Below are 223,532 nucleotides of genomic sequence, written 5' to 3' on the forward strand. Positions count from 1 at the left end.
TTTACATTTTAGGTCTGCAAGAGAAATCTTAATGTTTGTATTGAAGATGTCCTGACACTATTTTATTTTTTAAAGCAACTTGAACATTTTCTGCATAAGAGAAAACCTTCCACACACATCAAGATTTCTCGTACCCACTCCCATGAGTGGACCAAACGAGTTCAATTAAAAAATGTATTTAAGGCCAACATGCTGCCCAGTCTTACAACATTCCCTATGGACTCACTTTATTCAATGTTAATCCCCATTATTTTTCATATCTTCTGAAATGATCCATGAAAATGGAGACCAGCGGAAGTGACAATGTGATAATGTGACAACGCGCAGCCAAACTGATGATGAATAGGAGGCCACTCAGAAATCCGCCAACAGGAAGCGGAGGAAGCGCAACTCATCACGGAAATTGGAGAGAGCGGTGGGGAGGCCAACCACACAAGGCGGGGAGTGTCTGCATTTTAAAAACCAAACCTCTTGAACCTCCAATGAAGCCGCCTTTTAACAAACCTCCGTGTACTTAGGCATCATCAGGCTCCCGTTTGAAACCAAACCATCTCCACCACCGGCGGCGTTGCCGGCCGACTTCCCGCCGTTAGAGCACACTCTCGCAAACCGCCTGCCTGGTTAATTCGGCCTGATGCACGAGGCCACACTGCAAAGGAATCCCGCGGGATGGTTTTCAAATGGGAGGAACTACATTAAGAGCTTTTTGTGATGGAGGAAAGGGCATCGCAAGATGTCAATTATCAGGGTGCACCATTTAATGTGGGTTATCATTTAAGAGCTGCTCTCGGAAAAAGTGAAGAATATCGGGAAGGAGGGCGGGAGTCCCAAATGTGGCAGAAAAGCCCAAATGGGTTTGTGTTAACTTTGGAAAGAATGCAAAATGACCGCCAGTCATCCATTTTCGAAAGCGCTTTGTACGCATTGGGGTCACGGCTGAGACTGAGCATACTTCGGCTGGCTTGGGAAAAAGGCTGTATTGAGAGTTGTTTGGAATATTTTGGTCATTTAGCGAAATGAAATTGAAAATGAAACGTTCACATTCTCATACGGTAGCAGAAAATTGAATATGGGCTGACAAGTGAAGATGTTTACGTTCTTATGTTGCCTTGTACAACAGGAACGTGCACGTGACCAAAGCCATCATGCTTACAGTACAAGCCCACATGGTACGAAAGCAGTTCATTTAGCCTCACAGAGCATGCGTGTTGACTGATTTGTAAGTTAAAGAGATTAGCTGTCATTTCCCACCATGCATCTAATTGACTTGAATTGAATTACACGCAACCACAAAACTACAATTCATCCTCAGAAAATTGATGATGGATGTACAGCTGCGGCTTACAACAAAATGTTTTTATGAAAAATTGTTTGTTTTTATTCAAGCCTGGAACTATGACAATGAAAATTGAACTAAAACTGCACCGTTAAGTGCTGCAAAACTACAATAAGCATCCACATGGAACGACAAAGCGAGGGGAAAAAAAAAAAAAAAAAAAAAAATCAACCCCAAAAATGCCAACACTTTTCTTTGAGGAAAAATCTGCAAGGTGGGGAATCGGGCACATTGAAAGCAAAACTTACAACTCTGCTGATTTGGTTTGTTTTCAGTCCGGTTGTGAGAAACGAACATAAAGAGTGTAAACGACGTTTGGTCCTTTGAGTGAGTGATATTTTTGTGTAAGTTTAGTCGGATTCTTGCTCTGAGCTTGCAGGTGTGGACGCAGCCTCCTCTTCCTCCTCTTCTGATTCCTGGTTCAAAAACAAATGTTAACGAATGTCAGCGGCATTGAAAGCAGAAAGCACCAGTATGTTTTATAATGAAAAAAGTGCTTATGCATATTAACAGGCCAAGTTGCGGTCTGCTTTCCCGGATTTTGTTGTTTTCATGGACGGTAACATTCGCCAGAAGCGATTTGGAATTTGAGATGGCGAAGATGTTGTGCAGTGATTTGGTTTTCGACCGCAGATGTTGCCGTGAAAGAAAGCCACAGATGAAGCGGGTAAGATAATGCATGTCGTCATTGACGCTCATATATATCCACCTTCTTCTTCTTCTTCTTCTTCTTGGACTTGCTCTTGCGGTCCGAGTCGGACGAGCTCTCGCTGGTCTCGATGAACTCTTTGCTCTTGAAGCTCTCGTTGCCGCCGCCGCGTTCCCTCTCCTTGTCTCCGGACGACTTCCGCTTCTTGTCGTCCTTTTTGCCTCCAGACTTCTTGGAATCCCTGAAGGGAGCGAGGCGGTTTCAGATGAGGAGACATTAAAGAGAGTAGCTTGACCGACGTAAGTCTTGTGAGGTTATGAGTATTACCTCTTGGATATGGAAGAATCTCCTCCACCTCTTTCCTTGTATTCTTTCTTTGCAATGTCGTATTCTCTCTTGGCTTCTCCCGCCTTCGATTCCCACTCCTGAAGAAAGGAAAACATCGTTACTAGAGGTCAAAAAAAAAAAAAAAAAAAAGGAGAATGTGATGTCAATATAGTTCAACATGATAGGGCTGCAGCTATCAAGTATTTCAAGAATACTCTACCTCTGATCTCACTGATTAGTAAGTTTTTTCAGAGATTAATTAATTGATTGTGTTCCCCTCTACTGATATTACGAATTCTTTGTTGTGGCCCGACTTTATTTATCTTCATATTAGTAATAGTAACCTATAATGCATAATACTTATTTGTTGAAAAATATATATATATATATATATATAAAAAGAAGGGAAAAGTAATTAAAAAAAAAATTTATCACAACTTTGAAGGGGAAAAATACAATTAGATTTTCCAAAATGATTCAGCCCTAAATAATACTATTAAAAAAAGAAAATTACTTAAAACCTCCAACCACCTTTGTTCAGTCCATATTTATTATTAAGATTTGTTTTTGTGTTTTATTGTCATTAACAGCTGCAGTGTGAGCCGGCAAGATCGGCAAATAAAGCTTTCTGACTTGAATTATATGAACCACAACAATGTTTTGCTTGGTATTATTAATTAAGAGGGGTTACAGTATTTTGTGAGCAACCCCAGTTTGGCTTTGACTTTCCTAGATTGAAACAGAAAATAAAGGAAAAAAAAAAAAAAAAAAAAAAGTTGTCCTATCTTTTGTCCTCCTCATCCCTCACCTCTTTCTCATCCTTGCCCAGCTGCCTCCACATTTCTCCGGCCTTCTTGGAGATCTCTGTGACGGAGATTCCGGGGTTCTCCGACTTGATTCTCTCCCGGCTGGAATTGAGCCACAGCATGTAGGCGCTCATCGGCCTCTTGGGGCCACCTTTGTCTTTCTGCTTCTTCTGTGGTTGGACCAAAAAAAAAAAAAAGGTTACCGTTGCCGTTAAATGAGCGCCAACACATTTTGCAGCATTCCAACTTCCTGCTTCCCACCTCTTTGCGTGGCTTCCTTTCTTTTTTCTCCTTCACCACTTTGGGCTTTGAGACTTTTTGCTTCTTCTTTGAACTGTCCTCCTCACTCTCGTCATCTTCCTCATTGCTGTCGCTGGCCGACGCCTTGCTGTCGTACCTGATGGAGGAGGGCAAAGTGTTATGTCCGCGTGGTGAACGGCGAAATGTGCTTCCAGGAGTCGAGGTTTCCCTTACTCCTCTGCAATGTCGTCATCCTCCTCGCCAGGGTTGAAAGACTCATCTAAAGAAAGAAAAGGGAAACAAAAGCCAAAGTCTAACAATGTTCGAAAATAAAAAGGTCAAACTCAAGGCCTGGGTCATTTCATAATGACAAACCAAATGCAGGGGAATTGACCTAATATGACAGAGTGCTTATTGACTCATTCATTCCCAGCCATTTTCTCTGAAGCAACCCCCTTCACTCCCAATGTTTTACTGGATTTTGAGTGATTTTGCAAGGCCCACAGAATATTGTGTTCTAGTGCTATAACAACATGGAACCTACCAAAAGAAAGATTAAAGTCTTGTCTTTCATCAGGAAAAAAAGTATATTTATATCAGTTTCTGTTTTGCAGCAATTAGCATTAGAATATAGCTAAGTTTCATCATTATTATTTATTATTAAAACAATGGGTAAAAGAGCTTTTTGCAACATGGCCATGGCCTCTTATACTCTGCTGCCACCTGCTGGCCGTTTGTGTAATAACTACCATACCGAATATGAACCAAAATGTACAACTTACAACCAAGGTACCCACTAAATCTCGATCTTCGGCATACAATTACACCCCACCCACCAGTATACATTTGTGTTGTCACTGTTGACCGCATGGCCTGTAATGAAAACAAATCCTCCGCCGGCGCTCGTCAGCTCACCGCTGCCGCTGTCGGAATCGTCGCTGTCGTTGCCCTCCTCTCTGATTTTGCCCTCGGCCTTCATGCGCTCCAAGTAGGCGTCGTGCTTGTCCTCGTCAGAGTCGCTGTACTCGTCGATCTTGCCTTTCATGCCCTGCAAGCACGGTACTTGGTGAGAAAATGTCTACAAGAGTTTAAAAAAAAATAAAAAATAAAAATAAAAAAAAATAGGACTTCCTACACAATCCACCATTCTCAGGTAGATGTTTCTGTGCCCAACGGTTCGAGTTCCAAAGAGGCATGTGCGTTCAATGAGCTTAATTCTGTTACAATTATGTTCTTCAGCAAAAACGTCAAATTATTTTTGAACTTGCTACCATTTATGAATAAAAACAGTAACAATGTTTGTGTCTGTATGTGTTAGTGCTGCCCCCGACCACAGTTGTGTTATTGCACACCAAAAGCCCCGCCAGGCCACAAATCTACACAATGCAAACACACACAGTTATCTGTCATGTCACACACCTGCACCCGCCACGTTCCCGTCAATGTTAGCCAAAAATCACTGCTTGAAATATTGCCAATCCAAAACAAACGCTCACATCACACCCAACCCAAATGTAAATCAACAATACGGGGCTGGATATTGGGCAGCACGCCATGCAAGCGCAAATCACGGCAACCACGAGACGAACATACGCACCTTCTTCTACACAGGTACAAGCACACGCGCACAAGTACAAGGAGAAGGGAGGGCAACAAATGTCATTAAGTGGGATGGATTATGGCTGACAAAAATGGCGTCTTGACTGAGCGAGGGCGACCGTGTTACCTCTTTGAAACCTCTGTTCTTGATGTTGAGCTTCTTGGCGTTGACAAAGTCAAACAGTTTGCCGTACTCTTCCCTGCAGGGGGGATGGAAGAATATGGTGGAACATGAACATCAGGTTAGGATTGATGTTAAGTTAGGAATATTTGGCTTTAAGGTGACATTTTAGGATGAACCACTTTTATGTCCAATTTTAAAGGTTGAAGTGGATTTCAGGTCTTGCCTGAAATTTCACTCAAAAGCTCAGGTGCGTAGTGTATCTTATTGAAAGTGTTTGCTATTTTTGAATGACTGAAATCCATGAATAACCCATAAAGGACGAGACTGTGTCACCTCTCAATGTTGCTGAAGGTGTACTGGTTGCCCTGCTTGGTCTCGATCTCAAAATCGAAGGAACGAGTCGTGGTGGTGCCTCGGGCGAAGTTGACGCAGGAGATCTCCTCGAAGCGCAGGTGCACGGGGGGCTTGTGGACGTAGATGAAGCCCCGCTCCAGCGGATAGAGGAGGCCCGAGGTTGCCTTGTAGGAGCACGTGATGCACTGAGCACCCGAGTGGCTGAGCAGGAGGTGGCAAAAGGGAACATTATTAACTTAAGATCCCAAAAAAAGATGTGACCATATGAGTGCGTGTTTCGGGGCGTACCCCTGGAAGTTTCCGGGCACTGTGATCTTCCTGTTAACCAGGGCCTTCATCACCCTACTGACCAGCTCATAGAGAGATCCCGACATGTTCTTACTCAGTTTGCCGTCAAAGCGGTGCTCCACATCATCCCTGAAGAAAAAATAGTGTCAACCATGAGAATTGTGCTGCCCCCTAGTGGAAAAAAGTCTTTACAACAGTTATGTGCACTGAGAGCCAAAAAGTAGCCTCATATAGCAAACGTGTCACTTGAAATGTAAATAGAAATAGATTAGAATTTCAAAAAAAAAAAGAAACGTGTAATTGGCACTTGGGCCTGCAGTGTAAATCAAGCAATACAGGATTTGTAATTTCCAGTAGTACAAGACAGTTACTTGCAGCAAATAAACTCACTCGCTCATGTTGAGGGAGAGGCTGATGTTCTCCTCTTTGGAGAAGAGAAGAATCAGGAAGTGGTATCGCGTCTGGCCCTGCTTGATGGGAGGATCCAGACTAATCTACGCAAGAAAAAAAAAAAAAAAGAAAAAAGAAAGAGGCGGCAGGTGAGCATACGTGACATTCACACACAAATGTAAAAAAATATTCCAGTGGGGGCACAATTAGGTTAGGACATGAAAGCTTTAGGCTCACTCACCACAAAGAACATCTGCCTCTGGTCCTTGTGTGGCAGCAGGAACAGGCGAAGGACGGTAGTGTAGGGAATCTTGTAGTCAAAGGTTTTACCGTGGAGGTGAAGGAAGGTTGGGTAGATGCGGATGTCGTATCTGATAAATACAAAATGTGTTCAATAGAGATTAGAAGCCTCAGTGCAGGCATTAAAAGCCACATTATATTTTTTTGTATGACAAATGAAGAGTCAAGTCATTTGTAGAATGAAGAACAGACCGGGCCAAATGTTCCCTTCTGATGTGGGTAGTTTACCTTCCTCTGGGCGTAAGACACTGTAGCTCCTTGAAAATACACACGGCATCTCCCGTGGCCTGGATCACATCCGCCTTTGATAAAATATTCTGGGCGAAGGCCTGAAGAGAGGAAAACGTGAGATTGCGGCACTGTCCTTACCGAGGAAGCGGCGGAGGAAACGCCGTCTCACCTCCACGGGGTCTTGCCGCTCGTCTGCCTGGCCGGGAGGGACGTAGAAGCGGACCTCCATGAGCGAGACTTCGGCGTCGTCGTTCTGGTGGAACTCCAGGGTGACTTCATTCTTGCCCGTGGCGCATTGTGAGACGTTGGATAGCGGGACCTCGAAGGCTGTGGTGTCGTTCACGTCAAACGATAACAGCGGCCCTGCGGTGGAGGGAAAACGTGGTAAACATAAGACAATCGGCCTCTTTTCATGCGTCAAAAAGGGATAATAGATATATATATTTTTTTTCTTTTCTTAATTCTGGGGTACCCCTACTGTGATGTTAAATGCACAAAAGGCAAAGTACAAGTTTGATGGCATTAAACAACCTATAATGTAAACATTTCCTGAAAATGTAATATAATTTGCATTTAACAAAAAATGCAATAAAACCCAATAATGTCATCATCTCAACAATCGTGTAAACATTTTTACAGATAATGTAATATTTTATACCATTATTGGGGAATTATTACATTTTCAGGTGGGTCTTGGACTGATAATATAATACTCGACAGCTAATGTAATATACAGTATATGTTAATTTACAATCAAAAGTTCTAAATTTTGTGTTTTGAGACTCTGTTATATTCATTTATAGCAAAAATTGGAGCGTTAAAGTTTTGGTGTTGAATGTTTTAAAGTTGATTTCAACCCCCGAAATGTATTTTATAACACTGTCAGATATAAATGGGGGGTCAGTGTTGGAGTTATTTGATAGAGTTGATTTATTTGATCCAAGCAAGCTTTGCCCACTTGATTAGAACTGCTGCCGCAAAGACTTCTGGGATATATGACATAACGTAATAAGGTATTACGGTATTGGTGAAGGTATAAGTGAAGTTATTGGTGAACTTATTACATTTTTGATCGAGTTAAATGAAAATTTTTATTACATTACATTATCAGGGGTTACATGTCAACTTCACTTACTTGCATGTCCACACAAATTAAACATGATTCAATTTAGACTGTGACCTGTGTTATGAGACTCAAAACACTGCAAAATCTATGAGAGCTGATTAGCATGTTGTGTTTTTACCAGAGAACTTGGCCGTTCCCCAGTTCCAGCCCTTCACACACATGTCCTTCTCCGTTAGCTCCACGCTGTAGTTTGCTTTGAAGAACTCCGAGATCTTCTCAAAGTCCTGATGCAAACAAACATAAAGAATTTGTAGTTAGAAAAACCCTGTAGTGATGCATGGGTCAAAGCTGACGGGTGGGGGGTAATGGAAGAAGGCTCAGGGGGCTAATTAAATTGACGCCGTTAAAACGCCGCCTATCGTTCAGGCCTCCCAGGACCACAGGAGGTGAACATAATCCATCTAACTACTTTTTCGTCCTCCTCTCAACACTGCCGCTGACAGACATCGTTTATTTAGATTGCAGGCTGGTTTACCACCACACAACACACACACACACACACACACACACACACACCCAGGCACTGTCCTCGTCACATGTGGAAGTGATTGTGGCACGCACGGAAGAACAGAATGAGACTCTGTGGGAAAGAGAGTTTACACACCTGGATATGTGCCTGTCTGCGTGCCCATTACTGCTAATTAGAGCTCACATAATCAGTGTGTATATATGCGTGTGCGCGAGTCTCATCAGTCCGTCTGTTAACGGCGATCAAGATATTGTTTAAAAGGACAGCACGTGTTTTAGCGGCGAGCGTTTTCTTCGACTGTAACGCCACCGTGTCGTCACCGTTGTTGTTGTCTAGACACGTCTTACAACAAACACACACAGCTCAGTCCAGAGTAGCCATGTCGTCTACTGATACAATTATGATCTTCAAACAACCAACATTTACCAATTCACCAATGCAGGTTAGCGCCGCCAAACAGTGCGTTACCATGACCTGAGTCTTATTTAACTCTCCAAGTAGTAAGTACCACTTCATGACCAACATTAAATTAAAGTAGCATCATAGGACATACATTGTACCTAAATAAACGAGTTTAACAACACAACAGCTTTTAAATATTAAACCAAAAAATGTTCTTTACAATAATACGTTGTCTATTCCCCTGTAGTCTGAACACGACATTATGATTAATATTGCATTTGTGGAATATGAACTAAGCAGCAAAATCCAACCGCTTATTATCCATCTCAGGGGCGGCGGCCATTTTACCACTTGCCGTTACCTGAAATGACTTCACAGTTGCTCAGGTAACAACCGATCACGGCTCACCTGTTTTCTGAGTTTAGGCATGACATTCTCAAGCTGAGCCGTGATTGGTCATTACCTGAGCTCTGAGCAACTGTGACATCATTTTCAGTCGCCAGCAAGTGGCAAAATGGCCTCCACCGAGATGGATAAAAATGGGTGGATTTCTCTACTTTATTATTCATATTTCATATTAATAAGAATAGTGCTTAGACTAGTGGGGCTGCACAGTACATAATTGTAATGAACATTTTTGGTTTGACTTCCCCTATAAATGCAAATGTACTAACAAGTTAAATATAATGAGACTTGTACAAACATTTAATTCCTTAATGCAAACAAAGTGCCAACTCTTGGGATTAAAAAAACGTAAATGTTAAAAAACGTGAACATTTTTGACTATTTCAATGCGAGCTTGGTCCTCAAGAGAGCCGCTCCCAGGCACACATTCAACATCTCGCTAAGGTTACGACACATGAGTGTCGACACAGCCGGAGGCTAAACTAGCAGTCATTGACCAATTACCGACATCGGCTGAGGGATACTAAACAATGACATCACACTCCGCTGCTCAGCGACGCGAGGATTTATCTCCCGAAAAGTGGTCTGATTAACCCCAGGAGACGCCGCTCACGCCACCTCGGGTTATACCAGAATCTTCTTTCCACTCGTTTCCTGGCAACCTGACAATCTCCGTGCACGCACGGCAGCGAGGGAGAGGGAAAAGAAAAACACACAGGAAGATAAAAACAAAACTTTTTTCCCCTCCTCGGCAGTCTCAGCCAAATTGTTTCAGTGAACTGATATAAACACTGACTTACATGAGCCCATGATTACACTGTTTATGCAGCACATGTGTGAACGCTGCGTTCGCTCATTAATCCTATTAGGGCCTGACACACACACGCACACACGCACACACGCAGACTTTTCAACAACTAGTTCACATGGGGGCAGCACAGTGGCGCTTTGGTTTGCACTGCTGCCTTAAAACAAGAATTCTAGGCTGGAATCTCAGCAAGGTGTTACCTGCTAATTTGCTGTTCATAGCTGTTTGCTCTCCACTTTAACGAGGCTACAGCCGAACTTATGTGAAGTGTGCTGTACATCGAAGCACTTTTTCTGCTGTTTGGTGACAACATTAGCTTAGCGATTAGCATTGGCTTTGGCTCTCTCTTGCTCAATGTTGCATGCTTTGCTGCTCCTCTTCCATCTTTCATGAAAATGATGATTACAATCAGTGTAGCTTATTTGCCACTATTGAGGCAAGGAGCATTCACTTTTTAAGGAGAGGATCCGTACCATAGGAGGGTAATGTTTAGTTGCGTCAGCGAGCAAACGAAGCGTGTAGCTTGTGCTTTAGTGTGGCGCGTTCCACGCAATTCGCGAGCAGCAGTTACTAGTTCTGATTGGTAAGCTTGGCGAGAGAGGAGGGAGACGGTGTTTATGTGTGAGATAGTTAAAACAGATCTGGGTGGAGCGCTGAAAAAAAAAAAAAAAAGCTTTGGTGATGATGCTGCCTGGAACTGTGATTTCAATCAGAAAATGATCAATTGTTCTGCCCTACTTAGTATCGGTATGTTGCGCAACCCCAATTACGAGCAAGCTTCAGATATGCCGCTGCTCGAGGGAAGTACAAAAAAAAATAGCAACAGTTGCTGATGCACTTCCACCTGCTTATTGAATGGGATGAAATTTGAATACTTAAAAAAAAAATACAAAATGAAAGCTTTCACAGAGCATGGATGAGACTACCATTGAACTAACTGCACGGTAAACGACTGACTCCAGGCTCCTTAAACATAAAGCATGACTTTCAGCTTACACGATTAAACTAGTTTATTGCTTTTGTAAATTATAGCTGATAGTTTTCTTTTAATATTCATAATATAAAATACAGTGTTATTTAAATTCTTGAAAAGTAAAAAAGTATAGCAGTCTTTTTGGGGCTTGTATGTGCCAGACCTGTGACTAACAGGTTCCCCAGAATCACCCCAAAAAGATGAGAGGTATGAAATTAATGGATGGCTTTTGATTATTTACAGAGAACCTATCTAAATATAGTACTTTTAAATAATGCCCCTCTCTGGTTTTTCATCCCAGATTCATTAACACTGCACTAGACAAGCACGCCTGGGTCTCTTGCCAAAGTAAGGTAACATTTATTTCTTGGAAACATTTTCCAAGAGAGGAAACTATGCCAAGCATTAACACAAAACCAGCTGTCGGCCCAATCCTGTATGTAGATGATGTGCATGCGTAATTGGACCCTCACCGTGTCCCTGAAGCCGTCGTATTTGTAGATGTGTCCGGCGCTGGTGCTCAGCTTGATTCCGTGACCTAAACACACGCGTCGCCACTGAGCCAGGCTAAGTTCCCCCGCGGGAATGCTGTCCACCTTCCCCGTCTTGCTGCTCTTGTACACCACATTCTGCTTGCTGAAGCGCAGCCGACCATCATTCTGCAGGGAAAACAAAAAGCGCAGGGCTGCTTTGAAAAATTATTCACCAATGTTGAAAAACATGTACGTGACTCATTGAGCCAATTTTAGCAGTAAAAAGTTAATATTTTGTCCATAATGAATTTGATAACTTCATAATTTTACCTGTACAATTAATAACGTTAAAAAAAATATATATATCCACTTGCTGTCGACTTAAGATGACATCACCTGTGCTGAGGAAGTAGGTAACGACCAATCATGGCTCACCTCTTTTCTGGGTTTGGACAGCAAATTGAGCCGATTGATCGTTACCCACTTCCTCAGCACAGGTTATGTCATCTTCAGTTGTCACCAAGTGAAAATGTTCGTATTTTAAGGTATTAAATTGTTCATGAAAAGTAATTAAGTTACCAAATTCATTCTGGGCAAAATATTAACTTTATTGCTGCTTTTCTATTAGACGGATCTTTGGTGCAATGTTCAAATCAGTTCTGGTATTCTTCCATTGCTGCACAGAATATGTCCGTCCATTCGAATGAGAAGAGACTTTTAATAGGGGACTTACCCAGGAGCCTTTGATTTCCTGGTAAATCTCGTTGAACTCCAGTGTGTCCCCCATCTCGGCTACAGCCTGCTGATGCTCTCTGCAGACATACAAATGGAAAATGAGTAACCACACAAAACGTTGTTTTCAGAGTTCAGACATGTTCAGAGTTAGATAACACTAAAACAGACTGCAATAGTAACGAGGGAGGTAGAATATTGTCCACAAAACACTCGGTAGTATCGACTCTGTAAATATCCTTGTTTCTTACCAGTTTTGGCCACCGCACCCTCTTACTCCGCGAATAGTTTCACGTGAAGCTCTGTTTCCGAGCAACGTTATAGTATCGCTGCGACATTAACAATATAGCTAAGCTAACTTGAATGCCACGAGGTGGGCTTGTTTTACTTCACATCGTTGCCTTGCGATGAGACAGCAGGCGGCCGCATGTTGATTCAAACAAAACAGGATTCAGCACCGCCCATCTATGCACGTTATGTTTAACATCGAGCGCTCCAACCGAGCCAGGCCGGCGTGTAAGGAAACAAAGTGATGTTATGCTGAATTAAATTTAAAATGTAAGCGGAATAAAGAGATATACAAAACGCGCCTTGTTGCTTACAGATATTATAGGCTTCTCTACAGTTGACCATTCACGGAAAGTGTAAAAACGTAAGTCCTACTGTCAATGTGATGAGAAGGTCCGCCTGTTTCCCGCGTGTAGCATCTGGCGCTAACCCTCCATCACAGGAAGAACTTAGAGGACGTTCTCTATTACTTCCGGTAGTACGATGGAACGTGCTGTGAAACTATACATTAGATTGCGATACAAATACCTATTGTTTTTAGAGTAAATGACCATATTTGACCGAGAAATATGATTACGTAAATTATTTTAAAGTCTTTTTTTGTTTTTAAATTGACTTATGGTCTAGTTATGCAGTTGTGATTATGTACCACTAGATGTCACTAAACTAAATCTAATGTAAATAGATCATTGCCACGTTCAGGTAGTTGAAGACGTTCCACATACTAAACAATTAAAAAGTATTATTATTATTATTATTATTATTATTATTATTATTATTATTATTATTATTATTATTATTATAATTATTATTATTAATTTTGTTTAACAAATCACGAAATTCTGCATCTCGAATAGTGATGGAGAAATTAAGTCAAAGAAGTGTGCAAATTCGAGCTAGTTATACAGCGGAGTATCAAATAAAAGACATTTTAACTCAGGATTTACATCATGCCGGTATTTGGGATATTTACACATTAAATACAGGGAGGACATTCAAACACCATAACTTTATAAAAAAATATAAGCAGGAAACAAGGAAAACCAGAGGACGTCATATGCACCAAAAACAATTAATTTTTTTGTTGTACCAAAAACATGCATCTTCTCAAGTTGTTTCCTTCCTAATATTTGCATAAACTCCCTGACACATTAAGTATGTTGCTTTTTGGGAGGTCTGCGTAGGGGCTGGATTGTTTTCCAGCATGATTATAATCAGTGCGCATAATTTGTCCATTTAGCTACGCGCTGCAATACAAACCGGGCAGCGCTTGAACGCACTTTGGGAATATATATCCTTGAGTTTACTGCATGGGATGGGAGTATTTGAGGCCTCACCGGGGGCACAGTTTGCATTTCATTGAGATTTAGATGAATAAGACCTACAAAAACACTCGTGTAAAAAAAATAAATAATAATTATATTATAAGGGCCTAAGGACTAGAGGCATCGAAGAAAAGAACCTTAGAAATGTAAAAATATTTAAAACAAAACAAAACAAAAAATAAACAAAAAACCGTGTTATTTCCCCACATTCACTTTTTACTGCATTGATTTCCAACCATTCATGTGCTGCTATGATCAAATTGCACTTAACTGGCCCGAAAGTTCTTATTTATACAATATACTATATTTGTTTATTGATGTTGGCTAACTATCTTCCATTACACGTAAAAAGAAGCAGAAGGCCTATCTGCTTTTGTGACATGTTTGTGGTTTTCTTTGAGAATTAACATATGTGCTTTGGATCGGTAAAGGTTTGGAAAACAGCTGTTTTAGAGTATCTTAATTAAGTGTTGTTGTTTATGTTCTCTGTAATGTTTATTTGCTATTTCATAATTTATTGTGGTTTTTTTTTAATGTGCCTTTTAATGATAGATTGATAGAACTGAAAATTAATGACTATGGTTGTGCTCTTGCTCCAATGTGATCTGAAGTTCCGATCGTGCGTAAAAGTCTTCATCTCATTGGATTAATGCTCCCAAATATTTTAAAGCAGATTAAATAAGTGGAGGATGTAATAAAAGGGCGCGGAGACATCAAACGGCCACAAGTCAGCGTGCGTGGAGGCTGATGATGACGAGTGCGTGCGTGGAGACGGAGATGAGTTGAGACAAGTCCCGTGGTTCCGAGACGAGCAGTGATGCGTCAAGCCGGTGAATCAGCCGTAAGGATTACAAAGGAAGAAGAAGTAGAAGAAAGTCGGGATTCATGGATGGAAAAGAGGGGAAGAAAGGAGGAGAAGAACGAGGAGGGAGGAGGAGGAGGAAGAAGAAGAAGAGGAGGATACAAAAAGCCCTCGTCGCCTCGGAAAGTGTCACACGGATCACAGAAGTCCAAGCAGAGGCTCCATCCTGAAGCGCAGCTTCTTCAGGGCATCTAACATCACCTGTTTATGGACACCGTCGCCGTTTGCAAACTTTGCTCCAGAAGAGAGGAATTAAAAAAAGAGAGAGAGAGAGAGAGGGGAAGAGCACACCTTGAACGGCTCCACAGATGATTGATGAACTTCTGAGCACTGAAGGAAAATAAAAGGATTTGGAGAAAGGAAAATGACGTTTTGCACAGGTAAGTACAGAACTGAAACCATTATTTAAAAATTGTTTTTTTGAAAAATGTCTTTCTTATTTTAAATATATAATATTAGATCAATAAGAACTTGCTCCATACAAAAATAAGTGTTCATTTTGTTGTGTTCTCTAGCGTTTGCGTAATAATTGAGTATAAGTCATTTTTGAAAGTTTTCCCAAAACAATAAAAAACATAACAAATTCACCAAAGAAGAAGTACTCCAGCCATCACCATTAAACCTTTGTGGAAAAAAATGACCATGGAGGAATAAGAATCTACACAGACATAAAGAAAATCACACAATTTTTAGCAAGCAAATTGGTATTTTAATTGCTATTGTAAACGAGATTTACAGGCAATTATGTTGTTGGGCAAACAATAGTTGTGAAATATTAAATTTAAAGTGTTATATAGATTACAGTGATAAATATTTCTTTGTGTATAAAAGCTAACTGTACCACATACTAAATAATCTAAAAATTAAAACTACAAAAAGGAAAATGGTCAAAATTTGTTCAACGTTGTCAACAAATTAATTTTCTCTTGGAATTAAAATTTTAAATATATAATTAAGTAAACATACACCAGACAATGAGCAATAATTTATCGTATGCATATCAAGGAGAAGATAAGGTTAATTTATTACTTGTGAATAATCATTAAAATGATACATAGTAAAAGAAACCCAAAGGTTTCGGGTTCACAGCACACTTTAAGCGCCTGTCTCGTTAGCTGTCACTTATATGTGCAAGTGCATGATTCATGTTAGTCACACACACACATGTGCGCGCGCACACACCAAAACACACTGATTCCCATTCCCTTTTAAACAAGAAGTCTGTCCTCCGGCGATTAAACAAACACAACGGGCATAAACACAAAATGTATTATTGTGATGGTTGAGCGGTTGACACACACGCACACACATGCGCACACGAAACAAAGAACAATTGAAAGATTGTGGAGAGAGGTGGGGATCATGATGCTATTTGATTGGCCTGCATAGATTTCAAGCAGCATCAGAGGGGTTAATTCCAAGCAGACTCCCCACTGACACAAGTTCACAGCACCCACAGGGGAAGAGAACAGCGGGAAGAAGTGGGGGGATCATATAAAATGAGTCGGTCACGCTTTGAACAGTTACACATGCTGTTTACATTTTTGCCAAATTAACATGGCCCCTCGGCGTAGAAAAAAAAAAAAAAAAAAAACTCACCACAGCCCCCCCTTTCAAATCCTCTCCTTCCCCTCTGTCTGTCCTGCAACACTGCTGCAAATCAACATAGAGTATACTACAAATGCTAAGTAGTCGTCACATGCGAACATGCGTCGAAACTGTGAATTTATTACGACAATACAGAAGGAGGATTTTACTGAACAGCTATAGGAGTCAACTGCTTTCGCAATTTGATAGACGTATGACACATTAAAGTGACTATAACTCAGTTGGTAGTAAAAATGTCAAAGGAAGACATTCTTGCGGATGATGTTCTCAATTAACAAATTCATTGTTTTCCTTTAGAATGCAGCAAAAGGGCACAAACAGGGAAAAACATACTGAATTCTTTCTTCCAAAACATTGTAGTTACGTTTCAAAAAACAACATGAAGAAATTGAGCTTTACATTCTAAATGTGTGTAATTACTTCTCCTTTAAATCCATAGTCACAACAATTTGCACATACAGTGGTACCTCTACTTACAAAATTAATTGGTTCTGGAAGAAAGTTCTTAAGTAGAAAAATTTGTAAGTAGAGACGCATTTTCCATGTAAATGCCCTAATCCGTTCCAAGCTTCCCAAAATTCAGACATAAATGTTTTATAAAGCATGAAAATGCATCAAAACATGTAACAAATAAATGTTACAATTAGGTTATTGCACAATAAATGAGAGTTGTGCATAACGTAAAAACAAAAACAAAGAATAGAGTAAAGAATAAAAATTATGGTCATTTACCTTTTTAACTGCTGTCCTCATCGTTTTTTTGCCCTCTTTGGTTCATGTTCTCGCTCAGAAGTGTTTTGTTTGCCTGGTGTTTTGTAAAGAACGGATCCAAGATTTTTTTTTTTTTTTTTTTTTTTTAAATGTCCAAGGCAAACATCATCATAGTGAACGATCGCCCGACTGGTGAACACTTTTTTGGGTGATTCTTTCCAACAAATTCCCAGACTTGATGGCAACTTCAGGTACGGCGAGGCATCTTTTTCCAAAAAAGGCCCGTCTCGTTGTAATTAAAAACTTACTGTGCAACGTAGCCTTTATCAATCACCAATTGTATGAATTTTTGCACAAATGCGTCGGCCGTTAGTTAATACATTTACGTAAAACAATCTGAACACCTCATGGCCCGAGTGGCGAATGACGAGGATGCTACATAGATAGAGCTAAGTATGCTAAGTTAATAACCATTGGCAGAGCAGCTGTAAGTATGTTGTATTCGGGGAAACTCTGGGAGCTGCGAGTAGCAGCCCATACTGTATTTTTACCTTTCTTCTCCTGAAACTTCTTTTGCAACAAGAGGCAATATTTTCCTGTTGAGGAGTTTCGCAACTTGAAAATTTCGTATGAAGGGACGTTCGTAAGTAGAGGTACCACTGTATTCAGACAGTCTCACAAAGCAGGGGTGGTGAACTATGGGACAATTGTCCAATTATAAAAACAAATGCACCTCAGACGGGCTGTTATAAAAACTCCAAAACCATGTAACCCACAAATGCGCATAATAAAATATGCTTGATGTCTGCATCATTTCTCTACTAAATTTAGGACGTTATAAAAAAAAGGTACGAGAAAAGTTGCCCACCCGTAATTTAAAAAAGGTGGTTGGTGATGGGGGGTGTCTGAAAAAGAGGAAGCAAGGAATGAAAGATGAGGATGAAGGCAACAAGTGGAGCCAATTAGTGAAAGGAAAACAGAGTGAAGGCAATTAGACCGAAGCTTTAGCCAAGTTTCACTTTCCACTTGAGATTTTGGAACAAATCCGGAGGAGGGAAATGCAGAAACTGACAGGTTGTATGAATAAAAGTGACTCGCATAGATTAGGGTGGGCGGCGCAGTCAAAAGTACAAAACAACACAGATGCTCATGTTTGACAGCACGTTTTAAAACGTACTGATGTTCAGACCCTGGTTGGGAATCCAGTGTGGGAGCGTGGACCAAAATGTATGTGACGACACACTGGTTTGGTTATACGGATTATTCAGCCTGTGTGTGTGCGTGTGCGTGCGCGGATTTGCACTGCCCTGGATGCATATGTGTGTGTCTATGCCTGCTCGTTTGTGTGTGTTGAGTTAGTGAAGGAATGCGCGTTTGATTGGCTACAGGCTGCACATAAATCTGGCCTCTAACTGTACACATACACACAGCACTGACCCTGACCCCTAACTGTCACCCGCACTAACCCTTCCGATGGCCTCATGTGTGATGTTAAATTAGCCTTTGAAACAACAACAACACACTCAGGTGCCATGGCACGACCTTAGAATTGTTCTCGTAACCATGACAACCAGCCTATGACATCGCACTGAAGTATAACCAAGTTCTAAAAACGAGTCCTCGTGGGATTTGTGTGGCTGAATTTGTGTTTTGACGTTGCAGATATGAATACGGTGCGAACTCAAAGAAAAACGAGCTCGAGGTTGTTTTCTCACAGGTGTTTTTTCATGCTACAGTTTCAGATGAAGTGTGACCGGCGAGGTTAAATGCGGAGCCAAGTCACATGCGAGGTGAATTTGAGACGTTGTTCTGTCTGGAGAACTCGTGGGTGTTCAATTCAAACCGCAATGGCACACATGTTATCTTTTCATTCAATGTATCACCACCCATTTGCATGTTTTATTTCTACTCTAAAAGAATATAAACCATCAGAGAAGATTATTTATAATGTCATTTATAATTACATCAGTAATTCCCAAACACCGCTATTATCCTATCTATACCTGCAACATATGCAGAACTATTAAATGATCTTTCTCTAGATGGCAGCAGGTAAAATTAGCCTGTGTATCCACTATCCATCCTTATTTAAGTATATTTTGTGTCATTTTATTTGGTTTAATCTGCTTTAAAAATAAAACACATACACCTAAAAAAAATATTATTATTATTTTTTTAGTTTATATATAGTGATATTTTTATTTTTTTGAACAATTGGCTGTGTGCTGCCCGAGCACCTGAATTTCCACTCTGTGGATCATTAAAGTGTTGACTTATTTACTTATACATTTTTGTATGCAGGTGTACCGTGACATTTTTTCTAATGTAGCATATAAAATATGTGCCTTGGCTCAGTAAGGTTTGGGAAACTCTGAACTCTATGCTAAAATTCCTCAAGAAGTTAAATGTGACTGCCAAAACAAAGAAATGAACAGAGGACGATAAAAAAACGGTTAAAACATCAATAAAATAAAATAAAATAAAATAAAATAAAATAAAATAAAATAAAATAAAATAAAATAAAATAAAATGAATAAAATGAATAAAAACAGCAATCTCGGCAATGTAGCTCGAGTTGTCACTTGCATGTCGTTAATTTGAAAATCTATTTTTTTAATGACACAAATATGTAATAATATTTACTTTTTAAATCGCTACAATGTTATTTTATACCAGTAGTGTCCAAACTATGGCTCGTGGGCCATTTGTGGCCCGTCATCCATGTTTTAGCGGCGCACAGCATATTCTAAAAATGGCATCTGCTAATAAATGAGTTGTTTACAATTACACACATCACATTTCTGTTCATAACACTGTGGTGAATAAAGATGATTATTTTTTATAAGCAAATATCTGCTCTGCGTCAAGGTCAAAATTGCAAAAATATATAAATGATTCCCGAGTACCTGCTTTAAAAGTGGTCATTTTACAACAGAATGCTCCTGTTTTTGTTCTGATTTAACTTTGTAGATCTTTTTTTTTCATGTGGCAGTTTAAAAAAATAAATAAATAAAAAAAACACTTGCTTGATCGACTGATTTTGATGTGCTATATAAATTAAAGTGGAAACATTTGAAAGTGGCCGTTGCATCCTTCGATTTTCTGGATGTGAACATTCCTGATAGCTGTCATCCAACGTATGAAACAGAAATATAGACACAAACATACAGTATGGTACAATGTTACAGTAAACAGCATTGAAGTGAGTGAAAGTTACCCATATTTGCCTTTTAATAGTGATGTTTATTACCTTTCGGTGGAGGTATGATATCATTTCATCGCCTTTGATCAAACTGAGGAAAACTTTTATAGAAATGATGCGAGAGAACAATCTCAGATGTCCTTAAAAAGGGGCCACACATTTTCTTCTTGAACATGTTGAGTGATGGCCCTGCTTCAATGGGGGTGCTTCAAATGAGGTCAAGGATGATAAAAGTCCAAAGATAATCACTGGTGATGTGCGCTAGCATTAGTCGGTTTGATTGTTTGCCGTTCAGCATTCGCATGATCACGACTTCAAACGCGGCTTCCTCTTTCACTAATGGTTTCTTTCATTTGGAGAAATCAACACGACAAGTCTGGAAGAAATTATTTAAAGACGTGTCTGCTGTCAATGGTGGAATCAGTCAACGTTAGCTCACACTGGGTTAGTAACTATTTACACATAATCCGGTGAAGGGAGATCATTTTGAAAAGACTGAAATATGTTGTTGCTCCTTCTGTTTCTATTTCTAAACATTTAGTACATGTACAAAGTTCAACATCATGAGCTAGAAGACGATGATTCTCGTGTTTCACATTTAATACAGAGTCGGGATTCAGTAGCGGAATGAATGTGGGTGACCTGCTTCAAAAGGCTGTTAGCGCTCTTATGGAGCAATTTCCGTGTCTCCCTAACTTCATGTCCCTGCCAGCTCTCTTCTTCTTGCATTCCACCAAATGGGGAATGTCTGAAGTTTGCCACCTCCGACGATGATGACATCCAAACTAGTAAGTTTTAAAACACTCTATGGATGACATAGAGTATTATTATTATTTAAGACCACTGGATTGAATGCAGTAAATGGCAACATCCTTTATACATTCTCAAACAAAACACTACTTATCAATGATTTTTATTTTATTTATTTTTTAAACGCATGGATGTCATGTGAGGTTGCACACTGTAATATTTCTGACTAATATGAAGCATGTAATGCAACATATGCCAAGATTTTATAAGAAACTATTTACATCTGTGGAGCAGTTATTCAAGAAGTGTTGCAGAAGTACCATGAGTTGCAAGCGGGCCCATTGTAATATTCTTTAGGAATAAAATCTTTTTTTTTCCTTAACACTTTTAGGCCTACTACTAGCATGTAGAGTAGTTTTCCTGGTATGTTGCCTACTCAAGTGGTCATATTTTTTCCCCCCATATTTTTCAGTTCAGTTTGTTTATTGAACATATAAACCAGCAACAGACCTCCTGAAATTAAAATTAAAATATTTAAAAGAAAAGTATATTTTATACATACAAGTTTATTATTAAGCACAGCTTACATGTTCAAAATATGAAAAAAAAAGACCACTGAAAATAGTCCGGTCATGTGCGAACAATGTGGGGACGCTCGTGTGTTGCTGTAATGCAGCCGTCCCACAGAGAATGTTTTGGTCTCAACGGTGCCCTGAAACGAAGGTGCTCCCACTCTACACCAGGTACATGCATGCAGCCTCAAGCCTGCGGCGCTCACCTTGAAGTCTGGTCCAACGCCAGCTCTAATGAAGTCACTCATTATAACATTATATAACAACAACACGGAGGTGGGTTTTACGGTATGTCAGTTATGTCGCTCACACAAAAACAATTTAACCGCAGCGGAGAAGGATACGCCGTAAAATCAAAAATCATCATAATGATGATGGATGGAACACTTTGTGTACCTTCCTCTGTATGGGACCGTTTCCAAGCTAGTTTTTTCCTCTGTGAAAGTGCCCCATTTTGTGCCATCATGTGTGGATGCTAATGGATGTTCCACAGGAGGAAGCTCCACGTGCCCTGATGGCCTTCACATGTGGCACAAAGATGCTTATTGCTCCAAACAGGTGATAAGGTGTTGTGGCATGAGGCCATCTGAACAGGTTCTGCTGGCTGACAGGGGTTGTTGCAGTTGACTAAATTTAAGGTGCGTGTGCGTGTGGGAGCGGCCCGGGACTACAGAAGAGTTTTCCAAAATACTCCATGGAGACGCTTTGATGTGGGCGACCGGAGGCTTGACGGGTACTGTTACAAGTCATCAGCCCTCATTAGAAATGTTGCCGCGTGTAGTTCTTCAGCAGGCTAATTGCAAGATTTTCATATCCATCACTCAATTTGTCGAAAGCAGCGGTTGTCAAAGTTTTTTCCACCTCGAAAAAAAAAAGAGCTTAACTCTCCGAATAGGTTACCATGAACAAGAGTAAAATCCAGTTGGCCTAATTGTTCATCAAAAACAATATATGATGGACTCTTAAAAAAAATATATATTTATAATAATAATAATAATAATAATAATAATAATAATAATAATAATAATAATAATAATAATAATAATAATAATAATAATAATAATTGTACTTTTGTAAGTAAATGTAACATTATGCACGGTTGGAACCTTAACACTACGATTAAATATGGTAAAATGCAAAAAAAAAAAAATAATTAATTAAAATGTTTTGTATTGGACATGAAAAGTTATGAAAATGTATGAGAAAAATGTTTAAAACAAACATTTCTAAGAGTAAATATATTGAACTTAAAAGTTAAATACAACTGAACGGTACCTTTTGTGCTATGCGTCAACTAGTCGTTTCACAAAGTTGTCGCTATGTGTCATTTGACAACATCAAGCTATGCGTCATTACTATGTGATGGAAATGTGTGTTGTTTGACAATGTCGTTGCTATCCGTCGCAACTATGTGTCGTTTGGCAACGTCATTGCCATAAGTCATGACTATGTGTCATTTGACAGTTTCAGCTATGTGTCATGACTCTGTTTCGTTTGGCAATGTCGTAGCTATCCATACTTAAGTACTGTGTGTCGTTTGACAATGTCGTTGCTATACGTCTTAAGTATGTGTTGTTTCACAATGCTGTTGCTAGACGTCGTATCTATGTGTTATTTGACAATGTCATAGCTATGCGTCGTAGCTATGTGTTGTTATAATGTGCTGTTTGACAATGTCGTAGCTATCCGTCGCCACTATGTGTCGTTTGAGAACGTTGTTTCTATACTTCTGTACTACAATGTCATTGCTATGCGTTGCCACGTGTCATTTGTAAATATCGTCGTTACGATGTGTCATTTTACACGTCAAAGCTATGTGTCGTTACTTTGTGTCATCTGGATGTGCTGCTTGACAACATCGTTATGCTTTGCTACATGGTGGCACGGGGCGCCCATGTCCCATAGCAAACATGACAATGTTAAAAATAGTACGACATATTTTCGGCACAAATGGAATCTTATCATATGAAGTTCCATTTATGCCACGCACAAGTTTATTTACGGAATAGACACGTGAACGTTGTCTTATTAAATAATTACTTTCACAGATGTGACTACCGGCATTTACTGGCTCTTATAGTTAATCGATTGCTCATTTAATCATCGATTTAATTGTTCTTTACGTAAATGATTTAGATTTCAATTTGGCTCACTCACAAATGAAGCTAGAATCCTTTTGAAAGGACACATTATTGAATATTGTGTGTTACATTGAATTGTACACATTGTATTGGACGTTTTTAACATTTCTAAGGAAAATTAAACATGAACATTCAGTCATATTTTCTTGTCAGATTGTTCCCTGCAACTATTTTTGTTAGCTAGCCACAATTACATCATATATCAAATTAATATGACAAAACAATTATGTGGAAACTGGTTGACAAGAAAATGTGTTCCACAGTATTGTGTAATTAAACACAGTGCAAACTACAACTGGAATAAACATTCTGCTTGTCAATGAAATATGAGAATTATTATTATCTTTTTAATTGTTGCTATTTCCCCGTTATTGGTGTAGTTATTTAATATGCTTAATTTTCCTAACATAATAAAATGGGCTTATAGCCCCGAAATAAATAAATGAATAATTAAATAAATTTGTGTATATAATACATTGATAATTCTTATTATTGTATGGTGTAATACAACTGTTAATTTGTGTGCTCAAGAATAAAAATTTAATTAAAAAAAAAATGTAACATAAAACTGCAATAAAAAAAAAAACTGAACTTGAGTGTTGTAAAGCTTTCCAATGGAGTGACTGCGAATTTGTCAACATTATTAAAGCTGTCTTGCACAGAAGAACATGTTTGTTGATAAAATCATAGCTGACATTGAAAGAATGAAACATGGACTATTTTGCTTTGCATAAACAATTTACTTCAATTTGCTTTTTGACCTTGCGAGGCCGCCATGACAGCGCCACGAAGGCTGGGAGGAAAAAAGGCCATAGAAGCGCGAGTAGGCGGGCTAATCGGGGTTAATCGTTCGCTGTTGTTTTGACCCGAGGTGTCGACGAGATAAGCGTTTGAAGGGAGAGCATGCAGGGGGAGGTAACGGGGCGGAACAACAGCGGACGAGTACCGTGACGCAAACGGGAGGCCCGAGGTGTGTCAGTCAGAGAAAAACTGGCAGGGCCGCGAAAAATGGTTGCGCAATCTATAATTCACACCGGTTAAACAGCGGCATGTTTCGTCCATAATTACACACATGAATCACCCACCGCCTGCTGTCTGGGTGTCATGCGGCGTGAGACAGGCAGTTTGCAGAAGGATGACGGGGAGAATATGTTCGTGTGTGTGTGTGAGTGAAACTAGGATGATGAGAGGCGGGCGAACATGCGGTTCTTTTTGTTGAAAACCACCTTTCAGCTTCAATTTTCTCTGTTTGAAACCAGAGTTAGAAGACATTTCAGTGTCTCACTCTCACACATGCTCATGCGCTCATACACACAAGTTACATTACACAGTGGTATACCTTGATTTAAAAGTACGGGTGTTCAATACCGCTTTTTTTTTCAGAGAAATACAAGTACAAGTACTCAACTCTTAAGTAGTCATGATACCACTAGTAGTTTTTGAAAACTAAATAAATAAAGATATATATACATATATATATATATATATTTTTTTTTTTTTCTAGGTCATACTCCTAAAACGGTCACATGTTGCAAGGACCGATACCTTGAAAATAAGGCTTGGTCTGATACCGATACATGGTATCGTTACTTGCCCATCCCTACTTACAAGTTTATTTTGTTATTTCCAAGGCTAAGCTCATAACTCAATTTACTAGGGATGTTCGACACCACTTTTTTTCAGACCAATACCGATACTCAACTCTTGAGTAGTCACCAATACTGATACCAGTACCTAAAATCCCCCCCCCCCCCCCCCCCAGGCCAAAAAAAGCAAATAAATCCCAATAAAATATTTTTCCTTAAAATTGCATGAAATTAATGGCAATTTTCTATTCCTCTAATTTCTAATTTCTAGTTCCTGTTTGTAAAACGGCCACTAGAGGGAAGCCGATACTGGTATTAGCCATGTCACCAGTACCCTTATAAACAAGGCTGGTATCGATACCGATACCTGGTATCGATACCCGCCCATCCGTACAATTTATTGATCCTTTACTAGTACTATTAAATTGACTGTGATTGGCTGGCAACCAGTTCAGGGTGTACCCCGCCTACTGCCCAAACCCAGCTGGGATAGGCTCCAGCACCCCCCGCAACACTTGTGAGGAGCAAGCGGTTAAGAAAATGGATGGATGGATATTAAAATGAATTAAAATGACACTTATCCATTCCAGCCCCCCCCGCCCCCCCAAAAAAAAAACAAAATACCAAAAGGACAATAAACAACATAACATGACAAAACATAACAAAAGTGAATGTCACGAAATGTACTGTATGTACTGTAATATTTGTATGTTGGATGTATGCCTTTAGGGGGCGTGGCCTAGTGAGTAATATGGGTGTTTTGAGTCAGGTTGGCGGGTCAGTTGAGTATGAGCGTCTGGATGTAAGTGGTGGCCTGCAGCCTGTATTTACGTATCATAGTTTCTCCCATTCAATTGCTCTCCTTGCCCACATGCGAGGGCATTACAGTGGCTTTATTCGACAATTTTCTCGCTTCGCTCAATTGGCTGCAAATAGAATCAACCAAGCGACACTCAGAAGTCAAGTACTGTTGATAAAGTAGGCCAACACAAGACAATGTGAGGCACATTCACGTTATTAAAAAAAAGTACCACAAGACTAAAAGTTCTACAAACTACACATGACCTCCAAACATCCAACTAATGCAACATTTACAGCTATAACACATTTTCTTGAAACATACACACGTGCGTGCGCGTGTGAACATGGAAGTCATTCATCCGAGGGTCCCGAGCTATTAAGTGAGGTTTTATTTGAGGCCAGTGTAAACCTTCGACAGCCAGAGAGCCCTAAAATAAGAGTGGAAACGGAAAAAGCTTTATTGGCAGTGCTAGATGAGTGCGCTGGCAGTGTGTAAACAGACGAGGCCATCGCCATAGAGACAAAGAAATACACCGGAATATTGTAAGAGAAAAAAAATATTTTAAACAATGACGGCGCAGCAACTGAAGCAACGTTTGGAATTAATCGCCGGGGGGCATTTCTGGGACTGTGAAATCATAACAACGATCTTGTGATTATTCAAACCTCTGAAATATGTCAATTATTGACTACCAAAAGTTACAGTAGAAAGGTTTTGAATAATAATTGTGTGTTCCGTCTTCACAGTTCATCAAATCCACCTCGTGTTCTTGTTGGCTGCTGCCGCGCTCGCCGCCGCGGGTTCGTCCCACAGCTTGGCCAGCGAGAGGAGTTCGATCGAGAGCACGTACGAGCTCACCAAATTTCTGGAATACCAGCTCAAGGAAATCAAAGATGTCTATGTGAGTTTTCTTTGGGTTATTTTATCAACGTGACTTTGTTTATTTGTGTGCTGTCGACTTCCTGGCTTTCGCTTTTGACATATGAAGATTACAGGTGTCCAAACTATTTCCTCCAAGGGCCACTTACAGAGAAATAGAAAGATGCAAGGGCCACACTCTGACAAATTTAGCATTTTGTCACATCCTATCGACTAAGAATATAACATCCATCCATCCATCCATTTTCTTGACCGCTTATTCCTCACAAGGGTCGCGGGGGGTGCTGGCGCCTATCTCAGCTGGCTCTGGGCAGTAGGCGGGGGACACCCTGGACTGGTTGCCAGCCAATCACAGGGCAAGAATATAACATAATAAAAAATAAATATAAAAAAATATAACATCACAGTTGCGCAGAGCTCAGGTGACAACAAATCACATGACCAAACTCAGAAAACAGGTGAGCCGTAATTAGTTGTTGCCTGAGCAACTGTGATGTGAATTTTCAATGGACAGCAAGTTTCAAAATGGCCGCTCCCTGAGAAGGATAAAAACAGGTAGCTTTTTTTTAATTCTTATTAATCAGAATGCCATGTTTAGACCATAACAGACTATAATATATTATTTAAACATTATATTACATATTTTAGAAGTCATCACCAACCCCCAGTTTCTATGCTTTATAATGGACAAAAAAAAATGTTGAAAAAGCACACTGCATCGCTCTCAATTGTAGTTTGAACAATATTTGTAATATGCATGCATGTAAGCGAATGTCAAATAAGGTTTCAATACGATTGGATCCAGAATGCACAGTTCAACTGAACAAGAAAAATCCCATTCAGCATGTTCAGACTCAGTCAAATCTGAGCAGATGAGGTTGTCCGGAAATTTCTTTCCACGTAAGATTTTTATCTCCCCTAAGAAATTCTGTATTGCGATGAAACTGTACCTCCTTTTAAACTGATTTGGTCAAAGTCTATTAATGTGCAAGAAGTGCAAGACAGAGAATCACATTTAATCATTTTACCACATGAGTGCTCGAGACCAATGTTACTTCTGGGGAATTACTCGTGGGAATTATGTGAGTTCAAAAGAGATTTATTGACATTAAATACCTTTGTGCCATTTCTGTGTCAGTTTGTATTATTTCTAATCGTTTAAGCAGATATGTCAAGGTTGTGATATTTCAAACATCCACTGCACATATGTGTTTCTCAGACAATGGACGCATTTTGTTTTTGGCGACCCTCCTGTGATCACAACTTGCCTGCACATCTGTTTGCTTCTGCTTAAACGTGCTTGACAAGATCTGAAATTCTTGACCTGAACCTTCTTGTGCGTGTTTGTGCGTCTGCCCCCTTAGCTGACATACCTCGGCCCCCCGTTCAACGACAAAGACTTTTCGCCGCCGAGGCCCAACAGCACGGCTCTCTCCCTGCCCAGCGCCGCCACCCGCCTGGAGCTGTGGCACGGCCTGGAGAACCAAGCCCGCCTGGCTCAGAACCAGAGGGCCTACTCTGTCCTGTTGGCGGCTGTGCGGGAGCTGGCTCGCTCCACCCTCTGCCCCTCCCTCAAGACCTCCCTGCTGCACTTCTGCACGGGCCTGGACGGCCTTTTGGGCTCCATATCGGCGCTGATGACCACCCTGGGCTACGCCCTTCCTGAGAAGAAACCTGGTGACCTTCAGAGGGGCGCGGGGGGAGACGGCCCGGCGCCTCTGATCAGCAGAACCCGGACGAGGACTGGGAGGCGGGGCCGAGGGGAGACGGAGGGCGTGAAGAGAGGGAAAGCGAGGAGGCGACTGGAAGATGATGGCGGCAGATTGAGGGAGAAGGTGAGAGGGGAGAGGAGGCGAGGGAGGCGGGAAGAACCGGAAGCCTGGAGGTGGGATTGGGAAGAGGAGCGGGAAGTAGGGACGAGGAGATGGGGGAGGAGCTTGCTGAGAGATGACGACGAGGCTGGGGAAGGATACAGCTACAACCTGCAAATCCTTCACACGCTCAGGAAGGAGGACGGCGTCATTGCGGATGGAGGCAAGAGCTTCTTCGTGGACTTCTCCTCGTCGTATCATCAACGCCGACCTCCTCGCTCACTCCTCCCCCCTACGCTGCATCCCCCTCCATCCACCCTCTCCCTTCTCTACCAGCCCGGGCCGGGTGAGGAGCACGGCCTCGTCCCCACGGCCCCGACGCTGGCATTACACGGAGGCCCCTCGCTCCTCTCCTCCTCCTCCTCCTCGTCATCCGTGCTACTCTCCGTGCGGCCAGCCATGAGCGACTTCGCCAGGAAGGTGGAAGGCTTTTGGATACTGCGCGAGCTGCAGAGCTGGTTGTGGCGTTCGGCGAAGGACTTTAATCGCCTCAAGAGGAGATTGAGAGGTTGAGGAGACGCAACACAACACAACAAAGGCACACAATGTACAGTGTGAACCTTGACAGTATTTGCACTAAGGATGGGTGATTGACTCCATTTCCTTGATCGACTATGGGGGAAATTAGCGATCAATTAATCGATTATTTGTTATTTAAAAAAAAAAAAAAAACTATTAAGGTGGGCAGCAATGTGGAAGAGTTGTGAGGACATCCATTCAGTTCTGATGTTCAAATCTTGGCTGCCTTATGCTCTTCACCTCTCCCACCCGCATTCCAATAGGATCACTGAAGACTAGAGTTTTGAAAAATAACCACATTTTGGTCAAAAATTGGATTGACATGCGAATTTGACCCAACTTTGGCCCATGTTTTTTTTTTTTTTTTTTTTTTTGGTGTGGGGTGGCATTTCCACATTAAAACAACGCAGAAAGTTGGGTCAAACTTTGGCTCATTTTTTTTGTTTTGTTTGTTACACATCAAAAGAACCCAGAAAGTTGGGTCAAATTGACCCAAATAGTCAGTCCAGTTTTTGACCTAGTAGTTTTTCGAATGAATTGTCCGTAGGTATGAATGGCTGCATGGTCTCTGTGCCTTGCCATTGACTGGGAACCAGTCCAGGGTTTGCACCACCTTGTACCAAAAGTCAGCTGTGATGACACTTGGAAAACTTTTGGATCAAAAATAGCCCAATTTTGGTCGAAAATTGGACTAACCCGCTAGTTGGATCAATTTGACCCAAAAACAACATTTTTTTTATTTGGGTTGTTTTTGACCCTTCAGTTTTAACACTCTTAAAAATAAATTATATCTCAAAATAATGGAATTGTAGTAAAATAAAAAAAAATTAAAGAGTACGAGAACTGCTGGGTCAAAAATAACCCAGTTTTGTTCAAAATTAGACCAACCCGCTATTGGCTCAATTTGGCCCAACTTTTTGGGTTGATTTGTACAAACAACCCATTTATATGTACAAAAGAAATAAAGAAATGGTTATTTTGATACAAAACAAAGCAAAGATGGGTCAAATTTACCTCGTCCATTTTTTTTTTTACACAAGTTGCTTCTTTTCTTTTTCTTTTTGTTTAAAAAAAATAACCACTTTTTGATAAAAAAAAAAAAAAAAAAAATTGACTAACCAACTATTTCACCCAACTTTCTGAGTTTTTTTTTCTACAAACAACTAATTCTTTTTGTCCAAAACAACCCAGAAAATTGGGTTATTTTGATACTAATTACGAAACAACCTGAAGTTGTGTCAAATTGAATCAGGAGGCAGGTCAACATATATTTTTTACTAAAATTGCTTTATTTTTTTGGCCCAGCAGTTTTAGGGGTGTCATGAAGAGAAGCATTATAGAAAAGACAGTACATGAACAGGAGAACTCCCATTTCCACTCCTGCTTTGTATTACGCAAGACTTGTATAGCTCAACTTTGATGACGCTCATGTTGGTCTTCTTTATACTGAAAACTATTCAAAATCCACATTTAGATTCATGTACTAGTTCACCCTTTGTCCTCACTAGTAAGACTAATGAGCGCACTAGAAGAATGACGTCTGACAAGTAATGTATGCAATTAAACCTTACTAGTAAAGTGTTGCACTAGTTACAGTACTTTTCTCAACTAGTAGACATGTGACACAAACTAGTAGCCTGCTGGAACCTGCTAGTTGCACCATATGATTTTGCCTCCATAAGAACATGCAGTTGTCCTACTTGTAGGCCAAAGTTGTACCACTCTTGAGCAGAACAGTCAAACAGTAGTGGAAGGTAGGACTGGAAAAAAATCATTTGTCATTTTTCTTGTGTGCCCTAGTTTTCTACGAGCGCAGCAATTTGTCTTAATAAAGGGCGGCAAAAAGAGTACTAGTACACGGAGCTTAAGTTGGGTATCAAGGATATCGAAAATGCTCGGATGGCTTTCCATAAACGCATTTGTGCATTTCATACGGGAACGGGAGAATGAGGGTCATTCGGCAGGTCGCCACAGAGACTAACACACACACATACACACAATTACTTGCACCATCGCACACACTCATGAGGCTGGCCCGAATTACCGGACTTCATGGCTCGTAGATCACCAGAAATACTGCTGCAGGTGGTTTACGCACACACACGCGGGCGCACGAGCGCACACATGAGGGTCAGCTGAGTGACAGAGCAGCCATTGAGCAAAAACAGATTCAGTGACACAATTCGTGTGAATCAGCAAACATTCATCAGAAATGTTATGAATGGAGAGTAGACAAAAGGAGTGTGGCGGAAGGGAAGGAGGAGGAAACCGCCGGATGGGTGAATAAGTCGCAGACGAAGGGGCAGAAGAGGGGACGATAACGGGATGAATCAGCGGACGAGCGCTGGAAAGAATGGCCGGAGGGGGGAAAGCAATGCTGAGTAAGCACAAGTCAGCTGGTCAGTTACAGTAACCGTACAACAGCACTATACACTGTAAGCAGACAGTGGTGGTGGTGCACACAAATAGCAGAACCTCCGAGGTCAAACACAGTACATTCTGGAATGCTTCGTGAATTTAGAATCCGATTTTGGCATAGATTTCTGATTAATTAATATTGTGTTTATGGAATATTACTTAAGTAGCAAAATCCATTCGTTTTTATCCATCTCCCGGGGTGGCCATTTTACCACTTGCTGCCGACTGAAAATGACATCACAGTTGCTCGGGCTCAGGTAACGACCAATCACGGTTCAGCTTGTGAACATCACATGACCAAACCCGGAAAACAGGTGAGGTTCACACCTCAGTTGTTACCTCAGCCTTTAGGCACTGTGATATCATTTTCAATCAAGAGCCAGTGGCAAAATGGCCGCCCCCATGAGATGGGTAAGAACATGTGGATTTTTCTGCTTAATTCATATTCCACAATATCTCAATGCTGTGTTTAGACTAGCGGGCGCACATAGAACATATCCTCCTGACTACCAGGAAGAAAAATATTGTCCAATCAGGTTTATTTTGATATTCCCCAATCTTTGTGAAGTAACGGGAATACTGGAAAAAGACATTAAAAAAAATAAATAAAAAAAGTTTATTTTTTAGCTATGATGTGTCCACTACAGAGGACATTTTTTAAAAAAACTTAAATGCTAAGCTCAAATACAGTTAAAGTCTTATAGAAAGCATGCTAACAACATTTAAAGCCTAAAGTTGTTCAATAAAAAGTGTTATACGCTTACTTTTCCTCTTCCCTAAAAAGAGCTTGCACTGAGAGAAGCCATTTTCATTTATGATGCAATCAAAGGTAGCAAAGCCACACCCCTACACATTTGGTATCATTGGAAAGCTCTGAATGTCCTCTATATAGCACAAATGGAGTTAATTCAATCGTATGCACTGGGTGGGAGATATTCAGGTTTAAAAAGGTCCACTACAGAGGACAAATTTGAATTGTTGGTAGTCAGGAGGATACCATCTGAAAGAAATATTTTGACTAGACTTCCCCTATAACTGTAAAAAGAAGTACTATACTACAAAAGTTCTCAACCTTAACTTCTACGACAAGTGATAGACAAAGTGACACCAAGGCAGAAGGAGATTATTACTTGTGCCGACTCTTTTATTACTATCGTCAACTTAGCCATATTTTATTGAGCAGGCAAAACAGAGATGTTTGTTTGATCCTCTGTTACAAAATGTTCCGTTCCCATGTCCTCAGACTTTTTTTCCCCTTTGCCATCAATGGTATCCTTCTGTGGTGGTATCACAAAAAATAAAAATAAAAATAAATAATAATAAAAAAAAATACAATAAGTTTTTGACTTTAGAAGTTGCACTGAACTTTAATTTGCCACAACACAGACCATGCAGTCTCAACTCAAGAAAATAAGACCAAAACAAATACGAAGCCATCCAAAAATGTTCTCATGAGAATTAAGAAAGAAATCATAAACAAGTGTCCATTTTACTTTCAACGTGTATAGACAATTTTCCCCCTCCTGCAGTGACGGCACATACAATACTTTCCCTGGCTTTTCGCAATCGCCTGCTCTAGGAGTTCAGTGTTTTAATAAGTGAATAGTAGTAGCAGGTATGGAAAAAAATAGGAGACAAAAAAAAACAAAAACACTGGCCTTTTTGGATATATTTTTCATTTGCTGCAAATAAATGGTGTCAATATTTATATTTTGAATTTGAGGGTTGTGTTATCATTTTATAGAATACAACAAAAAATATTGTTTTGTAGTAAAATCAGATGAGAAACTAATTATTTTGCAGTGGTCTGAGTTTGTTTGTTTTTTCTCCCCAGAGCTGTATATTATTTAAAGGTACATTTTGGGATCATTTTGATCACATTTTATAAGTAAAAAGAACAAAATAAATTCTAATAAACAAGAAAATATATCAGCTACCTACAAATTCCCCTACGTGCCGGTTCCACCAAGGATAGGACACGGTGCAAACATACCACTAAGTTATTTCTTGGATCATTTTACGGTCATCAAATGAGAAGTTTTCATTGGCTGTCAAGTTTATGGCTCAGCAAGCATGTGTGATCCAGAAGAAGTAAAACATGATGCAGCCTGATGGAGGTTGTATCTAATACGTGAGCAGGAGAAACTCGACGCTCCACTATAAATCTTTACCACAGCTATCTTTGATGGGGTTATTGATAACCCCGATCGCGTCTCAACCGTAAATCCTCTTTGACTCTCTGTGCACAGCTGAGAGTTATGCATGTGTGTGTTTGGGCTTCACCTCGTGTTGTTTTGGGCCTCCTCAGTACATTCTAGCGTAGGGGACAGTTGACAAGACAAGCAGGTTGCACTCACATCTACAGGAAGGAAAAAGGACACGAGTTGGGTTTGGGAGACGGTTGCTGCCAGCGTTTAGTGTGCAGAAAAAGACAAAAAAAAAAAAAAAAGATCTTGCCCTCAGGAGCTGGCATGGTATCATGCGCTTCTGTGTATAATTGTGACTCACATGTGAAAGTGGTTATTTATGGCTTTTTAAAAACTCACAAGTGTCTTGATGTTTTGTTGTTTTTGTTTGTTTTTTTACGCCAGAAAGAATCTATGCTTTTTACAATGTGCCTTTATAATGTGCTTAAAGGTTATGAGACAGTCTTGGGCCATCATTAGATTTGCTGTTTTAGTAATGTTCATCATTTTTAAACTATTTTCAGTCTTGTTATTAGGATACAGTCACAAATCATAGCAAAAAAAAAATAAAAATATGGCATGTCCCGAAGTAAACTGTATGTCATTCCTAATAATGCCAATGATAAAAAATTTAAAAAAAAAAAATCCTAAAAATTATAACAAATTGCAAACGTATGCAATCTAATTGGACCAACTAATTAATAGACGCTAATTTTATTTATTAATTTTAATGTATTTTTTAATTTTACTTATTTTTATTTTCATATTTTATTGACTGTTTTGTATTCTTTATAGTTGTTTTTGCTAGATTTTATTTGTATGATAGTGTGTGGATTTTAATGTGCAGCACTTTGAAAACGCTTGTTGATAAAATAGAAATAAAGTGGATTGGATTGATTGGATAATGTCACATTTTCCACTATTGAGGTTGCATTACAAAATCACTGCTACTGCTACACATTAAAACAAGAACGCTAGTGGTGGCCTAAGATATTTGAATAGTACTTTATTGTATTTATTAAGAGATGTTTATTTATTTTTATCCAGTGTGGAAAATACTGTATCAAAATCTCAACAGAGAATAAATATTAGCTTTTGTACACAATGTGCTGATTTTGGTCATTGGGATCCAATTTTATATATGAATTTCAGGTGATGTGCAGAGTTTCAGAACGGAGCTGTGTGTCTGGAAACAAAAAGCAGTTTATATTCGTTTAAAAAAAACAAAAAGGCAGAGAAAGGTGTGGCTATGCAAAACGTTTTTGTCATTTGCTCAGGTGAAAATTTACGATCTTTCCCTTTTCATCTTTCCCACCGCACTTTTTTCTCATCCCACTATCTCACGAAGCTCCTCTTCCCGCTAAACATCTCTGTGACCAGGGATTGACATTTGCGCAGGTACGAACACACCCCTCGTAATCCCCCTGCATCATGTTGTGTCCCGTGCGTCCTCTCACACCCGTTTTGTTTGGCCTTCTCTCTCCCCTTTTTATTGCTCTTACCTGAGCATTTTTCCCATGTGCTCTCTTGCGTCTTCTCTTTGGCCCCCCAGGCTGGATATTAAAGGATCAATGAGGATATCCCAGCTGCCACCTCCAAGCTTCACACCTGCAAAACAACTGCACACCCTGACACGCACGTGACTGAAGTGAAATGTTTGTGCGTGGACGCTGGTGCTGCTTTTCCACCGTCCACAAATTCTGGATTTCTTTTTTTTTTTCTTTCTTTTTTTTAACCATTTTGATTGAACATCTCATCTCAAGGAGTTATTCACCTTGGTTAACGATTGAAAACATGTATTCATGTGTGAAAACACATTATTGTTTACACCTCAAATTGACACATTTTTTCCCCAATAGTCTTTTATTATTATTATTATTATTATTATTATTATTATTATTATTATTATTATTATTATTATTATTATTATTATTATTATTATTTTTTTTTTTTTTTTTTTTTATTTATTTTTTTTTCCAATCTGATTTCAGCCTCTGTGTTTCCATGTCAATCTAATCTGTAGCCCAGGGGCCATTAGCAATGGTGTTCTTTGACCTATTTTTGGTGGGCTCAAGCTTAACCTAGACCTCAATCATAAACATGGGGAAAAGCATAGTTTTTAAGAAAAAAAAATATCACACTTTAATATTCTTGATTATTTAATTTAGAAGTTATTGAGTACTATTTTCCTTCAACCAATAGTCACATATGCACCAAAATGTAATCTCTTCGGAAGTATTTCGGCGCAAACAGTAATAATAATAATAATAATAATAATAATAATAATAATAATAATAATAATAATAATAATAATAATAATGATGATGATAATAATAATAATAATAATAATAATAATAATAATAATAATAATAATAATAATAATAATAATACATTTTATTTCTAAAGCGCTTTTCAAAAGAGCTCAAAGACACTTTAGAGTTCAAAAGTCAGCAGACGGACGTATAAACTCAAACAAAGCAATGAAAAGATGAACTTAAAAGGCAATAAAAGTCCATAAGCCAAATATGGATATAGAGAGAAGTGTAAGCTTTAGATGAGTGTGTGAAAGGTTACAGTTTTATGGTGCTGAGCGTTGGCTGGTGTTGAGTGGCGTTGCCTCCGTTTCCATTCATTTAGATGGATTTAGATGTTGAAGGCAGTGCGGAATAGATGTGATTTTAGTTTTAATTAAAAACTGTTCATCCATGTGAGAGTACATCACATTTACTACACTATTACTGCAAGCAACACATTATGTACAAATGTCAAATCCTAAACTCACATTAAGTGTATCCTGAGAATAGTTTGAGGAAACTTTCCCAAAACACAAAAACATAACTTGTCGAAGTGCAAAGTCGCCATTAAAAGCAGCATTAGCTGAGCAGGAAGTGACTTCTATCCATGCTGTCACTGCTGACACATTAGCACACATTACTCAGAGTGAAAGTTGAGGCTGCCTGGGGGGGGGGTGCAGCGCTGACTGGGACATGACACATGTACACGAAAACACGCTCAAGACATACGCTGTGTGTTTTTTACATTTAGTTCGCAATGAGTGAGTGGCTGCCACCAGTCAACAAAGACTGCTTTGTACGCTCCCGCGTGTAAGTGTGCGAGCATGTGTGTGAATCATTGTCATTGTGTCAGAGCTCCTTCATGCAAAGCCAACTGGATCTTAATTGCCTCACCACGTTCGCAGTGATACGTAATCTAGTAGCACATGCGAGTATGAAGTGCCGTACAGGCCAAAAATAACATTTACCGCCTCACATACACACAAAATAAAACAACTCACATATACAAAACAACCTCTCACGTTCACCAAAACAATTAACACATGAAAAAAACTTCTCATACTAAAAAAACTCTCACACTCACCCAAAACAAAAAACTCACATAAACCAAATAACCTCTTACATTCACCCAAGAACTCTCACATATAAGAACAAAAACTCTACACTAACCCCAAAAACCTCTCACACATACAGAAAAGTATTTCACTCACCCTATACCAGTTGACTTTGGACAATAGATAATTTATAAAAATAAATAAAAAGTGTGCACACCCCTGTTCAAATGTCAGGTTTTAGTTAAATTAGAAAATAAATCATTACATTTCCCAACACCATTAATGTAACCTACAAGCTGTATAAACCAATTCAAAACTATGCATATATAATGCAAACGACTGGAATAATGTGGTTGCACAAGTCTGCACACCCACTTATAACTGGGGTTGTATGAAATGTGCTATATAAATGAATTTTGATTGATTGATTGATTCCTGTGACTGTGTTCTGAATTAACCAATCACATTTAAACTTGTCATAAGTGAGTCAATGTACACCCGCCAGCATGTAAAGATTAACCTTGAATACATTTGTGATGTTCTAGTAGGCTTTTCCTTACATTATTTGCTCTCTAACAACGGCTTGAAGGTTTTGTGCTGTGTTTTGTCCATAATTCCCTCCACTAGATTACACAATTTATCATCATCACTCATTTAGGTCAACAGTGGATCATTCACTAGATTCATCAGGAAACTTCTGGAATTAGTTGGCTGCACTGAGAGAAAAGGGGTGAATAATTTTGCACACCCTACTTTTCAGTTTTTTATTTGTAAAATAAAAAAAAAGTTTAAACTGTTGTATAATTTTCATTCTACTTCATGATTGTGTCCCAATTGGTTTTGATTCTTCACAGTTCACACACACACACACACACAAATCTAATTTTACATCTTTATGTTTGAAGCCTGAAATGTAGCAAAAGGTCTAAAAGTTCCAGGGGGGGTCTAATACTTTTGCAAGGCACTCACTGTATATTCAATTATGTTGCTTAATCATCCCATTCATATTAATGTGGCCTGATTCTGATTCCAGGATAAGTGATTCAATTTTAGAAAAGGGAGCAACAAATTAAAATTGTGTCACTTGAACCATATGTAAATCCAGTTTTAGATTCAGATGTCATTCACACAAGTGTCCGTTGTCCTGATACACCCCTCAATTGATATCCAATTAAAACTGGTAGGAAACTGCAAAGATTGTTGCCGACTTCTTTTTACGCTTTCGAAGGTCTGCTCACGCTACCTCTCAAATGCTTTTCCATGTGTGTGTCTTCCTTGCGCCATGTCCTGTAGCATCCCATCAAACTGAATAATTCCCCATTTTGTCTCATTTGGTGTCTTTTTTTTTTGTCTCCCCCACCATTTGCACCCCATGTGTCCCCTTATGGTCTGCTACAATCAAAAAAGCTTTTCACGCTTCCTTTCAATTCCCTCGGCCACCCCCGTGTTTCTCCCTCTTTTTCCATCTGTCCGGCGCCTTCTCTCTTTCTTGTCCTTTCCCTCCCTATCTGTTCTGCTCACCTGCAGCACATAAAAATTCCTCTTTTCCTTCTCCAGAGGATTGTCGGGTCGCTCTGGGATTTAACGCATTCCTCCATGCTGTCTCTGTGTGTCTGTCTCCCCCTTTTTTCTCGGGCTTTGGCAGCACTACACAGCTCGTGATCCAGCCCATCTTCTCCTTTGTCTTTTTAGCACATTTATATCCCCCATCTGGGCTTCTTTTTTTTTTTCTTTCCTCACCTCTCTCCATCTCGGTCTTTATTCTAGCACGCACTAATCCTACGAGCTGTCAGTTTGGTGACCTCACCCGAGTCACCATACCTGCCCCACCTGGCCTCTCCCTCCAGCTGCCATGAGCTGGAACATCCCGCCTACGCTGTCTTCGCTGGAGGGCGCTGGGTTGGGCTGCGGCCGAGGTTTAGGGGGTGCCGCTCCAGGGCTCGGGGAGCCCGGGATGAAGTTGATTTATGCGTCCATCTATTGTTCGCCGGGTGTCGGGGGAGGCTAAACGTTTCATGTCACAGTCTGAGACCTCCAATGGGCGAAACACGGCGACCTGTCGTTACCCCTTGTTGTTCTTTTCAACATGTTCTCAAAGGCAATTAGGGGGGAAATTGCTTCATCTGACGGTTGAATGGCGCTGTGTGTGAAATTGAAAGACGGAGGACTCTCAAGCCATGACAGGAGAAGAATTATCTGATGCTGAGAAGCGGCAACAATACATTCAACTTTTAACCTACCTCACACAACTACCAACTGTATTTGGTCATTTCAAATTGCATCATATTGCTACCTCACTTCCAGTCAATACACATATGATGTCATTTGTTCCAGCCGATCAACAATGAAAGGTCAAAATACATATACGTAATCAGGAAAGTATTGTAACCAAATACAATGAAAGAAAGATAATTCATTCCTGTGTATCAATACTGTATTATGAATACAGTCAACTCCCTCTGTTGGCAATAAGACGTATAGGACAGTATATGACAAGACATGTCTGCCAACTAGGGGTGATTGGTGATATTACAGCTTAAAGCTACAGTTGTACCCTGCATATTATTTACAGATTTTTTTTTCTTTCGTTTTAATGATTTTTCCACAGCTGTTGTTCAAGATAATGAAATTGTCCGAGCGACGGCTCATAAAAAAAAATAATAATAATTAGTCGAGGTGCCACTGTACTGTTTTGGGTGATGATAAGAAATTGGTCAAATCATTTGGTAAAAGTCTTTTTTCCACTTGGTGACTGCTGTCTGGCAGATTGTGAAAACTTGTGAGCAGGATGTGTTTTTTTGAAAGTCTTTCAGTGTGCTTTAGGGGGGATTCAACCCAGAGACAACCATGATTTTAAGCCTTGCTGTGGGCTACAGTAAGGCAAGTGTGAGGTTTAGGATTGGTTAGAATTTCTGTTAGATGAGTATTAGAGTTGGTTATGCAAGCTCAAATTGGAGATTTTGATGTGTTCAGGAGTTGATATGATGCTAAAGTTGTAACTCTGATGTCAAACCTGTTGAATGTTTCTACCGTCTACCTCAAAACATCCATCCATCCATCCATTTTCTTGACCGCTTATTCCTCACAAGGGTCGCGGGGGCTGCTGGCGCCTATCTCAGCTGGCTCTGGGCAGTAGGCGGGGGACACCCTGGACTGGTTGCCAGCCAATCGCAGGGCACACAGAGACGAACAACCATCCACACTCACAAGCACACCTAGGGACAATTCGGAGCACCCAATTAACCTGTCATGCATGTCTTTGGAATGTGGGAGGAGACCGGAGTACCCGGAGAAGACCCACGCGGGCACGGGGAGAACATGCAAACTCCACCCAGGAAGGTCCGAGCCTGGACTCGAACCGGAGACTACCTCAAAACAGAAAACGTGAATATTCATTCAATGCTAATTGTCGCTATTGTCAGTGTAGTGGCTCCAAAATAGAGTACAGTATATCCCACTTCAGAATGCATTGGGAGCAAAAAGAGTTCCTCCTCTCATTCAAACGTAGCATGTGTTTCCTGCTTCTCCTAAAATATTTGATGCGAACTTTTGTGTGCCTCGCCGTCACCCGTCTCTTGCTCGTGCGTCTGTGTGCGCTTTTGTGGAAGACGTGATGAAAAGAGACAAGCGGGAACCGTTTTTGAAGACAGGAAACTGCAAGCGAGCCGGGCCAGATGACACTCGGAAGATGTCCATACGAGCTCCGTTGAGCGTGATTACGCTGATGAATGACCCGCAAACATAAAAGTCAGCTAGAGGAAAAGAAACATTTTGATGTGCGCCCAAATTTGGGGGACATGTCAACACTGTGCTTTCAAGGCACAAACTAGGCTAACATCATAGAAGTTGTCATGTCATAAATTTCTCATCACATTTGTTCTGATCATTTTACTGCAATTAGACATATTCCTCCACCACACTCATTTGTGTATGATTAATGGCGTCTTCCCTCCAGGCTTCCACTGAGTCAATGAAGCGTTTAATACGTGGTCGACGGTACACGTTTGACGCGTCACGCTTTGTCAGAGTCGGAAAAAAAATAAAAAATCTTGTTGCGGCCCAGCTGTCGAGCCGCGCCAACATGACATACGTTGCGGTCTCTCGTGTGTGCTGCGTACGTACAGGAAGAATGGTGCGAAAGGTAAATAAAAAGCTTTTAAACTGTCTTATGTGACACACAAAGACTGGAGAGGATAGACGAGGCAGACGCTAACAGTGGTGGCGGCCACACGCGCTTGTTTGGTTGGCCTTTCGACACACCAAACTGAACTACGTGTAGTATTTGGGCTAACACTCTTCGGGATAAACACATTCAATCCTGACTTTAAAAACCTTACAAGTCAGGCATTATTATATTCTTCAAAACTACGTTTTTTTCCACCTGTAACTTCATAGAAATATTCCTATAAGAATTGAGCAGGGTTATAACAAGAAAATTAATAAACTGCAATAATAATAATAATAATAATAATAATAATAATAATAATAATAATAATAATAATAATAATAATAATAATAATAATAATAATAATAATAATAATAATAATAATAATAGTCTTCCTGTAGGCACGGTAGTCGAGTGGTTAGCACGTCCGCTTCCCAGTTCTGAGGTCTCCGGTTCGAGTCCAGGCTCGGACCTTCCTGGGTGGAGTTTGCATGTTCTCCCCGTGCCCGCGTGGGTCTTCTCCGGGTACTCCGGTCTCCTCCCACATTCCAAAAACATGCATGGCAGGTTAATTGGGCGCTCCGAATTGTCCCTAGGTGTGCGTGTGAGTGTGGATGGTTGTTCGTCTCTGTGTGCCCTGCGATTGGTTGGCAACCGGTCCAGGGTGTCCCCCGCCTGCTGCCCAGAGCCAGCTGAGATAGGCGCCAGCAGCCCCCGCGACCCTTGTGAGGAATAAGCGGTCAAGAAAATGGATGGATGGATGGATAGTCTTCCTGTAAAAAAATATAATAATAATAGTAATAATAATAATAATAATAATATTAAGCAGAAGAAGAAGAAGAAGAAGAAAAAGAAGAAACCGAGGGCCTCCCTCCCTCCATTATGTTTACATTTGCTTGCAAATGCCGCACGATGGTGTCAAAGCACCACTTTTGTCTAAATGAAAGCCTTCAACTTGCTTTAACTTACAGTGATGGCTTTAGAGTTTCGATATTGCTACAAATTCAGCGTAAGAGTTTAATTTGTCTCATCTTTCCCCTTAAAATGAGTAGAAATTCTGTTAATCTCTTCCAGCCCCCTGCAAAAAAGGAATGTTTTTTTTAATATAGGAAATTAGTACTCTATAATTTTGTAATTTATAAAATCATGTAGTAATAACTCATAACATAATTAAACAGACTGCAGAAATTAAACAACTTATGTGTCATGATTCATGATTTGCGGCTTCTTCTTTGATATGGCCACAGGAGGCGGTATAACACAGACATACACACAGAAACAAAGAGGAGTTTTACAACTACTGTAAGTGACGTTTTTGGTGTTTGTTTTTTTTGTTTACAAATATCTGTTGCTTGAAGCATTATAACACCACCATACATAGTTTTAGTCCATCTTGGGATTTTGAATCGTATTTTGCCTTTTTTTGTTTTTGTTTAGTGTGGCAGTAAACTGCAACTGGGAGTAGCATTAAACAGTTTGAAGCATCTTTTTGAAGCATTTGTTTGAATTGAGTTCACTGTGATCACTCAACACAAAAAGCCCCCCAAAAAAAGAAGTATCTGAAATTTTTGCTCACAAGTCAAAGTGACGAAAAAAAAAAAATAAATCAGCTGAATGAGAGCCTGTATAAAATAACTTGTAAGTTGAGCAAATCATAACTCACGGCACCAAATCATTTTGGTGGCAAAGTTATTATTCAGAGGTTGCGCATCTATGCGAACAACACATATGCAGGTGAAGCGATGCTCTTTTTGCTGAAAATAGTCTAATCCAAGCATTAGTATCGTGCTGCAATTTGTGTACGATTCCTTCTAAATTCTCGTGGGAACATATTACTGGAGTCTGGTTCTCACAAAAATGAATCTGTTGACAAAATTCTCTGTGGTGGACCAATCCGAAAATAAAAACAGTTGCCAACAACAACAAAAAAAAACAGGTTTATTCCACTTGGAGTTATGCGCACTCACACGCACGCACGCACTGTGTAAGAATAAGTTATGTTTACTACTAAAAGAAAAAGCAGGAATGTTCAAGCAGCACCAGCACAAGTTGTTTCCAATAAATGTCATCAAGTTGCATGTAGTTCGCGCGACAGAGCAGAGATGACACGCACAGGTCACTTGGCCGTCCCGCTCGCGTGCGCGTGACAGTCAACATGAATCCGCATCAAAGGGCCGGGCGGGCCAGCTAATAAAAAGTGACGAGAATGTGATTTGCTGTTACGTGCCCCGACTTGATTGACACATTCTCGAATCAAATCAAAGCAAAGACAGCTGGGAGTGATTTCCCACAACTATTGTGGTTTCGGCACACAGAAGGAAGGAATGGGGAAGTTCCAGGGGGATGGAGACGCTTTCTTCAATGTCACCGCAGGACCTCATTTGAAGCTTATTTGTTTCGTTTGTTGATTGCAGGAACATTGTAAACTGGAACACATGAGCAGTGCATGCTGCTAAACACATGACAGATAGTTTCCAATGAATTCATGAATGTATACTCTGTTAATGTTAGTCAAGTCATCTAAAGTACAGTGTTAGCAAAATATTTAAAGACTGTTAAATTAATTCAGAGATTTGTTTTATGCGAATGTTCATGTACAAAATGGTGGCTAGTAACACACTTCGGTTCGAGCACGAGTCCGCTCTCCTCCACTCCGGCAAGAATGTGATTTGCAGTTAGCTTGCTAGCTATGCCGAGTCAATTGTGTCACTTTAGAGCGCCTCGTTGTCATCTGTCACACTGACAGTGGTTGAAGAGGTAGGAGTGTTTTTTGCTTTTTTTTTTTTTTTTTGCTTTTTTTTTTTTTTTTTTTAAGTCTGACTTGACAGCCAGTGTGTGGACCGATGATTCGGGCTGGTGTGGCTGCTTTAGAGCGCCTCGTTGTCATCTGTCACACTGACAGTGGTTGAAGAGGTAGGAGTGTTTTTTTCTTCTTTTTTTTCATCTTTTTTTTTCTTTTTTTTTTTTAAGTCTGACTTGACAGCCAGTGTGTGGACCGATGATTCGGGCTGGTGTGGCTGCTTTAGAGCGCCTCGTTGTCACGTCAAGGAAAAGCCCTGCTACAACCCAAATAGATATAATCCAGCCACCGGAGACTTTAAGATGATATATTTGCTAAAACAAAAAAATGCTAGATGAAGTAGCATCCATTTTCAAGGTCGCAGAAGTGGTGTTTGATTGACAGTTGAGCGGGGTGTGGTTTCAGGGCCTTCAGTGGACACGCCCACATTTGAGAGCGGAGGGAACGGCTTGATGTCTTGTGATTTTGTGATTCTCATTTTATATATTAAGTGATTTATTTGTAATCATTCAAATTTATCAGCATCATCATCAGCACTCTTTGTGGTGTGGTAAATTTATAGGACTTTTATTTGAACTTTAAAAGGACTTTAATCATCTAAAATAATCTAGTAAAAAAAAATTATTTATATATTCCCCCCCCAAAAAAAAACATGACGGCCATGTGCAGGTCCATCTGCATTTGTTCCATTGAGTCAAATTCGGAGTCAGAAGCTGCTGAAAAAAAATAAAATAATAGAACATATAAACGTTTGAATAATAATGAATATTTTTCATGAATATTGCCTCACCTAGAACAACTTCAGCATTCTTTTGACACTTTCTTGTATCATTTCCAGCCAGCCAACACCCAGCAAACCAATGACAACTCTCTTTAATGCCAAACCTGTCATATGTATGAAACATTGTGTGCCGTAAATGCTGAATCATATTGTTCTTGCAAGGTTATACATCATTCTTTGAAATGCTACCTCAGTGCTAAAATGTCAAAGAAATTCAAATCAAATTGAGAGTAAAGTTGCTTTTATCCATTATTTTCTTTGGACTCAGGGGCCTGCAGGCATGCTAGCAGGGATGATGTGTCGGGATGTACTCCAAGCGAACGAACCTTCAGTCACAATTGAAAGAAGATGTGAGAGTGCAGTTTAATGTGGGCTGCGTTATGCTTTCAAGGCCCATTTGGACCTTCGGGCCAGTGACTGATTAGCATCCCTACTGCTCCTACGCACGCTCCCGCTCTGCAGCGCGGTGAGTTGGATGGCACCAACCGGGTTGTGGTCACGGGTTCGACTCCCGCTGCGACTCCCTGACATTGAAATTTTATGCTTGGACTGTCTGGCGGAAAAGAGGTGCATACAAATTCATCAGCACATTCGATGCTGCAATCTGACAATGACAGCTACAACTAAGTAGGGGGTACAATCAAAGAGATCCAAGATTGCTGGTGGGCCCGCTGGCTTGAATTATGACATCGAGGCTCACGAGTTGCCTGAGTGTCCATTGAGAATTGGAAAAGCATATTTGGATAAATATGAGATAATTACAAGACTGGGTGACAACCGGCGGCGACAGGACATGATGGATGAGGCAGGGAAAGACAAAAGGATCGAGCTACCGCTGTAACACAAACTGTGGATGCAGGGTTGGGAGTGGAAGGCCAAACAAAAGATGAATGGAGGGGGTGGGGGGGTGGGGGGTGGGGGCATGACGGAGGTCTTCATGTCTCAGACCTCCAGTATCGGTCTTTTCCCAGGGCAGCCCCAAATCTCCATGCATGGGCTCGACATGCAAAATGTAATTGCTGAATTTTCCTTTGAGGGATTATCGTGAGTATTATAAATAAATAAATACACTACAAGAGCGGACTTGGGTTTATTGACACAGCATGCCAAGCAATAAAGCACTGAGCGGGATATGCAGATTCTAGGGTTAAGAAAACAGCAACAGCAAAATAAACAAATCATTCATTCGTTCACTCACCTAGATCTAAACGAGTAACTTAACAAAACAAAGTAGGCTAATATGTAACTAAGTGAGTAAGCAATTAGCTAAGGCAAGTAGCATAAATATTGCATTAAGTAATTTAAGTAGCACATTGCTTGCGGCAGGTCAGAACATCCTATTTGACAATTTGGCAAATCTCACCCCCGACCCCCCCCCCCCCCCCCCCCCCCAAACATTGTGGGTGGGATTTATTATTATGATTATGATTAGGATTATGATAAAGATTATGATTATGATGATGATGATGATGATGATGAGGATGATGATGATGATGATGATGATGATGATGATTATTATTATTATTATTATTATTATTATTATTATTATTATTATTATTATTATTATTATTATTGACCCATCTAAAGTGTCAAAAGATAACTTGCTCTCTGATGAAAAAAAAAATGTAAATGCTGTTCAACAAACATCGTGTTTGGACTCTCCTAAAAAATGATTATTTTGGAGGATTCTGCTCAGTGGCAACAATAAGTAACTAAGCAAGCAGAAGGAATTGGGATAAATAGCCTAAGTAGATATGTAAGTATTATAAGTAGGGCTGTCATTATTAATGATTTTTAAGAATCAATTATTGTGTTGCTTATTCCATGACGGGGTCAAGTAATGAGATACATTTTTATTTTTGGATTAAAGTGTAATACAAAACACTTTTTTTCTGATTACTGCAAAATAATCAATTATTGTTGTTTGGTATTGTTTAGTGATATTTAAAAAACACAAACTAAACAATAATTAAGCAACATCACACAGCAGAGGTTTATGTTATACTCACCAACTCTTTGAGACTACACTAGAGGTTTGTTACAATTTTATTTGGATTAAAGATAATCATTCCGTTTTCATGATGGACTACAGAAAGCAAAGAATAATAACCGTTGAGAGGCTGGAATCAGAAGATTTGGTCAATTTTAACTTAAACAACGACCCTAAATGATTTATAGTTGTCAGTTAATTCAACAATTAGTTGTTGATGAATTGACTTATTTTGACACCTTTATAAGTATCATATGTAGCATAAATAAGGGCATTAATTACGTAGTGTAAGCAAATAAGTATCGTAAATAGCATAAGTAGCATTAGTATGTCATTTACATAAGTGACTTATGCAAGTGACTTATGCAAGTGACTTATGTAAATAGCTTATGTAACGAAAGTAAGTAGTGTAAGTAAGTAATCAAGTAACTACGTAAGTAGCTTAGGCAAAAATCTTATCTACGTAACTTACGTAAGTAAGGAGAATGAGTAGCTTAGATAAGTAGCATAACTAAGTGGTGTAAGTATCTAAAGTAATTAGAGTACCAGCATAAGTAAGTTTAATGCCAAAAAATATCAAGCTAATATTTGTATTATTATAAATGAACAGAAGTGCCTGACACAACATTATATAAACATTGTAAAAAAAAAAAAAAGTTTAATTAGATCCTCAAATTATGTGAAAATTGCCAAAAGCTTTCTATTTAAATAAATCGAAAAATAAACTAACCAAACATTCCATGATAGTCTTTTTCTTCCCCCGCAATACTACGAAAATTAATAAGAATACAAAATAGTACATCTGGCTCTCGTGACTGTTACTGCCCCCTATTGGCCTTAGGGCCCTAAACAGGTGCTTAGTGCGCTTCTGCCTTGGGCTGCCTCTGCCCTTTCCCCTCAACTCCTTCTCTATTTCTGCCTTTTAAGGCGTTGCATCATATTGTGGAGTGAGGCGGCAGGAAAAGGTGAGCGTGGAAGACTGTGGGATACACTGGAAGGAAGATTAGGAGGAATAACAAAAGAAGAAAAGAGGGAGCAGTGCAGGGAGACGAGATGCGTGATAAGATCATGCATCAAGTTAAAAGCATACTTTAATGAAACTCCGACCACAGATGGCTTCCATGCAGGTTATGAAAATAGATCATCATGATAAGGATTTTTTTTTTTTTTAGCTCTGTTTATCCCCCGAGTTGCTTTCTCAACAATCTTTTTCCAGCTGGTTGCTTCTATTTGCATACCATGTTGTGACTCTAAAGAACCTTAAGAGTTTAGAAATCACAATAAAAGCAGGATTCAAGGAGAGTGAGACTTGTTGTGAGTTCAACTCTGTGGTTTGGTTTCTTATTTCAATCATATGCGAAAGAGTAAAGGGAAAAAAAAGCCTCACTCTACTTCAAATACGTAAACTGGCCACAGCATTCGGTACACCTGCACAATATGATGACATGCAGCAAGAAGATGTAAAGATTTTGAATGTTAATTTTCATCATCAACTAAAAAGTGTGAATTTGAGAAAAATTCTCCCGTTCTTCACATTTAGCGAACGTCTTGGGATAACTCTGCTTCGGTTTCCTCACAACAGGCCAACAAGTTCGCTTTCTTAAATGAAAACTTTGTTTTGGTTTTTAGTGATTATTATTCCGTTTTAATGAGACATTTTGGGCACATCGCTAATGCTAAATGTTATATTGGTTGAGAGTTCAAAAGCGCTAAACAACATTGCACTCACGCTAAAAAGCTCAGGTTGCGTTTTCGGACTGGCGAGTGGCAAACGCAGTGGATAGTAAAACTACATTTCCCATGATTCTTGGATGCGAAAGAAGGAAGTAGTTCTAGATCTGGTCAACGTCTGCTACTGATTAGATGTGAACGTGAATGAGAACACAAACGTGAATTTAGAATTAAATAGGAAGGAATTTAACAGTTAAATTCCCACTATGACAACTTTGTGGTTGACATACACTTAGCAAAAGACCTCGATAATATCTGGACAAAACAATGAGGTTGTCGAAATCTGCCGGGATTCGCAACAGTAGCAGCTTGGCTTTATTATTAAAACACGCACTGGACATACGCTAGCTTCTCCCATTCCAATTCAAACAGAGGATCATAGCGCTGACTCTGACCACCTGAAATATTTCCTTGCTAGGAAAAATGTCAGCTAACTCCTACATAATTATGTACTGTAATTTTGTAATTTTTGTAATTTTGTTAAAATGTGTTTCAGCAAAGAACTGTATGTTAACACACATCTTGTTTAAAAAGGACATACCGGTACACAAAAAATAATGAGAACAATCTCTTACATTTTAAGGATGCTGAAATTAAAATATAATAATAATAATAATAATAATAATAATAATAATAATAATAATAATAATAATAATAATAATATTTTAGTGCTTGAACACCCCAAAAATGGGCTACAAACTGCCGTTTGTAATGATTTGTGTTAGCATGCTACTGTGAACATCCATGACATTTGTACAGTACATACTGTCAAAAGACTTCAGTTTCCAGACTTATTTCTATTAGAAAGACAAAAGAACTCGACAGAAATGATGGATACCGTTCATGTATCACAGCATGTGTTGCAGCCTTCAGTTGGGTTTGCACATGAGCTGCATTTGATTAAAAGTCAATATTAATGTTAAATGCAAAGGATTCCAGCTGCAAATGAGGATCCACACATGCTGATGGATGAGGCAAATTAAGGCTGTGTGTCTGGGAACTTGATGTTTTTTTCACATATAAAGTCTCGTAGAGGCCTGGACCACTTGTCAACACATTGTTGTAGGGCAATTATAACAATAAAGCAAAATGGCGACCACATGTATCACTTGGTACTAAGATTTAGCAACCGAGAGAATCTGCATGCATAATCATCGTATTTACAATCACCAGAGACAAAAAAAAAAAAAAAAAAAAAAAACAAATCCCCTTGTATTGTGAATAACACATTGCTGTTAGAGGGCTTGTATTTGTTTTAGCATGTAAATGAATTGAACCTGTTTTACGGTGCACTTAAAAGTGAACACACAATTATTACCAAAATGTGGGTGGCACTGTCACTGAAGCCAATTAATATATCATTTTTTAAAAATTGTTCTCATTATGTTTTAGTAAATAAATATCCATTTGTTTGTTGTTTATATAACTTGTTGACTATGACTAAGTGTCGAGTCTGATTTTCTCTTTAGCATTAGCCAATAGTGACACCCCCCCCCCCCCCCAAAAAAAAAAAAACAGGCACTATACGAGTTTTTAGTGTAACAAGATTTTAATATTTAAAAAAAAATAAAAAATTATATATATTTTGCACTTGTTTTGTAGTAAAAAAATTACTGAAAATTTTCCAATCAACTCTCAGTCTGCTGCAGTGCAAGTCTAATAATTCCTAATTAAATTAATAATATTGTTCATGAATAACTTTGACAGTTTCAGAGCAAAGTGCAAACCTAAGCAAAATTTGCGTTGTAAAAAAAAAAAAAAAAGAAATTGGTGGGAATACAACTTTTCCTCTTGGCTGATTTTGCTGTAAAGGATGTTCCAAGTTAAAGTTACACAATAGGAGCGAGACATAGCAGAATTTAACAACAAACTAGAACAAAAAGGAAGCAGTGAAAAGAGACAGACTTTTTTTTTTTTTTTTTTTTAATACATCAAGGACAGTAGGTATTTGTTCCAAATATTTGCATGGGGTGAATCACACCAATGGAGGCTGTTCTATTTCAACTCACACATCTGCTAACTAGGCAGATTTGGCCACAGACTTTTAAGGACACGTTCCTGGGAAAAGTAGATTTTTTTTTTTTTTTTTTTTTTTTTTAAACAGGCCTCTACTGCCCTGCTGTGGTGAAAGGTGGGAGCTTATTTTTCATTGTGAACCACCTGTGTGTAGTTTTCACAATGGAAAAAATGATGTGTGTGTTTATCTTCTGCTCATGTGAATAGATAGTGTATGTTTGTATGTTTCAGGTACCCTGAGACTTGGCCGGACCCCTGCCAAGCCGCACAATGTACTCACATTAATGAAAATTAAGACCACATTGGCTTTGCGTTTGTGTGTGTTTGTGCACTGATTGGATCTTATTTAAGTAGAAACAGATTCAAGAATGATAATTGCGTCTAATAGGATGGAATTTCTTGAACTGTGTCAAACAGCAGCATTGCAGAGCAGCTGCTAAATGGGCTTCAGGTCAATTGAAAACACGTACACATACACACACAAAGTAATCTGCTCTGCTTTGACTCTTACTACATTAGAAGAAAATGCTCCTGAATGTACTTTTTCTTATATCTACTATCACTAATCTGATGTGTTCTCATATGTTGATAACAACATTATCACCAACAAGACTAAAACGTTATAAAAAGCATTAAGAAGCAAAAATTCAATCATGTGATCCATTCAAACATATAACTGAATTAAATATTTCCATAACGTCACTTTGTTCACATTTGTTGGATATATGAGGGTGTGGTTCAACTTGCCCCAAATGCAACATCACATCTAAATGTATGAGACAATTTGTTGAATTATGCAGGTGACATTACTCTACATGTATGACTTATATTGAGAATTGCTGCGGGCCATGTCGAAGCACAACGTAACATGGCGCACGAGGACGTTGGAGGCCTCGCGGTGTGATTGGGACCAGACCTCACACATCTGACAGAGATGGACTATACGTCATGTCCTGATCAATCCCCGTTTTCCTCCAGAGGGACAACGTTGCCGCCCGTCAGTCTGGACGCGCAGCCAAGGTCATGCGGAAAGCGCGCCGGCTTCGCTCAAGCCTGTCCGTTCACATGCAAAAGAATTGAACCATGACAACGTTGAATCTTCCAACTGAGCGTGTGCCGAGCCAAAGAGCTTCACAAGCAAAGTCCACAAATCCCAACAACTGTTTCATCATCTGCGGATGTGCAGGCTTCAATCAAGATCATGAGGCCTCTATTAAGAAGACTATGATGAAGGATGAGGCCTTTGGAATCATCCCAAGACAGCTCAAGATGAAGAAGGATGAACGTCTGAGAGGATGCCAAAAAGTAGTAGACACATCTAGCCTTGACATCTCATATCTATCCATAGACAATGGGGATGTTTTTATAAATTGTGGGCTGGCACCTACTTACACTGATGAGGAGTCGAAAAATTTGCGCTCTTTAAATAAAGTTAAATATATCTGGATATCATATTAAACACAAGACATTTTTAGACCTCTGTTTCATCAGTATATTTTGTCCCATTAAAGCCTGACGTATTGCATATGATCTGACACATGCATTGCATTGATAATCCATTAGAGGGCAGTATCACCCAGTTGATGGCTTTTCCAGTGAAACCAAACCTTATTACAGTAATAGTGGGAAATGTACTTTCTGATTTTTGGAAATACAAAATTAAAAAAACAAGTTAGATTTATTATTATATTTTTGAAAGTTATAAATTACAAATGTAAATCATTGTGACCGAATGTATCAAATATGACACAAATCAAAAGTCATATGTGGAAATTGATTTTTTTTTTTTAAAGAAAAAAAAAGAAAGAAAACATTTTTGATTGAAAAAAAAACAAACTTTTTTTTTTTTGTTCAAAAGGATCAATAAATGCTCTGTTTACAAAGAATCCGAATTTCCTCTCATATATTTCATGGTACATGCTTTATATGGGTAAAATTGTATTTTAGGTTTTTAAAGAAAATGCAGTAATGAGAGATACCATGACAGAGCCTGAGAAAACTAAGGAAAACCAAAAACATAAATGTCAATTTCGGACAAATCCAGGACATACTGTTAACATTGCCTAACCAGACGCTTTAAGCCACCTCATCTATGCAGCCAAGACCATGAGTCCGTCACGGCCACCGTCGAGCCCCCACCCTCAGTAATGGATACAGTGGGAGGCCGTGATGATCACGTTAATATCTCTCTTGAGCATAATAGGTAGGAGCATGGCTGTGCCGTAACTCGATGCGCTCTGTAATAAGCCAATAGCAATAATCGCAGCCTCTGCTGACTCTATTAGCTGCAGGATGTTTGTGATGATAGGTAGCAAGTTAGCAACCAAAACAGGAAACAACTCTGCACAATAAAACACAGCACAAGTGTTTACAATCAAGCCGTTGTTAGAGAACAAGCACACCCACTGAGATCACTCACTGCATGTTCTCGGAGTAGAGTGAACACACGCTGGGAATAAATGAACACCATTCGCCTGCAAATGTTATTTGTAAATTTGCTAACTGCTTTTTGGGGAACTGTTTGGGTAAAGGCCCCCTTTTTTTTTTTTTTTTGTTCCAGTAGGGCTGTGCCCCAAATGTGCAAAGAACAGTCCATAAAGGAATGCTTGGATGAATTAGGTGTGAAAGAACTCGACCCCACAGAACACCATGAATCGGAATGGTGATTGTGAGGGAGGTCGACATCAGTGAAAATACGCCACAAAATAGTGGAAGTCTTCCACCTTGTGGTTGTTCAAGGGAAAGAAAAAAACGAGTAAACTCACAAGCACATGCAGACTAGACACAGAAAAGACCAGAGCCTGGATTTGAAGCACCACCTCAGAACCATAACATAGAGACATGCTAACCACTATTATGCATCAACAAACAAACAAAACATTTTTTATTGTTGCTTTATACGTAATGCCTGTTCTTAAAGCGCTTTATAAATAAAGTTGAGTTGAGTTGAGTAATATATATCACATAGTACTTTTATCTCGTGCTAGCTCTAAAAATCCAAAAATCAAAATGGCACAAACATCTTTTCATTCTTCACAATTCTAAATGTTGCTTTTTACTTAGATTTGCGCCGTGCTTCTGTTAGGAGTGTGTTGGGCAAGACATGGTGTATATGTGTGCATTTTATTTCATGAAACGGTGACTGTGTATGGTAGATAAACAATTAATTCTTGGCTGGTGTTTCTTGAAATAGTGTAAAAGTCATGATTGGGTCGTTGCTGTTGACTGCAAGAATCAAATGTTCTTTACTGAGGTCATATTATTGTAAAGTTTGCATTCGTATCAGTTGTAGGTCTACTCTTTAAATATACAGTAGTCCAAATGAATTGTGGCAGAGTATCATTATTGATGTGTTATTGATTATTATTTCAGCCAATGAAGTTGAAACGGTGCACTGTTGCTTCTTTTACAGAAGATGGCGCCATTTTAAGGCACTTGGAACTTGGAACGTGCTGCAACCTCCACCCAAATGATCGCCAACATGACAAATTTAAACAGAGGCAGGAGGAAATCATTATAGTTATTATCATTAAAATTATAATAAATATAAACAAGTTTAACATACTTTCCCCCTCCTGCATTTGCACTTGCAACCGTTCCTGTGGCCCTTACCCACTACCACAAATGTCAATACAATATTGATACTTTTATATATTGGATGTGATAATTTGATGTTTGTAGCATAATAATAACACTGTCATGCTTTTTGACAGTGTGAAGTTGGATGAAAAAAATGGTTCCTTTGCTGATGGGACTCGCCGGAAGTCGCAAAAACAGCTCATGGAGTCACTGAACAAATACATTTGAGATCAGGAGTTACCAAGATGGTGCACATAGGCATCAGTCAAGACGTTTTTTTGTTTTTTTTTGTTTTGTTTTTTAATATCACCCTGAACACAAAACAGCCTCAAAGAGCTTCTGAGGCCCACAGTCCCTGGTCGAGAACAAACCCCCCCAAAGAAATGTGACTGAAACTGGTAGCCTTTGAATGAATCAGTACCCAAGAAGTGGCTCTCGGTTTAAAAAAGGTTGTTGACCCCTCTTTGGAGTGGCACAGTGAGTTTGAGTGTAAATTGAGCTGACTTTTCCTGACTCAAGTGGGAATTGCAGAATGTAGGTGAGTTCAAATGAGACGTTTCCAGGTGTCCACAGCTGGAGAGGGCTCACACAAATTCCGACCGGATTATTTGATTAAAAAATTTGGGGCCCCTGAGTTCCTATGTCGAGCCTGGAACTAGGAAAAAAGATGACATGACTAACTTGGGCAAATTGCTATAGGTTGAAAAAGTGCAAGGTGGACACATCCCAGCAGGGCCCAGCAGGGCCCAGCAGGGTGCAGATTTCCAAGGCAGCAATTGGTAAGACCTTTCCATGAGCATTAGGCTTCCATCTCAGCAGTCAATCCAGGACAGTAATAACGTGTGATTAGAGGAACTGGGGAGCTGATGGTGCACACTTGCAAATCCATGACCTCTCTGACACCGGAGTGTTGTCACATGACAGAGAAGAAGGCTTCAAATAGCAGTGAAACCGGAGAAACGTGAATAATTTATGACACCACAAATCTGCATAACTGTCGAATCATGTAAATGTGTCCGTAATGTTAACAATGGAATTAATTTCACCAAAAGCCTTTGTGTAAGTGTTACTCAGCAGCTAAATGAGATTAGTGCTGAAAATTAAACACGGTGAAGAGCAAAGTATGGTTCAGTCAAAAGATTGTGCAACAGGCCTTCTGCAGAACGTGTGACTAAACATATTGACTTTGGTGGGCTGCAGCCTGTCATGTGTTTCCCAACATTATTCCCATGCAAGAGACACACACACATATACTTGTAGTATCTTCAAGCTCTGCCATTATCAATTATAATACCCCTTGTCTGACCTTTGAAGGAATTTATTATTCATTTTATTAAGAAGTAAGGTATGAGTTCATATTTATGATAACATTCTGAGTTCTAACACCCCAAAGATAAAGTGATTGGAAAGGGACTTTAAAACTGAAATGAATTAATTAAAAAATTCCAGTCCCTTTTTTTTTTTTTAAATAATAGTTTCAAAGAGATGTAAATATAGGACGCTTCACAGACAACGCATCTAATCCGAAACAAAATTGATCCCAACAGTTCCCTTGCAAAGTAGACATGACATCCATGTGCGCCCTGCAATTGGTTGGTGACCAGAGTGTGGACCCCGCTTCTCGCCCAAAGACAATTGGATAGACTCCAGCATGCCCGTGCCCCTCGTGAGGATGAGCGGGTTCAGAGGATGGATGGATGGATGGATGGATGGATGGATGGATGGATGGATGGATGGATGGATGGATGGATGGATGGATGGTGTCATTTTTTCATTTTTGCTGAGCCATGTAGCTCGCCTTTTTCTCTTCCTCTAGATTAGTCATTCTCAAAGGGTGGTATGTGGGCTCCCTCTGGTGGTAAACCAAATAATCACAGTTATACAGCTCAGTTTTATTTAACTTTTTAGTATGATAATTTGCATTTAAATATTTAAGACCGGTTGTTCACCAAACTATTATGTGCAATATTTTATTGAATCATTGTTTTAGTACATATCACCCCCCTTATATTTAGACCCAGTTTTAGGTCAAAACTACATCATGGTGCTTACTGCTTACAGTGGCTTATGTACTGTACTATGAAATATACATGTGAGGAATAAAATTAATCTGACTCATTTTTGATTAACATGCAAGCCTTTTCAGATACTGTATTTTAATGTCATTATGGTAGTACAGTACTTGGAGAGTTGTTTTAATGCCACTTGGTAAAAAAAAAAAAAAAAAAAAAAACATGAGAAAACCGCTTTATAAAATGATCGCAAATTTGTTGATAAACACAATTTTAGAGCATAATTACTGCTATTTAAAAGGTGTCTGATATGAAACAAAATGTTTTAACAATTATAAGGAACAGATTTTAACAAATTCATAACAACATGGTTTATTTCAAACGGATTTTACCTGTTAGATAGATTTGTTATGTCATTTGAATGAGAGGGACAGAGGAGAGAGGCAAAAGGCCATTTTAGGGGGTGCTCGAGAGCCATTTGCCATTTTAAATAATGTTTAGAAATGTATTTTATTACAGCTACAATGACATTTATCTCAGTATAACTATAATTCAACTAAGTGTTTCAAGTTTCTGTATATTTTGAGAGTGGGTTATTTGAAATTGAAAGAGTGTTTCTGTTACAGAAACTATTCCACTTAAATGGTGCATGTGTGTGTGTATTGATATTGATTATGATTGTCAGAAAGAGTTCTATAACGTATGCAAACAGTCACCCTGGTTTGTTGGATGAATGGTTGCTTTTCAGCTCACTTTGCAGACATTCGCCCCGAGCAGAGTTAAAAAAAAAAAAAAAAAAAAAAAAAAAGAAGGAAAAAGTAAGTGACGCCTGAAGGGTGGTGACTTCTCTCCACCCCTTTAACGGTGGTAAAGCCTCGAAGAGAGGGAGGGGATTAGAAGTCAAATTAGGCAAAATAGGGGGCGCTAGAAATGTAACCAACGAGACAAAAGAGCTCTCTGGAATTAAAACAGGAAAGAAAGGAGGCAGATGCGGAGGAAACTTTTTGATGTAACTTTTTTTTTTTTACTTGCTGGGAGTCAGACATTCTTAATAAGTATATTATTTTATAAGAAAAGTCTTACACGACTCAACTTCATAAACATTTTCCTCAGGGACAAGCTACACAACTAAAGTAAGTCGTTTTTTCCTCTATCTGTGAGCCGCTGTGTGTTCAGTGGCGCCATGAACGCAACTGGCTGCATTTCACCACACGTGGCATTTACAACACTAACTTTACCCAAAATTGGTGTTCAATAATTCACATACTTGTTGGAATATAGGGGAAGAATAGACTTGGGGAGAAAGAAGGAAAAACAAAGAGGATCAAGTTGCTTGTTATGTTTAGGAAGTGACCATGAGGGAGGGGGAAAATGTCATTGGAAAAAACTCGACTCTACTTTTATAATAGGCTACATTTTAAACATTTGTATTCACTATGGAAATGAATTATAAACATTACTACTATACACTTTTTTATAGTACCCACATAGCCTATAGCCTACTGGTTACTTGATGGTGGTCGCAGACGCGTTTATCTTATAGATAAAAAATAAATAAAAAATGTTGCATTCACTGACTTCGCGTAAAGTGTAGTATCCTGAAATTTAGCTTGGGGAATAACATTCCTGAAATGGCTAAACGTAAAATTTGCACGATGCTCCATAAACCCAAATTATTTTTGATCGAATTTAAATGAATGAAGGCGTTGCAGACGCATTCAAATTCCATATTCACGCTAAGGTAGCGCAAGTTTTCAGTTGACACTTTTACTTTGTTCTTGAAATGACTCACCAGTGGTTCTCCCATGTGTATTTTTGGGAGGAAATTAGTAAGTCAAGGTTTTCTATATATATATAGCGCCAGGGTGGCTTCGCGTGTCGCATAAATTATGAGCCCGGTGCCTGCACGTGAACGTGGCAGCAGACTGGTCCCGGAATGAGTCCTATAGGGCCGCCTCGCCGGACTCGGTAACCGGACCCACGGAGGCCGGACCCGCGGAGAAACAGCTGTTAGCTCAGCATCGGGTTATCCTTTGTGTCGCGGGCGCTGAACGCCCATAGGGCCGAGTTTATTTTCTCGGAAACTAGCGAGGGGGGGGGGGGGGGAAAGTTGCCCCTGCTGTTTTGGGTGACCCGCAGTGGTCCACACGAGTGGTCGTGGTGAAGAAACATCCCCGAGTAATCCGAATGGGAGCATCAACAAAACGACTTGAAAGGGAGAGTTACTAGTGCCATCTTTGTATAGTAATAGATTAATCATAACAGAGAATAACATCAGTGAATGACTCAAACATTGTACACTAAGTAACCCTTATAGGAAACTACCCGACTCTCCATGTACCAGCATCATGACCAACATTAAACCATGCCAAAAACAAAACCATGAGAATTACTGATGTACACAACATTTGTATAGCATCAAGTGAGTCCTCACATATTAAAATCAAAACCAGTTGTGGAAGCTATGGCTCCTGGGCAGTGATGCAAAGTAACAAAGTACTGTTATATTATTCAGGTGCATTTCTGTACTTTACAAAAGTCTTTATTTCCGGACAACTTTGTGCTTTTACGGCATACATTTGAAAACAGATAAAGTGAATCCCCTAACTCTAACCCTATTCGTGTTTTGGTATTCGCAAATTCACCTATTCACCGGTTTTTCTTTTGTTTTATTTTGTTTTAGTAGTATTGCTTTGGTGTTTCTGCGATTGGTTGGCAACCAGTCCAGGGTGTCCCCCGCCTACTGCCCAGAGCCAGCTGAGATAGGCGCCAGCAGCCCCCGCGACCCTTGTGAGGAATAAGCGGTCAAGAAAATGGATGGATGGATGCTTTGGTGTCTCTTGTAGAATCTTGGTTTCAAATAACGAGCAAATTTTGGAGTTTCGTTCAGACAAAAGTAGTGCTTTGCCATCATCCTGTGGCATCTTAGTGAACTGTATGTTGAAATGAGTTAAGGAACTTCATTCAGATAAATGTAGTGCATCGCCGCTAACTTGAGGCATCTATGGGAAATTCCAAACCTTTTTATGGGGGTGGGGGAGCATCAATTATCTTATCTATCTATCTATCTATCTATCTATCTATCTATCTATCTATCTATCTATCTATCTATCTATCTATCTATCTATCTATCTATCTATCTATCTATCTATCTATCTATCTATCTATCTATCTATCTATCTATCTATCTATCCGTCCATGTAACGTTGCATCATTCAGTTGGTTGGCTTTCAGGAAGCAGATTCCTAATATGGCGTGCCTCTCTCCCGCTCACACACGCACACTTCACAGCGCTGTGAAAACAGTATGTCAACCTTTTTTTTTTTTTGCTGTTTTGAACTATGTGTTGATCCTAAATGCATCACAAGAGGGCCCTATGGTAGCCGCTCCCCACCACACACACATCTACCCCTTTCGTTCATACCAGGAAGTTGAGGGAAGTGTGCAGAACTCCAATCCAGGTGTGTGGATGTTAGCTCAAGTGCTACACAACATAGTACATTGCAACACTTTTGTTGTAATTCCCATTTAAATGGGGTAAAAAAAAAATCTAAAGCTTTCATACTGAATCAAAGTGCTTTAGAAATACCCATGGAACACTATAACTAACATTTGACTCTGCTTTTTATTCCTCCATTTTTGCTTACTAACTTGAAGTTAGAAGATCAAGCGTCACATGCACAAGGAGAGGTTTCATCACGTTGCCATATGTTACAAATAACGTACACAGCAATACAACATTAGTATGACCAGGTGACTCTTTCATTCAATGGTTACGATGGCTACTACACGATACATATGCATGAACTACGCATTCCCAATTTAGCAATGCGTAACATACAGTTGGGGTCTGGAATTTCATTCAATCTAATGTACAGTATCTATCACTTTACAACTCAATTATACATAGCTGTTTGGTGTTACTGTAAACAATTTTGTCTGGGGTCCCAAATTAGGCATTTGGCTCCTCATAAAACATACAACTTGGAGCCTTGGGACATGTTGGAGTTGAGGAGCTTCATTTAGACAGAAGTAAAGCTTTGCTTTATTCATTAAGTTTAGAACAATTACGGAGGAAATACTCCTATCCTATTAAAAACAACTTTTAAAATATAGAAATTCATAAATTAATTTATTGTTATCATTTTCCATAGTGGATCTGAAGAAATGTCAAATGGCCATGCTCAAGTTAAAAAGCATTATTTGACATATGAAGCAGGATTTGAAAATAAACACGTCATTACAGTTACCAGTAGGCTAATTAACGTTTTGTGTGTACATCATTGACCGTTCATTATTAACTCATTTGCTCCCAAAAACGTATAAATACGTTCTATTTTAAAAGTTTTAAGTGTCCCAAAGACATATTTAAATGTGTATTTATTTATTTTTTATGCTAGAGCATACAGGTTTTGATGCAGCCTCTGAACAGCAGAGAACGGTTGAAGTAATGGTAGTTATTACAAAAACGGCCAGCAGGTGGCAGCAGAGTATAAAAGATCAACCAGGGCCATGTTGCAAAGGTGCTGATTTCCTCACAGTTCTAAACAGATTTGTGACTAATGAAACTTAGCTATATTCTAATGCTAACTGCTGCAAAACGGAAACAGATAGAAATGTACTTTTTTTTCCTGATGAAAGAAGAGACTCTAATCTTTCCTTTGGTAGGTTCCATGTTTTTATAGCAATAGAACACACTATTCTGTGGGCCTTGCAAAATCAGTCAAAATCAAGTAAAACAGCCCGGAGCGAAACGGTTTGCTTCAATAAAAATGTGTGGGCAGGAATGAGTTAATTATCAGAATCATCTGGAGTGACACATGATCAATTCCCGGTAATTTATCAATGACATTAATAGAGATGGGCAATTTCCAATAGCAGGTATCGGGCCAATACCATACCAGGCCTTATTTCAAGATGTCAGTATTCGCGACATTTTACGATCAGGAATTAGACATTTTGTCATGACTGAGTCACGCCAGGGTTAAGTTTGGGTCATGACCGTGAGGTCAAGTGTCTTGTTTTGAACTGATGATTTGAACTGAGGTAATCGGCATCTTATTTCAACTGGTTTTAAGCTTTGTGATGTCAGGATCTATGTGATATCAAGAATCTTTAATCTCTTTACTTGGTCAACAGCCAATCAGATAACTCCACGGCACTCCTGTTACCCACGTCTAGCAACAGCCAATTCGACCAATTCACTGTCTATTTAAGCCAAACTGAGAAGTGTGTGTGTTTGTCGGATTATTACCGCTGTTCCTCTGTGCATCGCCACAGCCCAAGGGGGCCTGGCATCTCATGATTCTCGATGCGTTCTTGTTGTTTTTTGTTCAGTCAAGTTGTGTGAATAAAGAGTTAAATCCTATTTGTGTCTGCACCTTGGGATCCAACCTCAGCACATAACAAATTCGAATTTAGAAAAATAGACAACTGCCATTAATTTCATGCAATTTTAAGGAAAATACTATATTGACATAGATAGGTCTTTCTTTAAAAATATCTGTCATTGCTTTTTTTTTTTTTTTTTTAGCACAGTAATTAAAAAGCAGTGATTCTCTTATGCTGATTGAGAATTCATAGGTGGATTTAAGATAATGTCAGCTGCTGTGTGTGTGTAGAGGATAATAGTAGCACGGCGGTGTCACTTACAAAACAACCACTCCCCCTTTTGGAACTCTCTTTTCAGCACAATCGCAGCCTGCTGGACTGTGAATAATCACATTACACACTCGTCTCATGATCGCTTATGGTGGCACACGCACATCCAATCTGTACTATTCGTGCCTGCGTGGGGAACCAACAGCATGGGACACCACTTGATCCGCTCCCAACGGCTTGAACAAAATCCTAAATTTGGCCACTTGTATTTCAATTAATCACTGTACCCATTAGAATTGATTGATTAAAATTTGTGATATACTGTAGCGAGGGAGACGTGTAGTTTGGTCAATAGAGGACTTCATGAAACTCAAATTCCAGCACTCTATGTAAAAAGTTGAAGGAGCCCTGCTCACATTTGTCCCTCACTAGAATTCTTTCCCTGTGTTCCCATCCACGTCATCTTGATCAACACCTGGTTATATTTGGACTCATGTTCCCACTTGAAATGTTTTCCAGCCTTGTGTGTGTAACAGAGAGCGAGTTTGTCAGGGTGGTCATGACTGTATTGGTCATTTACTGTATGTTCCAGGTTGGGGTGACCTGTCCTGTGTGTGCAGAAATGTGCGCGTGTTCTCTCTCAGGCACCTGATATTGTTTGTTCCGCAACGTCATCTGTCGGGGTGCGTGTGTTTATGTTTATGTGTGTGTCTGTGCAACACTTCTCAATTATGGCTCGTCCCGTGCTGTGGTAAGGCGATGCTGGGTAGACGTCACCCGTCCTCGCGACGGCGCTTTCACATGCAAACGTCGCCCTTGTGACTTCCCTGCATTAGAAAAGAGACACTGCTGGTGTCAAACTGTGACAAAACAATCACTTAGCATGTGGGGCCTCGTTAGGGAATGGGGGAGAAAATGTTGTCGATATATGTAAAGTTGTACTTCGAATAATAAATGGTCGCCTTTTTTATTTGTATTGGAACAAGATTACATTTAAAATACATTTGAAGACAGTGGAATGTCAAACTGTTGCAATGTCTACATAATCATATGCATAAAACTGAAGGAATAAAATAAAATAACTTAAAGCTAAATTAATACTGTATATCACAAAAAGAAATACACCAACAGTTTTACTAACCACATAAGACAAGCTGCTGAGGCAAGTGAGTCATACATCTGCATCTGTATAATTCTCATCTGCTTTTGGAATGTTAATAATGTATTTTTAGAAATAAAGGGTAACAAGATTGTTCATTTTCACTCATGTCTTCCTCTCTAAATGAAATGAATTCAGAGAGAAATAATTTAAAGACTCTGTAAAGTGAATTGAGAGATTTGTTTCCAAATACTTTATACAGTAGCCTACTGCACATGGCATTCGGCCTGTTAGCTTGCAAGCTAGCTGGTGGCTAGTAGCACCTCTTGTCATTCCGGATATGTAAACAAAATAAATTCATTATTCTTCTGGCTGCCTTTTAAAGCAACTCCTGTTGAAATGTATCTTTTGGCGGGTTAATAATATGCCATTATTTTTTTCTTCTTCTCTGCCGCAGATCAGCGATGGCACCCTCTCTCCTCCAGGCCTACAGGAGGCGCTGGTGGATGGCGGTGACAGCGGTGATCGAGAATCTGCTGTGCTCGGCCGTGCTCTTGGGCTGGGGCTCGCTGCTCATCATGCTGAAGCGAGAGGGATTCTACTCGCACCTTTGCTCAGGTGGGCCCCACTGATGGACTTTGTGTCACTATTTACAATACTGAGCACTAAAGTTGGGTGTAAAAAACAAATCAGTCAGACTTAATTGCGATGTCAATAATCATGCACAACTGGTTTAATACTTTGACTGAGGCAATTCTATAAAATTACTTATTATATTGCATTTTTTTTTTAAATAGAAGTCTTTAAGTATTGTAACTCGTGTTGGTGTATAGAGTAACCACACAAGATGAATTCTCATCTAAGAATAGAATGGCATCATAATTACATATCATTCTAACGAACCCTAGTCATACCGGTATTTCATTCATACGTAATACTTCAGATGTTGAACATATGCAGAGGTGTCAAAATTAATCCACAATTAGTCGATTATCGAATTACTCAACAGCTATTCTACTACGGTAACCATTTAAGAGCCATTATATGAGTAAAATCCTCTGATTTCAGCATCTCAACTTGTGTAGTACTTCATGAAAGCAGGCACCATAGATTGTCTTTTGTGTTGAATCAAAATATGACATTTGCAAGCATCTGCTTTTACTTGAAAGGTTGGCGAGTACATCCATCCTTCTTGTTTGATGTCGCTTAATTTTTGCTTTTTTAATCACTAAATAATAAATAGTAAACAACAATAATTGGCTAATAATGTTATGTTCTGGAATTGGATCTAAAAAATGCAGACACAAATAAGAGTTTTAACTCTTTATTCGCATAACATCGAGAGGCGTGGAACAAACTTGACTAGACGAGAAACAACAAGAATGTATCAAGAATCACGAGAAGCTAAGTTAACTTGGGCGGTGGAGTTGCACAGAGGAACAGAGGGAATAATCTGACAAAAACACACACTTCTCAGACAGGCTTATATAGACAGCGAATCGATCTGATTGGTTGTGGCTAGACATGTGTGTTACAGGACTGACATGGAATTATCTGATTGGCTGTTGACCAGATAAAGATATTAAAGATTCTTGACATCACGTAGCGTCTTACCAGTTGAAACTAGATGCTGGTTACATCAGTTCAAAACAGACACTTGACCACACGGTCATGACCCAGACATAAACCTGGCATGACCCAGCCATGACAAATAAACAGTAATCAGGGTTAGAGTTTGTGTTATTTTGTAAAACACACAACAAAATTGTATCTGATTTTTTTTTTTTTTTTTAATTTTGTCACCTTCCAAAAAAATAAAACTTTAGAACGATTATAAGTAATAATGTAGCAGAAAAAATCAGAAAAAAAGTCTACACACACCTATTCTGACGTCAGTTTTTGTGATGTAAAAAAAAACTACAAGAAAATAAACTTTTTCCACCATTAATGTGGCCTCTACATTTACAATTCATTAAGAAAAAACTTTTAAGTAGTAAGTAATAGTAGCGAAGTAAAAACAAACAACTGAGATGATGTGGTTGCACAAGTGTGCACACCCTCTTATAACTGGGATCCTGACTTCATACCGCCAAGTCACATTCAAACTAATGTTAAATGGGATTCAGCACACACCAGCCGGCATTTAAAGTGCATCTGATTGTTTATGTTTTCTTCACAAAGTGATTGATTCGGGGGTAGAATTTTAAGTTGCTATTGATTTAATATCCAAGTGATGATGATGTTTATTTCTTGCGATTTGTTGACATGCGTTTCAATTGCGTGACATCCGCAGAGAACGATTCAGTGGTGGTGTCTTTGGGCAACTCGTCCGACGGCGAGGTGGAGGAGTGGCTCAGCTGTGTGGACCAAGAAGAGATGCTGAATCTCGGCTTCACTATCGGCTCCTTCCTGCTGAGCGCAACCACCTTGCCCCTCGGGATCCTGATGGACAAGTTTGGGCCGCGCCCCATTCGCCTGGTGGGCAGGTAATGCGTTGGAAGTCATCACTTTTTTTTTGGGGGGGGGGGGGGGGGGGGGGGGGGGGGGGGGCTCGCTCAAAAACTGCTAAAGCCATTTTTGCAAAACTGTGTGTAAGGGCAGGTCCTAGGGATCCTGATGCAAATTCATTTATTCCATGGCCTAAAAGTGGAAAAAAACTGCAGTGAAAAAGCAGGATGCTTTTGATATTCACCAGCTAATGTGCACTGCTTCCGCTAAAAATATGGCTGCCAACAGAGAGAAGCTAGCTAACGAAAGCAGTGTTTCCAACTTAGCCCTTTGGTTGATACTGTATATTTAACGACTTCTGTGACCGCTCTAGCAACTATTTTTCAAAACAGCGACTAGTGAGTTCAATTCCCACTACGAAACAGACTGAATGAATAACTTTTAATTAAAAAAAAAATAATAATAAAAAAAAAGAAGATTACTATGGTGGTTGGCCATCATCCCTCTCAGTGTGGATGAACTCCTCCTGGGTGCCTTTCCTCACAGGGTTCTTCTGTGCCCCGCCATGTTGTGGTTTGCGCGTGTGTCTGTGTTTTTATTTTATTTTATTTTTTTATTGTATTATGGATGTTTTAATTGTTCAGCACTTTTGAGTTGCATTTGAATGTATGAAAGGTGCTATATAAATAACGTTTGATTTGATTTGAACTTTTAATTACGAAAGATCATTGGTTTAGTATTTTTAAATGAAGCACCGATCCCCACAAGTAGGTATGCACCTTTGAAAAAAAAAAAAAAAAAAATGCTACTGATTTTGCGAACCTTGGAGGTGTTGCTGGCACAAATTTGAGAAACACTGGTCTAAACAATCAACTAATCACCAAAGTACATAAATATAAAGATAATGAAATGATAATAATAATGTAGGGTGAAGGAAACACCGAGTGAAAATATTTCATTCTTTACCTGAAGTAGTAAAAAGCAGACTGATTGCATTCCCCAAGTGGGAGGAAGGACTCTTTTGTGAGTCAATGAGTTGAGTGTAGGTGGGGCACGAGTGTGTGACTTGGGTGTGTGTTTAGCAAAATGTTGCCGACAGCCTGTCAATTGAGTACATAAAAAAAATCAATTCTACAATAAATACATAAAAGATAGAAAAGGTTTGAGAAATGCACAAACATCTACTTTTCCTTATTCACGTGAGTGCTGGCAATGTTGCACAATAGCTACGTTAGCGTCACACGCGGATGAGTCAGATGTCCCCGACACACATTTGAAACTGTTGAATGAACGTCCAGTGATGAGATGATGTCACATGCTGGAGGTTTCAATGTACTTTCTCTGGTTACAGCTCGTGCTTTGCTTTGTCCTGCATCATGATGGCCGTTTCGGCCTACGACCCACCAAGTGAGTGCACAAACACACGCAACTACACACGCATGCACACGGAAGATATGAATCCATCAGCTACGATAACCTTCAGCACTGTCACATGTTGCTTTCACAATTGGGTTGGGCGAAAGTATCAAATGGAAAAGTGATCACATGCGGATCGCTAATGCGTCCGCTGGCAAGAACATAACAAAAAGACGGGCGTGTGATGTGATGATGTCATCGCAAGCCAGCCATAGTTTTTCTGCCACCAACACATTGTCACTTGCTTTTAAGTATGCAGAACTTGGAATCAGAACGATCACAGGACACTTCATTAGGAACACCTGCACATTCCAATGAGACCAAACATAAGAGTTGCATAAAAAATGATGCCTTCACCATTGGATAACGATGCTCATTTACTGTATTCATTCCTGTGGGTTTAGTTTGTAATATTTTGCCTCACCCATAATCGGAATTCACAACAGTTAGAGTACTAAGAAAACCTTTCAATGTGATGTAAACTGCAAACTAAAACCAAAATAATCCACATAATAGGCATACATTTTGATACAGCTCTGGTATGAAGTTCATTATGCAGGATATGTCCTTTTGAATGTATTCCCTCCTATGTATGAGAAGCAGCTTACTATGAGGGTAGTCACGGTGTTACATGGTGTTTTGGCACAGAAGCGTGGGACTCGAGTTGCACATAAACACACACACATACTAAAAACACAGTGAAATGTGAGACTTCTGTGGGCATCCCAGTAGCATCTGCCAACAAACGTGATGACAGTTTTGGCCTTTAACTCTTTCCTTACAGCACTGTCGGCCCTCATCTTCCTGGCTCTGTCCATGAACGGCTTCGGGGGCATCTGCCTGACCTTCACATCGCTCACGGTAAGGCGCACAACTGACAAATCAAAAGAATAAAAGCCAATGTTGCGTTTACACATACAGTATATCCTTGAGGACAGCCTAAATTTAGAGTAGAACCTTGATGACAAATATACACAGGAAGTAGTGATGTAAGCAGATTTAAAGGGGAAGTCAACCTCAAAAGCTTTCTTTCGAATAATATTTTGACCCCACTAGTCCAAACATGGCATTATGATTAATATTGTGCTTATGGACGATGAACTACTGGTAAGCAGCAAAATCCACCCGTTTTATCCATCTCAGGGGGCGGCCATTTTGCCACTTGCTTTCAACTGAAAATGACATCACAGTTGCTCAGAGCTCAGGTCATTACCTGACCAATCATAGTTCAGCTTGCCAACGTCACATGACCAAACTCAGAAAACAGGTGAGCCGTGATTGGTCATTAACTGAGCCCTGAGCAACTGCGATGTCATTTTCAGTGACGTGGCAAAAAGGCCGCCCCATAAGATGGATAAAAACGGGTGGATTGTGCTGCTTAATTCATATTCCACAAACACAATATTAATCAGAATACCGTGTTTAGACTATAGAGCATATTGTCAAGAAAATTTGGGGGTTAAATTCCTTAAAAGCACTACGTTATCACTTGTTATAAAAAGTTTGGTTAGACTTACAAATATTGGGTAACTTTGAAATGCTGGAATATCTGTGACATGATTCACCTTTGTGTGTGTGTGTTTTTTTTTTTTTTTTTAATGCAAGAAGTCTTGGACGATTTTTTTGCTCTGTGCTGTGAGCCAAAATTTTTATCACGAACAAGCTCGAAATACTGCCACTGCTTGAGTGATATGCAAGAGATGGGACAGTCTCCTTTGATATTTGTTTTATAATACTGTACTATTTTCTTGATTAATAATGTAATGGAAAAAAATGGGGGCCTGTGGTGGGCTGGAATTGTTTACAACACAGCAGAGGATGCCATGTAAAGCACACTGCAGCTTTTATTTAACTTCCGCATGTTTGAGGTCACTTTGGTGAATTATAAATAATCTTACATCGGTCCACAGTTATGTCATAGAATATATATTTGCCTTTTTTTTTTATGATAAAGTTGTGCTGCTGCTCAGTGCCCACCATGCACTGCATTCCAAATATTTAGTGTTATGTTTAGAGGTGCCAAAGTCAACACGAGTGTCCTAAAAGACACAAACGCACCCAAACAAAAATCATGTTACGCTTCCAACGGCACACGTGTTCTAGTCAAGCGACTGCCTATCTTCGCCACAAGGCGCTAAAATGTGCGTTTTGACAGCTGCTTGTGTTAAAGCCGCCACAGCCTCAAGTGTCCGCGTTGCATAAGAGCTGCAGTGAGAAAATCAGTCTCGTGTTCTTTTATCAGGAAAGTTTTTGTAGCTAGCGTGGCCGCAGCCTCTGTTTGCCTCAGCTGAGGCAACAGTGTGTTGTGTTTACATTTACATCAAACACGTGTTCTCGCGTGTGATGCGTCAGCTTCTAAGAACAGTCACCGAGCGCATTTTATTGCTGCTGCGCCTCCCGTGACCTGGCAAGTATTTTGGTTTGTACTGTCCCCGCAGCAGCGTACGTTTCCATCCCCTCCCCTCCACCAATAGCGGCCATCGCTCAGCCACACACCCTCTGCCCGCCAGCTCTCGGCCCACTCACCTCTATTTCAAACGGTCAAGGCCACATTTTGTCTTCTCTTAGCCCCGTGACGCTCACCCTTCCTCTTTCTCTCTGTTTTGCGCATCAGTCTGCAACTAATCAATTCGGTCTTAATACATGTGGCTGTGTAATGTGGCCACGTGTTTCAGTACACAGAAAATGGACGCTAACCAAATAAATATATTCAAAGCTGAATATTGGTAGATAAGACTTGAATGGGCGGCCGCCTACTCCAGCCAGGAGCTAGTTACACTGCAAACCACTGAAACTGCTTGAATATTCATACCAGTCCAAAAGCTGGTGATGTCAATTACACCCTCGTACGATGTACATTTTGAATTTAGCCTGTGCCCGAGTTCTATGCTCATCTATTTGCGACACGTGATGCGATTGTCTAGTTATACAAACGTCTGTTGTCAGTGTTAAGTCATAACATCCACTCAAAATATTCCACTGAAACATGTTTTGAAGTATTTGCCTTTTCAGGCTTCCACAATATTATCATGTTAGCAAACACATACTGATAACCTGACACTGGCTAGTGAACACATGCCTTGTGATGTTTGCCATTCTTTCCAGCTATATTCAAGGATGCTCCATCCAGAGGGCACAGCTTTTTAAATGGTATATTTGTGTGCCATTTATTAATTATTCACTTTGTGGACAAAGTGGTGAGCAAATAATGGCTAACAATATCTTCTAGTTCAAGGAAATAGAATCACAGTTAGAAGTTAAAAACATGCTAGCGTCTATTATTATCAAATCATAATTATGTGTTGAAATAAAGGTTTTCTGGATATTTTAGGGTGTTTATACACAAGTGGCCACTACACTGAATGATAATGTTAGCGCAGATGCTAACACTAACATGATAGGAACAGCCCTGGCTGTTTCACCAATATCAAAGTGATTGCTATGGTAACCATGGATACATTACACTCCATAGGTACTATCAACATGATAAGATCGATTAATATTTTATACTTTTATGTATATATATTTTGTTTACACATTTCTGACATGGCCGCACTTCAGTGCGTAACATGCATTAATCGTAAAATTGTCTTTTAAAGCTTTAAGGTCAAGAAATAACAAAATATTCTCCAGTTTTAACACTTTTAGTGAGAATTAAAGGCCTTTAAAACTTATGCTAACATTTTGGCACGACATATACTGTAGATCAAGATGTTGTCAAGGCGTTCACACTTTCTAGTATTGCTTTTGTTTTTGCCATTTTCATTTTTAAATTTTTCTTATTTTCGTTCACCTGTTTTCTGAGTTTGGTCATATGACATTCACAAGCTGAGCCATGATTGGTGATTACCTGCGCCTTGAGCAACTGTGATGTCATTTTCAATTAGGTAAAATGGCCACCCCCTGACATGGATAAAAACAGGTGGATTTTTTGCTGCTTAATTCATATTGCACAAACCCCAATTAATCAGATTACAATGTACAGACTAGTAGCATAGGAAAAAAATCATATATTACTTCCTAACGCTTCATTTTGTTAGTTGCTTGTTGCTACAATACGTGACTCTAACGACCATAGACACATACCTTGTGTTTTGAACACATTTGGCCAATAAAGATGATTCTAATTCCGACTACACACACCCGAACAGAGTTGTCCCTATTTGACCTCTGATTGAGTCTTCCCCTCCCCACCGTCCAGAACTGAATGACATCCACAGTGTTGTTATTGTTTTTCGGAGGAGTTGGAGGCTCACGTCACATCCTGATTGGAGGCATCTCGCCCAAATACCAAGTTTGCTTTCCCTGAAAGAGATCTTTCAGTTCCCGTTGGCAGGAAAATTCCTTCTCACCGCCTTGAACAAACTGATTCTTTGCTTCATTTTGTCACATGGTAGCTGCATATTATATCAAAATTAGATATTATGACCCAACATAGCCTGTTAGTATGCACGTAGAGCAAAAAGCTTATGTTAGTAGTGAAGATAAAACATTCTGGGTCGAATCCACAAAGAATGAGCGGCATCCGCTCGTAGCGCCATTAATTGTATTTCATTTGCACCTGAAGTTTGCGCCACCTTAATGTCCTATTCACAAAGGATAAAAAAAAACGTTAATGATATACCAGCACAAACACTCCCATGAAGTTTGACAGCTGAGTGAGTATTAATGCTGGCTTTGCGCCAAGATCACGTGTCAGAACAATGGCAGGAAGAGACGTTCACTCAGTTCAAATCACAACTTAAAACGCACCTGTTTGCCATAAATCTACTAACACACTAGCCAGTCATCTTGCATGTAGCATTTGCGGCTAACATGGCGCTGAAACTCTCCTTCTAGCTTCTACAGACATTTTATATAATCAATATCTGGTGGGCATAAGTAGTTAATGTTAGCAGTGGCGCTAAAACACATGCAAAGTGGTACCAGTTGGGCTGGATGATATAAAATATTAAAATTGATTAAAATAAAATCTCATTTTTTTCTACATAAAATAGGATTTTACAATTTTAATCAATGTTTTCCCCTTCACAAAATGAAAAAGCAAATGACAATCAAAATGTTTTGTGTTTTGTTATTTTCCATTCTGGGATTCGCTAATTGTTTGAACTCTCCTGATATCAAACAAGCTTTGAAACAACTGTTTTACCAGTATTAAATTTGCATGAGTTTATTTACCAGAGTGGTTAAAGAAGAAATAAAGTGTCAAAGTCACTCATTTGGTAATTCTGACTTTGCTTTTGTTAAAAGGCAGCTGTTTGCAATTAGGTTATTTGTGCAATCGATGGTATGCGCAAGCCACAAAAAATAAAATAAAATAACAAAGCATTCGTCCCAATAAATTTGAATTAATTGATGGCATTGTTTCCATTAATCTTGCTAATAATATATATATATATATATATATATATATATATATATATATATATATATATATATATATATATATATATATATATATATATATATATATATATATATATATATATATATATATATATATATATATATATAACAGCCCGCAGACATATTTTTTAAAGTTCAAACAAGGTCAAGGTTGCTTCGCTCAGAGACATCACTTTCCCGCCAAACCATTATCAGAAGCACACACCCATTGACCCAGCATACCTTTCAGGTGTGCCCTCCCGTCTTAATAATGATCACTCTTGGCTTGGCTTTTACGCTTCACATCGGTACTCCAGGAATGAAGACAGGCCTCTCGTGCGCCGAGTCTTAACAGCCGTGGAATTCCCTCCAGGGGCTTGTTGGATCACACACCAGTGGAAAGAAAAAAAACCCAAAACGTGTTCTTCCACTGTATTACGAGACATGTCGCTATTCCCAGCGCTCAGCAAATATTAAGTAAAGAGCACCACGGGGGAGCATGGAGAAGCCTCTGTATAGTCACACGGGGTCAACTCCAAAGGAAGTTGAAAAGACTCCGTTTGTTATTAGAAGGCGACGTGATCATCTCAGCTTTTTAATACACATGTGGAGCAGCTGGAGGAGGTCGAGGTTCGAGTGATAGTTGTTCAACATGGTCAGCACTGTCAGCTGTCATTTGGTGTTTCCCCGCTGAGAGCTCTCGGAGACGGGCTGCAGCTGTCATAGCAAAAAAAAGTCCCACTATGATTCTTTGCTTTTATTAACCGAGAAACTGATTAAGAAATTTAAGAAATGGATTTGGGATTAGTAACCTCTGTATGAACCAAAGGCCAAATGATTAACTTTAATACCACATCCACAATTGTTGATCCATATTAGGATTGTTGATCCTTAACGGGAGTCTCCGCTTTATGGGGTTATTTCCGTCCTTACTCATTTACACTCCTTTCATCCTTAATTATCACTAATACGACCCCCCATTTTTTCCACTAAATTCCACTTCCCCTTACAATCCAGTGTTACATAATTAAACCTCAAATTTGGCCTGATGTCATGAGTGATTAATGGTGATTAAAGCCACTGCAAGGGGCCTCAGGTGAGTGAGCCCACCAGGAGCAAAACCTGAGATGATTTTAGGTGACAAGTGAGCAGCCAAACTCTCCATTTGGGACTGACTTCTTTTCCCCGGCTGACCCTTGTGAGCCTCACTACGTGTCAGCTCTCACTCTGGCTCCCAATGTCATCGTCGGACAGAGTACTGTAGACTGTGGTTGGCGAGCTATTACCGGTCCAGGGTGTACCCCGCCATGTTCTAACTCACCTTTGACACTAATGAGGACTATAGGAATTGGATGTAGCACTTCTAGACCCCACTTTTATAAAGAAGGGAGTTTGCTGATGCTAGCGTTGGGAAACCCCACTCAAGGAAGTAGTTGGGTTTTCATGGTTGTAATTAGTTAGGGAGAATAGTGGGCTTGTGGGGCAGCATACCGACAACCCGTCACATGTGATCTCATAAGCGTCACTGGCGTACTGAAAACTTGTAATTACAGTAACCTACACTGAGTGTGCCCGTGCTACAATGGAGGCTTTGTCATGTGGGCTAAGGTGCTTATTATGTAAACAGGTCAACCTGATGTGTGAGGAGGTCTCAGTGCCTGGTGCCAGCCCTTCTCTCCCGCCCAAGTTCGTCAGCGTTTTTAATACGCAGTTGCTGCGAATGTGTAGAAACGGCAACATGAGTGGAGGTATATGGAGGATGAAAACTGCCTACATTTAAAATAAATAAATAAATAAATTACTAAAATTAGAATTAAAATTGTTTTGTTTTTTTGCAAAATTAAATGCAAAAATAAACGGAATATCTCTCCCTCTCTAAAATAAAAAATACATATAAAAAATAAATGTTGCAATAAATACAAAAATAAATATATAAATACAATTAAATATCAATCAATAAATAAAAACGCTCTGCTCGCTCTCACATTTATTTATTTCATGCTGCAGACGCTCTGTCAGGTCGAAATGTTAGTCAAATGAGCAGAGCGTTTTTATTTATTGTTTGATATTTAATTCTATTTTCGTTTGTATTTATTTGTACTTTTATTTATCTGTTTATGAATATATATTTTGTTGTTTTTATTTCCATTTCCATTTAATTTTTGAATTATATTTTTTACATCTGTTTTTATTTCCACTTTTAGTCATTTATTTATTTATTCATTCATTTTTAATTTTTAATTTTACTCATGATACAGAATGTAGTGTTAACATTAACATGACATAACATTAACATACTCACAGTTGTGTCAATGAGTGCACACCGACTGTACTGTAATGGAAAGACAGAAGATGCCTGCCCCCTGCTGGTCAAAATTGCGCAATGATGGACAGAAAAAGAAAGAACAAAAGAATGAAAGAGACGTAGAAATAAAAACTATATATATTTTATTTTTTAAAATGGTCATTTATTTATTTCTTTTTTAGGACAACATCATGTAATTCAGGTGACTTTCATTTAGATGACCCCCCCCCCAAATGAGAACATTTTGTTCGATCATTTATTCCATGTTATTAGATTTTGACATCCAGGTTAAGATCCATTTACTAGTACATGCTTTGTCCTCACTAGTACTTTTAAATGGGAGATAGAACTTCCCTCATTCATATTTGATGTATTGTCGATTCTAGAAGATATATAAAATACGTAAGAACGAAGTATTTATGAAACAGTTAGCTAACTGGCTAGGTATTAAGTTAAGATGGATGGATGGATCAAGGGGAAAGTTGTGTTGATCTAGAATCTGTTTCTTGTTTATTAAACGATATGACAGAGCATTTGTTTGATCCGTCCTTCTTTTGTGTTACCAGCTGCCTAATATGTTTGGTGCCCTGAGCTCTACTGTCATGTCTCTAATGATCGGCTCGTATGCCTCATCTGCTGTCACCTTCCCTGGAGTCAAGGTAACTTTTTAATATCTAACATCCAAGTAAAGGTGATGGTGTCACTTAATTTTGTTATCGATGCAACTGTGTAAAAAGAGTTTTAAAATGCATGTACTTGATTAAATCATTTCTGATTATGATGTAAACAAAATGTTTTTACCCTCCAGCTGATCTATGATGCAGGCGTGTCCTTCGAGGTGATCATGTGGTCCTGGGCGGGCCTCGCTGGGTTTGTCTTTGTTAACTGCTTCATCAACTGGCCCACGGAAGGTTTCCCGACGCCCGAAGAAGTTGATTACAGGTTAGCGTGTGTGGTGTACTGCAATATGTGATGCTACAAATATGTTAAGTTAATCACAACATTTTTTTGTTTTTATGGGTGACAGTAAGATCCTCACACTGCAAGTGTTGCCATCATCGGATGAGAAAGTTGGAGAGAGCCTGAGGGAAAAAAATGGCGACATCAGACACTCCACGGAGAAACTTCCCAATGGAGGCAACGTTGGGCCCAGTAGGTCAAAAACGTGACGCAAAGTAGCGACTTGTGATTTCACTTGATCCGCTGTTTAAAATAAAACGCGTCCTTCTCCTTCTCTAAAGACGCGATTCCCTTCCGCCGCTCTGTCTTCTCCCCCATCTTCCTGTGGAGTCTGGTCACAATGGGGATGTCCCAGCTGAGAATCATCTTCTTCATGGGCGCCATGAACAAGATGCTTGAGTTCATGGTGACGCACGGCGAAGAACATCGTGAGTGTCGCCGCGCCTATTTACACTCTCAGAAGATAAGTTCACTTTACTGACTGACTTTTCCCCGCCCACATTACAGCAGCGGAAGACTTGGTGAAAGAGAGTGCGGAGAAAGGTGAGCAGTTGGCCCATCAAGACACGCCACATAGATCCCTCATTTTGTTACTGATATGACTTTATACGTTCTCTTTCAGTGAGCTTCTACTCATCCATCTTCGGCACCCTGCAGCTGCTGTGCCTCGTCACGTGTCCTTTGATTGGTTACATCATGGACTGGAAGATGAAGGAGTGTGAAGAGGACAAGCCAGGAAGTGAAAAGAGGTAGTGGATCTTGGTGATATGTTCAGCAGTACCAAATGGGCAGCTGGATAACGACCACATTGGTGGTTCTAACACGACTGACCGCGTCCCCTCAGTCAGACCAGCGGGACCAAGCGAGACCGCACGATCCAGAAGGTGACCAACGTGATGAGGGCCTTCATCTTCACCAACCTGCTGCTCATCGCTTTCGGCTGCTGCTCCCTCATCGACTCCCTGCCGCTACAGGTGGCGCACACGTGTCAAGCAAATACAACAACGCTCACACTTGCGTGTTTACGCTTTTTCTGGTGTGTCTGCTAGATCCTGACCTTCATCCTTCACACGATGGTCCGAGGCTTCATCCATTCCTGCTGCGGAGGCCTCTACGCGGCTGTGTGAGTTACTTCTTCCTAACCCTTTGTTAAACGTACTTCCTTTTTTCTTTAGCTTTTGGTAACCATCCATTATTTCTGCCACCATTAGCTACCCGTCCAACCATTTCGGCACACTGACAGGCCTCCAGTCCATGATTAGCGCTGTGGTCGCCTTGCTCCAGCAGCCGCTCTTCATCGCCATGGTTGGCCCTCTTAAAGGAAACCCCAAATGGGTGAGGACACGTTTAACTATCCTGACTAAGGATTATGGATTTTTTTTTTTTTTTTTAACTGACAAAATGCAATTTCCCTTGGTGGTAAAAAGAAAAGAAAAAAAATAGTACACATGCAACACTGGACTGACTTCCTTCTATCTATGCCAGTGATTTATAGTGACAGTCAGAAGTTGAACCAATAAATACTTTTCCACTGCAACCTGCGACTCTGGAGCCACATATGGTGTTTACCCCGCCTACTGCCCGAAGCCGGCTGGGATAGGCTCCAGCACCCCCACGAACCTTTATGAGGAGTAAGCGGTACTGAAAATGGATGGATGGATATTATTTAAATAAATCAATGATTTAGATTTTTTAAAAAAGAATAATGAAATATTCAAAAATTGTCAAATTTTTAAGTTGTCGGAAAGAGACAAAAGGTAGATGAAAAGGTGTCAAAATTACCTAAAAATGTTTAAAAAAAAAAAAAAAAAAAGATAATAAAATGTCCAAAAAGGAAGAGAAATTAAAAATTATCATAAATGTCCATGAAGTTGCAAAAAATGTCAGATAATTGAATTAAAAAAGGCAGAAAAAGAAAAAGTTAAAAAAGTACCCATAAAATGTCCAAAAACAAAAGAAATCCCCAAAACTAACATAAAATGTCCACGAAATTGCCAAAAGACAGAAAATTGAAAATTGACAGCAAAAAAAGAAGACAAAAAATAGACATAAATGTAAATATAAATATGAAAATGGGAGGCAGAACATTAAATTTAACAAAAGGGCAGAAAAGTCTAAAAAAAAAAATATATATTTTAGGAAAAACGGAGAAAAAAAAAGTCTTGAAAAAATTACAAAAAGAAAAGGTCCAAAACGGAAGAAGAAAGGTAGAAAAACATAAATACGCACGTATTAGATGTTGCTGTCATATTTTTGTTGGATATTGTGGTACAACTCTAATTAGCTCTTGAGTGCTCAATATTATTAGACTAACTCGAAGACACTTTTTCCTTCATCACAATCTTCAAATGTTTTGCCCCTCCACACACATTTTGGTGATTTATTTGGCCTAAAATGGCTCTTTTTAACAGGAAAGGTTGTTAAACCCCTACACAAGGTGGAAGAAAGTACATAAAGTTTTTTTTTTGTTTGTGTTTTTTTTTGCGTGCCGTGTGATTGTTTTTCTGTTGTTGTCTCAATAAAAGTTAGCAAACACTGCACTAACGCAAACATTTCTTGTATCCAATCAGATCAACGTGGGCCTGCTGATCCTCTCATTGGCCGGCTTCCTGTTGCCTGGTTACCTGTTTTTCCACCGCAGATCCCTGGTGAGGGAAAAAGAGGCCCGAGACAAGAGGGCCACCGGCCAAGAGATGCAAGCGCTCAACCACGCGGAGGCCAACGGATACAAGCACCACGGCAACGGCCAGGCGGCCGTCGAGGCTTAAACGCCAGCAACAGAAGCAAGGATTTGAGGAATTATAGGATTTATTTTTGTACGTGCCTTCATAATAAGCAGCGATATGTCCAATGTTTTTTGGGTCATTGTAAAACCATATAGATTAAGATAGGAACCCCTCCCGGGCCTGCCCGAGCTTTGCATTGACTGAGAGTGTAAGCCGCGTTCACGCTGTGGTGTGAGGTGGGCGGCGACTGTGTCACCATCATTTGTTTGTTGTTATTTATTGGGGTTGATGTTGCCACAGAGCCAAACGAGCGCGGTCCAAAGCCATACATGGGTTCTACTCAACAACGCACGCGTCCGCTCTGGTGTGGCCACGGCGTTACCCTGCGGATATCACGGTACTTGAAAAACTTGAATGGAGTTTTCAAAGACGAATCATTGCAATCCTCGCTAACACCAAAGAACAGCTTGGAAAATAGAAATGTTCTTTTCTCAGTATTGTTCAGAAAGTGTGCTGAATTCTAGTACATTATCATTATTAATCATGCTGTTTCCACTAAGATCCGATTCATAAATGTCCCGGAGGTAGGAAACATTTGTTGGTTGTAGAGATGCCATATCTACCTCCTTCATTTCATTATTTTGTACTGTCTCTCTGTAGCCGACTGCACCATCTGTCCACCTACTTTTTTTTTTTAAAGGGGAAGTTAATCCAAAACATTTCTTTACAATATGTTGTCTAAACGGGGCATTCCGATTAATATTATGTTTGTGGAATATGAGGTAAGCAGCAAAATCCTCCCGTTATTATCCATCTCAGGGGGCGGCCATTTTGCCACTTCACTGAAAATGACATCGCAGTTGCTCCGGTAACAACCAATCACAGATCAGCTTAAAAAAAAATGGATGAGCCGTGATTGGTCATTACCAACTGTGATGTCATTCTCAGTAGACAGCAAGTGGCAAAATGGCCGCCCCCTAAGATGGATAAAAATGGGTGGATTTTGCGGTTTAACTCATATTCCACAAACACAATATTACCATGTTTAGGCTACTAGTGGTAGATTCAACATGTTATATAGGTTGACTTCACCTTTAACAGTAGAAAATATTAATTCCCCAAAACAAAAAGAACATATGGTCAGTGCCTTGTTTTCTTCTTGTGCTTTCATATTACTCAAAGTGGAGCTGATTTTAACATAGGAAGCGTAGACTGATTGATTAGTTGAAACAGTGTGCGTTGATGTTAACACTTTGTACTGCTTTATGCACAGAAATGATAGTGTGTATAAAATATGTATTTAAAGTGTTTTTATACTATAGTTTTGCAGTAGAATTAAAAAGGGAAGCATTTGTTGGACCAGCAAATGTTTTGTAGCATGCCAAGATGATTGCCTATGTATGCTTTGCTCTATTTTGCTTCTTTTTTTTTTTTTTTGGTCATGTGTTGATGCGCGAGTAACAATCCAGCCAAAAATAATTGACTTTTTGTAAATAGTTTTGAGTGTTTCATGAATTATTCTCTCTTTACCATATATGGTATGTGTTTAGTGTATATGTATTGGCCAGAAGATGCTCGCTGTGGTTCAATTAGTTTAGCGTAGTAGTTTTTTTTTTTTTTTTATATAAATCAAATTTGATCATTAAGATCACTAAAGTCTGCTGTACGCTGCAACATTGCAGTTTGGACGTATGCAATCACTTTGTAAACAATAATTAGTTTTTGACTCAATGCATTTCAGTGTCCTTACCATGTTGAGTTATATATGGCTGCTTTTAGATGTGATATATTTACTAAGCGTTTTCTTTCCTTTTCTAAATATATGCAATGTGTATTTTGTCTAGCATGTGTGCCTTTCCCTGAGTTTTAGCTCCATGGCAACGCTGACTTGAAGAACAAACCTGTGCCAAACTAAATCCAAAATTAGGGACCGTAAACTGAATAGAAGTGGTTGAAGTTGAAGCACTTGTATGGGTACATTACTGCGCTAAGATGTAAAATACACACGTGGGTATGTAACTTACAAAGTGTCAATGGTGTTGAGTTATCATTCCATAAGTGTGTCAACTTTGGGAATGTTAAATCGGATGTTATCAGTATCATTGAAAGTAATACGATGCTTATTATCTGGTCTAAGTGGGGAAAGGCTGGTTTTGCACATGACATTTAATAAACATTGTCCTATGCTTTTTTGTATATATCATCAATCACACACTGTTGCTAATGTAATCCTGTTTGAAGTAATTACTCCTCTATACAACAATCATTTTATCTAGCTTTTGTGCATTTCATAAATAAATACATGGATGAAATAAGACTTGGGTGTAAAAATGGTTTTATTTACAAGTGCCCCCAAAACACAGCAACGTGGCTCGGTGTCAATGCATGTACATTTAAGCCCAAAATCATTCATACGCTGACCAAATTCTGAGTTTTGTAAATTTGCATTCAGCTTGATTATGAATGCTTTTGAACTGGACTGCACACGCCTGGTCATACGGTTGATAAATCAAAGGTGTGAGGCATACTGTATGTTGAAGCAAGCATTAAAGATTGTAACAAAAGTTTGTGTTGGAAACATCATGACAACAAAGTCAAAGAGGGACAATAAGCTCACGGGTTGACGTCCGAAAGAGTCCATGTTATTGTGCCCACTGCTCCTGAAGGAATCACGCATACATTTGAGGTTTGCAGTCAATCTTTTCTTTCACAATAACATAATACAGTTGCAACACGCGCGCGCACTTACAAACAGGACACATTCACTCGCAGGCATACGCATGGGCTTGGGCCTATCTGAGGCTGTTGCTGTTGGGCTGTGAGCCGACCAGGCCAGTATGATCGGGGCTGTGGCGGTTCTAGAGGAAGGAATGGAGAACCGATTCTATTAACATCAACAATATCAGTGAAGACTATCTAAATCTAAAAACGAGATGATGACCAGTCAATTGGTCATCTTGTTAATCTATGTATGAAAAGTGTCTATTGTGCATGACTGTGTTCCATACCTTCTTCTTTTTCTTATCTTTTTTCTTCTTCTTGCGATCTGGATCATCGTCCCTCTTTTTCTTCTTTTTCTTGGGGTCGGTGTCTGACGGCGTTTCCGCTGCGTCGCAAAGGTTCCCCATGAGAAGGCGTCGTAAAAAACGCCGATGTGCGTGAGAGTGTGTCTGTTTGGTGGACGGCCTACCTTGTGGCAAGGGGTCTTGCGGTCGATGGTGTTTGTGCTTGTGCTTGCTCTTCTTCTTTGGCGGCTGTATGTGCATGAGTCGGTATTGTTCTGGGAGCTGGAAAAAGAGACAAAACACACATAGACATTCACTATGCCTGTTGTGACGACCCCAAACCCTACCTAATCAGTTAACAGTGTACAAGTAGGTCTTTACCGGCCCAGTGTGTAGTCTGAAGCCTGTTAGCAAAGCGCCGGTGAGCGGACTGAAGGAGTTTCCAGACACTGGTGGCTTATCGATGAGGGATCGCAATGAGCTCCCATCTTGGTTTCCAGGACAGTCGATCATACCTGCGACAAATAAGACAAATTAGCATTCCATATATGAGCCCAGTTGGCGATACATTGGTGTAAAATACACATTTTATCTAAATGAGGGAGGCCAATGAGCTTGACGCTGAATATTTGTAACTTCTGGATAATAGTTTATGCATCACACCTCCACAGCCCACCTGGTAACTCTGGTAGAAAGTTGCTGAGCTTCTCCTTCACCTTCTTCCCACAGAACTTGTTATATGCGTGTTCCAGGTTGTAGTGCGTGATGAGGTTGGTATTCCCAGTTAACTCGTTCCCAACTAAACACAATTGATCCACATTAAAACGCATGCATTACACTGCGTGTCAAATTCGTTCTGTACATTAGTATTATCGTCTGGCGATATAAACAATTATTTGTTAAAACAGAGAATACGAAGATGATACATTTAGTCTTAAAGATGTAGTGGCAAAAGTCGTGTCGAATATGGCACTTGCTGCCAAGAAACACTAATCTGATTACTTGACGTTAGCCTAGTTAGCATTATTTACACAAACTACTGTACTTTTGAAAACGCGTTTTTGTTTATTTTTCGTCGCCTCGCCAAACGCAGAGCACACTTAAATCAAACAAAGCTGGTACAATGATACAGTACCGGGTAGTTCTCGGAGTAAGTAGAAGGGTTCATTCATGGCTCCGGACTTCCGCAGAAGAGGCCCCTCATCCCCGAGCTGTGGTGGCATCTGACCCGCCACAGAAACTTGATTTTGCGGGAGAGGCGGCGGAGGTTTGCCAGGTCCGAATCCCAGTGAAGACGAACCGGGTGGTCCCTGAGTTTCATTTTGACCAAATAAAGTTGAGAACATTTCCGTCATACTTGTCACTGTTGTTGGAATTATCTAGATGTAAACGGGTCTACAGGTTTACAAAACTGTGATGTTTTCCATTGGAAATGTGATCTCTTTGTGACGTTGTAACGTAATGCCATGAGTAAATTGGCAGCATACCGTAATACCTGGTCAGTGTGCGCAAGCGGTTGGATATTTGTCGTTCAGTATTATTCATAAACCACAAGTACATGGTTTTCATTCCATCAGCTTTATTTAATTGAGCTGTAAACATCAAGAAAAAAAATACATAAAGTTAAATCAGTCAATCATTTTGATTATAATACGTCAAACACATCTGCAGGGCATAATGAAGATGAGAGACGTTCGATTTCGGTGGCTGATGCCTGTAAATACAGAAATATAGACATATAAAAATGCTAATATAAAATAGGATACATGTAAAAATAAATAAATACATAAATAAAAAAGTAAAAAAAACAACAACATTAAAAACGTGTGATAGCTCAATTTTTAATATGTATTTTATTTTATTTTTTTTACATAGGTCTACACATAAAAGCTGGAAAGGACTTGCTCATGTGCACCATCCACAAGTTGAGGAACCCACATAGGAAGGCATGGGCATGGAGCCCTGATTAAACTGGCCCTGGGGTTGCATTTTTTTTTTTTTTTTTTTTTTTTTTTTTTTTTTTAAACTTGACTATTGATTAGCCCCACCTTTAACAGTTCTGTTAACGGTCTTTGAAAATATATGCAATGATATTAAGATATGATATGTACCATTATATAAAAACATTCATTGTGCCACATAACCCTATAATTTATACTGTTATTTTGTTGTGTGGGTTCAGTACAGTATTGGAAAATGGTGGCGACTCCAAGGCTCCAACCCAGTGGGGCCCGCCCTAATAGTTGAGAAGGACTGAATTTATTAGAAATGTAACTTTTTTTAATCTTTAGTCCAAAAAAGGTTGGGAACTACTGCAATAAGGCGTGAGCCATGATTCGAACACACAAACTTAGACTTGTAAATGCCAACCAGTAACCACTTCTCCGCATGCTGCTCGAATCATGTAAAGTACAAAAACAATCAAAAACCATTTCCACGGTGTTATACTGTTTAAGACAAATTCAACATTCATTTGTTGAAATTGGATTTTGCCACTTTTCTTTCTCACCTCCCACTCGGCGGCAGCTGTTGAAATCAGATGTTCAGTCTGTGCAAACCTCTCCCTGCCAGCCTGAACTTTTAGTGCAAGGGCAGCATTCTCCGCTTGAACCTTTTTGAGCTCCTGTCGGAAATAAGCCTTCTGCTTCTGATAGAAACTTATTATAAAGCTGCTGAAGTCTTGTTCTGGAACACCAGAGGGGCGCCTAAAAAAACAGGTGGATAGACAGTGCAAGAGATGGGGAGAATGATATGGTTTTTTTTTTTAACATTGTTGGATAAATAGTCAAAAGTTTATGGTAACTGTACTACATTGTACCAAGCAATAAGGCAATGAAGTGGGCAACACGGAAATGTTGAAGACAATCCTATCTGCCTTAAAAGTGACTATAATGACTATTTGGAGAGAAAAAAAGAAAAAAAAAGGAGAAAACTGAAATTCAAGTTTCGATTTTTGTGTACCAACCATGCAGGGTCTGGATTTTTTTTTGCAGCATTTTCCAGTTTGTCCAGCTCATTCAGTTTGGACTCTATTTTCGCTTCTTCATTCAGTATGCTGATATCATTCTTTTCATGGAAAGAAACACTCGTTAGTGTGTGTACAAAGTACAAATACAGCACAATAAATAAAATGTAAAACACCATGTACACCACAAGGCATAGTGTCAACTGAGCTCGCCTACATTACCATGAGCCCTCAACAAATCACAATCACCATTTGCAAATTCACCTCTGCGATTTTTTTTCTGTACAACAGTGGTACTACATATATATATATATATATATATATATATATATATATTTTTTTTTTTTTTACACCAGGTGACACCCCCAAAAATACTTAGCTCTCAAAAAACATCATGACCAACATCAAAACACATCATAACATCATAGGCCCAAGAATGAAAAAACGTTTTTTTTTCTCCTAAAAAGTATTATTATAATAAGCCACTGTAATAACATTAACACTGCACTTAAATAACGAAGTGGAAAACTAAATATAAAAAATTGGTCAATTAAAATGTATCATGCATTAAAATTGTACTTGAATATATATTTTTTTTTAAACAATCAGTAAAAGAATAAAAATATATCTAAAACTTCAATACAACTGAACTGGACTTAAAGGAAAAAAAAATAAACAAGCTGGAAGTACAACAAAAAGCTTAAATCTGATACATTTCATTTTATTTCATGTTTGAAATGTTGCATATTTTATTTGTACTTTTTTTTTCTTTTTTTGCATACCCTCTAGAGGGGATCACTGCTGTAGTTGAATTTAATTTGTATTTATTTTAATTACACAACAATTAACGGCGGCATATTTTGGGGCGGGTCTTGGTACCTCGCCCCCATGAACAGTGAGGGTTTGTAAATGTAATCATAATGTACCTGACATGTACTTACCTTTATAGCGCTCTTTAACTCATTCACAAGCTGCTTATGAATGTTTTCCATCATCTGGTGGTTCATCTTGTAGAGCTGATGGAACATGCTGGAAAATCTGTCTGAACTGTTAGTTGTAGTAGTAGCAGCAGTAGTAGTAGTAGTAGTAGTAGTAGTAGAAGAAGTAGAAAAAAAAAGAGTTACAATATGTATTCCATGGCGTATCCTATTCAACACAAATGCTGATTGTTAAATGTCCAGTTTTCTAGTTGAAATTGGCTGTCACAGGTTTTGCACTGATCAGCAAAAAATAAAAAATAAATAGTGACATCATCGAGGGTCAAATGTGAAATATGATTGGTTAAAGAAACAGTCCCTATGAGTTTTAAGTTAAATTGGCCACTGATAATAATCAGCCAGCCCAGCACCACTGATTCCGGATACCATGTCCGAACAAAACTATTGCAATTTCATGGTTCATATGGACAATTCCAAACATTTCTGATATTTTGGCAATGCAAATGCTTCCTCACACAACAAAAACAAACGTTGTAGTACGTATATTGCATTGCTTTTGCTTGTGATTAGCATACTCATACTCAGCATAATCAAGCAGATTGTAGTCAAACATTTAATCACATTAATGAATCAAAAATATTAATCACAAACCAATTGATGATTATTTTTACTATTTTTTTTTAGACGTAAGGTAGATGATTTGCTTTATGTAATTTAGTTAGCAAATGTAGCTCAGTGCATCTGATTGATAGTAGAGGAGCCTTCTTCTCCACACGCCACATCATTGCATATTAACACAATATTTGTCATACGCAAATCCGAATCCAGAACACTGTATTAATTTAATCCGATATTATTCAAACGAAATAATAATAGCTCACCTAGCGTAGTCCGTAAACTTTTCAAGGCTTTTGTCAACGACTTTATTGTACAGCTTCAACCTGTTAACGTGATGTTTGGAATTTTCGGATTCTTTACAAGCTGCTTTTACACCCTGTGATGGAAGCTCCCCCGTACATTCATCAGTACGGTCTTCTGTTGCAGAGTTTTCATTTGACATATTTTCCGTTGCTGCTTCGTTGCCCTCCATTTTTCTTGTTTTTAATTTAAGTTCCGCGCCCAATCTACGGTACGCCACAATGCCCAAAACACACTCGACCGCTTTATTTTGCGCATGCGTAGGAAATGTGGAAGCAATGATGCGTCACTTCCGTCAGTTGACTTTCGACGATCAGCTGGATAGCTCCCTTTGGCCAAAATGGGTTTAATCACCGGAGTCTGCGCTTTCTTATACCACCTACCCCAGATTTACAAATGGCTGCTGAAACCGTACTACATCACCTCCTTCTTCATGACGATCGCCTTTTTGGTTGTCCGAAAGGCTCCCGGTTTGTGCGAGCACCTGGCGACGCAGCGTGAGGACGGCAACTCGTGCGACTTCGACTGGGTGAGCACCACTGGGCCGGGGTAGGCAGGGCCGGCGTAGGCAGGGCCGGCTCGTGTAACACAGCTAAATAAATATCGAGCCGTCTTGTTACCTTCCAAGAGCTTCGCATACATTCGGGGTTGTCCCTTTTCTTCTATAGAGAGAAGTGGAGATTCTCATGTTCCTCAGTGCCATAGTGATGATGAAAAATAGAAGAGCAAGTAAGTGTAATCTCCCTTTACAGAGACTCACTAGACGTACCAAATGTTTTGACTGGTATAACAACTCATCAAATTAAATATGTATATATATATATAATTTCTTCCAAACCCCATTAGCACCAGAATATACACGAATAGAACAATCGCATACTAAATTGCAGACTTTGTTCCAACAAGGCCAATCGTGTCCTTTTTTTGTAACTTTTTAACTAAATGTAATTTAATGTGTGACCATTTCACAGTTGTCACCCCCAAGTAATCCTTGCCACATGCACATGCAGGAAGTGCTCCATGCCAAACAAACCAACCCATTGTTGTGTAAACATTACCCTTCAAGGTCCTCTTCTGACCTTGTATCAACTGTTTGTTTTTTGTTTTTTTTTCCAACACCTGCAGTCACCTTGGAGCAGCACATTGGCAACTTGTTCCTGTTCAGCAAAGTGGCCAACGTCATCCTCTTTTTCCGGCTGGACATCCGCCTCGGCATTCTCTACCTCGCGCTGTGCGTCGGTCAGTGACTTTGTCACAAACATCTCTAATGTTGTACTTGAACATACATCTTCAATTATGAAGCATGTGTGGGGTATATGTGAGGTACGACAGTGTAGTAGGGCCATGTATAAATATATATACTGTATAATTTTAGAGGGGAGGTGGGGGAGGGGGGGATATTCCAAGAATAAACTGACAAATTTATGACTGTTTATTTGCAACATTACAAAAGTGGCAAATTTGCCACGAAAAAAAACACCCACACATTTACAAGAAAACACAGATTTGTGACATTATAAAGTGGAAAATTTGCTAGATAACTTTTTTTTTTTTTTTTTTTTTTTTTTTTTTTTTTTTTTTTTAGAAGAAATAATCTTGCAGATTTTTGATATTATTAAGTGGCAAATTTACAGGGGAGAAAAAAAATCACCGGTTTGCAAGAAATACATGTAGCATATTTGGTTGTTTGTGCCAATACTTTTCGGTCGGATTTTCAAATAAGGAGTTAGTAATTGCTTTAGCAGAGATTAACGATATCATATTAAGTATTCGCACTTTGAAGCGTTGGGTACAAGTAGGTAAATTGATGTGTTGAATCTGCTGTTGTCAGTCATTCATTTGCGTTTACCTCAAGTCTGCTAGCTTCTGATTGGTTAGTGTTAGTCAGCTGATAGGTGGTAAGGAAATGTCACTGTAGCTACCATGTGTAAAGAGTAAAGTTTAGAAATCTGTCCCCATCCTGCCTTTTCATTTTATAAAGATTGTTTGTTAACCGCCAACGAATCTTCACACCATACAGGACAAAAGCTAGCCAGGTCAGTCATTTTTTTTTCATTGGCAAAAAATGTCAATGTAACTCATATCTCGCCTCTCAGCATTTGTCATGACATGCAAGCCTCCTCTCTACATGGGCCCCGAGTACATCAAGTACTTCAGTGACAAGACCATTGATGTGAGTTGATTTGGACTGATCACATAAAGAGTTCTGAAATGTTATAACTCACTTCTGTTCGATCTGTTTTTTTTTTCTTCTTCTTCTTCCAGGAGGAGCTACAGAAAGACAGTCGTGTCACCTGGATTGTTGAATTCTACGCCAACTGGTCATCCGACTGCCAATCCTTCGCTCCGGTCTACGCTGACCTTTCGCTCAAGTAAGAGATGACTTTACACTCACTGCATCAGAATTAGAAAACAAACACCGAGATGATGCCCACCTGCTGCTTGAACGTACCAAGTGTATGGATTTGATCTGTAATCTGCAGGTACAACTGTGCTGGGTTGAGGTTTGGGAAGGTGGATATTGGACGTTATGGAGAGGTTTCACAAAGGTAGTTTTGACCAACATTTTTATTGTGTGATTATAATGGCTAGGTGTCCCAATAATGATGTTCATGCCCACTGTTGACAAATTTACCATCCCATTCATGGATTTCTCATAAACTAACTATCTCCTGTCCAGGTACAAAGTGAGCACTTCCCCGCTGTCCAAGCAGCTTCCTTCACTGGTGTTATTCCAAGGTGGCCAGGAAGTTATGAGGCGTCCAGCAGTGGACAGTAAAGGCAGAGCAATTTCATGGACTTTCAATGAGGTTTGTCTGCATTGAGATTCAGTCGTGAGTAAGGCAAGCTAACAATTCCCACTAATAGTTTTTTTTTTTTTTGCATTGTTAGGAGAACATCATCAGAGAGTTTGATCTCAATGAGCGCTTCCAGAAGTCCAAGAAGCTGAACAAGAGTCGCGGTTTGAAGGATGAGGAGCAGAAGAACTCCCGGCAAGAGGAGGCGGAGCCTGATGCGGACACTCAGGAGCAAAATCCAGAGAGCAAGAAAGACAAGTGAAGATTGGCAAGTGTGGTTGTATGTTTTGTTTTTTCTAATGACGACCTGCCTTCCAGTATTTTTTTTTTATTTTTTTAATATCCCTAATAATGTAGACTGCTATAGAAGTTTTCGAGTGTAAAAAGTGCACTGGTAGAAGTTGGTAGCCTAATGTGACCATGCAAAATATTAGGCAATGATCAAGGGAAGTTTTATCAACTTATTTAAATAACTTTTGTTTTGAATGTAATGTTTGTTGGCTGCGCAACATCTCACTACTGTGTATAGTTGTGAAACTTGTTTACTAATGTCCCATCATTCAAAAACATAAAAAAAAAAAAAAAAAAGCATAGTTCATCACAACTTTGTGTTTCATCAATTTGACCTTTTTATTCTAAGACATCTTCAAAAAATCTTGATAAGGCCATTTTGGAAAATTCTTAAATGTGTTACAGATATTTGTGAAACTCGTTCCAATCCCACATGAGCAATATTTATTCTCACAATTAAGTATTGTCAACATACTCACACAGGTTTCAATTATTCAGCGGGTGTCATCTTCAGCCAGAGCAGGAGGAAAGTAACACAGGTTTCATAATCTCTTTTTCAGCTATTTGTGCCATAAATGTCGACTCAATTGGAAAGGGGTACAAAAACAAAAAAAAGCAGGAAACAATCAGCATAAATGAGAATCACATGCATGATGATGACAAAGCCTGGCAGAATTGAAAATGTCAAACAGTCCCTTTTGGGTCCAAAAAAAAAAAAAAAACACTTGCTGAATTCAATCGATACAATGATTAAAAAAATAAAAATAATAATTGTAACGCCCAATTGGTACAAAGATGAACTCATGATCCACCTTTTTTTTTTTTTTTTGGTAAATCAATTATTTGGTATCCCCTTCAGTTATTTAAAAAATACAACTAAACATCACACAAGAGAATTGATGCACTTGCCAATGTTTTTTAAACCAATTCAATAACTGGTTCGGTCACTGTTTTCCAAAGTAAAAGCAAGTGTTTGCAAATGTCTAATTTCACACGCACATACACAAAAAAAAAACAGTCTGCTTTCATGAAGAACTACAGAACTAAGAATTCTTGATTTGGACAACTTACAAAAAAAAAAAAAAAGGGTCCAATTGATTACTCAACGATTTGCATCTATTAATGAATAATTTTGACACCTTTCATCTGTGGGTTTTCAAAAGTCACTTGTACCTAGCAGACAACGTTGTGTTCGGGGTCTTAAAAAAAAAAAAAAAAAAAAAAAAAAAAAAAATCATAAAAAGAGCAAAAACGTGCTTTGCTTCACTGTAAATGGTTTGAAAAAATAAATCAAAACTTGCATTGCAATCTCTACTGTATATTCTAGTGATGCACCAAAATGGAAATTCTTAGTGGGCACCGAATATGAGAACACCATGGCCAAAATCTGAAACACAAATCTGAAACATCATCTGCTGGATCATATTTTTCACTTTGTCTAATGCAAACTCCTTGGTTATTTCAGTTCGTGATGTGTGATAACCTTAAATGTCACCGACTGAAGGTATCGTCACCTCTGGGTAACTGTCATTTGACTGCACCAAGTTGAGTAAGAACATTACAACTGTAAGTTTGTTAAAAATAAGCAGCTCGATGAAGCTAGCTTTAAAGTTCTAAGTTTATGCTGTATTGTAAGCACAAGAACTTTACAAATTCTGAGCCAGCAAGGCAGTCCTTGGTGGCCGAGCAGTCAATCTATAGCAATTAACTTCCAGAACAATTTTGAATTTGTTTGGCTTGAATGACTAGCTACGACCTTGAGCTGAGCCAGCCAAAGTATGATTATCAGCTAGCAGCTGCGGGAACTAATGTGACTTGCATGACACATTGACATTTTATATCTACTTTTTGCTTTTTTTATTCCGTGGCTGAAACTTGTGCAAACTACAACTAAAACTTCTGTGCTGTTGAACCTAACTGAACGAATGGTGTAGTCAGTGGTTAGCGCCCTCACCATTTAAGCAGAAGGTTCCGGGTTCGCGTCCCACTCAGGGTTTCTTTCTTTCTCTCCTCCCCTCCTCTTTCAATACGATTTCTTGCGGCAAGGAGCCATTTTGTTTCAAATGTTTATTGAAGAATTGAACATCCATCCAATTTTCACATTTAAAGAAGACACCATTCAGAGGAGTGCTCGAAGGCGAGGCTCCAGAGTTTTGTGGGCGGTGTGCAGCCAGCTCAGACGAGAGGGGCGGGGCAACTACACAGGTTGAGAGGCGGGTTTTTACTGAACGGGTCGTTTTACGTCCACGTTATAAAAATAGCCTGCAATATACCTAATATTTTATTTTAAAAAAATCAAAAAAAATCATCACCATGGTGTCAAAGGTAAGATTTAATCATTATATGCCTATAGTTAACTGTGGAAGGGCTTAAAATACCGTGATATAATACCTTTAAAGTTTTTTTTTTCTTTTCCTTCTTCCCATGTAGGCCCTACAACATGCTATTTTGACCATGTTGTTTCTGTACTAAAATTCTTTTGGAGTATTTTTGGGCCATTTTCAATGCATCCCGAGTACATTCCATTCTTGAAAACATATCCAAGCCTTGAAACCAACTGAAAAGAGACTGTTTTGACATGTTTTGCTCTGAACTACAAGTTTTCTTTTTCTGTCTGATGAAATAAATAAGCCCATCCCTCGCTGCCCCTAACTGGCTGGTCACCCATGAAAAGGATCAAAACAGTTCTGCTAGCGTTGGAAACGAGACAGACGATGATCTTAAAGCTACAAAACTGATTTTGCATAACGCCTCAAGCACAAAAACATTACACAGGTACATTCAACGAAGATGCGTTCCACTCCACATTTTTCTGTGGCTTTTGAAAATAAAGCTCAATTGTTTGCCACTTCCGAGGTCGACTCTTTGGATCACGACAATTTCGGCAAGAGCTCACGAGTGGCTGATGCAGCCGTCAATTATAAACAGGCAACACATTTGTAATTAAAAATAAACAATTATACACATTGTACATTTGCCACCCTCATCAATAAGTCATCTTCACCACCTGACAATAGGACCCATTAATAATAATCTGTAAGATCTTACACATTTATATAAAAGCATATTTAAAAACGAGGACTTATAAAACTAAAATGATACTGTGTTTTATAGGTTGGACGCTCTCAAAATGCTTTTCACTCGACACGATGTGTGGTCCATAAACAAGAAAGTCCTCATTGGTCAACACTCAGAAATCCTCCTTAAAATTCAATAGACCAACCTCAAGTCTCAAAAATACTGTCCTAATTTAACCACGTCAAACCGTATCCGTGCAGGTTCTGTCCTCGATTAAACAGCCTCCAAACGGTCCGTGCCTGTGAAAAGAGAGCCATGTGCAGTCGGATCGAAAAGGCCAGCCGGTGGCGAGCAGGCAGGCGCGCACGCGGCGGCACTTTTGGCTCTGCAGTCGTGAATAAAATCCAGCTCAGAGAAGAGACAAGTGGAAGTTGTCCAGTGACTTTTCTTTCCTCCTCCTCAGTGGAATAGACCGCCTGTCACTCAAACCGATATCTCGTAAGTGGTCCCTCCGACACCCGTCACCTTCTTCACTCCGCCCCCTGGTTTAGATGTCATGTGATTGGCCAAGATTGTGCGAGAGGACGACCTGATTGGAGAGTCATCGAGAGGAGAGGAGAGGAGGACAAGGTGAGAGGTGCTATTTTGAATAACAATAATAATAATAATAATAAAACATCAAGAAGAAAATAACACTAAGGCTGCGTTCGGAATCATTTACTCATTCCCTACTCACTATATAAGGATCTTTATGCATAGACGACTATGGTTCACCCAAAAGAAAAATTATTTTAGAATACTACTCAGGTGCACAGTAATCACGTCATTGTGGCATAATTACAACTTTCTAGAAATAATTTTGAACAAATAATTACAATAACATTCTATTCTGTATTTTTGAAAATAAAAGCAAATAAAAGCACTATTAATGTGCATTCTTTCGTGGCTGCCCTCAATCGTCACCATCTGACATCAGCTAAATGCATCATGGGATACAGTGTAGGTATACATATTGTTTTTCTAGTGTACATTAGTTTAAGTACTTTTCCAGATACCTTAGCTGCATATCAATACTTACCACAGGTTTGAACAGCACTACAAAATGGCAGACTACATTTGTACAGCACCATATAAGCTGTAATTTTCAAAATGTGATACACAATAACAACATTACAGTAAATATTCTAGCTATGTATTGTTACTCAGGATGGGCAAGTACCAATCTCACGAGGCAGCCAAAATTATAATTAAAATATAAAATTGCGAATGCATGCACACATTGAGTTCCTACGCAAATTGACTCTGTTCACAAGCATATTACGTTCCCCTTCATCTGACCATTAGCGTAGATTTTAAACATAGAAGGGCCAAAACATGCCTTGAGGTTTTCGCATTCCTGAAGTTGACGCCCACTTCCTGTTAGGATTTGATAACTTCCTGTTAGCGCTAGGCTAGCAATGTTTTAAAAGCAAGGCATGTTTTATATTTAAATATACAGTGGATGTAATTCTTAATGTTGTGTACTTAGTTTTACAGTTAACTCCAACTGCGGTGTCATTAAACAGCTTAAAAGGACATTTAATGGAATAATCAGAATAACATACGCTACACACATGCTAGTTGCTAATGCTACGCAAGCAAAATGCAAAGTGCATTCAGGGTACTTTCACTGCGTTGGAAACTTCAGTATTCTTTGATAACATTTTAAGGGGAATATAATCGGCCATTTGGCCCAATTGGCCAATTGTTTTGGCCGATGTTTGAAGGGCAATAATCGGCCGATTAATCAGTCGGGCCCTAATAAATACTCACGGCTAATAAAGCACATTTGTTTTTATAGGTAAATTTTACTTTTCCATCTTTGAATCAGGTGTAACATAAAGACCTGTGATTTAACTAAGTATTTTTTTTTTTTAGGTTGAACTTGGTGTTAAAAAAAAAAAAAAAGTTTGACAACCACATATAGTGGATAGGGAGTGATTCCAAACACAGCTTACTATCACGTTTCTCTCCTATTAAACTTCAAAGACCTACAGGCTTTAAATGGGGCCACAAAAGAAAAAGGCTACTGGGTGAAAACGACCGCATGCCGGCATGCTCCTTACACTAATTGTCTGTCTGGAAACTAGAGGAGGAAAAGGAAGACTCACACAGATCAGGGAGGAAGAGGATGGCTGACACAAAGTAGGGAGGAAGAAGAGGAAGATTAGGAAGAAAGGGAGCAGGCCAAGCGCGGTGACGACGACGCGGCGTTACTCACTGTGGAGCCTGATGCCCTCCTCCAACTCCCCCCCCTCCCGGCGCCACCGCGGCCCGAAGCTTGTGCTGGGGCCCCGCCTCCCCAGTGTACGACTGGGACTTGCCCAGGGAGAGGCCGCGAGGCGGCGGCGAGACGGGCGGCTCCGGCGAGCGAGCCCCCGGGGAGGACGACGACGACACAGAGTTGCGGGGAACTCTGGAGGAGGAGCTGGAGGAGGCGTCGTGGTTATGCTGTAGCAGGTGCAGCGTCTCGGGGAGAGGGGGCGGGCTGACTGCGCGCAGGTAGGCCCTGTGGGGGGAGGAGAAGGAGGCGGAGCCCTGAAGCAGATGGCCCTCCCTCTGCTGGCTGAGCTGCGCCGAGAGGAAGGGCGACGTGTAGCCCTGCAGCGGCGAACCGGGCGCCGCCGCGTCGGGCTGGCCTCGGATCCCGGCGAGAAACGGCGCGCGGGGCTTCTGCGGCGACAGCTCGTGGGCGGCGGACTCGAACTCGGGGCTATCGGACGGCGTCAGCAGGCTGTCGTAGGACAGGCTGCCGTTGCGAGGGGTCTGATTGGCCAGACTTTTGTAGCTGGTGTCCGTCGTACCTTCTGACGGGAGGGCGGCCAGGGGGTTGTGGGCCACGTGCGCCGAGCGCAGGCTGGAGGAGTGGGAGCCGCCAGTGGACAGAACCAGCGAGGATGGGTACGACGTGTGGGAGCGCCCGGTCAGGGAGTAACCCGACACGCCCGTTGACGCTCCGCCCACAGTCCGGCCTAAGCCTCCGGGGCCCTCGCCCCTCTCCCCTCCCCCTCGGAACGGCCCCGCGCCACCCACCACCACCGTGGCCCCATCCAGGCTGCTCGGTTCCGAACGGTAACTGGGATGGCGGCTGGAGCGAAGGATAGAGGGAGACGGAGAGTCGAGACTCTCCCCGCGGATCACCTGAGGAGAGCAGAGAGGAGGAGAGACAGATATACAGACAGCAGGGGGGGAGGTGTACACAGGAGAGAGGGGGAGGGGGGGGTGTGATGAGGATGACGAGTGAGGAGAGGATGAAGAAAGACCGAGAAGTCCCCATGTTACCACAGGAAAATTTGCAGAGGCAGTACAGAAACAGTTCGTCCGGCAGATTCCAACAGGAATAAAAGAGTGATGGTGGACGAAGGGGAGGGGGGGGATGCTTTGATCTGTGCTCTACTCCATCATCACACTACTGGAAACATTGACTGGTTTGAACAGGCACTGACGCTACATGTCAAAGACAGAAATGGAAATACACAGTACGCCGACTTCACATTCCAGTCAATGCATTTTCAAGGGGGGGGGGGGGGGGGGGGGGCAAGATCCACTCCAACACAGACTGGCAAAGGGAAACACACATGACACTTGCTGAGGACTTACTGATCAACCGATGGCCACTGAATGATCAATTTCAAGTAAAAAAACAAAAAAAAAAAAAAAAAAAAAGAGGGGCTTGGTGTTAACCACAAAGGATATCAAGAGAAGCGGGAGTAAAAGTTTCCAAAGCATTTGGGAATACATCTTAAGTAGAAGGTTAATGCAGGGGAGCTCGGTTTCAAGTTGATTTAACTTCTTAAGTTAAATCACAAGCTCAGTTTGGTGTTTAAAACGTTACACTACCCTTACAATACAGTATCAGCATGTATTAAGAGTACCTTGCCGGCGTGTGTGTGGGCACTGTGGTTCCTTCCTGGGCTGTTGTATGCAGGTCGATACTTGTACATGGACTGTGTGGGCACACCTTCTGTCAACAATCTGCTTTCTGCGATTCAGAAAAGTGGTGAGCATGTAATTAGGAATGAAAACAATCTCAACTTTGATACGACGTGCGTGCGTCATACCTTCAGCGTCACCACAAGGCAGCCCGGGGTAACGAAGCTCAGGCTTCGGAGGAGGTGGAGGTTCTGTGTCTGCCGATTGGCTCTCCATTTGATCCAAACTACTCTTTGACTGAAATGACAAGCACAAGGACATATCACCATGTTATTAAATTTTATTCTTTCCCGAGTTCATGAAACAGTTGAACCCCTATTCTTGTGTGCTGAAAATAGAACAATGCTTATCGTCATTATTATTTTATTATTCATTTATTGAGGTTTTTTTTTTTTTTTTCTCTCCATAGCTCCGGTTTTGCCATATCTGCTCCATAGTGACAATAAAGGTTTTCTATTGTATTAATGTTTAATCGTTATGGACAGCATTTTGTCACAGCTGTGTAGGGCTGTGCAGTTAATCGGAATTCAATTATAATTATTACACTCCACAATTACAAAATCAGCATAATCGTAAAAAAAAAAAAAAAAAAAACTAATTTTTTTTAGTTGTTTAAATTTATATACATTAGCACCTTTTATTTAAACTTTAAAATAACTAATTTAATTCCAGAAGGAACTTGCATAATTCTAGTGTTTCAAAGAATATTTTATTTGTCTTAATGGTTTGCATTTGTTTTTTACATTTAAAATTTTTCTTGTACCAAAAAAATAATCATTTGAATATTTGTGATTTCAATTATTACCAAAGTAATCGTGATTATTATTTTTCCATAATCGAGCAGCCCTACAGCTGTGGTTGTTTCTTTAAGGTGCTCTAAAAATTAAAGTCGAGTATCTCAAAGATTAAGCCAGTGAAACTACTAATTATTTAAAAAAATAAAATTAAATAAAATAAATGAATGAATGAATGAATGAATAAATAAATAAATAAGCATAACATCAGATATGGATTCTTTGAATATTTCACCGTCACTTGGATGACTTTGGCAATTCTAAAACTAACACAGTAACTTTAATCTAGCACACAGCAAATGAACTTTGATAAGTCTGACTTCGTAATTGTTCCTACGATTCCTTTAACTGACAAATTGTTAACATACCAACTTATGCTGAACGTGGCAGTGGGCATGCGTAGAGTCAATTCTCTTTGCTTTATGTTTCGTTTGACAGTAAACCTCTAATGTGAATGGCAATAAACGGCTTGAAGCAGCCAATTGGTTACTTTTTTTGAAGAATGTAAGAATTGCTTCTTTTTTAAGTTTGCTATCATCTTAGCACTCATATTTTTTGCTCACTAGCCCAAAAAACAAATAAATAAAAAAGAAGAAATAATTCAGCCAAGCAACAGCTTGCATCTTGAAAAATTCTCAAGTCGGGGCAAGGTAGTGTTACTACTGTACATTTCTTATATAAAGAATCGTCTGTGGGTGTTCACAGTACTTACTCTTGTGCTGTGTCGATCATTCTGGATACCATTGTCCAGGACCTTGGCTTCTAGCTGTGCCTCCGTGAGTGATGGCCTGAGGAAGGGGGGCTGTATTTCGACTGTCTGAGGCTTCCTGGAACGACCCGTATATCTGAACAAAAGACAAGCCGATGCAAGATTTAGACTCGATAGAAAAATGAGAGAGAAAGAGGGAGGGGCAGTCGAAAAAAGAAATCAGTCAAAGAGGCTTTTATTGAATGATGAGCAAAGACTGACCTGGGTGCCAGTGAGCTGCAAAGTACATGTGAAATATTCCTCACGCAGCCGTTGGTGAAGGGGTTAACACCTCCTCGAAACTTTCCTGTCACCTAAAGAGTGCGGAAGACAGGAGGAGGAAAAATACATCATTATGTACGTGATTTATCTGCTCTCGTGATGGACAAATGAAGCTTCATGAAGCACTTGTGATATTTATGAACTCCTCTAGATGGCACTCTTGGCTTTTAAAGAGGCAGCGGAAATTGAATTAATTTTCTTTGCACTCGCCTTTATCTTCAAACCAAGAGCACTAGTTCGAAGAGTACAAAAATAATCTGAAGTGCTTCATGAAGCATCATTTTCCTATCACTAGAAATCTACGGTATTAAAAAATTTAAAAAATAAATAAATAAATAAATAAATAAATAAAATTAAAAAAAATAATAAAAAAAGATAAATAAATAAATAAATAAATACATAAAATAAAATAAAAATAATAAAAAAGATAAATAAATAAATAAAAATAATTTAAAAAAATAAAATAAAATAAAAAAAAAAGAGAGAAATGGTCTTGTCTCAACTTGCACATACCTGCTCATTTGTGGTGCGACCTCTAGCCACGAGCACAATATGGAACCCAGTTAGGCCAGCAACTGGGACAAAAAACAGACCAGCAACACACATCACAGCCATACTGGTGGGACAGAAGCTAAGGAAACATACCAAAGGCAAATTGGAGGGGGAAAAAAAAAATTAAAAAAAAATCAGGAAAGACTGCCATAATTTGCATCTTGGGCACAGCGTTAAAGGATACGTCACTGCAGCATGTGGCGTGTCGAGTTCTTGGCGGTGGTGCAGCACATAAACGAGGCCAAAGCCAAAAACGTCCACGATGTGGGTGGTGAGTGACAACAGGAAGAGGAAGAAGTAGCGATAGTTCCTTCGACCGATGCAGTTGTTTACCCATGGACAGTGGTGGTCAAAATCCTGACAGAGCACAGAGGAGAATTTATTCGGAACCAGGTATCAAGAACACAGGCCTTCCACAAATCAAACTTATAGATTGAATTTTAGTAATGAACTATTGATATTCAATCAGAGGCTTTGTCCTGGATTACTTGGGTTGTTCCCACCATCTGATGAAAAGTTAATGTCAATATCATCTTTGGAAATATATTTACTGAGAGAAAAGATGACATATGAAATACTTTGAGCTTTTTTTTTTTTTTTTTAAATACATTATACAGGTTTTTATATACATTATACAGGTTTGAATTACAGAATACCGCAAAACTTTTAACCTAATTAGGTGTGGAATTTAGTACAATCAAGTCAGACAAATGTGAGTGTTGTACACGCATACCTCCACACAGTTGTCGCAGACCGAGCAATGTGAGCAGCGCGGGGGTCGGTAGAAGCGACAGGTGGAGCACCACTTCATGCGCACCTGGATGCCTTTGATCTCCACCGTCTTGTAGAGCGGAGCGCGGAAATCATCTTCTTTGTCCTCATCCTCTTCCGCTATTCGGGGGAGTAGATACATCAGAATTATTGGGCCACATGACTGAAACTTTTAAGATACATGAAGACCGCATTCCAATTACGACCCTACCAAATTGAAATGGACAGAAGAATACTATGACATTTTCCATTACAAAATTTGGTTCACTTGGGTTTTACATGCAAAAATGTGGATAAAATCGCAACCAAATTGGCAAACGTGTGAGATTATTGTGTGAAAACAGAGGAAATCTGCATAAGGCATACAGTAATTAATTTTTCACATCACGTACACAGCTGAGCCAGAAACTACACAATAGCTCAATTATATCCTAGTTGAGCTAAAGCATTTATCATATAATATGACCGTGTTGTTTGTAGACAGTAAAGCACATTTCATTGGTTACAATTTTGCTTGTATCCACCAAAGACCCTCGTGAATGTGGAAGTCAAATCATTGAGCCATTTTCAGCAGTGGAAAGTTAATATTTTGCCCAGAATTAATGTGATAATAACTTTAAAACATTTTTTCCCCACTTGCTGTCAACTGATGACATCACCTGTGCTGAGGAAGTACGTAACGACCAATCTTGGCTCACCTGTTTTCGAGGTTTGGTCAGGAAACTGAGCCATGATTGGTCATTACCTACTTCCTCAGCACAGGTGATGTCATCTTCAGTCGACAGCAAGTAGAAAAAAAAAGTTGAAAAAATAATGAAGTTATCACAATTATAGACAAAATATTAACTTTTTACTGCTGAAACTGGCTCAATGAGTCCACTATCTCTTTAAACATTTCTTAACAATAATATGTTATGTGACCTCACTAGTCTAAACATTTTGATTAATATTAAAAAAATAAATAAATAATATGAGTTATGAAGCAAAATCCAGCCGTCTTCATCCATCTCAGAGTGCGGCCATTTTGCCACTTGCTGTCGACTGAAGATGACATCACAGTTACTCAGGGCTCAGGCAACAACCAATCAGAGCTCGCCTGTCTTTTTTTTTTTTTAAGCTGCGCTGTGATTGCTCATTATCTGAGCAACATTGATGTCATCTCAGTAGCAAATGGCCGCCCCCTGAGATGGATAAAAACGGCTGGATTTTGCTGCTTAAGTCAGAATACCGTATTTAGACTAGTGGGGCTGCATAGAACATATTGTATTATTTTTTTTTAAATGGGGTTGACTTCCCCTTGAACTTATTCTGTACAGCTAAAAAAATTTCAAACTTGCATTTACCTCGAGGGAAGACGCCCGGATCCATGAACGTAGCCATACAGAAGTTGGCCAGCGTGAAGAGGAATATCACGGCAATATAAATGGGAATGACGGGGGAGAAATACTCGTACAACCACGGACAACTATGAGGTATGGGAAAAGAGCGAGAAAATACATTGTCACTTTAATGAAACAGCAATTCCTTGAAATGATGGGTAATTCCTTCATCACTGCGCAGGCCCATAAGGATTTGGAAGGTATTGTACAAATCAATTGTCAGCAGAGACATCTACCCAGAGGAAACCCACATAACATGCAAGCTCTACACAAGAGGGCCTAAGTCGAGATTCAAACCCACCCAGCATAGTTTATTATGTAAATGGTTCTTCTACATAATGTTAAATTTCGTCAACGAAAACTAAACAAAAATAAATTCGTCAATACACATTTTTCAGCGGACTAAAACTAGACTCAAACCCTCATTAATAAACAGTAACTCGGATTAAATCAGTATGCATTTTCGTCGACTCGTGAAGACGAGACGAAAATAATAAATATTTAAACTGACGTAAATAAAAGTTTGCTTGCTTAATAAAAGACTGGACTAAAATCTATGGACATTTTGGTTAATGAACAAAAACGAGAAATATATGATTTAGCAAGTCCAACATGCACAAACATGGGACAGACGTATTCACGGTGAAAGGTTAAAAAAATAAAAAGTAAATTATAGTTGTAATTTACCATTAATGCAACGGCTATAACGTTCCAACAATAATGTTAATTCAACTGCTAACTAATGCTGGCTAACTTACTAGCTTATAGAATGGAACCATAGTAGCCACTGTAATTGCGTGTGAAGCTGTTTTTCATCAAATAGATGAGAGAAAATTTTATGTGAAATGGTTTTAGATCCGAAAACGTTCAACATAATCTGCTGACAAAAAAATAATATATATATATATATATATATATATGGGGTAAAATGGTTGTCTTGACTAAAACTAGACTAAAATGCTGACAGTCTTTGTTTACTAAAACTAGACAAATAAAATTAGGTTTTCTTAGACTAAAGTAAAGACTAAAATGCTAGATTTATAGTTGACTAAAAATGGACTAAACAAAAACGGGATGAGGTTGACTAACTGTGATAAAAACTAACAAACGTGACTGAAATTGGACTAAAACTGAGACTAAATTTAAAAATGGCGGACAAAATTAACACTACATCTAAATATGATTAGAATACACTTCCAAAACCTGTTTTTGCTTTCTTGCTGTACATAGCTTGCAGGGAAAAGGGATTTGAATCCATTATGAGTCGGCAGCATAAAAAGTTAAACAGTTCTAGCATTTTGTGGGCCCAAATATAAATAAGAACAACTGCATCACACACACGATTTCAGTTTTAAAGCATGCTCCTATGCAGTGAAGATATATTTTATATTACACAGTGCATCGTGAGACTCACGTGAAGCAGAAGAAGAGGGTGGTGGATCCGACCAGGAAGGTGGTGGCTGCAGACACCGGGACATATCGGCTGGGTCGAAAAGGGCGGGGAGGAGCAGAAACCTGGCCACCCGCTCCTCCCCCAACACCCCCAGTGCTGAAGCCCGGCATCAGAGATGGCGCAACGGGAGGAAGACCAAGACAGGAGGTAGCTATATCTACGTGTCCAGCTACTTTAAAGGCCGTTGGACCAGTTAATATGACAAATACGGCGTACAGTATGTTTGGGAGAGGCCATGGGTCGAGCCAAAGTAAAGCAGCATATGAACTGACTCAAATATATACTCTTTAAAATCATATAGCAATATACACTTGCATGTTTATAGTACGTAAATATAAAATTGTCTGTGCAGAATTATAATTTAAGCATTAAAAAAAGCAGGATCAATGTGATACAAAAATATGTATAGGAAATTCAAATTTTTTTGTATGGCTTCAATGGTGCAAGAAGGTAATTAAGTCTCAACAACCCCTGCTCATGCATACAAAAGCGCACTTTTAAGACGCCTTTAAACAAATTGCAATTGTGCTTAGTTCTGATTATCTGGCTTGGAAAGAACATAAAAAGCAAATCTCAAAGTAAGGGCGCATAAAATAAAAGATTTAGCGGATGAAGGGCCAGCAGGCGGGGAGCAGATGCACATAGAGGAAAACAGGCAAAAGGATTGAGTACTGTAGCTGCTGATGACTTGCGCGATTGTCCCGAGGGGGCTTATTTAGGCACTGGGTGGGTGCAAGAAGCTGAGGATGGCTGATGGCTGCAAGCGGGACGGTTCCACACTGTTCAATTGTCACCAGCGATACTCAAATGCGGTAAAGTCCAAACTGAACTCCAAAGGTGTCTTTGGAAAGTTTGTCAAATTGTACAGCTGCGTTAGAACCTTATAAATTTCTAGCCAAGTCCATGCCGGATCCTTTGATAGCACTACTGTCAGTTTGTATGTCAATGGGGCAACAGGAGGGGAAACAAAAGATAAAAGAAATCAACTCATTCCAAAAAGCAGTCCTGCGCACGTTACTGCGGTGTCACTGCACTTGTCCAGGCCTGGATGTAGAAAGCTCTCCCACCTCCACATTCTCTGCACATAGACCTCCTCTCCCATTGTGCAGCTTTGAAACACAGCCATCTGCAACATGGCCGTTACATAGTCTAAAGCATGTTAGTCCTTTTAGCTTGTCCCTGTGATGTTATTCCTCTGCACCTTGTGATGGCAGACCGAAGGAAGCCCCCTGTTTTAAAAAAAAAAAAGTCAATGTGTATATGGTTTTCTGTCTTGATGTGCTACCCTTATTTATCTTGCACAGTAACATGATGTTGGTCAAACAAAGGAGGCCTTTAAAAGGGATGCGTTTTTACTAGAGAGTAGTTAATCCTGACTGTAGTACAATTTATTGGAAAAATAGATCTCAAAAAGAACATTTCACAGTTCAAAGCGTAACTGTTGATGTTAGCAAATGTGATACTTCAGCTGACTGAACAGCTAAAGTCTTAAATTTTCTCAAAAGTCAACGGTGCGCCTAATAGTAAGGTGCGCCTTGTGTGTGGACCGAGGTCCAACCACTGACTGACTGTGTATGAGAAGGCACAGCGCTTATATGCATGAACGGCGGACCTGATTGAGGACAGCAAAATATTGTTTGACTACTACAACAATCTGCCTGGTTTGTATGCTATTCGGTAGTCACAAGAAAAAAAACGCAACAAAATACACCGTTTGTCTTCCCCGTGTAAGGTGCAGAAATATCAAGAATACACGGATGTTCGGAATTGTCAATAGTAATTATGTATTCCATTACATATTCCTTCACTTTGGGACACCTAACAAAAGCAGAGCTTTGAGAAGCACCTTACAGGAAGATTGACTAACTTTTCTGAAAGACGCATGAGTCACTACTGGTTTCATCATCACTAGCTGGCCACATTGAGGAACGATTAAAATGTTCAGTCAAGACAATGAAAAAAATCAGAAGCTCTTTTAATTTTATTTACCATAATTTGTTCTTCAGATGCATTGCATTGTAGGATCTCTTTGTATACGTTCCAAGTTAGATTTATAGCTGCGTTATGGTTTCCATCCACAATCCATGTTTTTACTTTTCTTGTAACATCATAAATATACAATACCACATCTTTACATCCATTTATCTCAACACACGGATAACAACTCGACTTCCCAAAGTTTTTTGCAGACATTCAGTATGAGCTATTTAGAAAATTCGGCTGCTCAACGAACAGCAAGGAAAGAGGAGCTGCCAACAAGCACTGTGCACAGTGCAGCGATGCCGTATGACAGTCACAATTGCTGCAAAAGCACACTAGGACGTTTTGGTGACAGTACGGGTATATCGTCATGTATTTAAAAATGCTACAGTAATTATTATTTATTACATTGTGTTTAAAACAATCTCATTTGCAATGTCGTCGTCTGTGTGGACATAGCAAGCGCCCCCCCCTTCTCAAGATGAAAAACTAGTTCGTGCGGTGTGAAAACCAGTGAAAACGGATCTGGAGAAACGAGCGTAATCTGATCGTTTGGACACGCCCCTCCTCCGAACAACCGAGTTGGGACAAACGCTAAACTGTCGTACCGACAGACACTGTGACACTGTCTGTTGTTAATCATCTCATCTGCCATACACACCAAATCCCCCCCCAACCCCTGCGCTATAATGGATGTTAATCCTAAAATCTCCGCGTCGCCCGTCATGTTACCGCAACAATTCACAGCTGAAGCTAACGGTCACGTCACCAGGCGTCCAGTCGAGCAAAATTCAATCGGTTTAATGCTTAACGACGCCCAAATAACCCGCTGGTGTTTTCAGTTTGACATTAATATACACAGTTGGATAGCTCACAGCGCCATATTTCAATGATCTTTCCTAATAGAGAGCTGGCGTTGAACAGGCCGGCAGGCTCGGCATCATCATTAAGCAACGCAATCAACCACATCAAATTAATGCAACATCCGACCACGTCACGTCTGATCCCAAATGACGAAAACAACGCGTTTTTTTTGGGGGGGGGGGTTTCACGCAGTGTCTGCTCAATGATTTGTTGCGCTTACCTTGCCTCGAAAGTTTTTGCGACAGCAAACGCTAATGGAGTTAGCTGACCAGCAATGAAACCTTCACACTCTCGACTACGCCTCTTTGGCTGCCACCGTTCATCAAATATTCAACAGCATCTGCGGCGATTATTTAACAAAGTAAGACATACATACCTAAACAGACAAACAGTAAATGATTTTGCTCGTGGATGACAGCAGTTTCGGCCCAACCTCTGTTAGCCGATAGCAGACCGCATAGCTCGCCTAGGCCGACAACGGAATCCCGGAAAAGGAGCATTGTATGGTCGTCCTCCCAGGTGGGGCGAGCAGCCAATCAGAAGCCAGGGGGTGTGGTCTTAGAAAACTGTTTAGAAACATATTTACAGTATGCACTTTTCCATTTTCCTCGAATACCTGTATACTAAATTGTAGTAATTCGGATCGTAAAAGATGGTAAATAAATTTAAAAGGGAAAATCTATTTGTATTTTGATTTGAATTACTTCTATAATAATCACAATACAAACATAAATTGACACAACATAGACAAGGTCAAGTTACAGTCAATACCCGAAAATGTGCACGAAGTTTGTACAGCTAATAATTAATAATAAATGGCAAAGGAGTGTTACTTCTTAAGATCACAGGGATTATTATTTTTATTTTATTTTTTTTAATGTTGGGAGAAATGAGGTTATGAAGGTATTTTATGAAGTGAGTCCCAACAGAATAAACTGAATTTCAGACCTATTCTTGGCTGTCTTGGTAAATTTGGCTTTTTGTTAAGGCGTATTTTATTTTATTATTATTATTTATTAATAAAAACTCTTCTATTTCTACCAATGCAGACTTCAGACAGAGAGAGCTTCCACTTCTTAAATTAAATCTTCACGTTACCACTTCTTATAATAAAAAAAAAAAAAAAAGTCATGTTCCTCTTTCAGATACTAAAACTAATACCAGTATATGAAATTGCTTATATATATATATATATATATATATATATATATATATATATATATATATATATATATATACATATATATGACATTGATCAGAATTAGTTTGGAGTTTGCATGTTTTGTTCTCCAGTGATTTTGTGGATTTTCTTCAGGGAATCTGGCATGTCTGGCAACTCCAGTCTCGGGTTCTACCACACCTCTCACACAATGTCAATTAAGGCTCCAGCTCACTCTCAACTCAAACGAGGACATGTTACAGAAAATGGATGGATGAATTAGTAATGTACAAACATAACATACACTCATGCATGACGCACATTTTTATTCTTAATGTATTTCTGATAAGACAAGAAAAACATTTGAAAACACTATTAAATACAACTTTGTCAAAAATAGCACAATACAATCAGGTTAATAAAATGGAAACTATATTACAGCGGATTCAGTTATGCCATCATTTTGTGTCACCGGGAAAGCCCCAAAACGCAAGTAAACAAGGCTGCGTCGCCTCATTTGTTGTCCATGAAACGTATGTCCATGATGAGAAGTGTGTGTCTGGGCAGTGGTCTGGGTGCTGGCGACAACACTTTCATCACCTGCGCTTGTGTGTCCACATTGGTCACCACGATAAAGCCACACACGGGACTCTCCACGATTCCCTTTCTTGCCCCCTCGTCTCCATCCTCCGCAGTGCTCACGCTCAGCACGTGATAGGTCAGGTCTCTTCCTGGTGTCACAGGGACCAGCTTCAGTTGAGTGTCATCCTGAGACATCCCCAATGGCAGGCACGAGTCTGGGATGGAAGGCGCCCCGATTTTATAGATGCGGACGTCAGAGAAACGCACTTCGAACGAGAAAGGGTAGAAGGACACTCCCCGGAAGCCGTAAAAGTATTCCCGGATTTTGTCATCCCGAGCCTCGCGTCGGCACTCTTTGGAACGCTCGACCACTCCCCCTGACTTAGGCAGGAGCACGACGCGGACAAAGTGAGGAAGATCTCGTTTGAGTTCGTTGTACAGCCTCTCGTGGTCCAGCACCAGCACCACGTCCACCTCAAAGGCGGAGGCACAGTGGACCAGAGCCTGGTAGCCCGAGCCCTTCACCCAGCCGCATGTGTTGATGATGCAGCCACCGACGCTGGCCTTCCTGTTAACCTCGCAGCGCTGGGAAAACACCTCTGCCAGGCAGGATGTCAGCTTGTGGGACATAAAAAAATATTTCAGGTCATTGCAGTGAACAGAACTGATGGGATAAAGACAAATCATTTAAAACCTTTTTACTACGATTACAACATATAACAAGAATATATTGTTTTGTTTTTAATAAATAAATCTTTCCAAGGGGGTAAGTTAAAACGAGCAACAGAGATGATGGGTTTGCATAAATGTGCACACCCTCATAACTGGGATGTGATTACGTTCAGATTTAAACAATTCCATTCAAACATGTTACGTGGGAGTCAGCACACACCTACCACAATATAAAGTGCCTCTGATGAACCACAAATATATTTCAGAAGTTCTAGTAGGCTTTTCCTTACTTTTTTTTTGCTTTCTAAGCAAAAGCCTGAGGTGTTGTGCTCACGCTGGCTGTTAATTGGAACTGTTCAAAATTCCCACCACTATGACTAAAGGTTCAATTGCAGCTGAAGAAGAAGAAAAAAAAATACAAATCTGCCAAGTGTCCCTTTTAGATGAGCATCGTTGTGTTTGTGCCAAACAAATCTTTCAGAAATAAGGCCAAAACATTGTACCTTGGTTTCATTGGGGTTAACCCTAACCCTTCTCACCTTATTATAAAGTTTGATGTTGGTCCCTGGAGAAGTCGAGCCAAAGTGGTAGACCAAAGGAGCCTGGACTGAAAAGCCCTCTTCAACATCTGCTGGACGCTCAATGCACAGTGCTGACACTGTACCCGGCACTGACACCTTGAGAAAAAGTTAAATACTTCCATTTATATACATTTTGATATTTCAAGTAGGGAGAAGATGTTACTATTTAAACTAGTGAGCAAACTGCATACCCGCTCAGATAAAATGGCAGAATTCTTGAAGAATGCCAAAAAGGATTATACATATGATGAAAATTGCATTAAAATACCAGTGACAAAAATGGTCAAATTAAACATTTTTTGATGTGACTATTGCCGTAACTTCTATTTAGAATGGTCAGGGAAGAGGTAATCCTCAAATTTAAGGCTGACTACTGTACATCAACTTTTCTTTAGTTTTTTTTTTTTTTTTTTTTTTTGTAAGACAGTTAACATAAGTCAAATATTGCATGATATTAAAATAATTTAAAAGCCCCAGAACTAGTTGTGTTAACTTGGAACTACGAGGTTCCATTGTATTTTTCTTAATAGCCAAGGAACCTGAAATCTAAAAATAGTGTTGTTCCTTTAACGCAGAATAGGTGTATCCGGAAGGTGAAACAGTTATAACATCCTATTATCCATCCATCCATTTTCTTGACCGCTTATTCCTCACAAGGGTCGCGGGGGCTGCTGGCGCCTATCTCAGCTGGCTCTGGGCAGTAGGCGGGGGACACCCTGGACTGGTTGCCAACCAATCGCAGGACATCATATTATGTTTCAACTAATTACAGTAATGTGCATCCCTATTCATCATACCCCGCTCTGGCCGACATCCAGTTCCACCAGTGTGGGCCGTCTGCCCACTCTCACAGCATAGCTCAGTAAGAGTCGACACACCGTCGACTTGCCCACGTCTGTAGGTCCCGCCACCATCACCTAGGAAAAAAAGAAATGATTACATAAACTTAAACCGCTCTTTGAGTAGCCATGACAATTTAGGTTTACACAATGGGTGCCTTGAGATCGAAGTTTAATTCATTCTGTGACCACAAGCATCACTCATATCATCTTTCTCCACTGAAACAAATCAAAATGCCATTAATTCATTCCAGCCACCCCACAAAAAAAGTGTTTGTTATTTAATCCGAAAAATAGCATGCTATATTGTACTTGATCGAAACATAGTTAAATAAATACTTTTTGCAACATAATTAATACATTTCACCTCCTTTATTTGTATGTGACTTGTCCACCAGTCTGAGCGACTGCTAGCACATCGAACGACTAATTAGTCAAGTCACTGTATCTCAAGACACCAATGTATTCCCCATTTAATTGTAATACAGTATGAAACACTTGTAGGGCTTTGTTTATGACTGGATATTCAACTTACCCTTGGCCCTCTCTCATTGTCCCGCTCGGCCTGTTTTCTCATCTGTTCCAGCGCGGCATGGGTGTTCAGATAGAGCAGCATGGGAGTATCTTTTGACACGTACGCCACCTGAAGTAGTGAGGGAAAGAAGCTGAGCATACTGAGCATGATAAAAGGACACAAGCTTAAAGCTAAACAGGCATGCTGACCTCTGGCTTCCCGTAGAGGTTCACACTGCAGCCTTGCCAGGTGAATACTGCGATCTTGGAGCCTGCTCCAAAAGTGTACTTCTTGTTCCGGTTTAATTCTGAGCCAAACACTTCTGCCATTCCTGTGAGGAGTTCCAACTCCACCTGCTCTGCAATCTCCCCGGCCTCCACCTCAAAACGAAGTTCAGTCTCCTTCTCCAGGTCAAATCTGGTGCCGACTTTACCTGGTTGCAATGGCTCGTCACTCGTCTTTTCTAATCCTTCTGTTGCCATAATAATGCTAAAATTAAGACAAAAGTAAAATTTGTTAACATATATAGAGAAAGAGATCAATTACGTAAATACACACCTAGTTTGGCTGTGATGAATTCTATTTGAGAAATTCAGTGTTGACCAAACGTCTGCCTATTATTAAATGTAAAGCAATACACATATGTAATAGCAACCTGAGCATCATGCAACTTTCCTTGCATTACATTTTAGTTAAAAACACTACTTTATCTCATGTGGCGTTAGGCGAGTCTAAAGCAGTTGGTAACCACTACAACTAAACACACAAATATCCGACACTAACGTTACGTATTGCCTATTATTTCAAGTCTAAACGTCAACAATAACCTAAAATAAATGTAAACCCACTCATATTCATTAAAGCCATACTTACATGTGTATTTGCTAACTATTAATAACGTGTTTTCGGGCGTCTATCACTGTCGTGGCTGTGTGAACTAGGTCGCGTGTCGATGACGTCATTCAAGCAACCAATAGTAGGCGATAGTAGAACAAGCCATTACCTTTCTGTACGTGGTTAACGTGTTCGATTAAAAAATATATCACGGGCTCTTTAACTCAACTTTTTACTAAAAAAAAATATATATATAGTTGAAATCAACTGCCCTATTTATGCACCATTATGTAGCTTTGGGCTGGTCTTGTACACTGCTTCGTCACAAGTCATAAAACACAATCCAATAACATACAAAATACAAACACATGTAAAGATTTTATTTAGGGTAAAAAATAATAATAATAATCAAAATACCACAGATGGCAATTTTGGACACACAAAACGCACAACTATGTTAAACCGGAAGAGGTGTTCTAAAATAATCCAGTAGATGTCGCCATGTGTTCATATGTGCGGGCTGCAACAGCTTAATTCATCAGAGGAGAGACTGTGAGCATCCAGTTTGGTCACTCCTCGTCATTCTGCTTTCACAAGCCACACCCATGAAAAATTACCTGAATGAGAGAGATGATGGGTCTTTTTAATTGACAGTATTAAAAGGACTTTTAGAGGTGGCCGTTAAGACAACAACCTGGGGCACCCTGTTTTTTTAAGTGTACAGTCAATGACAAAGTGGTTTTTTTTGTTTTTTGCAAAAATTTAATTTTTAGTCAAAGTTGAAGTCTATCAAATGTCACACCAATAAGTACTTTCTTTAGCTGCAAGAGAAAACAGAGAATATACAATATACCGGTGACGTTGGGCAGAATTCTTTCATTTCCAAAAATGCATGTTAATTGAGTCATGAACATTTCACCGTCAAAGAGAGCAAGCCATTTTCAACAATGTTATATTGGCCAATGTACCAATGCATCTTCAAAATGACAAACCTTCACTTTGCACCTAGTCAGTACTGACAGCCTCCTGTAGAGCCGAAACTACAACATCAGGTTCTGGAAATTTGAGTTTACGAGGTGGCCCCTTTTTTATTCCTGTCCAGAGTGATGTCTCTGTTGACATGAGAATGATAAGACACAAAGAAAGATGGTAAATAGTAAATATTATACACTGAGGCTGAATAACATATTGCTAAAAATAATAGCGCGTGCAATATGTGTATCACAAAGATGTGCAATAAATTAATACTGTACTTTCATATGGAACTGCATGCTTTTATCTGACTTTGACCAATCAAGCACTCTGTATTTTGTTTTTATTTACATTTTATACAACATACAAACTTCATTGGAATTTACTATCTACCTTTGCCTCCATCTATGAGAGTGATCTCAAAGCTGTTCCTGCGGGGCTTCTCGGGGTTGAGGACCACAGTCAGTTCAGGGCATGCAGCCAAAAGGGCAGTTTTCACCCCCTCGGCATTACGCCCATACACTCGTCAGCTCTTACTGCCGAAAATAACAGATCATCACGAAGATGTTAGTGCTGCTAATAGTGCGCACACACACCGCTGCTGTATTGTTCTCTTGCCTGTGATACAGAAATCTCAACTTATTCCCCATAACTATTTTGAAGTTTTTTCTGAAATTTTCAATTATTAATTTCCCAAAGTCATGATCTTGTGCTGTATTTTATTTAGTAATCTTAGTAAACTACCCATTATACATCTACCTTTCTTTTGAATATCTTAAATCTTCTGTTTTAGTCTCTTTTTTTTCCCCTCCCTTTACACGTTGCGTTTTGCGTTTAACCGTTTTGTAAATATATGAAGCATATTGAGTTACATTGTGTATGAAATTTGCTATATAGCTGCCTTGCCTTAACTTGAAGATTATATAGATATGCTACTGGCATGATCAACCATGTAGACTTCAGGGACTGCAGAGTACAGTTCTGTAAACTTACAAAATGAGACATGCAATAATCTGGATGGCTCATTATACATATCAATTAATAGGCTGCCTGCATAATGTATCTTGTTCTGAATTTTGAACAGCAGCTCTGAACAAAGGTCATACATGCATTTTTTTTTGTCACATAAATGCTTACCAGTGTTCAATCACCACTCTTTGGCCTTTCGGCACAAGAAGCTCTTCTGGTTCTTTTGCCTCCTTGGCGGGGCTGTTCTTCTCATTATCATCCCCGACTTTGCGCTTGGTCCCACGGCGACCTGGAAACACCATCACGTAATCCAACCATGTGGTTTACATCGAAAATAAGCATGTTTTGCTAGTTCATATTTGACTGAATAACATACAAATACAACTAAACGAACACAGTACTTCGAAGAATGTAATGGCGACAAAAAACTTCCAACCAACAACGTAAACCATAATAACGTAACATTTGTTAAGCGACTCTTTCTATGCTGTAATATAGAAGCATTTTTTTTTTTTAGAAACAAAACATAAATGAGGATTCGACCAACCTGCCGCAGACGCCATTGTTGTTATGAAACTTTCGCGGGTTAGCGGACTGAACGAACATTGGCTGAAAGGGGTGTGGATGAAACCATTACTGAATATTTTACGAATGATCGCGGTACCCGATCTTAAATTGAGTTCAAACTTTACACTGGGAATTATCAAAGTTTATAGGTCCAGAACCCACTTACAGAAGGCAAAATTTAGAGATCCCCCCCCACGGTCCCATTACAATCTAGTTTGTTCAAATTGTGGCCTGAAAACTTTATTGTTCACTACAACAAATGTTTCATAAACAAAAAATTTATGTTGCCAGCTTCCTTTTCATTTAAGTTTCTCTTTTCAAATATATTTGTATCTTCTCTATGTATGGGTTGATTTTGCTTTTCATCTTTTGATTTGATCTCGTTTTAATTTCTCTGTCCCAGTAAAGCACGTGGATTTGTCTATCTAAGCTAATTAAACATAATTACCACGTACACACACCCTTGAATCCATGTGAATGCTTTACTGTAATGTTTCAACCTGGATATCAACCTAAATATTTATGACCTCTATTTAAAAGCAGTAATTCAGCCACTTGGAAATCTTTGACAAAGCACATACAGCAGGCTATACTTTGTCACCATACTTATGCAGATTCTTCAGGTATCTCTACTTCACTTTTTACATTTACCTCTGCATTTGAAAACACAAGTCTGCACTTACTACTCCTTACCTAGGCTTGTTTTTTGTTTGTTTTTTGTTTAGTTTTTTTTGTTCAACCTCTGTGGATAATGACACGATGTAATAATAATTAAATAAATAATTAACTGAATAAATAAATAAATACATACATACATACATACATACATACATACATACATACATACATACATACATACATACATACATACATCATTTTATTGTTCAGGCTGCAGTTAGAAGAAGGACCCAACTATTGTTTGAATTACAGTATTCTAAATTTCTGTCAGTGCTAATGGACTCCACCACCTCATTCGATTTGATTTCATTTAATATGCTGGCACTCATTTAGATACAACATCACAGCTCTGATTACGTTGCTTCATCCTGCTAAGTCACCCTTCTGGTATTTGTAACAGAAAAATCTGTGAGTAAAAACGCTAATAACACAGATGATTACAGGGCTGTTGTCCTTTTGTTACTTGTAGTAATCCGTAAATGTCCACTTGTGTTGAACAGCTGACGTATGATATCCAAAAGATGGAAGAATGCACGAGAAAATCTGCCAAGTACCAGATGGATGTGCCCAATTACAGTACTTCAAATTCAAAAGCAAATACCGTATGGGGTTGCCAAAATAATAGCGGATGCATGCTTCTTACCCAGGATGTGGCGTTGACATTTATAGAAACTGTGTAAATGTAAATGTTTGACGACATCAGAGGGCGCGACTGTGCCAACAAACAAAGGCTGTCAAATCTCCCAGAGCGAGGCGGCGTGTCTGACTCACACGTGCTCATAATCTTCGTCCTTTTTGTTTTCTCGACAAACAATTCCATATTTACACTTTTACTCTTCTTACCAGCGTCAAGTTGTTTTGTGTGGTAGCTGTTGTGCACGTGAGTTTAAATCACAGGAACTACCACGTGCCCTCACCTACTCCTTTTATCCCTAATTGAGGCCTGGTGATGGTGGTCACCCTGTTAGGGTTTCAAAGTGGAATCGCCTGAGTCACTGACACTCTTAAGATTCCGTATGCTTGACTTTTGTCATTGAACTGGTCAATACAAGTTCTATTTGATAAATTAATTATGCACGTTTCGGTTTCTGGTTTCTATTCTATTCTATTCTATTCTATTCTATTCTATTCTATTCTATTCTATTCTATTCTTCTGGAGACAAAGACACCAATGTGCCAATGTGTCAGTTTGTCTTATCCAAATATGACATGTGCAAACGTGAACGTCACCAAAATACGTCAATGACACACCATGCTCATAAGGGGAGACGCACATGTTTCAAGCATGTGACAGAAATGGTGTCCAGACAAAGAATGAGTGACAGCATAAAAAGCACACACAAAAGAGATAGAAAGAAAGGCCAGGGGAAAAATAGCACAGACATTTTGGAAGACAGGGAGTGGGCGCTGTATGCGCACGTCATATGAGTGAGATGCGCACGTCTTCGCTAATGGCCTTTACGTTCATCGTTGTGCTATCAAATTTAGTGGGAGAAAAACATTTACAGACTGTCTCGTTAATAGCACACAGGAAGCTTTGCGAAACCAAACACCTCGTTTTTCTGAAATGGGAACAAATATATGAATAATCACAACAGAATGTTCTCAATGGCTATAGTGGCTAATGAGCTAACATGTCACAGAGTGTCATCAGCAGGGCACAACAAAGAGAGTGGAAGAAACAAAGCTGTAAAAGTGGACGTCCTTGGTCAATAATGGTTAGTTAATGGATCAAACAGCGGTTGTGAATTTTGCTGTTCAGTTCTTGGTTCAAGAACAGCAAGTTGGGCAAAAAGTATGGAAGCATTGAACACGTGGACATGTCGTGCATTCAAAAGTATGAAGAAGGTCAAATTAAGATCACCTGTAAAGGTTATAGTACATTTTAGGTTTATCCTGAAATGACACTTCAAACACCAATATGCCTATTTCTCTCTTTTCTTTTCTTTTTTTTTAGTAGTGTGCAGTACGTATTGCCCGTATTGTATTATAATAACCAGACAGGCCATATTATACAGTATGTTGCCATTTTAGGTTCTATGATTCTCATCACTTTTCAGTGGTACGCTTCTGTGGTGGCATCACAACACAAAACTCACAAGATTTGCATTTGAACTGCAATTTTGTCTTACAGTACTTGGGTGGTGTTCAACTTCACAAGTTCCACTAAATGTCTTCATTACAGTGAGAGGGTGGTTGTTTCTGTGCAATATTTTGGATCTCTGTGTGTGTGTCACTATCACATTTGAATCAGCAATATCACAGTTAGGATTCTGTTGAGGGGGTGTGTGAACTTCAGGACAAGTTATCGCCTCATCTATACGATATGCGTCCGAATCGGCCCCATCCTTGAATCACACTTTTGCTCCGCCCAACCATAACGCACTTTTGGACATCTCATACACTTGATATAGCTCCGATCTCTAAGTGTGAAGACTTAATAGTGTTGTAATTGGCCAGCTTTATCAGATACAAACACGCTGTCGCATGAATGGCTCACAATTCATAGACTCTCGCACAACAAACACGATGAAGGACAAACAGTGACTCACTTCACTACAGTAATCTTGCAGTGTTAAAACGTATCTCTCACAAGTGACGTTTATATCAAGATTCATTTTAATGTTCTTTTTGGTCAATGTTGTTACATTGTTTTATTTAATTGAACACTTTATTTCAAATTAATGGTTGTGCCAGATGTCTAATTTCTTTATTGCCACCTTTGAAACTGACTCAGCCACTTAAAGCAGAGAAACAAAGAAACTCCCACTCACATATGTCCTGTTAATTTCTTTATTATAAAAAAAAGGCAAATCATTGTTTCTAACAGCTTTCCATTGAAAAACACAGAATTTGATTAGTTATCAGATGAAATACAAAAGCAGTCTGGTGCAAAATTGACAATACAGTATACATTTGACAATGCAAAGCATGTAAAATAAATCTCTAAATGTTGGTATGTAAAGTAAATAATAAATAAATCTACAACAAATCTGTAAAACATTTTCCAAATTTACAAATATAAAAAATCAAAGCCAATGCTAATAATCTAATGCAAAAACAAACAAACAAAACATTTATGATTTGACTTCTTTGACTTTACCAGCCAATCTAGTGTTCGTGTCCATCAGTCAAGGCTACCGAGTGAAAATGGAAAAGTAAAACTAGGCAACAGCAGTGCAGAAAAGCACGTGATGTTTGACGTATGTCGTGTAGTGCGTGTTTCAAGTTCTTCCAAGTTGTTTCAAGTTGCATGTACTGTACAAGTGTGGGCGGCTGTGGCGCTGGCATCTCTGGGATGACACAAGATACGCAATCTCAGAGAAGAGTGTCGCTCCTGGCTGCAAATGCTCCACTCGACTCAACGGAATTTTATTTTTATTTTGCAATCAAATTAGCCTCTCCTTCTAGTTTGTTGTTTGTGCTAAGACCACTCTTCTGCAACTTGTCAGTAGTTCCATATGAACAATACATATTGATTCTGAACTGATTGTGATGATCTCCGTGGCACAATTTTGTGCTGTTATGTGAGGCATTTGAATATTATTATTATTATTATTTAATAATTGTGATGTAATGGTGGTATTAAGAGGTGGCCTTTGTACAGTTAATTCTCTCGTGTAAATTTTACTCTATTTAGAGTAAATTTGACCCTATTTGGATAGGGACCAAATAGACAAAGAGTAAATTAAGATTTCCACTAGGAAGAGAATAAAATAAAATAAAACTATAAATAAATAAATAAAAACAAAAAACAAAACTCACTCAAGGGTTGAGGAGCAAATTCCCGACTTTCAGCTTGGGAGACTGCCACACTACCACCTGAGATATGCCCCTCCTACAGTTTGCTTTTCTCCAAGAGACCAAAGACATCGTTTTTGGTCTTTTGGAGTTAGGAAGATTCCATGCAATCATGGAATCAGCTGCAGCTGCAGTGTGGCTCAGGGAGTAGATTGGCTGTATCCCAAGCTGTAGGTTGTGAATTTGTTCCTACCTTGAGAGTCACTTTTATTTTTTCCAATTCTTAATTTTACTCTCTTCCAAGTGTACATATTACTCTAAAATTGAGTCTATTTGGTCCCACTCTAAATAGAGTCATATTTACTCTACAGAATTTACTGTGTAGCCTACTGACACCAAATGAATGTCAGACTTGAATCATCACTTTTACTGTTGAAAAGAAACACAAAAAATAAACCAAACTATTGGGACACACCTCCAAATAACATTTTTCTTCTATGTTTAGCTCTTGTAAAAGTCAGTAGTGTGTGCTCAAAACTTTTGGTCTTCATTTGTGATGTAAATAAAAGCAGCTATACAGATCTTGGTGGTTGTTCATGTAGAAAACACTTGTCGCCGAGAAGGTATAATCGCTGCATAGATTACTGCCTCATAAACAAATGCATGCCTCTCCAAGTTATTGTATGTTGGGCTGTTTGCCATCTATCACAGTCTCCCTGTTATTGCCAAGGCTACATGTGTTAGTAAGCAGCAGCCACATCAACAATAAAGATTATCCTTAAATTGCTTCAACTTCTATCTGCTTTTGAAAACAGATTTTAGCTCCCTCGCCTGGTTCCTGTCACCATGTAGCGCCACCTACTTGCAACTCAAGGAGGTGACTCGAAGGAATCAAGATCCCTAGTTTTGATTTGAAAAGAGCAGGACGGAGGAATGAGAGAAGAAAGGAAGGTTGAGGGAATGGTGGATTCAACCAAAAAGTAAATGAAGGGAGAGAGCAACCACGTAGAAGGAGAGGGGGTGGAGGAGGGCTGGATTGGTGGCAAAGGATGAGAAAGAGGGTGCGGAAGCCGGATTGTTGTAGCCTGGGGGGCACTCGGGCTCATAGCAGCGGATGGCGGCATCTTCGTTGCCGTAGTTGTCCCAGTACTCTTCTGGGTTGAGCTTAGGGAGAGACATTTCGTCATCTGATAGTTCATACTTAGGAGGAAACGAGTCAAATCGGGATTTGGGGAAAAACTGTGGCTTTTCTACAGGGAATGTCTTCCCTGTCTCTGTGGTCTTCTGGTGATTGAGCTTGGAGGTATACATGGGCTTATTCTTGGAGAACCACCAGCGGGTTTTGGTGCTGAAGGTGGTCGTGGTGGTTCCAGCCATGGAGCCAGGATCAGGGATTGGGCAGAGGGCAAAATCCAGCTCCCGGAGGAATCTGAGATCTTGCCCGCGACGATGCGATGGCGACGAGCATATCAGCTCAGAGGAGGAAATGCGGGCCTTGCGGAACCACTCCCACAAGGTACGGGCCTCACAACCGCAGGACCAAGGGTTGCCGTTGAGACGGAGGAAGTTAATGCCCTGGGTGTCTTTCATAGTTTGGCCTGGGAGCTCAGCAAGGGAGTTGTTGAACAGGTAAAGAATGGAGAGGCGGCCCAGGTCACGGAAGGCGCGACGGTTGACCTGCCTGATTCGATTGTCGTGGAGGAGGAGGCGGTCCAGATTGACCAAGCCTCGGAACACATTCTCAGAGAGGACACGGATGCGGTTGCCATGGAGGAATAGGTGGGTGAGGTTGACCAGATCTGAGAACAGGTCATCCTGCAGAAAGTGGAGTTGATTCTCCTGGAACAATGTGAAGACATGTAAGGAAAAAAAATGTCAGTGAGATTTGGATTATGGAGAGAGAGATTGTGCTCACAAATAGAAGCATAAATGTGGGAATGATTAGCAAATAGTTGTCAAAAAAGAGGTTTAAAGCTTTTTAATGTCATTCTCAGCTAGAGGTTAATGTCAAACTCAACATAAAGCTACCTTAATGCTAATTAGCATATGCTGTATGTGGAAGTGTTACCACCCTTTAAGCAATGGATATCTGTTCAGCAATACAACAGCAACATTTTATAATGTAATTCCTGAATATTTTATAAAATGTACACTTTACTCAATCAAAAAAGTAATGAAACCTAAAATACTTTTAAGGAAATTTTTACATTATAAGGTGCTACATGGGAAACACAAACAACAGTAAAACTCTGATTTAACAGTGAACTTTACATATCTTTGATTATTTAACAATAATTAAATAAAACAAAAAAGAACTGCAACACTTCCACAAGACTTTCCGGCAGAGCAGTTCTAATCAAGTGGGCGGAGCTTACTTTGATTAAGTCTCTGCAGAGTTGGTTTAACACTAAATAAATAAATTCTGTCAAACACCTCAAACACTGGCCTCAATTTAAATCAGATGGTGTTAAAAATACACTTTGGGGATTGAAATAAACTCTGAAACATTTAACACCAACATTTTAATACTCAAATTTTTGCTGTGAATGTATAGAGCCGTCTTAAATTCTCACAACACAAACTTTAGTTTGCACAAACTTTATAACATTATTGTTATTGCGATAACGGTCAAGATTTTTCATTATATTATTGGTGAATTTATTGTGTTTTATTACATTTTTGTTTAACTGCAAATTTTATTACATTTTCAAGCAATTATTATATTATAGGGTGCCTTTCGAAAGGGTCAAAGTATTTTGAGGACGTATCCGTGCTTGAATTTCTCCACTGTGGGACAAATAGGAGAATCTCTTCTAATTAATAAAAACCTTCACTGCAGGTTCAAAATGTATACAGTGTGTATTACAGCAGTCTTCACCTGCAAGTAGAGAAACTGCAGACTATACAACTTGTGGAAGAGGTCATGGGGTAGCATGCCAAGCTTGCACCGGTGCATGTGAAGACTCTGCAACTTCTCCAACCCCCTGAAAGCTCCGCCTTCTAGGCGCCTCAGTGTGGGGTTGTCACCCAGATCCAACTCCTCCAGCACTCGGAGGTTACTGAAGGCCCCCGCCTCAATCCATGTGATGTTATTGCCATAGAGCCAAAGCACCTATGTAGGAAGAAGAGGAGGTGAAAATGGGAGTTTGTCCTTCCAACAATGCAATGAAAATACACTCTTGCCATGCACTTTTACCTGGGTTTCAAAGCCAAAAGAATCTGCACGGAGCTCCGTGATACGGTTGTTTTGCAGGAACACACGTTGTGAGTCGTAGGGCACGCCGGCTGGAACAACGGTGAGGTTCTGGGACTGGCAGCTGACTGTCATGGGCGTAGGGTAGCACACGCAAAGCCTGGGGCACGCAGCCACATTGCTGGGTTTTACCACCACCAGCCACAGGACCAGCCACAGACACAGTCCACCTAAGGCAGAATTGGAAAAACAAACAAACAAACAAAAGAGATTATCAACAAACACATTCGGTGCTTGCTTGAAAAATGTGGCCAATAGATTAGGATTTATTAAAAAGGTGTTGATTTCAACTCTTGGCCTCATCCTACTGTTTTTTCAAAGCCTTTTGTAACCACTGATTCTTTGTTTTTCTATGTGCTCTCATTCGTGACTTGTTGTCTGAGCCTTGTGCATAATTAAACATGGCCAAAATCATTCAACCGTTCATATCTACTAGATCACTTAACAGGAGTTACATAACTCTAAATGTGAGCTGTGCAGCATAAACAATCAATAAAAACGTTGTTGTTTTTTCCCCCCCCCCCAAGAATGCATATCTACAAGAAAGTAAAATGCTAATGAATGCACTGAGTTTACAATACGGATGTCCTGGAAAAAGAACCTTTCCGTTGAGGAGTTTCCTAAGTGGATCACACACGTTAAAGCAGTAACTGGACCCAGATCAATTTCACTGCCGTTTCAGTTACTCCCCTGTTTCTTGGCAAAGCTCGGATGACGGCACACAAAGAAGACTACGGTGGTAAAAGTAAGACTCATTAAATTATGATGAACATCCCATTCATCTGTTGTACGCAATATTTTCCAGTGGCTCACCCATTGACCTCTCAACAAGTTGAACCGTTATCTTACGTCAGACCTTCAGGATCAAGACTGCAGCGATTTCAAGTGGAATAAGACACCGATCCGAAATCTTGGTTAGTCTTATTTACTGCATGGCAAATTAAACTCAGTATCAAGATTGCATACGGATATATAGTATATGGAGGAACTGGATAAATGTGCAGAAACTTAAAAAAAACCCAAATAAATAAAAACTCATTGGCAATATACAAGACAAACCTGCACATCATAATAACATCCAATACAAGAACTTCATACAACAACTTTAATTTATGTATTTATTATGCATGAATTTTTAGCATGGTTGAATGTTAATTGAAATTCTCATGTAAAGTTTCCAAATTAAAATTCCTACCCTAGTGAATACACAAACACAAATATAAATCAAAGCACTTTATATTTTTCTTCCGAAATTACTAAGATGGAATCCAATCAAATATACACACAATAAAAAAAGAAGACAAGAAAGTTGAGCACACAGCAACTCACTCTTGAAGTTGTGGGCTGTTCTGGAGCTCCTCACGGTCCAGCGAGTCTCCATGGCGAGTAAAACCGAAAGCGAGTTAGCCTGCGCGGCGAGGAAGTGCCTGCTTGCTGCTATCTCTGCTAACGTTCGGCTCCGGGGACTGAGTCGCTGTGCCTTCACATGGAAGTGAAACCCGGGAGTCCCCGCAAGCTTGTTTATACTTGGCGGCGGGCTTCGTCGCCCACCAGGCAGCGTAGGCAGAGTGGTGGACGCTATCATACGTCAGCCACCTGTGGTGGGAGGGAGGGATGGCACTCGCCGGAGGAAGAGCCAAGAAAGGGAGCAGCAGACAAGGTTTGGCTTCTTCCTTCTTGTTACCCAACAGTGCAGCATCACTCAAGTGGCACAATTGGTGGGAAGTATGTGAGTCTTTGTTCTGAAGCCCTTATTACTTTTACCAGGGATTTTACTGCAGGATTTGTATTTGAGCACCTAAATTAAAAGAAGTATTTTAGTTTACAGTGTGGTGCAAATGAGAGGGAGTTAATTCTTTACACAGGTCACTAGAATAGAAGTCAGAATGAAGCACACACTGCACAACACTACACGTCAAAACCTCATTAGTCAAGCTTGGCATAAAATTTGTGAACAATAAATTAACACTTGTCTGTTATATAATCTTGCACACCGTCAGATTCTGATTTTTATTTTTTTATTTTTTGAAGGACAGTTTAAAATGCTTGTGATGGGGGGCGTGTTTTTGTTGTTGTTTTTTTTGTTTTATTTATTTATTTTTGGCTCTACTATTATAAAGTGTAATTGCAGATCCACTACAATAGGTGGCAGTGGTGATCTCATTGTCAGAGACTGACAAAGGCACATTAGCTTCTCTGCAGAGGTTTACAATTTTATTGGCAAATGATATTATTTATAGTCGCGGCAGAGAGTTGGGGGGGTTGTGATTTTTTTGATTTTTTTTAAATTCCTGGGCCATAACAAAAATATTTGAGAAGCACTGGCTTAAAGTCACAGTGTGTCAAAATGTTTGCCATCTAGTGGTGAACTAATAGAATTCAACGGCCCAAGTTCAAAGAATGCATTGGTGCCTCAGAGAGTGTGAGACCACATTTCACAAGCCTACCACCAATTACTACGTTCGCTAAGTTAGTTTCCTTCGGGTATCCGTAGCAGAAAGAGGGTAGAAATAGGTGAAACTCTATTTTATAAAAATATTATGCAACTTAGCGAATCGACCAAACAGTAGTAACTGGTATGAGTAAACAGCGAATGAAGATCAAGTCCAGGCGGAAGGTTTGACTGCTATCGTTAACTGCTAACTAACTAACTGCCGACTTGCTGGGTCATATACGCATTATCATTTGTTTAAAAAGCTTGTGTTTATAAGAGTTTATGAAGAAATCAAACAAACTGAAGGTTAACTAATGTAATTTAGCAGATTGTGTTCCACCTTTTCAAGTTGCAATTGTATTTTTCTGGAAAAGATAGAAAAACAGTGCAGTCTGGACGTGGGTTTCCGTGACAAAGCTGGGAGTGGTTACTCATCACTTGATCCACATGGGTCAAGGTCAGACCACCATGACACACTCAATCTGTTCCCAAGCAATTACACTTACACTGCAATTCCATGTTAAGATGCTTACAACGGCAAAGTTTCTTGAATTGGTTATTGGAGGATGCCTCCTGTACATCTCACCATACAGACTTTAACAAGTCGTGACACGAGGGGTTGCGGTTCTTGGCCCCGGGGTGAACTGAACAGACTCTATGGAGGAGGAGGAGGAAGTGTGTGAGTTCACCGTATGTGCATGTCATGTCGATGCAACGTGCGTATCTACACACGCCACACCAGCCGGCCCTCCCTTCATGATACATCCTCTCACTCGCCTGCTTGCAGTGATTCACAGGCACACTGGCATTTGAACTGATGTCAACACAGCATGTTCAAGGATCTGTCTTGATTCTATTAATGTGTCACCGACTCTGTCTATAGCCATCTCTCACACGTGCAAGCTCCTCCCTCACAGTTGGCGATCTTCTGTAGTATGTGGTCAGTGTGGGTTTCTGCCCACTGTGGACATCAGGCCAGTGAGGAGACAAACCAGCAGACGTTGCACTTGACATGTTTTTGTTTGGAAACGTGTGGAATTTGTATTTTTCTCCTTTTTTTTAAACAATGCAGACTTGAGATATAATCCTCTATTTTTTTTTTAGCAGTAGTGTGATGATTGTGTAGAATTGTATGAAACAGATGGAATGTGGGTGTACGGGAGGTTGCAAGACTTTGTTGAAATGTTATGAGTTGTTTGATATTTAGTTTTAGCGTCATATCACACTTGAGATTGACAAAAAGTGGAGAAAGTGACAACAATACTCCATTCTTTGAAAGGAATCAAATTATATTTGTGGTTTGTAAACAAACATCTATGCATCCATCCATCCATCCATCCATCCATCCATCCATCCATCCATCCATCCATCCATCCATCCATCCATCCATCCATCTTCTTCCGACAGCAGCTTTGCTGTGCTGTCAGAGTTGAAGTGTTAGCTCATTAATTAATCACACACACACACACACACACACACACAAAATAAAATATTGCATTAATCATGTATTAACGCAGATTAATCGCACTCTTTGCAAGTTTGCAGTGATTCAAAAAGTGTGGTAGGAGTAGACTGGTATACAGGTTCCCTTGAGTATGAATCACTGAATCACTAAATTAAATTTTCAAAATGCGCAATGTTACACTGGCTTATACTTTTTTTTTTTTTGGTAGTAGGCTAATTGGTATGCTATAAGTATTTTTCAAGGTGGTACTTGGTATAAAACAAAAGGTTTGCGAACCATTGTGAGTGGTATGGACCTGCAGCCGAAACATGTTGAGCATTTCATTCATTTGTAGAGGTTTGTTTTTCCAATTGCATCCCTCCGAACAGATGGAGACCACTGACGTTAGGCGTTAGGTTGCTATTTCTATTCTCAGCTCCTCCCACTTTTGTTTCTATTTCTGTCATTTGTGTTGTGCAAGTCTCCATCTGTAATTGGCTACTATGGGAGATGTACACACACTTACATCAAGTAGTGACAGAATTGACAGGCTTGCGTCAAGCTAGCATGTTGCACAGCAGGGCACTGTGAGAGACTTGGTCAGTGGGGTTGTCTGTGTTATTTCTGGAAACAGACACAAATCAGTGCTGCAGAGGAGTCTCTGGAGTTTTTCTTTTCTTTTCTTTCTTTCTTTATGCTTCACGAAAATGTGTGTGCTTGCAATTTCAGTCCTCTTCACAGCACACATTTTAGATACGAAAATTCCCTTCCCATTCTTTTGAATGCCATCACAATTAGTTTTCATCCTGCATTGCAGCTAATTTTATTTTTTTTGACTGAGCTATAACTCCATGCGCTCATCTCATTTCTATATTTGTGATGAGTTCTGGAGATTTGTTTGATTGACTACTGTGAGCACTAGGTGGCAGAGCTGAGTCATAAACTGCTCTGTTGAGCCCGAGTTACATTTTCTTTTGCAACTCCATAACATTATCAAATAGATCAAGAAGTCAGTAATTGTACACGTCTTTATTCCAGTTAAAAAAGTGTCTAGACAAAATTAACATAAGGCAGGCAAGAATAAAACAAAAACGTTAGTACACTGAGCAGCTTTGGTGTTGTAGACAGCACATAAAACACAATAAAATACTGTAATCCAAAACACATCATGAGAAAACTTCAACATGTGAAACATTTAAACATTAATCAAGCACCAAAAGTACGGTATTAATGTTCCAGTCACTGTATCAGCTGTGCTATTGAAGCTGACCCTTGGCTCGCTGTGATGCAAGACTTCGACAATGTAAAAAGATGAGCAGGGGGTGGACGAAAGCGAGAAGGATGACCAGCGTCAGAGCAATGTTCACCTGCAGACACATAATAAGTCTGAGTCTGAAGGAAGTTGTACATGTGTTATGAAAGCTTTTGCATCATCCGGTGGTTGTATACTCACATATAAAGGATCTCCATGCAGAACTGACTTTACCAACGCAAAGCAAGCATACTGCAGTAAAGAGAAGACTGCTGAAATGGCCATGACGAGGCCGTACAGCTTCCCAAAGTGGCATGATGGGAATCTACATACACAGAAAAACAAAAAAAACAAAAACATTTTAATGCATATAAAGACTACTAAGGAGATGCATATATAGTACAGTAGAAGAGCAATGAACAAAAAGCATGTAAACTTATGAGCACAACTGTATATGTACAAAAGCTAAATTTCGCTTAATGACACAAAAATACTATGAATCGTCACCAAAATTCACATGCACATCTCTATTCATGTCCACTTCAACCTCTGAAAATATCAAAACAATCGCCACGCAGGAGGTGTTTGGTTGGTGCTGGATGTACTGCTTTCTGTGGATCTCACTCTGCCTCATCTATCCTTCCCTCCGTCCTCTCTTTAGTTTTTCCTCTGGTCTCTTGAGATCTCTTTAATTTGTTGGAATTTAGAGGCTTCTGGGGTTAGCGTAAAACTTTGATTTTGTAACCATGTGGAAGGCAGGAAGTGTTTGGTTGGTGCTGGATTTTACTTTGATTTATCTTTCTTTTGTTTTTGTCTTTTCTGACCTTTTCTCTGGTCTCCTGACCGTTTGAACCTGACGACTCTGGCGAGACTCTGAAGTATCTGGTTAAGGTGAAGGGTAATGGGATTTTTATTAGGTTTTAGGTGAATTAATGAGTATAAATTTACACGTATTTGCGCGTACGCACACACATACGCGCACACACGCACATACACGCACGCACGCACACAAACGCACACATACACGTCAAAAAAAAAAAAAAAAAAAGAGAGAGAGCAATGATGATAAGACATTGAATCGGTAAGACTACCGAATGAACAATTCTGAGCTCTCTCTAAAAAATAAATAAATAAATAAATAAATAAATAAATAAATAAATAAAACAATCGCCATAATATTTTGCATTTTATGGGCATTAAGCCTTTCCTTGCTACACAGTTGTGCTCATAGGTTTACATAAACCTATGAGCACAACACGATGTGCTCTCTCCTATGAGTTCCAGTTAGTTAACAAAATAATGGACACATTAATTGTTTATTAAAATAGTTGCAGCAATACCTCACCGTTAAGACGTTCCTGCTTAGTGGCGGTATTAAGGGAGATCTTGTAGACATTTTTGTGTGCAGTTTTACTCACGCCACACTGAGAAATGCTGCATTGCCACCGTACAGGAAGGAGCGATTGAGCACTTGGATGATGAAGGTAAAGTACTGAAGCTGTAGGAGTGGTGTGGCGGCGCAAATTGAGAACACCAACGCCATCAATGAGGTCAGCAAGAGAGAAAGAATGGAGGAATTCAGGTCTGCCTCTTGCTCACTCATACCTACAAAAAAAACAAAAAAAAAAACAGTTTCGGCATTTTAATTGTAATCTTCATTTAATATTGTTGCTCTTTTAGTATGTACCGGGTTTTCCTTCGTTTTTTTTTAGTACTTCGATTACCAGTGGGAAGTAGTGGGCTTGATGTAAGATTAAGGGTTTTCTGGGTTTTACATCAGTTTTAAAGTAAATAATTATGTGTGTAATCTCTTGGGAAAAAATCTCACGTGGTTCATCTGGTGGCACAACCGCAAACGAAAAAGTTTTTGCTATCTTTTCCATTCAGGTCAGCGGTAAACACTCATTATCGCCTGTAAATATCCTGCCGCTACTTGTTTTACAAAAATTCTGAAAGGGTCACAGAACCCAGAGAACTGTTGATGCTTGAAAACAGTGGATGCATGCATATCCAATTAAAAATGTGACAATATTGCCTCCAGCACCTGCTATTATGTATGCAATTGTTTTCTGACTATAAAACAGAGTGCAAATAATGAGTGTCAGGTGACACTAATTTGACAGCTCCGAAACATGTTTTTAAAGACCTTGTGTTATATCTCCTCAAATGGTTTATCCAGTATTTGTTGGAAACACATGAACCACCACATTCCTATTATCGATTTGCTAAGTTCAACCCAAACGGTCACTTTTTTTTTTTTTTTTTGGCCTGAAAGTGTATTTGTTCAGTGGGTTCTACTTTGTACCCACGATGAACGCTCCATCGAGTCTGGTAGATAATGGATGTTTCCATTTGTTAATTTTTAATTTCTTCCCGGTGATGGTAAAGTCGAATGTGCATGTGGTTCATTACCTTCCGCCCGGGGTTTGCGCTTGTTTCTGTCCATGATGAGGCCATTCCAAGGCGCACACAAAACCCCGCACAGTTGGGTGAAGGCAAAGGCGTTGATGTACTGGCTGACTGACAACACACAGGGAAAAAGTTTAAACATGTAGATGAGGACACTGTCAAACTCACAGTGCCAGTTTGTGGTATGTGGCTTTATGGGACAATTAGTGAAAACAACAACAATGAGCACAATTAATGCATGTTGGTGAGGAATATTTGAATACAGTGTGAATGTGAGTTTACCAAGTGAAGGCTCTCCATTAGTTAGCTTCTGCAGTGTGGGGTTAAGGGTGCCAATGAACAGGTAATGCCTCAGTTGGATCACTGACAACCAGATTACGTGCCATATAAATAATCTGGATAGAACACACTCGCGTAAAGTTTTCTCTGGGAAAGGTAAGAAATGACAGAGGAACATTATTAGTTCACCAAAAGGTTCACCAGCAAAATTAATCTGGACAATTATTCAAAGCTGCATCACAAAGTTATTTTAATCAGGTTGGATCTTTCACCTAGTTATTATAGTATTTTACAATTCTTAAGTGAAGCATACATCAAATTTCAATAGAACATCTTAATTCTCAAATATGGAAGCCTGATTTACTATTTTGCATTCATTAACAAACATTGCTAAGGATGACAAACAGTGAGCAGAACATTCGCAATTGGTTTTCCTCAGAAATGTTCGATACCACTTTTTTCCCCCTGAAAATTGTGTGAAATTACTGACAATTTTCTATTCTTCTAATTTGTAATTTCCAGTTCTGATCATAAAACGGCTACAAGAGAGCTGCCAATTCTAGTATCAGCCGCCTTTGCAAGTATACCTTGAAATAAGGCCTGGTATGGGCCCAACATCGGTATCTGGTAATGGTCCTCTCTAGTTATCATTGCTAATGAATTTTAAAACAAACTGTGCTTGATTCCTTGAAAGGTAAATTTTGTTTCCTGCTCGTTAAACCACGATGGTTAAAATTGTTAATTTTGTGAGGTAGCTATTGTTGCTAGCTACTAGAACTAGCTTATTGCTAACAAAAAAAAGGCATGCCATCATATTTCACATGTAAAAAAAGAAAGTTTGTTAAAATAGAACCATATGAAATTGTGAAAAACTAAGTGGCTGATGCTTTACTATATCTCAAATGTTGAAGCTAAATTTGAGCCTAGCATGTGTAGCCTATGTGTGCTAGTTTAGAGAAGAGTGTGAACATGCATTTGTACACTGACCTTGTTGTGCAGGTGACTTGCTCGCAAATTCCTCTGTCTCTGTGCTTTTCTGTGAGCTCACATTCATAGACCGCTTGGCAGTATTTAGGTTGCTGCAGGATAGCCTGAGGTCACAACACTACGATATTAGTAGTTGTTTACATGCAATGCCTCACGGGCATGAATCTCGTTTACACTTGCTAAGAATACATACCAATTTTGCATATACATACGGAATAACAAGGCAAGGCAGCTTTATTTATACAGCACATTTCATATATAAGGCAACTCGAGGTGATTCAAGTCAAGTCATTGCTGTTCATTACCCATATGTGTAGTGATCAGGCAGTGGGTATGGAATAAAGGTTCTGGGAAGTAGGAAGAATGTCCTGAGCACGTGAATGACACTGCAGATGGACAGAAACAGGAAACAGGCACGGAGAGAAATGCCAGATTCGTACACCAACTGTACCAGAAGAAAAGGCAAGATCAAGATCAATATCAAAGTGTTATATAAGGTTAGATCGATCATTTGGCAAATGATGGAAATCTCTCCGCTGAGAAACACCTTGATGACTAAGAAGAGTGCTGAGGAAGAATCAAAGGCCCCATTGTAGAGAGTGATGACGGTTGAACGACGGGTCCCAAAAAGGTTTCCCACCTTCAGGAGGAGAAATTGAAATACACAGATGAGTTTTGAGTAACTTGCTTGGACTGTGTTTTGTTTTGTTTTTTGTTTTGTTTTGTTTTTTAATGGTGAAAAAAATAGATTATGAAATGAAAATTGTAATTAGGCTATCAACAGGAAGAGAGTTGAATGTTTTCAAGATAAAAGTTCAAATATAATAGAAATACAGTACTTCAAATATTTGTATATCTGTTCTTGGATGAGCAAGATAAATCATACAAAGTAAAATTGATATTCTTACTTCTGGTTTGGGGCACACAAAATGTCGCCGCAGCAGGTAGGTCCTTGTGCAATACACATGGACTGGACTCAGGTACGGAATTATTTCACCCCGAGCCAATGATTTTTTTTTTTTTTGATGGATGGATGGATGGATGGATGGTAGTGGGTCGTGAGATTTTTCTCATGTCATATATTTGCCTTGGCTCAATAAATGTCGGAAAACGCTGCTTTAACTACCAAGCCCTTTGGTTGACAAAAATGTTTATGACATGTACCTGCATGTTGGTAATGAGCAACATGATGCCGCCCACAGCTATGAAGGAGAGGGCTGGGAAAAGCAGGACGGATAGAGCTGGTGGGGGGAAAAAAAGACAAATCAATGAGCAACCTCACCTACTTGCTTGACTCAGTCAAAGCAAAGACCAATAAAAAATGTTTTGTTTTTCTTTTGTTTTACCTGAATTTGAGAAGGCCACCATCAAGGTACCCACGGTGTGAAAACCTCTGAAATAAATCAACACATTCCTTGCATGATCTGTGCATGTTTTTACAACCAAACACCATAATAAAGACTTTGATTGCTGGATTTTCCCAAAGTACGTTTACATAATAGAAACAATTCAGTGCAGCCATGTGTGATTTAAGAGTACTTTCCGATTTTATTTAGGATCTTAAATAAAATGCTAGTATACCACCATTTTGTGAAGAGTAACTTCATTTTCAGGTTCCCCAACTATTTTGTTGTCCAAACACTTGTAGATTTAATTACCTGCCTCGACTATCCCTGGGGCTTCTTTTCTGTTTGTTTTGCACTAACTCCTCGAATAGTAGATCCCTTCAATTCATCAAGGTCTGAAACAGAGAGCTGGGAAAAGCTATTTTCATTCCTCGGCCTTTTATTTTCCTACCGCCCTGTTTTAGTGGAAACACATGGACATTCCTTGTGCCGGTATATTTTTGCTGTTGGTTTGGATTGTTCTGGAGTAATAGCTCTGCGAATAGTTAGTATAAACTGCCAGCCAAACATGTATTTTTGGCTGAGAGCTCCTCCTTTCAGTATATTTATCATTCTCAGGTTAGGTACTTTGATTTATTTGCAGATCAACTTCTCCCACCACCAAAAGACAGTTTTATTAGTGCTCCTTGGATTCCGTGTTAGGTCTGTATGAAGACATTAGGATTCCTTATGAAAGATACTAGTTTAAAATATATACACCTAGGTTACTATGCATATATTTTCTTTAATGGAAAAACATTTCATTCTAACGGACTAAACTCTATCAAGGTTCTGTCAAGATGTACTCACATTCCCAAGAGCCGAGCCACCGTCGTACCAAAGTGGTCGAAAATGAAACCGCTTGCCACCGTGACCAAATTATTCATGAAGGATGCAATAGTGAAGACTAGGGAGAACTGCTCATCCTGTCCACTGCAATCTGAAAGAGTCGAGTAAAAGCCAATGTTTCACTTTCTCTCCCCCCACCAGGTCAAAAGAGTTGAGAATCACAAACTGACCTAAGACCTGTGAGCCATTGATTCCCGTGGTGTTGACACATCGGTAGTCGAAGTAACCGTCCTTCTTGAGGACGAAAACAAGTGAGGCCCACCCAAATATGATGCCTGCAAAACAAAGACACTCCACCAGGCCCGTGATGAAGGTGAGGCTTCGTCGCACCCCAAAACGATTTTGATAGTCCGGCATGGTTGCACTGCCACTCTCACACACACACCAGTGGAGTCGGTGTTCACACCTGCAGACACCTGCCAAAAATAAGTAAGAAGTGATGGAGGTCAAATACTTTGTCACTATTTAGCAGGTTTTTCAGATATCTGCATTTTATTTTATTTATTTTTTTGATGACTGTGTCAATCCTAAAAATTAAAATAACACTCTTAAAAACAGTTGGGTCATAAATAACCCAAATTGGGTCAAAAAGGGTCCAACTCAACTTTTTGGGGTATTCATTTAACCCAAAATGTTGGCTCAAATATTAGCACACAAAATAGCCCCAAAATCGTGTTGCTTTTTGGGTTAATTAATTATATTTACTCAACTTTTTGGGTTAATAAAAATTCAAAAGCTGGCTCGGTTCATTTCTCACCCAATTCTATTGGGGTATTCAATTTACCCAAAACTTGGGTCAAATGAATAACGCACACAAAACAACAACAACAAATTGGTTGGTTCAAAGTTGTGTTGGTTCATTTTTTAATTTTTTTTATTTATTTATTTTTTTGCCAAATTCAGTTGGGTTATTCATTTAACCCATGAAGTTGGGTCAAAATGAATAACCCACAAAACAAGCCAAAAAATACAAAATAAAATAGGTTGCTTTTTGGATTAGTGTCAGGTTCATCAATACTGACACTTTTATAATAATTTCACACAGACACAAAAAGGAGAGAAAGACACCTTAACACCCGCTAGCATGGAGAGTAGAGGAGAACTGTGCCATACAATTCAAACCTATGCTTCTAAAACAGTCCCTCTGAACCCTTTTTTTTATATTTGGATTGCCTGACACTCAAAATACTAAGGGGAGGGGAAACCAAAGCGATACGATTATCTTCTCCATCCAGGTTCTTTTTTGACGTTCGAGCATGACTTTGCAGAAACTCAATCAACATCACGTTCCATGCAAAGGCACTTTCGATTGCCAGCGGATGCGTTATTTTGGTCTCCAGGCGAAAGATCTTCGAGAGCAAACACTGTATGTAGTATGAAGTTTTTATTAGTTAAATCAATCAAATCATCTTCTGCAAATCACACGTTTTAATTTTTCTTAATTCAACAATTATTCTATCAATTAGTTTTAAAATGATTTTAATTGAATAATATTATTTTATTAATTGTTTTTTTATTTTTTTATTTTAAGAACTCAAAAAGTTGGGTTGGACCAATTTTGAACAAATTCAGCCAGGTTATTAAATTAACCCAAAAAGTTTGTCAAAGGAATAGCACACAAAACAAGCACAAAAAAAAAAAAAACACAAAAAAATAGGTTGCTTTGTGGATTATTTTTTGAAATTATTTACATTTTTGTGTGGTGTGTGTGTGTGTGTGTTTAATATCGCAAAAAGTTGGGTCAGTCCTTTTTTGAACAAATTCAGTCAGGTTAGTCAATTAACCCAAAAAGTCAAATGAAAAACCCACAAAACAAGCCCCAAAAATAGTTTGCTTTGTGGACTATTTTTAAAATTATTTAAAAATGTATTAATTTAATTTGTTTAATAACTCAAAAAGTTGGGTTGGTCTATTTTTGACCCAACCGCTTTTAGAGTGCACCATAGAATTCTAGAAAATTTTCTTTACAACATCGTCTTCTAGAAAGGGTTCATTTATCCATTTCCCAGTCATATATTATTGATTTTGATTTTGCATTGTTTTCTGTATGTTAAACCATAGTTGTTTTGTCATGTAATTTTGTTACTTTTTTTTTTTTTTTTGCTTTTTTTTTTTTTTTGCTTTTTAGAAGATTTGCTTATAGTCAGATTTTTCCCACCAATTTTATCACAAAAACCACAACCAGTCAACATTCCTTACTCCAGTGCTACAATACATTAAATATGTGTGACTTACTTAAACCATATAGCAATTAATTGTCCATTTACTTGACATCCATGCACAAATTCCAGAGGAAATGTAGCATATTGGGTTCATTGTCCTCATGCACTTAATTCATTTTCACCAAAAAATTAAATGTGCTGTTTCAAAAGAAGTATTACATACCTTTGATGCTCTCTTTTCTGCCTTGGTGGATCTCAAAGGTTACATCTCCATATGTTGTGACTTACTCCCTTCCTTTTAAATATTATGGCTCCTCCTTCCTCTTGCCTTTGGGTTTCCTCTCTCCTCCTTTCTCAACCCTTCTCTTTGGCGCAAAGAAAGACCCACTCTCCACTATGGTTCGTTGCAAGAAAAACAGACCAAAAAAAAGCTCCACAGTTCTTCTGCAGCTATGATAAGAGTGCTGCAATTGCTGCAACACTTGTTCCGTCAGTTTAAAGGTCATGTGACTACAGCAACAGAAAAAACAGAAGAAAAAAAAAAGGTGAAGGCTGATTGCAAACAGACGTGAAAGCATTCTTCTAAGCTCTCTTCACGGATGCATCTCAGAAATGAGAAATGTGAACTTTTAAATTGACGTTTTGTCAGTTTATTGCACTTTACCAATATAAACAATGAGTGTACTTCCAACATTTTTAAAGAAAAGTCAAGTTTATTTATATAGTCCTTAATTACAAAAGAGTTTCAAAGGTGTTTACTCACAGTTGACAAATATTAACAACATCCCCTGATCTTATTTTTTTTCATTGCAGGTCCTGTATTCATTGATTCTCTGGTTTAAAAAAAAAAAAAAAAAAAAAACTCTCAAAGTAGCTATAACATCTACGCTTAACAAATTATGCCTAACAGCATCATGCAAGTGTTTGACAGACAGCCAAAAATAACATCATCTCACTTACGATAAAAAAAAAAAAAAAAAAAAAAAAAAAAAGGTAACCAGCAAGACACTGAAAAGTGAATTTGGTGATGTGTTTTTAAAATGAGTTACACCCGTTTGAAAATAACTGCTGATTACATGTGCAAAGACGAAAATATATTCATACTAGTTAATTGTGGCGATATAGCTTTTTGCTGTTTTTCACAATTTTTATTTTTTTTTCCAAATATTTTGGGGGCGCGGCTAAAACAAGATACAAGGATGCGCTTGTGCTCTGGCATAAATCTTATCAATGGTAATCTGGTGCAATTGTGACATGCAGTTGGCTGGCTAGCTATGCCTGCTCCCCCAAAAATGCAGATTTTCTTATAGTCCAAGGCTGCCTTCAAGCGCCTCGTTGTTTACCATAAGTAACCGTGCATCACGTAGAGAAGGTGAAGAGTATGATGGAGAGAGGGGGAAGTCAGATTTGATAGCTAGCATGTGGACCAGGTATTTAGGCTGTCTTGGCTGGTTTAGAGTGCCTCATCGTTGGCTGTGAGTGCACGCACGTCAGAGAGAAGGCGGAGAAGCGAGGTAAAAAAAAAAAAAAAAAAGACAGATTTGACAGCCAACATGAGGATAGCTGTCTAACTACATTCAGCAGGCATGCTCACAGCGTATGGAGTGACGTGAAGGGATTGATTTGTTTTGAAGCTTTATTTTACTATTTAAATTTGCCGTTTTTTGTTTTTTTTTATTTTTTATTTTTTTTAAGTCAATCAAATTTGGCAGCGTCTCTGTGGTGTGTCAAGTATACATGTTTATTTTCACTTTACATAACCTAGTTCATTTGTCTGCAAGCATCCGCATAAATAATGAGCATAAAACATTTAAATTTCCGAAACCATTCTTTAACAGATGATCATAACACACCAACTGCAATTTAGTAAGGTTTGGCAGTTGGCACACATGATTCTGAAATTCAGGAACCCCAAACAAGAACAGTGCAAACATCAGCAAACTTTTGTAGCAGCTTATGATCTCATGTCATTGAATTTGAGATTTGACGGAAAGAAAGAGCCAAAATAGAGATGAACACGGGATTCTCTTTCGCAATCATGACTTCCTCTTTCATAAAATGTTGGTGTAGAAAATGCTGACACTGGATCTTAAACATTGTGCTTGTGTTGTTTTACCCACACACGTTTTCCATTGTAAACAAGCAATTTAGTGTAATATCTACACTTTAAGAAACAATAAATTAACTTTACTGACTAAATTTAGTTAGTCTGCAATACTAACTTTGAATGAATGACTTTGAGTGTTCAATACCAATCTCAGTTTGTCGTCTGAGTGTGCAGTACTTGAAATGCATTCCTTTTAGTTAAACTTTAGTCTTTTTATTAGCTCCTTTTAGACCTGGTTCCCAAGGCTACGAAAAACTTGACAGAAGGTCTTCGGTAGCCAAGCAGGACACTGAACGACGAACCGTGCAAAAGTAGCAGTAAATGTACTTTATTTTATTTTTTCCTCTTTATTTAGTAACTCAGAACATACAAACACAACAGCCATCCAACACAGACCACCGAAGGACCCCGATACAATCTTGCAGCCTGGTACCCACAGTGTCAGAGGTTGGTGGAGAAAATCTTGAAAGAAGCAATGGAAATGATTAAATGGCTAAAAAAAAAAAAAAAAGCTTAGAAGGCCAGATTTTCCATGTAGTAAAACTAGTATTTTAGGATGTGTTTTATTTATAATAATCTGCACTACGTTATATAAATATTTTAAAATGTATAAAATGTAATTTTATTGTTAAAAACTGTTATGCCAACAAGGATATGTTGGTTATCGTATGCAGTAAATGTTTTTGTAGTAGGAAAACATCAAGAAATGTGAAGTTCGAATGGACTATACAACATTTCTCTACCGAAAAAATCCACACGTTTAAAAGAATTAATTTTCTGTAGTAACAGATGTAAACTCAAGACAACTGAGCAAATTAATTTCTAACAACTTGTTTATAATGCGTGTTTATAACAAGTTACCAAAAAGCGAGTTAGTTCAACACAATACTAAAAGTGCCAATACTAATTATTATAATTATGATTATGATTATGATGTTGATTATTATTATTATTATTATTATTATTATTATTATTATTATTATTATTATTATTATTATTGCCAGCCTTCTCAAAAGGGAAAAATGCGACCAATTTGAATGGTAGGGTTTCACTACAACCTATATCCAATCAAAAGCCGGTGTCTAATGAATGTATGCCTTCATCAGCCTTGGCCGTCCTGCTTTTCCCAGCACTCGCCCTCATTGCTCTGGGTGGCAACATGTTGCTCCTCACCAACATGCAGGTAAGGTGGTCTGCAATTATAAAATCAAACATTTTATTATTTAATTACAAAGTGATTAAATCTTTTGCCCCAAGTCAAATGGAAAATAGAAAAAAAATAAAAAATAGAAAGCAGTGTAGTTTTACCATTTTTGAATAAAAATAACAACAACCAAACAATCAACCAATGGAAAATTACATTTTTTCTCATTTTACAAATGATGCTATTGTCCTGTGACGACAATAGCTGAGAAGTATAGAGACAATTGCAGTCCGAAGTATCATTTTGATTTTAGTTGTGCAAATATGAACTTTTGAAATGTTATTTCCAGTTTTAAAAATGGTTTTCATACTTCTTGGCTACAATACATACTCAAACAAATAAGATTTACTGATTTGTACTGTGCTGTTGCTGGTAAGTAGATCCAATCTTGGGAACTTCTTACTTTTCGGGTGAGTCTGATGATAAGAATGAACCTGTTTGATCAAACTAGACATTGCTACAAGTATATAGATTAAGACATGTTTTTTTTTTTTATCTTATCATGTATGGGTTTTATTATGCAGTGGCACATTGTGTGCGGTGCCATTACAACAGGCATAGGGTGCTGAACCCAAAGCATCTTGTAAAAAAAAAAAAAAATAAAAAAAAAAAATAAAAAAACCTGACTGGGCGAAATTTATATTTACAAAATGAATTCTAGTAACCTATACCTGGGAAAAAAAAAAAAAAAAAAAAAAACACTATGTGAGGTTTGATATAATATTGTGTTGGTGGAATCATTTTTGTTTCAATAAAATTACTCTAGAAGAAAATCAATAAGTAAGATTCAATTAAATTGTATCAATAATGTAAGCATTGTCAAAAAATAATAATAAATGTTGCTCAATGGTATCTCTTTGGTTTGAATCACTGTAAACTTCCAGCCGCGCCCACCAAAACCCATTTTCGGATGTGCCACACTGAGGCGACATGTTCTCCATTGTTTGTCCTTATATCATTGTCTTCATACATTGTTTTTAAACACGACGGAATTTAAACATACATCATTTTTAACACAATCAATTTTTTTCTATTGAAGGTGGGAAATCTATTCGGCACTCATCGTTCCACTGTCATCACTCTCATTAACGGAGCCTTTGACTCTTCCGCAGTAATCTTCCTCATCATCAAGTTAAGTCCCTGGGGGATTGTTGTCTTGATTTTATGACAGTGTTTATCTAATCCATCCTATATACTAATCACGAGCTTTATTCCTACAGGTGGTACACCAGGCTGGCATCTCCCTCAAGGCCAGTTTCCTTTTCATGTCCGCCTGCAGCATCATTCACGTGCTCAGGACCTTCTTCCTGCTTCCCAGAACTATAATACCATACCCGCTGCCTGATGATTACACATATGGGTATACATTCTAAAGCAGACATTCCAAAAATATGAATACATTCTATGCATCCTCAATAGTCTAAAAATGGCATTCTGATTAATATTGCATTTGTGAAATACGAATAAAGAGACAAAATCTACCTGTTTTTTTTTTTTACCCATCTCAGAGGGCGGCCATTTTGTCACTTCGACTGTAAATGACATCACAGTTGCTGAGGCCTCAGGTAACGACCAATCACGGCTCAGCTTTCCAACATCACATGACCAAAATCAGATGACCAAAATCAGAAAACAGCCACACCGTGACTGGTTGTTACCTAGGCCCTGAGTAACTGTGATATTATTTTCAGTTGACGGCTAATGGCAAAATGGCCCCCTGAGATGGATAAAAATGGGTGGATTGTACTACTTCATTCATCTTCGACAAACATTTTTCTCCTTTTGCTGTATTTTTTTTTAACCTCAGATTTTTCTGTGGAAAATTAAAAAAGTCAGAAGATTCTGAGAATGGTGACCTGCAGATGAGAACAAACGAAACGCAATCTGCCCAGGAGGAAACTGCAAAACCAGGTGTGTATAATTAAAAACATGCATAAGCATTTGAATCAAACAGTCTCTTCGTTGGGTCATTATGTAAACACGTGCATTCTCCTTCCTCTCAGAGAAAACTTTTCGTGAGTGTGTTCTGTCCAAATTCTTCTTCTTTTGCCTCATCTGGTTTTCGGTGATCCACCTGAGGCTTGTTCTGTTCATCGGGACGCTTCAAACCACGCTGAATTTGCTAACGGATGGAGAGCCCTCACTCGGTACAACTCAGACACACTAGGAAATGAAAACTTCAATCAAATTTGAATTTATTGTTACCATACTTTCCTTCATTATGTTTGCAGTGGGCCAGTACATCAATGCTTTTGCTTTCACCCAACTGTGTGGATTTCTATGTGCTCCCTGGAATGGTCTCATCATGGACAGACTGAAGCGCAAATACAAAGTTTCAGGTAATGAATAAACACAAAAAAAACATACAATTGGGAAAGCTCGCTGGAGTGAATCATGGCAATCATGGCCTCCCTTACCCTAGTTCTGTAAAGCAGGGGTGTCCAAACTATGGCCCGGGGGCCATTTGCGGCCCGTCACCCATTTTTCAGTGGGCCGCGACATATGCTAAAAATGGCATTTGACTCAGTTCAAATAAAATAAACAAAACAAAAATGTTTGGAGATGGTCAAAGTAAGAAAGGTGCCATTAAAGGTTATTTTAGTTCACTAAAAATAATGAAAAAAAAAAAAACCCTCACACTAAAATTAAAAAAAACAATAGTTACCGAAATAAAATAAAAACAAAAATGCTTTTTAAAAAACGAAAACTAACTGAAACGACATATTATGTTTACAAAACTAACTAAAACTAACTATAATTGGAGCAAACATGTCCTTCGTTTTCGTCTTTGGTAATTAATTTAATGCATGAGCCTTTGGGGATGATTTTAAATGTGATTTTTAGTAGATTTATTTTGATATAAACCGGAATAATGACGTTTGAAAGTATGTCACACAGAAGTGACGTCATCTAGCAGCAGCCAATAGAAAAAGCACCTTCGGATGACGTTGCGTACAGGTGTTTTTTAAATATTGCGCACAAGTAATACACTTTTTTTTTTTTTTTAACCTAATACTAATACTGAAATTAACAAGCTAAACTAAAACTAAGCATTTTTTTAAAGAACTAAACTGATAAAAACTAACAGAACCACCCTGAAAACTAATAAAAACTAACTAAAATGAAAAATTCCAAAACTATAATAACCCTACTGCCATATTACAAATAAATTGGTTTTATAATTATATATATATATATATAATTTTATATACTGTAGCATTTTTCTAAATTTTCAACAGCACAAATACATTTTTTGAACAAATTTTTGGGGACTAAACACAATTTCTTTTCATAACATCGTGTGGCCCTTGTGTCCTTCCGATTTTCTGTATGTGGCCCTCAAATGAAAAAGTTTGGACACCCCTGATGTAAAGGGTAGGCTACAGGCTGGTGGGGTCTTATGCACAATATTTACAACTAAAAGTCGTGATGTATTTATACTGCAAGTGTAAGTGTCCACCTTTTTTTCTCCACCGGTGTGCAGGAATGACTGATTGTGAGGCAGAATTGAATTCCTCCGTTATTTCTCTCTTCATGACGGCGTTGATGGCGCTGGTGTTCTCAATTTGCGCCGCCATCCCTGTGCTGCCTCTCCAGTACTTCACCTTCGTCATGCAAGTGCTCTGTCGTGCCTTCCTGTTTGGCAGTAATGCAGCTTTCATCAGTGCGGCGTGAGTATAGAAATAAAGATGACTTGACTGAACTGATGTACTCTTATCTTCCTTCACTACCTTTTGTCTCTGTCTTTCATGGTGTAGTTTCCCACCGTGCCACTTTGGGAAAGTTTTTGGCCTCGTACTTAGTCTCGGGGCAGCCGTTTCCTTACTGCAGTACGCCTGCTTTACTGTGGTAGAAAATGTTCTGGATGGAGATCCTTTATATGTGAGTACCACATGATGTATTATTTTGTGTATATGTACCTGCCCTTTCATTGAGGACTTAGCTAATGTAATTTCTGAACCATAAAACACAATAGAACAGCATGGAACTATGTCATGTATACAGTATCATCTGGAGCACTTTAAAATTGTTGTGTGTTGAGAGGTTTGGATCCCAGAGGTGCAGACTCAAATAAGATTTTATCTATTTATTCACGAAGAAGGCAGCACACAGGACAGTATTTAATATTCCAGCAAAACACACACACACTTCTCAGACTGTACCTACAGACAGTGAATCGACCTACATCAGGGGTGTCCAAACTTTTTCATTTGAGGGCCACATACAGAAAATCAGAAGGACGCAAGGGCCACCTAATATTATGAAGAGAAATTGTGTTTAGTCCTAAAAATTTGTACAAATAATTTATTTGTGCTTTTGCACATTTAGAAAAATGCTACAGCATATAAACCAATTTATTTGTAATATGGCAGCAGGATTATTATAGTTTTGGAATGTTTTATTTTGTTTTGAGTTTTGTTTTTTTAAATTTAGTTAGTTTTAATTAGTTTTCGGGGTGATTTTTTTTTTAATTAGTTTTAGTTCTTTAATAAATGCTTAGTTTTAGTTTAGTTAGTTTCAGTATTAGTTTTAGTTTTTGTTTGTTTGTTTGTTTTGTCTTTTTATGTGTAGTATTGTGCACAATATTTAAAAAACACCATGGGCGCGACGTCATTATTCCGGTTTATATCAAAATAAATCTACTAAAAATCACATTTAAAATCATCCCCAAAGGCTCATGCATTAAATTAATTACCAAAGACTAAAACGGATGTTTGCTATAATTATAGTTAGTTTTAGTTAGTTTTGTAAACATAAAATGTAGTTTCAGTTAGTTTTCTTTTTTTTAAAAAAGCATCTTCATTTTTATTTTATTTCGTTAATGAAATTGTTTTTTGAATTTTAGTTTTTTCATTAGTTTTAGTTAACTAAAATAACCTTTAATGGCACCCGTGTTTTTCGACACCCTCCCTTCTTTCTTTGACCATCTCCAAACATTTTTGTTTTTATTTTAATTGAACTGAGTCAAATGCCATTTTTAGCATATGTTGCGGGCCACTAAAAAACGGACGGAAGTTAACCAACACATTATACTCACCTGTTGCATCACTCATCAAAGAGTGTGCAGGATTCTCATAAGAAAAATACACATTTGCACAAACGCAAATGACGTATGGTGACGTAAGTTTTGCCCTGACCAACCAATTAAAAGACGGAAAAATGCTGACATCATTAACCCAATTGCTTTTGTGTTATAGTAGCTAGCAAGGCTAATTCTGATCCAAATGAAATTGACATATTAGCACATCATGTACACATACTGTAAGAGCCAACCACAAGAAATGACGAGAAAATAAGTCGAGAAATGACTTTTGTGAGTCGGTTCTTACAGTTTCATTGCATGAAATATTCCCTCACCCATTCCAATCATCAGAATCAGATGTATCAATTCAAGCAGCTATGCATTTTTGCAAACATTTGTGAAAGAGCAGTTTATGATCGTGGTCTCCCCCTTCATGTGTCTTCAGGTGAACATCGCTATGGTGCTGCTTATGCTGTTCTCCTTCATCCACCCCTTGTCCGTCTTTTTACACTGCCGAAGAATTGCATCCCAACAAAACAAATAGGCATATGTAAACAGACACCCAGGAGAACACGTCATTTACACATTGATCAGTGAAGTGATTCTCTCCGAATGAATTTCCATTGCAGATGAATACATTAGCAATGTATCAGCAGTGAAACCGACATTGTCACTACATAACCGTTGAGTTTCTTTTTGAAGGTCTTCGTTTTTTAAGCCTCCTCACAGAAATGTAACACATTTTCAGATTCTGTCTCTGTTCCTCTGCATTCTCATTCTCATAGCTTCCTCACTTTAATTACTAGCTAATCACTGCCTTTAGAAACTAAAGACCAAGTTCGAAATCTTGGGGTACTAATAGACTCAGATCTGACCTTCAGCAATCATATTAAATTCATCACTAAAACAGCCTTTTACCAGCTGAAAAACATATCCAGACTGAAGGACTGCATGCTTCAAGCAGACCAAGAGAAGCTTATCCATGCTTTTATCTCCAGCAGACTAGATTACTGTAACGGTCTTCTGACTGGACTCTCTCAAAAGAACATGAGACAATTGCAGCTCATTCAGAACGCTGCAGCTCGAGTTCTGACCAAAACAAAAAGATCAGAACATATTACTCCAGTACTTAAGGATTTACACTGGCTCCCTGTCAGCTGTAGAATCGATTTTAAAGTTCTGCTACTCGTCTATAAATCACTAAATGGTTTGGGTCCTGAATATATCCAAGAAATGCTGATTGAGTACAAACCCAGCAGGGCTCTGAGATCCACAGACTCGGGCCAACTAGTGGAACCCAGAGTTCGAAGCAAACATGGTGAAGCTGCATTTAGCTATTATGCTGCACACAGATGGAATAGGCTACCAACAGAAGTGAAGTCAGCCCCGAGTGTAAATGCTTTTAAATCCAGGTTAAAAACTTTGCTTTTTTCTTATACCTTTGATTAGGGACTTTTAAACAGCTTTAATTAAGTGTTTTTTTTATTATTATTTTTATTTTTATTTTTATCATTATCATTTTAAACTTCCTTATGTTAAATTTTTTTAAGTTTGTTGAATAATGTTTTAAGATTGTTAGTTTGTAACCTATTTTCATTTATTTTTCTTCCTCTGAATGTTAACTACTGTTTCTTGATGCTTATGTGTTGTCTTTCCTCGTGTAAAGCACATTGAGTTGCCTTGTGTATGAAATGTGCTATACAAATAAACTTGCCTTGCCTTGCCTTGCCTTGCCTTGCCTAATATAACAAGGTTGCTGTTTATCATTTTCAGAAGCTATGACTCAACACATACCTCCAATGAAACCATTTGGAGAAAGATCAGTTTAGCTTGTCAGATGTGGGCAAAGTACTGACTGTGAATTCCAAAAGCAGACCCAAACAAGTAAAGCAAATTTTACAAGCTTTATCCACATATGTTCAATACAATTTAGGTCATCCATCCATCCATCCATCCATCCATCCATCCATCCATCCATCCATCCATCCATCCATCCTTCCATCCATTTTCTTAACCGCTTATTCCTCACAAGGGTCGCGGAGGTTCTGGAGCCTATCCCAGCTGTCTTCTGGCAGTTGGTGGGGAACACCCTGAACTGGTTGCCAGCCAATCCAGGCGATTTAAGTCAGGGCACTTGAAAATAGTATGTTTTGTTCTAGCTATTTTTGGGTATTTTTATCTGTGTTTTTGGTTTTCATACTTTGAAGACAGCATGACTTGTTGCTCAGACTAAGCATTCTGGCATGTGTTGCGCATTTGTTACATAATTTAGCTGGCCTTGTTAATAATCTTAAGATTTCATTGTACACTGCTCTGACTGAAGGCACTGCGCAGCATGCAACACTTTGCCTTGGCCATGCATTTTAATGCTACACGTGGAGTCCCGCAGGGTTCGGTACTCGGCCCTTTGTTGTTTCACATTGACATGCTTCTGCTTAGTGATATTATTTGTAAATATTAGGGGTGTGAATTGCCTAGTACCTGATGATTCGATTCGTATCACTATTCACAGGTCACGATTCGATTCGATACCGATTAATCCCGATATGAATTTATAAGTCGATTGTTGCGATTTTTTTCATTCAAATTTAGAAAATACTAATCAGTAAGCTTGTAGAGTGTAAGATTTATATGAAAATGTATTATTTATTTCTCTGAAATTTCAGTCTTATAGAGGTTGTAATCTGTTTCATGTTTGAACAGCATTAAAATAAAATATTAAGGCTTAATGTTCCGTTCATATAACATTCTTCCATGCTCAAGGTGTGAATCCTAAAAAAAAAAAAAAAAAAAAATCGATTCTGCCGATTATTGAATCGATTCGAGAATCGCGCGATGTAGTATCGCGATATATCGCCGAATCGATTTTTTTTTTACCACCCCTAGTAAATATAATATTAGTTTGCACTATATATGCCTGCTAATGTAGTATAATTTACATTGAAGGGCCCTGGTCATATTAAATAGACAAAGCAATACATAGGGGCTTAAATCTAAATGGAAAAAAACAAATCTGGCAATATATTTGGTTGGATATTTATTTTTGGCAACAAAATTATCACTCACTTCCCAATAGTAAAAAGGGAAATTTTGTGTACAGGCACGCGTGCGCGCATGCCTGTGTGTGCGTGTACTGCCGCGGTTTCCACAGCAGATGCAGCTGTCCGGCCACGTTGGACTTCGCCTCTGTCACTAAGATGCTATTTTTGGGACATGTGTTGTTAGAAAGGTCAGATAAAGAAGCAAAGGCATCCTCGCAAAGCGGAGGGAGAGGGTGTCGGGTGAATGGAGCACAGAGACAACAGAGTGGGGAAGAGAACGCACAACTGCCTAGAACAAGCTTGTTGAGAAATCTGATTGAACTTGTGTTGAAATGGATGGAGATGCAGTAAAGCAGGAGACGCCTGAGTTTTCAGAGGGGACAAGTCAGACTGACTCAAGCGAGAACAAGCAGGTATATGTTTTTCTGTGCAATCAGTATAGTGATCAATGTCCATTTAAAATACCTTAGTGTTTTCATCCTTACTGACAGAACTGCAAGAAGCTATGACAGACATTCACAACTGGATGATGTAATTATGTCAATCACTTTTTGCTATAGTTTGTGTGTGCAAGTTCATAATGTACCAAGGATCTAGGATGCTGCATTTCAATGCTCTAATAGGAGGCACTCCCAATAATAGTACACAAAAGAATCACTGCCTTAGTGGGGTTTAGTTGCATTAACCTTTTTACATCTTGTCTTATTTTTGCTGTTTTTATTATTATTATTATTATTATTATTATTATTATTATTATTATTATTATTATTATTATTATTATTATTATTATTATTATTATTATTACTTTATGTTGATCATGATGGTGGAATTCAGACAGCCAGGTATTTGTTAGGTGACACTTACTGAGGAAATTTGTGAAGCTCCATTCCATACTTGAAAAAGCAACTGAGTACAGCAGATGCATTGCATAATGTCAATGCACAATTTTAGGTGTGCTCTTTATAATGTAGGATCTACCACTCATACATTAAAACATTGAAAGGAAACAAAAAAAAAAAACAGAAAACAAAAACAAAAGTTGAGACAGGGTCAATGTGTCTAAAAGTAAAATGGCATTTGAAATGTGTTTTGGAAGCTCACATTTTTTTTAGAAAATGTGAATATACTATACTTAAAATGCACATATTCAATTTAATATCATTGCTGTCCAACAACATAAAAAAAAACATTAGTTTTTTTTTTTTTTTTCAAAATGAAACAATACAAAAATAAATCATTCAACTCAAAATAAAAAAATAAAAAATAAAAAAAAAGATATCCACAAATTATCTATGATTTTGGGGCTCCTTCTTGTGCAGTTATTTCTATATCAGTTGTCAACATGTTCCAGAGACAACGCCCCTTGAGAGTGAATGCGGTCTCAATGTAAAATGTCTAAATCAGATGCTCCACAAATCCCAGAGTGGTGTTTCCTATCTCACGTTGCACGATTGCAGAGGAGAGTGCTGACTAATAATAGCTACTCTTACTTCAAAGTGTTATCTTAAGTCTTGAGTGTCAACATAACAAATATCTCCACTCCTCCTTTTCACATTATCAAAAGCACAAAGTGAAGATCCACCAATTGGGGTGCTTCCTAATTTTAAACTTTATTGAGACAAGGTAGCCTACATATTTTACAGTAATTTACAATACAATTTACAAATTACAATACAGTTATATCAACAGCAACATGTGAATACACAAATTAATTGTACGTCCTGTCATCTAGTCAGTGGCAGGCCATCGGGGTCGCGTCCTTGAGTAGGAAATTATATAATTATATGATCATATCACCCATTGAAATCATCAATAAAATCAACATAACAGCACACTGCATCGCCATCATCTGGCATAGTTCAGAGTCAATATTAATCTAGTCATCTGCTAATATGGTTTGTTAGCCAGCACTATTGATTGTTAAGGTCATTTTTATTTTTATTTTATTTATTTATTTATTGCTTTGACTTGTGAGCAAAGATTTGAGTTCCGAGTGCAAAATGGCAGGGGCAAACCTCAGAGCAGCTGCATTTCGACAGATTGTGAGCAATTTAAAAATAAATAAATAAATAAATAAATAAATAAATAGGTCAAGTGCTCGCTTCAAGTTGTTTATTGCCACTTCCAATTAAACTGTAACATGAAACATAAAAAAATTTAATTACACATTGTCTATATAACCAAACCACATAACTTTTGTTGTGAACATGCTAGCTAAATGCTAACACATAACGCGAAATGCCATAGATGAGGTAAACTAGCATCAATGTCGCAGTACTTTAAAAAAACACGTTTAATAGACTTACAGTATATTTGAAAATAAACAATAGCAGCACATGCAGTCAGAAAATACAATAATACTCATAGGCATATGAAATTTATCCTCTGCAAAAAATATCAAATATTACTGCTGCTTGACTGCAATTGATTTCTTCTGTTTCATCATCAAATCTATGGGTAGCACTTATGTGCTAATAATAATTAGTTTGCTGTACATTTTTATAGAGTAAAACACATGCAAACAAACAAACAAACGCAACTCAGTTCTTTGAAAAGTGTTTACGCCATCAAGTGAGTCCCTGAGTGAGTTCTTGAGTCCCTGAGTGAGTTCTTTTCTTATTGCCCTGCAGACAGATGAAACAGAGCTCGTGCAGAACAGCGACCCAGGAGGCGGGACTTCAGAGGCGGGTGCAGTGGAAGGTCAGGGGCTAATGGCACAGTTGAGGGAGGATCCCACACCACAAGTCGGGGGTGAGGAGGCTGCGGACACACATCCACTGCAGACCACTGCGTCAAAGTCGGTTGAAGAAGACCGGAAGGACCCTGGAGAGGACGAGAAGGGGGAAGAGAGGGAGGAGGTCAAAAATAAAGATATGGTGGAGGAGAAGGTTGACAGCAAAGAGGAAGTTAAAGAAAATATAAGCGAAGCCAAAAGCATTGATAAAAAGCCAGAAACTGTGGAGGAGAAAAAACAAGTCAAAGAAGATCAAGCAAAAGACAAAGAAAGTCTAAAAGAGGCCGAAAAACAAGGGAAGGCCAAAAGAAACCCAAAAGCAACACCTCACGCTCTGTCCCGTCCGAGACCCTCGGCTCGCTGTGGCCGAGCGTCCAAAAAGAGCGACATCATCGCTAAGTTCCAACAGGGCGCACCTGAGTGAGTCACAAAACACAACATGGACTATCTACCTATCTACCTATCTATCTATCTATCTCTATCTATCTATCTATCTATCTATCTATCTATCTATCTATCTATCTATCTATCTATCTATCTATCTATCTATCTATCTATCTATCTATCTATCTATCTATCTATCTATCTATCTATCTATCTATCTATCTATCTATCTATGTGAGATGCACTTTGCTATGTTTGATGTGCTTTAGCGTGCATCTGTTTATGGCCTGTGTAGGACGCCAATACCACGCAACTTCAAAATTCAGAAGTCATCCACAGCTTCGGCCACGGGGTCTTCCATCAAGCAGAGGATTTTACAGTGGTGCCGGAGCAAAACTCAACACTATCAGGTACGCTGTCAAACAACGATATTTAAAATTCAGTTAACTCAAAACGTTAAGCCTTCTCTTCTATCTTTCAGGGCGTCAACATAGAAAACTTCTCTTCATCTTGGTGTGACGGGATGGCTTTCTGTGCATTGATCCACCGCTACTTCCCCGATGCGTTTGACTACAACGAGTTGAAGCCCACTGAACGGGAGAAGAATTTTACACTGGCCTTCCAAACTGCAGAGTATGCATCTACAAATCTCTAATCATACAAGTATCAATACATACATACACCCATCAACCCATTAGCAACACCCGTCATCCATCCATCAGCCTATCTGTCCATCCATCCATCCATGATTGATTTCTCTGACTTTCCCTCCCATGGCAGGTCACTGGCAGACTGCTGGCCACTGCTGGAAGTGTCTGACATGCTCATGATGGGCAACAACCCGGACCCAATGTGTGTGTTCACCTACGTCCAGTCCCTGTGCCACAGCCTCTCCAAACTGGAGAAAGAGAAGAAAGATAAAGAGGAGAAAGATAAAGCAGATGAAGAGAAGGCTGAGAAGGGAGAGGATGCCGCCAAAGACCTGTCAGTGGACAAGGATGAGTCCGAGCATGGTGAGAACAGGACACTGATGAGTGACCAGGAGGAGAAAAGCAGAGATAGCTCAGAAACAACTGGACAGGAAGAAGAGGCACCAAAGAGCTGTGAGACAGAAGGAGATGGAGAGGTGCTTGTGCAGGCAGAGTCCTAGAAAAGAAATGACCCCCAATAGTCCATGGGGCGCTGAATTGAGAATGTCTTAGTTTGTTGTTGGTTTGACACTGTCACATATGTAAGCTGTCGTGTTTATTTTTTGTATAAACTTATGTTTTGTTCATGTTCACATGATGTAGACACACCTTTCATTTCTAATGATTGTGTATTCTAAGAAAATAAATCCAACAATCAATATAGGCTATTATAAAGGCTATTAATAATGATGGGGGTCAGAGGTCTATACAATACTACTACAACTAATAATTAGTTTTGATTTATACAAGTATAATTCACTGTAGTACCTTTCAAAGGACTATAGGATGCATATGTATGTATGTGTGTGTAGTTCAAAGAAGGTTTCAAGTCATGGTTGGGGTTTCAAGATAGGGTTTTAAGCCTGAGTTAAGGTTTCAACACGTTTTCTGCAAGTGTCATAAGGTCGGGTTCCATCCCGAGTTGGGGTTTGTACCTGCCATTCAAAACAGTTTTAAGACAAGGTTATGGCTTTAGAAAATTGGCTTGGGTTTCAAATTTTGTTTTGAAAGGGACAGTGAGTCTTTCAAATGGGAGTAGAGTTTGTGTTGACCTTGTTAGTGGAGTGTCGCGTAGCAACTCCCTCGTTTCTTCTTCCACGTTTATTCAAAAATGAGACAATAGGAAAACAGTCTCGATCTGAGGCAATACAAATCTACCAACACGTAATTTCATTTGTCATTGTCAATCAATTCAACTTGTTGGTTGATTAAAATGAAGAAAAAGTCGAGAGTGGGTGTCCGTCTAACCTAAGCATTACGGTAAAATAAGCGTCACATACCGGAAGTGCTATTGTGTAGCTTTTAGCATGCTAAAAGGCTAATCTACCAGCTGTAGGTTTACGATTTCCACCTCCGACGATTTTTCTACTGGTAGCGACCAAACTAATGTCAATAAACATGCCGACGGACAATTTGAATTTCGAGTCGCAGCTTTTGTCCATCATGGACGTGCTGGTGAAAGCGGCGGTACTGGAAATTAGCCAGCTCTTCTCGGAGAACTCAGCGTCCCTGCGGCTCCATCTCAGCCAGAGCCTGAGGGACAACGAGAACCTAAGGATGAGGATGAAAGCGATGAGGAGCGAGATCTTCTCCCTTCGCCTGCAGACCAGGAACAATCGGCCAGCCAGCCGCTTCTCCGCCTTAAGAGCAAATGTGACCAAAGCGCGAAGTAAAACACCAGGTAACAAAAAACACAAAAAGTTTCAGGCACATATGTAGGTACTAGTTTGGTATGTCCGTTCGGTTTTCAAAGATCAAGGTTTACGTGAAATCAGCGTTATTAACCGGATATTTTAAAATCGATTCCAGTGATGTAAATATAATTTTCTTGGGACAGATATAAAAAAAATAAATAAAAAAAATGTGACTGAAAAAAAAAATGCAGTGAATATTCATCAATTTGTGGCCAACGTAAATGCAAAATCGATGGGGTTGAAGGGAGGGGGTGGAATTTTCTTTGTGAGCTGTTTTGTTGTCGTCCTCAACTTTTTTTTTTTTTTTTTTTTTAATCTGTATCCTATTTTTTAGAGTTATGCCATATAATTACAAAATTGCAATGAACATTAAAGACAGAAACTCTGAAAGCCTCATTTTAGTAATGTAATATAATGTACAATTGCAAAGTAACATGAATGAATACAGCAAATAAGCCAAAATGTCTTATTGGCTGTGCAGCATTTTATAATAGGAATCATGCATATATAAAACAAAAAAAACAAATTAAGAGTAAAAAGTGAACAATCATGATGATATCCTGGATCTTGTGAGTCATTTGGCTGACAACAGTACACAAGGTGAGTTAGCAGACTGGGATGATATGCTTCACTGACTTGAGTTAGCGGTCTCACCGCAAACAAAGCAGGCTCAGATGATTGGGCTCACTGACTCAAGCAAATGCAATTGCCGGAAACACAGCAGACACATGATTTGGTTCACTGATCTCACACATAACATATTAAATATTGCAATAAACACAGTAGTAGTTACACATAATGGATGACATAGTTGATGCATATGCTATGATAACGGCCCTATTATTAAGCAACAAGGCGGTGTGAAGGTTTCCTTTGAAAAGTTGTTTATTATTCTTGCAAGGTGAACATCAACAAAGTACATTTTTCCAAGCATGTCTCTTCTGGTAAACCTAAAATTGGACTTTCCGCGAGACTTCCCACGATCTGATCGGCTAGATGAGACTGGCCGATATCTTGTATTTTATGCAAATGTTGTGATGGGCTATCGTGTCTCAATGTCTTTGTTGTATTTCACATTCAATTTTGCATTGCATTTCTAGTTGTCTTAAAGCCTCCAGCAACCCAAGAAACTTCTTCCATCTCTGTGCACCTGGCAGCCGAAACATCCCTTCCAAATACAAAAGAGGTGTATATCTTCACATTCTGCAGCAACAAATGTTATGTGTTGTTTTTAACGTGCACTTGCTTTATTGTTAGCGTGTGGTTGAAGAGATCCCTGATGTCATCCTGATCAAAGATGAAGAGGATACCGGAGGATGCGAGCCAAGTGAAAGTGAGTCAAGTGTGAAGCATACATTGGTCAAAGCCACACTTATATGAATAAAAGTATTGTGACACAGAAAGCACTTTAAGCAGTGGTTGGAAAGACCGCATGAATCTATCCTTCCAGTACTTTTACCGGAAGAGGGGAGGATGTTGTAACAGCGGTTCTAGTACCCGTTTCCATTTCAACGCTTCCATTTTCATCTCTGTAGCTGTAATGGGCACACATAGTCCGAAAACAGAAGTACTGATATTTCAGCTTAGTACACAAAAAATGCTTGCTCTTGCAGTTGAATCAGTAGAATGAATTTTCAATGACATCAAGCAGTTTTGGAGCAATGTTTAAATAAGTAATTGCCCCTGGAATGCTCCTATTTCATGGCTACAATTGATACGCTCGTATGTTTTTGGCGTACATGTCTACAATGGAACTGGACACCAAATAAGTGCCAGTGTTCGGCCAATTACACTGGTCCATTTAATTATTTGACAGTCTTACCACTGTGTATTATAAGTTGATAACTCCAGTAGGTTTGCAATTTAGACTTTTACTAAAATTTAGGGAGTGGAAGATTCAAGATGTCTATAAATTTGAGACTTTAAAGGGTTATTTTGCTTTTTGTCTGCATTCTTTTTTTATATACTGTATAGAATGCTGCCACAGAAAAGTGAGGGTAGCCATAGAACTTATTGCAACATAGGAAAGTGTCTGTTAGTGGCTCAATACAATGTGAATGACACAATTTATTAAATATCAATCACACATGATGTATATCTTAGCAAATAGCAGAAGCATAGTTACGCGTATTCACGCGACACTCTCAACTCTCGACACAACTCTACTCACAATGCCACTAGGTGTCAGTATTGCACTGCAAACACATTCCTGTTCCTCTGTTAGGTCAGGTGTCTTTAATTTTATGTAGCGTTACTATAGAATGGAATGCCAGGAAAGAATGTGAAATATTTTTTTTTTTTTTTTTTTTTTTTAAACAACCTGGAAGTTATACAACATTACAGAGCAGATTTTTTTTCCCTTTGCAGTTCCTCTGTGTATGTTTGGAAAAATAGATCACATATTAGATTGTAATATGCTGCATTTTGGGGGGGAAAATGCAGTTATGGAATTGCATGTTGTTGATAGTTCTCAAGAGTCCTGCTACAATATGGCATTAAAGTACTAGTTTTTATAATAGACAGAGTATGGCTTAATGGATGCTCATCCCATGACTTCAACATACTGGTAGTTATTTGGTGTCAAGATGGCACTAAAGCAAAACTTTGACAAGAGAATATGTGGATAGAGGATATACTACAGTTGCTGAGTGATATTATATTTGTATTTTTAGGTCAGGATGCCTTCCTAAATCCCTCTTCACAGAGTGAGGTTGTCGCCAGGGCACAGAATATCGAGCCTGCGGGATCCTCTTCTCTGACAGGAAGTAACGAGGAGCTGAGGATCATTAGCGTTCACGGGCGAGGACATGGGCCTCTCCAGGACGAGCTTGAAACCCTCTTCACTGCAAATGATCAGCAGGTTTTTAACTCTCAGGACATCCCAGTCACCCATGATGCTTTCCTGAGTGTCGGGCCCAGTGCCCCGCTTGCCCCGCTGAGAACTAGCCAGCTGGACAGAATTTCCTCCTCCCAGACGGCCATATTAAGAACAGTCGGCGGTAACGGAGGACATCCCAGTAACGTCGAGCAGTTCCCCCAGCAGCTGAACCCCGTCTTCCCATCTCACACCGTCAACAAATCTTTAGATTGCAGCTTCTGTGGCATGTCCTTCCCCAGCCGCGAGGACCTGATGGCGCACCGGGCCACTCACACAGGGGAGCCGCAGATTTCCTGCGCCATGTGCGGCAAGTCATTTGCCAACAAGACCACGCTGGGCATCCACATGCGCATACACACCGGAGAGAAGCCGTACGCGTGCTCGCTTTGCGGGAAGCGCTTCACGCAGAACGGCAGCCTGAAGATCCACCTGAGGACGCACTCCGGGGAGAAGCCGTACTCGTGCTCCCGGTGCACGGCCAGCTTTAACAACCCCAGCAACCTGCGGAGGCACATGATGACACACAACACCAACGGACCGCTCTGACCGCCATCATACGGCACCGCAGGTCCTTTTTGCGCATTTTGTGAGAACGACTTATAGTTTTAAACTTTATTTCAGACTCTTTTGGACAGATGTGAGTTGGAAAATAAACCAAACATGACACATTATAACACCAGCAGTAGCAAATAAACCATAATCCTGTTGTGCTGCAGCAAAAGTGTGTTTTATGCTGAAAATGACCAAAATCTAGTCAATGATAATATCCCTTATGATTGCATTGACTTTATCTGTACTTTATGATGCTACTGTACTTTACCTTAAACCTGACCATGTTGGAATCTTGTTGCATTGCCACGACACTGTTCACAAAAACTGAAAACATGTAAACACAATATATTATTGACAATGGTCAACTGTCCACTGCAGAAACACTATTAACGTCATTGTTACCTCTACAATGTTTTACTAAAATACTTTAATTAGTTGTATTTTACATAGGATTTTCATAGACATTGTTCCATTGAATTCAGCTGAAATTTCCTTCCACTTTACTGTTCATTAAAATATGTAAATGCTGTTGACTTTAATTTTAAGGAAGAAAATGTAATTACTTGACTTGTTACATTTTGTAACTAGCTACAGAAAGTTTTGTTTAATGGAGTTATGTGTTTTAACCTACCTCTATTGTTATTTAACTTTTTGTACTTTTGTACTGTTCTTTTGTAGTTACCGTTAGATTAACAACTTTGTAGCTCTGTTGTCTTAACATGAATACATTTTTTTTCTCCCAACGCTGCTGTTTTTACATTGTATAACAGTAGATACAGTACTTTCATACTGTGACTCATGTTTGCACTGTATAATGTAGCGTTAGAGATGGGCATTTTTTATTTTTTTTTGTCGAGTGGCTGTGGAATGTTGTGCGTGTATTTCCACGAGCGGCGCGCTTCCTCCCAGGCTATTGTTCTTGGCCAATTGCTGAAATGACATCAGTGTGAGTTCATGTGGACGACAAGTGGGAGGAGAGGAAGGAGGCTGCCATTTTATTTTTTATTTTTTTTCTGTAACAGCGTTTAAATCCCAAATACTCATTCATGACCAAGTCCATTTTAAGGTCCATGTACTACTAATAATGCACTATGTCCTTTTCCTCACAAGAAACATAATTCAACACACTAACAGACCTGTCAGTACGTTTTTTCTATTAAAGCCTGCCATCCACTACAGTATGACATTTGTATAGGACAGTTTGGTATACTAGTAGGAAGACAGAAAAGTGAGGCTAACCTGTGCACTAACAGATTAATTAATTGAAACGCTAGATATTACTAGATTATTGTATGCACACAGCTGTCAACAAGCGAGCAGTTATGCCAACTTGGTAAAAATGCCCAATAAATTAGCACTCAGTTGTCAACTATAGTGCACACTACTAGTTGTCCTCCTCCTCCTACTACTAGCAGCTGTACTAGTAGTTCTTTTTTTTTTTTTTTTTTTATAATACTTTGTTTTTAATTAGTGCACTGAAAATGAAAAACCGAGACTGTAGTTACTAGTTAGTAGTTAGTTACTAGTTATCAAGAGTATGGAAACGGCTTTAACAACTAGCGCGCAACGACAAATTTCAAATGCGCATTTTTTTGTTTTTTACGGTAAAAGAGCTAAATTGGCTCCGCCCCCCTCTTTGATAGAAAACTCTGTGATGTTGGCTGGCTGGCTGTTAACAAGCTTGACCCAGAAGCCAGGGGGAAGGAGGGGAGAAAGAAGAGAGGAGACAAAACACACGCCAAACGGAGTAGTCTGGCAAGAGGTCCGAGGACATTGTGACGATAAGGTAAGCGCATGTATTAAGGGCTGCTAAATTTATATTAAAGCGGTGTTTTTGTAGCGAAAATAGCGGGGGCACTGCAGCGTTTGTAAAAGGAGTGGTCACGTCCATCTAGAGACCACCGATACGACTCGCGCAGGTTTACATGACAAAGTCCGTTTTTTTCACCGTTTTTTTCCGGACAAAATTCAGAATTTAACCACATAAAGCGGCTTGCCAACCTCTTTACACGAGGACTGCACGTGTGAATATAACGGCAACTAAGCGGAACGACCGATGTGATAAAGCGGAGTGGTTGCTAGGCTAACGTTAGCTGGATTCTCCGTCGTGGGTTTATTGTGATGCTAACGTAGCACGACAGCCGAACCAGGTCACACGGCCACTACGAGCCGAGCGGGCCTGATTTGATGTCCAACCTTGTCATTTATCATCGCGGTGGCGTTTGCGTGCAACAACACCGTACATCTCGGGCGCTCCTTTTGTTTGCGGAGTCGTTTTTTTTTTTTTTTTCTTTTGGCAAACTGTGATCAGCCTTGCTTTTTTGATACGCTTCTATCTTTCATGGTTAACATCCCCTGTTTAAATGCAATTGCTAACGGACGGCCAGCGATGATTTCGGAGACTCTTTGAAATGGGGAAATCGGAGCTCATATGACTTAGTTTTACAGCTGAACTGGGTTCTGTTCCCCTTTTGCATTGTATTTACAGTTGTGTGTTTGCTTCGCTTGCACATCTCTGCGTTGGAAGCAAGCGATCGAGTCACCCCGAAAACGTTGGTAAAGAAGGATTCTGGATTCCGCCAGAGGTAAACTGAGACACATAACTGATCAGTGTCCGTTTTTTGGGTGGTGGTTCTCTTTCATCTTAGGTCTTAGTTGGTTGTGAACCTGTTGGGTGGGTCTGGCGCAAACTTGTTTTGGTCGCGATACACGAGGGGGGAAATAACAGTTAATTGTAACTTAAATATTTGCCATTTTATTGAGTTTTAGTTTCTTGACTGATACATAAAAGCTCATTTAGGGGGGATATGCATAGGTCTGATCAGATTGCACCAGAGTATGAGTCTTGAATAACTCGATTTTCATTTGCATGTTTTGGTTATTTTTGCACCATAAAATCTAAATGTTGAACGTTGTACATGTTCCTGGCAATATATCTCGTTGAAGCGAGAAGGATTTAACCTTATGCGTAAAAAAAAAAAAAAAAAAAAAAAAAAAGTGTGCGCAAAGATTAATGATGATTGATCAAATGTAAGTAGATAACGCTCATAATGCTGAATATTAAATATTACAAAACAGTAAGAAGCTGTTGATTTCATTGTATTTATGTAATTTGACCTGGTCGGACCAGTGTCAGTGAACTTCGGGTGGTTCGACACAAGTCATTTAGTGGCCCTGGGCTACTGGCCACTGTTAAATTGGAGAGCCCTGGTTAATTATTTGTTTGGTTTCAACAAAAATATCCATGATACGTTTTTAGTTAGCTAAATGGAGCAATGCAACTAGTTCTTAAATTGCTCCACTGCTGCATGTTACTAACAGCTGGCCGCCATCTTTGTAGAATTAAAAAATTACACTTTTAGGGACTGGAAGAGGGATTGACCTCAGGGATGGGAGAGTTAGTTTGAATTGGTATTCAGAGCAGTATTAAACTAAAATCTAAACAATATCAGGAAGTTAACGTACTGCAGTAAAAAAATAAACTTCTGACATGGTCAGTGAATTAATTTTGCACAATACAATGTTGTAGAAGTAGAGTGCATAACAACACTTATAAGCGCAAGCTACTTATAACTACTGTACTCTAGTCTTTATCTTTAGATAGTTACTTGATGTACTTTAAATTGAGCTGCAAACTATTCCACCACTGCCACTTTTGAGTTGGACCTTATGCTGCCTCATCTAGAGAAGTTTACCACTTTGCTTTGTCCCGCATCAAACGGGTTCGCCAATAAAGAGCATAACAATATACAGATAGGTGAGAACGTGCATTTATAAGTGAATAGTGTGGTAGGCAGGTTTCTAAATGGCAAATCAGCAAGGGTTCGCTTTACAGGTAATATTGTCCGATTTTGGGTGGTGGTCCTCTTCCTGCTGAGCTTAAGTTGGCTGTTGGTTTGTAAACCTGTTAGGTGGGTCCTACATAAATGTGTTTTGATAGCATTATATAGGCAGGGATAACTGTCAACCTGACTGGAGCATAGCACAAACCGCTATTCTTTTTGCAAGCACGTGCTCGGAATAATAATAATAATAATAATAATGTTGTTCTTGTTGTTGTTATTATAATTATTAACAGCAACAACTTAGATTTATGTACAGCTAATTCCCCTACTTGTTTGGCTCTTCAATCCGTAGGTCATTGATTTGCCTTTTTTCTTATTTATTTATTTATTTATGTATTTATTTATTTATTTATTTATGATTTTTGTTACCACTCACTTCCTTGCTGCAAACTGACACGTGGTGCAAATTGGTATGCAGAACTGCTGAAACCAGCCATAAATTGCAGAAAAGGTCTCATCAAAAGTGTTCTCCCCAACCTTTAACCATTAAATCCGCAAAACGGCTTCCAGCCATCTCTTGTGCGAGCATGAGACTTTGTCCACAAAATACAAAGAAATCTTAGATTGAGAGTACAAGACTTGTAGGTTGGGTCACTCGTATCTCGAGGCACCACTGTATGAAATATTAACTAACAGTAGTCCGTTTGTATGTCTGAATGTTCGTAAGTTCCATGGCGCCATTTAAGTGACCCAAGGATGCTTAACTAAATCAAGATGGTAATTAAAATGTTGCATATGTTTTGAGTGCCATGTTGGTCACCAGCATACAGCTGGGCGGCTTGGCAACGAACACAGCGTGATGGAGAATTTCAGTAGGGCGTTCGAGGTAACTTGTGGTTGATGCGGTGGAGAAAGCAAGCTGGTAAACTTGTCACGTTGATGCAGTGGAAGGTCTTGAATTCCTGTTGACGGTGGCAGAAGTTCGCAGCTGATCAGCTGCTAAATTGAGCTGCTCAACATAAGGTGCATGATTGTTGATGCCCGTTATTGTGTGCGGTCTCTCGAGGTGTACAGGTTAATCCGAAGGGGCCTCATGTCTGTGCATGTCTGAATATGTATGTTTGTAAGGAGCTAAGTGGATTACTGGACTAAAGCTTCAATCCCATTACAAGCCACGCTCGTCTCCAACTAGTGTCAATGGCGCCACATCACGCTGATAAAATTCAGCAGCGGACTAATGAGAGGTAGCATATTTTGGTTTTGACAGCACGTTTGCTGCGGGCTTTCATGAAGTCGACAAATGCTACATTGTTTCATGTGCGAATGGTCGCAGATGTCTGGCAGGGTGAGTCATGCTGACTGATGGTTAAGAATCAGGTGAAACTGATACTCGTGATGTGATCACATGTTCAAGTAGTATTCTCGATCTTTTTAGGGAAACCCTCTCCTTGATATTTTCACCAATTGTTTTTCATTTCCCCATTTTTAACATGAATAATGTATTTTTTGTGTTGTTTCTTTTTCCACACCTTTGTATGAAATGTAGTGTAGAGTGTTTGTCTTATTCAATGTTTAACAACAGCTTTTAAAGGTCACTTAATTAAGAATTGTTCCGGGTTGGGGGACTGTGAGGCTGATGTCATGGGAGGCGTCATCAAATCTCACAAGACTTTAGCTCACTCAGCAGTGCTTTGGGTTGTTGTGTAATGTGTATGTGTTCCGGGCATGTCATGAAATTCTAAATGACTTGACGGAGCACGGCATAAAACATTAGCAATAAGACAACAACAACAAACCAACAAAATGAAAATCGTGTCTTTCAATCGGCCAATTAACATCAGCTTTTCGACTTTCCTGTCTGTTGCCATCTTCAGACTAGAATTCTGTGCGAGTAATTTAAATGTCTGGCCCACAATGAGACACAATCTTCATAATCTACACAGCTCAGAGTATGGAAATAAGATGGTGAAAATAGTGGTTCAACTTCGCAGTCATACCAGCAGTACCTCAGGACTGGCGGAACAAGGCAGCGGTGTGAAGTAGAAGTTTTTGTTGCTAAATTGTTATGACTAATAATGCACAGACAACTGTGTGCTAACGGGAATTGTGTTTAGTTGTTTGCTACAACAACAGTCACCGGTCCGTGGCACAAAGTCCAGGGACTTTCGAACGAGTGCGTTGGTGCAGTCTGCAAAGTCACAAAGACCACAGGAGGAAACAGGATGCAAAACATGTTAACAAATATGATACATGCTCCATGTACTTGTGACATATTTAAATAAGACACACTTCTAAATAATGTACTCTACTACAAACGTATTGTTGCTTATATATTGACTGAGTGATCAGGTGATACAGGTGTAAAAATAGTGATCCGGACATTCCTAATGTTGGGTTGTTCAGCTCAATGGATGTGTGTAGCTAAAATGTCAAGATTGAAGGCATATATTAAGCTGGCATTCATTTGAAAAAATCAGAATAGTAATTGATAATTTGACATGAATATTGGCAAAATGAATGCAGTTCAACTGTGGGGGTGGATTTTCACCACAGAGCATATTTAGAAGAGGAAGCCAACCTTATCGTTGTGTGCAAACTGGCCGATGGAAGTGTTTGTGTTCTCTGATGCTTTCATGCCGATAATGCGCGGAACGGAAGAGTGATTCTTGGGTATCTACAGTAGCTCTCGCATCTCTTGCACTCACCTCTGATGTCGAATCCATAACATCCTGTTTGCTAGGAAGTGGGTTGAAGGGGAAAGGGAGGGGAGTGGCTGTGGGACAGAGGCAATTGTTTTCATTGTTCAGTTACATTCGCCACTGTCCAAGGCCAAAAGAAACAGCTGCGAATGGGAGAGCCAAGCGGAGGATACAAGTTTTAGATACCGATGAGGACGGTCCTGCTCACTCTTGTACTTGTGCACAAACTTGTCTTTGTTCTGCCAGGCCTCCTCAGACGCTCAGCTGCAAATTCACCCTTCTGACACAAAATAACAACCCTGACTGCGCTTGCCAAGAAATATCACTGTTTATAATTCATCTTGTATGAGTGACAGCTATGCTCATTACTGAAGGAGATAGTTTGTAGCATGCTAATGGTGATTATTCATTCGAGTCAAGATATGGAAGGAGCCAGTGCCATATGAGTGTGCTTGACAAGAGTAGTAGTAGTCTATTTTTAATTTTTTATTTTTTTGGTGTGTGTGGACGGGAGTGGAGGGTAATGAACACTGCTCACTCACACCAAGGTCATTTGCCTGTGGACGAGTGGGTGGGCTGCTGTGCTGAATTGACAGAAGACAATGTGAAGAATGCAAGAGATTAGCTTTTATCTTTAATTCGCTTCAACTTATCTTGCCCCCCCCACCACCCAGCTCATTGTTTGTTCTTTCTCTTTCTCATGTCTTTTTCCACATCCCGTCTTGGTTCTTGTTTGATTTGTTTGCAGTTCTGTCTGTCTGCAGGGTATAAAACAGCCCAGGCCTAGTTGTGACCATATATAGGCATGTGTGGCACAAGAGTAACCTCCTCCTCCTCCCCCCCCCCCCCCCCCCCCCCTTTTTTTTTTTTCTCCCTACAACAGGTGGGAGGTCATTGCTCCGGGGCTTTTACGTGACTATACCTTACACGCAAATAGCGGTTTTTGGTTCTGACAAATTTCCTTGTAGAGTTGTGAAATACTCCACTCCTCGTTTTCTCATCAGGACGTCCTACCTTCCTTACTTTCCACGCACTGAGCACAACCCTCAATCATTGTTGTCTCTGTGTTGATCTGTTGAGTCATTTGCCGGACAGACGTACAGGAAAAGATGCTCGGCTTGCTTCATCTTAAAAGATAAAAGCTGCTGTAATACTGCGTCATTAACAGTAACTTATTCATCACATCTCTTCTGAATAAATCGTCAGTTTCATATTGAAGCACTCCCATCGTCCACTCGCACAGACACCTACTACCTGAAATGAAATTCTGTTGCCCCCATGGCTCTAAATTTACAGTACCCATGTGTGGCTACACACAGACCTATTGAAAAGCGTAAACCCACACCCCCTCCTACTCTTTCTACCTTGAAGAACCGGTCATGCAGGTGTTTGCTAAGCAGTGGTTGTTTATTCACCTTGCGGGGGCCAGCTGACCAGACCTGAGGGTGTATCCACTCCCTGATAAGAGAATCCGAGTTGCCATTTGTTGGGCTCGTATAACAAAGTGTCTGTTTCTGTGAAGCACCCAAGATAACAGCGGAGCTAGGTGGATGGATGTTAAACACTAGGTCGGTCTGCTTGAGCGCAAACATCAGCGCTGACACATAGTTTGGCATTCTCACTATGTTGCTGTTTTCTGACGAACCCGTCCTTCACTGAAACACTTCTCTCTTTGTTTTCTGTCTCTGCGAGCAGTCCTCGGTTTCTGTGCTTGAGCCTTCACTGTGCTTCTACCAATGAACAACTAGAGCTTCACCTTTGCCCTTGGTGTGATCTCTCACCTCTTCTGTCAAACGACGCCCACAGGTGAAGGTGTGTATTTCTATGTTTGCGTGCTCCTGAAGGCCAGTTGTGTGTGTGTGTGAAACATTGCAAACAGGCCTTTCTACATAAACATCACTATAAATAAGACGTAATTGATTCTCAGGTAGTGACCCATGGGAAATTGTTCAATTTCAGTGAATTGTTCCGGAAATTTATTTAGTATTACAAAATGTATGATATGGCTGAAACAGTGCATCAAATAGCTTCAATTCAGAAGTAATAGTATGTCAACAATCGCCAAGCACAAAGCATCCTCGTTAGCTAATTTTATGTAGCCTTACCATTGCTGGTTAAAATGTACTGTAAAACCCCTGCCAGGATAGACATAGCCACTTGTGCACTTTCAATTGATTCATTGAATAAATGGTAACTAAATGAACATGTAATGAGCACATTTACAGAGGCGCTGCTGCGGCCATAACTGAACATACTGACAAGCTAATTTTTTGCCAATTAAGATCCGGCTGCTACAACTGTACACGCTCAATTCGGCGACTCACAAGTTGCTCGCCAGACCCCCACTGTTTTAAAGCCACGCACACTCATAGATATTATAGTGTGGAACATGAAGTTGACCACAACAATATAATAATACCTTGCAATATGATTTTTGTGTTTAATCCATGCTTGTGTGATTGTTTTATTTTTATTTTTTTAATTTTAGTCTGTCCCCATACTGTTAAAAATACAACAAACAAATGTTGAAACCCGGCGTCTTTTTACTTAATAAATAATACCAGGATTTTATATAGACTGTGTATTTCCCCCTTTTTTTTTTCCCCTCGGGGTGGTGTAGTGTGTATGGAGCAGTGTGAGAGCGCAGCAGCTCTGCTGGAGTCGGTCAGGGAGCAAGAGGTGCAGTTTGAACAGCTGACCAGGGCGTTGGAAGATGAGAGGAGGAGAGTGGGCCTTTCTGCCACCAGCCCTTCGGCGCTGGGTCACCCCCTCCCTCACACACAGGTAAAGCCAGCAAAAAAAAAAAAATGTAGTCCAGAGCCACTTGTGGATGCCGTTCGCCTCCATGTGACCACCCTAATACCCTCATTTAGATATGTGTCCTCTCCTTCCAGTCATAATTAATGCATCAATTCCTCCTGCTGATCTCAGTCATCCAGTAAACCTCCTCACATCTCCACCAGTGCTATACTCTGTGATTGTTCCATTCACATCAGTCTGCATTTATAATGAATCGCCCAATTCCCATCCATCAAAAAAAAAAAAAAATGGTGCATGATGATCTAATGTCAAAGGTTATCATCTTCATCATCACACACTTGCAGCATGACTTCGCTGTCACTCTCCAGAAACTCCTTTTGTCAGCCCCTCATATGGAATTTCAGTTATTCTCATCTTCCTGTTCCAGCATGTTATGGAATGTGGCCAACTGTTGTCACTGTCGCATGAACGGAACACAGACTTTAAGTTGTCCACCTTTTGTCATTCGCTCTTTCTTTGTTGTAGTAGAAGATTTCTGCATGCATGTAATAGGATTTACTCAACTATAATGGAATAAATGAAACGCTGAAGTCTTAAACAGTGGCTTTCTTTCCTGCTGGTCACTCTAAATATCTACTGGAGCCTAACTTGTCTGTAAAGGTCTCTGCTGTTGTACAAATCTTCATTTTTATTCTCAGCCTAAAGCATTTTAGATTATCAGCAAGCGCTGAACTTTTTTTGTTATGGTGATCTTGTGTCATTGTACTTTTGAGGTCACGTTGTGCTGTGTTCAGAGAAACAGCTCCGGCATCTCAGCAGCAGAGACGAAAAGTTCACATTCCATCTGTAAATATTATCGTTCCTTTTGGACTCACTGACATTCATTAGGCTGTTTTGACTTTGCGAATCCTTGGGTGCATTTTGATTAGTTGGGGGCCCAAAGATAAAGGCCAAGATGGGTGGTGATGGTAGGGTAGTTTTCATGTTGACTCTATTTGATTACCAGTGAGAGTAACTACTTAGTTATGCTTCTCCTCTGCACAAAATTCAGAGCACAGCAGAGAGGATGTTATGGGAAGGACTCTATTTAGAGGAAATTTGCCCTTCTCTGAAATGCCACTTCCCCATTTGTAAAGAAAAAACTCAAGACATTGCCATTACTTAAAAGTACAAGACTACTTTCTCTAAAGAAAATGATTCAAAAGTGTAGGAATTGCCACAGAATCTTATTTCATTTCATTTGTATTCTTCCGAAAGCCATTCCGCTGACACAGTAATCGAGGCTATTGTGTTGCGTGAAACCGAGTGTTACTCGTGGTTAGTTAAGTCTCTGGTATATACAGAATGACAGACATCGATTATGTAACTGATTAGAGGAGGAAGTAGGGTGTAAGGATGAATGGCTGCATTCCAGAATGTCCTCCCGCATGTCTTGCAGTGATTCACAGACCATAAACACACAGGCCTGGTGGAAGGACCTTATTATTGTTGTGTGTTTCACAAGAGACTAGACTGGGACAAATGCCTTAACCTCACATTTATTGCTGCTACAGTAGAATTGTTGGTTGTCCATAATTTAAAAGAATCTTTCTGTCACATTCCAGAACGGGCGTTTAGGGGATGCGGATATCGAACGACTGAAATTAACAGATTCGTACATAAACGGCACACAGGTACATGTTGTTATAGTTAATGAATGCATGTGAAAGTGATTTTTTTATTTTTTTTTTTTTTGTGGTTGTAATTCTGTTTTAATTATTTTTAAATACAGTACAGAATGGTGGACCCAGCACACGGCGCTCTAGACGAGAGCTACACCCCAGAGGACGACTCTCATGAAGCACACTCTGTCTTTTCTGAAGACGGAACCACACGACGGCTTGACAATGGGGTGAGTTGTATGTGCCATTCTAGAAATGTGAGTAGGAATAATAATAAAGACAGTTGCTCAAATGTAGTCGTTCACCAGAATACTTTGGTTTCTGAATCTAAAAGAATCTTCAAACCAAATTGTCACCAATCTCTGCCACAGATGAAGAAACCCATCTCACGCACAGTCCTGCCAAATGACTCCATGTCCATCAATGGCGGCATGTCTGTGTCCGGTATGAGCGGCTACAGTGCCACCCTCGACCGTCCGTACAGACAGGTCACAGGGGACTACCCGACTGCCACGGTGCCCAGAAACTACCACTATGGACCTGTTGGAGCTTATGACGACTACAGGGGAGGACCTCCATCAGAGGCATACACAAGTTTGAGCAGAGGCTCGCACATGGATGAGCGCTACAGGTACGCGACAATTTGGAATGTCCGTAATAACAAGTTGAGTTCATTCCAACACATTTTGTGTGTGCCTGACATTGTTCTGCTTTTCTGTGCCAATGTGTGTCACAATTGCGTCACAATGACGCATGCGGATGTTAAGCTCAGATTCAGTAGTCATTAGTAAAATGTGGGGCAAAGTTGGAATTTCCACTCCTTTTTTTTTTTTTTTTTTTTTTTTTTTTTTTTTTTTTTTTACTTGAATGGAAACGGGAGTTACCAAGAATCAATAAGATGTTACAACAAATGTTTTTGTATAAGGGAAATGTTTACCTTTATCGTATAAATAATATTCAGAAGCAAATGATAAAGCAACAATTTTGTCCTTGTAAACTGGTTTTATGAAGTGCAATTACTTATTGTATGTCAGGACACGCTGAAACTCACAACAACTGTTGTGTTGCAAGTTTTCCGTTAAGGGGCGTGTCCTGGTAAGTGTTTGCCTGTTTGTCATAGTAAATGGCTGAAAGTCCATTGATAACTGGCTCGTTCTCCCCATCCCCACCACCACTCAAATGGTCACATATCTGAAACTCACTTGCAAGTTGCAACACAAAAAAAAAACGACTGCTCTTATCTTAAAACTTGTAAATTGGGGTCACTTGTAATTTACAGATGCTTATCACAGCAATTTTTGCCCCATCTTTCTGCAGGCCAGTTGATGGCTACAGAACTTTGGATTCCGGTTATCGGGCCCCAAGCCGTCAGCAGTTGGACCCCTATGCGGCACAGCCCCAGGTGGGCAGAGGAATGAGGGCCATGGGCTCAGCAATGGACATGCGATATGGCCACGCCCACTATGGTCTGGACGATGACCAGCGGAGTGTGGGCTATGATGAGTACGGCATGGGGCCTCCACCCATGCACCCTGGAGGTTACGGCACCATGCCACGGCTAGGTCCCGGCCCTGGTGGTATGGACCGGCGAAGACTCAGGTAAAGCATCACAGGTACAAGTTTTACTTGCATACGGTACAAAACAACATTTACCTTTTATTGTGCATTCTCCAGGAGTTGTGAAGATACTCTGGATGGTGACATGGGAGGAGTTGATCCATACGCTTGGGGCGTTCCCATGACTCTTGATCGAGGAAGCATGGCCTCATTAGACAGCACTCTGAGGAAAGGTCCTCCCTCCTCATGGAGACAGCCGGAGCTGCCAGAGGTGATCGCCATGCTGAACTACCGCTTGGATCCTGTCAAAACCAACGCGGCAGCCTTCCTCCAGCATCTCACATTCAAAAATGACAAGGTGGAACGGATTTTCCTTTAAGTCAAAAACATTTTAACCTGAATCCTCCGTGTTGTTTTGCTAATTTAATTTGTCTTTTCCCCAGGTAAAGTCGGAGGTGCGACGCCTGAAGGGAATCCCGGCCTTAGTGTCAATGCTGGATCACCCCAGCAAAGACGTGCACCACTCGGCCTGCGGAGCGTTGAAGAATATTTCGTTTGGACGAGACCCAGACAACAAGATCGCCATCAAGAACTGTGACGGAGTGCCAGCGCTGGTGCGGTTATTGAGGAAGACCCACGAGCAGGACCTTACTGACACTATCACAGGTACCTTTTCTTTTTTCTTTTTTCTTTTTTTTTGAAAAGAAAAAGAAATGCGACAGACAGAAGTAAAACATATACCGGTATGTTAAGAATAATGAACAAAATAAAACACAGCAAGCAGTCAAGACGCTTTTCATGTTACAATTAAATAAAATAATTCAACAGCGTAACTTTGTGCTATGTATACTTCTTTTTTTTCCCCCCAGTAATTGTGCTTTTATACTTTGTATTTAGAAGAAAAAAAAAAGAGACAGAAGATTTTATAATCCAGATTGTTTCGCAAACTGACACCTTGAGTTGAAATACATCATTCTTTTTGTTTTGTTCTCTGTATTTAGGTTTGGAAAAAATATATTGCTCTTAATTTGTGCTCGCGTTCCCTTTTTTTTAAAATTTTTATTTTATTTTATTTTTTTATTTTTTATTTGCTTGTTGATTGGTAAAATTTCATGATGGGCTTTAAAAATTATTGTAAAGCGATTAAACTCCATTAGTTCATTAAATTTGAAAGTTTTTAATTCTATAAATATTGGATTAGTGTGTCTCTGTATCCATATCTGAAAATGACACCAATAGCACGTTTCTGTAGAAGATAGGTTTGGTGTAGGTTTTGCCAGTAGAATTGATTACATGTGTTTATTGGGCCAGCTGTTGGAAAATATTTATAGTTCTGGTGTGGTTGTCTTATTAGGGGCATATTGGGCTCCCAAAAAATAATCCAGCAAACTACGTCAGTTTTATGAAGGTTATTTCAAAATATAGCTACTCTAAAGTAGTAGTTGTATTTTGCACTTTTATTTGCCTTAGACAACAGTTTTGTTTCAATTTGTCTCCAGGGGAGTGTGCTATTCAGTTGCATTGACAGTAATGGAACTTTTCCGTCTCCCCAGGCACACTGTGGAACCTCTCGTCCCACGATTCAGTGAAGATGGAGATAGTGGACCACGCCCTGCACGCCCTGGCTGATGAGGTGATAGTGCCCCACTCGGGCTGGGAGCGAGGGAGCAACGGCGGAGAGGAAAGCTGCAAACCACGACATCTGGAATGGGAGACCGCCTTGACCAACACTGCTGGCTGCCTGCGGTATGAAAGCATGAGAGCGCTGGAGGGGAGGAACACAGTCGAGGGACATATTTAAACAAGCGTAATTATATGTTCAAATGTCTCCTACGTGCAACAGAAATGTGAGTTCAGAGCGTAGTGAAGCACGACGGAAGCTGAGAGAGTGCACAGGATTGGTGGATTCACTGATGTATGTCGTGCAGTCCCAGATCAACCGCAAAGATGTGGACAATAAGGTCAGCAGGACGTTCCGAAATACTTTGATGTATTTGATTTGTCACGTAACACTAAAGCTTTGTATTCAACTGTTTTTGTCCTTCTGCAGTTAGTAGAGAACTGCATGTGCCTCTTAAGGAATCTGTCCTATCAGGTCCATCGCGAGGTCCCCAGCTGTGAACGCTATGCAGAAACCACGCCCATCAACCAGGGCCCCGCACCTGGCTCGAACAAGGGAGGCTGCTTCGGCTCTCGGAAGGGCAAAGGTTAGTCTGAAAACACCTGACGGTCACGTTAAAAGGTGTCTGCGGCTTGATGGTGGCGGTCACACTGTTGCAGTTTTTCAATCTTCTTTTTCTTCTTCCTCTCCCTCCCTCTCTGCTCTCTGCTGTTTTTCTGTCCTGGTAGATGAGTGGTTTTCCAAAGGTAAGATTTTGTCTACGTTATGATCGTATGATCATAACTAATACAGAATGTTATTCATTAGCAAGGCTGACTTTACACTGCAGGTTCAAATGCACAATTCCGATTTTAATGGCCTTCTCGGATATTTGAATGTATTCAAATGTACATTTGAATGGATGCTTTATACTATCCGGTTATATTTTACATGGGACATGTTTTAATAAAAAAATCTCAGTTGCACCATAGGTAACGTTTCAAGCAGATAGTAACAACACAGAAGCAAAAAATAATGTGACTTTTACACATTTTGTTACCCTGGGCTAACTCTTCCGACCATTGATTGGAAAAGTAGTAACCTTGCCTCCACTGGCCAATTGACACACTTCTGAACTGATAGAATCAGTTATCAAAATTTTGCCACTTGAGGCCAAAAAAATCAGAATCGTCTGTGTAAGTCAAGCCTAAGAAATTATTTCTAAAGATTGCTACGCAAACCCCATGCATGCTTACTGTGCCTGACTCGCTTGTTGCATGATCACATTCATACTACAGAGAACATAAATGCCCTTTTTTTTTTTTTTTTTTTTTTTTTTTTTTTAAATATAAAAGTATTTTTGTGTCTCACCTGTCATGTCTTCCCCCGTTTTTTTTTTGTTTGTTTTTTTTGTGACTACAGGAAAGAAAGATGGAGATGATGGAAGTACAGATCAAGTTGACATTCCAAAGAGAACAGTGCCTGCCAAAGGTGTGTGTTTGTTGGTACAATTGAGGCTTGGGAAAAAAGAACTATTTAATCAAGTTCAAATACATAGTTCTGTTTATTAATGATTGTCCTGCAAAATAGAAATCAGTATATCAAGTTTCAAGGCAAGTAAATGTGTCTTGGTAACTTAACATGCATGAAGTTAACTGCAACCAATTTGTGCTTGCGTGCTCTGTCAGGTTACGAGCTGTTGTTCCAACCGGAGGTGGTTCGAATTTACACTTCGCTGCTCAAAGAAAGCAAGAACCCTTCAGTGCTGGAAGCCGCTGCCGGGGCTATCCAGAACCTGTGCGCAGGTCGATGGACTGTAAGTACTTTAACAAACAAATGGTCACTTGTTACTTGTGGTATTCCATCACTGTCATAAATGACATAAACCACAATTATTCATAACTTATTTTTTCTGGTTTCCACATCAGTATGGTCGTTACATCCGAGCCACCGTGCGTCTGGAGAAGGGTCTTCCCATGATGGCCGAGCTGCTGGCTCACGGCAACGACCGCGTTGTGCGGGCCATGTCCGGAGCGTTGAGGAACCTCGCCATCGACAACAGGAACTGCGAACTTCTCGGTATGATTGCTGAATGTTCCTTAACTCATTCACTCCCAGCCGTTTTGACTGGAGCAACCCCCTTCGTTCCTGCCTGTCTTACAGGATTATGACTTGATTTTGCAAGGTCCACAGAATATTGTGTTCTATTGCTATAAAAACAGGGAACTTACCAAAAGAAAGATTAGAGTCTCTTCTTTAATCTATCTGTTTCTGTTTGCAGCAGTTAGCATTAGAATATAGCTAAGTTTAAAACTGTGGGGAAAACAGCTTGTCACAACATGGCCTTGGTTGATCTCTTATACTCTGCTGCCACCTGCTGGAGTTTTTGTAATAACTACCATTGCTTCAACCGTTCTCTTCAGTTAAGAGGCTGCATCAAAGCCTTCTGTATGTGCTAGTATAAAAAAAAAAAACACACAAAAAAAACGCATAAATACGTCTTTGCGAACTGGTAATATTTAAAATCGACCCATATTTATACGTTTTTGGAAGCAAACAAGTTAACAAGAAGGGGAAGTTAATCAAAAAAAATTACAATATATGTTGTATGTGACCCCACTAGTATAAATATGACATTTTGATTAACATTGAGCTTGTGGAATATACGTTTAGCAGTAAAATCCACCCGTTTTTAGCCACTAACCTATCCTTGGTATTATGATTAATCTCAGGGAATGGCCATTTTGCTACTTGCTGTCAACTCAAAATGACATCACACTAATCATCACTCGGCCTGAGAAAACGCGAGCCGTTGATTGGTCATTACCCTGAGCCGAGAGCAACTGTGATGTCATTTTAAGTCGACATCAAGTGGCAAAATGGCCGCCCCCTGAGATTAATCATAATACCAAGGATAGATTAGTGGTGCTGCATAGAACGAATTGTATTGAAAAGTTTTGGATTGACTTCCCTTTTAAACTAGATGGGTTCTAGTGGCAAATGGAAACAAATGATGATAACTTGCGTTTCTTCTGCAGGTTTGCATGCGGTGACCCACCTTGTGGCCAACCTGCCTGGTGGCCAGAACCAGTCGGGGCGCGCTCTGTCGGAGGAGACGGTGGTGTCTGTGCTGAGCACGCTCATTGAGGTGCTCGGCAACAGTCTGGAGGCAGCCAAGACCCTTCGGGCCTCGCAGGGCATCGAGAGGCTTGTTCTCATTAACAAAGACGGGTAAGGAAAAAGCACGGACAATCGGTTTAGTCTACTAGCTAAATGCTAACATAATGAGAAACACCATAGACAGGCTAACGTAACGTAGCATGGATGTTGCGGTAATACTAAAGCCTCAAACAGCTAGTACCTTAACACTCACATGACAGCAGAGCAAATATTGAATCGAAGTTAAGATACTTGATTGTGTCTTTTGTAGCAAGCGTTCTGATCGTGAGGTTCGAGCGGCCGGCCAGGTGCTGCAGCTGGTGTGGGCCCACAAGGAGCTGCGTCGGCCTCTTGAGAAAGACGGCTGGAAGAAGAGCGACTTCCAGGTCAATCTAAACCCCGGCACCACCAACGGCCCGAGCACCCGAGCCAACGGCACCTACGGGGACAGTACCACGCCACTGCTGGACAGAGGTGCGCGTTTGACGTGAGCGCTGTTTGGAACTGCTCGGGGTGTCAACATTTAAACTCGTGTTGTTTTTTTTTTGTTTTTACACCCACAGGGGAAAAGCGAAACATGATTCCACTAAACAACCTCGGTTCTGGTAGGTGGTTTCCTTCTTTTCATTCCAAGATGCATGTTAAGTGTGCATAAAAATGAGATGTCAAGATTGTCTTCTTTTCTCAGAGGCTTACTCGGCACTGGACCAGAGGGAGAGGAGACACACTCTCGACGACACCACAGACACTTTACCGGTACGCTTGAAATGTTAACCATCCACTTGTTGGACTGCACACTCATCAAAACGAAACCCTGGCTGTGGCTGTCCTTTCCGTTTTTAAAGCCCTCACAATTAACCATTTCCTTTCTAACACGAGCTTTCCCCCCTTTCTCTCTTTTGCTCTCTTTTTTTTCTTTTTTTTTCTGGTTGTCTCTCAGAGAGGGGTATATGGGGGAAGAAAGGGCTCCCTGCCTCTGTTGGACTCCTATGATGGTTAGCCCTCCCTCCTCCCCCCTACCTTCCTCTGCATGTAACGGCATGGTATGTCTTACTGACTTCTCATCCTGCATGCAACTCACTGATCAGTGTTCCTTTTGGTCGCTTATCCCGTCACATCCCTCAGGTCTACTGATTTTTGTTATTGGCATAACAGAAGCCATCCTGAGGTTGAGCTAATGCTTCACGCTATGCCCTCTTGTTGGCCTGTTTACACTTGTTATACATCTAAATTATAGAGCGTGTTTTGTGTGGTCCTCTTGTTATAGTGGAGTATGAATTGGTTCATTTTAATGGCTGGGGGTGGTGGGGTCCCCTAAAAAGATCTATAAGTGCCATAAGATGGCGGGGAAACAACTTTTCTGGACTGTAGAGCACAACGTAGTCCTTTTCACTGTCTGAATATACATTAACGTGATCAGCAATTTTGTTTTGGGTAAATGCAAATCATCTATCAATTGAAAAGCAATTTATGACAATTAGTTTATTTTACACACTTAAGGAATTACTAAAAGCATTCGATTAAAAACATAACTTTTGGAGGTTTAACTGAGGTCCAAAAAAAAATAAAAAATAAAAATAAATAAATAAATAAATAAATAAAAATATATATGCTTTAGGTGTTACTATGGGAGCCATGTAGCTTTTTCATTGTTTATGCTAAGAGCTTTAAAAATACTTTTCTAACCCACTTTTTGTTGTTCCTGCAGAAAAACTGATCGTGTGCATCACCCAGACTGGGCCGTCCCTTCCTGACCACTGCTACTGAGGAGGCAAGGAGGATGTTGTCTGTCAGCTCCTCCCCCATCTCCCGCCGGACCAATGGGATCGGTCAATGTCTGTTTAGCATCCAAAGAACGTGTTTTGTGTTGCAGGCAAACATGTTGCAACATTAAGACATGCAAACATGCCCCCAGTCTTTTTATTTTTATTATTATTATTTTTTTTTTAAATGATTATCAATTTTACCGTAGCAGCAGAAGTGTAGTTTGTGTTAAGTTATGAACCTGTAAAGGCAATCATCTTTGTTGACAATCATTTGATTCCAGTGTTGTCCTGCTTTTGTATGTTGACTGTTTTATCAACGTTGTCGTTTGAGTTATTTTTGCTGCCAACGCCTGCATCCTAACGAGGGGCTTGTGTGTAGACTTCAGTGTAGGTTATATACTGTACATACAAAGAGAAAACTAGATGGCTGCATAGTGCATACATTTTGGCGAGTTTATTTAAATGGTCCTTTCATGAGGATCGCTGGGAGATCGGGACGCTCCGTCAGACCCGACGAGTCTCCGTCGTCTGCACCCGAGTTGTTTTGTCTATAATGACTTTGTCTCGTTGCGTTGGACACCCGTGTAAGACAAGAGAGTAGGTGTGTGTTTGTGTGTATGATTGTGCGTATGGGAGGAGACAAACGCTGATGGACATTTTTGTTTTTCCGCAAGTCTTTTTAATTTTTTTTTATTTTTATTTTTTTGGATTTTTCCCTCCTCTCTCCCCCCTATGATCTGACCCAGAACGATACATTTGTTCATTTTGTTCTTGTGTCAGTTTAGATATCCTGTTTCTTCTGTTGACATTTTTTTTTCTTGAGTTTGTTTTGCATAACCAGCATATCTTGTTGAAGGGGGGGGGGGGGGGGGGAAACAAACAGCCCCTGTTTGCTTTTAATCCAAAAATTCAGTGTGAAGTTGGCAAGAAGTGTCACTAAACCACTAATTTTTAATCACTTATTCTTGGCTCCGCAATTTTAAGATTCAATTCCATCTTTCATTGACTGAATGTTTGTATTTGCCCCGCACATGTTGAGTGTCTTACAAAAAAAATTCTATGCGAGTTGTATTTGCTTAGAGGAGACTCAAGTCTGTACAGTTTGTGACTTTTTCATTTAGGTGGATGTGATGCATATTTCCTTTTTGTCATCCATTTGTTTTCTATTTGTACTCTTTTATCTCCGTTTGATTCATCCACTCTTTTTGCAATGGGTGGGTGAAGATCCTTATGCAATTTATTTTACAGCGTTGTTTAATTGAGATCACTCTTTCCCCCTCCCACTTATCCAGTTCTCCACAGACAGTATATTTGTAATGTTGCCTATCCATGTAAAATTATTACATACCATTCATACCTGCCTTGGCTCTGACAAGTTGCTTTTTCAATAAAGTATGTAACTGGATATGTTTTGATAAATAAAATCTTTTCTTAGACAACATTTTGCTCATGTCTGGTTGCTCTGCGTTTGATATGTTGACCCATCACATTGGCCTCATCATGAGCACTTTTAGTCAGTTATAACCCATGACAACAATTTAATTCCTTCTTATTGACTGGATGAAATAATACAGTTTAAGTGAAAGTCTTACAGATGACGTCATATATCAATATTTGGCCAACTGAGCAATTTAATGTTAACTTCTAAAATACGTCTTGCTTGAGTACGCTTCAGTGGCGCAAATGGAATTATTTTTGAAGTGTTGCTACCCTCTACTGACCATTGAGAAGTATTGCATTTTAATTGAGCAGGCTGAGACTCCCTCTGCTAACTGTAAAACGACTACTACGTTTGTATTTAGAGGGGAAAAAAAGTTGCTGAAAATTTACATAAAAAAAAAAGCTGCTCTTGAGGATGTTTTATCATCTGGGTATTGTTACGTCATCAGTGTTTAAAAAAAAAAAAAAAAAAAAAAAAGATTTTGTATACCAACTGAAAAGATCTCATGTTTAATGAAAGGCCCTAGACTGCCAAAATTAAATACGTAGATGAATACATACACAAATGTTGTTAAATACGTATTTAATTATGCCAATATATATGACAATGTTTATTTCTGTATTTAATTATGTCACTATTATTTTGGGCACTTGTGTTCCCCTATGCATCGTGAAATACAGTTCTGTCATTGGTTCTCATCAAAATTAGTGGACAGTCTGTGTTCATTTTAAATGTATTAATTTAGCTTTTTCTGCACGACCATACAGAAGAAAGAAGGTCAGTTATTTGGGAATTAATTTTCTTTAATTTATTTACTACACAATATTTAGTGACCAGTTTGATGGACCTTCTGAATGTCCTCTTGGAAACTTCAAACCGCTCAGCAATTTCACGCGCTGCCCCACGTCCCATGATCTGCACAATATTTTTGTTCATGTGGCGGTAATAATGGCTTTTCATGATAGGAGCTCACATTTAAATATATATATATATATATATATATATATATATACAGTGGTATGAAAAAGTATCTGAACCTTTTGGAATTTCTCACATTTCTGCATAAAATCACCATCAAACGTGGTCTGATCTTTGTCAAAATCACAGATGAAACAACAGTGTCTGCTTTAACTAAAACCACCCAAACATTTACAGGTTTTCATAATTTTAATGAGGATAGCATGCAAACAATGAGAGAAGGGGGAGGAATAAGTAACTGAACCATCACATTTAATATTTTGTGGCCCCCCCTTTGGCAGCAATAAGTTCAACCAGACGCTTCCTGTAGCTGCAGATCAGTCTGGCACATCGATCAGGACTAATCTTGGCCCATTCTTCTTTACAAAACTGCTGTAGTTCAGTCAGATTCCTGGGATGTCTGGCATGAATCGCTGTCTTGAGGTCATGCCACAGCATCTCAATGGGGTTCAAGTCTGGACTTTGACTTGGCCACTCCAGAACCTGTATTTTGTTCTTCTGAAACCATTCTGAAGTTGATTTACTTCTGTGTTTTGGATCATTGTCTTGTTGCAGCATCCATCCTCTTTTTAGCTTCAACTGTCTGACAGACGGCCTCAGGTTTTCCTGCAAAACATCCTGATAAACTTTTGAATTCATTTTTCCATGAATGATTGCAAGTTGTCCAGGCCCTGAGGAAGCAAAACAGCCCCAAACCATGATGCACCCTCCACCATGCTTCACGGTGGGGATGAGGTGTTGATGTTGGTGAGCTGTTCCATTTTTCCTCCACACATGACGTTGTGTGTTCCTCCCAAACAATTCAACTTTGGCTTCATCAGTCCACAAAATATTTTGCCAAAACTTCTGTAGAGTGCCCAAGTGCCTTTTTGCGAACATCAAACGAGCAACAATGTTTTTTTTAGACAGCAGTGGCTTCCTCCGTGGAGTCCTCCCATGAACACCATTCTTGGCCAATGTTTTACATATAGTTGATGCATGCACAGAGATATTGGACTGTGCCAGTGATCTCTGTAAGTCTTTAGCAGACACTCTAGGGTTCTTTTTTACCTCTCTGAGTAGTCTGCGCTGAACTCTTGGCGTCATCTTTGGTGGGCGGCCACTCCTTGGGAGAGAAGCAACAGTGCCAAACTCTCTCCATTTGTACACAACTTCACTGACTGTTGATTGATGAACATCCAGACTTTTAGAGATGGTTTTGTATCCTTTGCCAGTTTTATACAAACCAACAATTCTTGATCGCAGGTCTTCCGACAGCTCTTTTGAGCGAGTCATGGTGCACATCAGACAATGCTTCTCAGGAAGACAATTCTGACTAGGTGTGTGTTTTATAGTGGGCAGGGCAGCTTTAAGCCACTCATCAGTGATTGGGCACACACCTGACTTAAATTGTTTGGTAAAAATTGGTTTCAATTGCTCTTTAAGTATCCTTAGGCAGAGGGTTCAGTTACTTATTCCTCCCCCTTCTGTCATTGTTTGCATGCTATCCTCATTAAAATTATGAAAACCTGTAAATGTTTGTGTGGTTTTAGTTAAAGCAGACACTGTTGTTTCATCTGTGTGATTTTGACAAAGATCAGATCACGTTTGATGGTGATTTTATGCAGAAATGTGAGAAATTCCAAAAGGTTCAGATACTTTTTCATACCACTGTATATAAAAACTTTCATTTCTGATTACATAACACAAGACGAAGCACAGCACAGATCTTTCCTCTCATCTATGAAAAGCATACATAACTCTATCTTTAGCAGTTTCAATCTGTTATTGAGTGAATCTCCTCATATTCAGCACAATGGATTCACAGGACTCCTGAACTGGATCTCTTGTCAGTTCACGTTGTATAAAAGTATTGGTGCAGTTTAGTGGCAGCTGGTAGAACTGTTTTCAAATGTATAGAGTGAAAGTAAAAAGTCATAAATAAATAAAAATAGTGCTACTATTTTTATATGCACGTTGGCATTCGTTATAGTATCGGTTTCATACTAAACAGCCGACACAGACATCTCACGCAGACCAAAGTCCTGGTAACACATTTATAGTAACTAAACACTTGCTTTAAAACTTGTGTGGAATGGAAATACAACTGAAAGAGAACCAAAGCAAAACAAAACATTCTGAAAGGTTAGGGGAATACTAGGGAAACATTGAGGGAATCAATTCTGTTTTAAATACGCAATATATAGAGAATAAAATTACACATTGCATTTGCAAATTTTGTACATAACAATTTGTAATCAATAAAAAAAAAAATCAATGCAACATTCAGGAAACATTATTGAAACAACAAGCTAACATTCTCAGAATGTTCTCGGAACCCAAAATTGTTAATGTGAAACTTTTTTTTTTTCCCCCCCAACATATTTAAACATTTTACCCTGAAGCAAGTGCAGAAGTGACAACAGAAGGATGATAACAAACATGGATTCATACAGAGCAGTAAGAAACACACAAAAAAAAATTTGAATAAAAAAAACAAGTAGGCTAACTTACCTTTATATTTACTAAAAGTTGAAAAACAGCAGTTCCAGAATACAACTTGCGGTGCCTGACATAGTGCTGAATTCAAACACATGCAACTTTAGAAAGCAGGTTGCATGAGTCATCAGCAGAACTGGATGTGATGCCAGGCCCTTGCTGGGGGGTAGTGAATTTCAAATTCCATCTCCGTCCATCTCTCATGACAGGTTGCTTGATTGTACACCGGCCCTCGACTCTTTTTGGTACACATCCCACAGGACGAAGCCGGGTGGGATTGGCAGCCTGTGTTTGCGGGTTCTGTGTAACGTCATGATTTGGGTTTCGGGTTGGGTTTTGATGTTCTTGTTTACTTTTGGTTTTATTGTGATCTGTTTGGTTATTTTTTTCTTGTGTCTCCCTTTGTCCTGTTAAGTGTGATCTTGTCCACCTGTGCTTGTCTGGCCTCCCTCTTGTGTCAGCCACTCAGTGCCCCCAGCCATGTGTGTCTTGTATAGCATCTCTCGTTGTGTCAGTTAGTCTATGTGTTGTTTCTCTTCTTCTTTCACCTGGGAGACTATGTTTGTTTGTGTGCGTGTTTGTGTGAGTCAGTGGAAAACAAAACAAAAAAGTTTGTGAACTCAACAAATATCGCAAGAATTCATCTTGCAGAGCAAGGTTAACTCTACATAACAGCAACTGTGTTCGTGTCAGTGACAGTGTTGGCTTTGGCTCGCTGAGACGCGAGCATTCGACAGTGCAGTAACACATTCACGGGATGACAGAAGGAGAACAGGATAAGCACGGTCAGAGCGATGTTCACCTGCCGAAACATGAATGGACAGATTAGTATACTGCTAATCAATATCTCTATTAAAAAGAAAAATGGTACCTGACATACTGCCCCTTTAAACGGACACATGTAACTAATAAAAATCATATTACTGAAAATGTAACTAATGAAAATTAGGCATAACTTTAAAAAATTGTAACAGAATTATTTTTGTTTTAAAAAAAAACAAAAGATGTAATATTTTGGAGCACAACCTTTAGAGTCCAGTGTCAGTGTTTTTAGCTTTGTGTTTTAGGTCTTATATGCTGTGGAGGACTCATGACGCATGAGTGCTCACAGCGACTTGTTTTTATCTGGCTTCCTTCTTGTACGTGCACGTAACTGATCAGTTACCAACTTGCTATAGACTTCCAATAGGAGAAGCTAATACAAAGTAGAACATCTGTGAAATGTTGAATGACAAACATGACACATTGCACCCTGCACAGTCACGCACTCACATATAAAGGATCCCCGTCCAGCAATTCTTCCACCACAGCAAAGCAGGCATACTGCAGTAAAGAGAAGACCGCCGAGAGACCCAAGATGAGGCCATACAACTTCCCAAAGTGACACGGTGGGAAACTAGTTACCAAAAAAAGAACACAGACAAATTTAAAATTGAAGTGAGTCAAGACTGCAACATTAAAACACAATTACTTTGTTTATGTCACTTGGCATTGTAGAAATTACGTTAAAAGGATTTGAAAAGGCAACCTTGCCCTGTTTATCAGATTTGATTAATATTTTATATGTACCTCTGCTGCTCATCAGAAATCAACGATGTGTTTTTCTCTTGATTGTTTTCCAATGGGCACGACTATTAACAAAATGTATTTTTTATTCACCAAATAAGCATTGTGCCACTCTCAAATCAAACCTCTAGACTGTCCTTTGATCTTTCAACACTTAGTTTTGGTTTTTACAGAGCCACTGTTTGCTCCTCTGCATTTTGAATCGAGAGAGTTGGGCTTAACATATATGAAATATTGAAGTTTACTCACGCCTGAGTGACAAAAGCAGCCATTCCGCCGTACAGGAAGCTGTAATTAACCATTTGCATGACAAAGGTGAAGTACTGAAGTGGCAGCACGGGGATGGAAGCGCAAATTGAGAACACCAGCGCCTGCACTGACGTCAGGAAGAAAGAGACGACTGCGGAATTCAGGTCTGCTTCCGCTTCACTCATTCCTAGATGGAAATGGACACACACACACGGACATGAAGGGTTAAGGAAGGGGGCAAAATGAGGTGGCATGGCTCAGTGGTAGAGTGGTCTTGAGGGCCTTAAAAGATGGAAAAGGACTATCCAAGTAAATGGTACTTAATTTTTATAGCGCTTTTCCACCTTACAAAGCCCTCAAAGTGCATTACATTTTAACTACTCATTCACCTCCTGATGATGCATCATCAGGAGCAACTTGGGGTTCAGTAACTTGCTCAAGGATGTGTTTGGGCATGACGGGGAGCATGCATGTGTGTTACTACCTGCCACCGCAGGTTTGCGCTTGTGTCGGTCCATGATGAAGCCATTAATGGGAGAAACCAGCAATCCGCACATCTGAGTGATTGCGAAGACGTTGATGTATTGGCTCACTGTCAACAGACAAAAAGAAAAGGTGAGGCATAATTGATCTAAAATTTCACATCTCTATTAAATGGTACTTGATTTATATAGCTCTTTTCCACCTTATAAGGCCCTCAAAGCGCTTTCCATTCAACTACTCATGCTGCAGCATCAGGAGCAACTGGGGGTTCAGTATTTTGCTCAAGGATTCTTCAGCGTGGTCACAACGGCTTGGGATCAAACCCTCAACCTCTGGGCTGCGAGACCACCACTCTACAACTGAGCTACGCCACCCCCTGTTAGCAGTGGTAGCACTGAATATAGTCATACAGTGGTTCTTAGAGGTACAGAATGATCCCAACCAGTTTTCTATGCACATTCACCAACCAAACCCTTCATTATTGAACATGAAATACAGTACAAACACGATAAGTGGGAGAGATAATACATACACGCATGTGTATTGTTGGGTGGGTGCTTCTATATGTGCGCACATGTGTACATACCAACTGATGTATCCCCATCAGCAAGACGCTCCAGCACGGGGTTGAGGGTTCCAATGAACAACAAATGTCTCAGTTGGATCACAGACAACCAGATGAGGACGAAGACGAAGAATTTGGACAGGACACATTCGCGGAAGGTTTTCTCTGAGGAAGGCAATACAGATGAGATGTAAAACTGTGATTTGTTTGAAGAAGGTGTTAGAATGAATTCCTAAATGCACACACCAGGTTTTTCTGGTTCATTCTCTGCACGTGGCTCCTCATCCATTGGTATCTGAAATACAGTCTGCACCGTCTCATTGGACTTCCTTGATCTACTGCAGGATATCCTGATGGTCAGAGAGGACAATTAGCAAAAACAGTGGGTCTACTACTCACGACTGTTTGGTATGACAGCAAGGGTGAATTTTAGTCCTCCTTCCTTGAATGTTGACACGTCTAGACCAGCATTGATTTACACCACTTTTTTTTTTTTTTTTTTTAAGTTATAATGCTAATACAGTGTTGAAATGGTGGCCCATCACTGTTAGCACATCAGCCGCACAGTTATAAGGTTGTGGGATCAAATCCAGATACCAACGTTCTTGTATTTAAGTTTGCATGTTCTCCTTGTTTTCTCCCAATTTCCGTTTTTGCATCAGGAAAGGCATCTGTCTTAAAAATTGTACTTGTTTTGCTCGTTTTACGACCACCTTCATCCTTTCACGCCCTCTCTGATGAGCATTGTTTAAGATTCATACCCATACTTGTAGTGGTCAGGTATCGGGTACGGAATCAAGGTTCTGGGAAACAGGAAGATCGTCCTGAGCACGTGGTGGATGCTGCCGGCGGCCAGGAACAGGGAACTGGCCCTGAGGGAGATGCCAGCCTCGTACACCAACTGTAATGACAAAGTGAAGATCATCATTGATAAAGATGGTAAATTGTGTAAGTTAACACCTGCCAAAAGGCTTTTTCGCCATTTTGACTTACTTTAACGATGAGGAAGACTCCCGAGGAAGTGTCGAAGGCTCCGTTGTAGACAGTGATGATGGTAGAACGATGAGCACCAAAGAGATTTGCCACCTTCAGGACGAGAACTTTAATGGATGAGTGTTACAGTTGTTCAAGCAGCCCTCCGTTGGATGAAAACTAATACACCTTATTATAAAAAGAACATAAAAACAGTCATTTGTGACTCTCGATTGTGGTGGGCCATACATGTTCTGTTCCATTCTTTAATTCAGCCCACGGAGCATTTACGTTAGCATGACTGGCAATTTGTTGCATTAATTTAGATGCCCCCTAAAATTTGTAATGTATTTTGTTGTCTAACTGGTAAGTTGATTACCTGCAAATATTTGTAATGAAACAAAATATTCTAAAAATACATCGTCACCGTCAGTTTCAAACCTTTCATGTCCAAATTTGTTCCATGATTCCACCTGATGCTAGTGATGTAGATTTAACATTTTTTAAATTTAATTTTACCTATTAAAATTTAAGCATCTTCTCCGGGTACTCCGGTCTCCTCCCACATTCCAAAGACATGCATGGCAGGTTAATTGGGAATTGCCCCTAGGTTGTGCTTGTGAGTGTGGATGGTTGTTCGTCTCTGTGTGCCCTGCGATTGGCTGGCAACGAGTTCAGGGTGTACCTCGCCTACTGCCCAAAGCCAGCTGAGATAGGCTCCAGCACCCCCCGCGCCCCTTGTGATGAATAAGTGGTCAAGAAAATGGATGGATGGATGTATTATTGAAATAAAGTTTTTTTTCTTCGTATTTTACACATACCTATCTTTTTTGTTTTTTGTTTTTTTTTAACCTCATTTACAAATATATTTGTAGCATATTTTTACAACTGGAAGAATGCACTGAAACGGATCTCAAGAAGCAGAAATGAACAAAATAAATAAATCAGCATCAAAGAAGTCTTGATTGAACCAAGGGTGCACCAAAGTTACAAACATAAAGCTGCCGTAATGGTTGTTTCCACGATACCAACTTCAAAATAAAGGCCAAACAAAAATCCCCTAAACACTCCCAAACACGTGCCGGTTATGTCATGAAGCTGGTAAGACTGCCATCGGAATCTGCCGACTGCCTCCTGCACATGCACGAGTACATTCACATGCTTATAAATAGAGAATTTAACTTGATAATGTCATGCTGTAACGTAGTTTGGCATGTTTGCATTCCGAACTGCACCTGCATGTTGGTAACGGACAGCATCATTCCACCCACAGCTATGGACGAGAGCGCTGGGTAAAGCAGCATGGACAGAGCTGATGGAGAGAAACAAAAATGAGGACATACAAATAACATCCAAGCATGCATGTTATGATAATAAGACATATTTTTCTTTGTAAACGATATATATGCGACAACATGGTGTCCACATGCACCAGGTAGACTCGGTTGGCAGCATGAATAGCCCGCAAGCTTGTCTAGAAATAGCTGACCAATGACACATATTGTTAATTCCTGGGAATATAGTAAAATTGAATATGTAAACACTTGCAGAGGTTTATAAAATAAAAGTCTATTTATCTGTTTCAAACCTTGTTAATTATTAATAAGATGACTGAGTGTCCCTTCTCTCTACATATAAAGAATATCATTTATTGCCCCCCCACAAGGGGCACTGAATTGAATTCACCTCGCCCTTGTTGGTGACCCCTGGAATTGGCAATAGAAATATGCAAATATTTACCTGGCGTTGCAAAAGCCAACATCAAGATACCCCCAGTGTGAAGGGCTCTGGGAGCAACACAGCACAATTAAGTCATTATTTGCATTCTTATACTTTTGGGTTTACATGAAACTGCCTTGTGTTGTTGTGCATTTGATAATAAGGGTGGGGTCAAGCTCAATCTAAAGCAACATTGCACCATGATGCAATGTAGACAGATGACTGACTAATTTTTTCAATGCGAGCTTTACTGTATTAGGTCAAGCATTGGCTAACATGTGAGATATTACAAAAAAAATAAAAATCAACACTCACAATCCAAAAAGCCGAGCCACCAAGGTGCCAAAACGGTCAAAGATGACACCATTTAGAAATGTCAGGAAATTATTCATGAAGGATGCAATTGTGAAGACCAGAGAGAACTGTTCATCCTGCCCCCTGCAATCTGACACGGACAACAAATTCAAAAAGAATTAGTTCAAATGTAAAAGCTGCCAAGCACCATTCAGACCAAAATAGTCGCGCCTATTAATTGCAGAAACCCATTTTGATATCATCTCAATTTTTCCACGAACAAAATGACTCTGCATTTTAACTCTAGAAAATTAAATGCTTTTTCATCACTAAAATCACTAAAACCCCCACATGATGTCAGCAAAAGAACGGGAGAGTAGTGCAGTCTGAAACACTTGAAGTCTGTCACATATAATGTCCGAAAACTTAAAACCACTTCAACCTCTGAAAATATCAGAACGATAACCTTCTTAATAGGTGCTCACTAATGAGGAAATGAGTGGCTTAGTATCTTCACTTTTTCTCGCACTTGGTTAGTTTTTAATAATAAATTACATAGGACCTTTCTAGACATGCAAATACTCGTACATGTTGAAAAACGAAAAAACACTCGCAAGTTCTCCTTGGGTTGACGGGGTGGATACCATTTAGTTGGGAGGTCAACCATTTACAGTTTTAAGCAATGAACGAGAGTCCGTGGCTGGGATTCTTTTTTTTTTTTCTGCAGATACCATCATTAGGTCAAGAACTATAAAATATATGCCAATTTTGGAGCATTAGTGGTGAACTATAACTTCAGAGAGACCACACTTGGCCACCACCAATTACTACGTTTGCAGGGTTCTCCTCCTTCGGGTTTCCATATGTGATAGAATATATATTTTTTGGATTGAAATTAATAATGGATTTTTAAAATCAATTACTTATTAGTTTACCACAAGATGGAAATAAATCCTACACACTCTCTTTAAAGTTGAGTTAATACAATATTGTTTCTTTAGTAGAATTCTGTTTGTTTAGACTAAAGCAATATGAATAATGCATAATGAATATAGCAATGAATGTATATAGTTAGTAAACACAACACACGTCACGCAGGAGGGGAGAGATGTTACGTTCGGGTTGGTTGCTATTACTGCTCATCGCTCGTAAATTGTTTTCTTTGTTCCGGCCTCGGCTACGTCGAACAGTCGCCGTTTGTTCAAGATAAATAAAAGGGTGACATAACAAGCAATTCTGGTGGCATTCTCACTCGACATTACATTATAATGTTTATTAATGAATTATATACTTTTTTTTAAAAACATTTTTTGTTTAGGGTACTATACATTCATATATATTAAGAAATTCAGAGGCTATTTTTGAAGAAATAAAAGAACTGTTGAAAAGATCTTTCAAAGATGTCTTTGATGTCATTTAATTGCAAAACAAGACGGCGGCAAAAAATGGTTAAACGAGCCCAAAATTGTCACTAATCTATAAAATTACACTGAAATGCTTGTGAATAAAGATTAATACAAGAATAAATTAATACAAGAATGACAATCTCTTGATCTAACCCTTAACCTTATTTCAATTAGTTTCTAGATTATCATTAGTCCTAACACTTCTAAGAGGCTCCCAAGTGGGCTATCATTTTTTTTTTTTTTGGTGTTTCAAATAATTAACAAATGCTATGTTGCAAATTGCGACATTAATGGTCCCCACAGTTGCTCATAATTGAAAGTCAGAGAGGAAAACTGACCTTGGACCTGTGTGCCATTACTGTTTGTGGTGTTGACGCAAAAGGAGCCGAAGAAGCCTTGCGACTTCAGAAGGAAGACGAGTGAGGCCCACCCGAACATGATTCCTGCAAAGAACAGACTCTCCACCATGCCTGTGATGAAGGCGAGTTTGTCTTGTACTTTGAAGCGCTTTGGACACAGCATCGTTGTTCAAGCTGTGCACACACACACCTGGCAAGGAAGAGATGAGGAAGAGACGCTAACTCCAGTACTCATAAAGATCTGTGCTTTATGAGAGAAGCACTTAAAAGTCATTTAAGTTGCCTGCTGTAAACATGATGGAATCCCGATGCTAGCCGGACCCGAACGCGCGTTTACAACCATAGCTCGAAAACGCTACCATGCTGTCCTGGCTCAAAGCTTCAAAAAAAGACCACGTTCAGACTCTGAGGTGGATTTGCAGGCTGATAAACAATAACCTGGGTTGCTCATTATGAAGCGAGAAGTGAAGCCGGCAGCATCCATCTTGCGTTGCAACACCTACAGTAAGTTAAATTAAGTCACAATTCACAATACTCAGATAATAATAATCTGAATGGTAGGGGAATCTGAGATTGGCTGGCAACCAGTCCAGGGTGTACCCCGCATACTGCCCAGCTAGGCCCCAGCACCCCCCGCGACCCTTAATTGTGAGGAATAAGCAGTCAAGAAAATGGATGGATGGATGGATGGTAGGGGAATACCGGCACTTCTTTTTTTTCACTGTTTGTGGCACAAAGGGACCTTGGAAAAAAATGCTTGTGGTTTGGACTTCCATCTACTGTAATGGTCACTGCATAACGGTGAAAAGAAAAATAGGGTGCAACGCTTGTAAGCACTCTTGTCTCAAAATCATGAGTGTCAGCTATATAAAACTTTCATTTCTGATTACATAACACAAGAAGAAGCACAGCACGGCTCTTTCCTCTCATCTATAACAAGACCTCCTAACGCTATCATTAGCAATTTCAAAATAAAATAAATTAAATAAATAAATAAAAATAGTGCTACTATTTTTTATATACACGTTGGCATTCGTTATAGTATCGGTTTTATACTAAACAGCCACAGACGTCTCACACAGTCCGAGGTACCGGTAATACATTTATAGTGACTATTTGCTTTAAAACTTGTGTGGAATGTAAATACAAGAGAACCAAAGAAAAACATTCTGAAAGGTTAGGGGAATGCTAGGTAAATATTAAGGGAATCAATTGTGTTTTCAATACGCAATATATAGAGAATAAAAATTCACTTTGTATTTGCACCTGGATTGGCTGGCAAACCAGTCCAGGGTGTACCCCGCCTACTACCCAAAGCCTGCTGGGATAGGCTCCAGTACCCCCGCGACCCTTGTGAGGAATAAGCGGTCAAGATAATGGATGGATGGATGGATGGATGGATGGATTGCATTTGCAAATTATGTACATAACAATTTGCAACCAATCAAAAGCCAAATCAATGTAACATTCAGGAAACATTACAACAACAACATGATAACATTCTCAGAACCCAAAATTTTAACATGTTTTTTTTTTTTTTTTTTTAACATATTTAAAACAACAACAACAGAAGGATGATGACAAACATGGGTGCACACGTAGCAGTAAGAAACACAAAAAAAGATTTGAAAAAACAAAACAAAACAAGTAGGCTAACTTACCTTTCTAATTGCAAAAGTAGAACTAAAAGTTGAAAAAGAGCAGTTGCAGCACACGACTTGGGGAGCCTGACTTAGTGCAGAATTCAAACACATTCAAGTCTAGGAAGCAGGTTGCACCAGTCAATCAGCAAAATTTCATGTGATGCCAGCCCCTTGCCGAGGCGGAGTGAATTTCAAGTTCCATCTCCTTCCATCTCTCATGACAAGTTGCTTGATTGTACACCGGCCCTCGACTCTTTTTGGTACACATCCCACAGGACGAAGCCGGGTGGGATTGGCAGCCTGTGTTTGCGGGTTCTGTGTAACGTCATGATTTGGGTTTAGGGTTGGGTTTTGGTGTTCTAGTTGACTTTTGGTTTTATTGTGATCTGTTTGGTTATTTTTTTCTTGTGTCTCCCTTAGGATGGCCACTTCCATAAGGTCAAAAAGGAGAACATAAAATCACCACCACACATTAACAGAAGCCCAGAGGTGTAGACTGAGAAGGAGCTGATGGGTATAAATCCTGTATTTATATAGTGCATTTTCCTGAGTGAAAACGGAAGATCCTGCCTTTAAAGAAAAAAAAATGTCAAATTGATTTTGTATACGGACTGAAAATGAATCCCGGTACATAAATGTCATTAAATACATGTTTAATTATTTCAATATCTATGACGATGTTTATTTCAGTATTTAATTATGTCACTATTATTTTGGGCACTTGTGTTCGCCTATGCATCATGAAATACAGTTCCGTTATTGGTTCTCATCAAAATTAGTGGACAGTCTGTGTTCATTTTAAATTTGTTTATTTAGCTATTCCTGCACGGCCGTACAGAAGAAAGAAGGTCAGTTATTTGGGAATTAATTTTCATTAATTTGTTTACTCCACAATACTTAGTGACCAGTTTCATGGACCTTCTGAACATCCTTTTGGAAACTCCAAACCACTCAGCAATTTCACTAGCTGCCCACGATCTGCACAATATGTTTGATTTTGTGGCGGTGATAATGGCTTTTCATGATAGGAGTTCACATTTAATGCCAAAAAAATATTTCCAACTTTTTAGAATGTACTGCACTAATTAAATAAACAATAAATAAACAAATGCAACAACACGTTGGTATTTATTTATTTAGGTCCCACTTGGTGCCCCACGGAAGTTGTTTGATTGAACCTTTTGTTTAGAGCATACTGTACAAAAAAAAGAAACACAGAAATTAGAAAATTTACAATACAATTACCCCATAAACTATCAGTCCAACTCTTGTACCCCTTGATAAGAGTACCAGTTGTCAAATGTCATTTTCTGCATGCATACAGTGTGACTGGGTGGATACCTTCAAGGTATGTGAAGCACCAACTGTACTTGAAGGGACAATAGCCTTAGACCATTTTTCACCAAAAAACAAACCCCCACAAATTTGTGTATTTTTCTGCTCAGGAAAATGAAACTGGCATTGTTTTTCAATAATACCAATCCATTTTGGAGTAATGAGTAAATAATTAACTGCTCCTGGAATGCCTCTTTTTCATCTGCAAAATTGATATGCCCCCATGTCTGGCTGTGACGTCAGGCAAGTAACTGGACACATCAGCACATTCTAAAATGCTTAACTTGAATTGTTTATAATATCCCAAAACGACAATCCATCGTCACCAAACTGTATGTGGCCATTTTTTTACTTCAACCTCTGACAATATCATAATGATAAGCCTCATGTGGTCAGTATTACTGGGGCCCTTTAAGCAGCGGTGTTTGTATCAGTGATCATGTTGACTTTGGCCCTCTGGGATGCAAGCGTTCGACAGTGCAGAAAAACATTCAGGGGATGACTAAAGGAGAACAGGACGAGGACCGTCAGCGCAATGTTCATCTGCAGACACACGAATGGAGAGATTATTATTTTATTCAATTAAAAAAAAAGAACAATATTCAACCTCAATATTCAACTATGTAAAGTCATGCACGTACATATAAAGGATCTCCGCCCAGAAATTCTTCCACCACAGCAAAGCAGGCATACTGCAGTAAAGAGAAGACCGCCGAGAGACCTAAGACGAGGCCAAACAACTTCCCAAAGTGACATGGTGGGAAACTACACACACACATACAGAAAAAGAACACAAAAGTCGTTATACGGTGCATGTATTTGGATAGTGACTCTTATTATGCTTCTGAGAATGACAAGATGAAATAAAATTAATTGAAATTTAAATGACATCATAGTGCTCAGCTTGCGAATGTCACATGATCAAACTCACAAAGTAGCTGCGCTTTGATTGGTCGTTACGGGAGCAACTGTGTTGTCATTTTCAGTCAACAGCAATAGTGGCAAAAAAGTGTGGAGAGAAAAAAAAAAATCACAATAACATACACAATGCTGAAGCATTCCCACAATTCCCTGTTTAGACTAGTGGGGGTGCCTCCTTCCGAGAACATATTATTGTAAAGATTTTTTTTTCTTCTAAATTTCCCTAAAGACACCAGGCCTGGTGGATGGCCTGTGACTCCTCATGAGGTTCACTGCTCTCCCATCGTTCAATATAGGGACTGAAAAGACATTCACCTTCAAAATGTTCCTTCCATATTACTTTCTTGGGTCATCTGTCATCGGATTTTATTTTCTAGTTCCACTTGTACTATTAACACAAAGTCACATTGTAGAACTGAAGTACACGTGAATTCCAACTGAAACCTGTTCACGATCACAATCCGAGTTCGCCCACGTGCTGCAATGGGAGCGGTATGACACTCGCATGACCAAAATAAAACACCAAATTCAAAGTCAGCAGTTATCTTGTTTTGTGATTGATGTCTCTTGACCATCATGCATCAATGTGGCAACTTCGCACTGTTTACTGCGATACAGATCTTATTTGTACTCACGGTTAATCTGTGATCGCTCACGTGTTGTCACTTGTTTTCAAATGGACATTATATAAGATTCCATCCATCCATCCATCCATCCATCCATCCATCCATCTTCTTAACCGCTTTTCCTCACAAGGGTCGCGGGGGCACTGCAGCCTATCCCAGCTGGCTTCGGGCAGTATGCGGGGAACACTCTGAACTGGTTGCCAGCCAATCCAGGACATAAGATTCTATGCAGCCTTTAATGTCAGCCTTAAGCTACTCACGCCATTGCGACGAAAGCAGACATTCCTCCGTAGACGAAGCTGTAAGTGACCATTAGAGTGATGAAGGTGAAGTACTGAAGTGGCAGCACGGGGATGGAAGCGCAAATTGAGAACACCAGCGACAACAGCGACGTCAGGAAGAAAGAGAGAACTGCGGAATTCAGGTCTGCTTCTTGTTCACTCATCCCTATGAACATGTGCAAATACAAAAAGGAAGAATTAGTGATTGGTCACATGAGCGCCCATCTTGGTGATTTTTGCATGCACCTGCCACCGGGCGTTTGCCCTTGTGTCGGTCCATGATGAAGCCATTAATGGGACCAATCAACAACCCGCACATTTGAGTGAAAGCAAAGGCGTTGATGTACTGGCTCACTGCCGACACACAAAAAGAAAATGTGAGGTAAAAATTACTCGTCACATTTAGCAAAGCACTGAATTTAGTCATATACAGTGTAACCAATATTTCAGTGCTGTTCAGTGTCCCGACTCCTGCTTGCAATTCAGCTTGGCTTTGTGGTTGTGTGCATACCAAGTGATTCATCTCCATCAGCCAGACGCTCCAGCATGGGGTTGAGGGTGCCAATGAACAAATAATGTCTCAGTTGGATCACAGACAACCAGAGGACGACCAAGAAGAAGAATTTGGACAGGACACATTCACGGAAAGTTTTCTCTGAGGAAGACAATGGAGATGAGATAAAGACATACTTTATTTGAAGGCCTTGTTTCTTTCTTTCTTTCTTTCTTTTTTTTTTTTTTAAAGAATTCATAATTGTACACACCAGGTTGTTCAGGCTCTTCCTCTTCATGTGACTTCTCATCTACTGTCATCTGATAGTCAGTCTGCACCGTTTTGTTGAACTTGCTTGATCTTTTGTAGGATATCCTGAAGTCAGAAAGGACTATCAGGGAAAACACTGAGCCTGTGTCAAAATTCACAAGGCCGAATTTGTCGGCTGCATGACGTCACTCCCGTCGCGACTCGGCAGCACGCACGGACTATTTTGCTGCCTTCATATGGCATCGAAATTATGGTAAACACCCATGCCGAATAGAAAATTGCACATGAACGGCCCCCCCGTGTCGTATTTTCCACTGGACAACTGGGAATTTATTTCGATACCCGAGTTTCCGAGCTGAGGGAACTTTTCAAGTTTCAACATAGCGGAGATATGCTGCAGGATTCATGAATGGCAAGAAAAAAGGGCAAACGCAAGGGCGTTGTCGTCCGCTAGCAGGTTGTTTTAGAATCTGCACAATTACGTAGCATACAAAATTCAATGTCCTGTCCTTTACAACTCATTATTTAGCATAATTGTTCGGTTTTACGAGCAAAGACGACGTCAGCTGCCCTGTGTATTTTGTTGCTACAACAAAAGCACATGAACAGAAATCATCAGTCGTCCCATAGCATGTGAAGGCAGACATGTGAAATTACGAATGCATTGTCAATGCTGCTTGGGTAGCGCATTGACCCACAGTCCATTCATGTGTAAATCCGTGCATGCCACTGATCTGAATATACATACAGTATATTCAGGTCAGTGGTGGGTGCTTGTCGAGTCACGCCGGGAGTGATGTCATGCAGCTAACAAATTCGGCCTTCGGAGGACCCAGCCTTGTGAATTTGGACACAACCTGAGCCTGCATCCCAAATCTGTTTGACCTGCAAATCACCCATATGGTGTCATCTTGGCCCACTTGAACCTCAACTCGAAAGTGAAAAGACTGTTGCTCATGTGCAGAACTCACTTGGATCTTCTCTTGTAACAATAATGGTCCATAGTGAGCTCCTACTCCATATCGCCTAATGGTGGACCAGTGGCGAGTACGGATTCTGCTATCAAGACGGCTAGGGGCGGAACTAGGGCGTTGATGTTAAGCAGAACTTGTGTGGATTCGTTGGTGCTGCCACATAGTTAACTTGAAAAGATAACTTAGTTATTTTACTTACTTGATTTTTAACAGTAACTTAGATGACAAGTTACTGTCAGCAGAGAGCAGTTCCGCTTAATGTAAATATGACAACTGGTTTTGCCAACACTTAAATGGAAGGACATTTTTAACAGTAATTTTTATTTAAAAAATAAAATAATTTCTAATATAATTTAGAATTTATATAAAATGTGACTTCACATAAAGAGTATTTGGATTTCCCTGAACATAAATAGCCTACTTGTTTTTGTCTTAGAAGCTTTCCTTGAATGTTAAATTTCACACATTGATCAATGGACAATCACTTGGGAGTCCAAAGTATTTGTATACAGGAGACTGAAAAGTAAAATTTCCCTAAGACGACATTTTTAAAGATTTCTATTCAGCACCTATTTGCATTTTACTCCCATCATCTTTTATGTCCACTTTGCTGAACACTGCTTAGCAATCATACCCATACTTGTAGCGGTCAGGCAGCGGGTATGGTATTGAAGTTCTGGGAAAAAGGAAGATCGTCCTGAGCACGTGAAGGATGCTGCCGGCTGCCAAGAATAGGAAACTGGCCTTGAGGGGGATGCCAAACTCGTATGCCAACTTCAGGTGCAAAATGAAGATCATCATTAATACATAAATCCTACAACTTGACAAATGCCAACGGCCTTTGGCTCCATTTAGACTCACTTTAACGAGGACAAAGACACCCGAGGAAGAGTCGAAGGCCCCATTGTAGATCGTGATGATGGTGGAACGATGAGCACCGAACAGATTTGCCACCTTTAGGAGGATAAATTCAACGGGTGAGTGTCAAATTTTATTGACAAAAGTATTTTGAAGCGCTCTCAATTCCAACTTGTGACTTGAACTAATGGCTTTTAGAAAACGGCAGTTGTTTGTTTACATTCAAACTGCAGGTTGTGATTGCGGAATTACAATTTTAGCATCGCAAGTTCACTCTTTTTGGTCATTGGAGACAAAAAAAAAAAAAAAAAAAAACCTTACCTGCATGTTGCTGAGGAGCAGCATCATGCCACCAACAGCTATGAACGACAGCGCTGGGTGAAGCAGCATCGAAAGAGCTGATGAGGAGAGACAAAAATGATTTGATAAGAACTATTTCGCAAAAGGACCAAATTACATTTGGCATTTTAACTCATACAACAAGCTCAAACTATTTGGAATATGTATTAATGGCTGCATTGACGGGTTTTCCCACAAAATCATATAGATGAATGCGTTCACCACCAACAGTGGCCCAAAAATTGTTGGAGGCTGCACTTTAAGAACTTGTTTCTTACAGTATAGTTCAGACTCGGAAGTGACGTTTCTCGTCTGGACGAGAAACTTTTCTTGTTGAAACATATTTAATTTTTTTCCCCTCCCATGTCACTTTAGGGGCTCCGTAATATAGCAAAAAATGACGAACAAAAATGCTGTCTGGTTCTGTGTTCCGTCATCAATTTATAACGTGTGTCACATGTGTGGAGTTTGCAGTCAGCTCTCAGATTGAATTAAAGTGACAGTGTGTAATATTTAGCGCCATCTACTGATGAACTAATAATTCATTCAATATAAAAACCCAATTGATTTCAATAATATGCAAAAAATATGTATCACTTCCAGGCACATTTTTTTTTCTTAAAATATATAATCGTAGATCTAGTAATCACCTTTTTTATATTATATGACTGTAGTCTCACTGTCATCAAAGATGCTGACATTTACCTGGAGTTGCAAAGGCCAACATCAGGATGCCGGATGTGTGAAGAGCTCTGGTGCAACAAAACAAATTCATTACTCATTACTCATTATCTATGTGATTTAACCTAAACTGCACAGCATGATGCGATGTAGACAGACATAGTATAGTCATAGTCATATCTTACATCTGTAACTTGTAACAAAATGTAGGTCAAGCATGTGCCGTGTTATTTGAATTATTTTCCTTCAGCACTCACATTCCAAAGAGCCGAGCCACCAAAGTGCCAAAGTGGTCAAAGATGGCACCATTTACAAACGTCAGGAAATTATTCATGAAGGATGCAATGGTGAAGACCAGAGAAAACTGCTCATCCTGCCTTCTGCAGTCTGACACAGACAAACAAAGATGGGGTGAAAAACATCTATTGTATAGCAGTCTGGAAATGTACAAACATTTTTGCAGTAATGACTCAATGGTTGTCATTGCTTATCATGCTGAAGAATTGAGGAATTAGCTTTGAAATGAACTTTTGTACAAATGTGGGTTATCCTGCAATTAAATCTTTGCGTATCATTATTTTCATTCATTATCATTATTGGAATTTGTTTGTATGTTTGTTTGTTTACACACAATGTTAAAAAAATACAAATAAAAATTAAAATACAGTCAAAATTAAAACAAATACAACACGTGACAATAAGATAGAAACCCATTACGGGCTTATCAAGGACCTCACCTAAGAAATATACACTAAGATAGCAAGATAGCAAGATGGCAGCCACTCGATGCCAAGCCCTATCTTTAGAAGGGAGAAGAGCAAACCGACCTTGGACCTGTGAGCCATCACTGTTTGTGGCGTTTACGCAAAAGGAGCCAAAGAAACCTTGCGACTTCAAGATGAACACAAGTGAGGCCCACCCGAATATAAATCCTGCAAAGAACAGACACTCCACCAAGCCAGTGATGAAGGTGAAGGCTTGTCGCAAATTGTAGCGCTTCCACTTCATTGTTCAAGCTTCTTGCACACACACCTGGTGAGGAGAAGGTGATGCAAAATAAGAAATATGTGTCTACTATTCTTTTCTGTGTCTATGCTGAATTCACAAATGATATAGCGTTAAATTAAAACTGAACCATTGATATTTTGACAGCAAGGAAAATAAACATAGTGTACGTTTGTGTATATGAGGCAACAGTTAGGGCCATATTTTCATTCCCTGTGCAAGTCTGGCGCAAAGTGCAAGTCTACTGAGCAGTGTGAGCACATGGGAGTTTTCTTTTGGTATGTTTGTAAACTTCACGTAGGCAGAATTGGGAGTTACAGGTTGGTTTCACCCTTGTGGGAGGCAACGTAGCCGAGTCCCGGCCAATCGTAGCTGCTCCTCTCCTGTTCATTCAAGTCAAGGCGGTCAAAGTAAAAAGTGTCCGCCAAGCTAGACTGATCTACCCCCGAACCAAAATGAAGTTGCACCCGTTTTTACGCCAGTCGGCTAAAATAGGGCCCTCCTGACATAGATTTTGTATTTATCAATTTGTGCTAAATCTAGGAAATGGTGGTTTCCATCTTGAAACTGTGCATTCCATAAATGTGCGCATTTTCTATGAGACAGCGGTAACAGTTTTCTGGCACAAGGTGTCATGACCTTGAAAAAGTGATACGAATATAAAAGCACATCAAAGATCAGGTATATTAAACAAAAGGAACGGAAGTCATACAGAGGGTGCCTTAAGGTGCAATCTGCAACTGCTAACACTTCCCTTTTCTCTGAAACACTGATAAGGATAAATCATCCATTTTTAAACATCAGACAGACTATAATTACATTTTCAAGTAGTAGTCCATATTTTCCTATATACAATTATGTTAATCTTAGCCTGGTCCAAAATTGACCTAAAACATGCAACGCAAGCGTGGCAATATGTCATATGAAACAGTAATTAAGAGTTAAGTTGCCACATAATCATATACCCAAAACAAAGTAGTACCGACCTTGTAATTCCTCAGCGGTGCTGTCCAGATGGCTTCTCAAATCCTGTTATAATGCCAGTGTTTCACACCCCTCCTTTGTAAGCGCAACTCCCCATTGATAACGTCAACGGCTGTGCAACATCACATGCTGTGTTTGTCAAGCGGCAATCTAAAAATCTCAAAACAGTTCAAGCTCATATCAGATATACCTGCATACAGTGGCGTGATAAAGTATTTGAAGTATTTGGGATTTTCTCAAATTATTATTATTATTATTATTATTATTATTTTTACAGTTACCCACCAATGGTGCCACCAAAGGGTGTCCACTGGCCACCCCTTTAAATTTACTTGTCCAGTGAAACTCGAAATTTGAACTGTACTGTTAATAATCTTTGCACATAAGAGAATAAATAACCATAATAAATAACCAAAGTATATTAGTAGGCATTTAAGTCTTTCTACTGGCCGGTTGACTACAAACTATTCAAAGTTACAATGTTGATATCTTGTGCTATTGTTTTTTCGTCAACTAGCAAAATAGTGTCTCTCTCCTCCAATTCAGGAGCATAGGTAGAACATTTTTCAGTGGAGCCGGAGGTGGTCAGGGTCGGCCACTAGCCAGACACGCACATGTGCACATCATGCGCATTTTTCATGCTCTCTGCAATCGATAAGTAGACAAAATGACATAACACCTCACCGAAGGGTGGCATACATGTGCACATCATGCACATTCTTTAAACACTCTCTGTAATCACAAGTCATTGTTTATCATACCATCCATCCACAGTCAGAGTCACGTGAAATAAAATGTGCACACATCCAGAACCTTGACCAAGACGCTCAAAATACAATCAGAAACAAGTCTGTAAAAAGCAACATTTTGCTTTTCTTTTGCAATTGCTTTTTGTGTACTCATGTTCATCTCATAGACTGCTTCTATCTCATGCACTGAGTTACAATCAAACAGCCAATCAGAGTAATCAATTGCCATTTGGTATCAAGGTATGTAAGAATAATAGCATCCGCGTGAAAATGGCAGAAAAGTCATAGGCAAGGGCTGACTCGCCATCGGGAATTTCAGGAGTTTATTAATATTAATATTATAAAAGTATCACTTTATTGCAAGTCGTCGCCTCCCCACATCGATGAATAGGATTTACCGCATGCTCGTCGTCTACTAAACATAAAATACAGACCCCCCCCCCAATTTTGACTATTTCAGAAAAAGGTGGCTAAGAGGTTAGCACACCCGCCTCCCAGTGCTGAGGACGCAAGATCGAGTCCGTGCTTCGGTGCCTCTTGGTGTCACAGGTCTTAAAGGGCATGAGCCTCCATCCTCCACCAATTGGTGAGCAGCATGTTGAGCCACCTCGTTACATACAATACATATAGCCACCGTTTAAGATAATATATGTACAGCCAGCCCACTATTTTATAAATACAGGCCGACTCGCCGAGAGCCTGTAAACAAAGCCAAAGCAACAGCCGTGCAACGGCCCGCGCTCACCGGCTTGCCACTTGGAGGACACGCACTGCTGGCGCCTGGCGGAGTGACTCGCCCAAGTCAGTGTGTTAAACACAAACTCAGAACAATGCTGGTCAAGCATGACCTGGTGTTTTGTGGTGTGGATGAGTTTGATGTTTAGTTTAGTCTACTTATTTATCTATTTATTTATCTCTTTATTCACTATTTCTTATTTGTTCACTGATGTATAATGTATTTACTTGTAAAAAAACCCCCCCAAAAAAACCTGTATTCGCACTTCAAAATGTTTGCTTTGTTCTTGTTTACTGCAAAACTGATGTTTATGTGCACCACTTTGTATACAGCAATGCCTGTTCTTAAAGAGCTTTATAAATAAAGTTGAGTTGAGTTGAGTAACCCCGGGTTTTCACTGGATGCGGTTGCGGTGCGGTTGCGGTGCGGTCCGGCGACGCAAGCAATTAGATTCCATTCATTCGAATGGTGCAGTTTACACCGCTTGCGGGTGCGTTGCGTGTCGACTGCGGAAGGCCTGCGGCGTGCCGCAAGCCTTCCGCAAGGATAGCCTATTTTCTATTTTTGCCGGACGCCGCAGCGGTAGGCCTCCGGCAAATGGCAAGCTAGCACAAAACACATCGAGCGGGACAGGAAGACCGAGGCAGTTTCAAAATAAATTTCCGGTTAGCTTTCAGAATAAAACACTCGCCAGCTCCTATTTCGCAAGTTTTTCAGCAAAACGTGACGTGGGCGTCGCCGGGCCATGTGCTCATTCACGGTTTAGACACCAGCGAACATGGACGAGGAGAGGTTTATATTGGAGGTGGAAAACTACAAAATAATATATGACACGGCACATCCTTTTTATAAGGACTGTAATGTATTGTGAGTTTGATGTTCGCGATTGCTTGTTGTGCCCGTCTCGCTTGCCGTACTGAGCGGCAGCCGGACGCGGAAGACAGAAATAAAGAGTGGACCCACACTGACCCGACTCTCGTTATTAATATACTTTACAAGGACAACCAAAAAAAGGATGCTGCATGTTATCTCATAGCAGAAGAAGAAGAAAATGTTAAATCAAAAGAAGTCCACCTCTCGTTGTGAAATGCCACATGATCGCGCGCGCGCGGTCCCGCGAGACACGTTGGGAAGTGGGCGGCGACGGAGCTGCCGGACCGCAGCTGTGCGGAGCCGGTGTGGATTGACAAAAAAATTTACCCGTCCGGAGCACGCAGTCAAGACGCACCGCACCGCAACCGCACCGCAACAGCATCCAGTGAAAACCCGGGGTTATTTTCAACAAACAAGTTAGCAGGATGAATGACAAAATTCCCATTTTATTGTCTGTAAAATTTAGATACTTCTTGCAGTTTGACTGTGAGAATACAACTGGTTCATTCTAGTCACTCAGCCAAATTATCAACTTTGCCTGTTCTCAACAAGGAACAAATGGACATCTGGGTCCATTTGGCCTCAGCATCAGTTGAATATTGGTGTGTGGGACAAATGGGGCACATTCCAGCATAATGGCTGTGTAGTGGCTGCATTTACATATGATAGGTGGCTAACTGAGTTAAAAAGTGCCGGGACGAATGGCCTCATCTGGTATTCGAAGAGGGAAGAGCCAACCGCACCCTCCTTGGTATGCCTTTGCAAATGATAGGTGGATGCTAATACGTGAACGATTAAATTAATGCAAATGTGCAGGGCCAAAAGGCCCTGCTCTGGGTTTGTTAGGTATAGAGATCATTTGGCCCCTGCTTGGGGGGGGGTATTTAAGACGTCATTTAACATGACATTTGTTACGGAATTGACATTTTAGTTGAGTGAAGTCCCCCATGACATTTGAGACGTTGCTTCTAGCTCTTAGTGAACAAAGTAAAGATGAATTCATCAATAATCATCATCACTTAACTTTTATTCAGTTTTATCATTTTGCACATACATTCATTCACAAGTCTTGTAATTGGGTGGATGTGTGATTGTGTGGATGCCTTCTATGTACGGTAAGTGAAAGGACAAAATCTACATAACAGCCACTGTGTTTGTGTCAGTGACAGTGTTGGCTTCGGCTCGCTGAGATGCGAGCATTCGACAGTGGAGTAACGCATATATGGGATGACAGAAGGAGAACAGGATAAGCACGGTCAGAGCGATGTTCACCTGTCGAAACATGAATGGACAGATTAGTATCATCATCAATGTATAGACAAAATTGTTGGTACCTGACATGCTGTACCTTCAAACCAGTGCTTCTCAAATAGTGGGGCTGGAGACTCCATCAAGGGGGGCGTGTTTGACCTCGGGGAACATGCTTTTTATTTTTATTTTTTTTTTATTTTTTACTGTCGTTAGAATAAAGTGCAATTGCACCTCCACTACATTAGGGGGCAGTGGCGAGATGTTTTCTTCTTACTCGGGGGGAGACGGCATGACAGAAAATAATTGAGAAGCACTGCTTTAAACTGACACGTAACAATAAAAACCTATGACTAAAAATGTACTAAATCCAGTGTTTTTAGTTGTGTGTTTTAGGTCTTTTATGCTGTGGAGGACTCATGACCCATGAAAGTGTCTTGATTCTGGGCAGCACATTTTGGTGTCAAATTCCTTCATAGTCTTGAGGTTTCGTTGTACCTTTTACAGTTTCAAGGCAATCTTAATGCAGCAAAGCAGTGCGTGCTTTTTTTTTTTATTTTTATTTTTTTTTTTAAGTTAATCTTAGTTTCATTGCACCTTGTACAGTTATGCACTCACATATAAAGGATCCCCGTCCAGCAATTCTTCCACCACAGCAAAGCAGGCATACTGCAGTAAAGAGAAGACCGCCGAGAGACCCAAGATGAGGCCAAACAACTTCCCAAAGTGACACGGTGGGAAACTAGTTACCAAAAAAAGAACACAGACAAATTTAAAATTGAAGTGAGTCAAGACTGCAACTGTAAAACACAATGACTTCGTTTATGTCACTTGGCATTGCAGAAATTAAGTTTTGAAAAGGCAAGTTTGCCCTGTTTATCAAATGATGTACATCGAATATGTACCCTTACAAACAAAGGTGGGAGTAAGTCATTGTTTTGCAAGTCACAATTAAGCCTCGAGTCTTTGCCCTCAAGTCCCGAGTCAAGTTCCAAGTCAAGACTGACAAGTCCCTAGCCAAGACTGACAAGTCTCAAGCGAGTTACAAGTCCGATACTTTGAGTTTCAAGTCCTTTCGAGTCTTTTTAACAATGTCGTAGATTATATTATTTCAGGTGACCATTAAAGTAGGAGTCAGGGAGTGAACCCAGAGTGGTGCATCAGATTGCTGTGTTTGCAATTTATTACAAGTGAGATTACAGTCTTATTAACTACACAGTGAGCAACAATAATTAGACGATAAACAACTGACATTAGCTAACTTACCGTTCTTTGAGCAACTTCAGATGTTGAACGAAGTTTGAAGTTGTTGCCTCGCCGTCAGTGATCTAATCTTGGACATACCGCAATTCATTTTTTTTGTTGACCACCACATAGGTTTTGTACCCAAACAACTAGTGGTGCAACGGGTAATAAAAGTCACGGATCTGATTGACTGGAAAGAAGGAAAAAAAAAAAGAAAAAAAAAAGTACAGCACAGCTCACACACGTACACACACGCACAGTGACGCACACACAGATAGGGAACTTAATCGTTTACATGCATTTTAATCTTTTGGTTTAGGTAGAAAAAGCAAGTCTTTTCAAGTCAAAGGGCTCAAGTATAAGTTAAGTCACAAGTCATAGTTGTTAAAGTCCAAGTCGACTTGCAAGTCTTCTAACATTTTGTCAAGTTGAGTCTAAAGTTGTCAAATTCATGACTCGAGTCTGACTCGAGTCCAAGTCACATGACTCCACACCTCTGCTTACAACTGATCAGAACTCATGGATGTGTTTTTCTCTTGTTTTCCAAACAATACATACGAAATGTATAATTTTTATTCATCAAACAAGCATTCTGCCACTATCTAATCAACACTTGTTGCCTGTCCTTTGATTTGCCAACACCTCCTAATTTTTGGTTTCCATTTTTATAGAGCCACTGATTGCTGATTTGTAGTCTGAATTAAGACATTTGTGCAGAACGTATCTGAATACTTTGAAGTTTACTCACGCCTGAGCGACAAAAGCAGCCATTCCGCCATACAGGTAGCTGTAATTGACCATTTGCATGACAAAGGTGAAGTATTGAAGCGGCAGCACGGGGATGGAAGCGCAAATTGAGAACACCAGCGCCTGCACTGACGTCAGGAAGAAAGAGAGGACTGCAGAATTCAGGTCTGCTTCCGCTTCACTCATTCCTATGGACATGGACACACAAACGGACATGAACAATGGATGTGGCAAAATGAAGTGGCATGGATCAGTGGTAGAGTGGTCGTTACTGAACCCAGAGGTTCTGGATTCGATCTGTCTTAATCTTTCACATTTCTTTGCTTTAATGTTGAACAAAAATAAAAGGTTCAGAAAGTTCCCAGGGTCAGCAGTATCTCTTATAAAAGTAACTGAAAATTTAAATAGTTTCCTGAGATTAAAATAGTTTTAACTTTATATATTATCGGCCGTCAGATTTAAAAAAAAAAAAAAAAAAAAAAGACCAATACCGATATTTGTCAAAATGCCCAATATTGAAAAAAAAAAAAAAAAAAGCCCAATATTGGTGGCAATATCCCTATTTTATACAATATAATGTAGATAGCAAACTGAACCAATCAACGCCAGGGGTGGTCAGGAGTCGGCCTGGGCCAGGTCGGGCAAAGGCAGGCTGGCAGGCCAAATTCAAAATGCCAGAACCGATTCCACCTGTATCCCGTGTGTGTTTGGGAAAGGCTTGGGAGTGTGCAAGTGTGTTATTGACCTGCCACCGCAGGTTTGCGCTTGTGTCGGTCCATAATGTAGCCATTGATGGGAGAAACCAGCAATCCGCACATCTGAGTGAAAGCAAAGGCGTTGATGTACTGGCTCACTGCCAACACACAAAAAGAAAAGATGAGGCATAAATGATTTATTGTGTCGCATTTATATGAGCAGTGGTAGCACCAAATATAGTCATGTAGTTTAAAGTAGTGGTTCTTAACCTTGTTGGAGGTATAGAATGACCCCCACCAGTTTCCTATACACATTCACCGAACAATTATTGAAAAAAAATTATTGAAAAATAAAGTACAGTAAACACGACAAGTAGGGGATGTATACGTACATGCATGTGTGTTGTTGGGTGGGTGGTTTTATATTTGTGTACATACCAACTGATGAATTGCCATCAGCAAGACGCTCCAGCATGGGGTTGAGGGTGCCAATGAACAAATAATGTCTCAGTTGGATCACAGACAACCAGATGAGGACGAAGAAGAAGAATTTGGACAGAACACATTCACGAAAGGTTTTCTCTGAGGAAGGCAACGCAGGTTTTTCGAGTTCATTCTCTGCAGGTGGCCCCTCATCTGTTGGAGTCTGCACCGTTTCATCGGACTTCCTTGGTCTTCTGCAGGATATTCTGATGGTCAGAGAGGACAATTAGAGAAAACAGTGGGCCTACTACTCACTGCTATTTGCTATTACAGCAAGTGGCTTGAATTTTAGGCTTAATGACTTGAAGCCTATCCTTGAAAGCTATGTTGTGTTAATCTGGACTACAGTGGCGATTTACGTCAGCCTCACAGTTATAAAGTTGTGGGTCCAAATCCAGATGCCAGCTTACTTGTGCCTAAGTTTGCATGCTCTCCCTGTTTTCTCCCACATTTCAATTGCATCAGGAAAGGCATTGTTCTTATTTATTTATTTATTTATTTATTTATTTATTTATTTATTTATTTATTTATTTATTTATTTTGTTAACTAGTTTTGCTTGTTTAACTCCCACCGTCATGCTCTCATGAGCAGTGTTTAAGATTCATACCCATACTTGTAGTGGTCAGGTAGCGGGTACGGAATCAAGGCTCTGGGAAACAGGAAGATCGTCCTGAGCACGTGATGGATGCTGCCGGCGGCCAGGAACAGGAAACTGGCCCTGAGGGGGATGCCAGCCTCGTACACCAACTGTAACGACAAAGTGAAGATCATCATTGATAAAGATATTAAATCATGTAAATTAACATCTGCAAAAAAAAGAGGCTTTTTTCGCCATTTTGACTTACTTTAACGATGAGGAAGACTCCCGAGGAAGTGTCAAAGGCTCCGTTGTAGACAGTGATGATGGTAGAACGATGAGCACCAAAGAGATTTGCCACCTTCAGGACGAGAACTTTAATGGATGAGTGTTACATTTGTTCAGGCAGCCCTATGTTAAGGCACTAATGGATGAACACTAATACACCTTATTATAAAGAGAACATAAAAAGCACTCATTTGTGACTCTAGATTGTTCCATTCTTTAATTCAGCCCACTTAGAATTTATGCTAGCATGACTTGTAATTTGTTGCATTAATTTAGATTGCCCCGAAAATTGTTTAATTACAATTTTTTTATTCATGTATTTTGTTGTCTAACTGGTAAGTTGATTACCTGCAAATATTTATTTGTAATAAAACAAAACGTATCTTTTACATATTGTCACTTACTGTCAGTCTTGAACCTTTCATGTCCAAATTTAATGAGTGAAGAGCATTTTTTAAACTTAACTTACTAAACAATTTGTTAATTCATTCTAATTAGATTATTTAGAAATAAAAATATTACAAATGACAATTATTGTATTATTGAAATAAAGTTTTTTTTCTTCGTATTTTATACATACCTATCCTAATTTATTTATTTATTTATTTATTTATTTATTTATTTATTTATTTATTTATGTATTTATTTATTTAATTATTTATTTATTTATTTATTTATTTATTTAACCTAATTTATGAATAATGTGAGCCATATTGTTACAACTGGAATAATTCACTGAAAGGTATCCCAAGAAGCAGACATTGAAAAATAAATTAGCAATCAAAGAAGGCTTGATTGAACCAAGGCTGCACCAAAGTTACAAACATAAAGCCGCCATAATGGTTGTTCACTCGATACCAACTTCAAAATAAAGGCCCAACAAAGATCCCCTTATCTCACCAACAGTTCCGATTGTTAGCACCACACACCCCGAAATGCAGATTAATCTGCGGAAAATACACACACTCCCATACACGTGGCGGTTATGCCATTATAAACAGATAAGACTGTAATCGGAATCTGCTGAATGCCTCCTGCACATGCACGTACACGAGTACATTCACATGCATTTAAAGAATTTACCAATACACCGATGAACTTGGTTGTGTCATGCTGTTATGTAGTTTGGCATGTTTGCATTCCTAACTGCACCTGCATGTTGGTAACGAGCAGCATCATTCCACCCACAGCTATGAACGAGAGCGCTGGGTAAAGCAGCATGGACAGAGCTGATGGAGAGAAACAAAAAACGACAAACAAAGAACATGCTCATGTGCATCGTGTGCATGTGAGAATTTGAATGATATTTTTCTTCCTATATGATGTATAGGCCAGGGGCCACCGACACGGTTTCAACATGCTTCGGTCCAACGACAGCATGAATAGCCCGTAAGCCTGTCTAGAAATAGTTCACCAATGATACAGATTGTATAGTAATATTGATCATTTTAAAATGTAAACACTTGCAGAGATTTCTAAAACTAAAGTATTTAATATTTATCTGTTTCCAGCCTCACTGTTGATAATTATTGTAGGGAATTATTAAAAAGATCAGTGCCCCCCCTCTCCACATATAAAGAGTATCATTTAATATTATTTTCCTCAGGGCATTGAAATGACCCCCATCATGCAGACCCTACCGCCAACAAAAATATATTGAAAAATGTCAGCTAACAGGTGAATGCCAGGGTGGCAAGTCTCAAGTATGCAGGGTTCCGATGTAGCAGGATTTTTATAATTTCACCACTGCAAAAATAAACAAATATTTATTCAAAGGACCACTCAATGTGGGCGTTGGACACATGCAGGCTGCCAGTTAGTCATCCCTATTCTAAGACACAGTATAGGGGTGAGCGATTCAATGCACTGAGAATGAAAGGACCTACCTGGATATCATTCATTAATAGTAGTACATAATTAAAGCTAAAAACATTTTATTTTAAAAGCGTTTATCGGGTTGGTTGCCCTTCACATGAACAAGCAACAAAGAAGTAGCTCTCATTTTCAAAATTGTTGGTGACCCCTGGAATTGGCAATAGAAACGTGTAGATATTTACCTGGAGTTGCGAAGGCCAACATCAGGATACCCCCAGTGTGAAGAGATCTGGGTGCAACACAACACAAGTCATTATTTGCATTTGTTTACTTTTGTGTTTACATTGAACTGAAGTCAAGCTAAATCTATAGCTATCGGTAAATCAACATTGCACCATGATTCAATGTAGACAGATGGTGGACTATAGATGTAATTTCAATGCAACTTAAAAACTAACAACTAAAAAATAAATAAATAAAAGTATTAGATTTAAGAGCATATGTCACACATTGGTTAACGTGTGAGATTTTATTAAAAAATTTATTCCAACACTTACAATCCAAAGAGCCGAGCCACCAAGGTGCCAAAGCGGTCAAAGATGACACCATTTAGAAATGTCAGGAAATTATTCATGAAGGATGCAATTGTGAAGACCAGAGAGAATTGTTCATCCTGCCCTCTGCAATCTGACACACACAAATAAAAAAAAAGATTAGTTCAAATGCATAAGCTTCTTTTTTTTTTAAACTTGACACTGTAGCACTTTGAGATTTCATTGCAAATGTAAAGTGAATTACAAATACAATTTATTATTATTATTATTATTATTATTATTATTATTATTATTATTATTATTATTATTATTATTATTATTATTATTATTATTATACCAAATGCCACTGTAGTAGTTGGGAGGTTAGCTATTTACAGTTTTAAGCAATGAACAGGGGCGGGATTTTTTTCTGCACCACCATTAAGTCAAGTACTGGAAAATAAGTGCCAATGTTTGGACCATTAGTGGTCAGCAGTAAAAAGTTAATATTTTGTCTATAATTAATGTGGTAACTTCATTATTTTTTTTTCCCCTGTTGCTGTTCACTGATAATGATAATGATAGGTAATGACCAATCATGGTTGTTACCTACTTCCTCATCACAGGTGTCATCTTCAGTCGACAGCAAATAGAAAAAGTACTTTTTACAGGTATTAATTAATTGTACATGAAAAATAATGACGTTATCAAATTGATTCTGAATAAAATATGAACTTTTCACTGCTGAAAATGGTTTAATTTAATGAGTCAAGTACCCCTTTAAGTTGAGTTAATATGATACTGTTTCTTTAAGTAGCATTCTGTGTATGTTTAATAAAGCAATATGCGTAATATACTGGTCTTTTTTTTTTTTAACATATTTAAAATTACACCGAAATGCCCAGTATTATGCTATGTGAACAAAAATTAATACAGGTGCAAGAAGTACAAGTACTAGAACTACAACCTCTTTTTCCAACCCTTAACTTTATTTCAATTAGCTTCTAGATTACCCTTCGTCCTCACACAAGAGGCTCCCAAGTGGGCCCTCAATTTTTTTGATCTGTCAAATAATTAATTACCAAAGGGTGTGGCTCCATTAATGGTCCCCACGGTTGCTCATAATTGAAAGTCAGAAGTGCAAACTGACCTTGGACCTGTGTGCCATTACTGTTTGTGGTGTTGACGCAAAAGGAGCTGAAGAAGCCTTGCGACTTCAGAAGGAAGACGAGTGAGGCCCACCCGAACATGATTCCTGCAAAGAACAGACTCTCCACCATGCCTGTGATGAAGGCCAGGCTGTCTTGCACTTTGAAGCGCTTTGAACACAGCATCGTTGTTCAAGCTGTGCACACACACCTGGCAAGGAAGAGATGATGGCAATCAGAAATCTGTGCATATTTCTTTTTGTAGCTCTATTTCTCTGTCTGTGCTAAATCCACTTTGACTATATACCATTACATACAGTTGTAGGTCAAATCTGACCTGTGGATTTTACATTTACCGCTATGGGTGTTAAATTAAGGAAAGGATGGCTATGGTAGGAATCTGGAAATTGTGTAAATGTATATTTCATCAATTTGTATATTTTTTTTATGGCCCAGTGGTAAAAGTGTAGAAGAGCAAGATTGGAATAGTCTAGAGAACTGTCTGTATTTCCACCACATTGGCACAGGTTCACACAGAACTTGACAGATTAAGCATGTGGTAATCTACTAAACACAAGGAACATAAATCATACGGAGGTTAGAGGATGTCTTGAAACAGGCAAATGTACCTGCAATAGGCTGTAGCAATAAAATATATCAACAATTCCCTTTTCTCTCAAACAGTGATAAAAGATTAATCAACCATTCCGCTTTCATGAGAATATTTTTATCAACATTGACCCGGAACATATCATGTATGAATGGAAAATAGCGAAGAGGTCAAAATTCCACATCCGCCCAAAAACTAAGTCATACAGACCTCGTAATTCTTCACTCGAGGTCCCCAGACGCTCTCGCAAATTCTGTCACTCACTTAATGACTGCCTCACTCACTTCCTATATAAAGGGCAACTCCTCATTGCTAATCTGCGATCGCTGCGCAAGCGTCATATGTTGTTGTTTGCTGGCAACTGGCCTTCTCGTAGAGTCATGTAAAAAATTTTGATTCTTCGAGCTCATATCAGATATAAATTTTTTGCTTGATAGCTTTCCTGGAATGCACTTTTCTCAAGCCTAGCTCATGTCCAAACACTTTAACGTAACTTTCGTTAACTTTTGTTTTGTTCCAAGCCACATTCCCAAGTGACCAAAGCAGCGATGCCACAAAATAAAGCCAGAAGTGAGAATCTTAACTATATCTTGATGCCGTTTTCCTTCACAGAGAACCCAATGAAGGAAGTACAAATACTTTGTTGTTGTTCATTTACCATACTTTCACTATTTATTTTCTCGTTTGAGATCTTCATTGGAATCATGACAAAAACACACAAAAAACTGCTGGGCCTGGATCATTCGGGACTTGTCCCAGATTTCCCAATGGCCACGAAGCCTCTGGAATACATCAGGATTTGATATGAACAAGTGAGAGACAGTAGTTGTTGGCCTCAGACTGTCAAGTTTGGGCATGGAAGTTGTCACTTTAAGTTAAAAAAAAAAAAAATGAATAGAAAAAAGCTTAATAATGAGGGTTTGGCTAGTTATTTGTTTTAAAGAAATGCACAGCTCAAAGGTTTGGGGAAATTTGATTCCACAGTTTCTTTATCTTTTATTTAAAAAAAGAAAAAAAGGGGCTATATCAAACGGATCCTAAGTAAAGACATCTATCGTCTTCAAAACTGATTACAGTATTTGCTTTCTTAACATGAATACTGAATAGTGGTTAAATTCAGTTAGTTTTAATTAGTTTTAGAGCAATTTTATAAGTTTTTTTTTTATTTATTTTAATGTTGTCTTTATTTGTTTTAGTCTTAGTTTGATTTTTTTTAAATATATGGTTGGTTCAGTGGAAGATAAAGTTTTTAAAAATTACAATGTTGTGAGATACACTGTGAGATACATGCTTCTTATTTTCAAAGGGACAGTATATTGCCTTTTAAATAAACTTAATTCAATTCCACTTTTTCCAGGTTAGTGTATTTTTCTTTTTTCTTTTCTTTTATGGCGTTTGTATTAGTTTTCACAACCCCCCAAAAACGTTTTATCTAGTGTCCTCAGAAGGTAAAAAAACAAAACAAAAACATAATCTAGATCACAACACATTCAAGCTAAAACAGAAAGAGCCACAAGGCAGTGACCTAAATGTAATATTTATATTTAGAAATAATTTACATTATAAATGTTAAGTTTTGTCATGGCAATATTAGCAGTAAAATATATCAGGGCAGACTGACTGACTTAAAAAATATTGATGATGTGAAGTGAAGTCGAGAAAGACTATTTTATTTGTATTTTTAATTTATATATATATATATATATATATATATATATATATATATATATATATATATAAAAGTAGGCCGTTGTTGTTAAATGAAATCCATAACGAATATTTTTTTAAACAAAAATAATTACTTATGTCAGAAAAGGTTGTCTTTATTATTATTTTTTAATTAAAAAATAAAGTTTATTTTTTAAACATTACTGTTAAAAATGAACTTATACAATTAACTTTTGGCAGAACCGGTTGTCGAATTTATGTAAAACGAAAACGAAAAAAAACTGTTGAATGTAACTACTAAATTAACATCTACTGGTAATCTAAATTAGTTACTTTTAGTAGTCAAGTAATCAAAAAAAGTAAAAAGGGTTTAATTGTTCTGCCTGTCACTAGCATAGGTAGATGAATAAAAATATTTTATTTGTAGCAAATTTACAATTTTCAAACCAAGAGAAATTTGATAATTTAGTGAACTATTGTGCCATACGGATGTACTACAGCACACTGCTTTAGAATTTTTCAACGTCACTAGCCTCCTGCTATAAATATCTTATTGCTTTATTGTGTTTTCATTATTTATAGCTCTTGTATCCATGCCTTCTATTGCGCTGTCAGCTGCCACTTTGTCAGCAGATTGCAAAGAAGCCATCTTGCATGCCTTGTGCCTTATCTTTGTATGATGTTTATAGCCTATGCTGGGGTAAAAACATTCCCTGCCCAAAATTTGAGCCCATACACCCCTCGCCCCTCTGCGTCATGTTGTCTATTTAGAGCTCTCTTGTGGTTGATCTCACATTATCACCATCTCGCTCCGAAGCTCAAATACAGTGACATCCAACACAAGTGATCAGAAGACACTTGTTGGAGGACAAACACTGGTGGAATAATGTAGGGGGGTTTTGGTAGATGATTCATGATTTCTGGTTGAAAAGTTGAGCCCTCAGCACAATGGCTTCACCTGATTCCTCAAGTCCATCTCCTTCCAGCTCTGACGACAAGACGCTTGATCGTACGCCGGCCCCGGATTCTTTTCGGTACACAACCCACAGGAGAAAGCAGGGTGCGATCGGCAGCTTGTGCTACGGGTTCAGTGTGGCATGGCACCATCTGAGGCCTTTCATCCCGTTCTTCCTCATTTGCTTCCTGGTGGTGGTTCTCGTCTACGTGATGCAGGCCATCATCTACGGTGGCCCTTTCAAAGACCCAAACTTCTTTGTCAAGTTCAACCAGCGCTGGCCTAGGCCCATTCCGAACCACCTGAAGACGCTTTCCCCGAATTAGAACCTTCACACTGACAGCAACATCTCACAGTGGATTTGCGTGGACAGATTGTGGATTCAGGGATATCATCAGGATCTCAGCTGACTAATACCATTATGTTGTGTATACTCTTTACTTGTGGATTTCATGTTTCCTTTGGGCTGTTACAACAAAAGCCTTTCTTCATCTTTTTTCATTTTTTATTTTTATTTTTTTTATGAGCCTGTAACAAACGTCAGTAATGTCAGTTGACATAAAAAAAAAAGAAGTACTTTTTAAAAAATGTATTTCAAAGGTTTGGGGGCATTGTATTCCATGTATTTTTAGTTTTCAGTACAGTATTGCAGAAAATTGAGATTTACCATCGTGACCTTTAATTTCTATCTTCATCTCATATCCTCCTGACTACCAGAAAAAAAGAAATATTGTCCAATCATGTTTATTTTGATATTCCCCAACATTTGTGAAGTAACTGAAATACTGCAAAAGAAATTTTTTGGAAGAAAAAAAAGTGTTTATTTTTAAGCTATGATGTGTCTACTACTACAGAGGAAATTTTTTAAAACTTAAATGGTAGGCTCAAATACAATTAAAATAATTCAAACAATACTTTAATGTGTTCTTAAGAGTCTTATAGAACACATGGTAACAACACTTAAAGCCTAAATTCGTTCAATAAAACGTGTTATACACTTACTTTTCCTCTTCCCTAAAAAGTGCTTGCACTGAGGGAAGCCCCACCCCTACACATCATTGGAAAGCTCTGAATGTCCTCTACAGCGCACAAAAGGAGTTAATTCAATCGATTCGTATGCACTGGGTGGGAGATATTAAGGTTTAAAAAGGTCCACTACAGAGGACAAATTTGAATTGCTGGTAATCAGGAAGTTACGTGGAGGGTGCAACAGCACATACTTGTTTGTTTGTTTGTTTGTTTGTTTGTTTGTTTGTTTGTTTGTTTGTTTATTGAATATATAAACCAGCAACATGGTCATCATTAACCACATCTTACATGTTCAACAAATATGATAAATCATTGATTTGAAAACATGGCCAACCAAATGGTCAAGCTGGGATCTTTAGAACTGATAACTGTATGTACATTGTGGTCGAGCAGGTAAAGAGAAAGACTCTTTATGTTTATTAGATTATGATACATGCAAAGCCTGTTAACAATCACACTCGTTTATGAGCATTCCATATTTTCCTGTCTTTTGTTGACTTTTGTTGTTGCAGGCATGCATAGTTTCAATCTTCATATTCTTGCTGTCCAATAAAATAAGTTTCTAGTCTGAAAAACAAAACAAAGCAATCAATCAAATTGTGAGGTACATGCTTTTCATTTGACAATGACAATACCGTATTGTCCTTGGATTGAATTCAATTAAATATTGATACTTTTTTTTTCAAATGAGTGGCGTACTCCTTTATTTTGAGTTTCCATTGAGACTCCGTTTCGGACGGAAACCGTTATTGTGTAATTTAGATTTGGTCTATTTAATTTGTGTTTGACTTTCGACTTTTGGAGCATTTCTACTGCTGAATTGGGTTTCTATAGTAAATGCTGGACACCTGTTCTAGCTCATCAGCAATAAGACGAAGCGTTTTTAAAGTAAGGGAACTGTTTTTCAATTTTGACTGTCATTTATTTGTTCTTGATTTATGTATTTTACTTTTCTCGGGCTTGTACGCTCACAGGGTGTCTACGCTACTACCATCCAGTGGTCAAGATGAATATTACACCAATCATGATTAGTGACGTCATCAATGCTACAGGGGAAATGTCAATGGAACACAAAAAGTGCCGGTTTGGTGTAACTGTATTAGTCATAACTTTTAAAGACATTTTGTTTTATTAATTTTAAAATAACGTGACATTCCACTGAGCTTTGAGCAAACGGTGAGTGCTCTTGCAACTTTCACGTTTGTTTTCTTCAGTGTATCATGCAAAGGGAAGCTCACAAGGACATGCCAACTAAAACCTAGCCCACATTTCATGTCCAGATTGTATTAAAGTCGTTATTGTGCAGTTCATGACTGGTTAATTAATTGACGTGACGCCATGTGACACCTGCTTAACTGTCGACTGTCGACTGCCGCGAGCTGCGTGCTAGTTTGTTAGCAACGATGCTAACAGATATTTTGCCCTAAATAACGTTGAGGTTTCCCACCCCTGTATTTACGCACTGTTTTTTTCCTTATTGCCAATTTTATGTTGTCAGTCTTAAATATGATAACTTCGTCCACGTTTAAGCATAGTGGTAAAATAGTGGTTTGTTTATTTTCCTCTCCTTAATAGCATCACCCTAGTACAACGTAGCACTAGCATTATGTTTATGTTTATTTTGTAGGTAATAATCTTCACGACAATGCTACCTTAAAGAAATTTAAAATTATGTTAAATTATACTACAAATTTAACATTTTCATATTATTGACACAACTTTTCATAGATAATTTAGGGTGTTTTAAAGCTGTAGGTGGAGCTGTAAGTGAGGTAATGTTTTTCCCAGTTTAAAGTGAATAAATATTTATAAAGAGCAGACATGCACCCAAACATACCCAATAAGCCATTTAACCTCTTGCACATAATTTCAAACATTTTTCCCCCCAGATAATAACACAGTTTTTCCTCTTTGGAACCATTTCCCTTGCGATTAAATCTCAAGGGCAATTCTAAATGTATGGGGTATGAGTGGGGGTTTGGGGGAATAGAGTTTTCCCCCTGTACGTTTTTAGCTTATCCGTTGGAAGACTTTATAACAGGGTTTGAGACTAACGTTTGTTTTTTTTTAAATTAATTTAGGGGCATACGTATAAAATGTATTTCATCTTGCTTTGTAAATGTTGTTTCCACTCATTTCACTGTACTATTGATAAATCAGAAAAAAAAAAAAGCAACCAAAAATATTAAATAATAACACATATTTACCGTTTACACATGCACAAGATGATGAAAAATGTATTTGCCCTAATGCACTGTCTCACATTTTAGGAGCAAAATGTCAACATTTAAGGGCAGTCTGGAGCCCTGTTTATAAGAAATGCACTCCTGAGTCCCGACAGGAAAAAAAGCTGTTGTAAAAGTAATTTGACATTGATTGATATAACAACATTGAGCATGCTATGCAGTCAAAGGTTTATGGACAGTGGATAAGCCTGCTCTTTCAGACTTGTAATATATTTTTACTCATGGACAAAATTGTACCTTCTGTTAAAGAAAAAAAAAAACACACACACACACAATTCACTTTCCCAAAATACATATTGACAAGTCACAAAACGTCTGGGAGAGAGAAAAAAGTGGAGCTTTTTGGCCAGTCATATTAAGTCTGTTTATATATGAAGCTTGGGTCAGTTCTGGGGCTGCTTTGCTACATCAGGCACAGGCTGTCGAGTCTGTGCGGGATACAATGACATACTGCATAAAGACTATTAAGGCATTCTGGAGCAAAACGTGCTGCCTGGTGTCAGGAAGCTTGAGCTAATCTGCAGGTCAGCATTGGGACACTTAAAACATTTAAAATATAACATATTTATACGTTTTGGGGAGCGAATGAGTTAAGATGGGTGAAGGGTGCTCAAAAGCTTGAAATCTGATCTTTAAAGTTTTGGGAAAAGACACTTAGAGATGTTTAAAAGAGTGCTATCTCGTATAATAACAACAATGAGGCTTACATGTGAATATTCACCCCCCTGTGTGCTCCTCACCAGTTGATGGGGAGATGTGGTGCTACCAGAAGCCAGGATTTGAAGCCCACCTTGTGGCCGAGTTGCAGAGACAGCAACAGCACCGACAGTTCTGTGACACTTTGCTGCGGGCAGAAGGTATTTAAATCCTGGCACCATGCCGGGTTCAGATGGAAACCATAAGTTTGTTGGAAGAATTTGGCACCCCTGCCGAAAGCATTGACTGACCATCTGCCCCACCCTTGATGGCACCTCTTGTCCCTCCAGGTGTTACAGTTCCAGTACACAGTTGTGTCCTTTCAGCCATCAGCCCCCAGCTGTCCACTGCTCTGTCCTCCTCACCGGCACCCCAACCGGGACGAGAGCATCTGGTGGAATTTGGGACCGTCGGCGCCCGCACTCTGCTCCAGGTGGTCAATCTGCTGTACTCGGGGGAGATGGCCGGGCAAGGGGAGAGCGAGAAGCAGCAGGCCGTGTCGGCAACAGCCAAGTTGGGCATCCTGGGGCTGGTGGAGGTCCCCTGGAGGGACCGGCGAAGCGACGTGGGCACTGAGGTGGGTGTACAGACTGATCCCGTGGAACTCAGAGAGAAGGAAGTCACATGCTGCCCGCAGGAGGTGAGTGAGGGCAACACTATCCTCTGGAAAGCGACGCTGTCAAATGGCGAAAAAGACACACTGACTGAGGCAGAAGAGATGCAAGCAAGCTCCGCCCTCTCTTGTCAGTCCGTGCCAACCTATGAGACCATTGAAATGGCTCAATTTGAGAGTTTAGTACAGCCCGACAACCATGTTGTCCAACTAAATGTTCCGACGCCACTCATTTGCTTGCTAGATGAAGCCCAAAATCTTCAAACGTCGCCTGTGGCTGTGGACACCCCATGGGTTGCTGACTCCCAGAGCTACGTGTTCAGCAGGCCTCAGGCAGAATCCAGCGTTGTAGACGGTGATACAACAGAAGACAAGCAGTTTGAGCAGTTTCTAGACGACATCCCAGGATTCATCAACCACTTTTTGGACATGGACTCCGGAGAAACGAACACCGGGCGAGCTAAGACGAAGCCGCGAGGAACAGGCAGGGCCAGGCAGCGTGGAGGAGCTTGCGGCGGAGCTCGCAGGGGAAGGCGGGGTAGAGGAGGGTTGACACAAACGGTGGACGTGCAGGAAGTGCGCGTGAGCAGACAGCACAAGTCGCTCCTGCGGAGGTGTGGGAGGTCGGCCTCCATGAGGACAGGCCAGGGGGGAGGAACCATCGGCAGGAAGTTGCACCTGAGGACTCGACATCGGAGCCCTCAGGGGAGACAAAGGCGGCCCAAATTATGGGACTTTTGCCCAAGTGGACAAAATCACAGCTGGATGGGAGGAGGGGACAACGTAAAGCGAGATAGGAGGAAGACGCCGCATGATACACAGGTGATGGTAAGACATATATACTGTACACACCAGAGTAAGAGATGTTATACCAGCAAATTATGGCCTTTGTTTTGATTCATGTAAATGTTTTTTTTAATCATCTCATTAATTTGTGATACATATTGATTTAATTTAAGTAATAAAATGTTTCAAACTAGTCAAATGAACAATTTGCATTTTAAATATAACTGATTAATTGTAATTAAATGAGCAATAATAAAATACTAAATTAATAGGAATTATTCCTTTTTTTTTTTTTTTATTAAAATGAAGTATTTGTACATTCCTTTGCGTCTTTTGGATTTTGCCAAGTCACCTTATTGGCATATATTTTCGTTGAACCTATCGTTCATTATTTGCTGGAAAAACTCTGGCTTTGTGCTTAGGTCAATAACAATCTAATATGCAGTAAATGTATTGCTTGGGTGCCATCTTGTGGCATCTGCATGATATGTAGTTAACTTGATGATGAAATTTTGAATGTACATGAATGGAGCAAATAGCCTAGTGTGCATGATCCTACACCAGAGCTGTAAAAAAAACAAAAAAACAAAACTGAATTTTTAACACCCTGCTTCTGCCAGGTATCACACGCTGCCCAACCTCCTGCCCCTCCACCTCCTGCGAACTCGCCTGGGCACTTTGATCATCTCTTTGAGGAAGTGATGAGGGAATTGGAGGTTAAATTGAGCAACGGCACTCCACCATCTCAGCCACCACCAACAGGCCAGATGTGCAGTTGCGCCGTCTCCTCCTGTGGTGACGACACTGGCTATCCTGCTCGCTCATGCGCTCATGGCTCCACAGAGGTTGTCGCTACTGGAGAAGCAAACGGCGAGATGGTCGTTCTAGGGCCGCAGGCAGAGTTAAACCTAACAGCTATGTTGGAAGACCTCCTAGAGTCGTTGGGGCAAGACAGTGACAACTGTGTTAACAGGGAGACACAAGAGGAGCAAGATGACAGTCGCTTTCCCCGCCCACAGCGTACACGACAGGAAACAACGTCCTCACGCTCGCGCTCAAACAGGCGAAGAGCATCTACAAGAAAGACCAGACGAAAGAAACGGCGTCCTCTACAAGTAAAGCAGTCGATCCGCGAGTCAGTGAGGGATGCAACGGCTTCTGATAAAATCTATGATAGCCGAGGAGACAGGAGGTTACAATGGATGCCTGTGGTGAAACTAAACAGGCATGATGCTCTGCATCCAGTCAGCTTTCAGGCACTCAAGATGGTAGCTAAGCTCAACTAATATACATGTTGTATATGCAGGTTGGCCCTAAAACTCAACCCTTGATTAGACATGACTACGTTCATTGACATATATACAAGTCCCATGACAAAAATCTAATTTACATGAGAAAAATCTCACGGCACAACAAACAAAAAAGCTACAAAAAAATATAAATACTGAAATAATAATGATGTAATTTAATTTTACTCACAAATTTATTACTCAATGTGAAATCTAGTCCTTTTTAATTGAACACAAAACGGATATACTCCAAGAAATCCATGACTTTTTTGTTGTTGTAGATGCACAAGTTTGTTGTACCTTCTGCCATCTAATTGGGAGAGCTTTTAATTGTGCTGCCTGTCACGATACATCGCTAGCATAGATAGATGCACAAATTTGTAATTACTAAATAATTTGTAGACAATTTAAGCGTAATTGATCACTTTATTTTTAACCCTGCATTGATGCGAGTCAACCTTTGCACTTGTTTTCGTACTTCCAGGAGTTAATCGCACATCTGCCATTACTTCAGATGTTTTGTACTAGAAATACAACTAAAGAATACATGTGTCAAAGTCATTCAAAGAGTGAGTAGATTTTTAGGGACATACTGTGTATACATACAAATATTCATATTCATGTGAAAAATGTTTTGTTTTTTGATCATGATGTGATTCCTCTACAGAATCCTGCACAATCGAAGACCAACTCATCATCTGTGCATCAGCCAGTCTCAGTTATCAGAAAAACGTATCCAATCAGGAGTCGATGCAAGGCAGCCCAGATCACAGTGAGTTGGCTTATCACCTACTTTGCTATTGCAGTGAATGAATTCTGAGAAAGTGATGTTTTGCAATGGCAGCAACATGATGTCACTGTAGTCATTGTTTCCTAATATTTATTGAGCCAATGGCAATATTTTACATTATAATCATCTCACAGCACACCACCAATCAAAAGGTCACATAAAGTGATAAACTCCCAAAGGGTTGTAATTGTCTATAGGTGCCACAAGATGGCGACAAAGAACTTTTGTTAGATACACAGATTAATTGTACCGTCTGCCCTCTTAAACTTGGTTTATGCTTTACAAATTTGCATGGCAAAATTAGGTAATTTCAGCAACATGCAATCCCCAAATTTCCCTCACAGTGCACTTACAAAAATTTGTAATTACACGGACAGTCCCACACACACACACACAAAAAAAAAACATGGTGCATGAGCAAGAGTTGGGTTTTCTGTTCCTGATTCTTTGCTTTTATTTTTTTTGTTATATGTACTGTTCACACTTATAACTTGTATTTTTCACGAGTTGGCAATAAAGTTTGCTTATTTCATATAGAAAGTGTTTTAAACTTTTGTAGTGTTGCCGTAGATCCCGCGTGGAAAATACATGTGTCAAGCATAAACCTAGCTTAGGTTTAAGTGCATTAGGTTGTTCAGCCTGTCACTATCACTGACATTGCTCAATGAGCAAATGAGTATATATATATATATATATATATATATATATATATATTAGGGGTGTTAAAAAATCGATTCAGCGATATATCGCGATACTACATCGCGCGATTCTCGAATCGATTCAATAATCGGCTGAATCGATTTTTTTTTTTTTTTTTTTTTTTTTTAGGATTCACACCTTGAGCATGGAAGAATGTTATATGAACGGAACATTAAGCCTTAATATTTTATTTCAATGCTGTTCAAACATGAAACAAATTACAACCTCTATAAGACTGAAATTTCAGATAAATAAATAATACATTTTCATATAAATCTTACACTCTACAAGCTTACTGATTAGTATTTTCTAAATTTGAATGAAAAAAAATCGCAACAATCGACTTATAAATTCGTATCGGGATTAATTGGTATCGAATCGAATCGTGACCTGTGAATCGTGATACGAATCGAATCGTCAGGTACTAGGCAATTCACACCCCTAATATATATATATATATATATATATATATATATATATATATATATATATATATATATATATTACTTAGATGACTGATTTTCCTGACATTGTCTTATCAAAACAATCAGCCAATCCCAGAAGAAGTACCGCCACATTTGGGCCAACCAGACTGTAAGCGAGGACGGCGCAACCGGAAGCTTCCCCGTGAAATTGAGGTTGATGCGCTTGAGGAAATTCAAGTGAGATGTGAAAACAATGCAACTCAGGAGGAGGCAGCGAGGAGAGCAGCAAAGAGGATAGCTCAGCCAGAAGAAGACACTAGATATATTGCCAGTGAAGCCAAGAGGAAATGCTTCGAGCCAAATATTCCTGAGAAGTCGTCTGGTGAGACCACCATGCAAGACAACACGGAAGGTAATGCATATGAGGAACAGACAAGGGTGGTTGAGCACAACAAAGAGCTCTAATAATAGCACTCGAATAATAATCGTCACTTTTATTCTCATCAACAGAAGACCGCCTGGGAACAGGAAGTGAGGAGGACATTGATGTGATTGGACCATTGGAAACCATCCCCGATCCAGTCACCATCACCTGGTCACTCTCTTCAGGGAGTGAAGAGGGAGTGGAAGAAGATGAGGAACTTGATGTTGTCGGAGGAGCGTACTTGACTTCTTTGCCAGTGGCCTTCACCCTGAGCAATTCTGTGGACAGGACGTATCATGTCGAGGTACCCCTATCCTAGTTGAGTTAGTGTCAACTCTACAAGTTTGCTCTCCTCTTTGTTTGAGTTGGATCAGATTTTATCATGGTTATTATCAGGATAGTATAGTACTTGACAGCACTTATCACAAAAATGCTTAATTAGGTATCTGCTCTTTAATTGACCAACTGGTTATTACTGGCATTTGCAGTCCTTTGTGTCACATACAAGGAAAGGTTGAGTTGAAAAAAGCACTAGTGACTACTGTTTAAAAGTTGTTAATTTGTTAGAAATACAAGTGACTCAGTTGAATCCACAACCATTTTTGCTACAATAAAGGTTATCTTTGATTCCTTGCGTTTGATTTTGTATGCACTTAAAAGAGTTAATACACAATATAGTGGGTCATTAGTATGTGTTAAAAAAAAACCCCAAAACAAAAACAGTTGAAATTGTAGCAGAATGGTTTGCGCTGGTTGGTCATCATTTTTCAGCTCAATACAAAATTGACTTCAGAACATACGGAATGAGACTCTCCCGTCCGATGAAAATGAATAACTATTGAATAGTCATTTATTTCAGATGATCACATTCATTTCAATCAAATGTACATTCCTTCATTGGAGAGTTCAATTCTTGACAATTTTCCACAATGCCTTATTGCAGTGATTCACAAATTCTTTATACCAAATACCACCTCAAAAAATATTTAACTCTCCAAGTACTGCTATAATAACCACTAGAAAAATGCAGTAGCATAGTATAGGCCCAGATGAGGCAGAGGTTTTATTCCTAAATATTATTGCCATTTTAACATTATGCACGGGTGAACATTAACACTGCTCTTCAATATAGAAAAAACTGCAGTTGAATAATGAACAATTAAAAATGCATTGCACATAGAAATTAATTGTGCCGTCCATATGCTAAAAAAAAAAAACTGATTAAATGCAACTGTGTTGTAGTTAAAAGTTAAATCTAAATGTAGTGGCCTTAACAATTACACTGAATTTGATTAAAAGAATACTCACTAAAAAAAGTTAATTCAAATAAGACAGGATGCTGTTTGAACATGCTACAGAAAACTGCTTCCATACTGTTTTGCCACATTTAAGTATTGTATATGGCAAGTTTATTAGGAAAAAAACATAGAACGCTACACACATTTGAGGTGAAAATGACTTTATTTGCTATCAACCTGTGAGTCGACCTCCCCCACACAAAACGAGCACACATGAGCTGTAACACAACTTGGAAGCCCTCCGCCAAGTGTCTTTCAACTACAGCTCAGTGTGTGTCTGTGTGTCGGGCCCTCGGACCAAATAAAAACACACCTTACCCGGGTGTCATCTATGTCGGCATGTGTGTGTGGACTGTGGAGTTCCCTGTGCTTTAGCAGTGCCATATTGTCTCTTATAACACTCATCTGCAAAACAGTGTGGAGTGGGCCGTCGCTCCACCCAACAGGAATGAAAAGGAGACAGAAGGAAGAGATCGTAGGTAGGAAGGAGCTGCTATGTCAGTCTTGATTTCTTCCTCTCAGTGCTGGATGCGCCTGATGGACTGGATCTGGGGTGTTTGGCAGTGGGAACCCCAGGTTTTGCACTGCTGGTAGTCCCCACTGTGTCGCTCGCATTCCATGATGTACTGCTGGCCCCTGTAACCAGGGAACTGGTAGCACACAAAACTGTGGGAGGAAACCAATAACAGGACTTCACTTTGGTGGATGGATGGATGGATGGATGGATGGATGGATAGATAGATAGATAGATAGATAGATAGATAGACAGACAGACAGACAGACAGACAGACAGACAGACAGACAGACAGACAGACAGACAGACTTACGCGCCACACTGCACATGCATGGAGCCCACTTCAGTCGTCAGCCAGCCCATGGCCTGCAGAGACGGGTAGTCATCACAAATCTCCACGCTGCGGCCGATGAAGTTCTCCTTTTCGAAGATGATCATGCGGCTGCTCTGGTGAGACTGGAAAAAGGCAGCCAGGTATTGGATCAAGAGGAACTACGCAGGGATAGATTTTGAGTGGAACATGTATTTACAGCGCAGGAGATGGGGCGCAAAGACATGAGGCGTTCGACGTGGTAAGCGAGGGAGCCGCTGTAGGAGTCCCATTGGGGGTACTCTCCTCTTTCCAGGATCAACTGCTGGCCTTGGAAGTCATGGTGCTCGAAACCGACCCAGCTTCGCAAACAGATAAAGGACACTTGATGTGAGTGTTCCGGCAATGAAGGACGAGGTGGGACTTAAAACACAGGAAATATTTAATGATCCTTATGTGTTTTTTTTTCTTGTTTTTTTATGTGAAAGGAAGCTAAAGGACATGAACAGAATCCACTCAAGTACATGAAGAACAGGCCTGATCTTAACCTGAAGGTAACACTTCTTAAATCATCAATTATATGACTACAGCATCTTGGTGTAGTGCAGTCTTTTTATTTGTACAAAACTTACTATGTGCACATTTAAAGGTGCTAACTCTAATAGTGATTACCCATTTCTGTGTACAATTGTTTGTTTTGTTTTTTTATAGTATTTTTAGTGTGCACAAGAGTATTTGCCTATAACATGAAAAAAAAAGATTTTCTACTCAGAAAGTAAATTTTGTAAGAAGAGATTTTGACTAAAGTTTATTTTATTTTTTAATTTTTAAATCTACCCCCTGAGCCGCGCCGCTCCACCTGTGTGTTAGTATATCGCGTGTGTCAGCTGTAATTTTTGTACCTCCATCGTTTTTGATCTCCGTTTGGATGTTAGCAAAAACAGTAGGAGTGGCATAGCTCAGGTTTGTTACTCAACCCTTTTTTTTTTATTTTATTTTATTTTAAGAAACTTGTAAACTGTATTTCCAAAAAATCCTTCTAAATTTGTTTCTGAGTGGAAAAACTTACTAGGTTTTTGTCATGGAATTCTCACATACACAGTAAAAAAATACTTACTCTAAAATGTTCCTCTCTTCAAGTGTAAATTTTACTCTGCAGAGTGGAACCAAATAGGCTCTTTTTACAGTAAAATGTACTCTACAAAATTGACTGTGTAGTTGACACAATGGCAGTGAGACTTACGCGCCACTTTCTACCCTGATGGAGCGGATGTTGTCCAGACCGCAGTCCTGGATATTAACACATTCAGAGGTGAACTCCAGGGACTTGCCCTGGAAATGCTCCTGCTCGAACACAGTCACCTGAGAAGGCAACACGAGGTGAAAGTTAATAACAAATGTAAAAAAAAAACAAAAAAAACATCAAGTCTTTTGTGTTACCTTAAAGATGGGGGCCAAGCCCATTCCTGAGTTGGCCAGGGATTGCATCATTGGGGATCTTGTAGTTCTGAACATCTTTACACCTGATGCGCAGTGAAGACAAAACATGGACTTATGAGAGAATGACTCAGTTATATTATTAACTAAACCATCAATAGATTTACTCCTTTATTCAGTGCACACATTCTTTGACAAACCTTACCTACTTTATTTTTGAAAGAGACCTGGAGTGGAACACACCTACCGCCTGCCTCGCGTAGAATTAAGGGAGGACCTGGCGCCTCAGTTTTATATGGGCAGGCAGGTCACGCAGGGTGGGGAAGCGGGTGAGGGCGGCGCACTCCTGCAGATGCGCGTTCACGCCAGGCCACGCGCACTCTTCGCGGCGCGCCCTCGGGCCAGCTATGACCAGCTCAGCACATATCATAGAGTAGAGACAAAGGCAGTCCGGTATGTTCGGACCCCGTTCAGCAGTCCAGCGTGTGTGTCTGCACAAAGGAGCGCTGATAAGGGCGGAGAGTGAGCGGATTAGCAGCGGAGCACAGGGGCACCTCTAAAGATACACGACCGTTTATATAAATGAAAATTTATACGATTGATTTAAAAAAAAGATTACTGAACATCTAAAGATTGAAGAAATTATGTTGTGACGGCATGTTTTTACTTCTTTTTTGTAATGCAATCTTGTCTTAAATTCCATATGGATTAATCCCAGTTTAATGCAAAGTAACTTTATGTTGAGAAGTTAGACAAGTACTACATAATTAGAAAGCTTCTTATGTTTCATATTTTATCTACCAGCATGTTTTCAACTTTATAATTCACACAAGTGGGGTTTCTATCAATCTATTTCTATTCAAATTTTTAAGAATTGCGAAAAAGAAACTGAATAGAAACGCCAGAAATTCGAAAAAAAAAAAAAAAAATGCTTGGAGGGGGTGGATTTTGAAGCGTATCGGAAAAAAAAGGAAAATGCACATTTTG

At 39.5% G+C, this 223,532-nt stretch overlaps 20 protein-coding genes across 35 annotated transcripts; 8 read left to right on the top strand and 12 right to left on the bottom strand.

Annotated features, from left to right (window-relative positions):
- Nucleotides 1–1,352: 1,352 nt before the first annotated feature.
- Nucleotides 1,353–12,786, bottom strand: ssrp1a (structure specific recognition protein 1a). Of its 2 annotated transcripts, none has more exons than XM_077532706.1 (18): nucleotides 12,696–12,786; nucleotides 12,034–12,112; nucleotides 11,301–11,486; nucleotides 7,889–7,994; nucleotides 6,814–7,007; nucleotides 6,642–6,742; nucleotides 6,355–6,484; nucleotides 6,114–6,217; nucleotides 5,724–5,852; nucleotides 5,415–5,636; nucleotides 5,085–5,157; nucleotides 4,274–4,406; nucleotides 3,593–3,638; nucleotides 3,380–3,515; nucleotides 3,121–3,288; nucleotides 2,313–2,410; nucleotides 2,046–2,226; nucleotides 1,353–1,752 (listed from the first exon to the last, which is right to left on the bottom strand). In XM_077532706.1, the coding sequence occupies exons 2-18, from the start codon at nucleotides 12,085–12,087 to the stop codon at nucleotides 1,687–1,689; spliced, it is 2,127 nt and encodes a 708-aa protein (XP_077388832.1). In that variant the 5' UTR covers nucleotides 12,088–12,112; nucleotides 12,696–12,786; the 3' UTR covers nucleotides 1,353–1,686. The 2 variants fall into 2 exon arrangements, with proteins under 2 accessions (XP_077388832.1, XP_077388834.1); XM_077532708.1 differs by lacking the exon at nucleotides 12,696–12,786 and adding an exon at nucleotides 12,284–12,435.
- Nucleotides 12,787–26,447: 13,661 nt separating this feature from the next.
- On the top strand, nucleotides 26,448–29,142 carry clcf1 (cardiotrophin-like cytokine factor 1). The gene is made up of 3 exons (XM_077532843.1): nucleotides 26,448–26,508; nucleotides 26,626–26,780; nucleotides 28,123–29,142. The coding sequence occupies exons 1-3, from the start codon at nucleotides 26,448–26,450 to the stop codon at nucleotides 29,140–29,142; spliced, it is 1,236 nt and encodes a 411-aa protein (XP_077388969.1).
- A 27,941-nt stretch (nucleotides 29,143–57,083) lies between these two features.
- slc43a1a (solute carrier family 43 member 1a) lies at nucleotides 57,084–80,432 on the top strand. Its single transcript, XM_077532102.1, has 15 exons — nucleotides 57,084–57,308; nucleotides 63,333–63,493; nucleotides 65,169–65,361; nucleotides 66,675–66,730; nucleotides 67,524–67,600; nucleotides 74,996–75,088; nucleotides 75,238–75,371; nucleotides 75,457–75,581; nucleotides 75,671–75,817; nucleotides 75,897–75,932; nucleotides 76,012–76,138; nucleotides 76,234–76,363; nucleotides 76,439–76,512; nucleotides 76,601–76,724; nucleotides 77,960–80,432. The coding sequence occupies exons 2-15, from the start codon at nucleotides 63,340–63,342 to the stop codon at nucleotides 78,155–78,157; spliced, it is 1,668 nt and encodes a 555-aa protein (XP_077388228.1). The 5' UTR covers nucleotides 57,084–57,308; nucleotides 63,333–63,339; the 3' UTR covers nucleotides 78,158–80,432.
- Nucleotide 80,433: 1 nt separating this feature from the next.
- med19a (mediator complex subunit 19a) lies at nucleotides 80,434–82,580 on the bottom strand. Its single transcript, XM_077532109.1, has 6 exons — nucleotides 82,256–82,580; nucleotides 81,797–81,919; nucleotides 81,502–81,635; nucleotides 81,306–81,402; nucleotides 81,124–81,221; nucleotides 80,434–80,973 (listed from the first exon to the last, which is right to left on the bottom strand). Exons 1-6 carry the CDS (start codon nucleotides 82,473–82,475, stop codon nucleotides 80,908–80,910), a joined length of 738 nt encoding a protein of 245 aa, XP_077388235.1. The 5' UTR covers nucleotides 82,476–82,580; the 3' UTR covers nucleotides 80,434–80,907.
- A 99-nt stretch (nucleotides 82,581–82,679) lies between these two features.
- pmf1 (polyamine modulated factor 1) lies at nucleotides 82,680–86,215 on the bottom strand. Its single transcript, XM_077532110.1, has 5 exons — nucleotides 85,905–86,215; nucleotides 85,027–85,132; nucleotides 84,086–84,186; nucleotides 83,630–83,825; nucleotides 82,680–82,834 (listed from the first exon to the last, which is right to left on the bottom strand). The coding sequence occupies exons 1-5, from the start codon at nucleotides 86,111–86,113 to the stop codon at nucleotides 82,766–82,768; spliced, it is 681 nt and encodes a 226-aa protein (XP_077388236.1). The 5' UTR covers nucleotides 86,114–86,215; the 3' UTR covers nucleotides 82,680–82,765.
- On the top strand, nucleotides 86,210–90,240 carry tmx2a (thioredoxin-related transmembrane protein 2a). Its single transcript, XM_077532107.1, has 8 exons — nucleotides 86,210–86,470; nucleotides 86,610–86,670; nucleotides 87,067–87,180; nucleotides 88,038–88,114; nucleotides 88,207–88,313; nucleotides 88,425–88,490; nucleotides 88,622–88,751; nucleotides 88,834–90,240. Exons 1-8 carry the CDS (start codon nucleotides 86,282–86,284, stop codon nucleotides 88,999–89,001), a joined length of 912 nt encoding a protein of 303 aa, XP_077388233.1. The 5' UTR covers nucleotides 86,210–86,281; the 3' UTR covers nucleotides 89,002–90,240.
- On the bottom strand, nucleotides 89,458–105,354 carry zdhhc5b (zDHHC palmitoyltransferase 5b). 3 transcript variants are annotated; one of them, XM_077532101.1, is made up of 13 exons: nucleotides 105,220–105,354; nucleotides 101,961–103,228; nucleotides 100,511–100,632; nucleotides 99,130–99,287; nucleotides 98,581–98,753; nucleotides 98,358–98,460; nucleotides 97,785–97,876; nucleotides 97,527–97,659; nucleotides 96,149–96,257; nucleotides 95,963–96,069; nucleotides 94,309–95,228; nucleotides 94,199–94,222; nucleotides 89,458–92,637 (listed from the first exon to the last, which is right to left on the bottom strand). In XM_077532101.1, exons 2-12 carry the CDS (start codon nucleotides 102,107–102,109, stop codon nucleotides 94,204–94,206), a joined length of 2,085 nt encoding a protein of 694 aa, XP_077388227.1. In that variant the 5' UTR covers nucleotides 102,110–103,228; nucleotides 105,220–105,354; the 3' UTR covers nucleotides 89,458–92,637; nucleotides 94,199–94,203. The 3 variants fall into 3 exon arrangements, with proteins under 3 accessions (XP_077388227.1, XP_077388225.1, XP_077388226.1); XM_077532099.1 differs by lacking the exon at nucleotides 94,199–94,222; XM_077532100.1 differs by lacking the exons at nucleotides 94,199–94,222; nucleotides 105,220–105,354 and adding an exon at nucleotides 105,064–105,213.
- A 957-nt stretch (nucleotides 105,355–106,311) lies between these two features.
- clp1 (cleavage factor polyribonucleotide kinase subunit 1) lies at nucleotides 106,312–110,260 on the bottom strand. Of its 2 annotated transcripts, XM_077532105.1 has the most exons (7): nucleotides 110,064–110,260; nucleotides 109,749–109,804; nucleotides 109,400–109,679; nucleotides 109,212–109,319; nucleotides 108,635–108,754; nucleotides 107,796–107,933; nucleotides 106,312–107,202 (listed from the first exon to the last, which is right to left on the bottom strand). In XM_077532105.1, the coding sequence occupies exons 3-7, from the start codon at nucleotides 109,670–109,672 to the stop codon at nucleotides 106,516–106,518; spliced, it is 1,326 nt and encodes a 441-aa protein (XP_077388231.1). In that variant the 5' UTR covers nucleotides 109,673–109,679; nucleotides 109,749–109,804; nucleotides 110,064–110,260; the 3' UTR covers nucleotides 106,312–106,515. The 2 variants fall into 2 exon arrangements, with proteins under 2 accessions (XP_077388231.1, XP_077388230.1); XM_077532104.1 differs by lacking the exon at nucleotides 109,749–109,804.
- Nucleotides 110,261–110,389: 129 nt separating this feature from the next.
- On the bottom strand, nucleotides 110,390–112,711 carry selenoh (selenoprotein H). The gene is made up of 5 exons (XM_077532111.1): nucleotides 112,513–112,711; nucleotides 112,134–112,254; nucleotides 111,390–111,532; nucleotides 111,017–111,136; nucleotides 110,390–110,641 (listed from the first exon to the last, which is right to left on the bottom strand). Exons 1-4 carry the CDS (start codon nucleotides 112,526–112,528, stop codon nucleotides 111,030–111,032), a joined length of 387 nt encoding a protein of 128 aa, XP_077388237.1. The 5' UTR covers nucleotides 112,529–112,711; the 3' UTR covers nucleotides 110,390–110,641; nucleotides 111,017–111,029.
- Nucleotides 112,712–115,989: 3,278 nt separating this feature from the next.
- Nucleotides 115,990–121,791, bottom strand: LOC144025773 (reticulon-4 receptor-like 2). Its single transcript, XM_077532103.1, has 4 exons — nucleotides 121,534–121,791; nucleotides 120,148–120,374; nucleotides 119,830–120,063; nucleotides 115,990–118,790 (listed from the first exon to the last, which is right to left on the bottom strand). Exons 1-4 carry the CDS (start codon nucleotides 121,787–121,789, stop codon nucleotides 117,921–117,923), a joined length of 1,587 nt encoding a protein of 528 aa, XP_077388229.1. The 5' UTR covers nucleotides 121,790–121,791; the 3' UTR covers nucleotides 115,990–117,920.
- Nucleotides 121,792–125,096: 3,305 nt separating this feature from the next.
- Nucleotides 125,097–133,871, bottom strand: LOC144026185 (equilibrative nucleobase transporter 1-like). Its single transcript, XM_077532781.1, has 13 exons — nucleotides 133,629–133,871; nucleotides 131,414–131,659; nucleotides 131,205–131,334; nucleotides 130,356–130,402; nucleotides 130,174–130,250; nucleotides 129,557–129,649; nucleotides 129,315–129,454; nucleotides 129,010–129,113; nucleotides 128,026–128,169; nucleotides 127,747–127,854; nucleotides 126,753–126,939; nucleotides 125,536–125,659; nucleotides 125,097–125,449 (listed from the first exon to the last, which is right to left on the bottom strand). Exons 2-13 carry the CDS (start codon nucleotides 131,598–131,600, stop codon nucleotides 125,339–125,341), a joined length of 1,452 nt encoding a protein of 483 aa, XP_077388907.1. The 5' UTR covers nucleotides 131,601–131,659; nucleotides 133,629–133,871; the 3' UTR covers nucleotides 125,097–125,338.
- A 2,734-nt stretch (nucleotides 133,872–136,605) lies between these two features.
- Nucleotides 136,606–142,543, top strand: LOC144026257 (equilibrative nucleobase transporter 1-like). The gene is made up of 9 exons (XM_077532844.1): nucleotides 136,606–136,695; nucleotides 137,756–137,846; nucleotides 137,935–138,076; nucleotides 138,524–138,627; nucleotides 138,720–138,863; nucleotides 138,948–139,055; nucleotides 140,201–140,387; nucleotides 140,475–140,598; nucleotides 142,185–142,543. Exons 1-9 carry the CDS (start codon nucleotides 136,606–136,608, stop codon nucleotides 142,281–142,283), a joined length of 1,089 nt encoding a protein of 362 aa, XP_077388970.1. The 3' UTR covers nucleotides 142,284–142,543.
- A 2,481-nt stretch (nucleotides 142,544–145,024) lies between these two features.
- Nucleotides 145,025–149,246, top strand: smtnl1 (smoothelin-like 1). Its single transcript, XM_077532112.1, has 5 exons — nucleotides 145,025–145,193; nucleotides 147,411–147,934; nucleotides 148,194–148,308; nucleotides 148,380–148,531; nucleotides 148,679–149,246. The coding sequence occupies exons 1-5, from the start codon at nucleotides 145,113–145,115 to the stop codon at nucleotides 149,046–149,048; spliced, it is 1,242 nt and encodes a 413-aa protein (XP_077388238.1). The 5' UTR covers nucleotides 145,025–145,112; the 3' UTR covers nucleotides 149,049–149,246.
- A 288-nt stretch (nucleotides 149,247–149,534) lies between these two features.
- Nucleotides 149,535–154,920, top strand: LOC144025776 (uncharacterized). Its single transcript, XM_077532106.1, has 4 exons — nucleotides 149,535–150,268; nucleotides 151,382–151,467; nucleotides 151,539–151,614; nucleotides 152,954–154,920. Exons 1-4 carry the CDS (start codon nucleotides 149,974–149,976, stop codon nucleotides 153,703–153,705), a joined length of 1,209 nt encoding a protein of 402 aa, XP_077388232.1. The 5' UTR covers nucleotides 149,535–149,973; the 3' UTR covers nucleotides 153,706–154,920.
- A 409-nt stretch (nucleotides 154,921–155,329) lies between these two features.
- LOC144025531 (catenin delta-1-like) lies at nucleotides 155,330–173,558 on the top strand. Of its 10 annotated transcripts, none has more exons than XM_077531689.1 (23): nucleotides 155,371–155,497; nucleotides 156,200–156,296; nucleotides 161,891–162,007; nucleotides 162,816–162,979; nucleotides 164,560–164,628; nucleotides 164,727–164,846; nucleotides 164,988–165,247; nucleotides 165,934–166,215; nucleotides 166,291–166,531; nucleotides 166,617–166,839; nucleotides 167,727–167,919; nucleotides 168,017–168,134; nucleotides 168,224–168,380; nucleotides 168,523–168,540; nucleotides 169,196–169,264; nucleotides 169,462–169,589; nucleotides 169,702–169,852; nucleotides 170,812–171,004; nucleotides 171,204–171,406; nucleotides 171,496–171,537; nucleotides 171,621–171,688; nucleotides 171,873–171,975; nucleotides 172,641–173,558. In XM_077531689.1, exons 4-22 carry the CDS (start codon nucleotides 162,821–162,823, stop codon nucleotides 171,930–171,932), a joined length of 2,754 nt encoding a protein of 917 aa, XP_077387815.1. In that variant the 5' UTR covers nucleotides 155,371–155,497; nucleotides 156,200–156,296; nucleotides 161,891–162,007; nucleotides 162,816–162,820; the 3' UTR covers nucleotides 171,933–171,975; nucleotides 172,641–173,558. The 10 variants fall into 10 exon arrangements, with proteins under 10 accessions (XP_077387822.1, XP_077387814.1, XP_077387816.1 ...); XM_077531691.1 differs by having other exon boundaries at nucleotides 161,891–162,001; XM_077531688.1 differs by lacking the exon at nucleotides 156,200–156,296 and having other exon boundaries at nucleotides 155,363–155,497.
- A 4,322-nt stretch (nucleotides 173,559–177,880) lies between these two features.
- Nucleotides 177,881–185,371, bottom strand: LOC144026258 (equilibrative nucleobase transporter 1-like). The gene is made up of 12 exons (XM_077532845.1): nucleotides 185,188–185,371; nucleotides 183,465–183,594; nucleotides 183,171–183,217; nucleotides 182,666–182,742; nucleotides 181,452–181,544; nucleotides 181,220–181,359; nucleotides 180,705–180,808; nucleotides 180,480–180,623; nucleotides 179,895–180,002; nucleotides 179,411–179,597; nucleotides 178,868–178,991; nucleotides 177,881–178,397 (listed from the first exon to the last, which is right to left on the bottom strand). Exons 1-12 carry the CDS (start codon nucleotides 185,369–185,371, stop codon nucleotides 178,260–178,262), a joined length of 1,476 nt encoding a protein of 491 aa, XP_077388971.1. The 3' UTR covers nucleotides 177,881–178,259.
- A 2,732-nt stretch (nucleotides 185,372–188,103) lies between these two features.
- Nucleotides 188,104–195,678, bottom strand: LOC144025746 (equilibrative nucleobase transporter 1-like). Its single transcript, XM_077532062.1, has 13 exons — nucleotides 195,621–195,678; nucleotides 194,457–194,661; nucleotides 193,887–194,016; nucleotides 193,654–193,700; nucleotides 192,931–193,007; nucleotides 192,613–192,705; nucleotides 192,386–192,525; nucleotides 190,779–190,882; nucleotides 190,526–190,669; nucleotides 190,261–190,368; nucleotides 189,994–190,180; nucleotides 188,828–188,951; nucleotides 188,104–188,729 (listed from the first exon to the last, which is right to left on the bottom strand). Exons 2-13 carry the CDS (start codon nucleotides 194,635–194,637, stop codon nucleotides 188,598–188,600), a joined length of 1,467 nt encoding a protein of 488 aa, XP_077388188.1. The 5' UTR covers nucleotides 194,638–194,661; nucleotides 195,621–195,678; the 3' UTR covers nucleotides 188,104–188,597.
- A 3,401-nt stretch (nucleotides 195,679–199,079) lies between these two features.
- Nucleotides 199,080–206,942, bottom strand: LOC144026259 (equilibrative nucleobase transporter 1-like). Its single transcript, XM_077532846.1, has 11 exons — nucleotides 206,759–206,942; nucleotides 205,633–205,762; nucleotides 205,318–205,364; nucleotides 204,413–204,489; nucleotides 203,241–203,333; nucleotides 203,003–203,142; nucleotides 202,350–202,600; nucleotides 201,962–202,069; nucleotides 201,218–201,404; nucleotides 199,843–199,966; nucleotides 199,080–199,248 (listed from the first exon to the last, which is right to left on the bottom strand). Exons 1-11 carry the CDS (start codon nucleotides 206,940–206,942, stop codon nucleotides 199,111–199,113), a joined length of 1,479 nt encoding a protein of 492 aa, XP_077388972.1. The 3' UTR covers nucleotides 199,080–199,110.
- A 5,102-nt stretch (nucleotides 206,943–212,044) lies between these two features.
- Nucleotides 212,045–219,613, top strand: LOC144025876 (uncharacterized). 2 transcript variants are annotated; one of them, XM_077532260.1, is made up of 7 exons: nucleotides 212,045–212,194; nucleotides 214,008–214,121; nucleotides 214,251–215,401; nucleotides 215,980–216,627; nucleotides 217,316–217,420; nucleotides 218,689–218,974; nucleotides 219,073–219,613. In XM_077532260.1, the coding sequence occupies exons 2-7, from the start codon at nucleotides 214,019–214,021 to the stop codon at nucleotides 219,303–219,305; spliced, it is 2,526 nt and encodes an 841-aa protein (XP_077388386.1). In that variant the 5' UTR covers nucleotides 212,045–212,194; nucleotides 214,008–214,018; the 3' UTR covers nucleotides 219,306–219,613. The 2 variants fall into 2 exon arrangements, with proteins under 2 accessions (XP_077388386.1, XP_077388387.1); XM_077532261.1 differs by having other exon boundaries at nucleotides 214,251–215,395.
- An 815-nt stretch (nucleotides 219,614–220,428) lies between these two features.
- Nucleotides 220,429–222,910, bottom strand: cryba1l1 (crystallin, beta A1, like 1). 2 transcript variants are annotated; one of them, XM_077532453.1, is made up of 6 exons: nucleotides 222,751–222,910; nucleotides 222,549–222,631; nucleotides 222,352–222,470; nucleotides 221,329–221,470; nucleotides 221,112–221,254; nucleotides 220,429–220,950 (listed from the first exon to the last, which is right to left on the bottom strand). In XM_077532453.1, exons 2-6 carry the CDS (start codon nucleotides 222,621–222,623, stop codon nucleotides 220,803–220,805), a joined length of 627 nt encoding a protein of 208 aa, XP_077388579.1. In that variant the 5' UTR covers nucleotides 222,624–222,631; nucleotides 222,751–222,910; the 3' UTR covers nucleotides 220,429–220,802. The 2 variants fall into 2 exon arrangements, with proteins under 2 accessions (XP_077388579.1, XP_077388580.1); XM_077532454.1 differs by having other exon boundaries at nucleotides 222,755–222,897.
- Between the last annotated feature and the right edge of the window lie 622 nt (nucleotides 222,911–223,532).

Source organism: Festucalex cinctus, chromosome 9 (assembly GCF_051991245.1).
Source record: "Festucalex cinctus isolate MCC-2025b chromosome 9, RoL_Fcin_1.0, whole genome shotgun sequence".
In the NCBI taxonomy this organism is placed as follows: Eukaryota; Metazoa; Chordata; class Actinopteri; order Syngnathiformes; family Syngnathidae; genus Festucalex; species Festucalex cinctus.

Excerpts from the sequence above, each read along its gene's own strand:
- ssrp1a (XM_077532706.1), bottom strand. The coding sequence starts at position 12,087 with ATGGGGGACACACTGGAGTTCAACGAGATTTACCAGGAAATCAAAGGC. Across the intron at positions 7,995-11,300 it reads ACGACGGCTTCAGGGACACG|GACTTTGAGAAGATCTCGGA; the intron begins GTGAGGGTCCAA and ends TGTTTGCATCAG. Across the intron at positions 3,289-3,379 it reads AAAGGAAGCCACGCAAAGAG|AAGAAGCAGAAAGACAAAGG; the intron begins GTGGGAAGCAGG and ends GTCCAACCACAG.
- clcf1 (XM_077532843.1), top strand. The coding sequence starts at position 26,448 with ATGACGGCGCAGCAACTGAAGCAACGTTTGGAATTAATCGCCGGGGGG. Across the intron at positions 26,509-26,625 it reads CGGGGGGCATTTCTGGGACT|TTCATCAAATCCACCTCGTG; the intron begins GTGAAATCATAA and ends CCGTCTTCACAG. Across the intron at positions 26,781-28,122 it reads AGGAAATCAAAGATGTCTAT|CTGACATACCTCGGCCCCCC; the intron begins GTGAGTTTTCTT and ends CTGCCCCCTTAG.
- slc43a1a (XM_077532102.1), top strand. The coding sequence starts at position 63,340 with ATGGCACCCTCTCTCCTCCAGGCCTACAGGAGGCGCTGGTGGATGGCG. Across the intron at positions 66,731-67,523 it reads TTCGGCCTACGACCCACCAA|CACTGTCGGCCCTCATCTTC; the intron begins GTGAGTGCACAA and ends CTTTCCTTACAG. Across the intron at positions 75,818-75,896 it reads GACGCACGGCGAAGAACATC|CAGCGGAAGACTTGGTGAAA; the intron begins GTGAGTGTCGCC and ends CCCACATTACAG.
- med19a (XM_077532109.1), bottom strand. The coding sequence starts at position 82,475 with ATGACGGAAATGTTCTCAACTTTATTTGGTCAAAATGAAACTCAGGGA. Across the intron at positions 81,222-81,305 it reads GCAAGACCCCTTGCCACAAG|CGGAAACGCCGTCAGACACC; the intron begins GTAGGCCGTCCA and ends TTTGCGACGCAG. Across the intron at positions 80,974-81,123 it reads AAGATAAGAAAAAGAAGAAG|AACCGCCACAGCCCCGATCA; the intron begins GTATGGAACACA and ends TCCTTCCTCTAG.
- pmf1 (XM_077532110.1), bottom strand. The coding sequence starts at position 86,113 with ATGGAGGGCAACGAAGCAGCAACGGAAAATATGTCAAATGAAAACTCT. Across the intron at positions 85,133-85,904 it reads AAGTTTACGGACTACGCTAG|TTCAGACAGATTTTCCAGCA; the intron begins GTGAGCTATTAT and ends TACAACTAACAG. Across the intron at positions 83,826-84,085 it reads AAAAATCCAGACCCTGCATG|GCGCCCCTCTGGTGTTCCAG; the intron begins GTTGGTACACAA and ends CTGTTTTTTTAG.
- tmx2a (XM_077532107.1), top strand. The coding sequence starts at position 86,282 with ATGGGTTTAATCACCGGAGTCTGCGCTTTCTTATACCACCTACCCCAG. Across the intron at positions 86,471-86,609 it reads ACTCGTGCGACTTCGACTGG|AGAGAAGTGGAGATTCTCAT; the intron begins GTGAGCACCACT and ends TTTCTTCTATAG. Across the intron at positions 88,115-88,206 it reads TCAGTGACAAGACCATTGAT|GAGGAGCTACAGAAAGACAG; the intron begins GTGAGTTGATTT and ends TTCTTCTTCCAG.
- zdhhc5b (XM_077532099.1), bottom strand. The coding sequence starts at position 102,109 with ATGCCGGGCTTCAGCACTGGGGGTGTTGGGGGAGGAGCGGGTGGCCAG. Across the intron at positions 98,754-99,129 it reads TCTGCGACAACTGTGTGGAG|GATTTTGACCACCACTGTCC; the intron begins GTATGCGTGTAC and ends GTGCTCTGTCAG. Across the intron at positions 92,638-94,308 it reads GGAGGGCATCAGGCTCCACA|GTCGTCCTCTCGCACAATCT; the intron begins GTGAGTAACGCC and ends CTCTCCAATCAG.
- clp1 (XM_077532104.1), bottom strand. The coding sequence starts at position 109,672 with ATGGCAACAGAAGGATTAGAAAAGACGAGTGACGAGCCATTGCAACCA. Across the intron at positions 107,934-108,634 it reads TGGATGTCGGCCAGAGCGGG|GTGTCAGTGCCGGGTACAGT; the intron begins GTATGATGAATA and ends CTTTTTCTCAAG. Across the intron at positions 107,203-107,795 it reads ACATCAAACTTTATAATAAG|CTGACATCCTGCCTGGCAGA; the intron begins GTGAGAAGGGTT and ends ATGTCCCACAAG.
- LOC144025773 (XM_077532103.1), bottom strand. The coding sequence starts at position 121,789 with ATGATAGCGTCCACCACTCTGCCTACGCTGCCTGGTGGGCGACGAAGC. Across the intron at positions 120,375-121,533 it reads AACAGCCCACAACTTCAAGA|GTGGACTGTGTCTGTGGCTG; the intron begins GTGAGTTGCTGT and ends ATTCTGCCTTAG. Across the intron at positions 118,791-119,829 it reads TGCAGTTTCTCTACTTGCAG|GAGAATCAACTCCACTTTCT; the intron begins GTGAAGACTGCT and ends ACATTGTTCCAG.
- LOC144026185 (XM_077532781.1), bottom strand. The coding sequence starts at position 131,600 with ATGCCGGACTATCAAAATCGTTTTGGGGTGCGACGAAGCCTCACCTTC. Across the intron at positions 131,335-131,413 it reads CAATGGCTCACAGGTCTTAG|ATTGCAGTGGACAGGATGAG; the intron begins GTCAGTTTGTGA and ends CGACTCTTTCAG. Across the intron at positions 130,403-131,204 it reads GTGGCTCGGCTCTTGGGAAT|AGGTTTTCACACCGTGGGTA; the intron begins GTGAGTACATCT and ends GATTTATTTCAG.
- LOC144026257 (XM_077532844.1), top strand. The coding sequence starts at position 136,606 with ATGCCTTCATCAGCCTTGGCCGTCCTGCTTTTCCCAGCACTCGCCCTC. Across the intron at positions 136,696-137,755 it reads TGCTCCTCACCAACATGCAG|GTGGGAAATCTATTCGGCAC; the intron begins GTAAGGTGGTCT and ends TTTCTATTGAAG. Across the intron at positions 138,077-138,523 it reads CCTGATGATTACACATATGG|ATTTTTCTGTGGAAAATTAA; the intron begins GTATACATTCTA and ends TTTTAACCTCAG.
- smtnl1 (XM_077532112.1), top strand. The coding sequence starts at position 145,113 with ATGGATGGAGATGCAGTAAAGCAGGAGACGCCTGAGTTTTCAGAGGGG. Across the intron at positions 145,194-147,410 it reads ACTCAAGCGAGAACAAGCAG|ACAGATGAAACAGAGCTCGT; the intron begins GTATATGTTTTT and ends ATTGCCCTGCAG. Across the intron at positions 148,309-148,379 it reads GCAAAACTCAACACTATCAG|GGCGTCAACATAGAAAACTT; the intron begins GTACGCTGTCAA and ends TCTATCTTTCAG.
- LOC144025776 (XM_077532106.1), top strand. The coding sequence starts at position 149,974 with ATGTCAATAAACATGCCGACGGACAATTTGAATTTCGAGTCGCAGCTT. Across the intron at positions 150,269-151,381 it reads AGCGCGAAGTAAAACACCAG|TTGTCTTAAAGCCTCCAGCA; the intron begins GTAACAAAAAAC and ends TTGCATTTCTAG. Across the intron at positions 151,468-151,538 it reads CCCTTCCAAATACAAAAGAG|CGTGTGGTTGAAGAGATCCC; the intron begins GTGTATATCTTC and ends CTTTATTGTTAG.
- LOC144025531 (XM_077531688.1), top strand. The coding sequence starts at position 162,821 with ATGGAGCAGTGTGAGAGCGCAGCAGCTCTGCTGGAGTCGGTCAGGGAG. Across the intron at positions 162,980-164,559 it reads ACCCCCTCCCTCACACACAG|AACGGGCGTTTAGGGGATGC; the intron begins GTAAAGCCAGCA and ends GTCACATTCCAG. Across the intron at positions 171,538-171,620 it reads ACTAAACAACCTCGGTTCTG|AGGCTTACTCGGCACTGGAC; the intron begins GTAGGTGGTTTC and ends TTCTTTTCTCAG.
- LOC144026258 (XM_077532845.1), bottom strand. The coding sequence starts at position 185,371 with ATGCTGTGTCCAAAGCGCTTCAAAGTACAAGACAAACTCGCCTTCATC. Across the intron at positions 182,743-183,170 it reads GTTGGCTTTTGCAACGCCAG|CTCTGTCCATGCTGCTTTAC; the intron begins GTAAATATTTGC and ends TCTCTCCATCAG. Across the intron at positions 180,003-180,479 it reads TGATGGGGATACATCAGTTG|TGAGCCAATACATCAACGTC; the intron begins GTATGTACACAT and ends GTCTGTTGACAG.
- LOC144025746 (XM_077532062.1), bottom strand. The coding sequence starts at position 194,637 with ATGAAGTGGAAGCGCTACAATTTGCGACAAGCCTTCACCTTCATCACT. Across the intron at positions 190,670-190,778 it reads GGAAGAGCCTGAACAACCTG|AGAAAACTTTCCGTGAATGT; the intron begins GTGTGTACAATT and ends TGTCTTCCTCAG. Across the intron at positions 190,181-190,260 it reads GGGCAAACGCCCGGTGGCAG|GGATGAGTGAACAAGAAGCA; the intron begins GTGCATGCAAAA and ends ACATGTTCATAG.
- LOC144026259 (XM_077532846.1), bottom strand. The coding sequence starts at position 206,942 with ATGCTGTGTTCAAAGCGCTTCAAAGTGCAAGACAGCCTGGCCTTCATC. Across the intron at positions 203,334-204,412 it reads TGCTCGTTACCAACATGCAG|GTGGCAAATCTCTTTGGTGC; the intron begins GTGCAGTTAGGA and ends CTCGTCCTGAAG. Across the intron at positions 203,143-203,240 it reads GAGTCTTCCTCATCGTTAAA|TTGGTGTACGAGGCTGGCAT; the intron begins GTAAGTCAAAAT and ends TTGTCGTTACAG.
- LOC144025876 (XM_077532260.1), top strand. The coding sequence starts at position 214,019 with ATGTGGTGCTACCAGAAGCCAGGATTTGAAGCCCACCTTGTGGCCGAG. Across the intron at positions 214,122-214,250 it reads CACTTTGCTGCGGGCAGAAG|GTGTTACAGTTCCAGTACAC; the intron begins GTATTTAAATCC and ends TTGTCCCTCCAG. Across the intron at positions 218,975-219,072 it reads CATGCAAGACAACACGGAAG|AAGACCGCCTGGGAACAGGA; the intron begins GTAATGCATATG and ends TCTCATCAACAG.
- cryba1l1 (XM_077532453.1), bottom strand. The coding sequence starts at position 222,623 with ATGTTCAGAACTACAAGATCCCCAATGATGCAATCCCTGGCCAACTCA. Across the intron at positions 221,471-222,351 it reads ATCAGGGTAGAAAGTGGCGC|CTGGGTCGGTTTCGAGCACC; the intron begins GTAAGTCTCACT and ends CTGTTTGCGAAG. Across the intron at positions 220,951-221,111 it reads ATGCATGTGCAGTGTGGCGC|TTTTGTGTGCTACCAGTTCC; the intron begins GTAAGTCTGTCT and ends TTCCTCCCACAG.